The sequence below is a fragment of the Zootermopsis nevadensis genome, unplaced genomic scaffold, assembly GCF_977971745.1.
Source record: "Zootermopsis nevadensis isolate Lab colony 2312 unplaced genomic scaffold, Znev_1.0 Znev_ptg000024l, whole genome shotgun sequence".
Taxonomy (NCBI): domain Eukaryota; kingdom Metazoa; phylum Arthropoda; class Insecta; order Blattodea; family Termopsidae; genus Zootermopsis; species Zootermopsis nevadensis.
Genome location: NW_028259156.1, coordinates 6937030 through 7208016, shown reverse-complemented (window position 1 = coordinate 7208016; position 270987 = coordinate 6937030). Strand labels below are relative to the sequence as shown.

The following is a 270987-nucleotide window of genomic DNA, read 5'->3' as shown; positions in this document are numbered from 1 at the left end:
CTCCGCAGCTGCAGCACTTAAGTTGTTGCTTGGGGGTGGCACACGACCCGGATGGGTGAGCGTCCCCGCAGGCCACGCACCTGGGTGCATAACCGCAGTTCCGCTGCGTGTGCCCGAAGCGTTGGCACCGTTTACACTGCATGGGCCCCTTCGGTGCAACATATGTTTCTACCTTGACCCGCAGACCGCAGATCTCAGTAAGGGAACGCACTTTCGCCACGTCGGGGCCTCGTGCTATCGACACTATAAAGTGTGGCGTAAGGGGACGGTCACCGTCCTGGTCCATGGCCCGGCGCCTCGATCGCAGTTGCATGACCCCCTGCACAGCAATGTGCATGGCGGCCAGCTCCTCGCGTACCTCGGCCTCAGGCATGCGCACTCCCAGGTTTTTAATCAGCAGGCGCACGCACCGATCCTCAGGGAGGGAGAATGTGTGAAAACTCACACCCTCGCCCTCATCGAGGGACCGCAGGACCCTGACGGTGGCCCGGAACCCGTCGGCGGTCTCAGGCACAAGAGCCAGAAGGTCTCCCTTCATCTGCGCCACGATCCCGCAGGCCAACTCCGCGCGAATCCTATGCAGGAAGCTGCGTACGTCCTTCACCCCAGAGACGTACACCGGGGTTTTGTTACGGCGCTCCCCCGGAGCCGTTTTGTCCACTTGAGCGTTGGAAGAAGAAGCGGCGTCAGATGACACACCAGTGAGCGGCCCGGACAGGTCCCCAGTCACCTCCATCGAGGAAGAGGGTCCCGGCTGGGAGCCGGGTCCCTTGGCTGAGGGCTGCACTGTCCTGCTCATGGAAGCGGTGGATGATGTTGCTGCTACCGACGGTCCATCGGGCCGATGAACTTTTGCCGGTGCCGGCAGAGAAGGTGACTGGGCTCCGGACAGTGGCCCGGGCGTCGGGCGCCTGGATGCGGGTTCCAACGAACCGCTCGAATTGGACAAGTCCAACTCTTTGGCTTTCCTCTTGCCAGTGTTGGCTCGAGTAGGCCCTCCGACCACGGTCGTAGCTGCTGTATTTAATGCTGCTGCCACTGCTGCCCGCTGTCTTTGCTTTTCCGCCGCGATGGCGTCCAGGATCTGCTTCTGGACCTGTTGGAACACTTCAGGGAGGTGGGCCTTCAGAAAGGCCAGCTCACCTCCTTCCATGTCTCTCAAACTTTGTTCAATTGTAAGAGACCACGACGTCCACGTCACAGATTTCTCAAACTTTGTTCAATTGTAAGAGACCACGACGTCCACGTCACAGATTTCTTAATAATTCTTATATAAGATAAGCACTTTCTATTTTCTAAAATGTTTTACCAGCACAAAAGCTCAACTCCACTGCTTTTATATGAACTCCTGCGTTCTATCGCTCTCAAAGCCGATTGTCGAGTAGAGCGGGCCGTGCGTAACTGCTATTTATACCATAAAAGTGTGACGTCACGTATGGCGCAACAGTCAGTAGAGGGAGTGCAATACGTTTCATTCAGGCGTGCATAAGAAATGAGAAATGAACCTTATGGCATGCCAGCCGAGATTGTTGCGCGTGTTCGTATTTTATAAGAACACCTGCGTTTCATATTTACACATTCTTTGTAGTTCAAGAAATACAAATTGAATTACTCCAAGTTATAATTTTTGACATTCCATCATAAATGTAAGAAGTCAATTATTAATATTAAATATTTTCTGTGTGAAAGGAAATTAATTTAAAAGTAATGAAATTTTGCAGTTTAATTTGCACTTGTTTAAAAATAACTTCGTGTTTTTTATACCTTTTTAATTTTAAGACGATTATTGAGGGCCCCGGGCGCTGTTGAACAGATCGCCCCTGCGACAGGGAAAATGTTTCCTTCCTTCGAATCCCGACTATTCATTTTGACCAATAAGAGAACGCAGGAAGGTAAGAACTCTGGAAGAAGTGTCCTGAGTTCGATTTCCTTCAAGGGCGGTTCCTTTGGCTCCGAAACTAAGCGAGACAGAAGAAGAGTTTTTTGCTTCGAAGAGGAGATTTCGGAAACGAAGGCCTCGACACTGAGTTCGAGACCCGACAAAGATGATTTCTGTTGACGGGAAAGCACCCATGAGAAGAAATCGACGCCAAGGCAAAATTCTTTCGTTTCGGAGAGGAAATTACCGGGTCTAAGGTCACGGACACGAATACAGACCTCGGTTCGAGTCCCTGTTAGGATGTTGGTTTCTGAGGTAATTTTACGGGCGTATTAAACGACGACGTTGACTAACACGGATGCCACTAGATGTCTCAAAAGTAAAGTGCTGTACAATTTGTAATGTTACCCAAATATCGGAAAAGTTTTTGTGGTAATATAATTTACCGCATTCGACCGGCGGATGAATAAAGCACGTAGTTTGGTGGATAAGAATAAAAGGTGTATGAAAATGCGCCCCACTGACAAGTTCTTGTTCATATTAGCTAACATAGACATATGCTTATTTTGCATGCATCGCGTTAAAGAGCAAATGAGCATAAGAACAAGTCATTTGTCTTTTATCTTTGATTGCGCTTAGTCCAGCTTAGGTCGTTGCAAATATTCCGTCCCAGTCAGAGGCCGTGGGGGTAAAAACTTCGAAGTCCTCCCTCTGTAGGCCTTATCTCCGCCTGGACCAGCTTAATTTCTCGATTTCGCACGCACAGTTCACGCTGAGGCGAAAAATCCAATTGTCGGCAGTTGGTAGTCAGTCCAGTGCTTTAAAAACATTCGTGTGCACAAGAACTTGTCAATGGGGCGCATTTTCATACACCTTTTATTCTTATCCACCAAACTACGTGCTTTATTCATCCGCCGGTCGAATGCGGTAAATTATATTACCACAAAAACTTTTCCGATATTTGGGTAACATTACAAATTGTACAGCACTTTACTTTTGAGACATCTGGTGGCATCCGTGTTAGTCAACGTCGTCGTTTAATACGCCCGTAAAATTACCTCAGAAACCAACATCCTAACAGGGACTCGAACCGAGGTCTGTATTCGTGTCCTCTCCGGAACTAAAGAAATTTGCCTTGGCGTCGATTTCTTCTCGTGGGTGCTTTCCCGTCAACAGAAATCATCTTTGTCGGGTCTCGAACTCAGTGTCGAGGCCTTCGTTTCCGAAATCTCCTCTTCGAAGCAAAAAACTCTTCTTCTGTCTCGCTTAGTTTCGGAGCCAAAGGAACCGCCCTTGAAGGAAATCGAACTCAGGACACTTCTTCCAGAGTTCTTACCTTCCTGCGTTCTCTTATTGGTCAAAATGAATAGTCGGGATTCGAAGGAAGGAAACATTTTCCCTGTCCCAGGGGCGATGGGTTCAACAGCGCCCGGGGCCCTCAATAATCGTCTTAAAATTAAAAAGGTATAAAAAACACGAAGTTATTTTTAAACAAGTGCAAATTAAACTGCAAAATTTCATTACTTTTAAATTAATTTCCTTTCACACAGAAAATATTTAATATTAATAATTGACTTCTTACATTTATGATGGAATGTCAAAAATTATAACTTGGAGTAATTCAATTTGTATTTCTTGAACTACAAAGAATGTGTAAATATGAAACGCAGGTGTTCTTATAAAATACGAACACGCGCAACAATCTCGGCTGGCATGCCATAAGGTTCATTTCTCATTTCTTATGCACGCCTGAATGAAACGTATTGCACTCCCTCTACTGACTGTTGCGCCATACGTGACGTCACACTTTTATGGTATAAATAGCAGTTACGCACGGCCCGCTCTACTCAGTAGTTGGTTGGCTTTCCTCAGTGTGAAACGAATGGTGGTGTGAGCAGCTTCTAGAACAAGATAATTCTATATATATATAGTGAAAATATTTCCTGCAACGTGTTTAATTTCTTATTCAAATCTTGCTGCCTGCGACATGGAGGTCTCCAGCTCTTCACAATGGGTGAGTCAAGGGTTTCCTACTTATTAATAATATTATTATTTCTGAGATGATAAAGTTGCGTCATATTGTGATAAATATATATATGTTTAAATCTTGTCAGTCACAATCACAATAAAATTCCTATTAAATATTAAAATATTATTATAATTAGCATTTAAATATTTAAAATATATTAAATGATGTTCTCTATCGAAATGTTCCATTTACATTAGAACATCACTTTTTACACGACATGTTTCAGTTCTAAAAGAACCATCTTCAGGTGTATAAAATTATATAAACTTAAATATAATTTCTTAAATGCAACTTTTAGTCAGATGTTTATCAGATTTCAAATGAAGTTTTCTTCCAGATTTTATTGTATTTTTTAATATCTTATTCGAAGTTGTTCTGTATATGTATGTCGTGCTTGACATGATTTTGTGTGGGTGAACGTTTTGTTATCATCCTGTAAAGTAAATAATATAAAGACTAAATGAATATTAATAAAATTAGAAATAGAAAATAAAATAATATATTTGATAATTTAATTTTGTTTCAAAACATGTCGTGTAAAAAGTGATGATCTAATATAAATCGAACATTTCGATGAGAACATCATTTAATATATTTTAAATATTTAAATGCTAATTATAGTAATATTTTAATATTTAATAGGAATTTTATTGTGATTGTGACTGACAAGATTTAAACAAATATTATTATTTCGTTATCTTGAGGGATTTTATGTCATTCTTAAGAATTCAAATGCTAGCAGCAACACACGTCCGCCATCATCTACAAAGTTACTTGAATTCCGGCTAGGCTAAACGGCTGATAGGGACCTATGACTGGGTCACTTGTCGCATTCAGACATTGTTAAAGGTTGTTTTCAGTCTTAATTTTTTCGTCTAGAGGAAAGTTATTGTTGAGTGAACAGCTTAATTTCTCAGGATCGTTGTTTTGTATTACAGATTAATCATAAACTGACTTGTATATTGCAATTAAAGCTTTGAAACGTTTCCTAACATGCTAATTTTAAAGGTAAATCATTCATTACAAGGAAGGCCTCGTTATCTGACACAGCCTTAATTTCTCTTTCTATAAGTGAGGTCTTCTTAATATTTTCTGGCAGAAACGAAAATCGATAGCAGTGCAGCACAAACAGCCAAGGCACATGCGATTTGTGTGTGACTGGGACAACAATTTCATAATAAATATTAACCTCATGAAGTTGCAGAGAATTCTTGGACTATAAAATGACTCATTTTTTGTCTGTCCTCAGGTAAACCCTGCTGAAACTGAAGACACGAGGATCACTTGCTTCTTGATGAACAGGATCAGGATGCTGGCAGCAGAGAGTAAGTGTGGTTTAATTCCGTGCATGCAGTAAGTTGTGGAGTACAGTCCGTAAACCTCGTCAGTGTGATGTTTATGTACGTCTTTCTAGATGTCCAGATATGCCCCCCAGACTTCCAGCAACTCTTCATTATTTTAAGTGATTTTGTCAGAAGGAAAACCAAAAAACGTTAAATGCATTGCAATTTTGCCTTTTTAATAGTCATTCTCAGACATTTTAAATTTGCTGGACTTCAAAGAATCATTTTCTAGTGAATTATGTACGTTTACTTTGCTCTCTGAGAGTTGAGACCAAGATTAATTTTGTGTCCACGTGTACCTTGCGCCTCAGTCACAAGTGACGAGGATGAGGTCTGTCTGATGGTCCCCCAGGGTAGACACCCATCCCTCTTTCGGGAAGACTCGATGAGAGCCAGGCTGTTTAACGACGTCTTCGTTAAGAAGAATGTTTTCCGGTGACCAGCATGCAAATCCCAGTTTTAAACACTGCAAATAGCAATCAGTAATGCATTGCGTAAGAGACACTGGTTTTTCCAACTGGAAGTGACTCTTAAACTGAATTTGGAATTTGATCACGGGCAAGAAAAATGCAATTTCAAAATTACAAACTCTTATTACAGTTCATTTTTTTTAACTAAACTAACTCTTTTCTTTACGTAGTAATACTTAACTCCTGACGCTGTTTCTTGAAATAACGTCACATGAGGAATTTAACAGACCATTTGATGCAGTCGTGAATTGTTACAGACACGGAACTCAAAAACCAAGTCCTGTTCGAGCGCCGGCAAGGACAGAAGCATAAAGTGAGTCTCGCAGCAGTGAGGGAAGAAAACCTCAACCTAAGGAAGGAAAGAAATTTGCAGGCGGAGCAAATCAAGCAGCTGCAAGCAGAAAGTATGTTTGCTCTCATTCTATTTAAGTACTAAGTCAAAGATTACAGGCTGCAAATTGCCTCAGTATGAAATTCTGTTCGTTACCATGTTCCTGCATGTCTCATGAGATATCCAGATATTCTCCTAGGCATTTTGTTCTAGTTACCTTCAATATTTTGTCTTCGCCCTGAGTTGCAGACTAATTTATGTACCCAAAGAAGAAGAGAGTTTGCTCTCATATTTTGACCTCGAGCCTTAGGAGGTGAAAGGCATTAAAGTTTGAAATTATCCATTTCACAAAACATTTCGGTTGCAATCTCTGACCTGAAGAAGGCAACTCCATTGTTAGTCGAAATGTGGGATAATTTTCAACATTATCAGCTGCCACTCTTTACACCTAAGGCTGCATGAGACATGGGTTTCTGGTCTTCGGAAAACCCTCTCGTCTTTTTCCATCTTTACATTCGTAACAGTTTCGAAAGACAAACTTTCTTGTTTGTTAACATATAGTCAAAAGAGGAATTTTACTATCTAAAATAATTATCGATTGTTACAGACTTTGCTGCAACACAGCTAATTGAGAAGCTGAAGGCAATGAAGGATGACAAAAATCAGGTACGTTTAAACTTTCTGTTGCATTGTGGGGCATGGCTCTGAGTTATTCTGTGCTTTAATGAACGATTCCTTGAAATCATAAATACTAAACAGTAACTGAAAATTGTCAGATATTGGAAAAATGAAGAGGTAAGTGCTTTCTAAGGCGTGTAAATAAAAGTGAGAAGTCAAATCCATTTCGGACTGAATCATTTGTTGAAGAGGAGGAGAAGGATTTCATCTGTAGTTGTCAGAGTGTAGTTTGTAGGACGAAGTATAGCTTAAGGCAGTTACTCGGTGACTCGCGATGTCGATGGGGTCGGACACGAGTATTCCCTGTCAAAAGAGAGGGTACCCAAGGCTTTTACGGATGAAATAGCATAATTTGGGTGTATCATCTTTCACTGATGATGCAGTTGTGAACATATAAACTGTGATAGAAAATAATAAAGTGAACAGTTCTACGTCAACTGCAGCAGAAGAAATGTTGTATTTTTTGTGAGAGGTGATGAACACAACACCTGGAGCCTAATTTCAGTCATGTACTGTTTAGGGCTTTATACATACAGGTCTCTTATTATCTGAGCTGTAGGAAGCATCGAGTAATGTATTAAATGCATGATTAAAGCCAGAAAATGGAAAAATTGTACGTAATACTGTGATCAAAACAACATTTAAGAGTGAACACTTTTGGTTAATGTTGTGTTGCTTTGGTGTCATTCACAGCAGCCTGCAGCAAGGCCAGCCACTGAAACTACAAACACCATGAGCACCAGGCCGGTCATTGAAATAAAACTCAATGAGGTGAAACTGGCGAGATGTGAAAACGCCTGGCGACCTGGGCGAAGGAAGCCGGCGACCAACGAGCAGGCTGCCCAGACTCAGGTATGTTCCTGGCATTCATTTAAGGACAGGATCCTGGAAACAGTCAATAATGCTGTATCTGCCCCAATGCAAGATGGCTGAAAGGAACAGTCCTGCTCTAAGTCTACTCTAACTAACTAGGTGGCTTATTGAAACTGAAGGTTCATCGCCAAATTAAGGAACAGGCAAAATTGTAGGTCTATATTTTAATCTTGATGCTCTTAAAGATCAGACATTTCGATCTGAGAAGCTGCAAGCATTTCCGGAATTCGTCTCCTCCTAATTTCCTCATCACTTCTTATTGGAACTTTGCCACACTAAAAAATAAACTTTCTTTTTGCTTACTCTTTGATTTTAGAAGCAATGTTTACCTTTCCAAGTGTTTAATTGCATATAATGAGTATGCATTGTAATTATATTTCTCAATAGACATTGGCTTCTCATGACAACAGACTTCTTCTTCGGTGTAGACAAAACGCGGCTGGACGGCGCATGCAGAGCAACTGGCTCTAGGTTTTAATCATCTCTATGAAGGCTTTAAGGAAGTAAAACATGTTTCGCTTTATTTCTGTGTTTGCGTTCTGTCAGATGATGAGAGGGAACTTGATGTTGCAGGAGCTGTTAAAGAAGGCTCGCAGTTTGCTCAACAAACTCACGCCTGACAAGTTTGACAAACTAGTTTCACAAGTCCAGGATCTGCCAATTGACAGCAGCGATCGCCTGAAGGGCGTCATCGACCTCATATTTGAAAAGGTGAGGCACCGGTCTTTAGCAGCTGATACATTCAGACAGAGACGTCATATTGATAGAAATTCCCTTCTTTTGTAACTTTGCAGCTCAATTTCTTAAATATTGAAGTTATCCTCAGTGTAGTATTGGAGACGCTAGGGGCAAGTGAAAATTATAATTGTTACTGTTCACTATGATAATAATCTTAAAAAGCAGTATGCTGATTGTTCTCTCTTTAAATTCACCTCCAAGCTTAGAATTTATCTGCTCTCATCTAAAAATGTTTATCTTATGCAAGAAAATTAAGGCTGTCATGAAATGTGTCTTGCATCTGACTGAGATTTTGAGTTTCTCAGGTTTAAGGGATAAAGATTTACTTTTGTTGAAGCTTCATTTAGGTGGCCATCATTTCATAAATTTAGTTTATGTAACGTATGCTCAACAGAGTTGTTTTTCATAAATATAACATGAGAGCAAAGTGATAATGTTGTGTGTTTTTATGTGCAGGCTGTTGATGAACCAAAGTTCACAGAGATTTATGCACGAATGTGCAAGGTTCTCTCCAGCATGAAAGTTCCGGCAGAGCGTGGGAACAATGGCGAACCAGAGGTCACCTTCAGGAAGTTGCTGCTAGGTCGATGCCGGGCAGAATTTGAAAAGAATCCTGAAGCAGAAATAAATCTACAAGCCACACAGAAAGAGATTGAGGAAACAGCAGACCCAGTAAGTGCTTCTCTAATGTCTTTGTCTACGGTCATATGTTACTACGCTTCTGTCCACTGATTGGGAATAGCTCCGTCTGCTTGATCGAATGGAATAGATGTCTCCTCCCTTTTTGCTTGAAGATGAATATCTATCATTTGAAAAATTATTATTCAATATGTTGTTCAGGTTTTAAGACTTCTTGAAAGACAAGAAAGAGACATAATTGATAAAGACTGACTGTAGAACGCACATAAACTTAATTTAAATTATTATGAATTAAATGGTTCCTCAAGATGAAAAAAACATTTTCCTAACTTCTTAGGTTAGTTTAACTTCCTATAATGAACACTTAATGTACTCATTTTTTTCAAAATGTTGTAAACTCTCATAATAATGGACTCCGGCTGCACTCGACATTTCTCATTAGGTCATGGCGTTCTTTTGGGGGCATAAAGGCAGGGGGCTTCTTGACCGGCTGAGTATCGTGGACACAAACTTTAAAATGCAAACTTACATATGTTGAAAGCGGTGCATTAAAGAAGGGCTCTTACAAGATACCATCAATAAAGGCGATTTCTAATCTTTTCTACTTATTTTTTCTGCAGGCAAAGAAAACCGAACTACAGCAGGAACTGCGTAGGATACAAATGAAATCAATAGGAAACATCAGGTAACTTACATTTTTCTTTGTGATTTTGAAGCTCTACATTTGATTCATCAGTGACTCTGAAAGTAGTGAACTTAAGAGTTGTGAATTAGGACAAGACACTGAGAGGAAATTTGAAATGTTAATGGGTTCTTGCCCTCCAGTATGCAAGTGTTCCACAAAATCCAGGACAAATTTCTAAATGTGCTTCATAATGCTGCTGCTTACATGATCACACACTATCATAAAGTCTCCACTTCCTCGGTATTTCTTCTTCTTGGTATTTGCATCGTGAAATGGCACTGATGGCTTTCCTCCTTACAGAATCAAATGCAAATTACATAAAAATAATTATTTAATGTGAAATTTTCAATATTCTGTCTCAACTGTTTTATATTTATAAACAGATACAGATTTTTACAGGACCACGTACAGAAATATTATATTTCACCTCAAAAATATATATCACACACAAGACACTGATTAAATTCCATCTATTTAAACAAAAGTTCTCATTATTTTAAGGCACAAATCTTTCTGTACCTTGTAGAGGCAAAGAACCTCGTTTCTCTTCTGTTCTTTGGACTTTTACTATTGTCTTAACTCAACCCAAGTGATATATTCTTCACTATGTTACAGGTTTATTGGCGAGCTGCATAAAGCAGATATGCTCGCCACAAGCACCATGCAGCATTGCATTAAACGTCTCCTTACCAAAGAAGACGAACATTCCTTGGAGTGCCTCTGCACTCTTCTGATGACGGCCGGAAAGGATTTTGAGAGCAAGAGCCAAGTATGTTTGTTTTCATTTTTTAATACTTTTAGTTTTAATTTGCAGTTCTCCTACCGTGTAATTTATTGCCTTCCTTTGGGCTCTATGATGACCACAGGTTTATACGGAAAGTACAATGCAAAAAGCAGTAAGTGTGTCCCTTTGATCTCACTGACTTTCTGGCTTCCATTTTGTAACATGTTATACATTCTTTGCACAAAACCATAGCGAGAAGGCATTAAGGGCTGGTTGCACCTTCTCGTCCATCTGTCTTTCCAGTCCATTCAATTCGAGAACCAATGGACAGACTAGGATGAAATTTGATATGGAGTTTGTGGTATTCTGCACGACCTCGCATAATCCTATTTTGAATATCCTCCTAGGTAGAAAGTCAGGTGCTGCAATCTGGTGGCCAAATTGGGAACTGTCACAGAAGGTGGATTCGATGGTTGAAAGTGCACATTGTAAAGAACGCGTGAGGATGTTGCATCTATTCTGATATGAAATACCTTTCTGAGCTCGCTGACAATATTCTGAATAGTGTTTCTGTGTGATAAATGATCACCGTGACATGTTCTTCTGAAATTCTTCATACTCTTCTACACTCTAACATGTTTCATATAAAGACGCCTCATGCCGTGACTTCAACTTGTCCCCGTCTAGTGCGACGGGAATCTTGCTCAGTATTTTGTTACACTTTTACGTTTCCTCTCATCACCTCTGCTGAATCATGTCAGAATTCACTCAGTCCTGACAGGACAAAGCAGGAATCTGATCGAAGGGTCATGTCTAGGCTCAGCCACCAAAAATCTCGGTTTATGCCTTTGTTTAGATGAGACACATACTTACGTTTTGTTCGAGACAGCAACCTTCAGCTCTCAATTTAAATTTACACGCGCCTTCCCACACAGCAAGTTCTATGTGAACTACATGAGTAGTGGCAGAATTTTCTAGTTTTATGTGTAGGCTTATAAGCGTAAGAAGTTAATTATGCCCATGAAATGTGACTTTAAATTTTTGTTTTCTTGCAGGATCTGTCTGAGTTCCTTTGTGGAATGAAGGAAGTAACAAATAAGAAGGCGGTGCTCTCTAGCAGAATAAAGTTTAAAATCGACTACGTCATCGACCTGAAGCAAAGCAACTGGGCTCCAAGGAATGGACGTTAGATGAGATTTTTTAAATAAACAAATTATTTAGGTTTTTTGTTAAATACTTCAGTATTTAAATAGTAAAATAGTTTAGTTCTTTGTTAAATATCTGAATTGTTCACATTTGTTAAATAAATAAATAATTTAGTTTTTTTGTTAAATACTTCCGTATTTAAATAGTGAAATAGTTTAGTTCTTTGTTAAATATCTGAATTGTTCACATTTGTTAAATAAATAAATTATTTAGTTTTTTTGTTAAATACTTCGGTATTTATATAGTGAAATAGTTTAGTTCTTTGTAAAATAGTTCAATTGTTTAAATCTTGAAATTGTTTATTTTTTGTTAAATTGTTTAGTATTTAAATAGTTTCACTGTTCAGTTTTTTCTTAAATATCTGAATTATTCACATTTGTTAAATAAATAAATTATATAGTGAAATAGTTTAGTTCTTTGTAAAATAGTTCAATTGTTTATTTTTTGTTAAATAGTTAAATTATTTAATGTTTTCTGAATTGTTTATAATTAATATATTTAAGAATATTAAATAAAAAACATGTTCATAAACTTTCCTGTTATTATTTTAGCAAAGTAATATTTCAACGAACTTGTCGCCCTCATTGCACTAGTGGTTAATGTCGTCGCCACTGGACCCAAGGTACGCGAGTTCAAACACTGCTGAGGTTGATGGAATTTTAAGGGGTGATAAAAATCCATAGAACAACTTCCTTCGGAAGGGAACTAAAGCCGGCGGTCCCATGCCGTAGATTTATGGCACAAAAAACAATGAACGACATGTTTCCTAAGCAAAACTCCCTGGCCATTTCTCACACAAGTCTCTCCTGATTCCTACTAGTTGGCTATAGCAGACAAAGATAAGGATTGAGTAGAAATTGTGCAGAGGCAGTGGGCTGGGCGCTCACTACTGACAAATGCACACTTCGAAAAGACCAAGAAGACAGAATATCCTATCTGCATTAGTATCGAAGAAGCAGTGCAGATATATAAAACTATACACAGACTGAAAGATGACTCTAACGAGTACGGAGCACCATTAAACAAGAAGGAATGGTCTCATCCAGCGGAAAGAATAACTCTTGATGAAGTGAAAGACTTCAATTAACACACTGTGGAAATCTATACAGATGGAAGTAAACACCAAGGAAAGGTGAGTGCTGCCGCTGTTATCTTCAAAAATGGAAAACTAATTCATAGCTTAAAAACCAAGTCACCCGATCACTGCTCAAACAATCAAGCTGAGCAGATCGGAATTCTAGAGGCCTTGGATGCAGTAACAACTTTAAGGGAAATCAGCATTGAGGAAAGAATACACAGATAGTCCAGTTTCTCTCGATCTACTAAAAAACAACTTCAAACATGGCTTTGTAATATCTGAGATAAGAAATAGATTAAGGAATCTCAAAGATCAAAATTGGACTATTCATTTTGGGTGGATCAAAGCACACATCAGAATTTTCGGTAATGAAATAGCGGACAGATTAGCGAAGGCAGCAGCAGAAGATGGTGGAAATGTAGTACATGCAAAGAAGCCTAAAAGTACAATTATTAAAGAAACAAAGGAGGAAGGGATTATAAAATGGCAAAATGAGTGGAGCGCCACCAATAAAGGAGCAGCGTGCAAGAAATTATTCCCGTCAGTGTGACAAACAATGAAGCTAAATATTGAAATAAGTCCTGAACTGGCAGCAATGACGACTGGCCATGGCAAAAACAAATCATATCTACACAGGTTTGGAATCATTGACGACCCAAGATGCTAATGTCTGAAAGCAGCACAAACAGTGGATCACCTCATATATGACTGCGATAAACTACAACAACCAAGGCGGAACTTAACAGATGCAATAGTCAAGAATGGTGGCACATGGCCAGTGTTGCATGAAGAAATTGTTCAGAAATTTTTAGGTCATTTTAATAAATTCATTAAATCCATTGATTATAATACAGTTTAGCACAGGAACATAGGTGCAAACTGTGGCAATGGATCATGATATTAGAGTTGTATACTCTATTAACGTGCTATATATTAATGCATGTAATATTGCAATCTTGTAATGGGGCATGCTGAATAAATGTAAATAAAAAAGACAGAATATTTTAACTTGGTACCACAAAACACAAGTATGTGTACTGAAACAATTAGTAACAATATTCTGATGTGGGGGAACATTTTTTATTCCAACATTCTCAAGATAACAAATGATCGCTGCTACTTACACTACATGACTGAAGCTTCGGGCTCTGAATGCATGTTCTTGTAGGAGATCCAAAACAACCCCAAAGGCTCAAAATATTCATCACTTTTCGCTTACGTACGACATGCTTAATTTGGCCCACAGTTTAACAACGCACCCCTCTGCATTTGTCTTATTACCAGTCATATTTCGTTCTATGTAGGATTTGAGGTTGTGGTGATGCAAGCAATTTTTATTTTTTATTTTATCATACAAGTATGAAAACCTAGCTCGTGTTCTGCTAACTTCTCACTGGAGTCGGCTTGCATGTTTATAAATATAAACAATTAGTCCTCTTTAATGACAGAAATAAAACAATGTTTATCTGACTTGCCACTATGAAACACCAAGATCTAAATTCACGACACTAATAAATATTTCACTTACACATACAGTATCATCATGGTACTACAGACTAATTATTTCGTGCTGACATCAAAGACCCAAGTTATTTGAATACTCAAAATCAAATTAATACGCACTGTCACTGCATAATTCACCTCATTTAAAAGGCTCGTCCAATGTTAGATAGAGGTCTCTTTAACGTGTTTTATTCCAGGCACTCCCAGTATCGAAGAACATATACTCATAGCTGAGTAGGTAACACACACAAAGCACGTTAACTTTGTTAATTGAAGTATCATTACGCAACGCTCTGACACATAAACGGAACAGACCTAGTGACACCTACAAACACAATCTGTCAGTCATTTGTCTCCTTGGACTGGGTTATTTAGTGGATTTTGTTACTTCCTTGAATCCACTGAAATTTTTACACTGTAAAAAATTTCGTACAGGTTTGTGGTCTTCAGTGGTCAGCTACATACAGAGAACTCATCTCAGGTCATGGTTACGCAAATAATCAACTAATTATCTGGAAATATCCATCAATGACAAAGGTAAATGATCATTATTTTAGTGAGATGAAATGTTAATAGAGAAGCGATTGAAAATGAATTGGTTATTTCTGAAAGTTTTGTATTGGGAGATGTCTACGAAAGTTCACTCAGGATATTTTCATGTATTTTAAAATTATACATATATAATTGTTTAGTTGGAAGATAGAGTTATTTCACACTTATTTTTGAGCATCCTGTGGCTGAGATTTAATTCTTGTAGAACAGGCTCGTGTTACCAGCCACTTTTGTATATTATTGTCTGACTTAGTGTTTAGCACGAAAAACAGGATGTTTCTGATGCCCAGTCAGGCACCCATTAACAAATATTTTGTAAACGAAAGTCTTCTTCCCCCACTCTCTATTTGCTTCGTCATAAATCATGAGTCAGTATACGTACTTATGCCGCAGTACATGGCACCGACAACCCATCCCATGAGAACCTGAAATCTCAGAAAATGTTTCTCCAATACTGTCATGGCAAACTTTGTAATTTATGTTTATTTTGATATTGTTCCCATCACCTTTACTCTGCCGTGCTTGAGGGAATGAAAGAAGAAAATGGGGTGGTTTTCCTGACCTCTCAATTTGGTCTCAACCCACAACTCCTATGTTTCTTCCTCTTGACCTTCCTTCTCTCTCTGTTGTGTTTCTTAACCTGTCATTCCCATCTTTATCACAGCCTCCATTGTGAACATTTTCCTTTCATTTTCATGTTCAAAGCCTTCTTTGGGATTTGTCTATTATTCATTCTTAATGAACCATTGCCCATACCATCTCATTCTGTTCTTTGTTAGATTCTCTCTCATTTTTTATTTTATTATCCTATCTCTTTTAGTTTATCAGTCTATGCTTCTTAAAAATCACTTCTCTACTTCTATTAATCTAGTAGTTCAGGATTTTACTATTTAACATAAGAATTATGATCCTTAAATTTGGACTGAAACTCTTTTATTTTCATCATTGCACTGGGTGAATATTTTAAATTTGTCCAGGGACCACAGACGTTAATAACTTCTGTGGTCCCCGTACAAATTTATAAAGTATTTCCATAAAATATTTTTCATCTAAATGTCAGACTGGATCTTGTCGTTCAAACAAAACACTAACACAATACGAATACCAGGACCACCTTCTGCGGGCAGAGTCAGTTTGTATTTTTACTGCAAGAGTTTATTGGCCCCATGCCAAACCCCAAACCCCAAAGCTGGAGAACTGGTCCTTGCGTAATTTTATCAATAAAATTAGAGCATGGATTAGGTTAATTAAATCAAGTCTTGAATTAATTTCAGGTTGCTGAATTAACTGGTATTGCAACTGGCTGTCTCCAGATGGAAGCACAGTGTTGTCTGCTGGTGCAGATGAAACTTTAAGATTGTGGAAATGTTTTGCTCCTGATCCTGCCAAGAAGAAGAAAGAGATAAGAGACTCTAAGGCTGCTCCGAGCATGTTTAAGGGAATTCCATGATGAAATTTGGTCACACAAATTATAATGTATCTATTGAAATCCTGATGTTGAGTGAACAAATAATTTGTTGTTATTGTGAACTGTCTAGTAACTTACATAAATGTTCAAGACGCGTACTTATGTGGAGTGTTATGCAGGACTGCTTGTGATTTTGGTGATATGTATATTTATTTGTTTTATTTATACAATTTTATTTATTTATTAAATGGTTTAAATTATTACAACAGTATTTTTTATTAATGGCATTCAGTTTTCACCCACCTGTTCACAGTGGTCACTTTTATGAATGTATTAATACAATCTTATTCATAGAAAATTGTATTAGCAATATTCATACTTCGTATGGCGACGTTCAGAAACTGTAAAATCATTACGTCTCTGTTAGGAAAGGCAGATACCACTTTCCTGGAGGACAGTGATCAGAGAAGTTTGTTATTCATTTTGGTAATTCAGATTAATTGTATATGCATTTGTTGTGCTGTCACTGCACATGTTGCAAATGAATATAAAATGAGAATTTAACTAACAACAAAACATAATCTGTCTGTATAATGACAGCCATCATCTGAAGACAAGAGTAAAGCCAACTCCTGAAATGTGTATACCACACACATATCAGGCAATGGTCAATGTCTGACATAATATTGGTATCATGAATGAGTGATCTATTAAGTAATGTGAAATTACAAAAGTAGCGAAGGACAGCATTATAGTCGATCATAATACATGAATAGCTTGGAACACTGAAGGTAGGAGAGGAAAAATACGTTCGAGGAAACAATAAGAAGGAAAGAGTCGGAAGTTGCTGATGCTTTCAGTATATTAAAAGGGGTAGGTAGATGCAGTTTTACATTTAAAAGATTCATGTACCATTAGATGCCCATTATTCAAATTATTCCATCCACTGAAGCTGAGATAAGAAGGTAAAATTACTTGAAGATTTCTGTCTTCTGTGTTATTGCGCTGTGTAGTCTGGTCGATGTTAACCAACGTTTCAGAGGTCATACTGCCTCCGTCATCAGGGAGATAACCCAGAAGACAGAAATCTTCATACTCACCGCTGTGAGAACCTCAAGTCTTACGTAAAATTACTTACTTAAAATCAATCGTACGAGGTTATGATGAAATAGGATGACGCTTTTTGAAAGATTGTTGATCTCTGTTTTATCACCCATTAAGTAATATCAACTAAGGAGATACACCGAGTGTGAAAAATTATCCAATATCAGTAGTAACTGTTTCCTGATGCACTTGAGAACGATATGTACAATAGGTTAGGCCATGAAATGAATATTAATAACACAACATATTGGGCCCAGGACACTTTGCTTCAAGGTACATGCACTAAAATGCTACCTTCATTTTGCCACAGATGTATTTATCAGTAAACAGCTGTTATGCCCTTAATAAATGTTAATTTGACTGCATATTGTTTAAAGACAAACAATAATTAGACATTCTCTTTCAAATACCACAATCTATTTCTAATATCGTCCTGTATGATTTCCACATAGAAATTTTGAAAAACATAGCTGAATAATATACAAATGTACAATTTAAATGCAAACACAACATATGCATTAAAAAAGTCCCACCAAGAAGACTCATACTAGCATATCTGACTTTTGCACAAACACCAGTCTACTATGCTATCCATTTGTCTATCAGTAAATTTGGATGTCCAAGTAAAGTATAGTCTTAAACATCAATTTGCCATGGAACATAGTCTCATGACTCCAAAGTCCTTAAAAATAAAATAATTAATGTTCTTTTAAGATTAGGCAAACATGCTGACATCTTTGGTTAACACTATCTGGTACATGTAACTGAAAAGGACGTACAAATAGCCACAAATGGAGAAACATGAAGACATTAATTACAAATGATCAGAATTATGCTGCCAGCTGTTTACTCACATTACTTCCAATTTTGGACCTAGAAAATTTGAAGTACGAACGAAAGACTTTTGCCTTAGCTCGTGTTCTTATCGCGGTTACGTTCCTGTCAACAGAAACCATTCTTCTTGTCAGGACTCGAACCCAGTGTAGAGGCCTTTGTTTCGGTACTTTCCTCTTTGAAGCAGAAAAACTCTGATCCTAGCTCCTTTGTTCTCTGTCGCTTAGTTTCGGAGTTAAAGGAACCGCCCTTGAAGGAAATCGAACTCAGGACACTTCCCAGAGTCCTGACCTTCCAGCGTTCTCTCATTTGTCTTAAGGAGTAATTACGCCATGTTTCTTCTGTACGAGCCACAAGAAAACGGGTAAAGCAAAGCCAACCCTCAATTTCAACTTCCGCGGTATTTATTATGGGGGAAATATGGCAGTTTTTTACAAATTCATCTTCTGGGCCTCAGGACAATTTTCGGATTTGTGATCTTGGTCAATCAGATCCTTTCACAGGAACAAACAGAATTTATCTTAGCTCCATCCTTCCCTAGTACTTGCTGTCCGAACAACAGAAAATATCTTTGTCGGGATTCGAAGGAAGGAAACATTTTTCTCTGGCCCAGGGGCGATAGGCTCATCAGCGCCCGAAACCCCCCAAACCCATCATTAAAATTAATAAATTATACTGAAACTGGGCGGTTTTTTTAAATAAGTAATAAGAAGAGGTACTGGAATTTCTAAAGCACACCTGCAACAATCTCTTCCGTGCATGCCATAAGGATCATTATTGATTTCTTATACATGCAGTATAATTGCCTGAATGAACCGTATTGCACGCCATTCCTTTACTAATTATTACGTCACAGTTGTCGTCCGCATTGTTGTATTAGTATATTATTATAAAAATTTGTGATTTCGTCGTCGTCAATAAATTACGTCATCAACAATGTCAACTATAAACAAACTCGGCATTGTTGTGGAACACAACAATGCCGAGTTTAGTGTCTTACTCAAGATTTTAAAACTCAACCAACCTCCCCGAAAGGGGGTTGGTTGCTTTTTAAACACTTGATCAAGCTCCCCCGAAAAAGGGGGTTGGTCAAGTATTTTAACCCTCCATTCGGGGGGGTTTAATTTAGTTTCTTACACAAGATTTTAAAACGCAACCAACCCCCCCGAAGGGGTTGGTTGCTTTTTAAAAACTTGACCAACCCCTCCGAGGAGCTCCGAAAGGAGCGTTCTGCCCTAGTATTGCCGTCAACAGTCGACTTTCGTCAGTCTGGAGAGAACTGAGCTCGTAGAAGAGGTATTTTGTGCTGTTAAGTCTTTCACAATAACCAAAGCGCTCATCATATTTAAATTACTAAGAAACTCTTGACACTGTATTTCACTCTTTCCATTTCATTTTGCCGGTGGACGTCGAGGTCTCTCCCTCTTGAACAAAGAGTGAGGTAAGGGCATACGAATTATTATTTTTAATATTGTTTATCGCGTTTATAGGTTACATCTGCATTTGTGAACTCTTGTAAGAGAATTAGGCTTGTCTTCTTTTTAAATCACGTGTTCCCAACCGAACTAAAGTCACTTCTACGCCCCTTCTTTTGGCTCAATAAAAAAAAATAATGCACATGTAAACTGTGGCCATGTATGAAAAATTCAATTCTCACGTGCCATATTAGCCAACATACACAAATGATAATATCGCATGCATCACGTTAAAGAGCAAATGAGCATAAGAACAAGTCATTTGTCTTTTATCTTTGATTACGCTTAGTCCAGCAAATTAGTAATTTGCAAATATTCCGACCCAGTCAGAAGCCACGCGCAACATTTCGGAACAATTTATTATTCTCACAATCAGGAAATGTTAGCCCCACGTCCAACCCACAAGTCGCAGAATCACCCCTTGTCGGCTGTACGCGAATTCTTGTTCGAAACACTCCGTATAGTCAATCGTGATCCTGGTTTTGTGTGGACTACGGGCCAAAGTTCCCTCCCTCTCTGCAGCCATTCTTGTTTCTGGGGCTCACCTAGCCTGGTATTCCCTGACCATCGAGGGTAAAGCAAGCCGAAGCGTGAAGATGCCGCTTGGGCACAGGAACAATTATCGCAACAACGAATTATCTGAGGCAGAATCGGAATCAACCCCAGAAAATTCTCTAAATTAACGAAAGTAAAACCACGAAGTACTCAAGACAAAGCTGGAATGTTATCCAAGCGATATTCAGTTCGAATCTTGTACAACGACACAATCCGCATCTTATCGAAGGAAAATTCCTTAGCAGTTCCTAAAATCCATTTACACATTCACCCTGGCCCATTCACAATTCATAACAAACTTAGCGTCCGCCATTTGAAGCCGCCTGTGAGATTATTGAAACTCTGTGGCACCATAATTTAAAAAGAAAAAATTAGATCCAATTCCTGCCCCCTCTTAAAACACGTCAAAAATAGCCGTTTCATCCAACCGCAGTAAACTAACACGTTGGTATCAGCCATCCCCAGCTTCCTGGTTCTTCTCAGTTACTTTAAAGCAAGCACAGAATGTACTCCCACGATTTATCATTCATAACAATCCTGTCATATTTAAATAATGGATACGCAACATTATCAGTTGATAGAGTGTTGAAGCAACAAGAATAAATCACTATATTATCAGTCATGGTGAACGCCTTCTAACTGGTTTACCCATCAAACTACGTATACCTCATCCCTCATGGCCAATGTCCGCAAATACCTGAAAACAGTCAAGGAGGCCATGTTACCACAAAAACTTTTCTGATATTTGGGTAAACTTACAAATTGCACAGCACTTTACTTTTGAGACATCTGGTGGCATCCGTGTTAGTCGACAGTAATACAGAATGAAGCTATTTTTGTGTTTCCAAATAATAAAACTATTTACGTACGAGGATTTATCAATGAATTTAATGCTCGTGTGCTACTCGGAGCTACTGAAAATGCGTCGTTAAATAAACTACGAATAAATAAAAATACATGGTAAACTATAACCACACAAAATCAGCAGATTAATTATATTAATTACAGGCCTCATCATTAAACGTGCGTCGTTTAATACGCCCGTAAAATTACCCCAGAAACCAACATCCTAACAGAGACTCGAACCGAGGACTGTGTATTCGTGTCTGTGACCTTAGACCCTGCAATTTCCTCTCCGAAACGAAAGAATTTTGTCTTGGCGCCGTTCCTTTATCGCGGTTGCGTTCCCGTCAACAGAAACCATCCTTGTTGGGACTCGAACTCAGTGCCGAGGCCTTCGTTACCGAACTCTCCTCTTCGAAGCAAAAGCTCTGATCCTGGCGCCCTTCTTCTGTCTCGCTTAGTTTCGGTGCTAAAGGAAGCTCCCTTGCCGGAAATCGAACTCAGGACACTTTTCCCAGTCTTCTGAACTTCCAGTGTTCTCTCATGTGTCTTAAGGAATAATCGCGCCATGTTTCTTCTTCAGGAGCCACAAGCGAACGAGTAAAGAAATGTCAACCCTCAATTTTGAATTCACACATGACCAGTGGACACTGCGGTATTTACTAAGGGGAAATACGGCAGATTCTTACAAATTCATCTTCTGAGTCTCAGACGGTTTTCGGGCTTGTGACTTTAGCCAGTCAAATCATTTCCCAGGAACAAAAACATAATTTGCCTTAGCGCCACTCTTCCCTAGTGCTTGCTATCCGAACAACATAAAATATCTTTCCCGGGATTCGAACGGGGGAAACGTTTTCTTTGGCCCAGCGCCCGGGCCCCTCAAAAATCATCTTTAAAATTAATCAATTATACTGAAACGGACGTTATTTTAAAATAAGGGCAATTGGAAATGCAGTTTTTTCTTCGTGTCTCTTCCGAATATTTTTAAATTTATTCTCTCCTTATAGGGAAAGTACTTTCTATTATGACTGAATGCAAACAAATTATAAGCTAGAGTAATTATCTTTGTTTTGTTTTTTCAACTACCAACAATGTGCAGATATTGACCGACAATGGTCAGCTTTTACGGGAACACCTGCTTGCATAACAATGTAAGAAAACGCATTGGAATTTATAACCCACACCTGCAACAATCTAGCCTGAGCATCCCGTAAGGCTCTTTTCTCGTTTCTTATACATGCAGTATAATTGCCTGAATGAACCGTATTGCACTCCATTCCTTTACCTAAGAAACTAATTGTTGCGTCATCTGTTTACTCGGCAACCGAGGGCGACTGATGTTCAGCAGGCCAGCCGAAGCCATCCCCAAAAGACGGCCAAGTCAGCACAACGAGTGGTTAGACTACTCGGCTACCCTGACTGAGGTTTTCCGTGCTTTCCTCAGTTGTAAGGCGAATGCCAGGGTATAACTTAATAGGGGCACGGCCCGCCACCCTTTCCCCCGATCATGGAGGCCATCAGCTGAAGTGATCTTCCCCCCATGCCGCAGAGGCCTTCAGCCGAAACGGCCCCTCCCTCTCTGGGTTCATACCCTAGAGACCCAACCAACCAAATTCCTTCGACAACTTGCCTGACAGGATAACCTCCCATCAGCAGCAACAAATCCCAGTTTGAATGGTCGAGGCTCCCGCCACGACGAAACCCCGTTAGCGTTAGCAAAATTTCCGTTCTTATATTACGACCGTTTACCATTTCCAGCAATGCGTCTTGTGCGCAGGAATGGTTTCACCTAGGTAGGGACGATGCTTGCGCTTGCGCAGGCCTCTGCCCTCAGTTAGCTTCTTTGGTTGGGTTTGGCTTTCGTTATTGCGGAAAGAGCTGAGCTGTGAATCACTTGTAGAAGAAGTGCGTCGTGGAGTAGATAATTTTGTGCTGTTAAAAACGTTTTAGAATATCACAATTACTTATCTTACATAAGAATTATTAAGAAATCTGTGATACTGCCCTCCACTCTCTCCATCGAGTGTTGTTGATTTCATATTTGACTGTCTTCATTTACAGTTGTGTAAACCGGATCATGACAGAAATTTATTCAAGCTTCAGAAATAAGGTAAGTTTAAACCGTAGATGAACAAACTAGTATTTAGTTACATGTCTGAATACTTTATAAGGAATGTAAATAATGTAGCCCGTATAATTTACGTTTTATTCGTGCATCAATAATAGGCAAAATTAATCTTCGTTTCTGTGAAACTAATGACAGTTCGTCAGCGAAAAGTTGGTGGATCCTGAGATCAAAGAAGTAACATACTGAAAATTATATACGTGTAGGTTTAAAATCCTCCCGAAGGTATCACCACCTTGTCGGGTGAGGAGCCTGAGGGGAAGAGACCGCTGGGGAGACCTAGACGTAGATGGGAGGATAAGGTCAGGCGGGATCTATGGGAGATAGGAGTTGAAGGAAACTGGATTTTGTTGGCCCAGGGCAGGGTCCGGTGGAGGGCTTTGGTTAATTCGGTGATGAACCTTCGGGTTCGGTAAGCCATTTAGTTAGTTAGTTAGTTAGTTAGTTAGTAGGTTTAAAATTACGTGTGTGTTTAGTCTAAGGAATCTCGCTGTAGGTGTTCTGCGGAGGTTCCGTGTATGTTCGTAGACTCATCCCAGTAACTTTCACTTTGATTTTTATACTTTTTCATGTTTAATGTAATAATTAATTCGTCCAATACAGCACACCGTGAATATTGCAAAGGCCTGACGTAATTTAAATAAACATTTCAAAATATTAATTGAATAAAAATTTTCTTGGATATTATCCATCGTCTAGTAAATATAAAACGTAAAACGACGTTTCGGAGATGGGGCTCTATCTCCGTCTTTAGGTATCCAAATAGGAGATATCTCAAGAAATCCAAGGTGGGCATCGAGTTTCGAATTAATATTCATGTGTATTTATTCCCACCTTTTGTGAGTTTTTTGTCTTCTGGCTTTATTCGTGTTTATGAATTTTGATTTCTACTTACTATTCTTTTACGTCCCACGGATGGATGGTGTGGTAATGACTTTTTATTTACTTTGTCCGGAGATAGGGATTAGCTCTATCTAGTGGGCCCAACTGTGTAGGAACCTGAAGACGAAGATAGAGTCCCATCTCCGAAACGTCGTTTTACGTTTTATATTTACTAGACGATGGATAATATCCAAGTAAATTTTTATTCAATTGACTCTTCACCATCGTCAAGAAGTTTTAGATTTGATATTTCAAAATACTAGATTATATTGGTGCGTCTAGTTGTGGATATAACTATATTATAATTAAGTAATCGACTCCATACAAAAGTATTTGTAAATGCATGCGCTATAAACTCATTTGTCGCATGTCTTGACTTTGAGAAACTGTCATTGCAATAACAAATAAGACATTGTATCTTAATGAAATGCTGTTTTTTTTCAGATGAGGTCGCATTTTACAAAAGTAAATTTCTACAGAATACTGGCAATTTGCTTTGCTGTTTTGACCCTGGTACGTGCTTGTTTTATTATTGCTTACCGTACATTCTTTGATTAGATGAAACTCAAATAACGGACGTAGTGTTTGTTTTTAGTAATTACAAATTTAAAATTACATAATTAAAATACCATTATCATAACTGTATGGAATATTATTTTCTTCTAATTAAGCATCTCTAAGTGTATATGTTCTTGGTGTGCAGGGGAAATCCATCCATGAGTTATCAGCTGGTCACAGTGAAATGATTTTTCTCTCCGATGGCAGCATCGTCAGCCCAGACAGGCAAATATCTTTGTGGGAGAAGTATTTCGGCCCGCAGCCAGGTACGTACTGTATCATGCCAAAGGCCAGTTGTTATCAGGCTTGTGAGAGCGATGAAGTCTCTGTCTCAATTGAAATCTCGCCACCCAGCCGTTCGTTTTGGTTGAAATTTGTATGTTTTCATGATGCTTGTGGGTGTGACGTATCGAGAGACCATAATGCATTGATCCAGTTACAGCGATGTTAATAAGAAGTAGTAGGTCTGCGCAGTTTCAAAAATAAGTATAACCAAAAAGGTCACTTCATTCGAGAATTATTAATTATAATATATTACATAAAATTGTCTGCGGTCAGACTTCGATATTTTGTACAGTTAACTTCTTGAGTAAAAAAACCATCCAAATTTCTCCTTATTTTATTTATTTGTGATTCTGCTCTTCTCGTGATCGGTTTTGTGATGAGACTTAAACTCGCATTTGATGTGCGTTCCTTTGATACAGACCTGCAACTTTACGACACAAGTCAAGTAGCACACAGGCTAAAGTGTTAGAAGTAAACAAACAAAGTTTGGTCATTAACATTTTTTAGCGTAAATTGCTGTCTGTGTAAACTCTAAAATCGAGATTTTTTTTCCTTCCAGTCCGTAAGGTGGTGCAGGATGTGTGCGCGCTGTATGCCGCTTTGAAAATCGTGACAGGATCTATGATGCTGTATGGAATATTCACGGTGAGTAATGTGCCCAATGACGTTTCAGAGGCCCTTGTTGCCTCCATCATCAGCATATCTGAAACCTTATTAAAGTTCTACCAGTCTATACCTCACAACAACCCAAGATACATCCATCTTAATACTCGCTGTCATGAAAACATGAATTCTCACTTATATGATATTTTTGTTTACTAGGACAAAGCGCAGTGGGTGCGAACAGGCCTGAGGGTGTCCTCGATTATTCTGCTGAAAGATTTGTACACTGATATCTCGTGCATTTACTATATAACAAGTCATATCAGCATTGAGGCATCCTTAAACTACATTACAATTACCGACCATCTTATTCGTAAGTACTGCGCATACTAAAGCATTTGTTGCACTATTCTTAACTCCTGAAAGTGTGATATGATTTTGGTTTTATTATTCATTTTCGAGTGTTTGAGAACAAATTGCCGAAATAAGTTGTACTTTTCACCAAGTAGTATTAGGGTGATTAAATCAAATATGAGATTGGTAGGGCATGTAGACATAGAAAATTTGATAAAATCGTACCAAATTCTACCCAAGTAATCTCTGGTGAAGAACATCTTCTTACTTCAGAAACAGAAGTTTAATTGGGAAGATGATATTATATTTTATAGAAATATGGCTTGAGGCTGAGGAATAGATTTACGTTACTCATGACAGGGCACAATGGCGGTATTTTGTGAATATGACAAAGGACCTTTGGTTTCCATGCAAGCAGGTAATTTCTGTAATAGTCAAAGTGGTTACTGAGATATGTACATTTGTGGATATTATTTGCTTGGTAACATCCACTTGCGTTCTCTTATTTTCCATTATCTTATTCCTTTGTTTCTCTTTACAGTTTTGGAATTCGTCTTGGGAGAAGCGACCCGTCGGTTTGTAAATCTTAGAGAAAGAAAACTGGAAGAAACGAGTGATATGTCTGCTGGCCATGACAGAAATGCCACTGAGTCAGAGGCTTCCTTCGTTACTTCGGACAGTCTATAAGGGACTTCCATAATTGGTTCAGGTGGAGGTCGTCTTTCTGTCTCGTGTTGTTAGGGCACCGCTTCCCAAACTTTTCCCTTCATTACCCAAAACCGCTTATCAGAAAGTCCTTTTTACCCAATGCAGGTAAAACACAAACTGCACAGAAAACATATTTTAAACATCTATAAACATTTTAGCAGCTACAACAAATTTGGTAATTATTCACCATAAATATTTCATCACCAGGTCCCAGCTAATGAGTACAAAGCCACTGCTCCATCTCATTTACTAGTTCTGCAAAATTGGGAGGAATTGGAGACAGAGCAGACCTCACATCGTATTTGTTGTGGCTGCCAAATGTTTTAGAGATGTTTAAAATAAAGACATTGCAACAAAAATATTGTTTGCTTCCTATTTTTTATCGATCTCTCTTCACTTTTCATACATGTTTTCTGTGCAGTTAGTGTTTCACCTGCATTGCGTTAAAAGGACTTTCCGATAAGCGGTTTTGGGTAAATCTAAATCTAAATAAATACTTGTTAGCTCAGTAGAAACTTGGGCCAAATGATCAGAGGGGATGCTGAGTTCAAGCTACGCCTTACGAACAGGAGGACGGCCTGTGCCTGGTGTGGTCTTGAAATCCACTCCCCGAAGACCATAGAAAACCTCTGCCACATGTTTTATGTGATTTTTGATGTTGATGTCCTGATGGCACTTACAAGAGCTGGTTCCTCTGTTATTGCAAGTCTCGATTATTGTTATTATATATTTTAATTATGTTTCGTTTTCTTATTTCTTCTTCCTGTCCTCATTCCTCAATTTATATTCTGTCTAAAGATCCCACATTGGCTCCATTTTTGTCTGTTCTCACCTATTTCCCTCCCCCTCCCCCTCCCCTCATCTGTCTCGCCAAGTTTGGTGATAATAAGTTTGCATTATTATCTTATATCTAAATGCATACATTTTTCTATTATATTAGCAGCTTAAATACAATTTTAAGTAGTGAATAATTATTGCAGCATCTTATTCTATGCTCCCCCCCCCCCCCAATTCGAACACGTAACACGGTGTATTAGTCTCAAAAAGAAATCGCGGCTGTTGGCAAGGGACCGGTGTTATTATCTTTGTCTTGCTGTACTATGAAGATCCTTACCTTCTATCTCTGGACCTCTTCTGTGTCCCTGTATCTTTAATCGTCCTATACAGGGACATCATGTTGATACAGAATTTTGATCACAAGAAACAACCACAATTTCACTATTTAAACACATCACTTCACTAAAACACACAAACACTCAAAACAGAACACTGCTCACTAATTAACCTTTGATAGAGTCACTTTGACACTCTTATGCACAATATGTCTTTTAATTAGTTGCGAAGTGATGTGCGGATTTTCGGGAAATTTTTACTAAAAATTATGAAGTAAGTGCCTTAGATCACAAATTTGATTATTCAACGAAATGACCAAAACAGTGTGAACAATTGAATGTGAAACATAATTTAAATCAATATATTATTTGTTTACGATCTTATTTGAAAATATTGGCACTAATGGAAACGCACATTGGGTAGTTGCTATGGATACGAAACTAAGAAAGCGACAGCAGACTTCACTGTACTGCCTTGAAACTGATGGTTGCAGAATTATCCTTCTGCAGTTTTTAGAATAATTTTTTAGAAAACTAATAGCTTCACTACCCCCACTCTTATGTTCAGACCAACTTTCGCTTATGTTCATATCTGCCTCCAGGTTCGTCGTGGCCCTAATACTTCAGTAATGTTAGTTGGCATTAATATAATAGAAGACACTGACTTACTAAGGAGAGTCCCGTTAAACGATCGGTTACAAAAACCTCGTGTTTGGTTGTAGTGAGGCTTCTTATTCAAAGTTGCAAAATTGTTTAGGAATTATTAGTACTTTTTAATATTTACTATTAAACTAGCAGTATGTCGCAGTGTTACGGACGGAAATTCGACAAATGCTTTCATCTCTTATTAGTATTTATTGAACAAAGGCGAAAAAAAACTTTGAATATCACAGAAAGAAGTATCATTCTTAAACCGAACACATTCGAAATTAACAACTGTGCCTGGTTTCCGAGCTGGAAGCGTCCTGACCAGGACTCGAACTGAGGACAATTTTCTGGAGTTCTGACCTTTCTGTGTTCTCTTCCTGATATCATACCCCAAATTTAATGCAATCGATTTACCCGTTCTCGAGCTACAAGCGGACACGCACACAATTTCAATTTCATATGTCAGATGAAAGGACTTTATGTGGGCTGTTTTCAGCTGCCTCAGGACAAGGACCAATGTCTTACTACAGACTAAAAACGTAGAATTGGATTCGTCCGTTAATGACGTACCTGTTTGCAGTCTCGGCCAGGGTGCCGATTATCATGATTGTTATTTTTTGTGATTTTCATTCGAAGTGGCTGGAGAATAAACGTTACCATTTACCTCTCATCTAATTCCGAGATCTCGAATATGTGACGCTATAACTCCATGTCTTCGTTTCGTTTCAGGCAGTGCCAGTTTTAAATTGGCTAAAAATTCCAAAGAGACGGAATCACAATCAACTTACTTTCCGGGCTCTCAAGACCGACCAGCTGTCCGGAAACCCTTCCCCTCAAACAACAAAATCCAGTCTCCTTCGACTCCTATCTCCCATAGATCCCGCCTGACATTTTCCTCCCATCTACGTCTAGGTCTCCCCAGCGGTCTCTTCCCCTCAGGCTTCCCAACCAATACCCGGTGCACACCTCTTGTCCATCCATGCGCGCTACGTGCCCCGCCCATCTCATTCTTCTCGACTTAATCACCCTGACAATATTAGGGGAGGAAAACAGATTTTTAAGCTCATCATTATGCAGTTTTCTCCATGCCCCATATTATGATAATATAAATATATTACGGGTATACATAAAATAATAGATGGACTAATCATATACTGCACTTTTGTGACACATATGAACATCAGTATCGGGTACTGATGATGAACTGCTAATAATCGGAGTTTGTCAGTAAGGTATTCACATTATGTATTTTTCTGATCAAGTGTAATAAAAGCTAGCAGGTTAAAAGTGCGACTTATGGACATTTACAACACGTAGGCCTGATTTTCCCTTCAACCTTGTTAAATATTCATTATTCTTCACTTTTATTTACGTGTGTGAAAATTTTGTCACCCACAACTTCTGATTAACCAACACATGACTTTTTTTTATCTCTTAGTTTCTATTAAAATAATTAATGAAATCCAGTGCGCACTCAGTTATCATCAGTCACGTTCAAAATATATTACAGTACACACACAAAAGATAAAATATGGTAAAATTGCAACTGCGATAACATAGAATATAAACCAATGAGAAGCTTCTGGTTTGCGAGCCATGCACACACCTAAAGCCGTGTGCGTTACGATTTTCAATTGTCAAGATCAAGGAAACAGTTGAAAGACGCGTTTCAGTTTTGAAACATCCGTCTCTGACTCCACGAGAGTTCATTTGTATTCGAATGCGTGCACTCATTTTTTATTTATCCACAAGGGGCGTAGAAGTGACTTTTGTTCGGTTGGGAACACGTGATTTAATGCTCTATTATTCAACGTTAACTTCTGGGTCGAAGTAATTCTTCGAGAAAGTGGTCAGAGGTGCAACAAGGAACGACAATCAAACTGTCGGACCAGCTGCAGAGCCAATCAGCAGAAGACAGGAGCTCGCCACGAAAATACTATCTGCCTTGAAAATATTAGTTTTAATAATTCAGTATATCAGTGTGCATTCTGCTACCTGGTAATCAGTTTATTGGTGAACTCCCCCACCCAAATTTCTTCATTCCTTCTGAGGATTCTGACCTGCGAGTGTTGTGTTGTTGTCAGTTGTGGTTTGGCTGTTTATTGTCACGATTGCTCCAGATGGATGACATCCGAATGGATGACGTCCAAACGGAGGTCGTCCAAAGAGGTACTACATTCACGGTCGCGTCACGCCAGTCGCGGTTTGTTGTCCCTCTGTGAAGTGCGTGGTGTTTGCGATGGACGAAGAATTGTTACTAGCTACGGCAGTATGCCTGTATATTAAAAGGAAAAAAACAAAACGAAAGTGGTCAAAGCAATGGCTCTTAAATAGAAGCAATTTAAGTCCTTATGCTCCTTTCTGAAGCAACTTCTAAGGGAATTTTCTTTGTTGGCGGTAGGATCTTTGGTTTTAAATAAGACCACCAATTCTTCCATTGCTAAGCTTCTTTTAGCTTTATCATGATAGTCTTCATTACTTATCTGCCACAAACATGGCAACTCTCTATATTTCTCAATCACCTCAATAACAAACTCACGACCCGACATTATACAAGTTTGGACTTCACTGGACGAAGGCTCGTGGCAGACTGGCATGAGAATGGACCACGTTTCCGCCACTCACGAACCGATTTGGAGTGGCTCAATCGCCGATTCCCCCATTCACGATACGATGACGCGATGGAGTGATGGAACGATCGGATGGATTATGGCTCGACAGAATATTCAAACGAGCCCGCCACGCCACACCAATGGACTTCAGTTTCCGCATTCACAGTACAATTTTGGAGCGACACCACGCCATTTGGACGAATGGACCATTAATGTTTCAGCTGCTTTCGATCTGGGGTAAGTAATTGTTTGCTTTGAATTGAATTGATAAGAAGATGTTTACAGGGAAGTGAGATGAGTTTATCCAAATAAAATTCTTCTTAACTTACTGGGAAATACAATTACTAAAACAGGGATCAGAATAAACTTCCAAGTTGACAAGGCGAAAAATTTCGTTCTCTAGGAGTAGTAATTTATTTGTCGCGAAATTAACTGTACTGCGAAATATTAAGTAGAGCCGAAAACGCCTGTGATGGACGTTGTCGAATATTTATTTTTGTGCTTTTGTTCAGTATATTAAGTCCTTTAAAGACAAGACGTTTAGATATTATTAATTATTTATTATAAATGTAGTTGGGCTTTTATGAGAATGTATTTGAATCAGATTTATAATGTTATTGTCAGTTTTAGGCGATAAGAAGGAGAAAGGGCACAACTGCACTGACCAAAAGTCGACAAACCCAAAAGCTGCCATTGTTGTGGAGTTGAAGGTTGTGCATAACAGCAGACTCCGCTCCAGGTGGTGAAGTTATTTCCTGGTTATTTAATTAACAGTACTGCCACTCTAAACGATAATTGTGAAAATGAAGTAAAAATGATCCACATTGTGTATTGAGCACGTTGCACCAGTGCGTCATGCTGTCAGTTCCCCGTTACCTGAAGACGGTCACTGACGCCAAAGCATGTTGTAATGACAACTCTTGAACAAATAATTATTGTTTAATTGAAGCTTAAATTTTTATAAATGCAATGGGAACAACAATAACAAATAGAAATGAGGTCCATGATGAAATTAGGAGTAGAATTCATTCGGAAAACGCTCGATTGTATTCACTACCCAAAATACTGAAGGTTAGGATATATAAAACAGTGATTTTGTATGGTTGTGAAACATGGTCTCTTATCTTGAAGGAAGAACGTAGATTACAAGTGTTTGAAAACAGGCTCCGATGGACTGGTCATGTAGCGCACATGGGGGGTTGGTAGGCAAGGTGTGCATGCAGATTTATGGTAAGGAATCCTTATGAAAAAGACCACCGGACAGACCAAGAAGGAGATGGGAGGGTAACATCAAGATGGATCTTCAGGAGTTGGGTTGTGACGATGGCTAATGGATGGAGCTGGCTCAGGATCGTGGCCGGTGGCGGTCTTTGGTATTGTTGGTGTTGAACCTGCGGGTTCTGCTACCAGGGAGTTAGTTAGTTAGTTAGTTGGTTAGTTAGCTTTACTTACAAGGTTTTTACGAGGCATGCGGAGAATGTAGTACACAAGGGAAAAATGGAGAAATGAGTATAGAATTTTAGTCGGAGGACCTAAAGTAAAATACCACCAGGGTGGATAATATTAAAAAGTATCTTAAAAGACGTAGAATGCCAGGGTGTGGACTGCATTTATCTGGGTCACGTTGTGTGTGCGTGGGAGGAGCTGTTATGAACAGGGACATTAATCTACGGTATCCATAAAAGTTGTTTACTTTATTGCCCGGATTAATTATTACTAATTGTCAAAAATGCCTCTTCTTACTGGAGTTTCTTAATTAGGCACGTCGGTATTTTGTCATGAGCTGAGTTTGTAAGATCGCCATTAATCTTACGTCCGCATTTATCAGTTTTCTAGTTGAGAAAATTAATAAACATGGCTTCAGGGCGTCTGAATCTGAACAGACGTTTGCTGCCATTTTATCTCCTGCTTTACTTTTATTTACTTTAATTAGTTTAGTTTAGCGTATATCAACTTCAAATGGTCTTCCACGGTTTATAAACACGTAAACTTACGTCACTGAAATTGTGTTTATGAATATTGCAGTTGTGAGTGATTTTGGTACAATTCACCTCTTCTTCGGTTCATGTTGGGGTCAACCATTTTTATATTTAATAAAAGAATGGCAAAGACCTTTCTTTTTCTTATACATTTCTTATATTCACAATTTTTTAATATTTTTATTTGCATTTTTCTCGTGCAAGTGCTTTGTAGCCACATCAGCATCAATTAGATATTAACTAACCATTTATAGCTTAAAGTCGCCTAAATATTTTTGAACATTCAGTGGTAAATCAAAGAAGACAACTCAGCCATTACAAGGGTTAATGTTTCTGAAGTAAATAATCCCTGTTTTCGCTGCAGAACTCCGAATTGTTTATTTTTAAAGCAGATTGTGTTTGTAGGTGTCACTAGGTCTGTTCCGTTTATGTGTTAGAGAGTTGCACTACATGGCGTAATGATACTTCCATTAACAAAGTTGACATGAGCTATGAGTACATGTACTTCGATACTGGGAGTGCCGTGGACAAAACACGTTAAACAGGCGTCTATCAAACATTGGATGCGTCTTTTAAATGAGGTGACTATTATGCAGAAATTATACATTGACGGTGTGTGTTAATGTGATTTTTCGTATTCAAATAACTTGTGTCTTTAATGTCTGCACGGAATAATTAGTCTGTAGTGCCATGATGATACTGTGAGTGTAAGTGAAATATTTATTAGTGTCGTGATTTTAGATCTTGTGATTCAAAGTGGCAAGCCAGACAATCATTATTTTATTGCGGTCATTAAATAGGACTAATTGTTTATATTTATACACACGCAAGCCGACTCCAGTGAGAAGTTGGCAGAACACTGAGATAGGCTTTCATACTTGTATGAAAAAATAAAAAATAAAAATTGATTGCATCACCACAACCTCAAATCCTGCATAGAACGAAATACGACTGGTAATAAGACAAATGTGGAGGGGTGCGTTGTTAAACTGTGGGCCAAATTAAGCATGTCGTACATAAGCGAAAAGTGATTACAATTTTGAGCCTTCTGGGTTGTTTTGGATCTCCTATTCAGAGGCCGAAGTTTCAGTCATGTAGCGTAAGTAGCAGCGACCATTTGTTATCTTGAGAATGTTGAAATAAAATATGCATACAAAAGTTACATGAGGGTGTGATGAACTTGGTCCTCTATTTCACTTATCAAAATGTGTTTCTGGCAGTAATCAAATCCCCGTTGACCAGTCTATAACTAGCTTCTTCATGAGCTCAGGATGTAAGGTAAACCAAATGTTACTATAAATATAGTTGTGACCATGTTATTGTTGAAGCAGTTTAGGAAATAAATTCAGATGCCTTTTCTCCTTCAAGTTTTTCAATCTATATGGTGAAGCTAGTGGGGATACTATAATTGCATAATATGCAATCTTGTGGTTTCAGTGCATAACATTCATTAGTACTGATTATTACCAAATTAAAACTTGGCAGATACGACCTCAAATCTTTGATATCATGAAGATGTATGTAGTTGCTAATAAACAGCAAATGTGTTTCCTATAATTTGCATGTTTTTGTTATCATCTGCAACCAATCTAAATTAAATATTTTATCAGTTACCATCATGAAAGAGAATTCAAAGTACAGCTTTTTATGCTTGCCTTGTGGTTAAATGAATATCTTATTAATTAGTAAACATTTACTGTTGAAAGAGGGCTTGTTTGAGGCACTTCTAGGGATGTGGTAGTATGGAAATTATAACAGCCATAAGTCAGAACTACTTATCAAAAACTTGTCTTCAATAAACAGTCTTTCTTGAATCAAATGAAAATATTAACCAATTAATCTGATCAAAAGTCATGCATACTCTTTTAATGCCTCAACAAATTATCTCTGAACAATTATTTTCCTTAAAATGGTACTTTTCTAAGTTGTTACAGCCTGCAGTCTGGTAGACACGGATAGACGTTTCAGAGGTGCTTGTTACCTTCATCATCAGGATGATCATAATTGCCTTGGCAGTGGAGCCAGTAAGAACGTCTGAAACATATGTAAATCTCTACAAGGCACAATATCCGAGAAGACAGAACCAGGAACCAGATGCTGATACTTCAGGGTCCTGAGAGAGCTTCACAGTAACAAGGGACAACTCTGATTATCAGCTGGGATAAACATGACATGGACCACCCCTATTTGCTTGCCGTCAGACAGCATGGCATACTATGTGAAGATGGTTGAGTAGCATACGAGGATGGTCTTTTAATGCACCAGACTGGGATGAGAGGATACCATTCTTGGTGCCGGCCTACAGAACATCAACCCATGACACCTCATGTAACAGCAAGTTGACACAAACAACCAAGAAAGCAGATTTAGTTTTGACATTTACAGGAAACACACTACCGCAGATCACTCTTGTCATCCATTTAGACACAGATGAACAGGTACGTAGTATTCAGTGAATGGGATAAACACATACCATATGGTGCGAATATATGTAAGGCAAAAGATTTATTACAGAATTCTAATGACAATTCCTTGTCAATACCAACAGAATCAATATCTTTTACATAGGTAATCAAACCAGAAAAATAATCTTTTTAAAAACATTGAAATCCATATGCATTTAATAACACCAGTTAAATTAAGTGAAAAACCATCATAATGATATACATAAGAACAAAGATTTTTAACAATTGGCTTCCCAAGATTACCCCAAAAAGTACTTAGGTCAAACCATATTACAGAGAACAAACATTCTACGAAAACCAATTCAAAATTTTCTCTCTCCTTTATATGACTGTGATGTTGTTCTGAGATTTGTGCTGTATCAAGTCTTCTGTAGAATCGGAGAATCATACTGTCACCATCTTCAAGCCCTTATTTTTTTACAAGAAACAGTAGAGAAAAATAGTCTCCACCTTCAGGGCTGAATGGCAAGGCCTTTCATATACACAAAAGTACTGCCACCTCTCAACTGACGATGGAGAGAGTCTACAGACACATACTATCTCAATCTGCGGGGACAAAGTACCACCTTGTAGGATGTGAGGTTCTCTCACAGTGGTGAGAACAGAGATGGCTGTCTTCTGGATTGTAGCACCTTGTAATCTGGTAGACGTTTACCAGAGTTTCAGATGTCTTTGCTGCCTCCATCATCAAGGTGATGGCTACTCATCGGCCTGATAATGGAGACAGCAAAGACCTCTGAAACTGTGGTAAACTTATACCAGTCTTAATACTTTGCATACCGTCTAGTGTATTAGAATATAGAGTAAACAAACCAACAAATATTAACACTATGATGGACACTATTGCCATACGCGTTTTGACCTCAAGAGGTCATCATCAGTGGCATCAGGGAAATTAATACATTTAGTCAAATGGTTCAAACTAGATTTAGAATTAAAAATGAAAAGGTATATAACAAGACTTTTGAAGTGACACTGCACTAGATGCTGTTATTCACAAGAGTAGAATTTGCGCTTAGCTATTGATCCCGTTGTTCGGAGGCCGTAGCTGGTCTCGGCGAGCTATAGTCACAACGTCTGTACCTGCGAACTCCAGAACCGTGGGTGAGTGACTGTCAGTAAATCAACCAAAAAGCTAACTGAGGGCGGAGTCCTGCGCAAGCGCAAGCATTGTCCCTTCCTAGGTGAAACCATTCCTGCGCACAAGGCGCATTGCTGGAAATGGTAAACGGTCTTAATATAAAAAACGGAAATTTTGCTAACGCTAACGGGATTTCGTCGTGGCGGGAGCCTCGACCATTCAAACTGGGATCTGTTGCTGCTGATGGGAGGTTATCCCGTCAGGCAAGTTGTCCAAAGGAATTTGGTTGGTTGGATCTCTGGGGTTTGAACCCAGAGAGGGAGGGGCCGTTTCGGCTGAAGGCCTCTGCGGCATGGGGGGAAGATCATTTCAGCTGATGGCCTCCATGATCGGGGGTGGGGGGGGGGGGGGAGGGTGGCGGGCCGTGCCCCTATTAAGTTATACCCTGAGTGACTGTCAGTTGGAAATGCAAGGGTATATATAAGCTTGAAATCAGAGGGCCAACTACTGAAAAAATTTTACTTTCTCCTGCTTAATGCTAGGTCAGATAATACGTTAGAATCTTTGGTGTTTTGTTCGATAATGATGGCTTTGTGTTTACTACTTTTGTGTATATGGAATTTTTCTAAAATATCTAGCATTTTACCCTTTGGAGCTATTCTTAATATGTCCATGATATCATCTATGGGGCCGTATTCATGTCCGTGTTCTGCATATTTCGATTTTGTTAAATTGAATCTAATTTCATGGACGTGTTCTTTAAATCTAGTTTTAAAATCCCTACCGGTTTGGCCAATATAGACCTGCTCGCAGCTTCTGCATTTTAATTGGTACACACCACTATTATTGTATTTGTTATCTTGTTTTCTTGAACTGCATTTGATTTTTACGGTATTGTTAACTTTGTATGCTACTTTTACGTTTGTGTTTTTGAATATCTTAGTGAGTGTTCTAATGCTAACTAACTACATGGCTTACCAAACCCGAAGGTTCATCACCGAATTAACCAAAGCCCTCCACCGGACCCTGTCCTGGGCCAACAAAATCCAGTTTCCTTCAACTTCTATCTCCCATAGATACCACCTGAGATTATCCTCCCATCTACGTCTAGGTCTCGACAGCTGTCTCTTCCCTTCAGGTTTCCCAACCAGTACCGGGTACACACCTCTTGTCCCATCCATGCGCGCTACATGCCCGGCCCATCTCATTCTTCTCGACTTAATCACCCTGACAATACTGGGGGAGGAGTACAGATTTTTAAGCTCATCATTATGTAGTCTTCTCCACCTCCATCGTCTTCCCTCTTAGGCCCAAATATCCTCCACAACACCCTGTTCTCAAACACCTGCAATGTGTGTTTCTCCCTCTGAGTGAGAGACCATGTTTTGCACCCATACAAAACAACAGGCAAGATTATTGTTTTGTACACTTTAATTTTCAGGTTCATAGAAATCAGACGGGAAGACAAAATATTTTGAACTGAGAAGTAGCAAGCATTTCCAGAATTTAATCTCCTCCTAACTTCCTAATGAGTATCATTTTGATTTGTTATTATCGTTCCCAAGTATTTGAACTATGTAACACTTTCAAAGGATTTATTAGCCACCCTAAGATAATTCTGTTGCCTAACTGTCGACGAGGTACTAACATGTACTTAGTTCTTCCTGAATTTTCTTCTAGCCCCACCTGTCTACCAGCCTCTAGTAAAACTTTTGCGTTCCTCTTTATTGTATTCATATCGTCCCCCAATAAATTAACATCAGCAGCATATGCCAATAGCTGATGTGTCCCATTCAATTGCAAACCCTCCTGCCTATCTTGGACTTTCCTGATAGCATATTCTAGACCGTTCTTGATGATGAATGTCTCAGATAAATATTTACCTACACGAATTTTGCTACAGCTTTCATTTAAGCACATTTTTATTAGACTTACTAGCTTGTTTTGTATACCAAATTCAATAAGAATATTATACAGCACTTCTCTCTTCACAGAGTCATAGGCTTTTTTGAAATCTATAAATAATCGATGTACGGTCCCACCGAACTCCCATTTTTTCTCTAGTATCTGACGAATGCAAACGATCTGATCAATCGATGATCTGTTTCGTCTGAACCCACACTGATTATCCTCAATAATTTCATTCGCATATGGAGTTAATCTTGCCAAAAGAATGTTTTACAGAATTTTGTAAGAGGTTGATAGCAGAGAAATTCCTCGGTAATTACCACACTCAGTCTTGTAAAAGTAGCATACAAAGTTAACAACACAGTAAAATTCAAATGCATTTCAAGAAAACAAGATAACAAATACAATAATATTGGTGTGTACCAATTAAAATGCGGAAGCTGCGAGCAGGTCTATATTGGCCAAACCGGTAGGGATTTTAAAACTAGATTTAAAGAACATGTCCACAAAATTAGATTCAATTTAACAAAATCGAAATATGCACAACACATCCTCAAACACGGACATGAATATGGCCCCATAGATGATATCATGGACATATTAAGAATAGCTCCAAAGGGTAAAATGCTAGATATTTTAGAAAAAATCCATATATACAAAAGTAGTATACACAAGGCCATTGTTAACGAACAAAACACCAAAGATTCTAACGTATTATCTGACCTAGCATTAAGCAGGAGAAAGTAAAAAATTTTTAGTAGTTGGCCCCCCTGATTTCAAGCTTATATATACCCTTGCATTTCCAACTGACAGTCTCTCACCCACAGTTCTGGAGTTCGAAGGTACAGACGACGCGACTTTAGCTCGCCGAGACCAGCTACGGCCACCGAACAAAGGGAGCTAAGCGCAAATTCTACTCCTGTGAATAACAGCATCTAGTGCAGTGTCACTTCAAAAGTCTTGTCATATACCTTTTCATTTTTAATTCTAAATCTAGTTTGAACCATTTGACTAAATGTATTAATTTCCCTGATGCCACTGATGATGACCTCTTGAGGTTGAAACACGTATGGCAATAATGTCCATCATAGTGTTAATAGTTATTGGTTTGTTTATACCAGTGTATACAGTGCTACAACCCAGAAACACCCATATTTATTTCCACCTTAACACTGAATAGGGAAGCAGTCTAGAGAGAAAAGTACCTCACAACAGAGGCAGGAAACCGACCTGAAACTTCAATAGGCTTCTACTAGACTAGTGCTGCACAAATCCCAGAAGACAACCATCTTTAATGTATTATAAATATATGGTTTGTGCAGACAGAAACAGTGCTTATTACTTTATTATCACTCTTGTGGCGGTGATTGTATTGTGTAAAGTAATAAGCACTGTTTCTGTCTGCAACAATATGATGCATCATGATCTTCCATTATTGTTGGCATGTAAGATTCCAAACAAAAACAATCCCCTTCACTATTCTTTTTGTTTCGCTCCTGCATGTTTACGTTTCTGGAGGAACCAGGGGAAAAGGTTTTTCCTCTTCTTATTTTGTTCCTGTACAACTGCTGACATGGGGGATACATTCTCCTTTATTTTATCTTCCTTCTGCATCGTCACTGGCATGGCAGATTCACAAGAAGATGCATTCTCTTCTCTTGTATCTCCCTCCTGCTCCTGCATCACTGATGGTACAGAGGATTCAGAAGAAGATGAATAAACTTCATTTCTTTCCTCCATTATTGTTGGCTTGGGGACAAACTTCTGTAACATTGAAACATTTTAAGCATGACCCAACAATGTTATGGATGGAACAATTTTACCAAGTACACAGAATATCATAACAGTTCTTTTCTGTTCCTATAAGTTAGCAAGTTATGAAATGTATGCACACAATTCTAAAAATGTCATATTAACAACTATGTTCAGTGACGACAGAGTTGTCCGGCAGAATCGATATACGGAAAGAATTTGCTGTTCACATGACACATTTCTCATGCCATAGACAGAAATTGTACGTAAGTATCAATACAAATAGTAAATGTGTATATAACCATACAGGCACAAGAAAAGTTGCTTATATTTTCAAACATGCGTCAAACTGAATTTGGGTATAGTTGCTAGCACCTCAGAAATTTACAGAGCTCTTTTGCTCTGATGGACTGCAGCACTAGAGAGTATGAGAGTATTTACAACAATTTTCCAAACATGAATTAAAATTTACAAGATTGATTAATGCATTTTAAAGTTGGAGAGATGGATTAATGGACACTTCACACAGCTCTTAACCCTTTGCGGTCATACGTTGGGCTGAGTCCGACATTTAAAAATCGGAGTTCCGGTCTGATGTCGGACTGAGTCCGCCACATATTTTACGAATTTTTTACGTTATCTGGAGTCAAACTGAGGCTGCCAAACAGTGTCAGCATATCATTCAAGCCTTCTTCTTTGCACTAATTCAATCATAGTTTTCCTTGTAAGACTGTGTGTACCTTATAATAGTGAAAGAAGGCAGCGGAGAAATGTCATCTTATTCTGACATGTGTCCAAAGAAGCCAGGACTCCACACCAAGTGTTTTGCCATACATCTTATAGTGAAGGAATACCATCGGGTGTGTTGCTGTCATATTTACTTAGAATAGAAGTATTTTATATCTGATCAAGTTATAAACAAATATCCCTTCTTCCTAGTAGGGAATTATATTTTTTTAATTATCTTTGACGCATACAGCAATCCACCACTGACATATGCATATTCATTCGTCTTCTTATCAAGCATTCTTCATGTGTAGTGACTTCATCGTTTACACTTTTATGGTGCTGAACTGGTCTTGATCTTCTGAACATAATCGGTGCGACAGGAAGCACAGTTCTGAGATTATGAAATCCAATGCTTATACATCGTATATCTGCATGCAATAAGAGATGTTTAGATGTCGCCAAAGTCATGTCTATTGACTTGGACTTGCTTTATTCTCTACTGAATGACTGAATTTGGGTATAGTTGCTCTGACCTCAGAAATTTACAGTTTTTTGTTGCTCAGTTGGACTGCAGGACTGGTGAGTATGCGAGTATTTATAACAATTTCCCAAACATAAATTAAAATTTACAAGATTGATTAATACATTTTAATGTTGGTGAAATGGATTAACGGACACTTCATACAGCTCTTAAAGAGGGCTTTTCTAAAGCAGGTGCGTTATTCCTTAATTGCTATAAAAGTAATTATTACCTTCATTTTCAATAGCATCATAGTGTAATTACTAATCCAGTTTGATTACACCGAACAGCAACCAATACGAAATATTTTAATAAGGGATGTATGAATTTTCAACACACTGTACCCACGTGGAACTGCACATTTCATCTTCATAGAGAAATGAAGTCCACTGTCCTGTTTTCTGGATCCTAATTCAGTGGGGTGAGATTAAATTACATTTTTCTGGAACTGCTGCCTCTATCAGACCACATGTCCACATCCTGTAATGATATATGTTGTAATATGGTGCAGTGGTGGAATATTGACATGGAAAAACAGAACAACTAGGGGAGAGTAACTTGGGCGAGCGGTTCTTTTCAAATGCCATTTTAGTTATGCTATATTCTACACTTAAAATGTCTCTTACCACCCCTGTTTCGCCATCGTCCTCTTTCAGCCGCTGTCGAGTTGCTTCTTCATTACCTTCTCGAATTAAGTGATTATCCACTTCAGTAGGGAATGTGGATTGGTCACTTAACTCATTTGAGCCAGTCTTTTGCAAGATTTCTCTGTCATTGCTGCAAATTTCTTCCTCTCCCTCTATTATTTCTTCATTTAAACAAAGCGTATTCTCCTGAAACATAAATTAAAATTTACAAGATTGATTAATGCATTTTAATGTTGGTGAAATGGATTAACAGACACTTCATACAGCTCTAAAAGAGGGCTCTTCTAAAGCAGGTGCGTTATTCCTTAATTGCTATAAAAGTAATTATTACGTTCATTTTCAACAGCATCATAGTGTAATTACTAATCCAGTTTGATTACACCGAACATCAACCAATACGAAATATTTTAATAAGGGATGTATGAATTTTCAACACACTGTACCCACGTGGAACTGCACATTTCATCTTCACAGAGAAATGAAGTCCACTGTCCTGTTTTCTGGATCCTAATTCAGTGGGGTGAGATTAAATTACATCTTTCTGGAACTGCTGCCTCTATCAGGCCACATGTACAAGATTGATTAATGCATTTTAAAGTTGAACAGATGGATGAACAGATACTTCATACAGCTTCACTGAACCAGGGGCATTATCTCCTAACTGCTACAAACGTAATTATTACTTTCATTTTCAAACAATTTACAAAATAAATAACAGTGAAACACATTCCCACAACTAATTCAGAACTTGAACAGTGCCACAATATTTCTGCAGATCATTCCAGGCATTGTCTACTATTGCTAGGATCAATTTAAAACAGAAAAACTGTTTCTAGAGTTTCACAATTACTGTCCCATACAATTTGTCTTTCTCGCGAAGTATTTCACAGAGTGGAAAGACATAGTACATGACTACTTACAACAAGAACTACATTGATTTACAGATAGAATTTTACTGTAGTTCAGGGCAACAAGATCAAGAGTAATTTTGTCAAAGAAACAGTGCGCCAGACGAAAGATTGTCAATTTATTTGCCAGAGGATTATCAGGAAGTGCACCTTTAACCTTATTCTGCAAAGTTCAGTAGGAACAAAATACTAGGTAGTGTTCAACAACGCATGCTTCTAGTACTGGAATTTGTTTAAAAACAACGGACTGGCATGAGCAGCTCATAACACAATATGACATGTGTGAGCACTTGTATAGTTGCAGCAATATTGTGCACTTACTAATCCATCCAAATCTATTGAATTGCTACATCAGTACAAATGTTTGTATAGGGCAAGTGACTTTTTGATCACACAGTACCTATGTGGAACTACAAATTTTATCTTCATGGAGAAATGAACTCCAGTGACCTCTTTTCAGGTTCAGAATGGAATGGGGTGAGATTACATCTCTGTGGAACTGCAAACCCTAACAAGCCCTTTGTCCACCTACCAGATGGCAAAATGATTCAATATGCATCAGTGGCAGAATAATACTGACAAGAGAAAATGGAATTATGGCAAAACCTGTGTCACAGCCTCATATCAAATACAATTTCAGTTACACTATATTCTAAACTCAGATTCTGTTGCTAGTTGTTCGTCTTTGCTCTGTCTCACTCACCTGATTACCATCGGTGTATTCCTTCTCGGATTCACTGCCATCATCTTCTGTCACACAATTTCCATTTTCCACTTCATTACCTCCACTGTTTCCATCGATCACTGATTCAATGCGACGTGACATATAATCTATCTGTAGCTCTTGGCTGCGAATCTACAACCAGGAGAAAACAACATTTACACACGTGTCTGATATTTGTTGTAAGATATCAATTAAATTTGGTATTTAAAGTACTTACATAGACAAGGACATGTTCACATTGCTCTACGCATTTGATTCTGTTGTAAGTGGATTAAATTTGATGACATTGGTAACTAAAACCTGTATGATAATGATATCAAGAATGTTCTAGCCAGTAAGTGAGAGGTATGCAACATAGAGCCCATGGACTGCATGTGGTGAATAGAACAAAATATTTGGCCCATGAGTCTGTCTAGTTTTCTGTAAAACAGGTTCACGTCAAAATAAAACACAGTGCACTTCCTAACTTCAAGTGAAAGAGGTAAATGTCTCTTTCATTGCAACAGAATATGCACCTCAAGTTCATACTTGAGAGAAAATATTCCAAGGCTTTATAACACACTTCTTATGAATATCTGTTCAGAGGCTCTTGAGTTTTTACATGCAGAAAGATAAAGAAGGTAAAACTAATAGGCATAACTCTTAGAGCTACTGATTGTGAACATAACCAGAGGAAAAGTATAAAACTTAGTAATAATTTCAGGCTTTCTTTCTTTCTTTTACATCTGACAATTCCCTATGAGTTCCTTGGTTTGACGACTCTTTCCAATCACCTGCAATAGTTTTTAAGACTCAAGTGTCAAGAAAAGAAATAACTCATGGCAGAATTAACACACTGAGAGGTATATGGCAATGAGTAAGCTTGGTCACTGTTAAATAAGCACACACATAAATATGCATAAACTGAGCGGAATTCAAACCCATGAAAGTAGCGTTCATTCCAGCCTAAATCTGACAACTCTTTGGCAAATACTGGCCACGGCTCATTCCCTTCTATTGCCAAATGGCCTTTAAGAAACAGACTACAAGGAACTAGCTACTGTCATCAATGCAAATTCAGCTCACAGTGGCCACTTATAAAAACAGCACTGTATCTAACAAAAGATATTTCATTCCATGTTAAAATTACTACCCATGACATGTAGTGACAGAATTCCTAAAATAGTACTTCAAAAACCCCCTATGATTCACTTATGACATTTTTGAGGAACATAACACTATGTGTTGTGATTATCGCTAAAAGTATAAAGGGTTATAAAGCATTTATGTGATAGCGTGGACAAAAAGCCAGTAAGGGTTCTATACATACTGATTCCTGATATAGTGATTGCTGCAATTCAACTACCCGCAACACTGATTCAATGCGACGTGTCATATCATCTATCTGTAGGTCTTGGCTGCGAATCTACAACCAGGAGAAAACAACATTTACACACGTGTCTGATATTTGTTGTAAGATATCAATTAAATTTGGTATTTACAGTACTTACATAGACAAGGACATGTTCACATTGCTCTACGCATTTGATTCTGTTGTAAGTGGATTAAATTTGATGACATTCGTAACTAAAACCTGTATGATAATGATATCAAGGATGTTCTAGCCAGTAAGTGAGAGGTATGCAACATAGAGCCCATGGACTGCATGTGGTGAACAGAACAAAATATTTGGCCCATGAGTCTGTCTAGATTTCTGTAAAACAGGTTCATGTCAAAATAAAACACAGTGCACTTCCCAACTTTAAGTGAAAGAGGTAAATGTCTCTTTCATTGCAACAGAATATGAACCTCAAGTTCATACTTGAGAGAAAATATTCCAAGGCTTTATAACACACTTCTTATAAATATCTGTTCAGAGGCTCTTGAGTTTTTACATGCAGAAAGATAAAGAAGGTAAAACTAATAGGCATAACTCTTAGAGCTACTGATTGTGAACATAACCAGAGGAAAAGTATAAAACTTAGTAATAATTTCAGGCTTTCTTTCCTTCTTTCTTTTACATCTGACAATTCATTATGAGTTCCTTGGTTTGACGACTCTTTCCAATCACCTGCAATAGTTTTTAAGACTCAAGTGTCAAGAAAAGAAATAACTCATGGCAGAATTAACACACTGAGAGGTATATGGCAATGAGTAAGCTTGGTCACTGTTAAATAAGCACACACATAAATATGCATAAACTGAGCGGAATTCAAACCCATGAAAGTAGCGTTCATTCCAGCCTAAATCTGACAACTCTTTGGCAAATACTGGCCACGGCTCATTCCCTTCTATTGCCAAATGGCTTTAAGAAAGAGACTACAAGGAACTAGCTACTGTCATCAATGCAAATTCAGCTCACAGTGGCCACTTATAAAAACAGCACTGTATCTAACAAAAGATATTTCATAGCATGTCAAAATTACTACCCATGACATGTAGTGAGGGAATTCCTAAAATAGTACTTCAAAAACCCCTATGATTCAACTATGACATTTTTGAGGAACATAACACTATGTGTTGTGATTATCGCTAAAAGTATAAAGGGTTATAAAGCATTTATGTGATAGCGTGGACAAAAAGGCAGTAAGGGTTCTATACATACTGATTCCTGATATAGTGATCGCTGCTCTTCAACTACCCGCATCACTGATTCAATGCGACGTGTCATATCATCTATCTGTAGCTCTTGGCTGCGAATCTACAACCAGGAGAAAACAACATTTACACACGTGTCTGATATTTGTTGTAAGATATCAATTAAATTTGGTATTTACAGTACTTACATAGACAAGGACATGTTCACATTGCTCTACGCATTTGATTCTGTTGTAAGTGGATTAAATTAGATGACATTGGTAACTAAAACCTATATGATAATGATATAAAGACTGCTCTAGCCAGTAAGTGAGAGGTATGCAACATAGAGCCCATGGACTGCATGTGGTGAACAGAACAAAATATTTGGCCCATGAGTCTGTCTAGTTTTCTGTAAAACAGGTTCATGTCAAAATAAAACACAGTGCACTTCCCAACTTTAAGTGAAAGAGGTAAATGTCTCTTTCATTGCAACAGAATATGCACCTCAAGTTCATACTTGAGAGAAAATATTCCAAGGCTTTATAACACATTTCTTATGAATATCTGTTCAGAGGCTCTTGAGTTTTTACATGCAGAAAGATAAAGAAGGTAAAACTAATAGGCATAACTCTTAGAGCTACTGATTGTGAACATAACCAGAGGAAAAGTATAAAACTTAGTAATAATTACAGGCTTTCTTTCTTTCTTTATTTTATATCTGACAATTCATTATGAGTTCCTTCGTTTGACGACTCTTTGCAATCACCTTCAATAGTTTTTAAGACTCAAGTGTCAAGAAAAGAAATAACTCATGGCAGAATTAACACACTGAGAGGTATATGGCAATGAGTAAGCTTGGTCACAGTTAAATAAGCACACACATAAAAAATATATAAACTGAGCGGAATTCAAACCCATGAAAGTAGCGTTCATTCCAGCCTAAATCTGACAACTCTTTGGCAAATACTGGCCACGGGTCATTCCCTTCTATTGACAAATGGCCTTTAAGAAACAGACTATAAGGAACTAGCTACTGTCATCAGTGCAAATTCAGCTCACAGTGGCCACTTATAAAAACAGCACTGTATCTAAAAAAAAAATTTCATTCCATGTTAAAATTACTACCCATGACATGAAGTGACAGAATTCCTAAAATAGTACTTCAAAAACCCCTATGATTCAACTATGACATTTTTGAGGAACATAACACTATGTGTTGTGATTATTGCTAAAAGTATAAAGGGTTATATAGCATTTATGTGATAGCGTGGACAAAAAGGCAGTAAGGGTTCTATACATACTGATTCCTGATATAGTGATCGCTGCTCTTCATCTACCCGCATCAGTGATTCAATGAGACGTATATCATCTATCTCTTGCCCTTGGCTGCACATCTACAACCAGGAGAAAACAACATTTACACACGTGTCTGATATTTGTTGTAAGATATCAATTAAATTTGGTATTTACAGTACTTACATTGACAAGGACATGTTCACATTGCACTATGCATTTGATTCTGTTGTAAGTGGATTAAATTTGATGACATTGGTAACTAAAACCTGTATGATAATGATATCAAGGATGTTCTAGCCAGTAAGTGAGAGGTATGCAACATAGAGCCCATGGACTGCATGTGGTGAACAGAACAAAATATTTGGCCCATGAGTCTGTCTAGATTTCTGTAAAACAGGTTCATGTCAAAATAAAACACAGTGCACTTCCCAACTTTAAGTGAAAGAGGTAAATGTCTCTTTCATTGCAACAGAATATGCACCTCAAGTTCATACTTGAGAGAAAATATTCCAAGGCTTTATAACACATTTCTTATGAATATCTGTTCAGAGGCTCTTGAGTTTTTACATGCAGAAAGATAAAGAAGGTAAAACTAATAGGCATAACTCTTAGAGCTACCGATTGTGAACATAACCAGAGGAAAAGTATAAAACTTAGTAATAATTTCAGGCTTTCTTTCTTTCTTTTACATCTGACAACTCCCTATGTGTTCCTTGGTTTGACGACTCTTTCCAATCACCTGCAATAGTTTTTAAGTCTCAAGTGTCAAGAAAAGAAATAACTCATGGCAGAATTAACACACTGAAAGGTATATGGCAATGAGTAAGCTTGGTCACTGTCAAATAAGCACAAACATAAATATGCATAAACTGAGCGGAATTCAAACCCATGAAAGTAGCGTTCATTCCAGCCTAAATCTGACAACTCTTTGGCAAATACTGGCCACGGCTCATTCCCTTCTATTGCTAAATGGCCTTTAAGAAACAGACTACAAGGAACTAGCTACTGTCATCAATGCAAATTCAGCTCACAGTGGCCACTTATAAAAACAGCACTGTATCTAACAAAAGATATTTCATTCCATGTTAAATTTACTACCCATGACATGTAGTGACAGAATTCCTAAAATAGTACTTCAAAAACCCCTATGATTCACTTATGACATTTTTGAGTAACATAACACTATGTGTTGTGATTATCGCTAAAAGTATAAAGGGTTATAAAGCATTTATGTGATAGCGTGGACAAAAAGCCAGTAAGGGTTCTATACATACTGATTGCTGATATAGTGATTGCTGTTCTTCAACTACCCGCATCACTGATTCAATGCGACGTGTCATATCATCTATCGGTAGCATTTGGCTGCGAATCTACAACCAGGAGAAAACAACATTTACACACGTGTCTGATATTTGTTGTAAGATATCAATTAAATTTGGTATTTACAGTACTTACATAGACAAGGACATGTTCACATTGCTCTACGCATTTGATTCTGTTGTAAGTGGATTAAATTTGATGACATTTGTAACTAAAACCTATATGATAATGATATAAAGGCTGTTCGAGCCAGTAAGTGAGAGGTATGCAACATAGAGCCCATGGACTGCATGTGGTGAACAGAACAAAATATTTGGCCCATGAGTCTGTCTAGTTTTCTGTAAAACAAGTTCATGTCAAAATAAAACACAGTGCACTTCCCAACTTTAAGTGAAAGAGGTAAATGTCTCTTTCATTGCAACAGAATATGAACCTCAAGTTCATACTTGAGAGAAAATATTCCAAGGCTTTATAACACACTTCTTATGAATATCTGTTCAGAGGCTCTAGAGTTTTTACATGCAGAAAGATAAAGAAGGTAAAACTAATAGGCATAACTCTTAGAGCTACTGATTTTGAACATAACCAGAGGAAACGTATAAAACTTAGTAATAATTTCAGGCTTTCTTTCTTTCTTTCTTTTACATCTGACAATTCATTATGAGTTCCTTCGTTTGACGACTCTTTGCAATCACCTTCAATAGTTTTTCAGACTCAAGTGTCAAGAAAAGAAATAACTCATATCAGAATTAACACACTGAGAGGTATATGGCAATGAGTAAGCTTGGTCACTGTTAAATAAGCACACACATAAATATGCATAAACTGAGCGGAATTCAAACCCATGAATGTAGCGTTCATTCCAGCCTAAATCTGACAACTCTTTGGCAAATACTGGCCACGGCTCATTCCCTTCTATTGCCAATGGCCTTTAAGAAACAGACTACAAGGAAATAGCTACTGTCATCAATGCAAATTCAGCTCACAGTGGCCACTTATAAAAACAGCACTGTATCTAACAAAAGATATTTCATAGCATGTCAAAATTACTACCCATGACATGTAGTGAGGGAATACCTAAAATAGTACTTCAAAAACCCCTATGATTCAACTATGACATTTTTGAGGAACATAACACTATGTGTTGTGATTATCGCTAAAAGTATAAAGGGTTATAAAGCATTTATGTGATAGCGTGGACAAAAAGCCAGTAAGGGTTCTATACATACTGATTCCTGATATAGTGATCGCTGCTCTTCAACTACCCGCATCACTGATTCAATGCGACGTGTCATATCATATATCTGTAGCTCTTGGCTGCGAATCTACAACCAGGAGAAAACAACATTTACACACGTGTCTGATATTTGTTGTAAGATATCAATTAAATTTGGTATTTACAGTACTTACATAGACAAGGACATGTTCACATTGCTCTACGCATTTGATTCTGTTGTAAGTGGATTAAATTTGATGACATTGGTAACTAAAATCTATATGATAATGATATAAAGGCTGTTCTAGCCAGTAAGTGAGAGGTATGCAACATAGAGCCCATGGACTGCATGTGGAGAACAGAACAAAATATTTGGCCCATGAGTCTGTCTAGTTTTCTGTAAAACAGGTTCATGTCAAAATAAAACACAGTGCACTTCCAAACTTTAACTGAAAGAGGTAAATGTCTCTTTCATTGCAACAGAATATGCACCTCAAGTTCATACTTGAGAGAAAATATTCCAAGGCTTTATAACACATTTCTTATGAATATCTGTTCAGAGGCTCTTGAGTTTTTACATGCAGAAAGATAAAGAAGGTAAAACTAATAGGCATAACTCTTAGAGCTACCGATTGTGAACATAACCAGAGGAAAAGTATAAAACTTAGTAATAATTTCAGGCTTTCTTTCTTTCTTTTACATCTGACAATTCCCTATGAGTTCCTTGGTTTGACAACTCTTTCCAATCACCTGCAATAGTTTTTAAGACTCAAGTGTCAAGAAAAGAAATAACTCATGGCAGAATTAACACACTGAAAGGTATATGGCAATGAGTAAGCTTGGTCACTGTTAAATAAGCACACACATAAATATGCATAAACTGAGCAGAATTCAAACCCATGAAAGTAGCGTTCATTCCAGCCTAAATCTGACAACTCTTTGGCAAATACTGGCCACGGCTCATTCCCTTCTATTGCCAATGGCCTTTAAGAAACAGACTACAAGGAAATAGCTACTGTCATCAATGCAAATACAGCTCACAGTGGCCACTTATAAAAACAGCACTGTATCTAACAAAAGATATTTCATTCCATGTTAAATTTACTACCCATGACATGTAGTGACAGAATTCCTAAAATAGTACTTCAAAAACCCCTATGATTCACTTATGACATTTTTGAGTAACATAACACTATGTGTTGTGATTATCGCTAAAAGTATAAAGGGTTATAAAGCATTTATGTGATAGCGTGGACAAAAAGCCAGTAAGGGTTCTATACATACTGATTGCTGACATAGTGATTGCTGTTCTTCAACTACCCGCATCACTGATTCAATGCGACGTGTCATATCATCTATCGGTAGCTCTTGGCTGCGAATCTACAACCAGGAGAAAACAACATTTACACACGTGTCTGATATTTGTTGTAAGATATCAATTAAATTTGGTATTTACAGTACTTACATAGACAAGGACATGTTCACATTGCTCTACGCATTTGATTCTGTTGTAAGTGGATTAAATTTGATGACATTCGTAACTAAAACCTATATGATAATGATATAAAGGCTGTTCTAGCCAGTAAGTAAGAGGTATGCAACATAGAGCCCATGGACTGCATGTGGTGAACAGAACAAAATATTTGGCCCATGAGTCTGTCTAGTTTTCTGTAAAACAGGTTCATGTCAAAATAAAACACAGTGCACTTCCCAACTTTAAGTGAAAGAGGTAAATGTCTCTTTCATTGCAACAGAATATGCACCTCAAGTTCATACTTGAGAGAAAATATTCCAAGGCTTTATAACACATTTCTTATGAATATCTGTTCAGAGGCTCTTGAGTTTTTACATGCAGAAAGATAAAGAAGGTAAAACTAATAGGCATAACTCTTAGAGCTACTGATTGTGAACATAACCAGAGGAAAAGTATAAAACTTAGTAATAATTACAGGCTTTCTTTCTTTCTTTATTTTATATCTGACAATTCATTATGAGTTCCTTCGTTTGACGACTCTTTGCAATCACCTTCAATAGTTTTTAAGACTCAAGTGTCAAGAAAAGAAATAACTCATGGCAGAATTAACACACTGAGAGGTATATGGCAATGAGTAAGCTTGGTCACAGTTAAATAAGCACACACATAAAAAATATATAAACTGAGCGGAATTCAAACCCATGAAAGTAGCGTTCATTCCAGCCTAAATCTGACAACTCTTTGGCAAATACTGGCCACGGGTCATTCCCTTCTATTGACAAATGGCCTTTAAGAAACAGACTATAAGGAACTAGCTACTGTCATCAGTGCAAATTCAGCTCACAGTGGCCACTTATAAAAACAGCACTGTATCTAAAAAAAAAATTTCATTCCATGTTAAAATTACTACCCATGACATGAAGTGAGGGAATTCCTAAAATACTACTTCAAAAACCCCTATCACTTATGACATTTTTGAGGAACATAACACTATGTGTTGTGATTATCGCTAAAAGTATAAAGGGTTATAAAGCATTTATGTGATAGCGTGGACAAAAAGCCAGTAAGGGTTCTATACATACTGATTCCTGATATAGTGATCGCTGCTCTTCAACTACCAACATCACTGATTCAATGTGACGTGTCATATCATCTATCTGTAGCTCTTGGCTGCGAATCTACAACCAGGAGAAAACAACATTTACACACGTGTCTGATATTTGTTGTAAGATATCAATTAAATTTGGTATTTACAGTACTTACATAGACAAGGACATGTTCACATTGCTCTACGCATTTGATTCTGTTGTAAGTGGATTAAATTTGATGACATTGGTAACTAAAACCTATATGATAATGATATAAAGGCTGTTCTAGCCAGTAAGTGAGAGGTATGCAACATAGAGCCCATGGACTGCATGTGGTGAACAGAACAAAATATTTGGCCCATGAGTCTGTCTAGTTTTCTGTAAAACAGGTTCATGTCAAAATAAAACACAGTGCACTTCCCAACTTTAAGTGAAAGAGGTAAATGTCTCTTTCATTGCAATAGAATATGCACCTGAAGTTCATACTTGAGAGAAAATATTCCAAGACTTTAGAACACACTTCTTTTTAAAAAAAATCTCCACCTTGCATTGCATTAGATGTTGAGGTTATATCAGAAATGTTCCATGTAGAGTTCATAGAATTGTAAAGCAAATAATGAATAAAATTAAAAAAATTCTGAAACTGTTAACTTCATCAAAATAATCTCACCTATGTAAATGTAAATGGATATACTATAAATGAATTATTTGAAAGCTTCTGCATTTGTCGCCAACGGTTTTAAAAAAAGATGCATCCCAAACAAATGTTAAGTTGAAAACTTATGTACAAACATATGCAAAGTGAATAACAGTAGCCTCTGACCTCATGAACCGCGAGTACCAGATATCACATTAATGTTCAGCAGTTCAAAACTACATACAGATTTGCATTACAGTCTTGACATGTTTCTCTATTCTTCATTTCCACATGAATGGGAATCCAAGATGTTTCTGTGACCAAGCTTATACGCTCTTATTTTCTCTGAATATTAATATTATTTTAATTGTTACAATTACTTCTATCTACTGTTTTTATAATTATATTAAAATATTTCAAAAGTAAGGATTTTGAAAAAGTCACATAACCAAAGCAACAGTCAATTCCATCATTCCCTAGTACTCAAGAACATCCTTTGTGTCTAATTAAGTGCAGGTGTAAATATCACACATGATTCGGCCCATTAATATTCATTTCAAATTATTTGGAGCCGTAGTACCAGGAGAAAATAACATTTACAGGCTTGTGTGATAATACTCTGTTACCGGTGTAAAAATCTTCAATAAGTCTGATAATTACAGCACTCATAAAAGAGTACGGCAGTTTAAATATTGCTTGCTGTATGCATCTGATTATTTAAAAAGTATTAATTTTGATTAAGTTTGATATTTATTCCATACACCCTGAAAAATGATGATAGCAAAGAGCTCCACTTACCAACCGCACATGCACTGCATCTTCTTTATGGAGCATCCATCTCAGTGTCTCAAGAAAGTCATTTATGTTCGCGACAGTCACATGGTACATCGCTTTCATCTCTGGTATAATGATCTGCCACCAAGAGAAAATAACATTTACACTTGTGTGTCACAGTAATCTGTTATTTATGGAAAGGTCTTCAATGAATTTGGCAAAACAAAAATATGCAGGCAGAGATTTCAGCACAGAACTTTCTCAATATGAAACAGGGGTGCCAAACACTTTACTGTAACATTTCTTCACAACAGACCTGTAAAGTTGAGTGCTGAGCCAGCACTGTTGGCAACTCGTGAATTTTAACATGTGTCAAAACAGCCTAAATGAAATAGAGGGACAAGACATTCAGATAGTGATAAACAGAAGCAACCAACAAATTGCAATTAGTTGGTTTGTTGATTAGTCCTATATATGTACACAAACATGCATTTATTCTGTTTTGTTTTAGAAATGAATTGGTCAGCAATACTTAAAGCATGTGTGTACACCAGCCCTCAAAAAATACACTTCCTATAAATGCATATCTTATTTTGGATCAGTGGTACCAAAATGAATATTCCTTGTCAAAATATATGTGCAATTCATTTTGATACAAAGATTATCACCTCTGATTGGACTAGTGCTTGTCTAACCTCTAAGAAACTGCTTAAATATCTGGTGCATGGTCATCCCTGACATTGGTGAGATTTTAGGTTCTCACAGCAACAAGTATGAATATGACTGTCTTCTAGGACGTTAATTAACACATCAGCTTTGATCCTTTTCCCTGTTGACAGAAGTAGCAAGCACCTCTAAAAATGTCAGTTAGCTGACACTATGAAATTCACTCTTGACACTTCAAGAGCTCCCCAGATTTATCATGATGACCAAGACACATCACTGCATCTTGAGGAGTGAGATTACTAAACTTCACATGTTTAAATTGTCCCTAATTTTTATTTCTGTGTTAACCTACATCCACGCATGTGTATTTACAAAGTTCTCACTTTCATTATCATCCAAAGAAAACTGCATAGCCCTTCTTTCTTTCCTTCGTGGCAACTAAATCCTCCGCTTGATTGGGCTAATCTAAAAGTTTACAAACTGTCAAGTAACTCATTATGTAATTTTCTCTACTTGCCACTTACACCATATATACACCCCAGGACTTTATTCTGACATGTTCAGTCAGACAGAGAGACATTGTACCTACCCTTAAAACACATAAAGTCATAAACATCATGAACAGGAACCAGACTACTTTAGTGGGTAGTACAGTGAATAATTGCTCCATAAAAGTTATCATCCCTGCCGGTACTTTGTCTTTGTAGGCCATGATCGAAGGTGCTGGTCCTTGTAACAACAATATAACTGCAACAGAATATTTAGACTATTAGTACGATCATTTAAGCGAACTTCATATTGTGGTCTCCCTTGACAAAACTGACACTCGTCTGCTCAAGAAATCCCTTTCTTTTAATGAATCTCTATTGTCGTTACTATATTAAAAAAACACTGCTATTTTATCATATCCTGAGCAGTTTCCCACCCAACCACAGCAATTAGTAGAGCTGTTTTTTGTGTAGATCATCTTTAATCTTATACAAATATTATGGGAGCACAAAAGATTCTGAACTTCGTGGTAGCAGACATTCTCAGAATACAATATGTCCCTAATTTATTCATGAATACAATTTTGATTATTTGTTATTGCTTCTAAATATTTGAACTTAGCAAATGTAGTGCTTATTCTTTAGCATATTAATTTTTGTAGCCGGTAATATCAAGGCAGTCTAGCCTAAACGTCTGAATTAGGGCTCCCAAGCATAGTTTCTAATACCTCCAGAAAAAAAAGATGTTAATCACTGCAACCTACGTCTCTAGTTAGTTATAAATTTGTAATATTCAAAGACATTTCTACGTAATGTTAAATCACAAATCAGAATTGGATCTCTTTTAATTCATTCTTAGGAACTAAATTCCGAAAAAACTTTTTTAAGTAACACTCGTTTGTTAGTAGACAGTTGCAATTGCGATATTTATCACGGTATTCTCATTATATAATTACATCCTAATAAACGTTTTTACATCCATGTTAAACACAAGCAACTTAAAAGAAATTTAAACATCCAATATTCCACTTACTAATGTCTATTTCCTCCACTGCTCACCAAAAAGAAAAAAATATTGTGACGTGGGTTGGTAATTACGACCTTGGTTGTCAACCCTTGATTTTTGTGGTCTGCTGCCTTTGCTCCGATCCGACTGTAAACTTGGTTCAATTGTAAGAGACCACGATGTCCTCCAGCAATGCTCAATTTAATAAAAACTAAAACTTTTTTTAACAGCACAAAATTATCTACTCTACAACACACTTCTCTTCCATCCGATTCACAGCTCAGCTCTTTTCGCAATGACCCGAAAGCCGATTGTCAACGGCAGTAAACAAACACAACAATGCACGTTATTTGTTTATTCGGCATTGTTGTGTTGCATTATTGTCGTCAACAACAATGATAAGGTTTTATATGAACTCCTGCGTGCATTGTTATGTTACCTAAGAAACTAATTGTTGCGTCATCTGAATTTCAGGGACAAAATCAAATCGGCGAAAATTCACCGCCTTCTAAGACCCAGTCGAGCACAGAAGGAAATACAGACTCACTGAGTTTCTTTTGTGACGCCGGCAGAGGGGCAGAAGACGCAAATGTTCCTCTGCCAGCTTTTGAGCATTATTTTTCGGCAGAATTTGGCCTTAATTGTCAACAAGGATTTCTGGACGCCACTGAAGAAGTCGACATTCAGCAGTTTATTAACAATGAGGTTAGGGTCAACTCTGCTTTGGATTACAACAATTACGTGGGCCCAACACTGATTCGTGAAAGTATTTGACCTATTTCCAGCCCTCTCTCCGACTCGTAAATTCCGTGCAGTTCAAAATCACACGACACAAAAGTTACAACACCAGGTCAGGTTATGACAGGTAGATGGAACAGTGGGTCAAACAGAAGTCACCCCAAAAACTGCTGAATCAGTTTGAAGCGTGTAATTTACATAAAAGTCCACGTAACTAGAATAAGTCCAGTGTCTTTCACCTTGAGTTTCGTCACAAATTCCTTCAAAACCTGCATCCGTAGAGATCGTCTAACGCGAGATATTCGCTGCATCAGTTTCCATACTTGTTACCCATAATTCCAGTTCCTGTTCTGATCCAAATGTTTATTTCCTTTCCAGATTCCAGAAATGGACGATATTCAGTTTGCAACTACTGTGGGAGATATCATGACAATTTCAATTTAGAATAATTAAAACTTAATAGTTAAATTGTTTTCAGTTAAATACTTAAATTGTTTTTAGAAAATTGGTTAAAGTTTTTTGTTAAATAGATGGCTCTAGCAGACAAAAATAAGGACAGAGTAGAAATTGTGCGGAGGCAGTGGGCTGGTCACTCACTACTGACAAATGCACACTTTGAAAAGACCAGGAAGAGATTGGTATCGCAATACACGAGTATGTGTACTGAAACATTTAGCAATAATATTCTGGTGTGGGGGAACATTTTTTATTTCAACATTCTCAAGATAACAAATGGTCGCTGCTACTTACGTTACATGACTGAAACTTCGGCCTCTGAATAGGAGATCCAAAACAACCCAGAAGGCTCAAAATTGTAATCACTTTTCGCTTATGTACGACATGCTTAATTTGGCCCACAGTTTAACAATGCACCCCTCCACATTTGTCTTATTACCAGTCATATTTCGTTCTATGTAGGATTTGAGGTTGTGGTGATGCAAGCAATTTTTATTTTTTATTTTATCATACAAGTATGAAAACCTAGCTCAGTGTTCTGCCAACTTCTCACTGGAGTCGGCTTGCGTGTGTATAAATATAAACAATTAGTCCTATTTAATGACCGCAATAAAATAATGATTGTCTGGCTTGCCACTTTGAATCACAAGATCTAAAATCACAACACTAATAAATATTTCACTTACACTCACAGTATCATCATGGCACTACAGACTAATTATTCCGTGCGGACATTAAAGACACAAGTTATTTGAATACGAAAAATCACATTAACACACACCGTCAATGTATAATTTCTGCATAATAGTCACCTCATTTAAAAGACGCATCCAATGTTTGATAGACGCCTGTTTAACGTGTTTTGTCCACGGCACTCCCAGTATCGAAGTACATGTACTCATAGCTCATGTCAACTTTGTTAATGGAAGTATCATTACGCCATGTAGTGCAACTCTCTAGCACATAAACGGAACAGACCTAGTGACACCTACAAACACAATCTGCTTTAAAAATAAACAATTCGGAGTTCTGCAGCGTAAACAGGGATTATTTACTTCAGAAACATTAACCCTTGTAATGGCTGAGTTGTCTTCTTTGATTTACCACTGAATGTTCAAAAATATTTAGGCGACTTTAAGCTATAAATGGTTAGTTAATATCTAATTGATGCTGATGTGGCTACAAAGCACTTGCACGAGAAAAATGCAAATAAAAATATTAAAAAATTGTGAATATAAGAAATGTATAAGAAAAAGAAAGGTCTTTGCCATTATTTTATTAAATATAAAAATGGTTGACCCCAACATGAACCGAAGAAGAGGTGAATTGTACCAAAATCACTCACAACTGCAATATTCATAAACACAATTTCAGTGAGGTACGTTTACGTGTTTATAAACCGTGGAAGACCATTTGAAGTTGATATACGCTAAACTAAACTAATTAAAGTAAATAAAAGTAAAGCAGGAGATAAAATGGCAGCAAACGTCTGTTCAGATTCAGACGCCCTGAAGCCATGTTTATTAATTTTCTCAACTAGAAAACTGATAAATGCGGACGTAAGATTAATGGCGATCTTACAAACTCAGCTCATGACAAAATACCGACGTGCCTAATTAAGAAACTCCAGTAAGAAGAGGCATTTTTGACAATTAGTAATAATTAATCCGGGCAATAAAGTAAACAACTTTTATGGATACCGTAGATTAATGTCCCTGTTCATAACAGCTCCTCCCACGCACACACAACGTGACCCAGATAAATGCAGTCCACACCCTGGCATTCTACGTCTTTTAAGATACTTTTTAATATTATCCACCCTGGTGGTATTTTACTTTAGGTCTTCCGACTAAAATTCTATATTCATTTCTCCATTTTTCCCTTGTGTACTACATTCTCCGCATGCCTCGTAAAAACCTTGTAAGTAAAGCTAACTAACTAACTAACTAACTCCCTGGTAGCAGAACCCGCAGGTTCAACACCAACAATACCAAAGACCGCCACCGGCCACGATCCTGAGCCAGCTCCATCCATTAGCCATCGTCACAGCCCAACTCCCGAAGATCCATCTTGATGTTACCCTCCCATCTCCTTCTTGGTCTGTCCGGATGGTCTTTTCCATAAGGATTCCTTACCATAAATCTGTATGCACACCTTGCCTACCAACCCCCCATGTGCGCTACATGACCAGTCCATCGGAGCCTGTTTTCAAACGCTTGTAATCTACGTTCTTCCTTCAAGATAAGAGACCATGTTTCACAACCATACAAAATCACTATTTTATATATCCTGACCTTCAGTATTTTGGGTAGTGAATACAATCGAGCGTTTTCCGATTGAATTCTACTCCTAATTTCATCATGGACCTCATTTCTATTTGTTATTGTTGTTCCCATTGCATTTATAAAAATTTAAGCTTCAATTAAACAATAATTATTTGTTCAAGAGTTGTCATTACAACATGCTTTGGCGTCAGTGACCGTCTTCAGGTAACGGGTAACTGATAGCATGACGCACTGGTGCAACGTGCTCAATACACAATGTGGATCATTTTTACTTCATTTTCACAATTATCGTTTAGAGTGGCAGTACTGTTAATTAAATAACCAGGAAATAACTTTGCCGCCTGGAGCGGAGTCTCCATAACAATGGCAGCTTTTGGGTTTGTCGACTTTTGGTCAGTGCAGTTGTGCCCTTTCACCTTCTTATCGCTAAAAATGTGCATATTTATCACCGAACAACTAATACGCCGTTGATCATGACCTAGGCCTATTCGTTACGGTCTGGAGTGCAATACGGTTCATTCAGGCAATTATACTGCATGTATAAGAAACGAGAAAAGAGCCTTATGGGATGCTCAGGCTGGATTGTTGCAGGTGTGGGTTAGAAATTCCAATGCCTTTTCTTACATTGTTATGCAAGCAGGTGTTCCCGTAAAAGCTGACCATTGTCGGTCAATATCTGCACATTGTTGGTAGTTGAAAAAAGACAAAGAGAATTACTCTAAGTTATAATTTAGTTACATTCAGTCATGAATGTAAGAAGTCAATAATTAATATTAAGTACTTTCCCTATAAGAACAGAATACGCGAACATTTAGAAATAATGAGAAGAGGCGTAAGAAAGAATTTCAATTTCATTGCCCTTATTTAAAATAACGTGCGGTTTCAGTATAGTTGATTAATTTTAAAGATGATTTTTGAGGGTCCCGGGCGATGGGCCAGAGAAAAATGTTTCCTTCGTTCGAATCCCGGGAAACATGTTTTCTGTTGCTCGGATAGCAAGCACTAGGGAAGAGTGGCGCTAAGGCAAATTATGTTTTTGTTCCTGGGAAATGATTTGACTGACTAAAGTCACAAGCCCGAAGACTGTCTGAGACCCAGAAGATGAATTTGTAAGAAGCTGTCGTATTTCCTCCTTAGTAAATACTGTGGAACTCGAAATTGAGGGTTGACATTTCTTTACTCGTTCGCTTGTGGCCCGTGAAGAAGAAACATGGCGCGATTATTCCTTAAGACACATGAGAAAACACAGGAAGGTCAGAACTCTGGGAAAAGTGTCCTGAGTTCGATTTCCGGCAAGGGAGCTTCCTTTAGCACCGAAACCAAGCGAGGTAGAACAAAGACGCCAGGATCCGAGTTTTTGCTTCGAAGAGGAGATTTCGGAAACAAAGGCCTCGGCACTGAGTTCGAGTCCCGACAAGGATGGTTTCTGTTCACAGGAACGCAACCGTGATAAAGGAACGACGCCAAGGCAAAATTCTCACAGAAGATTGTATCAACAGAACACACAGCAAGAAGCAAGATACCAAAATGCAGTAAACATATCTACATAGAAGGAACTGCGCCAACCCAACATCATACGAGCATCCAGCCTTAACACGAAAACACGACAAAGCCACGGACGTTTGGAGATCAGTGGACACTAACAGTAACAAAAATGTAGTATGAATATGGAATTGGAAATATATTTTTCATTTATACTAACTGTTGCATGTAACCTTCTTAACTATTTTAACAGGTGACTGTGGTGTTGTAGTAATTCAGTGTATATAGGGACATATATTATAACCTAATAACACAATTTATGGTAAATAGGGCATTTCAGCGTACATATTAACATTTAAATATTGCACTGCACACGCTGAAGTATATCATGAAAATCAGACTACCACGTTAATGACATTACAGTGTACATTACCAAATAGTTTGTGAGAACAGACACGTTTACTTTAGATTATGCTCTTAAAGTAACGAAAGATAGAATAAAATGGGCAGGGTTGTAATTTATAACAAAATCTTCACACCAAAATACAAGATTCTGTCAAAGCAGATTTATCGTAAGACTTGTAAGTGGAAAAATAAAATGAAAACAAATCTGAAAAAAAAAAGTAAAGCAAATTAAATGAATAATGGAAAGAAATTCTTACTCGTAAAAATTTCCAGATAAGCACACACATGCATAAGTGTGTTCGCACATGCACACACGCTTTCAAACAAGATACAAATATGAACAAATGCATTATATTTAATTTGTAACATCCTTGACTGTTTAGTATTTATTTACAATTACTGGGTCACAGATCTTCTACAAGCCTGAAAAAGGTGTCTATGTTATTTTGTATTACAAATTAAGATAATGACTATATATATGTACACTACCCAATTCTGACTGCAATTTGCTATTATTCTTACAGCCCTCGAGCACTACAGGAGCAAATCAGAGTTAGGGTAAAAGGTACAGTAATGTTCTTCTTTATAACTGTTTCACAGATAATAACAACTCATACACTAAAAAAGAAACACTCAGGCACTTGTATAAATGAACAGGGGAAAAAAAAGCTCATCTGAATGGAAGGCTTACCTCAGTTTCATCTTTCTTTATTGAAGTTCCTGATTGTACATGAACCTCATCAGATACCACGCCAACGGAAACTTTTTCACTTCGAACATCAACATCATTTTCCATTTTGATTATATCCATTTTCTGCTGTAAAATTAAAATTAAATTATAAAATTTTGGTAGATATCTCAAAAATCGAGGGAAAGAGTTGTACTCTGAATAATGCATATGAGCAATATTGTAGTAATATGACGATGTTCATGCATGCCTGTCATTACAGCTAAACAAAAAAATATACGTAATTTAAATTCACACAGTGTGTGGAATGTCCAGAATTCAATACAGATTTCAATCATAGTATATGTTGAAGGATATAAAACTATGTAAGGTATGTACACATTTCTGTACTCACCACATGGAAAGGCAGAGTTAATTCTTGAAAAAATACATTTTACATTCACAGGAAAAGAATTTGAACAAGTTGTTCAGTTTGTATGACCTGGAAAGTGGGTGTTGATTCTAAATTATATCTGGGTCCCGTGTTTTAAATTCCCTTCCAGCCTGTGTTTATCCTGCTTCCAAGAAAATCATTGCTTTACATATTAGTTTGGGCAGTTTCCCCACTTCCATATGTATATTACTATTGTATTCATTTTTAAGTATATCAATTTCCTTTGACCGTTGCCTAATGATTACAAAAATTGTATAATTCAATCTTGAACCACACTAAAATCTGTAGTGGCAGCTTAACTAATGGGCATACTGTGTATGTATCATGGCTTAAATTGTTATCCATACCTCCTTATAAATACAAATTAATTGTATCTTCTTAAAGTTATGTGGTCTTATTCTTACAAGTGATCCTCCTTTTGTTTGTACTGTTGCTGATAGTAGCCGAGTGGGAAGAAATGGTAAAATTGGTTGTGTTGGGGGTGTCCAATAGCAACCCCATGTCCATTACACTTCATATAACATAAATTATAAACTGTTAATAACACGCTAATCACTTTAAAATTGGTATGAGAATAATTTCAGAACAAATATTTTATCATACTATGAAGTTCAACTGAAATTAAGTTGAAGACAATGGTAATAAAGAATAGAAAATATACTAGACCAAATAAAAGAGCTGATTTTGAATTTTAAAAATTAAGCACTACACAGAATACTTCAAGCTGCTCCTGCATCATTGCTCTAGATGAAGAATCATTCAAAGATAATCTACTCCAGAATTACAGAATTCAAGAAGTTTCAAAATTTCATATATAATGCCTATTTCTGTTAACACACTCTTTGATTTTATGTGTTATACATAAGTATTAATAATGTATCAGATTGTATTTTTGCATCATATTGTGGTTATACCTGAACATTTGCTCATTTCTGCTTTAACACAACAGTTGTTAACAAATAAAATAATGTGATATATTTGAAATGAAGGGCACACTTAACGAATTTCACCCAGGTATCCTCCTGATTTACATATCTCAAGAACCAAACAATATTCTGCAAATACTAAAAAGAATAAATAAAAAAATGGAATTTTATGAAACTGAGATTAAATGTAATGCACATACGCATTCCCAATATCCAGTCAAAATTACTTATGTTCTTCCCTTTGGGTGAGAAACCAGGTTTCACACCCACACAAAATATTAAGAAAAGACATTGTTGTTACAAATCCCAATATTTGCTGATATACCGCACTGACATTAATAACTTTGGTATCATTGAACATGTAAGAGGTTAGAGTATTCTGATCAATTAGGCGGGACATTCAGCAAGCATTAATAAGCAAGCTGCGTACACTAGTGACCAGTGTGTGATTTGTATGAAACAGTTTGTTTTATCAAACTGGAAGTGCTGTATGATGCAGCGCGATTTTAGAGTGAGACTGCAGAGAAGGTCCAAAAAGATCAACAATTTAAATGTGTGTGAAAAAGATTGAACAAACAAGTTCTGGGTTGGCAGAAAGATGTTTGTGAGGATACCAGAAAACACTGCATGTATACAGACAGCACTTATGCGTAGCCAAGGAAAATCTGTAAAATGGCTACCACAAGAGCTTGGTTAAAAGGCTTAAAAATCAACCATTTTAACCATGATAAGAAGACTTAGAAATGTTTGCTTATAAAATTCAGATCCAACAAGCAGTAATGGATGTTGATGAAGTTCGCTAAGTCATCTTTTGTGATTCATCTCATTAATATTTAGAAGAAGAGCAAACACTTATTCAACACATGTTGTTCTCTGAAGCTCAGTTTCACATAAATCGAAATATCAATAAATAGAATATGCATATCAGAGGCGCTGATGATCCCCATGCTTGGCGTCTGAAAGATGCAGTGTAGGACGTTATTTCATTACATGGAAACATTTTCACAACAAGATAGGGCAAGACTACATATGGCAAATGTTATTTTAGACATATTGAATGAACATTCTCATGATATGGTCAACTCTGACAGATATCCTGGATGATTTGAACTTGGATAAACCTGTCCAAAGTACTCACCACAACTGAATCTCTAATTATTTTCTTCAGGATTCCAGAAGGGCGGAAAAATTAGTTCTCAGACTGATATCACACCCACTGCGTTATCGGAATATTACATTAAGAATAAATCAGTTAATAATACAACAAATACATACATAAACAAAATCCTAGTATTTCTTCTCCATGGTTTTCCAAGTCACTACGTTACTCTACTTTCTGAAGAAATACAATGTAGTTCCTGTAACAGAAACACAATTTCCTCAGAGGCCGCCTCGGAAAGGATGAGACACATGCGTGACAAGAAGTCATACACTCTATGAGGTTGTAAACCAGGATGGCCAACTAGAAAAAAACAATTCATTACACACGTTATCATTTGAGGACTACAGATGTTTCTTGTGTCATGGAACAAGCCTATATAGGCAATTGAATAAATTCCTGTAAAATTAGAAGGAAAAAATTTATAACAAAATTCGAGAAAAAGAAAGAAAAGTATTTCACTAGTGCCAAAAGCGATGAAAAAATGCTATTGCATTGCTTAAAACATAATAAAAATTATATTTGAAAAATATAATAACAATTTACAATACGGAAATGTCTCTAGAATATGATCTGCTTACATGAGAAAGTGAACAAATTCAATTTATTACGTACAAAATACATTGAATTATTTCTTCAGAATGGAAAGAGATGTTACTGTTCGCAGTAAAGTTACCCAAAAAAGGGGAATCGCAAATAATGATGATCACAATGGACTGAAATATATTGTTCTAGTGAATGGTCGGTGAATTGAATGTGTGAAAAGTTACGAACAAGAAGAACGAAATATACATTAAATTATATACAACATACCCTTCCAGAGTTGTTAGGAATTTTGTCACACTCTTTGAAAACCTGCACGTCGCAAGCACGGGCAACTCTAGAAGGAGATAACTTGGTTTTTTAGCCTTCTGGGTCATCTTCATTAGCGACGTTATGTTAAACACACTGAATTAATGAGTATAACCTCACTTCGAGACTTGGTGCAGTCAAAATTAACGCGCCTCTCAAACCGATATTTGTCAACCCACTACCTGCACAAAAAGCTTTGGCCCAAATATTAAACTGCTTTTAAAAACACATTTCCCCGTTGAACTTCTTTTAAAAACCTATTTTTACACGCAATGTCCATCGGCAACCAAGTCAGACGCAAACTACATCTGAATAGTACATCATTTTTTTCGCTACATGAACGGGTTACGTGCTTGAACATTTATTTGTTGCTGTTGTATTTTGGTAATCGACAGTAACGGCCTCTTCATAGTGGGAACAAATGTGCACGGCTTGTAATTAGGAATGGTAAAAATCAAATAACTGGTGAATAATTCACAAATTATAAACTATTTTAGTGTCGAAAAAAACTGTTTTTTTTTAATTAACAAGGGAATCTTGAGAAAGTATTAATATAATTTTTCGAATTAAGCATTGTCAAGAAATAACACAGTAAGTTAGCAAGTTATAAAATGTATTTATTATAGATTAATGAGACGGACTGCATGGGCCATTTATTACAGCCATAAATATTAGTATTTAATACATTTTTAGTTACTTTAGTTTTTAATTTAATAAGTATATACCGAAATAACTGTAATGAAGAAGGTTTTAGTTAGAAGATTCATGAAATCCCCAACAACGAGTTTCTCAAGTTTTGGTAACTTTTTTTTTAATTTCTTCAGTAGCGTCTAATCTTAGAATGATTATAAACCTATTCACCGTGTTAGTAACTACGAATACGTTTGAGAAAACATGGACTCTAGGTACACTTCTTCAGGTAAGAAAGAGTAACGATGTTGGCATGTTTCCTCTGCTATAATTTTCTGATTTTAAATTTGTAAATACTAACTTTGCTGTCTTATAAATAGCAATTATTGAAAAGGTTTAATATCTAGGCTCATCTTTTGGACATTTTGGGTTGTTCCACAAATTTGAGCAAATGCCTTCAGTACAAAAGTTGATCAGAATTAGTCCATTGGTTCTCAACTCTGGAAATGATAGCAGAAGTGAAATTTGTGGACCATTTATCTCTACATCTTCTGCTATTAACATTCTTGCATCAATGAATGTCTACTTGGCAATTTATGTTCTACATATTGCATGAGAAACAATTATGATCCTGTAAAATATCCATTATATTTGACTATTTTTTACAAAAAATGTAATGTGCAGAAAACTTTTAAAAATCCCTAATATCAAATTTAATGAAAATCCATTCATTTGTTCCAAGTTCATTGTGAAAAGTCATGAGAAAGCATTTTTACAACTTTAGTGGTTGGTTGAAAAGTCAAGACATGCTTGATCTGAAAATGCATGTCAATGTTTCTCTTTATAATTTATTTACATTAATTATTTTTCATGTCTCTCCTTACTAATATCTTTGTGAGCACATACATAAATTATCTTTTTACTTCAATATTCAAAATGGCCACCTTCCACCTTGATGCAACTTTACAACATGGAATTACCACTGTGTCTTGGAATCTGCACCATTCTGTGTGCTTATTACCATTTATTTTCTCAAAATCAGTGACCGTAATAAAACAATGTTTATCTGACTTGCCACTATGAAACACCAAGATCTAAAATCACAACACTAATAAATATTTCACTTACACTTACAGTATCATCATGTTACTATAGACTAATTATTCTGTGCTGACATTAAAGACACAAGTTATTTGAATACGCAAAATCAAATTAACACCCACCATCACTGCATAATTCCTACATTATAGTCATCTCATTTAAAAGACGCATCCAATGTTAGATAGAGGTCTGTTTAAAGTGTTTTATTCACGGCACTCCCAGTAACGAAGTATACATACTCATAGCTGAGTAGATAACACACACAAAGCACGTTAACTTTGTTAATTGAAGTATCATTACGCAACTCTCTAACACATAAATAGAACAGACATAGTGACACTTACAAACACAATCTGCTTTAAAAATAAACAATTCAAAGTTCTGCAGTGTAAACAGCGATTATTTACTTCAAAAACATTAACCCTTGTAATGGCTGAGTTGTCTTCTTTGATTTACCACTGAATGTTCAAATATTATTTAGGCGACTTTAAGCTATAAAAGGTGAATATCTTATTGATGCTGACGTGGCTACAAAACACTTGTACGAGAAAAATGCAAATAAAAATATTAGAAAATTTTGAATATGAGAAAAAGAAAGATCTTTAGCATTCTTTTAAATATAAAAATGGTTGACCTCAACATGAACTGAATAAGAGGTGAATTGTACCAAAATCACTCACAAACTGCAATTTTCATAAACACAATTGCAGGGACATAAGTTTACGTGTTTATAAACAGTGGAAGACCACTTGAAGTTAAGATATGCTGAACGAAGCTAATTAAAACAGACAGTCATCTGTTGACCGTTAAGTAATTTCAACAGAAATGTGTTCAAAGGAAAATGATGTTCACAGCAAACACATACATCAGAACTCTTTCCAAATGCAAAATACTTACCAACAAAGTGCTGCATCATTTTTATGTTCATCATATTCAAAGGGTCTGTGCCCAATCATCATTACAAATGCAGTGACTCCAACACCCCACCAGTCCACTTCCTGCAACAATTAAAATTACTGGTATTAGCTGCAATCAGACATTTCTATTTCACCACACTCTTATACATTTTCCACAAGGTTCTCCACAAATAGATAACTTGTGGTTAGTGTGAACTGGTTCTTAGTTTCTTGCCTCTAGGTTAACATGGAACATTCCTAAGTTTGACGATGCTTTTTCTGCTTTTATCTATTTCAATAGCTTTCTGTCTGATTCTTAGTCAGCCACAGATTGTGGTGAATTTTCTTATGGTTTTCTTTGAGTGCTCAGTCAGAACCTTGAAAAACACTTTACCAAACACCATTTACAAATGACATCATACAGTTACGCTATTATTTATTTACCATAAATGATATCAGAAGGCAAGTCAGGAAAATTATCAAATGCCATTAAAGCCCATTCAGTGTTTATCAAAATGCTACACAGGTGGACAGAGAAACACGGCAAAGCGAACTGGAGCATTTCTCTATTTTTCTGTGGTGAAAGCACCTACAAATGTTCTATGATTGTTTCATGTCTTCCGAACTGCCGTGTCTCCGTCAATACTATTTACTGCAACAAGTTTTGCAAATATTTATGTTTATTTCAGTTCAAGGACTGCTTATACACAGAGTGTACACATGAAATGTACGCCATTTCATAACTTGTGAACCGTGATGCAAAGGAATTTGAACTAAATTAATTTTAGAAGGTTATACGATCAGATTTATAACTCGTGCTGCTTTAGTTTCCACATCTTTCCACAAGATGCACTACACTCACAGTTGTTAAAATGGCATCTTAAGCAGAGGAATGCCTCACACCTGTTTTGAAGAACAATGTCCTATTGAAATGCTGTTGCAACAAGACAGAATGCCTCCACATTTTCACAAGGAACTGATAGACTCTTAAATCGCAAATTTTAAGAGAATTTTATTGGCAAGGGTAGGCCTATGGCTTGACCACGTTGTGTGCATGACATTCCTCCCCTTACAGCATTCTTTTGGGGGTACATGAGGATGCTATCCATGTGCTAACAGTGGCTTTGCCAGAATTTGATAGGAAAATTGGCTACAGTCACCCTCGACTTTCTTATAGTGTGGACTGAAACAATGTAATTATGTTATCTGCCAAGCCACTCACAACACCCTCATTGAATGTCTGATATGTAGGTCATGAGAACTTGATCACAAAAACTACTCAAATTCATTCAGTTCTAATTCCCGTAACTTTTAGTTAGTGAGTATGGAGCTGTGTGGTAAAGGATAAGAAGTATTTCCATGCCCTTGATGCTTCAAGTTTGTTGATAGCTACTTGATTTTTCTTTCTGTTTTTGGGTGCAATGCGCCACAAGGAGACACTTAAAGCTACTTTCATGCTGAGTCACATAAGAAAAAAGTCTAAACAACACTTATTTTGAATTTCGGTGACTGGCTAGTACTTGGCTTTCAAATTCCTTTATATGACAAATATGCATGTCATCATGCCAGACGCCAGGCAGCTGACTGCACCAGTTGAATGCTTCGGCCTCCTGTCATATATACTGACTAGTTTATGCACGTGTCGTTACAAACTGCTTGTGGCTCCAAACCCTCAGATTATTATTATTATTATTAGTTTGCATTAATCACGCGTTAGGTTGAGTCACATAAAACCAAGAGCTCATTATTATAATATTGTTAATGGACAAGAAACTTACATAGCTGAAGCCTTCACCGATAAATATCTCTGGCGCCACATACTGACTTGTGACGTCCTGTGAATATGCACAATCACCCTGAAGATGGAAACAACAATTTGAGTAAAAGTGACAGGAATTTGGGGCATAAAACAACTAGAAAGTGTCTGGTAACAGAAAAGAAAATTGATCATGTCAAAAAGTGTTGACCACCAGTGGGCAAAGTCCTGAGCGACTTCCATCCAGCTCCTGCATTCAGAATACATTTCTCTAACATCCCTCTTAATGCTACGATTCTTTTCCTTAATGATTTCTGACACTGCCATTTTCCAAGAGATTTTCCCACTGATGCTCTGGAGCATTTCTTCTCTCCCCACACGCCCCACCCATCGTAAGTAAGATCCTTAACTGTGACCATACTCAGTAGGCTGTATGTACCACAAATTTTATCTTCATATAATATTTAATCTAAGGTGGCCAGGGTCCAACAAGTGAAGAAGAAGAAGATAATATTTAAACTAGGCCCTTGGATTATCTGTGTCAATATCCACTATTATACTTCATGTTTATCTCCTCAAATTCACAGGCCTTGTGACATCTTTTAGTTACACACACTGTGAAAATTGTGGTCAAATTTCAGTCACTTGAAGCCTGTCAAGTCTTTACAGGTCTCATACTTTGACACCCCTCAAATAAAGGGCACTCACTGCCTGATGGACAGCGGACCACATTGCGCTTACATTTACAGCCTACGTGTCCTTGTACGCAAACTGAATAAATGATAAGGTGGATACAATATTTTCCTCTTCAGAGCTCACAAACTTTGTATAGACCATAATCTGCGACAGCAATGTGGCCCTGAAGATCTACCAACATATTGTCAGGTTTTAGGTCTCGGCATATGACTCTTAACTGAAAGAAACAAATTACCTCTACTGAGGGGATAAAATATGGTATATCTTGCAGTCTTACTGCAGTAATGAGATGCAGTTTCAGTATTTTCCTTTTCTGCTATATACCACCCAAACTAAGCTGTCACTGTTACTGATTAAATTGAATACCACGAACCCTAACCAATCAGATCTGTAGCTGTGATTATGAGTGAGGATCTACCATGTTGCTTATTTCCAGAAGGCTGGTATGAAGGTGTGTCAGATGTTAGGAAAAACTTCAGCTTTACCACCACCCCCCACACAATATAATCTACTTTCAATTTTAATATTGTACACTAGTGTGAGTATCGATTCTTTATATGATAAGACACAAGAATACAATCATTGGTATGTAGTGAATAAATTACATATTGAATGAAACCAAAAAATTCTACCTTCAGGCTTTAAACTGCCTTGTTATAATATATTTTATTGCACAGAACTTCAGTTGGGCTGTTTGCCTACCTTATGCAGATAATCCATAGCGTCGATGATTTCTGCCAGGTACAATATCGTTTCATCACCTGGAAATGCTCCTCCCGACTCCAACAGTTGGGACATAATGCTCTGGAACAACAGTAACGTAACTTAGTTCTCTGTTGAATATTCAGTTAGAAAACAGTGTTCCTGCCAAATAACGCTCTCCACAAGACTGAAGTTGCAAAAAGGCTCTAACATAAAATTCTGTCAAGACTTCGGCAACGTTGCTTGTGAAACACTAGAAATGGTGCATTAGCTTTGCGGATAAGATTCCCCACATTGCATTACCAAGTTTAAATGGCATTCGAGATCCAAAAGACGGAAGAAAATGTTTAGGGATAATGACTGTAGTGAAAGTCATTTAACTGCCCAAGAAAAAGAGAACCAGGTGGACAATTCATGTGTCAGAAGAGCTGCATGACTGTTGACAAAAGTGCAGGATCTTCAAACGCATGGAAATTGCCATGGAGTTTTAAGAGATTTTTGAACACGCATCGAGTTAATCAGCATGAGACGCCTTGAACGCAAAGTGAGTGGATGACAATCTGCAGTGATCTCACATTGACATCTGGTAACACCTTTCGCTCCCTCGGACCATCACTGTCATGGATGAGACTTTTCATCTCTTTCACTAACAGACAAAGCATGATCCACTGACCAGTAGTTCACCTCATTCACTGTGATAAAAACGTTACAGTGAGAGGTCAAAACGGAAAGTGATACCAGTAGTCTGAGTTTTGTGGTCCTGTGCACTACAAATTCATTCCAGATGCAAGTCTGAACAAGGAGAGATCAAACAAAAGTTGCACCAGCTGCAGGAGGGGACCAATGACTGGTGACATAAATCTGTTGCACGAGAACACCTCTCAATTCTTCTGCAAAAATCGCTCGCTGAACACAATACTGTCGTGTTATCACATCAACCTTAATCGCATGATCTCTCACAATCCGATGACTCTTTCCTCAAGAGAGAAAAACATTTGGGAGGATGTCATTTCAACAGCAGGCAATAAGTTATTGCTGCAACTCAAGATGCTCTGTGTGACATCCAGCAATTCCAGAACTGCTTCCAGCAACTGTACCAATGGTGGCAAGAGCGTGTTCCAACTCACGGAGAGTTGTCTGAGAGCAGCTGTGTCTTGGTCAAGACCATCAATTTTTGACTGCATTACAAAGTATTCTTCTGCAAATTTTTAACGTCTAGCAAAACACTGTAATTCCTTTATAGTTTCCTGTCTACCTTCTTGTAAACTGGTTTGGTAATTCCTTTACAGGTGTCCTCTGACGGTCTGTTTTGTATTAAAATTTTTCTCCTGACCCAATATAACCAATGGGTCCTGACTCTTGATACCGTGTTAATCACGTTGACAGATATTTTGTCATATTATTTCTCTTTTGTGTTATTGCTGTTTACAGATGTAACCTTTTTTGACATACTACAATTTTCTGTACTGTCCTCAACAATGCTTTGTAAGTTTAATAATTCCTCAAAGTATTCCATCCACATCTAAAGATACGCATCTTTCTGTCAAGGCCAACTTTTTTTGTTTAATGGACATTTTCATTCAGATTTTTATTCATATTATTCCTCATTACTGCATAAATTCTTTGTTTCTTTTGTAAGCTTTCGTTATATTCATCACATATTTTTTTCCACGTTCCGTATTTCTCAAACTTAATCACACATTCAATTGCTTTTAGACAACATTGCTGTGCATAAAAACACACCACATCACCCTGAACAAAAACCCAATAATTATCACTTTTTGGTAAGTGTTTAAAAAGAAAAACATATTTAATTTAGTACCAGATGCACCATTTCTCTGAAATCTTTGTCATTAAAATACATGTGTTTGTCAGATTTATCAAGGAACATGTCTCACCACGACCATGAGGTACTGAAATAAAAATGGAGCATACAACATGACATGTAGCTAGGATGGGGGTCACAAGAAATGCTTACAGAATTGTGGTAAAGAAATGAGATGACCAACAAATGCTGCATCTCAGAGGCTGATGGAACTAGCTCAAAGCCATGTCCAATGGCAGCCTTTGTAATCTGCAGTACCGAGTCCTTCACTTCTGGTACCAGAATGTCAGCTGACCATGCAATGGAATAAAACACTATTAAATCAGAAATCCCAGAGGTAAAGACTGTCCAGCTGCCCTCATGTACAGGGTTTAAACCCCTCTTCCAGAAGGACACATATAAGGTTAATCACCACACGACGACGTATGGGGGATGGAGGTACAGCTTTATGCTCTTACCACTTGGGGAAGAGCATAAGATACTGATTGATTCTATAGTAAGGTAAATTAACCCCAGGGTCAGCCTGAATGTGATGACAAACAGAAAATTCCCTTCAAACCTTGCATACTGCATAGAGCATTGGAATATAAAAAATAAACATACAAACAAAACTGTTTAAATTATAAAGGACACTAATGCTAAACGTGTATCCACTTCAAGAGGTCATCATCAGTGGCAAAAAAGGAGAATTAATTCAAATAATATGATCAAAAGAATACGGATCTAAACAGAACAGAACTCCAGTGGAGCAAAGAGAAATACATTTAAAATTATGCAACTTGATCAAAACATCTCTGATGTATGAGTTTTCCTTTGCCACATACAAAAAGACTGGAAAGGTGCAGACCCCACTGAGTTTCTGAGTTCATTCTCTGCACCTTGGCTTCCTGAATGTCCTAGCAATGGTGTGATATCTTTTTATTTTGTTTTCATATTTTATTCTACTAAATGTTCATATTCATACTATGACATCTTCCACATCCATGGCTTGAACTGTGAGGGATCTATAGAATGTAAATACATTCTAATGATATACTCACTATGTTCAGACAGCATTCCAGTGAAGTCAATTAACAATTTAGTCTTGTAGTCATTACTCTGATAACAACCTTTTAAAGCTGTGTGTGCCACCATCTTTAATGTTCGATAATTCTGCATTTTACCACAGAATATATTTATGGGTTTCGTATGATTCTCAAATTACACACCAATTATTTAAATAAACAGCATCAACAACAGATCTTTGGTTATGGATTGTTTTCTTTGCAGTAGCAACTGAATTTTTAATTATTAATTAGATGAACTTCAAACCCAAAGGATAATTACTGAGTTCAGTGCAAATAGTGAATTCAACCAAATACAGTTGCAACTGTCAGTTATACTCAGCTGCAATCATTATGCCTGTGCACCATCTCCTATAATGCAATGTAGCTCATGAGTTGGTGGCCTTGTGTCATGCAGAGATGATCATATGATCAAAACCAACTCAGGTCAAATGCTTTCATCATCACTTGCAACTGTAAGTATGTTACACACACACTATGTGAAATTCGTCAAACATATCCTCAAAGTGAAGATTTCTGTCTTCTGGGTTGTTGCGCTGTGTAGTCTGGTCGATGTTAACCAACGTTTCAGAGGTCATACTGCCTCCGTCATCAGGGCGATGAATATGCCAATAGGGTGTGAGAAGAAGCTCGGGGCAGGCTACACCTTTCACTTCCCTGCCTATAAAATCCAACTTCTCACACCCTATTGGCATATTCATCGCCCTGATGACGGAGGCAGTATGACCTCTGAAACGTTGGTTAACATCGACCAGACTACACAGCGCAACAACCCAGAAGACAGAAATCTTCATATTCACCGCTGTGAGAACCTCAAGTCTTACATATCCTCGAAGTTTTATATTCACACCATGTCTGTAACTGTTGACTTACAAAGTATTTCATGAGATTTTTAGGTACATTTAAAATCAATCTCTGTACAGAATTTCACATGTCAAGCTATAAAGGCTCATTAGTTATCACAGTCAAACTTAAATCTGAAGACAATATTTATAAAACTGTCATGTTGTTGCTTCACATTCCACAGAAAAATTACCTGAACAAAACGATGATGTTCTTCTGGGTTGAGATCCCAGGTGGACCTAAAGGTGTCTATCTACGAGTCCTCATGGCTTCAAAACTCAAAAGGACAATATTGCCATCTTCATGAGATCCTCACATTTCACATTCCTTAACAAAAGTTGCATATTTTATTATCTCCTGCTATCATTTCAGGGCCGTACATTCAGTAGTGCTGGAGTGGGTACCACCTTACTAGTCTGAGCATCCACCATATTGTTAGTACCTATTTTAGAAAATTAAACAGTACAAATTTGGGATTACCTTCAACGGCATAACATAATCAAACTTCACCAAAATAAACCCTGCAGTTCTTGATCTGAAACTTACAAAGTAAATGTGAACTTTATATTCGTGAGGCAAAGAATGCAATCAGCAGAGGTCATGTTCCACTAGCTCCCATTGGCACTGCCACAATTTGTATGTCAACAATCTACACACAAGGCATGCCAACCTTCTCATCTTAGCTCCATTCCATAGCATCAATAAACTCCAAGGCTTTCCAGTTTACAGCTGTCACCCCGAAACATAACACATGAACAGAGTATGCCAAGAACATGAGTGATAGAAGTTACATAGTGATCAGGATGCTCGTAAGGAGGACAAATGAGAATTTTTTTACTGTCCTTCTAATTTGTATGACATTATGCACAAACACCATGCCACTTGTATGTTCTGAAGCTTTCATGGCAACTAAGCATAATAAACTCCTTGGGCTACCAGTGTAAGTTGGTTTAATGAATAAGACACCAATGTTTGGAAAATAAGTGTACCCTGAGGATGAGGACATAGATCGTCCTTGAAACGCTAGGTCTTCTTCATTAAGCCACCTTACATGGCTGGTAGCCTGAGAAGAATTTATTATACCATGCCATTCAATTGCATGATTAAAACTGTGTTATCAGTTTTTCTGTTAATGTAACCCTGCAAGAACCATTTTCCTTGTGAATCCACACTCTTATACAAACGTCTGAATACAAAACAAAATCTAAACAGACTGTATAGAATTCTGATGACGATGCATTATAATACGTAAAATTATTATTTTGCACTTTGTCCATCATTAAATTATGAAGTAATAAAACTACAACATTTTGAAATCTGGACTCTGCTTCTGTCTTCAGGTAAAAAAGGGGAAGAGGGCAGAAATCCTACCTGTTGGCCCCTTGGTTGAGCTAGCCTCAGACCTAGTCCAGACTAAATAGACGGGAATTCTACCTTCTCCTTCTTTACAGAAAGATGGAAGCAAAATTCAGCTTATAAAACAGTTTTATTATTTTATGAAACAGATACTACACAAAGTGCACTAGCGCCAACAACCTTCAGACTTTTATTAGATTTTATGTTTTGTATTCAAACCATTTAACAGCCAAGTGAATTCACAAGAAAAATGGTTCTTATAGGATTACACAAATAAAAAAAAAAAGTAATTTAATGCAGATGAAAGAAAAGACTGTCCTAAATTAATGCTACATACCTCAGTCACTCAGCAGTTTAGCCACAGTCATTTTCCCTGTCTGGCGTGTGACACACCCAGAGCACGCATTTGCTTCAACTGCTAACGCAACACCGAACACATGAGTCATGATAGACAAGATGACAATGACAGGGCCTGTGGCAAGCCATCCTGTAACATGCAGACAACATATCAGCATTTCAGAACTCTAAACTTCCATTATATTTCAAAAGGATTTTTCATAATACTTCGGGTCCTCATTCCTTTTGCTGATCTATATGTCTGCTATAAGATATGTTAGGTTTTCACAGCAATGTGAGATCGGATGGTGGCCTTCTGGACTACAACATGTAGTATTATAGGTGGTTACCACCGTTTCAATGGAATATACTGCCTCCATCTTCACATTACTCAAAAACAATGGCAACGTGACTGCATAGTGTCATAATACAGAAGACCACAATCTGTACATGTAAATGTGTATCCTAACATTACCACATTTTCTCAAATACCCCAACACTTCTTTCTAGTACTAATATAAATACAAACACATAACAGTTATTTATAGATTTTTGAAACTACAGCAGTACAGCAAAATAATGATGATGAGAAACCATCATCATTGTTACTTACATGTATTTATATATTCTTCTACTGAGTACGAGTGAGATAATCTTTTAATGCTGGCTTTAACATTCTTATATCAGTATATGGTTTTGAAATGAAAAACAATACAAGCAATGGATGGTTGACTTTCTGAAAGCATAAATTCACACCAAGTGAAAATGAACTGGCTCAACACTCAACAGTTTTACATGCTGATAAAAAGTGCTGCCGTGTTAACTTGAAAAAGAGTTTTAAGAAGTTGATGGCACAGAGGAAGACCACTCATGGGACAGGAATCCTAACCATGTCAACGTAGTTGATGATGGAAGCAGTGGGGAACAGTAATTGTAAGTATACTTCTTAAGGAATATTTGAGCAGCAAGACATTAACATACACCATTTTTTGTTGCGGGATAAATGTGAAATGGAAAGGGTCTGACTAGGAGTGTGCCACCAGCCCACTAAAATTGTAGCAATTTGTGATGTTTTCTCTTCTCCATTCCATTCAAGATTTATCGTTTGCTTGGAGGTGGCTTATCAGTTAGTAGCTTACCTGCTACACCATCTGATCACGTTTGCATGCAATGACAGTATGTATAAATATCCTGATGAACATATGAAAGTTTCTCTCTGGAGATATGTAATTCTCTTTCACACGAGATCGGAAACAACCATTAACAATTTCGGGTCAACATTTTAATAGACTGTCATATGGAGCGCAAGTGTATTATATAAATTAAATCTATTATTACCTATAAATTAACCATCGAGACTGGTTTAAATCGTATTTCTACGAGTGTTCAGACATCTATGGGACACAGCTTCACGCAAATGCTTCAGTATCGTTGTGATTGCTGTGACGTCAAAATTGAAAGATCTTTTTCGTACATTGCAGATAACGTAACTGTTGTTCTAAATCTTATCATCACAAAAATTCTAATGTAAGTTCACATATAATATCAATTTAAATTATATTTTATATAAATTAATTACCGAGAATATTTTAAATATTTTTTTATGCAAATACGCATTCATTGGACATAGCTCTCACGTGATGCTTTGGTATCGCTGTGATTGGTGTGACGTCACAAGAGAATTTAACGGCCATCGTACGAGAAATCTTTTTAGCACGACCTGTGAGTACTCTTTCATTTTCTGAAAAATACTTGTAATTTTAAGCACAATATCCCTTATTACGGTAACATTAATCATTCAGTTATAAATGGATAATAAACTAATTGCAGAAAAATGGAAGGTTTCGTGTTATTTGCAAGTACGAAACATTAAAGGTGATGCAACTGTTTAAAAATTTTACCATCACAATAATTCCAATTTAAAGAGGCATCTAATATTAACTGAAAACGTGTGAAATGTATTCCGACATAAAATACGTAGAACCAAATATAAGGTATTCATATCCAACATTAATATAGATTAAAATTAATGCAATATAATGTTAATAAAAGTATTTTAGCATTAAATTAAAGCACATTGTAGGCCTGTAAAATAAATTCTAAGTTTTGAGGGTATGTTCTTGCTTGTAATGAGGACATTTTCATGTATTCAGATTTAACTTCATTAATTTCAAGACCATTTTTCTTCCCTCAGTTGCCAGTGCAGATAATAATTCTTTTAATGCTGGAACATTTCTTGCAACCAAGAAAATATCATCAACATTAGCACAAATTGTTTTGGATTTCTAACAATATTTCATTTACCTTCAGTTCCTTATTATTTTTTCAGCTATAGCATAAGATCCTAAATAAATAAATAATTCACTTCTATATATGCTGTGAAAAGCTTGCCTGAGATCAATAAATAACACAGGCACATCTGTGTTATATTCAAAGCATTTTCCCACTGTTTGCCTCATCACAAGTATTTGGTCATGATGCTTCTAAAGGGTCAAAGTGCACATCAGTAAACCCCTCTACCACTACAATTAAATTATTCATTTAGGCAAACTCAACTAATGGATTACCATTTTCACCAGTTTCATTATATATAGTGTATTTACCTGCAACTTGTGGTACAAATTTAATAATTCTCATTTAATTTGATCCCAAGTAGTTATGGTGTTGCCTAGTGAATTCACTAAACTGTCATTTTTTTAGATACAGAAAATAATGTTGGCTGAATTTAATCCTTGATTGTTCTGTTTCTGTGTTCATAGTATACCAAGTATAAACATGGGGGAGTTTGATATCTTCATCAATGGCATCCTGTTCGACAAAGGTAAGACCTCTATCCTCCCAAAAAAGTAACTTGAATTGAGTAAAGATTTTGATGTGTTTCCTCTGCTGTCATTTCCAGATTTTAACTTTGCTGTCTTCTAAACAGCAATTATTCGAAATGTGTTATTATTTGGGCTCATCTATAGGACATCTTGGATTATTTGACAAATTTGTGCCTTCAGTACAAAAGTTCATCAAAATCAGTCCATTAGTTTTCAAGTCATAAAATGACAGCATGAGTCAACCTTGTACTCCATTTATCTCTACAGCTTCTGCTAATAACATTTTTGCATCATTGAATGTCTACTTGGCAATTTGTGTTCAACATATTGCATAAGAAATAATTTTGTTCCTCTAAGATACTGCCAATTTTTTAAAAAGAATTTGAATGGACTGAATAGTTTGAAATATCCCTAAAAACAAATTTAATCATAATCCGTTCAGGTGTTCCGAGTTCCTTGCAAAAACAAAGTCATCACAAAACAGTTTTACATTGTCAGTGGTTGGTCAAGCTTGAAGGCAATTTTACAATAAAGTAAACTTGCGTATGGCCTCTTCCTAATATAGCCTACGTATTATTTTATTTTTCAGGCCTAAAGTGTTATTGTTAGATTGAGCCAATAATGACAACTATTAAAACATCTCCCAAATTTGGTCTCTTTTCCCAGAAGACCTAATAATACTGTAAAGAATACAACAGAATTACTCAAAGGGAGGCTGCATTAAAATGGTTTCATTTATGCAAGGCATGTGCATAAAATATGTTGTAAATCTCGTAGACATCAGTGGAAATGTCCATTGCAGTTGCACTCACAAGATGTTGAGATGAAAATGCATATCAATGTTTCCTTTTAGAATTTATTTAAAGTAATGAATTTTCATGTCTGTCCTTACAAGCACATACATAAATAAATTATTTATTTACTTAAATATTCAAAGTGACCACCTTCCGCCTTGATACAACTTTATGACTTGGGATGACCATTGTGTCTTGGATTCTGCACCATTCTGTGTGCTTATTACCATTTATTTCCTCAAAATCAGTCACTCCAATGCAGATATTTCATAAAACTGACCATGTGTAAGTAAGCTTATTTTACAGAGAGCTACAATTATATAGAAGACTTGTTTTCATCCTATATACATAAGCCAATTCCCAGAATAGTTTTGGGGCTCTTACCTCCATAATGTGACCTCAAATTAAAATGAGTTGATATTGCATAAGTATAATAAAAGTACCATTTATGGATAACCATTTCCACTAGTTTAATTATATACAGTGTATTTACCTGCAACTAGCAGTAAAAATTTAATGATTCTCAGTTAATTTGATACCCAGTTGTTGTGGTTTTGCCTAGTGAATTCACTAAACTGTCTTTTTTAGATACAGAAAAAAGAATGTAGGCTGAATTTAATCCTTGACTCTATTTATTCTGTTTGTTTTTCCAGAACCAACTAGGACAGAGGAGTTGGATGCATATATAAACTGCATCTTAGATGAAAAAGGTAAGACCTCTCTCCTCCCAAGAAAGTAACTTGAAGTGAGTAACGATTTTGGCATGTTTCCTCTGCTGTCATTTTCAGACCCCTATGCAGATATTTCATAAAACAGACCGTGTGAAAGTAAGCCTATTATACTTCCAGCTACAATAATACTCAAGACTTTTTTCTCATCCTATATACACAAGACTCTGACAGAAAGTTGATTCGTAAGTTATTACGTAAAATTTCATTTATCTCGTAGGTCAAATTTCTTCCAAGAAACTAAAACATGATGCATGGGTGGAAAATATTAGCTATTCCTGTTGCTGGGGGGCTATTACTTGCATCAAATACAGCAAAACTAATATGTTAGTTGCTTTTGGACATAACTTATCAGATATGTAAGAGTTGAGGTTCTCACAGCGGTGAGTATGAAGATTTCCGTCTTCTGGGTTGTTGCGCTGAGTAGTCTGGTCGATGTTAATCAACGTTTCAGATGACGGAGGCAGTATGAACTCTGAAACGTTGGTTAACATCGACCAGACTACACAGCGCAACAACCCAGAAGATGGAAATCTTCAACTTATCAGATAATTCAGAAAAATACTGAAATATAAAAATCTTGTTGAGATCCTTTATTACTCTACCTTTAAGTTATTTATTCTGAAAAACTTAATTAATGGATTACCATTTTCATTAGTTTCATTATATGTAGTGTATTTACCTGCAACTTGTGATACATTTTAATAATTCTCACTTTATTTGATGCCAAGTTGTTATGGTGTTGCCTTGTGATTTCACAAAACTCTGTAATTCTTTTAGATACAACAAAATAATGTGGGCTGAATATAATACTTGACTCTGTTCTGTTTTTGTGTTGCAGAGACAACACTAAAAGAGGAATTAGATGCGTTTGTGAATTGCATCTTAGATGACAAAGGTAAGATCTCTCTTTTCCCAAAAAAGTAACTTGAAGTGAGTAATGACTTTGGCGTGATTCCTCTGGTATTTTCAGATTTTAACTTTGCTGTCATAAATAGCAATTATTCAAAATATTTTATAATTTCGGGCTCATCTTTAACACATTTTGGATTCTTCAACAAATTTGTGCCTTCAGTACAAAAGTTGATTAAAATCAGTCCATTGGTTTTCAAGTCATAAAATGACAGCAAGAGTCAACTTTGTACTCCATTTATCTCCTCAGTTTCTGCTAATAATATTCTTGCATCAGTGAATGTCTACTTGGCAATTTGTGTTCAATTTACTGCCTGAGAAACACTTTTGATCCTGTAAAATATACATTATAGTTGCATAAGATGTTTGTAATTCTTCAGAGAAGAAAAAAGTTTGGAAACAGCCATGTTTTTTATACTGCTGACCATATTCTGAATCTTATAGTTTTAAAACTGTGTTATTTATGGATTCCACTATTCTTTCAGAAAATAAAGAGGACAACATGCACCAGGATTACCAACAGCACAGAATACAAGTTGAGCCGAAGAAACATCACCAACAGAAGAGAAATTTAGAACATGGAAAAGAAACACCAAAGTGTCCTCAGAGAGTCCGTAGACCACCAAATGCTTTCATCCTATACTCCAGCGAATGGCGCAAGAGAATGTCTCTGCAATACCCACATGAAAGTAACAATGAGATAAGCGTGAGGTAAGTTGCAATACAAGGTGTACTTTAGAACTATTACTTGTTAACAATTTAATGTGCAGAGCATTTGTGAACAACAAATTGTCTTCAAAGCCATTCAAATTCAGAAGACCTATTATTTGAAGTTTCCAGTGTGGTGTGGGTTTAGCTTTTGCTAGAGCTAAGAATATTTAATTTGGTTTCAAGCGAAATTATAAGAATAGCAGCAAATTACGTATGATCATCGATTATAAACATGGCACCGGTGAGATCGTGTAAAATTATGTGTGAGAATTTTCTCGTGTTCTGAACGCGCACTTAGAAATTTGTTCTACTCAAAGAGAGAAAAAGACAAATGCTGATAATTGTGATGATGTTAAACTATGAGCCCTAGTAATTAAAGAAAAAGGTTGAATTTTGTAAAATTCGACTCACAAACTCAGCACATTAAATTAAAGGCTGGTTTGATTTTCATTGCTGGATTATAAATCTATATTTACTTAATTATAAACAGAACACATGATATACAGGACAGAAGTCAAGCAGAGAAGTAAAATTTATGAGACCTCCCGGAACAATTCTTTCAATGTAAGAATGGAAAAAATCTTAAGTGGGCAGAGAATGCATGGGGTTATTTCGAAATTGGATATCTTATTTCCCCTTGCTAAAAATGTTCTGATCGTCGAGAACAGGTGAAACATTTCGTTTGCTCTCATACGCCACTGCGTTTGCCTTTACCCAGCTGCAACCCCTGGACGTTCGTCCTACAACCTGCCTGTGTTCTTACAAGTTCCGTTTTTCTATTTGCAGACTTGGCTGCATGTGGAGGGCCATTGACCTGGAGCAGAAGGAAAAGTATTATGAATGAGCCCGCCAGGCGGATGAAGATCACAGGAATAAATATCCCGGTAAGTAATTAATTTTTTTTCACTGGCAACAAGCAGCAGAAAATTCCAAAAAATATAGCCGAGAATTTTGAGAAACATCACCGATTTCGATTTATTTGGGATTGACTGCTAGCGATTTTAAGTAAGAGAACTTTTGACGAGTCTTTATTTTCTCCAAAACATTTTCATCTACTTACGAGTCACGGCACCAGAACCCAGATATCGAGAAGTTATAATATTAAAATGGGATGAACTTAAACATTTAATTTTGCGATTAGATATGATCAAAAGGCATTTTACTGTTCCTGTCTTTCTGTGTTGCATGATGTATGAATGTCGCTGATTTTCCTCCTCTCACGTCAAACCACGCGATAAGAAGCAACCGTTTACGGAATGCTGTGACCTGAAAGTCATTCTTTCTGTTTTCAGATTACGTCTACATCCCGCAGGAGGCCCGCACGCAGAAGCTTCTTCGGGAGCAGGCCCGCAAGAAGAAATTGCGGCGAACAAGACGCCAGTCGGCGAAGCGACGCCTCAAGACGGCGCAGACCAACAGCGTCCGTCCCCTGCCTGCTGAAGAACATCGAAGAGGAGGAACCACAGGCACACGAGGTGTCGCTTCGTCAGAGGTAAGTCGTCGTCATTACACTTTGGACGAAGTCACTCGCCTGCCATCTGTCGCTTGCACGTGGAAAACAAACGAGTGTGGAATGTCAGTGGCGAAAAATGACTAGAGTAAACTCTCGATTATCGGGGTTGGTTGGGAAGTTTATCTTCCCTTGTTTGTAAGAACGCATTGCAGTTGAACTTATTTAGCAGATTTCACTATTTAAATCACTAAAACTCTATTCTAAGTTTTAAACATTAATTGTGTTTCTTTAAAAAGAAACTGGCTTTTGAAAGCAAAGATATGTTACAAATAGTTTATATTTATAAGGACGTTAATTATGCACACGTCTCCATTTTTCTTGACCTACGAGAATTACGTCATTTCCTACTTTAGCACAGAAATCTCCTATAATTAAACTTTCATTCCTGTTAACCATTTCTGTTGGGTTTACATTTCCATCAAATTCGAACTGGGAAGAGTGCATCTGCAAAATATCCACCAGTTAATTTCCATCGTAATATTATATCGCACGTTGTATCAATACTTTAAGTTACAGGAGTTTTGTTTCATGGGTTGCAGCCCACTAATCCACCATTTTCTGAATTTCAGGGACAAAACAAGAGCAGCGACACGCAGTCGGCCACAGCAGCCACTGAACAACCCGACTGCCAGGTGTCTACTAACAATGAGGTTAGTGTCAACTCTTCTTTGGATTTCAGCTATTATGTGGGCCCAACAGATCCCCACGCTTGAATCAATGATCATTTTCGAGTTCATTTCTTCATTATTAAGAAAAATCTTCATCCTGTTTGCATAATACATAAAAATGTGAAAAGGTTTCGCCTGCAAATGTTTGTTCAAAGAAGCCATTTTAAATGAGACAATGGGACATATTTGTGTTGAATATCAGATTTGCCATTTAACGACATTAACGATCTCGTAAGCCAGTGACAGTCATCGAATGCCTTCGTCCTTTGGCCCCTTTAAGTTAACTGCACGCAAACTGCCTACACATGACTAAGCTTCGTCCACCGGACCATTTTAATGGCGTCTGGTAACTGTGATTCTGCCGAATGTTCTCGATGGTTTAATATGGACAAGTTAATTGAAATTCCTACTTTACACACGCCTGTCCTTCTGCGTGTCAGCATCTTTACCCTCTAGGACCCCCAGACGGATTTTGATGAAATGATGTATGAATGACACCCAGAATTTACATGTTAGTCGCTTAATCGATAATAAGAACGTGGCGAAACTAGCGCTAATAAATATTTTGACTAGGTGGCAGATGGAAAATTAGAATATTTCACAGGGATAAGGAGAATATAAGTGCCACAAATTTAAATGATATTCTTCAAAATAATTTTCTCTAAATTAATTAGGCGCAATTTAAAACATACACAAGAAAAATTTCCCTTAGGAGGATTTAGAGAAAGCATGTGCATCGTACGGGTAAATTTCGCGAGTGAAAATCCCTCACTGCAACTACCAACAGTCGCAGCCTGATTGCATGCAACACATAGTCAGCCATTTTTACAAAATGAAATGGCCACGAATTCTCAGTCGGTATTGCAGCGGGTAATTATGTCGACAGTTTCTCCGTTCTTGTCAAAACAATTTCCCGCCTATTACCGAACCGAAGACTCGCTATCTTGTTCGCTATTCTGCGCCAGATGATTCCACGGAAGACTTTATATTTATTTACGCTCCATTTTAATATTATACCGCAATCTGCGTCTGGCCGTACCAGGCGACTGGTTCTCATTGCGAGTATAACACCGCCAGCCAATCACTGAAGACGTGAGTCGAGTATCCTGACACTTTTAGTGCAGACAGACAAGAAAAAAGTCACGTAGCCTGACTGCCCTCGAAGCTGCAAACTGCTACATTATTGCCCCTGTAGGACTTCGACCCTTTCTCTGCCATCCCCCTGGAGTCCATCAACAGCCACTTGGACGAAGAAATTCGAAATGGGGTAACATCGGACTAATGCCGAGTTGGGGTTCGAACCGGGTGTTCTTGATTGCTTGAGCTCTGGACTGGAATATGTTAGATTCTCAAGGACTCTGCTCCGTGGAGATCGGCCACGGTAGAAAATACAGGGGAGTAAAACGAAACAGCCTTATTTATGTCAAGAAAAGACCATGGCTTACCTCCTCCATTAGGTACTAAATCTCTTATTGTGGAAGCCAAGGCCTACTCAAAAATTCCTTCCGCTTCTTGTTCTATCCGTTTTCATTGCACGAGTTCTCACTCACTTAAATCAGAAGCTGATATCATGATTCAAGGGAAAAGATTATTAATGTTTAAATATGACAAAGTTAATTGACATAATTACATCTTTTGAATTAAGCGCGCGCAAGTATTTAAAGACGCAAGGAGAGAAACGAGAATTACGAATATAAATACGACGTTAAAAGCCTCAGCAAAGCAGTGGTTCGTACACTAGCAAAGAACTCCTGAGAACGCGACACCCAAGGATCTTCTGGCGGCACAAGCCCCCGGGGGGTGGGGGGAGGGGGCAGACGCCAAAGGACGTCAGACAATACGAAGGAACAGTCTTAATGCTTGACAGAAGTACAGGACAAGAGATAAATCTACGACGCTATGATCATGTAAACTATATCCTGAGACGCTAATGGTCGCTCAGCTAGTCTTAAACGCAAAAACCGAGATTGCATCACAATCTTCAAAAGAGACCGTCATTGTTCCCTGTCTTCAGCCAGATAAATCCAGTCCAGACCTTACTCCTGTAAGATCCATTTTAATATTATATTCATATCTATGCCTACGTGTCCGAGTTACCTCGCCCCTTCAGGCTTCACACCAAAATGCTGTACAAATATCTCGCCTTGCTCACGCATGCTACATAACCTAACCATTTCAGTAACATTGAATTAATCGTCCTAATATAACAATTTTAACAGTAAAATCCATAAGTTCTTTGTTGTGAATTTTTCTCCATTTGTCTCTGGCCTTCACTTACTTTCTCCCTTTGGGTGATGACGTTTGACTTCGAATTCCCTTTCAAGAGGAGCGTAACTCTAGCAATAAATTTCCGTGTTCGTTCTTCTGTCGAAACCCTGATCACGCATGGGCGTTGCGAACAAACTTCGACGATGTTTGCATAGGCCTTGTGTGCCAGTTACATTTCCACTTTCTGTCGATAGTTATCATCGATTTTATATGCAAGCCAGTACGTTATATAAAACGACTTACAGAATGGAAGAAAGTGTTTTACTCAGACGCACTAATGAAACTAAACCCTTCAATGTTGCTAAAACGGCTTATCAAAGTAAACGAAAATTATCTGTTATCTTTCAATGAAGTGCATTTCAAGAACGCGTTATGGGCTGGTGGTCTCTGTCTGTACGTCCAGTCGATTCAACTTGAGGGCGGACTTGTTTGAAATTTGATGTGGAGGTTGGCTATTCTGCAAGATTCCAAAATCGTACTTTTGAATTTCCTACGAACGGTGAGAACAAGATGCCGTTTGAGGACAGCAGTGAGGCAGACGCTGATTTGCTGCGATCTGGTGGCCAAAGTGGGAAGTATTCAGATAAGGCGGCTCTAATACATCCAAATGCACGCTGCAAAAACGCGTCACGGAAAACACTTTCCGAGCTTGGTCGATATATCGCTTGGAGGACAAGATTATTAATTTCGTTGAGGAGGGCGTCAGAATGCAAAACTGCACAGGAAAATTACGACGTCCGAAGCTCTCCGACAAAAGGCACAAAGGGAGTTGATCGTGTTCTTGATATTTGTATTTCCCAGCTTTGAAACTCCAATATAATCCAAACAAAATGAGAATATTTGCAAATGGACGTTTTCAATAGGCCCCAGAGAAGAGACGAAACGTCGGACTTTGGTGGTTCTGGTCCCGTTAAACCCAAGCCACGTTTTAAAAGGTCTTAGGGCTCATTCTTTCGGGTCAATTCCGGATTGGAACGGGTGAGGGCCCCTACGACTTGTTATTGAAAACGAAACAACGAGATACAAAAACTTCGAACCCAACTTACCACGTGAAGTAAAAGTTCTCTTCACGCAAATCTAAGACTCGATTTCAAGCCACTTAAGACGCAGGCGACACATCCTTCCGAAACGTCTGTAACCACCTGCAAGATTACACATTCTGACGGCGTAGTTAATGTTCCAGAATCCTCTAACATGGACCTGAATATTGACATAGAACTTCACTCACCGTTAAGACTGGCACCAATACGATTTTCTGATAACTGTCTAGCATACCTCTGGACATCCGCTGTAGGCGTGGACGGTTATCGCCAGATCCGCTTCAGGTGAAAGATGAAACTAAATTCCTTTTGAAAATTTCTATAAATTGCTCTGATCTCTTGCAAACGGCCTAACTTCTACGTTTCAACATTTTATAAGCTCTAGCAAAGATGATTAATACAGAAGATTGCTGTCTCTCTGGGTTGTTGCGCCGTGCAGTCTGGTAGATTTCCACCAACGTTTCAGAGGTCCTTGCTGCCTCCGTCATCAGGGCGATTAATGTGCCAATCGAGCGGAACGGTCCAGGTTTATAGGGACCGGACAGTAACCGGAGTAGCTTGATCCTAGCCAATGAGAGCAAATATGGAGTGCGTGGGGACCAATAGGAGAGCTTTGGCCAGGTCTAGCGGTGTACATACATAGCTGTGATGATGGAGGCAGCATGGACCTCTGAAACGTCGGTGGAAATCTACCAGACTACACGGCGCAATAGCCCAGAAGACAGCAATCTTCAGACTCACCGCAGTGAAAACCTCAAATCCTAGATGATCAATACATAATAGATTTACTATCTATCACCTAAACTCAGACATTCCACTAATAATTAAACAATGACTCTCATTACTGATTTCTTTCTTTAGCCCAATATTATAAAAAATTCTGTATGTAACTAGAATTTAAGCAGAGAGCAAATAAAAACAAACATTTTTACAAAGATTTACATTGCATTTCCTTGTTTCAGTTTGAATGTATTCCACCAACAGGCTTAAATTCCCTTTGTACGTGCATGCATTGGCGAAGCGTGGCCTTTTGATAAGTGTCAGCCATATTGTAGTGTTTCTACTTATTTTTGTACAGAGTATACCTGTATTAAACGCACGTGAATAGTAGGCAGTTCTTATGAACCATCCGGTGCTTTGTTTCCATGCAAAATAAAGTTAGTTTCCTGGCTCGCCTACCCAATGGCGGCTCGTGAGTCTGAGAAGTGGCAGTTTTGCGCAAGGGGAAACTCAAAATTTGTTTTCAATACATGACAATATAAATAAATGAAAAGTAAATTTACATCGATGATGTTTTAGCTATTTCTAAGTCCCGAAGAGGGCGGCCATTATTTTTACATCACTTTTTTTCACTCAAAGACAATTTAGAAAAAGTAATTTACTGTAAATATGATACACATCCTTTGCTCATTTTCATTAATAGAACAAAAAATAGTCAGCATACAGAATTACTGAACACCCATTAACAATAAGCACGAAACAGTTCGTGATACAGAAACCAGTCTAAAACACATGGTACCGGGCAAGTGTGTTTACTATAAGCTGGCTGCGGGGACTGCAGCCCCGATAGGCTCTGTACAAGTCAACTGCCCCTCACTCCACTGCCCACCGCGCTGAAATCCTTGCAGCCGGATGATAGCCCCGTTCTGCTTCGCACTCCTCGCCCGCGGACTTACTGTCAGTTCAGCCGATTAGTGGATCTTGGCAACGTAAGGGGCAATATTAAAATAATGATATAGAGGAAACAAAGTGTTACAAATTATATAAATATTTCAACTCTGCAGCTCTTATGGATGGGCCGCCACTGCCTACACAGTAATACTTAATACTTTCCTTACATGCATTTGTCATTTCCATGATTTTTCGTAACTGTGAGAATCTACCTGTATCTTTGAAGTCCCACCCGTGGCTCACTTTATGAAAAAGGTAAAGACGGTGGAGTTATTCGTGTACTTTATTGATGACTAAGGTGTGAGGACATATCCATGTGCTTTAACTAATCAACCTATGATCAGATATGACTAAATGGAACTATAGATCCTTACATTCTTACTATTGGCACTACATGGGGGTGAGTGATAAGATTCAAGCCCTCAAACTCAACCAAGACACTTGTTGGAAACAAAACACACTTATGCACTTCACAAATTCCTAGCATGTATCATCTGAAGTTTCCTGGACAAGGTTAGTATATTATCCTTTGGTAACAAATAGTGATTAGACTAGCAGCAAATCTAATGTACATCGGACGAACAATAAATATTTCTGCCACTATGTAGGAATATCTTTGACAAAACACAAAAAAGGTTTTCTGCATCTGAATGCACATCTGCCAGTCACTTAGATCTGATTGCGACATTTCCAAGCACAGCATTCCGAAGGTGGGCTATTTATAATAAAGCCATTGCAACTTACACTCAAGTAACCTGACGATTAGTAAGATTTTTTTGAACTATCAGTAAAATATGCAACTGAAAATAACAAAAATGACAGTTGCTTAACACATCCAAAAATTAAATAACATTCCCCATACCAATGAAACAGATACAAAATGTTTTGGAAGTAATAAACTGAATAAAATTGTTAAACCAAAAAGACGTCACTGCCACCGTTTCGCTTGTTTGATGCGACAAGATTTTATTGCATTTACGCGCCGAGAGAGTTCACGTCATTCATCATGAGATGCTCATCATTGTATTACACAAGAGTGTGACTGCCCTTTGCCTCAAATGCACAATTAATATTCCTATCCTGGATACTATTCCAGTACAAAACAAATGTGCACGAGTTGTATTCATTTGCATTCTGACAGCAGAAAAAATCTTAATCATGATGGGGCAATAGTTCCTTTAATCTGGGTATGCAATGATACTTCTGCAGACTCTTCCGATAATAGGAAGACTTTGCAGTTGGGTTGTTGTTGTGAGCAGATGTGTTTGGGAAAGAGCTGTTAATAATGGGTTGCTACCTGGAGGACTACCAAGCCGGCGTGGGTACCTGGGCAGGGAGGACTTCGTGGAGTTCTGTACAAGGACAAGACAGATTTGGACATGGTGGAAGTTACTCAGGGAATACGATTCTGTGTGCAGCGGCTTTAGCTGTGCTGTTGATAATCAGCGGTTGTGGAGGCTGAGAACATTTTGCAAGTTTTGTGTAGTTTGTGCGACAGAAACCTAAAATCTGGAACTCAATGCGACACGTGTGGACGGTGGTTTCACAACAGTTGTGGAAACGTAAAGGCTCAAATGGTGGACAGCAGGGGGATTGCAATTTAATATTCCAGTAAACAATTAGAAATTCGAATGTTTAAAAAGAGAAGGCATGTTTAGTAGCCGAAAATCTTGATGAAACAGTTAGAAGCCTTGAGAGTCTGGTGGTATGTGTACCAACCGCTTTCACAATTAATAACCATTCATTGTGTATTTGTGGGTTTCGTATGATTCTCAGGATAAACAGCGATCATTTTCTTAAATGGCATTAACCGATTGATCTTTGTAATGGTGAATTGTAGTGTTTTCCTTGCGGTACGGACAGAATTCTTGAATTTCCCGCAGATACAATGCGCTAACTCAGGCGAACCCTTCACCATTAGTACTAAAATCATTAGGAAAAGGCTAGCAGGGATGGGAAAAAGCAAATCAGTAGGGCCAGACTGCGTTTCTGGGGAAATTCTAAAACTGGGTGTGGAAGTCATGATTCCATACCTTGCGCGATTATTGGACGTAACAATTAATGCCACTATACCAAGGGAATTATCCGCGGTGGTCTAGCGGTTAGAACGCTGGCCTTGTAATCCTGGGGGTCTCGGGTTCGATTCCCGGCGGTGCCCGAATTTATAACTTGTGTTGGGCAAGGCCATGGTCTAGGCAACACGGAGTTTTTCTCCGTGGCATCCCAACAATTACTCCATTCACACACAGAAGAAGGCAATGGCAAACCACTTCTGGATCATCTGCCAAGAACGTATATAAACAGGTCCCAGTCCGAGAAAAGGATGGAAGGATCCTGTTCATATGGACCTGTCGTCAGACAGAACACTAAATGATAATAATAATAATAATAATAATAATACCAAGGGACTTGAAAAAAGCCATAGTGGTTCCTATTTACAAAGGAGGTGATCGATCAGTGGTCACAAATCTCAGACCGGTCAGTTTAACATCGGTGGTCTGCAAACAAATGGAACATGTTATAGCATCGTACCAGAGGAAAATCTGGGAGGAAAAGGATTGGTTATTCGAAGGTCAACATGGGTTCAGGCCGGGATATTCATGTGAAAGTCAAGTAATCACGGTTTGTCAGGACATTGCAGACACACTGGATAACGGAGGAAGGTTAGACGCGATTATAATCGATTTTTCGAAGGCCTTCGATTTAGTTCCTCACGATCGGCTGCTTACGAAAATTGCGTTCTCGGGCGTGGACTCGAGGATAGTCGTATGGGTAAGGGAATCCCTTTTGGGCCGAACGCAGAGAGTTAGAGTAGGAGGGCAATTATCAGAGGAAGTCATAGTAACGTCAGGTGTACCGCAAGGAAGTGTATTGGGTCCGCTTCTGTTCCTCGCGTACGTAAATGATATTTGGAGGAACATTGAATCGACTATTACACTTTTTGCAGATGACTGTATAATATATAGGAAAATTATAAATAGTAAAGATATAGAAAAGATGCAGATGGATCTAAACAATCTGGGGGAGTGGGCGGTTGAAAATGATATGAAGATTAACCCAAGTAAAAGTAAGACAGTTAGTTTCACGAGAAGTCGGGCGAAGGAACCACTAACTATTCGTTACGGGATCAACTAATTCTGGAAGTGAGCAGTTGTAAATACTTGGGAATACTCTTAAGCAGCGATTTAAGCTGGGCTGATAAAGTAAATTATACGGTGAAGAAAGCCTGGAAGGCATTTCATTTTACAATGCGTGTTCTCAAAAAGGGAAATAGTAACACTAAAAGTCTAGCCTACACATCACTAGAGCGTCCGATTCTGGAATATGGGGTGGCGTGCTGGGATCCTTACAGGGAGGGGCAGATAAATGCGTTAGAACGGATGCAAAAGAAAGCATGTAAATTTGCATATCATAGGAGCGATTCGAACTGAGTAACCCTGGCACAGCGTAGAAAGATAGCACGTATATGTGCTGTCTTCAAAGCGTACACGGGCATGGAAAGCTATAGGTGACAGATTGCAAAGGCCATGCTATCTGAGCAGGGTCGATCATATTTGGAAAATTAGGAGCAGAAAGCAAAGGTCAGATATCGGAAAATATTCCTTTGTAAATAGGACCAACCAACTCTGGAACCGGCTACCTGCTGATGTTTTAGGGACTCTCTCCTGTAAACCAAGTACTTTTAGGAAGAAGGTTAGAAAAGTGATAAATGAGGTGAAGTGAAGGGAATACATGGGTGGGTGCAGTGGAGTGCGGTGAAGGGAGGTAAATCAGGGTGAAGATGGGAAGGCTTCATAAGTGTAGTCAAGTGAACAGAAGGTCCTGATGAAATGTGAGTGCATCAGTTCATGACGTATGTAATTCATTACTGTTACTGTCTTGTGTCCATTTGGTATTAATTTTTAAGTTATCTAAATTAGGTCATCTGTTGTGTTTAAATACTTGTGCCTTATGGTTTTGTAATCTTATGAGTTGTTTTATTTTGTGTGATGTGTGTTGTTCTGTTGTGTCTTATTGTAGGATCACTGCCACCAGGTAAAAACCCATTTTCAGTCAAATAAATAATAATAATAATAATTTCTATTTGTCATTGTTGTTCCCATTGCATTTATAAAAATTTAAGCTTCAATTAAACAATAATTATTTGTTCATGAGTTGTCATTACAACATGCTTTGGCGTCAGTGACCGTCTTCAGGTAACGGGGAACTGACAGCATGACGCACTGGTGCAACATGCTCAATACACATTGTGGAACATTTTTACTTCATTTTCACAATTATCGTTTAGAGTGGCAGTACTGTTAATTAAATAACCAGGAAATAACTTCACCACCTGGAGCGGAGTCTGCTGTTATGCACAACCTTCAACTCCACAACAATGGCAGCTTTTGGGTTTGTCGACTTTTGGTCAGTGCAGTTGTGCCCTTTCTCATTCTTATCGCCTAAAACTGACAATAACATTATAAATCTGATTCAAATACATTCTCATAAAAGCCCAACTACATTTATAATAAATAATTAATAATATCTAAACGTCTTGTCTTTAAAGGACTTAATATACTGAACAAAAGCACAAAAATAAATATTCGACAACGTCCATCACAGGCGTTTTCGGCTCTACTTAATATTTCGCAGTACAGTTAATTTCGCGACAAATAAATTACTACTCCTAGAGAACGAAATTTTTCGCCTTATTAAGGTGGAATTTTGTTCTGATCACTGTTTTAGTAACTGTATTTCCCCGAAAGTTAACAATAATTTTGTTAGGTTAAACTCAGTTCTCTTCCTGTAAACATCTTCTTATCAATTCAATTCAAAGCAAACTCATCCCTGTCGTAGGGGCGATGGGTTCAACAGTGCCCGGGCCCCTCAAAAATCGTCTTTAAAATTAAACAAGTATGAAAACACGACGTCATTTTTAAACAAATTGCAAAATTTACTTCAAGTCCTTCCTCATTACTTTTAAATTCATTTACTTTTACACAGAAAATATTTAATATTAATTATTGACTTCTTACAAATTATAACTTGGAGTAATTCAATTTGTAATTCTGTTACTACAAAGAATGTGTAAATATGAACCAACCAACCAACCAAAAAGCTAACTGAGGGCGGAGGCCTGCGTAAGCGCAAGCATCGTCCCTACCTAGGTGAAACCATTCCTGCACACAAGGTGCATTGCTGGAAATGGTAAACGGTCTTAATATAAAAAAAACGGAAATTTTGCTAACGCTAACGGGGTTTCGTCGTGGCGGGAGCCTCGACCATTCAAACTGGGATCTGTTGCTGCTGGTGGGAGTTTATCCCGTCAGGCAAGTTGTCCAAAGGAATTTGGTTGGTTGGATTTCTGGGGTTTGAACCCAGAAAGGGAGGGGCCGTTTCGGCTGAAGGCCTCTGCGGCATGGGGGGAAGATCACTTCTGCTGATGGCCTCCATGATCGGGGGGGGGGGGGAAAGGGTGGCGGGCCGTGCCCCTATTAAGTTATACCCTGGCATTCGCCTTACAACTGAGGAAAAGCACGGAAAACCTCAGTCAGGGTAGCCGAGTAGTCTAACCACTCGTTGTGCCGACTTGGCCGTCTTTTGGGGACGGCCTCGGTTGGCCTGCTGAACATCGAACACGTGCAACAATCTCGGCTGGCGTGCCATAAGGTTCATTTCTCTTTTCTTATGCACGCCTGAATGAACCGAATTGCACGCTCTTTACTAACTGTTGCGTCATACATGACGTCAGCATTGTATTGGTAGGGTCGATGCTTGCGCTTGCGCAGGACTCCGCCCTCAGTTAGCTTTTTGGTTGGCTTTCGTCAGTCTGCAACGAACGGTGCTGTGAACAGGTGGTGGATAAAGTGTTTCTAAAACAAGATTCTTTTATATTCAGTGAAAACCTTTCCTGCAATCTTTCCGTTTAATTCTTTATTCAAATTTTGCTGCCTGGGACATGGAGGTCTCCTGCTCTTCACAATTGGTAAGACAAGAGATTCCTACTTATTATTAATATTATTATTTCATTTTGCATTTGTAATTGTCTGTGTTAGAGCCGGCGTAGCTCAGTCGGTACAGTGGCCGGCTACGGACTGGGCGACCGGGGTTCGATCCCCGACGGGGGCAGAGGATTTTTCCTCTAGCCTCTGCGTCCAGACCGGCTCTGGGGCCCACCCCGCTTCGTATCCAATGGGTACCGTGGTCCTTTCGCGGGGGTAAAGCCGGCCGGGGCGTGATGCTGACCACTCACCCCCATCTAGTGCTGAGGTCAAGAATGAGTAGGAGCTATACCTCCACTCCCCCCCCCCCAAGCTACATGGCGTATAGTGGGGCAGCTTTACTTTACTTTAATTGTCTATGTTATCTTGAGGGATTGTATGTCATTTTTAAGAATTCAAATGCTAGCAGCAACACACGCCGGCCACATCAACGAAGTTACTTGAATTCCGGCTAAGCTAAACAACTGATAGGGACTTATGACTGGGTCACGTGTCACATTGAGACATTGTTAAAGGTTGTACTGGCAGCACTGTTAATTAAATAAGCAAATAACTTCATCACCTGGAGCGGAGTCTGTCGCCAAACTAAACTTATGGTAAGCAAACAATTAATATATCTTCATTAAAAAACTTAATATACTGAACAAAAGCACAAAAATAAATATTCGACAACGTCCATCACAGGCGTTTTCGGCTCTACTTAATATTTCGCAGTACAGTTAATTTCGCGACAAATAAATTACTACTCCTAGAGAACGAAATTTTTCGCCTTGTCAACTTGGAAGTTTATTCTGATCCCTGTTTTAGTAATTGTATTTCCCAGTAAGTTAAGAATAATTTTATTTGGATAAACTCATCTCACTTCCCTGTTAACATCTTCTTATCAATTCAATTCAAAGCAAACAATTACTTACCCCAGATCGAAAGCAGCTGAAACATTAATTCGTTCTTGATATGCAGACAATTAAAACAAATCACTTCAACGAACAGCGGATTCACAGAGACGGACGGATCGAATCGCAAATTCTCTATAAACAGCCAAACCACAACTGACAACAACACAACATTCGCAGGTCAGAATCCTCAGAAGGAATAAAGACATTTTGGTGAGGGAATCCTGTAACTACACAGAAAGAAAGAATTTACCAATAAACTGATTACCAGGTAGCAGAATGCACACTGCTACACTGAATTATTAAAACTAATATTTTCATCGCAGGTAGTAGTTCAGTGGCGAGCTCCTGTCTTCTGCTGATTGTCTCTGCAGCTGGTGCCACAGTTCGATTTTCGTTCCTTGCTGCTCCTCTGACCACTTTCTCAAATTATACTTCGACCCAGAAGTTAACGTTGAGTAATAGAGCATTAAATCACGTGTTCCCAACAGAACTAAAGTCATCTTGTGGCTAAATAAAAAAATAATGCACATGTAAACTGTGAGCATGTATGAAGAATACAATTCTCAGGTAACATATTAGCGAACATAGACATATGCTTATATTGCATGCATCACGTTAAAGAGCAAATGAGCATAAGAAAAAGTCATTTGTCTTTTATCTTTGATTACGCTTAGTCCAGCAAATTGGTAAGTTGCTAATATTCCGTCCCAGTCAGAGGACACGCACAAAACGTCGGAACAATTTATTATTCTCACGGTCAGGAAATGTTAGCCCCACGCCCAACCCGCAAGTCGGAGGATCACCCCTTGTCGGCTGTATGCGAATGCGTATTCGAAACACTCCCTATCTGGCGGCCATAGTCAATCGTGATCCTGGTTTTGTGTGGACTACGGGGCGAAGTTCCCGCCCTCTCTGCAGCCAGTCTGTTTCTGGGGCCACCTAGTCTGCTATCCCCTGACCACCGAGGATCAAGCAGGACGAAGCGTGAAGATAACGCTTGGGCACAGGAACAATTATCGCATCAACGAATTATCTGAGGCAGAATCAGAATCAGTTAGTAGGAAAACTCAGGGAAATGACAAATGCATGTAAGGAAAGTATTAAGTATTACTGTGTAGGTTTGGAAATTCAGGTGTTGATCAACACTGCTTGAGGCTCATTCAGACTCTGCATAAAAGGCAAGAAGTAATTTTAGTTTGTGGATATATTACCCCTACAGGAACAGAAATCAAATTTTTATAATGTTGTTTCTCCTGTGGGGTGGTTAGCAGCAACTTTGAAGTAACCATGTCACTTCACAGTCTTACTTTCAAAATTACAAAGCAGTTCAGCAGAAATATGTTCAGAACAATATGTTTAATATTTGTAGAATGAATGATGTATTTGCATGGCAGCCTTCCAGAGGGAACCCAGCTGTCATAATCCTGAACATGGAACTACAATCCATGATCAGACGCATTTAAAAAAGGTTTACTTCCTGACAAGGATCTGTGCTCTGGCAATGAAGATAATTTAAGCAGGATGCAATAACTACTGTAATGACTGGCAAGTAAAGTAAAGTTATCCCGCTACACGCTATGTAGGCACTTGGGGGAGAGGTAGTATAGATCCAACTAATTCTTAATCTTATAGGCCATGAAGCTCTTCATTGTGCAATTCTCTGTGTGATACATTCCCCTTCCATTTAGGCCCAAATATTTTCCTCAAAGAACTGTTCTGAAAGGCCCTCAATCAATTTTCCTCAAAGTGAGAGACCAAGTTCCACACCCATACAGCACAACTTGCAAAATTACAAATCAATTATGAAGGGGCCAGTGACAGAGGAACTCTCCATCTGACCCAACTGAGTTAGTGCCCTTCCCCACTTTATAAACTAATGAAGTAAGTAGATGCAGCTTCAGAAAGGCAGTGTTCTTTTTAAAAACACAGACGATTGACACAGTCAAAGAATTTAGTGTTCTTGATGCCAAAATTACACTTTTGAGTACTTTAGTCTTTGTAATTATATTAGGAGTTGGAACAAAACATTTTGGACTGAATAATAGCAATCATTCTCTGAATTTAATCTTCTATGGATTTCATCATGAATTGCCCTACTGACTTCTTAGTGTAATATATATTATTAGAGAGTAAAAATTATGTAGCCCTGCGTTATGCAGTTTTCTCATGTCCACTAGCATTCAGCTTTCTCTTGTATGACGAGTCTGTCGCCGTGATTGAGTGGCAACTTCTCCGACAACTCCGTACTGCGTGTAGGCTACTGGATGTCTTGCAGGGGCACCCAGTCTCTGAAGACGTAAGAGAAGTAGGATTTGAGGTTCTCACCGCGGCGAGAATGAAGATGGCTCTGTTCTGGGCTGTAACTAGGTGTAGTATGGTAAAATGTTACCAACATTTCAGAGGTACTTACTGCTTCCACTATCTTCCAGCTTCACAAGCTACTCATTGCCTTTACTATAAGGACAAGTACTTTTGAAACGTCGGTAAACTTTTACCAAGACGCACGGCGTTACAACCCAAAAGTCAGCCATTTTCACAGAAGAGAAGACTTGTGAAGTATGCCAAAGTTTTAACTTTTCTTCTTTAAAGCGCTTGCTACGGGGAAAAAATATCGCTGGCCCAGTGTATGTTGTGCATCAACCGACTAAGAGCCAGTTACTGGTTTGTAAGTCATTGAAGTGGAGTACAGTCATGTTCAGAACTGGAGGCACAGATTTAGGCATCGGGTTAAGGGAAAGAAGGTACGCTGGAACGCAGAAGGTCACCTATTCGAACACTTGCTGTAGTGTGAATTAAAGACTGACGTTTTAGACTAAGAGTGTATAATGTCTGTTATGCGGGACTGCGTCTGACAGTAAGTACCATACTGCGAAGACTAGTTTAAGGGGCCGTGTTGAACCCAAGGGCCCAACTCCTGGAACTATTTTTGGTAACTAATACCCAGTTTTCGTTATCTTTAACAATACTTATCTAGAAATGAGAAAGTACCACAGCATATGCTTATATATGAATGTTATTGAAGTCTGCACATATTATTATAGCGTTAATTTATGGAGCATCTTGTATTTGACACAACGTCTACCTGGAAAAACTTAAATTTTACATTAGTGCTTTTAAAAGCCAATAGCATTTGTGCCAATTGTACGTAAAACAACAAACGAGACATGAATCGAATTTTCATTTCAGACCCTTCGTAGTAAAGAAAATAAATGAACGTAGTAAATAGTAACGAATTAACAATTAATTTCACGGTTCTATTTACAAGTCGTATTGGGCCTGATGCGTCCCACGGACCGATATTTGGACAACACTGATCTCTACCTATTGTTGATGTCAGCGTTCGTAGTTTTTTAAATTCTGTTTCTGAATTAAAAATTAATATGTCAGCGAAAGACGTTCTTAGACCTCATATGACCTTACCCGGTCCGTCATTTCAGTACTCGTATTTATTTGGCAGAATAAAACAGAATGGTGGAAGATGTTTTAAGGTAGCCTGTTCCCGACGACAGGCACATACTACGGAACTACGGATCGTATTACCCGTGGTGTGCAGGATGTGTTGGAAGCCAGGGGATCTGAAGGGAGAAATGTAGTGGGGTGTGGTCAGAATTCCGTCTGCATGAAACTGTCTGCAATGTTTATAATTTCACTAAATGTGTTCGTGAAAGGGCGAAACCTTCTGTCAATGCATAGTAGTGTTTCCATGGAGTACACCATACTTGTCAGGATATTATAAAATTTCGGATCATGCATTCCCGCAATATTTTTGCTTCTGAACGATCTCCTTATTCGTTTCGTTACAGACGGGAATTTGAGACAAAAGTTCTTGGTTTAGTCTTCCGGTGTCATGAATTTCTTACGGAGTTTTACGCTGATCCGTTACTGAGAGAAACTGATAAAGTTGAATGCTGCCCGGCTCCCGGAAATGATAAAATATTGTTATATTATTGGTGGTGAGTCATGCAGTTCTAGCTGGAGGCCGGCAAGTGACAGTCATTGAACGCACTGTATAAGAACACAAACGGACACAGTCACGGAAGGCGAGCCAGTTGTTTGTTAGCTATTCGTCGTTTTTCATCACCAGTAACTATACCGTCATTGAAGGACCTTTTGCCGCCTCATACACGGGAGATTTCTTAATCTTTTTAAACATTGCTAGGAAGCCTTGGATGAATGATCAGCCCATCGCAAGGCCAGGACAGGACAGCACAACAGAGAAAGACGCAGACTAGCAACCATCCATACCTTGAGCGGGATTCGAACCCACGATCCCAGTATCCGAGTGATCAAGGCCCATGCCTCCAGAACACTGGCATTTTTTCTTGTTTTAATATTTTAAAATGGTTACATTTCGCGTAAGTTTTTAAACTGTTATCGTAGGCTGCGCGGTGTCGCCGTCACCCGTGGCCTGGGACTGAGGTCAATCTCCCATACGTCACAAGAAGCAGGTTTGCTTCAGGCGAGCCTTAATGAACCTCTCTTACCCGGTACGGAGAAAGTAGTATTAATTTACTCGTAGAAGCTTTCAACGTCAAACAATTTCATTTGTGAAGATGAATTTAACTTTGTCTTTAAAATTCTTTTTACCCTTCCCCCAGTCACGAGTGGGTGCGTTTTAAACTCCGTTGTTCCAATTACCGGGAACTGCGAGTAGAATAGACCGACCCCTTTGCCTGTGAAGGAATTGGCAGTCGACAAGAGATACTACATGTTCTGGTGGGTTATATAAAGAGTGGCCGTGAAAAATTGCACTGTTTCTACCCTCACTGAAGTGTCCATGCTTTTCCTCAGTTGTAATACAAATGTCAGTGTATAATTCGAAAGAAGGAGGTCCCACCTGTCCCAGTGGTTGAGGCGAAAAGCCAGAATGATTCTTCCTGAAGCCGTAGGGGTTTTCAGTCAACCATTCTGGGTTTAACTCATAGACACCCATCGACCTAAAGTTCTTTTAGTAGGAGGGCGAGTTACCTAATGGGGGTCATCCTCGCACAAGTAACATCAGCCCGTGGTCTGAGCATGTCAAGGCCTTCAGCCAAGACAAAAATATCCAGTTATAATTTACAAGGCACTGTTTACCAATTCCACCTATGCGAATGGTCTAAGCTAGGGAATTTTAGCTTCTTGGCTGGCTGATTCGTGGCACTTGTAGAATAATACTGGATTTCTATAACAATCCAAATTAGCTCAAATCAGTATTTAATTTTTACTCTGCAATGTATCTGTTTTGTTTTCAAAGTAATCGGAACGTTATTTAACAATTCCACAGACCTATCTGACATTTAATCAAATATCCATATGCAATTTTAACAGTACTTGGACGTCAATATTATAGCCGCTCATTGACGAATTTTAATAAAATTTCATATGTCAGCATGCAACGGGAGAGATGAATTAATACCCCTTCTATGAATATATTTTAAATTGTATTGTGGGGACAAAACTAGCGTTGTTCAGCGCAGGGATAGGTTTTAAAAGTATATTAAGCTTATATAGAGTGGACGGATCACGTTGTGAGCTGAACAGTAAAATTTGTTCCTGGCAGGTAAAAATAATATGAGTTAATTTACAAACCCTTAAATCCTGGGAAGTATAAAATGCATCAGATTAGTGGCAAGTACTTTTAGTAATTATTTTGTGATTAGTTCATGAACCTATATCAACTGAAATAGTGCTGAAACAGCGCCGATTTGGAAATTAGGTTTATTTTGGAGTTTCTATGAAAAAAGACTTTATTTCAAAAAGTTTTTTGTAGTTAGTATTGTCATCTTTTACGTTAAACCTGCACGCATATGTAGATAATACCATGCGACAAAAAACCTATTAGTGAATGGCAGGGGTTCCTAAATGTTGGGTCGCGAGAACGTTTTCATGGTTCGCGTTGCGAAATTCAAAGCATAATTTTTTGCATTGCTAATGATTTAGTCAAGTAAATGTTACCAACGAATTTTTAAGTTTATTTTTGTATTTGTAAATGCACTTTTATTCACACAACAATAAATAAAATATAACACTGGTGTATTAACAAAAAAATATATTTAATTTGTCCCTAATTGAAAAACTGTGGGTCGTCAGGCAGAAGAATTTTTAAATGCTGGCTCGCAAACAACCACGCTTATGTATCGCTGGTCTAGAGCAGTGGTATTCAACCTGGGGTATGCTTACCCCCGGGGGTACGCGAAAACATCTTATGGGGTACGTGAAATTTAAAAAAAAACATATTATTTTATGACAAACACTGAATAATCAGTAATGTAATTTATTTAATTTATTTTAGATGTAGATTATATACTACGTATAACTTGAATTATACACCAACAACTTTGGGGGTACAAAATTGAAGAGAAATTATATCTGGGGGTACGCGAACAAAAAAGGCTGATTACCACTGGTCTAGAGGAATATGAGTGGTGAAATTTTCGTTTTTTTTCTGTCTACGCTGCTGTACTTTTAAAATAAAAACATTTATATATTGTTGTCTTATATTTTGTATAAGTAAACCACACACAACTGTAGCTGTATTTCTGCGTTGCAATACATGTAAATGCATTCATTTGAAATTGAATTGTAAAAAATGAATTTCAGATGTTGGGATGGTTTTTAAGGATTTTCCAAAAAAAGTTTAAAATTGGATTTACTATGTCGGTTTCCTCAGAAACCGCTCAGTTTTGAATAGTGTAATGGAATTTTAGAGACTGTTGTAGGTACAAAAGTGTCTTGTCACACATATGGAAAGACCTGAATAAATCAGAAATACACTCAGCGAAACACGAATTACCGGTTGAACTAACTCTTCGCATGAATGAGATGACTCGGGATAAATGTAACGCGTATGCTCGAATGAATGATCAGTGTTTGGTTGGAGTCACTGACGAAGGCAGCCGGTCTCTGCTTGTTTAGAGAATCTGACGAATTGTGTTGCTTCTCCGCTGAGGTAGCTCACGCGGTCGGATGTGGGGGAATTGAATCCGGCCAACAGTCCGACCGTCGCCTGCGAAATCAGATCATCGGCCGACGTCCCTAGGGCCCGCTCTGTCTGCTGTCACAAAAATGTCAGTAGTTGCTTCTCAAAGCACTGACCTTCGCTCCTTATACTATTTTCTTTCTTTTTACGACAGAAATTTCATGTAAGGACAAGACAACAGACGTAATGTTCATCTTGAGATGTCAGGGGTGACAAAGATGCTGTTAACCCTCTTGAAATACCTGCAAAATAGTCTTGATTAAATAAAACAGTCACGTAAAGAAAATTGTGTGTTAAGCATTTTGATAACGATGCAGTGGTCTTTGTGTTGGAAACAATGATTTGTTTCACAACTTTATAACCCGATTGTAGGCCTTCTGAATTTTACAGAAGTCATATAAGGAGGCAGATTAAATTTTGTCTGTAGGTGAAACTTTTGAATAACTATTGTTAAAGGCCAGTAAATCGGCAGGTTTTAATCAAAACTCATGAATTACGTCACAAAATTTTATTTTACACTCGGATGGACAGATGATGACGGAGTCTGAGGCCACCAAAACAAAACGGACTACGAGAATCATGACTTCAGCCGAACGCAGAAGCCACCAATTCCCACCACAGGCGCCACTATAGACTCTCCTACGTTTTGACGAGAAAACGTCTTTAAAATCGATGCCGGGTGTGGGGAGGCAATCGCGCCCAAATGAGCGACAGTTTCTGTCGAAGTAATTTCAAACTTCAATAACTCGGCTAAAAATAGACATAGCGCCGCCATCTTAGTCTCGTTTTAAAGAGGAAGGATGAACGTTTGCGCCAGTATCGTTCCGACATTCGTGGCGGCCGAACGTCGCGAACTGCGCACGCGCAAAGTGAACCCACAATATTCGACTTTCCGGATTCGACACGTGTCCATAAACTGGATCATATCTCAGAGACTAATTATCCGATCCGAGTGAACCAAGTGTTGTTTTGAAGAGGAGTGTATATGTTACAACTCATCCTGGCCTCCAAGTGTGTATCTCAAAAACTCAAAAAGATACGAGGCTGTGAATTTGAAAAAGTTTGAAAATTTACCGATTTTCTTAAAATGTCGCGATATATGAGGGCAAAGTACAGCCAAAATTACCAAAATCGGGCACGAATGCGTAGAGCACAAAATTCCAAAGAGAAGGACACCGAAAACGCCGGGCCCGGACCCAAAACCAACGCGCAGTACCGCCGCGAATATAGGCAACGTAAGCGAGCTCTGACAACTCAGGCGGCATCTGACGAGCCTGGGTCAAGTATGGATGTGTACCAATTAAGAAATAATCATTTATAAAAATGATTATATTTACAATATCCCTAAGTTAAACTATTAATTATTAACTAATATTTTCGTTAAGAAAAAAGAATATAAAGAACATTTATGAATTTGTTCTTCATATGTAATAGAAAGGTATAGTTCGATAGATGAAATTTTGAATTTTTCTTTTGTTTTGTTTATTAGATGAAAGTGTTGTTTTGAAGAGGAGTGTATATGTTACAACTCAACCTGGGCTCCCAGTGTGTATCTCAAAAACTCAAAAAGATACGAGGCTGTGAATTTGAAGACAAAAATTTTGTTTAATTTTAATATACTATACACGATTGACGTTTTCACGAAAATAACTGCGGCAGTGTCCGACACTGCATATCAATGTTTTTTTTTGTTACCAGTGTCGCTACTGGTGTTATTTCCTCGGAACTAAAGCGGCCGGAGTGTGCTGCTAATCGCTCGGCCTCGATCTAGTGTCTGAGCTAAGAATGCGTCCACATATACCTCCATTATATGCAAGGTAGGGACCAGATTACTTACTGAGCTCACTAGTGCTGAGGATAGTTGCGCTCGGCACGGCCTGGTCGGTGCACGGAACGGCCAGGTAGAACGGGTGGAGGTGCGCGCTACAGCTACAGCTGTTCCCCTTCAGTCTTTGTACCCCTGTCCACTTACACTGCGATTCGAGCACTCTCTGTTGACAGATAAAGGAACGTAATATGAAGCGTTCTGTTTGATGTTTCATTAGATTTTTCATTTCCTATTTGACCGCTCGTCGAAAGGTCAGTGTGACTCATCGATACTTTAACGACTGTCGTTTGTTTTATAGTGTGTCTCGAAAGCGCTTAGCTGCTGCTAATTTGCGTGTGATACGAACCTCAACCAGTTCAACCCATTCAGCATTTCTAAAAGATGTTGTGTATCAATATTTTATATATCCGTTTCGGTCTTAATGGTTTGTTTGGAAGATATTTTCCTCTCAAAGCAAAGTATTTCTGCCATGTTTTATTACTGTAGTTCTAATTAGTAAATTACACACGTGAAATTTTCCGGTCACGAAAGTTGTTGTTTTACCAAGAGTCGTACTGATTAAGTCGTGAATACAAATTATTGTTCAGCCTTGAATATGGAGACACTGTGTTACTCCTAAATATTGGTATTGATACGGGCTCGTGAGTGACCGTTGCTGAAGGGTTGCCAACGGACGCACTGACTCACGCTATTAAATCTAAAAAAAAAAATCACGGGGATGGAGGCCAGTTGTCAGGGATTCGCACTTCGGCCGAGGCTGTCCTAAAGCAAGTGTTCTCAGAGGTCCGCGATGAGACTCGAGGAACGCTGATTGTGATGCCACCTGCATCCCAATCTTGGAAATACAATTACCAAGAAGCATTAAGGTGTCAAAACGGATAATAGCTTCGTTCGTAGTATTAATGCTTGGCTGCCAGAATGTTCTCGTTAAAGCGAATCGGCTTCCAGATCACTTCCTTCGGCGACCTCTTTATCGAAAGGAACGTAGTCTATTATAGTCGTATAGCGGAAACCCGTTACAGCGTTTGAATAAACTTCCTTATAACGAACATTATCTCCTCTTTATACGTTACAACGTACCTTGATTTTCAATCAGTGGCTTAGCGATATGCCAATATTACAATCAATCACATATGTCAAGGTTGCGCGAGTTGAATAATGTAATACACTTTATATTGACCGACGTTTCAAATGAATTTAATGCCACCATCCTCAGGGTGATAACAGCAAGCGGAAATGTGACAGAAAAAGAAGTTGATTGGTTCTTTTATCTTTACTTGAAAATATTCAATTATTTTATTTCTGTATATCTAATTGTCGCAGGAATTATTTAACCTAGCAAGGGATGATATCTTGCGCCTGCACAAGGCTTCGCCTCCAGTTAACTTTTGATTGGTTCGTGACAATCTGTGTAAAGAATCTGATAGAGCATCATAAGGCCATGCGACAACCCCGAACGAAGCACTACGATGTTTTCTCCAAACTCTTACCTAACCAAAATATACTTTTTGTTGTGTGATCTATGTAACCTGAGAATCTACCAAATTCACAGACTCCACACGCAAATGAAGCAACGTTTGAGTCACTTTTGACGCTGCTAACTTGTCTGCTCCCACCAGCGGAAGTGGGCCGAACGCGATGTATGACGTAGTTTTCAGTTTAATAGAACGCTGCCTGGCGCTCAAAGTACGTACTTGATGGTCCCTCAGTTTTCGAAATTCAGGGCTGACACCACCAACGACAAGAAACACAAGTTCGACCGCTAGAACAGATTAGGCAAGACGGAGGCTAAAGCAGTTTGAATAATTTTGTCATGTAGGGGAGATAGGGATCATATTGGTCTACTTGTTGCAATAAAACTGTGGCCATGAACACAGCGATAACTGAAGGGCAGAATTACAATCACGAACACTAACTTCGCCTTTCTCATTCTTCTACTTTTTGGGTGGGAGCTGTGTTTTTATTCTCGTGTAGGATTTGAGGTTTTCATCTTCATCGGTTTTATTCTCGTTTGCAGAGGATTTCCATATTCACTTTAACTATGTCAAAATCGACCTCTGGTGTTTTTTTATTTTAAAATTAAATTATATTTGGACTATCGACTAGCTCTACGTCTTAACCTATTTATCTTATTACCGAAATTAGACTTAAAATTCGGTTGGTGCGTTCGGAAAATATATCTGCTTTACAAATAAAGATAACTCACTAATATATCTTACCGCTATTTATTTTGGAGTGTGATGAAAGTAACAAATTGATCTTAAAAGGTTGAGGAACACGTTCAAGGACATTCTTACAGAAGTAAACACTTAACTGCTTCTTAAGGCCTGTTGCTTGGTTCAGTTTGATCCGTTGTGTTTCAATGTTAAATCTCCTGACATTCTGAAAGAAACAACTATTGTCAACAAGTAATTTATTTATAAGTTATGTGAAACGAAATTACTGAACTCTTTGTTATTCTTAAAAACTTTTTAGGAGAATTTGAAATTTCATTTCAAAATGATCTGCTCTAAAACACTGTTTCCCGATACATGTTAATTCAATATAAGATATTATTTTAGGTTGTGACGCCTTGCAGACTCGAAGGTTGTTACTAAAGCATCGAGTCTGTATTGCGTTACAACTAAGAAGAACAACATCGAAATCTTCACCACCACGAGAACCTCAAATGTTTACAAATAAACGTAAATTACATCACAAATCTGATTTTCTACATGTAGTACTTGTCAGTATGAATCTAGGACTCTCAGGCTGTCCTTTCCCAAGAATTTATAATCTAGAATTCGTACAAATTACGTACTTCCTCGTGTGTGCTACATGTTTCGATGTCATGTCCATCTAACCTTCATCAACTTAACAATTTTAGGTGTACAGTATATATTATGAAGCCTCTTATAATGTAATATTCTCAATTATCCTGTTACTTTTTCTGTCTGAGATCAACACAATCTCCTCAGCTTTATTCTAAAAAAAATCCTCAACCCACGTTCGCCCTCATTTACAACAACGGAACATTTAACTCTGTAATCCGATGGATAATTTGCTCTGTTCATTTCATTTATAAGTATCGAGATCGGTGCTTGACAAGAAGAGTGCTTGGTATCATGTAGCGAGTTGTCAGGAACACGTCTATGTACTTTTAAAAAAACAGATTAACACGAAAAGTTGAAGTCTACGTCGCGTGTATCTGATCTTTTAATTTCCGGCACGTCAGAAGTTGCCATTCTAGATATTACATGTATGAATATATCATTAATAGCAGCTAATTTTGCCACACGAATTTCTTCACGTTTTCTTATCGGATTGAATTTTCAACAATTTTTTCAGAATTGCGAAATAGAAATAAGATAACAGTGGAGTCTTCTAGGCCTAACCTGTTGCAGTTTAGACTGCTAACATATTTCAAATACATTATTCGCGACTTTGTATACATTGTTGGTTCTGACAGTTTTTATATTAGTAAAATTTACAAGTACAAAGCGAATACACGGTTTAAAATACAAGGCATACACAACTTGAATGTTTGAGGCGAATGTAAAAATGGGTTCTGCACAGTAAGGTAATGAAAAAATTCAAATGGATGTGGGTCAGGAAAAGCCTCCTAACCGAGTTACAGCCGTCTTCATCTCCTGAAATTTCAAATTCGGCGCCAAACTTTCGTTATTGTCCGTCTTCGGTCGGAGCGACGCCGACCAGAAAAGGCCATAGACAAAGAATATGGCGTTACCAAATGACACACACGGCAAAGTGAGATAAACTTTTGACGATGCATTTCACTTTTAACAGTGGCAAAAATTCGAGTCCCGACCCTATTTTAATTTACAACACCCATACTCCGCATCTCTGTCTTTTATGTTTGTTTTACTCATGGTGATCGTTGGTAACACTACACTGGATAGATTTTTGTCTGTAGAAACACTTAAACCTTTCGCTCATTCTACTCCGCTCAAGGACGTAGCAGTTCTGATGGCACCGTGTTGAAGAAGGCCGTCTGAGTACGTGCTCGGTGCTGCGTTGTAGCTCGAGGATGGCATTTTAAGTGCTTGGTACGAAATTTCAGAAGCTTTGTTATTTAATGCCAAACTCCGAGCGTTAAGGAGGAGACGTAGCAGACATATGACGCCACGTCACTAAATCAGGAAAATAAAAGATGTCTAATTCGGAAATGGGACTTTTCAATAAATATTATATCGGAGTGTAGAACGCACCATTGTACCAGAATATTAAGTTACATTCAGTCTATACGAAAATGACCCCTTTTAATATAATATTTTAAAATATTTACAGTAAAACTTATAGATAGAAGATAGCCATTTTAAAATTCACATCCATGGAAACATTAACTCCTACAAAATTATATATATTGTTAGTTTTAATTATATTTATGGCTTATTATATTTACGTGCCATTTTTACATTGAGTCGTTTGTTGAACATTAAGAAGTTCGATTAGAGTTTCGTGTAAACTTCATTCATATCGGACAGATGAGAAAAACGTAATTAATGAAATCGTTTGATAATGTTCTGTGCAAGACTTGCAATACGAAATCCTATCGAAAGCCATTAAACTGTTTTGGGTGATAAACAGCCTTACAAACATGACTTCTGCTTTACGCAACTTATGTTAATAATGCATAAACTGTGGGAATCTGATTTTGTGTTCCTTCACAACGTGATCGTAGATGCCTGTTGGTAACGAGACTATATCAAGATCGTTAACCCTGGAGTGTAATGTTGAGGTCAATAGATAATCCTCAATGTATTAAGTTTCTCGCGGTGAAGGCAAACTACAGCAACGGATAGGAATATTATGATAGTCAATTGTTCTATTATGTACGGTGGCTGTACCTGTGAACTCCACCGTACAACGAAATGAACAGCTAAGTGCGAGTTTTACGCCTGTGAATAACAGCATCTAGTGCAGTCATCTTGTCAATTACCTTTTATTTTAATTATGAAATTTGCTCAAACCATTTGACTAAATGTATTAATTTCCCTGATGCTACTGATGATGACCTCTTGAGGTCGAAACGCGTATGGCAATAGTGTCCATTATAGTGTTAATAGTTGTTGGTTTGTTCACTCTATATTATTTTAAATATATTATGTATAGGGCACTGTTACAGGTTACAAAGACATATATAGCATTTATGGTCATATGAACCCTTTTTCGGTGTGTTCCCATCCTTAAGGAGTGTCTGCTAAAATCAATTTGCCCGTTTGTCTGTCTGTCAGTACACACAAAGAACTCTAAAAACAATTTGCTTAAAGTCATTTGAAAGATACTCGTGCCATTTACATTTTAATTTACGTCTAATAACGTCGTTGCTAAAATCATACAGATGGCTCTGAGTAAGTAAATGTATATTCCGACCAGATCGACGTTTGTTTTAGCGTATTAATTCCGCACAAGTATAGTGAGGTCAAGCCCTGTATCACAGTTTCCATGGTAACTCTCGCAAGCAAGAAAAGCACGATGGTGTCTGTGTTTCTGTTCAGGACCCATTGTCGGGCATGTCATAATTATAACTCGTCGGATGTCCACCAGAGCGGAGCAGCAGTAGATAGGTTTTTTTACCGAAGTGTATTGTGCTGCTCGGCATCTAGCTAAAGAAACCCTTATAAGGGGAAGTGCTGTTACTGCTGCTTAACCTAGTCCCCCATCCGGTATAATTTTATGTTACTGTTCCGTTTTTATCAAAGAATAATATATCAGTTATATTATGTTTTGCAGCGGTAACCGTTTTGAGCGTCGTATTGGTTGATATTTATTACATAAACAATGATAAATGCTATAGATACTACTTAAATTCTGTCTGTTTGCACGGACTTGGGGTGGGTGCATGTTTACTGTAACAGCGCGTTAGCCAGCAGATGCACTGACTACCTATCCTTTGTGTTGTGTGAGACGTAGCAGTAGTGCCACGTAGCGGTAGTTTCTGTCAAATCAGAAGTGTTAAAAACAGTTTGCTTGCCCGTGAGTGCTGAGGTCTATAATGCGTGAACATTTAACTCTGCTTAGTGATTACTGAACATGGATTGTTATTTATTTATTTGTGGTTTATTTAACGACGCTTATCAGCAGCTCAGACTGTATAGCGTCGAATGATAGGATGATAGTGAATTGGAAGGGATGTAAAAGGAAGCGGTCGTTGCCTAATTTAAGGTACTATTTTGATATTTTCCTGGAAGGACTGAGGAAAACCACCGGTCTCAGAGCCGAGATTTGAATCCTGTATCTCGCAAGTGTGAATCACTCGACCACAAAGTTCGGTAACATGGCTTTTTGCGTGAGCAAAGTGGAACGTTAGTTTTTAATTAATTATTAATTTAACGGGATAACGATAATGATCTTCTGGGTTGTTGCGCCGTGTGGTCTTGGGTTCGAAAACAATGTTTTAAGCCCTGGTAAAGCAGGCAGCATACTCTTCCGAAACCTTGGGTACAATCCAAAGATCACACAACGCAACAATCCAGAAAACGACAACTTTAACGCAGATCACCTTAAAAGTATACAATATTTAACGGGGCTTCGTCATCAGAATTAGTTATATATCATCTATCCTCCCACATCCTTCCCGATACACCATTCGGTCAGCTTGTCGTCTCTCATGCAAGTCAGATTCTTGAAAGAAACTGAAAGTCTATATGAATGACCATGCTAATGCAAAAGTTGTAAAATTGTATGGAAGATAAGAGTTGAAGGCGATCGGATTTTGCTAGCCCAGGACAGGGACCGGTGGAGGGCTTTGGTTAGTTCTGTGATGAACCTTCGAGTTCCCTAAACCATCTAGTTCGTTAGTTGGTTAGTGTTTAGAATACAAACGACTCATGTCCAGTAGTTAATTTTTGAACAGCCTGTAGGCGAGGTTCAGGACTCGCATAGGGATGAGTGACAACTCCATCAATTTGTCCAGAAAAGTGCTTCAAAGAGTAAGAACTTTGCGTTGTGACGTCATGCTGTGGACGGGAAGCAGAACTCGTGTAACAATTCGCTCCGGTGTTCACTTTCCTATAGAACTGGGCTCCTCAACTACTACATAAAACGAAGCGGCACGTCATCTGATGAGTAAGTATATACGATTGCTAAGTAATATGTTGTGAGAATATCAGTGTCTTTTTGTGTCTCAGGTATGTAAAGAAGGTTTTAACAAACTGGTGGAAACATTTTATGGAATCATCTAGAAATACACTATTATGCAATGAAGTTGACCGTGTCCATAATTATAAATTCGAAAGTATAATAACCTTCTTCATTGCGTTCATGTGAATGTTTATTAGAGGCATGTAAACGAACTACTTGTCTTCCTCGAAAAGTTTATATTACTCAGTCAGGTCAATAAATTCCTTTCCATTAACGAATCCGAAGTTACAGAACCCACTCAGCAAATCATCTGCTCTTTATGCCATAAATCCAACTGCTTGGAAATTCGCTAACTCACCCTCTCTATTTACTCATTAGGTCTACCATACGTTCTCTCCCATTTTAGTTCATTATACAGAAAGACACGTAATTAATCACCTGTAGGAAAACGCTGGAGTATTCGTGACGATTTTAATGATCTCTTGGCTGTAATTTTTGCACCAGCTTGTTGCTGCCGTGGGGTGTTAAAATTTCTGATAAATTATCTCTGCTTCAATGAAATTTAGCGATTAATTGTTAGTGACGCTTCAATAATTTCTGTACGCTCTTGGGTTTATATTAATTTCACAAGCCTCTAATTTATTTCTGTAAATTAAAAAACTATTCAATAAAAATTCAAGTTCTTTTCAAATGGAATACTTGATTATGCTACTCTGCATAATTCCCTCACTAACTTACTCTGTTACCATAGAAATCAATCCCACTCATTAACTCATTTAATTACCACTTAAATCTTGGCTGTTCATTCCTGCAGGATCTTGGCATTAACAAATAGGAGAGGTTTTTTTAAAATATATTTAAACATTTGGTAGGATTCTTGGACGATTTTTAAACCCGTCGCAAGACCTCTGTCTGTACAGGACAGCACAACACAGAAACATCTATGCCTTGAGTGGGATTCGAACCTACGGTTCCAGACCGCGCGGACACTGTAACCCACTGTGAATCACTTACTCATGAACTCAGTTAATTATTCGTTAACCCAGCGCCTTGTAAAGATTTAATGTTTGTGTGCTTCGACTACCCATCTGTCCTCGCTCTGAAACCGGTTTTCAGTTCCTTCGAAGTTTGACAATTTTTCGTCCTATCTGTGACGCATCTGGCAGAACACGGAGAGCATTTCGTGGACTTCTTGCAGATACTGAAGCGGACACAACATCGGATACTTTACGTTTAGAAAGCGCGTCGATCAACAGGAAAATATTCTGACTGTTACTTATTCCATATGTACGTCTTTTGTTTCGACAGTTGCCATGGTTCTCGAATCCCATGTGTTTAAACATTTGACAGGCGACAGTCCGTCGTGTTTGATCCTAGACCCTGAAGTATTGGAATACACGTAGTTTTTAAACGCGCCCTTTGCCGTTCTGGAAACTTTATTGGTGTCAATGTTGATTTATGTCAGAAAGGCGCCTTGTTCTTTTGCATTCTATCTTAACGCTGTTTCTTCACTGCTTTAGATCAGTGGTATTCAACCTTTTTTGTTCGCGTACCCCCAGATATAATTTCTCTTCAACTTTGTACCCCCAAAGTTGTTGGTGTATAATTCAAGTTATACATAGATTACAATCTACATATAAAATAAATTAAATGAATTACATTACTGATTATTCAGTGTTTATTATAAAATAATATATATATATTTTAAATTTTACGTACCTCCTAAGATATCTTCGCGTACCCCAAGTTGAATACCACTGCTTTAGAGTACCTCCAAGGCTTTTAACATACTTTCATTTACGGTTGCTTGTATTTATTTCTCATATTTGTGTTTTGATGACACCCTCTGTTTTCGTTGTCCGTTTTTTCAGTATTCTGTATAACTTCTACGTATCACAATTATATTTCAGTTTTATTCATTATTTATGAATCATATTATCATTCGACGCAAAAAATCTGAAGTGCTGACAGAGGTGTTAAATGCACCACAGATTGTAGATTTATACATCCCACAGCCTTCTTTAGCTATCTTTCTATCGCCGTGCAATTGCGAGCCCCCGATTTTGACCAGAGGTCTCTAGGAGCTTTCGCAGCCCCGAGGTAAAAAATTTAAAATCGCTCAACCCTTCTCTCTTGTCCCCACACATGGAACGGCTCGAGAATGGAAAAACCGATTTTAATTAAATTTGGCATTGGATAATTTTACGAAAAATTGCCGAGCCATTTGAGATTTCATTTAGATCGGACAGTTATAACAACAGTTTTATATCAGAGAATAAGATGTTCTTGAACACGACAGCAAATGCTTCAGTTATTTAGACAAAAAATGGAAATAAAAAAGTCAAGGTCAACACTAAGTTTAGACTACGTTTGTGTTGATTTTGTGAAGTTTTAAAATTATTTTTACATGGGCGGAGAAATTAACCGTGTTAGCAGTGTTAGCCCGGCTAACATTATGAAAAAGGCAATAAAAAATTAATCTGTCTACTTTCGTCGTTCAGTGCTACTGCATAAACTATTCCCGACGAGTGTTAGCCTCAAATATCTGGTTAACAACTCCTGGCTGGCTGGAGCTGGCTAATGATTCATTTTATATCTGTTCCAATGTACGGAACACCTATTACTGAACCATAAAATTAAGGCAGGCCTTTTTTTTGAAAGTGTTAGCCGGGTTAACACGGTTAACACGAACCTGGCCCCTGGCCAAAAACAGTAAAAAGTGAAGCCTTGGTAGTTTTTGTTATAAAATTCGACAGGAACTAGGCTCTAAAGGTGCGAATTTTTGCCAGTATAAATACGAGTAAGTATCAAGTAGCGTGAACAGTTGTATGTGAGTTTAATATTTGATTATTAAAAGAGAAGAGTTAATCGTAGTTATAATTATCCAGTTTATTGAAGGGCTAACCCAGAGAGAACAGGTTTTTATGTCGATGTTCTTCTGGGTAGTAAAGACGTGTGATTAGTTTGTACACAGTCTATCTTCAGGTCACTTCTACAAGTCCACTCGTTATTACATCCCCGAGAATCAAATTTGTATAGGTTCTTTTACCGAAGACAATGAATAGAATATTTTGTGACCCAATTAGCGTCAGAGCTGACCGCCTCGAAACGCCATTGGTCGACAATCATGTGTTTGCCAGGCGCGTTGCTTGGCAGTGAATCACCTGACATATTTTTCCGTTGTTAGTCTGCTGATGTGTGTTCTGACCATTATAAGCTCACGAGGCCATGGCTCTGCGTTTAGACTTGAACGCAGAGGCTAGGTACGCCATATGCAGACGGGCCCAGGGTGATCATTAAATCGCGACGCCAGTATAATTTTGGTAGAAGTTGGAAATAAGTGCACTGAAGCATCAACTTACGCGCTTTGAGTTAGAACTGAACAATGCATTAATGAATTACGCATTTATTCCCTATATTCGTGAAAATTTTGAATCTTAGCATTTTATTGGTGGGGTTGGCACGCTTTGTAATCTGATTTACTGTGGAAGTAAATTTAAATTTGTTTACATGAAAGCGACTTGGGTACAAGGTGCTAAGCTGTAAGTAAAATTGTTAGTCCAGAAGTGGGTGGGTTGATCCATCTCTTGGATTACGTACGATTATTAGTTGTCAAACTACAGACTGAGAGAAATTTGAAAGTTTGTCGTGGGTGTGTCCCAGTGACTGATGGATTCAAACTCATAACTCGTCTCTAAGTCGTGGGGGTCCATCTCTTCCAGGGAGTCAAATTCCGTTCGATTGTCTGTCTACACGTGTTCTTTGTACCAAGTTATTTTTGACTAAAACAAATGACCAGCGCCTCGTGGGGTAATCATGTTGTCCGCCCGTGCCCTATCATCTGTGGTGTTCTCTGTGCGATGTGTTGGCAACTCTTATCCGAATATTTGTAAATAAATGGCACGCCAAGATTTACCTCTTCGTTGCGACGTTCACATCAGATCTAGGGTTTACCCGGCCTCGTGTCTACAGTCCACGACTGTAATCTTGAGACTTGCAAGGAATGCGGGAAGTCCGAAGCGTTAAAGGCAGACGCCATCTTCCCTCCTTCACCCCACTTCCACACCCCGCAAGTCTCAAGATTACAGTCGTGGACTGTAGTAGGTACCGGATTCGTTTCCTCGGGGGTAAAGCAGCCGAGGCGTGAGGCCACCAACTTAAATAAATGTAGTGCCGAGATGTATTTGTACTCCCTCATTTGTCTGTCTGGCGTGGTACTCATTTGAGTTACAGTTGCATCCGCTGTATGTGTACTTCTTCTTCTTCTTCTATGGATTATGACGTCGTCTGTTCCAGTCTCTCGTTTGCCTTCCATCGTTTCCAGGAGCGCCCTTGAGAGTGACGTCCCTTTGACCGGTGTTCAGGGAATTTTTTCTTTTATGTATAATTTAATTTTTTCTGTATTGCATTATTTTATATGCTACTGGCTGTTTCCCAATTAATTTCTATCGTGTTCATTTGTGAAACGTTTTTGTCTTGTACGTCCTTAGACTGACCTTAGAAAACGCATTTCTGCTGTTTGAAATTTGCTTATTTCTGTGCTTGTAATTTGCATTAAGGCAGGGAAGACTATAACGTAATAAAATCTTATCTGTCTATTTTGTCTCCACCCTTTAGTGTTCTTCGAAATGTGCCTCAAATGACCAGACGTTTTTTAACCCTCTGAGTTATATCTTGGTCCTTTTCATTTCACATCGCAGCCAACGCATTTTAAATGCTGTATTCGTTCAGTCCGAATATCGTCTGTCATAGAATGAATTCTTCTCGGGCTACCAGCCATGTAAGACGGTTTAATGGAGAAACTACCAGCGTTTTGAGAACCATCTTCATCCTCAGGGTACTGAAGTTGTAGGAGATCCCGTCCGTGAACTCCGTCCGGGTTCTCCTACAGCTTAAAAACACGCTCGTCCTCGTCTCCGGGAAATGTATTTTGGAACCGGTTGTGGACCGGTGGTCCCGTGTGTTGGCTTTTGCTACAGGTCGCCAGTGGTCACGGGGTGATTAAGCCGCTCGCTCCGTGATAAATATTTGTCGCAGTTGGGTGTTACGATCTGTCTAAAAGCAAAATGATCCATATCAGCTTCTAAAGCTACTTGACAAGTGACTGACGATGTATAATATTCTCATCACTAAGAATATCATCGTTGTTATGACTTTGTAATCTTATTTCCATTCTATTTTCACTTTCTCTTTATCCACTTCTCATCTTCCTTCTTATTCTGTTTCGCTTATTCTCTATTACGGAGTGTGTGGGATCTTAAACTCGTCATAGGGGAGCCACGGTTAGCCGTGATTTTACCAGGGAGTGTTCACGAACAGTTCGCCACTGAGCTTTATTTATCCTGAGACATTTGAATCAGGTTTACAACTGTCTTTCATTTTACGTGTAAATGTCATCCTCTGGTACGATTTGAACTGTTTGAAATGTTATGGATAACCAAGAAAAACTTATGTCAGAATGACTTATAAAATGTAAGTCTGGATTTAGAAGCGGATCGCAATTTTATGGCCCTAGTTCCTCGTTCTGCTTGCTTGAGGCCCGGCCTACTAGAGTAGAGACGCCGCCATAACGCGGGCAAGTTGAGAAAGCGAACAGGCTGAGACCAGTATTGTACTCTCTTGCTAAAAACATTGGCTTGTGTTTCTACCACGGTCCACTACTTATTCAGTCTGAGTCCGATGAAAATGGAACTGCTTCATCCATTACATTTTTATTTTTGTCCTCGGTTTGTGTTGAATTCAAATCAAATGACTAGAGGTCTATAACAAATTTTTCGAAAATACTCACCATTACATGCTCGTTATAGATGTAATTTTTTATTTTACATGCTCACACACTGACACCCACTCTCCTGTTGTTATTATAGTTTATTTAACGACACCTTATCATTAACTCAGACTATATAACGTCCAATGAGAGGAAGATAGTGAATTGGAAAAGGATGTGCAGGGAAGCGGTCGTGGTCTGATTTTAGGTAGTATCCCGGAATTTGCCTGGAGGGACTGAGAAAAACCATGAAAAACATCAGTCAGGGTCGCAGGTCTCCTGACCGAGATTTGAACCCGAGACTTCCCGAATACGAAGCAGGAGTGATAACCACTCTGTTGTTGTTTTTGAATAAGAATTGTCTTAGGTTGTTTTTTCGTCATCTCACTTGAATATTGCGTTCTTTGCAGCCGCTCAGTTGTTAACAGTAGCCAATGAAATGTGTTGATTTCGGCGCCGGATATTATAGGGGCAGAACATCATGTTTATGTCACACCGAAACACTGTAAACAGTAAAGTCATGACTATAGGTTTGTTCAGTTTAAGTGTTTTAAATAATTTTATTTTCGTCGCATCATCTGCGTAACGGATATAACAGGAATTCGACCACTTTTTCATGATATATTCGTTGTTATTTACAGTAGATGGCCTGTCAGTCTGGACACTTTGCCGGATTGCGTTGTCCAGTTCTGTCGCTGTATCTGTAAGCCGGTTCGGAATGAACTTTTACTCAAATAACCTAATACAAAAAATACCACCATACCTTTTTTAAGAATCAAGGATCCGTATTTGACAATGTACATAAATTACTTCATAAAATTTCCTAAATTAACTTCTTCGTGATAGTATTTTGTTTTAGTTCTGATATAAATATTAGGAGAGAGTTTAAGATGTCTGTTCTCGCCTCCTTTAAGTAAAATAGTCCGAGTTAATCAAATAACTAACCTATATCTGCTACTACTAATAACCATATTGAAAATGTATGGTTCAAGAAGTAATCATTCTTCGCACTTGTTTAAAAATTTTAATTGTATTAACTTCACCTGTATGGATGATAATTAGACGTTAACGAAGCTTTAATACCTTCTGCACTCCCGTTAGTAAACTCATGCGATATACTGTCAGAACCATTTAAGTACGTCCCATCTACATACACAGTTGGCGTGCTTTCCTGTCGGCATTTGCTTATTGCTCTGATGTAAGCTTCTCAAATCTAATCTTTCACTACGTTGAACGACATTTTCTCGAATGTCGCTAGACTTATTTCACCTGTAGAAGAAAATTCAAGGAATGATGCGTGAAAGGGAGATCTCAGAGAAGAAAAATATCGCAGAGAAAAAGCTTGTGTACAAAATGTGTTTAATACCTGAGACGCAGCTAAGCCGGTGATTTCCCTTACGACAAATATATCAGTATCAGACTCGCTGTCTGTTTCTCTACAGTGTTGAAAATGTTAGATTGCTATTTCGAGTATGTTAAGTGGAAAACTAAAGCTAAGAGGAATACCAACTGGCAGAAAAATTTTACATCGAAATTGCTTCAATGCGTGACAACTCCAGTTTGGATAACCCTACTTTCACTTAATTTCTGCGGAAATCGAAGTAGATAATAATAATAATAATAATAATTAAACTTTTCAACATGAGTCATGAAAAACACTTCACATGATTTTTCTTATTTATTCAGGTTTTCACAGTACATTTTATTGTGAGAAATTAGATCAGATAAACTCGTTTAAGTTTAATTTATTTAAGAGGGTAGTGGGATCCGTAATTCGAATTACAATAAAATGATCATACGCTGTTCTTCTATCTTAAGTTCCTAGTAATGCGTTCTATGCTCTGCAAATTCAACATTAATTTTTAATTTTTTTAAAAAAACACGTAACAAAACATTTCTTTCCACGTGGTTGCCACATCTCAAAGAGAAACAACAGGAAGTAGCATTTGTGAAGAGGTCCATTTTGAATCTGGTTTTTCTTTATCACAAAGCGAGAGATACGGAGTTATAAGAGACAGTTTACTCTGCGTTTCTCCCAGAGTAACCGAACACGTCAAATGTGATAAGCCGCAACACCTCGGCGAGTGGGCAGTAGTGACTGGGTATAAGCTGGTCGAACTTGGTTCAAATCCGGAGAAGGACATTTCGTCGCAGACAGCTGCCACACCCTCCTAGCCTCCTGTTTAATGGAGGCTTTTTGTTTTTAGATAAAGCAGCCAAACGTGGAGCTGATCGTTCGTCTCCATCAAATGTAAAGGTTAAGAATGCGTGGCGTTTTACCACCACACCCCCCATACGTTTTAACTGCTTGGCGTTTAAGCTGTTTTTGAAGTAGCATTAACAGTGGACCAACAGAGTGCTTCAACGTTTTAATGCATTTTGATTTTTTGGGGTTTAAGTTGGTTCTCAGAGCAAATAGGGACCTCTTCCATGTTATTAACAGATACGTTTTCTTTGAGGTAGGACCTACTTTAAAAATGACATGAATTTTACATGTTACAAATATTGACAGCTTTTGTGTTTTCTATAATTTTATGTTCATCGGTTTGGAAAGAATGACAAATATTTGCAAAACGGCATATTTAATGAAGAAACAGAAGGTCTTACTGCACCATATAAATTAATAAATTGTAATTTCTGATGAGAGAAATTGACGATACAAATGTCGGACGTAGGCTTACGAAAGGTCTGCCACTAAATGTCGATTCTGATGACTAAGACGCATCGTAGACTCTGATTTTTATCTCGGGTCTGACGCAGCTAAAGCCCTGATTGGATTTTAGTGCATTTATTCGCCGTGTAAATTTGAAAACGCACACACTCACATATATGCTGTTTTTGTTTCTTTTATTATGATTCACATAGGATAATGTTCCAAATTAAATATATACTTGAACTGTATTTTATATATTGAATTTGTTGGAATCAAATGTTTTTGAGAAGTTTTAGTGTGATTTATCTTCGACTAAAATAATATAAGAAAATAACCAAAGCGATACGGACCAAAATTTAATTTCCGCGAAAACCTTGTTGTAGACCCCAAATAATAAATATGTATGTACATACAGACACTCTATATATATATATATATATATATATATATATATGTATATACATTCTGGGAATCCTTCTAGTTGTCGTAAATATAACTGTTCACGACCTTAACCAGAACTGGAAGCTATAACCACCTTGTCGTATCGAAATTTGAAATAAAAGAAATATGTTTTTTGTAAATCATTTATTACAAAATACAACATTTAATCAAACAATACAGTTAAATCACAGAAATATTAGACGTAAAAACTACGAAAAATATATCACACAGTGACTTCTATAAGTTAACACCTGCGTTAGCCGCGTCATAGCTCAGGTGGTTAGGGCTAGAGGTGGGATTATTACCGCGGAGGCTCGTGTTCACACCCACGGCAGTCCATGTGGAATTTGTGGTGGACAAAATGGAGCTAAGACGGGTTTCTTTCAGAGTTCTTCGCCTCTACCCTGTCGGTACAATTCCACCACTCCTCCATATTAATTTATTCGTCATATGAAAGATGGAGAGTTAGCGGTTCAAGTTCCACAGGGACATTGTATGAAAGACATGTTATCAAACGCGCAGTAGAAACAAAGTTTCTCTACGTGTAATAAATATGTACTTGAAGATAGCAAGAATTATTATATATTAGTGAATATAATGATATACATATATCCTGCGGTATAATTTAACAGTTTATTATGAGCGGCTGTTACCCAAATTTACTAGCAAAAGTTTTTAAAGAATTTTATATAATCACCGGTTATTTACACTTTACAGTAAATAACAATTACCCTAATACATGCATTGCGCCATACATGAAGATATTTTGTGATTGCTACAATTGGGTGAGAGTATTTCTGTGTGGAACTGGACCATTGCCCCCCTCCCCCAGATGATACATGAACGAAATTGGAGCAGCGGTGGCGTGGCTATGACGAGACTATGACAAATAAATAACACAGGAGTTTTGAAATACAGTGCCAATTGGTGTGGAAAAGAGAAAAAGGAGTAATAATAATGTACAAATAGCGAAAAATATTTTTATTTGAATACTTTTATAAATATTATACGAGAGGTTATCTAGTTAAAAATAAAAATAAATACATGAAAAGGAACAAGTCTATTTAGATTTAAGGCTTTATATTTAACAGTTTTTAAAATAATATATAAAGTGTTACATTTATGTTAGAATACAGTGCAGTGCAGTATCTGTTAGAATGAATGTTTAGCGCCTTCAAATTTTTGTTGTGCAGTCGAGCAAAATATATAAATGAATTGAATTGAAAATATATTAAACTAAGCCACTTGCTGGTTTGAATATTTAAAGAAATTGTAGAAACATTGTAATGGGGTACAGTCTAGTTTAAAAACGATTATATATGATGACATATAACGCGAAGGAAAGAAAAAGAAGAAATAAAGGGAGGGGTGAAGTCCTGCTGTAGTTAGAAGAGCCTTGGAAATTGTACTCCGTACAGGAATACACAAAATATCCTGATGCGTTCTTTTCAGCCTAAATTTAGAAAGAGGTATTAAATCCCAATTGTGTGGAGTGGCACAACTTTCATCCAGATACATCCAGTGGTTCTTGGGTTGAATTGATTGGACTGACGGACAGATATAACCAACTGATAATGCACTCTGCGCAAAGAACGTGTAATAAACAAGTGTTGTGTGGGACTGCATAACATAAGGAATTCGAAGACACTGGACATTCACTCTATATAATTCAACAAAACATTTGTACACAAAATGTGCCCAAAGATGACTGTCTTCTTGGTTGTTGCACTGTGTAGTCTTGTAGAAGGTAATTGATGTTTCAGGGGTCCTTGACTGTCTCAAGCATCAGGGCAAGGACCTCTGAAAAGTCGGTAAACTTTTACCAGACTACACAGCACAACAACCCAGAAGACGGCCATCTTCAGATTCACTGCCGTGAAAACCTCAGATCCTACAAAGTTATTCCTAAATGAGTAAAAATTGAAATAAAGGTTAAACTCAAACGATAAAAAAGAAAAGAAAGTTTTTGAGTAATTACACATACAACAAGTAAGGACATCATATTCATTCACATCAAGGAACAAACATATTTTATTACATGCTCAGACTACAATTACAAACGCGAAAGATGGAACCATTATGAACAATTATCACGCCTTCCATACAGGGCCACTTTAAGGCAGTGGTGAGGCTATGGAAAAACATGATCTTGGGGTCCGCTGTCCCATTTCCTAAAAAGAGGGAGGATTCACAACAAATTCACGCTACTGAGAGATTTAAAAATCTTAATCTATAAACTATCTTGGTTTTCACAAAATGTATTTATATTAACAAAAACTGAATGGACAGGAAAGGGTGAAAATAAATAATCTAAAAATTATCCCGGTTTAAATTTTATACATTCAAGATGAAGTGTGAAATTCCAAGATTACCCACGGATAAAGAAACATTTTGAACGTCCTTTGTGTTTCAACAGCCCAAATAGGTGCATCCAAAGAACAAGTGAACTAACATTTTAATATGTGTGCAACTCTGATAGCGCTCCCCGCTACAAATAGCAGAATCGGTTAAAATTTTTCCGTAAGAATGCTGGTATCATCAGACTTACTGCTGACACGTCCCAAAAAAGTTTCTAGAGAAATTTGGAAAAACTTTGGGCAAGTTTAAGAACGCGGTACCATCTGTCGGGCGGAGGGGGCCGATAAAATTAAAGGGCCGTGGGCAGCTGCCCAATTTTCCCACTGTTTAAAGTGGCCCTGATTACATAGTTTTGAAAAGTAAAACGGGAACTGAAAAAGAATTACGCTAATTTAAATAAGATATTTAATTAAATTAAGTAGCATGAAACGAACTCAATAAATACGAACGAGGCAAACGTAAGGAACAAATATTATTAATGAAAGAAAACTAAACAAACTCTATGAACAGAAATTACATACGTTAATACATACATGCATTCATTTATACATACATACATACACATTCATACACACATGCATACATATATTAATACATACATACATGAATACATAAATTAATACATACATACAAACGTTCATACATACATGCATACATACATTAATACATACATACATACATTCATACACATTCATACACACATGCATTCATACATTAATACATACATACATGAATACATAAAGTAATACGTACATACATACAAACGTTCATACATACATGCATACATACATTTATACATACATACATTCATACATACTTACATGCATAATTACAGGCATACTTACATACATTATTACATACATACATGCATATATAAATTAATACATACGAACGTACATACATACATGCATACATACATTCATACATAACTGCATGCATGCATATATACATACATATATTCATTCATTCATTCATTCATTCATTCATTCATTCATATATACATACATACATACACATTACATGCATTCATACCTAATACATGCATTCATACATATTACATGCATAAATACATCGTACATACATAATACATGCATTCATACATAATACATGCATTCATACATAATACATGCATACATAATACATGCATACATACATAATTCATGCATACATACATAATACATGCATTCATACATATTACATGCATTCATACATAATACACGCATACATACATATTACATGTATACATGCATGCATGCACACACACACACACACACACACAGGGAATACACAAATTACAAGACCTACTTCTGAATTTGTAAACAAATTAAATAACGAAGGGAGAAGAAGAATTTAACTCCCCCAATATTTCAGAGAGGAACAAATTTCAATAAAAAACAAAGCCAATGAAATAGTATTTACAACATTGTAAGAGGAAATAAAGATATAAGAGGGGGAAATGAATGGTTTACTAAATCTAAATATGATCTAACAAATTGAAGAGCGTAGTGCAAAAACACGACAAGGCACACTTTTATCGAAAAGGAATTTTCCATGTATCGCTTTTCCATGTGTCGCTAAGTGGCAGAAATTTCTGAAGAATCACTTTGATGGATCGGTTCTGAACAGTCGAGCAGCTGACGTCATGACAACAAATTTGTCAGTGATTTACGAAGACGTGTGTATAAGAAGATTGTTTGAATTCGGAGATTTGAATTGTGTAAAGCCTGCAAATAGGAGCTTCCCAATAACATTAATTGCTAATGGGTCAATGGTAAATTACGAAGGTGAAGTGACGAAGCTATTTTTACGGACACAAGAGAAATACACGTTTTGGTTCTGCAAAATAAGGGCATTTCTGTTGTACATGAAAATTTTGAAATTTTAACACTAACTTATCTTTGACATCTTTAAATTGTAGTTATTCTTATAGCTCTGGTAAATATATATGAAATTAAATATATTATATGTAATGTTTGCGTTAATAGTAGAATATTTTTTTATAGGATTTAACAAAATGTAAACAAAGCCCCGAGTAAACTTGGATGTTCTGTCTGGTAATGTTTGTGCAGTAAACCCTTCATTATAATGATAACAAACATACGACCAATGTACCAATTTTACAATTATGGCACTTTCATGTTACATACAGTATGTCCCAAAAGTACCTCAACCCGAGGATTACTTATTAAATAATGTGTTAGTGTGGTAGGAATGCAAGAAGCACGAAGTGTTCTTATTACTCAAAATTATTTGCGAACGCAGTCGTATGAAGAAGTTAAACTGGAATATTACGTGCGGCTTCGTAATGATGCGGGCAACTACTTTTTAGCTCGTTAACCGTTTTCGCGATACTAAAGACAAAAGACGCACGGGATGAGCCAAAAAAGTGCAGGACAATTTAAACTTTTCTTTTGTAATGGCGAACTTCGGTTTGCTGGACTTGAGGGACACCGTGTAATTATTATTGATCTGATACATTATTTTGGTTAAATGAGATGCTTTGTCCAAAATTCTGCTTATTTTTTCTCTAAAACTTGTCATCAAGAATGCCACGGATTCAGGTTTGATTAAAATGAAATGGTCTGCACCAGGTACTTGCCTATGCTGATGATGTCAATTTGCTGGGGGATGGTGTGTGGGTACCATAACCAAGAACACAGAAAGTCTCCTAGAGGCTAGCAAGGACATAAGTCTAAAGGTAAATGTAGACAAAAATAAATACATGGTCGTAGCAATGGCGGAACATAATTAAAAGTAACACGTCATTTGAAAATGTTTCAAAATGTAAGTATCTGCGAAGAACAATAACAAATAGAAATGAGGTCATTGAAGAAGTTAAGAGTAGAATACATTCGGGGAACGCTTGAATTTATCCAGTTCAAAAATTTTGCCTGTTGTCTTGTATGGTTGTGAAACATGGTCTCTTACTTTAAAGGAAGAACGTAGATTACAAATGTTTGAAAACGGTGTTGAGGAGGATATTTCGACCTAGGACGGATATAGTAAGTGGGGAATTTGGGATATTTTATAAACAAGAGCTGCGTGAGTTGTACGAGTCACCTAGCATAATAAGGATAGTGAAATGTACGAAGGTCCGATGGGCTGGATATGCAGCACGAATGGGGGAGGCAAGTGATGGGTCCACAGTTTTTGTGTGAAATCCTTCTGGAAAACGATAACTGGGCAGACCAAGAGGGGATGGGATTGTAATATCAAGGTGATCTTATGGAGGCAATTCTCAAGACTAAGAATGGGGTCAGCCTGACTCTTTGTACGGACAACGACGGAGACTTGTTCCTCTGTTGACCACAAGATTTGCTCTCTGCACATCTTTTATTTCCCTTAGCAATCTGCACCGGGGTTGTGTGACGTAATGGAGAGAAAAATTATACGTTTTATTCGGAGCAATGAAACAGTCGGAACTGCAGACAGCTGACTGGCGGATCAGATTTAAGATTTGAAGGGAAATTTTTATTGTGCCCTGACTGTCCTAATTGAAGGGAATCAAGAGTGCACAACACTATCATATAAATAATTATGTTATTGTTATATTTTCATGAGGTTGGAGGACGACTTAGGCAAATAACGACAGCTGAATTTATGATTTAAGGAGAACTGATAAGTATAATTCACAAATAAACTAAGTAAGTGTATGCTGGGGGCCGCAGAGATGAAGACTGCAATTTTTATCGTTAGTCATGAAGGTCGAATATAGACTGAAAAATAAATCTAGATAAGATTTAGCTGGGACAATCGCTTACAACGGAGTATATGAATAATCTGAATAGAAGTAGAATTTTCGCGAAAGGTCTAATGGAAAGTTATGATAAAATATCACAGCCAGTGGGAGCAATGTAAAGAAATCACAGGAATACTCTTTTCGTAATAGAAGAGGAATCCTAACCTCTTAATATCGATATGACAGACGTTAAATACAATTCCGTATGCAGTTATCAGGTAATGAATTCCAAAAAATTAAGAATTGCATAATTTTTCAAAGAAATTAAACGCCTACAAAGAAACTTATCTTAAATCTGCCAACGTGAAATGACGCTTGGAAATTACATCGGAAGGGTGAGAAAACAAACGGTTTACAGAATTTAATTATTTACTTGCTGACGACAATTTGGAAATTGAAAAGGAATGTATAAGTAGGCCTCGATGAATGAATTGCGTTTTGAAGTGTTAACAAACGTAGACGTCGAATGCGACAGTGAAATACGAAATTGTGACGTGGATTCTAAATTAGAGAAACGGCCGAAATTTGATACCAGAACACACGAAATTTTTATGACCTCTGCAGAGATTTACAAAATTTGACAACCAAAGGAAGAACTTGAATGTACAGTGGAAGGATGACGATAATCAAGAATAATGGGAGAGAAATGATGCAGATGTAAATTTACCGACAAGAGCTCACTCACAGTTAGGCTGGTTTCTTGTTGCCTATTTCAGGGGAGAGGTGGGGACATATAAATGGAAAAACTGCAACTTGATGGTATTTGGGGAAACACAAGATATTCAGAGTGCAAATTGATCAACAAGCAGTGGATGATGTTCGGTCTTCTGGCCTGAAAAGAAATCTGAATTTCAAGTGTAACTTCGTCGGAGAATGAGCAGTGTTCAATGTTGAAGGTTTCGGTGAAGAGCGAATTTGTCCCTGTCATCCTAATGAAGTGGCTGCTGAAACCTTCCCTGTCCCCTCCCTTCCTAGCCACGTGGTCGCTAGCCCGGGGTAAAGGCGGAATTTCGAAGTTGTTATGAAATATCTAAAACGTATTTATGATGACACAGAGTCAGGGAGTAAGGCGCATTGTGGGAAATACACGACCCTCATACCAAGGATAATCCTGTGACCTGGCGGCTTACTTCTCTCAGTAACAGTAAAATAGGCCGTGGCTAGTGATTAAAAGAGGATTTAGTGAGATTGGTTATTAAATATTGTGGGGTCGTGGGCAAAGATGGAGGAATGTTAGCGAAAAAGGAACGGGTAAGAAATTTAGTCTTTGGAAACTGTTGCTTGTTGCTAGGTAATGGGCCGAGTGGAGGAACATGCGAGGAGTAGTTCCCCAAGTTACCTTTTACAGATTATGTGGTGCTCTGACGGAACGGAATTTGCAAATCCAAGCCCAGAGCTACTATAATTTTTTTCTTGATGCTAGGCAGTTGTGGAATGAATTTATATTTCATTTTAAAAAAAGGGTTAGAGATACAAGTGTGAAGATTTGTATTAAAGGACGGAACTCCATCGAAAAAAGAATGTCGGTCTAAGAGGCTTCTTAACTACTTTTTATAGCCCACAGTGCGTAACGTTGAAAAAGTGGAGGAATTGAAAAGCATTGAATTTGGGGGTCAGAAATACTGTAATCATGGACGAAGGAATTTGCCTAGATTAACAGGTAAACATGAAGAAAGTGGCAGTGTTTCCCCCCTTAATTGAATAGGTCGTTGCTTCTGAGTTATTCTAGTCATGCCACCACCACCCACTGCCGTATTAAAAGGAGGCTTCCTAATTTCCCCTGAAGATAACATCCAGAAACCAACATTTCATGACGCTGCTTATTCCAGTAAGCCGAAGTTACACATTGAAAAAGCCAGTTGCTGCTTACTGTAATGGAGAATCAGTGGCTGCGATGTTTCTGCAGGCTGTTTCATTCCACTACAGGAAGCATTGAGGATGATTCTTCTTCGCCGCTCTGTTCTGGCTGCATCCACGCATGTTTCCTCACACAATTCTTCTCTTCCTTTGCCCTCCGCCGTCTTCAGCACTGAGGACGTGCCTCCTCTTCTGTGGTTTCCTCGGGTTCTGCTGATGCGTTGCTATCTGCAGAACCCGATCTTCTGTGACCACCCCTCGTGCTGGTATCAGAAACCTCAGAATCGTCTCTGGGATCCTCGAGGGGTGATCGGTGTCACATGTAGGGTCTGCAAATGAAAAATTCTTAATCGCATTTTATGTTCATGGGACAATCAAACTTACTCTTAATACATTAACGTGTGAAAATTGTTGTTTTAGCCCACCTCATTATATTTTGTGCTGACAACTGGTTTAATATTCTTTGAAGACTGCGTCTAATATTTTGATGTTTTTTCAATTAAAACTAAAGAACTTTTATCATAATTCAGCTTTCTCTTTCGTAATGTTAGTACGATTCAGTTTAATGAAGTAAGTGGGACGTGTGTGAGGCAGTGGTGAATACTTTGACCACGCGTGGCACTGGCGATGGAAGACAGCACGAGATATTTCAGACAGTGTTATAAACGCGTACAAAGAAACCTTTACTCTGAAAAGGGATACTTGTTCACGAGTATATAAGTTATATTTATATAATATAATATTGTACACAAATTCACAAAACTTGAATTTAATTACGTAACTCGAAACAATAAATTTTACAAGCAGATGAAGCAGTTATTTGAGTTTAATATCGAGGTCAGAGGCTGAGAGACACAGAGAAAACACAAAGTGCGAAGTTGATGTAGTAAAGTTGCTCAGTGAGCAGTTGTCTTATGCAGTGGAAGCATTTTTGGGTGCAGGTACTCAGATCAGACATGGGTGTTCTGTACGACGGTATTGTAACATTCTACAGGAGTTCCGTATTAAAATCCTAATTTCTCTGCAGTTTTCTGTTGAATCTCCATACAAAATTTGTTTGAATTCTGCTCTGACCAAACTTCAATGCGGGTGGCAATACAAACTAGAAGACCGACATTGACACGGACGGAGTTCCACTGTCTGGGCACCTCTGATATTTTGCAAGTGTTGGGGAACTGGATGTAAGCAGGTCGCTTAGTTCCGAAATTAAATAAGATATCTCACCTGGTCCTTGATTGGTGGATTCAGGGATGCAGTCATGTGAGGAAGCCAATGGGGCACTTGACAGCGGCGCTGTTGGATACTCAATCTGTTGACACGAAAACAGGAATCAGTTGCTTGTAGTAGTTTGTTCAACATTCGCCCTTTTTAGTGATTCTTTGCTGCAAAACCCAAGTTCGAGGCAACTGTTTTTGCAGTTAGCATTACGCACTCAACAGAACTGCCCCTTTGCACCATTTCAGACTGAATTAGACTTCGATGCCACCTGCTGTTAAGTCGCGCGACTAGAGTCATTTTCAACCTGGAGGCCATTTCACCCTCGTCAGTATGAAAGATGATTTACCGACGAACTCAGCAACCCAGAGTTGCTTCAGTGCGAACACTGCCCAAATACTTAACAACGATCACAAGCGAATTTGAAATAAGAAAATGTAGCAGAAGACAAAAAAGGAACACGTCGGGTAAAACGGCGGTTTTATGGTCATTTTAGCTCCATTTGTTTTTTCTTGTTTACGACAATACGTAATATAACTTCGGGTAAGCTGCTCGACATTTGATGAGTACAGCGCGCCATGATTGGAGTAAGTTCCAGGTTGCCAGAGACGACCGAGATGTGTCTGTGGTCTTAATTTATTAATCTAACATTTTTAATATTGTTGTGATATTCAAGCGACACAGCAAAAGAACTCTTTCTTGCAGAGCCTGAAAATGGTAAATATTGTCAGAGCCTACGAATGCTTCTCTAATAATTAATTATTTTCTTGCGTGTGTTGAAAGATGAGTAATAAAACATCATTTATCATGTGAGGCAAAAGTAGAGGATTTTTACTTAACTTTGTAACTTGCAATGCGTAAATTGTGTAGAATGAGGTACTGAGAAACTAATGTAGGTTAAGTGTTAACACTTACTGTGGTTGCACGCTCCAGGGAGGTCTCGTCCAAGGATGGCGACACAAATGAGAAGTTCTGCAATAGAAATTAGAAAAGTCACAGTTAAGCAAAATTTTTTTGTGTTGGAACGTCTTTACTGCGGCGTTTGTAAGACCAGAAAAATGCGTATTTGGAAAGAAGTTGATAAACTCGTATCTTCACTGTAAAACAGAGAGTAAGCCCATGAAAATAAAAATTCTCTCTGTCAAACCAGAGTTACGGTGCACAAATATCGGCAAAGGCCTAATAATGACATCAGAATTATTACTGACTGTAACACCTCGAAGGGAACGTGACCCTCAGCCTCCGACACGTGTTCTAAGAGGGCCGGTAAGTAGCCTTGTTCTGATGCGACACGCAATAAAAGTAGGAAAATTACGTGTTCTCACCTTGAAAGGGTCGTCGCTCCTTGGACGCCAAGTGCCCGCTGACCGAGGGTCAGACGCCACCCCGAACTGGTTTTCATCGACATCATCGGCACTGATGATGTCGAGATGTGGGAGGAAGGGTGGTGATACCTTCTTCCCTCTCAGTTGAACCCAGTCGATGGTCTGTAGACAAAGCACAAGCATAACAGAGTGAAGAATTCTGGCGGAGCCGACAAGAGAACACCTCAGTTTGTTATAATTGCAGGGATTACGAAATTAAGTCTTCTGCGTTGATATAAATTGTTGATTTCTTTTTAAGTGTTTTGTAACGTCGCATTTACTGAGAGGAATGTTTTAAGATGTCTAGTCGTGTCCATAAGATTTGTACATGAAAGAAATTTCAGATCAGATACCGAGAAACTTTTATATTACGGTTTGTTCTGGGATTACAATCAATTTTCTTTGCGTTGTCTGTCTCTTGGGCCCTCAATATGTCACTGAGCTCGAAATATTTCGTAGATGACAATTTGGATGCAAGGGGCCCTTGGCAATTTCCCTATGCGAAGGACTGCGTCCTGCTGGGAATGCAGACCGCAATTTTTATTTATTTACTGAAGTTTTGAAACAGTAGCAACTTCTAGAAACCTTGAAACTGCACTTTGCTTCCTTAGAAATACATTTTAGTCCCGATTGTCTGACCTTCAGTTATTCGACGTTCAATTTTATAGGACGTGCTCCATTTTGTAATCGGCCGACTCGGCGTCTTCTGGAATGAGTCGCACTTCCTGATCGAATTTTATGCACTCCGTCTCTTTAGAGTAATTTTTATTGCCTTCGATAAGACGAGCGGAGATATACTTTAGTTTCTTAACTGAAGTTACCAATTTCTCATAACGAAGCGATTTCTTTCATTAAATGTCGAGCGAAAAGAGAAAGTAGTTTATTTTTTCCACGGAACAAACTTAAAGTCTTACAGAGACCAGACAAGCGTGGGGCTATGTAGGAAGTGGCGTCAGGAGCCTTACCCTCGTCTTTTTCGATGGTCGTCTCAATTATCCGATCGTCCTTCGGGACTTTGGTTTCTTACGTCCAGGAAGAAGACAGTTCAGAACTGAAGGATTTCTGTACAATATTTTATGGTAACAGATTTGGGAAGACAACTTACGGCGTAGAAAGGATGGCTCTTGATTCCCTCGGCGCCCCTCGCTCCGCCGCCCAAGCGCATTCTAGGGTCCTTCACCAGCAGCCATGCTATGAGGTGCGACGCACATGGTGGGAAAAAAGGCGGGAAGACCGGCTCCTGAAACAAAATTTTGCTGTAAAAGAGAATCGAATTAGTAAATCTGCCATTATGTTCCCTGTTAGTATTTCTTTGTTCCTTTAAATGACTTAATTATTCTAAGTGACCGAAATAGGTTTTGCAGGTTCATCTATAATAACATTTTGGGATGTTTATTTTTGTTTTCCGTTTCCTTCCCTGTCCCTCACATTTAATTGATTCCCTGTATAATCTTTTGTATCCGGTGTATTTCTGTCTGAATTTTGGTTTCTTCCATGAAGTTGATTCTCCGCGAACTTCACTGGCATTAAAACGGATAACAACTGGTCCTCTGTTAGGGTCAAACTAATCTGTGTAGGAGTTTGTTGAAAAAAATTGCTCTTCGCAAATAAGGAGACTCACGTAAACAATATCTGAATGTTGCTCCTTTCCTCAAAGGGCCTGGTGTAGGACAACATCTCGTACACGACAATTCCCATACTCCACCAATCAGCTGCCTGCAACAATTCAGATTAGGACAAGAGCTTTAATCAGCCACTCCCATTTCTTTGCACCCTCCAGAAACAGAAAAAATTGATGTACGCTCGGTAACTGATGCATATATTATGTAATTATATGCAGCTGATATACACATAAATGCGTTACTCTTTAATGTTACTTTTTCTGTGTGAGATATGAGAAATATTTGCCTCATTATTGAATCTATATTTGTTGTAACGGACCTTCAGATTATTCCACTGGGATGCTGTATTTGTCTCAGTTACGTGAAAGTACGAAATTTTACATCTTCATGGAAGAAAACACTTACCATGTCGTGTCCCATGCGCCGGATTACTTCGGGGGCCATATATTCTGGAGTACCGCTGCAGGAGTACGTTCTTTTATCCTGTTGATAAAAACAAGATTTTAAATAAGTTACATGTGACAGGAAATGAGACACAGAAACATTTCCCTAACTGTGGTACAAGAAAGAAAACTTTGAGGATTGCTAACTCCCAAGGATGCACTTCAGACCCAGGCCTGTTCGTCTTCTGACGTCATAACATGTTTCTCCAACGTAATGCGTGTTGGCGTCTTTTTCATGGTCTTCCATGTTCTTACTCTCCAAAAACTTTCAACGTCAAATATGTGTCTGCGTTGCTTCTCGCATTACTTAACTGGCACAGTGTAATTCCGAAAATTTATCCATTAGGAATACTCGGTGAGCTGAATGTTTCACGTATTTTCTAGGTCCCAGCATTTGTGATTTAGGTTCCTTGCCCAAAGTAAGACACGCGTTTCACAGCCATACAAAACACGTGGTAAAACCATGCATCTTGATGTTTAATGTTTTGCAAGTGGATAAGATACTTAATAGTGGAAGTATTTGTGGAATTTTAAACAGCAAATTACAGGCAACATGCAATGCTGTAGGTAATAAAATCTGCGCTTGTTAGTTGACACCCTCAGAATCTGAGAACTTGCGATGTCCCTGTTAAATGTAAGTACAAGAGAAGTGCTCTCTGAATATGGGTGAACACATTTCAGATATTTATATTTTTATTGTTCTGATAGTCTGAGTTCCCTCAAAGAGTTACTCCCTGATGGAGAGAGAGAGATCCACTCATCCGCTACATTCCAGCCAAGTCAGCGAATTAAAGTGACAGAATAAAGCGGTTGGCACTAAGCTTACCTCCTGATCAGACGGAAACTCCTTCGACAGACCGAAATCCGTCAGAAGAACATGGCCCTCGGCGTCCAGAAGGATGTTCTCCGGCTTCACGTCCCGGTGAACGATTCCCAACTGAAAGAAACGAATGAACACGTCTCAAGAGCAGTGGGGAGAAGGAAACGCATTTTGCATTTCCGATGTGTACATTTTTTATGTATTCTTTGCAGTTGATTTAAAGACGATGTTAGTATATGGGTTATATGGCATTGGGCTTCGTAGATCGATCTTAATTACACGCCGTGCATTTTAATTAACTATTTCTCATGTTTCAGCTTAGGTAACTACAGAAATTATGATTATGAATGTTCTATTACACTGAATTGAGAGATATGAAAGTTGTAAAATGAACTTTTCTGGTTACGGAGAATTACTTGGCGGCTAAGTATTCAGACATGACAGAACTAACCAAAGTCCTTGCTTACTAATCCTGGGAGCATTCTTCAGAAGAAACAAGCTAAAATTTAGGTATTAGCACTTGTTGTGAATTTAGATATTTCTCACAGAATTACAAATGATTCGACGTTCTGTGAAAAAATTAAGGGAATTTGAAGGGAATTCTATAGCCCTGAAGTCAGTAAGTGTTATGCTGTTCAGTGGGAGTGCTGGTTGCCTACCTCGTGCAGGTGCTGGAGGGCCAGGATGACTTCAGCGGAGAAGAATCTTGTTTCATTCTCCGTAAGCCTGCCTCGCTGTTCCAGCAGTTCAACGAAGTCTTTTCCTGCGACGTAATCTGCAACAATAAAGACGAGATCGCGTTGTTGTGAGGTCTCTTAGGCCACTGAATGCTGATGTATTGTATGTTTAATTCGGCAACTGTATAATTACAAATCGAAGCTCTGCAGAAGACTAAAAAGTGAAATATTTAGCGGAAAGCGAAGGATTATTCCGCAAACGGGGTACGTATGAGGACCTTACACATTTAGTTACTGTGATGTTTCGCTTGATGTACTCACCCATTACGAGATGAAGGCGTTCATTCGACTGAAACGCGTAGTGCAGCTGCACTAGGAACGGACAGTCACGTGTTTTTTCAAACACGCGACGCTCCGTCCACGCGTGGTCGATTTCCTTTCTCTTCAGTGATGTCTTCATGCTCTTCATTGCGTAAAGTTTACCGGCGTCACTGCCGTCCTTTTTCCTCGCCAGGTAAACTTCGCCAAACCCTGTAACAGAATCTCAGTTGTATTTCATCTTGATATCTGTACAGGTACGGGCTGTCGTGTCAGCAAAGTCTCCTTTCAAATAATTATGATACTCTACCCCTTTTTTTTCGATACCAAAACTTCGCGATGAATATAAAATTCATGAATACGTTTTTCGTCTTCTCTTTAAATGCTCTAAAACTCTCTCCGGCAGGTCAAGCCCTTGTGCTCAGGATATTACTAGATTATATTGTTTCCTGCGTGGTGACAGAAAGAAGATGAAATACCGTTTAGGTCTGTGAGATTTCATGATTGCAACTTTTATCGTTAAAGTGCTTACTTGGAGTGGTCTTTGACCCATTCGCGAGCTGTCTGCATAATTTGATTAACTCTAACTGCGTTTTTAAATGTCTCCGCAAATAAATGTTGGCATTTCGTAAATGATCCACCTTTTAACATTTTTTAGCATTCATGAGTAGAAGCAGAATATGGCCTACACAATTCTTAAGATCCCTAATTCTGATTTCGTTAAAGTAAAAGGAAATGTACATTGTGCATCAGAAGAACTTCCTCTCGTGTTTATCACTTCCGATGTTACGGCATTTCGATTCAGTGTAAACCAGAACGCGACAATAGAATGACGATAACATTAATAAGAGAAAATAGGCCACAGACACGTCTTTCTTGTTATTTCACTGCCGATTAAGTTGCATTGCACTTGATCATGGGCTAGGAAGGACGCTCTAAAATGCTGATCTTTTTCTCTGCCTACTTAATAGATGCATTAATGATGCAGAAATCAGGTCCGTGTTTTGTAAGCAGAGAAATGCACGGGTAATCGGCCGACTGTTAACAGGAAGTTGTACTTACCTCCTGCTCCTAGACGTTTGATGATCTTGAAGTCGTTTTGGCGGACGTGTTGAGGCCCTGTAACAAATATCATAATTATTGGTATGTGCTAATATACAATAAAAATGTAAAGGTATCCTGTCGCACGCAATGTAGGCGCTTGGGTGGGGTGAGACGAGGTATAGCTCCTACTTATTCTTAACCTCGGCACCAGATGGGGGTGAGTGCTCAGTACCCCGGTATCTATTGGAGAGGAGGCTGGGTGGTAAGTGGGCCCAAGAGCCGGTCTGGACGGAGGGGCTAGAGGAAAAATCCTCTGCCCCTGTCAGGGATCGAATCCCGGTTGTCCAGTCCGCAGTCAGTCACTGCACTGACTGAGCTAGCTCAGTTCCCGTCTTTAATCTACAGGCTTAATTAAAATAATTTACTCTTTTTTTACTCTACAATCCTGAGGATTGTTCGCCACGCCCATTACGGGGTTAGTCTTACGAAGATACCAAGGCCTTGCCCTCCGTGGTCATTCTTTATCCACCAGACTGGAAGAGAAGGGACGCTGATAAACATCCATGGCTGGAGTGGGACTCGAACCCACGGTCGCAAGAACGAGAACCATGCCTCAGACCGCGTGGCTACGGAGGCTGAAATCTACATTTTAAACCTCGCAATTCGCCTTTTGAAAATAGTGTTTATTGTAATCAAGGGGGAAACTACCCCTCAGATAGTTTTGTCTGCTTCCCGGCCTCTCAAGTTCCTAACCCCACTCTTATGCATTATGTTAAATATTTGCCATACGTAGGCGTTATTATACAGTTTAATTATGTTATTATATTTGTAAATTTGCAGAACAGCTGCGTTGCTGTGTTTATTTATATTTTTAGCCGCTTAAAGTGCATTGTCATTTGAGTGATATATACGGAAGTCACTTATCAAGAGCTTCGTGCAACCTGAAATGAGAGACTAAAATTTGTTCTTGAAAGTCTGGAATAATTATAATATTTTAAGTTGGCTGTCTTCTGGGTTGTAGCGCCGTGTAATCTGGTAGAAGTTTACCGACGTTTCAGAGGTCTTTGCTGCCGCCATAATCAGGGCGATGGAGGCAGCAAGGACCTCTGAAACGTCACTAACCATCTACCAGATTACACGGCGCTACAACCCAGAAGACAGTTTTCTTCAGAATTAGCACTGCGAAAACGACGAATCCTACAAATGATAATATTAATTTCTGCATATAATTATTCATAAACAGCCCAATTGAATTTAGCTACTCCGACACATGCAGACTAGTTTGTCAGCTGGATGGAAGTTGTTATGTTTGTAACTCGCGGCAGTGAACTCAAGGAATGCTTAACAATGCCCGTTTTCAGTTCGTTGTAATTTGTCTTCCGCTTAAAGTGGATAGTGACACTTGCAATCTGACAGGTGATGTGCTTTAAAAGACGAGAAATACAAACTCGCAAAATAATCTAAAAGGCCTCATGACAATTTGAGGCGCCGTGCCGATGAGATGCTTGTATATGGGCAGGCCAGTGAAATACGCGTATATTTAACATCGTTATAAGGCAACAATTGAAAAATAATAGTAAGACAAAACTTTGAATGCAGTAGAGTAGTATGTCAAAGTCTACACCAAACATCACGTCTTTACAGTCTGTTGTTTAAAGGCAATGCTGAATCATTCCTTGTAAAACAGAATTAAAACGAAATGTTTAAGGACACAGACCATTTTCAACTGCACATTGTTGTATAAATCTATGTCAGAAACTCAATAGCATCCCAATATGATTTATCCTAGTTCCGATTGTTAATTCCATCTGCTTCGGAATGGGAACATTTGGTTAAAGAGTTTACCTAACTTTAAATGCAATACACGGTAAGAAAAGATTTATTTAAATATAATCAGAGTACAGACATGATTGTGTCGTGGCAGTGACCTTCTGAAAAAACTGGGGTTTGTAAATGTTATTAAAGAGGCAATATTCATCCACTGGTTTGTTCCTAACACGGCTACTACAAAATGAAAACGCTCACCTTTAAGATTAACTTTGTTTATGAGACATTCAACTCTGGGCTTGTAAGACGGTGCCTTAGGGCCACGGTGTTTGGAGGCCTTGGCCATATTTTGTTCAATGCTAGTGCGAAAACTAACAAAATGCAGAAGACTTATTTGTGTGCTAACTGCAGATTTAATCATGTAACTTCGGACGATAAGATTATTAGTGAATAACAAATTAGTAAATGTAAGGAAGAAACCGGTCCATCGTAATTTTACGTATTACCTGGATATTTTCTTGGGGGATCTTCAGATACTTTTTCAGTAAATATAAATAGACTGTTTTATTTGTTTTGTTTTAAATTCCTAACCTGCAAGAAGTTTTTATGAATGAGTGTTTGTGTTCTGTCACAGTAATTGTTTCCCCTGAGATAATCATCTCCAGAAGAAAATATACAATTCATATGGGAATTTAATTAATTTATGTTAAGTTCTAAAAACCAATATGGCCCGGCTTTAATGTGACGCAACGAAGCACAGGGAAGAAGCCAAACATAACCTTATCCTAATACAATTTTCTCGCTGAATTTATTATATAACTGGTGCATTATAGGTCACAAATCATGCTTAATGCATAATTGAACATCTGTCAGAACCTTTTCCCAAGTGATTTATTATTATCATCCAATCTAAACGTCGGAAATAGAATTCAGTTACGTAATAAAATGTTTAATGTAATTTCACCGTAATCAACAATTGAAAGGCCTGGTATTCCTAGTAACTCTCGACACAATAAGTAAGACACAGAATCATATTTATCATCGTTTATAAACTAGAAACTAATAAATACATTTAAATGAAAACTACATACCGGTACTTGAATAATATCCAACTTCAGGTTCCATGATGTTCACTGCTATTCTAATTAACTAGTCACTAATTTTTAAACTAAACACTGTTCTAATAAAACTAGAGATTAAAACACTTATTTTAAAACTTACTAACTAACTTAAACGCACTATTACAAAGTTTTTAATCTGAAATTGTCTGTGAAAGATCGTAACGGTTCTCACAGTCTGCAATCAAAAATATGACTGACGTATCACAACGCTTGTCCGGTCAAAGAAGTTTGAAGCGAGCAGAGTGACTCAATTGTTTTAAACGTCTGAAAGAAGAGTAGGCCATCTTTAATCTCTGACTGCCTGTACGTATGTAACTAGAATTTTTCTAGCTCCTTTCCAAGACGACCTGGAATTATCGTAGGTTATGTATGCATCTAAATGACATATGAAATCCAAATGTGAGGTTTTCGAGATATAACGTTTTGACGACAGTAAATATGACGTTGATGGTCTTGTGAGTTTTAAGGTCGTGTGGACTTGCGGATTTAATGATTATGGTTCGTAATCTTATTTAAACCCATTTTAAGCACGGAAGTTGTCAAAATAATTTTTTAAAATGATGTGTCTGCATCACAGATAACAGAACGTGTATCCATTTCCAAGATGAGTTGTCTAATGCTGTTTAGAGAAATAATCGTTGTTTGTTCTGATAATATTTCTAAACCCGCAATTAAATTCTGTGTGTTTAAACAAAAAATGCATAAAGGATCTAACATGGGTTCAGTGTGTAACTTTAAAAAGCTTTCTTTCTGATAATATAAATCTAGGTTTATTAATTATTTGCGGCGCGAAGTAAATTACAGGGGTTAATAAATTGTCTTCAAATAAGAGGTTATGATCATACATATCTAGTGGGGGAGGTATCGGAAAGAATTGGCCATTCCCCATAAATTGTTGAACGCCACGAATTCCCTTCGTGAGAAGATTCTAGTCAGACATTTGTATAAACCGATTAAGGACTGATGTGCAGATAAACCTAGATAAGGTCGTGTATTTGAACATTATTATTACCCTGGAACGACACTTTCGAGACATTTAGTTTTTGTAGATTTCACGGTGTCTCTGTCTTCAAACTACGTGCGATGAACACGTAAATTGTCTTATGACAGGATTCGAAAAGTTGCAATACTTTGGTGACGTGATTATTCAAACCAGCTTTCTTTCTGTGTGGAATCCAGCTGCCTAAAACTGTGGCAAGTGTGAATTTATAGCGGTGCATCCTAACACCACTGGCTTTGAAGTTTCCATTACGTCAGTAAAAGGTGGATAATGCAGTGAAACCACGATAAGTCAATAAGAATTACGTTTGACATAAGCCATTTTTAACCCTTAATGCTACTTTAATTCGTGCCGTCTTATCTATAAGATTTGCGAGACTTGATGGTAGGCTGATGAACATTCTGATGCCAGAATAATATTCGCTCTTCTAAATATATTAAGAGGCTACCAATTGGTCTGTGAAACCGATTATTATTCCTTGTGTTGACGCAGTGTATAGCAGAATTACTTTGAAACTGTGAAGTTCACTGATGAGAATGTGCATTCACATGGACGAGCCCTAACCTCTTAAACAGATACAATTTCAGATTTCTCACCAGTCATTGATCTAACAATATTCTTTTTTAAATGAATATTTTTTTATATTAGATAAATCCCCTCCAAATTACTCCATTGTTAATTATAAAATGAAAATATACGCAGTAAAGTGAGTTGAGTGTCAATGCTACTTTCTTGCAACTAATTAATATGCTTCAATTAACTTTCACATTAAAATTTGACAAAACAAATTTAATTAACATCGTGATATATGGCATTATTTTCTGGGGAAACTCAGTAGACAGCAGAAAACTATCCAAAAGAATTATTTAAGGAATTTAATATTCTCCCTATCCAGCAATTTCTGTGTGTTATTAAAATCATTTTGTAGTGGACAGCATAAATGTTTCAAATAATCTCAGATGTCTACGGATACAGATACAAACATAACCTCAGCAAATAAAGAAATCAATTTACTATAGTGAAACCAAAGTCTTAATAATCTTCCATCCACTATAAAAAGTTGGAATCATGACGTAAAGAAATTTAAGCTAGCAACAAATACTTTTTCCTTTGTCACTCCATCAGTTCCTCAGAAAAAAATTAAAATCACCCAAAATTCTAACTTATTGGGAATACAGAGGTGATGCTTTCTTCTGTGATTATAATGTGCTGTAAAACTGTAGTTGACTTTAAATCACTCTCACGCCAATGTAATATACATTGAAATAAATTCTACTCTGTCAGTTAATCAACGTTTTGCCAAATTTTGGTGGTCTTCAATTTGGTAACTCTTGTATACGAGTACTTGAAACGTGTTGTGGTGAGTTATTTGTTATACACTTTGTTATCATTTGGGTTCTGCTAAGTTATTTGGTGCTGGAGGAAAATCATTTATATGTTATAAAGAGCAATGGCCATAGAATTTAATTGATATATTTTATTGTTCTCCAGTTTGAGAAAAAATTCTGATTATTTTTACGTGATTTTACTTAAACCCTTTATTTCCTTCCTGTCAGAAAGGACCTGAACCATTCTTCAGCTATTCCTCGAATGTCATAAAAATGTAATTTGTTTAACAAACATTTTATGATTTATAGAGTCAAAAGCTTTTCCTAAAATACAGAATATTCGTGCAATATGAATTTTTGTGGTTAATAGATTTCAGTATTGTCCGTTAGTCTGAATGCTGTATCTTCAGTGGATAAAACGTTTTAAGCCAAATTGTTCTTTTTCGACATAACCTAACCTCAAACACTTAAGGAAAGTTGGTTAGTAGTAAACTTGGCCTGTATATTGTCACGGTAATTCACTTTTCTTTTTCAGTGGTGTCACTACTGTCATATTAAGATGGCCTAGGAAATTCCTCCCTGTTTATTATGTTACAAGTTGTTTTTATTTATCTGAGTTTTCTATACGTCTACTGTAATGCTGCTTTTTAGCCGCTTTTATAACATTATTTAATATTTAACAATACTTAGTATAAAATGCTCTTATTTTGGGTCATTATTGTTCCTACTGTAGATAACAGAGTCTTTTTATATTTGCAAGATGTTTTTATTCTTGTGGAATGTGGTCATTCGTAATTTTACCTACACTTTTATAATTATTTGGAAATGAAGTGTATATAAACATGAGTTAAACTAATTGTTAGTATCTTTGTCTTTTGTGCGGATTCCCGTGTTTTAGTCTTCAGAAGAATCAGAAACTGTTGTTTCATTATTTACTTTTCTTGTTTTCTGCTGCGGAAATATTATTAATCATATTATATTGGGTGTCATGGGACTAGTAGAAGATGGGATAAAGCTCATAGAATCGACAAGAATATTATTAATTGTTGTACTTTAGTCACTTTGAATTCTTGTTGCAAAACGTAAGTTAGGTTTCGAGTTTTTAAAATGAGGGGGTCGGGGGGAAGGCAGCTCTGGACTGGATTCCTGTGATTTAGGATGGGAATTGGTCTTCTGTAAACTTGATAATGTATCTATGGGTTGCAAAGACTGTCTTACAGGGACTCTGCCCCATATAAAATTTCATTCCCAGAATAAATGTCGATTTAATTGCTATTATTATTTATTTACGTAATTTAACTTCCAAACAAATTTGTCTAAATGTTATTGGCCATAGTAAATTTATTATAATACATGTACATTTTCATCTACACTGTATCACAACCTTATTTATGGATTTATAGGTTATTGTGAGCCTTAATCTGTGCATTGGTTCCTCCATTTTAAGAAACTGCCACTTTTACCATTCTTAACATATAATTCCATAAATATGAAAGTAAAATTTTAAAATTAAAATAATTATTTCTTAAAATTCTTTATCATTGTGTCTGTTCTCATTACAACCCATGCACGATTTTAGCCAGTTCTTGCTACATATATCTCTACTGATGTTTAATGATAATTGTTAATTCTAAAAATATAGTCACACTTACCCATTTTTATCTTTTATTTTCGAAATTGTTTTACTAGTTTTATTCTATTATTTCTTCAGTTTGGATTGATGTGACGACAGACGAATAAAATTGCATAATTAGGAGTATGGGGAGAAATTTCGTGTCAAAGTAAAGCGAAGGTAGGGAGGGTGGAATCCGATATCTTTTGGAGAGAGAGGCCATGAAATTAATATTGATGATAAATATGTTCAGTCGAAAGGAAAGCGATGCATTCTGCACCTTGAACCCCGGCGTCTGCTACGAGACTGATCCCACCCAATTTAAGGGTCCTACTGCTGGCAGCGTATGAGTCGGGATAGCTCAGTCAGTATAGTGACTAGCTAAGGGCTGAGGCGACCGGGGTTCGATCCCCGACGGGGACAGAGGATTTTTCCTCTAGCCTCTGCCCACCCAGTCTCCTAACCAATGGGTACCGGGGTCCTCTCCCGGGGGTAAGGCGCTGCCGGGGAGTGGTGCTGACCACTCACCCCCATCTGATGCGGAGGTTAAGAATGAGAGGAGCTGTAACACTTCTCCCCCCAAGCGCCTACATGGCGTGTAGAGGGACGCTTTAATTTACTGCTGGCAGCGAAGCAGAGGTTCTTCCCGGCTTCCTCCTTAAGACAAGTCTGCCGCTACAACATACTAGTTTGATTGACCAATTAATTAAACTCGCTAGTCTGTAATTGCGAGATAGAATCCTACCACTACTGTGGATTTGTGGGTTACCTCGACCCTTACGTCACTGGGGGTTTGTGCTTCTGAGGGACTTAGCTGTATCTAATCTTTTCCTGCGGTTTGTGTCACTTGTCTTCACCGGTATCTCCAAGTTCCTTTTGGTATGGTTGTCAGGTACTGCCTCTTACCATGAGAGAGGAACATGTATTTTACTGATTTGAAATTAACAGCCCCACGCCATACCCACCTTGAAAATGGCAACTGCTGAAATGCTGGATGATATCAAACATTCGACGCGGTTCTCACCCGAAAGCCAAAGTTATACATTTATTTTAAGCAGATAACGTGTTAAATACATTTTGATTTCAACGGGTTTTGACGACGGTAATTTACACTTAAAATTATTCAATGGCAAATCTTTCGATCGCTTGTTCTTTAAAACTACGACATTTCGGAGACAGAACCAGCCTCCGAAACGTCGTGGTTTTAAAGAACAGACGATAGAAAAAGTCCTGACAATGAATAATTTTAAATAAATTTTGGTTTGGGAAGTTTGGTCAGAAGAGGCCGTTCGGAAGATCCAGGCGTACATGACTGATTTAAACATTTCCTAGGTAACGGAGCTAATATTGCACTTATTGAAAATAGCGATTCGTTTTAGAAAATGCCTCCAGGAACGTAACCATTCGTAAGACTAGGAACTGCCTGTGGTTTTGAAAATATGCTTGAATGTTAGATTGCTATCTCGAATATGTTAAGCGGAAAACTAAAGCTAAGAAGAATACCAACTGGCAGAAATTGTTTACATCCAAATTACTTAAATGCGTGACGACTCTACTTTGGATAACCCTACTTTCACTTAATTTCTGCGGAGTATGTAATAGATAATACGAGACGAAATTGCTGTGAATTAAACTTTTCAACATGAGTCATGAGAGACACTTCACATAATTTTTCTTATTTATTCAGGTTTTCACAGTACATTTTATTGTGAGAAATTAGATCAGATAAACTCGTTTAAGTTTAATTTATTTACGAGGGTAGTGGGATCCGTAATTCGAATTACAATAAAATGATCATACGCTGTTCTTCTATCTTAAGTTCCTAGTAATGCGTTCTATGCTCTGCACATTCAACATTAATTTTTAAATTTTTTAAAAAAACATTTCTTTCCACGTGGTTGCCACATCTCAAAGAGAAATAACAGGTAGTAGCATTTGTGAATAGGTCCATTTTGAATCTGGTTTTTCTTTATCACAAAGGGAGGGATACGGAGTTATAAGAGACAGTTTACTCTGCGTTTCTCCCAGAGTAACCGAACACGTCAAATGTGATAAGCCGCAACACCTCGGCGAGTGGGCAGTAGTGACTGGGTATAAGCTGGTCGAACTTGGTTCAAATCCGGAGAAGGACATTTCGTCGCAGACAGCTGCCAGACCCTCCTAGCCTCCTGTTTAATGGAGGCTTTTTGTTTTTAGATAAAGCAGCCAAACGTGGAGCTGACCGTTCGTCTCCATCAAATGTAAAGGTTAAGAATGCGTGGCGTTTTACCACCACACCCCCCATACGTCTTAACTGCTTGGCGTTTAAGCTGTTTTTGAAGTAGCATTAACAGTGGACCAACAGAGTGCTTCAACGTTTTAATGCATTTTGATTTTTCGGGGTTTAAGTTGGTTCTCAGAGCAAATAGGGACCTCTTCCATGTTATTAACAGATACGTTTTCTTTGAGGTAGGACCTACTTTAAAAATGACACGAATTTTACATGTTACAAATATTGTCAGCTTTTGTGTTTTCTATAATTTTATGTTCATCGGTTTGGAAAGAATGACAAATATTTGCAAAACGGCATATTTAATGAAGAAACAGAAGGTCTTACTGCACCATATAAATTAATAAATTGTAATTTCTGATGAGAGAAATTGACGATACAAATGTCGGACGTAGGCTTACGAAAGGTCTGCCACTAAATGTCGATTCTGATGACTAAGACGCATCGTAGACTCTGATTTTTATCTCGGGTCTGACGCAGCTAATAGCCTGATTGGATTTTAGTGCATTTATTCGCCGTGTAAATTTGAAAACGCACACACTCACATATATGCTGTTTTTGTTTCTTTTATTATGATTCACATAGGATAATGTTCCAAATTTAATATATATTTGAACTGTATTTTATATATTGAATTTATTGGAATCAAATGTTTTTGAGAAGTTATAGTGTGATTTATCTTCGACTAAAATAATATAAGAAAATAACCAAAGCGATACGGACCAAAATTTAATTTTAAATTTATATTTAAATTTAAAATTTATATTTAAATTTAAAATTTATATATATATATACAGTAAAACCTCTCTAACTTGGACACTTGCGGTTCCACGATAATGTGTCCAACTTACAGAGGTGTCCAGGATAGAGGGAAAGGGGGAAATCATCCTTTCAAATTGTGGTGTAATGACAATGTGGTAAATGTTAAGTATTATGGAGCCCTTCCCAAAAAGGAAATTATTGATAAGAAAAGTCAAAAGGGTAAATTAAATTTTTACAAATTTTGTTTTCACTAAATTAAACTTGCATAGATAAGCTCAAAGGGAAGGGCACTGAAACTTTACGTTTACCGACAGTGTAATCTATTTACTTACATAATCTAACTACTGTAGGCTTGCTCGAATTAAGAATAATTTAATTATTATAATAATCTTTTGAAACCCACTCTCGTGGTTGCACATTACACCCCAGCCTCAATGAAATTTTAAATGTTCAGAATGTATTCTTTTTAATTGTACTTAAGATATTAGCTCAACATATGATGTCACTTATTTCTTGTAAAAAAGTCCGTCACAAGCCACTGCTTTTTTGCTTTTATCTTGGAATTTGCCCATCCTCTTTCTAATTTTCGCCGTAATCCCAATAAGGTTTCAACCATTCCTTGTTGGTTATGAGCGAAAGCACACCGTTCCAATTTCTGTTAACACTGTTTAACTCAGTTGCAAGCTCAGTACTGACAAAGTTAAAACTGTACCAGTAATACGTACTGTAGTCCAGTGAAGGGTTCAACAAAATTATTCCATTGATGTGCTCAAAGTCTCACACCCTCAACCATAAGCTAATCCTCAGGTAGAAGGCATTCATAAGTCATAAATTCAAAGCAACAAAATACTAACTGAAAAAGTTTCCCATAGAAGCATTGAAGCTAAGTGCATGAACCTGTCCAACTTACAACAAAAGGGGTGTTCAAGTTCCAGGATAAAGGGGTGTCCAAGATATAGGGTGTTGTGGACATGTAAAATTATAGGATATTCGCCGGTTCCAATTAAAAGTGTCCAATATAGAGGGATGTCCAGGATATAGGGGTGTCCAACTAGAGGGGTTTTACTGTATATATATATATGTATATACATTCTGGGAATCTTTCTAGTTGTCGTGAATATAACTGTTTACGACCTTAACCAGAACTGGAGCTATAACCACCTTGTCGCATCGAAATTTGAAATAAAAAAAATATTTTTTGTAAATTATTTATTACAAAATACAACATTTAATCAAACAATACAGTTAAATCACAGAAATATTAGACGTAAAAACTACGAAAAATATATCACACAGTGACTTCTATAAGTAAACACCTTCGTTAGCCGCGTCATAGCTCAGGTGGTTAGGGCTAGAGGTGGGATTCTTACCGCGGAGGCTCGTGTTCAAACCCACGGCAGTCCATGTGGAATTTGTGGCGGAGAAAATGGCGCTAAGACGGGTTTCTTTCAGAGTTCTTCTCTTCTACCCTGTCGGTACAATTCCACTACTCCTCCATATTAATTTATTCGTCATATGAAAGATGGAGAGTTAGCGGTTCAAGTTCCACAGGGACATTGTATGAAAGACATGTTATCAAACGCGCAGTAGAAACAAAGTTTCCCTACGTGTAATAAATATGTACTTGAAGATAGCAAGAATTATTATATATTAGTGAATATAATGATATACATATATCCTGCGGTATAATTTAACAGTTTATTATTAGCGGCTGTTACCCAAATTTACTAGCAAAATTTTTTAAATAATTTTATAAAATCACCGGTTATTTACACTTTACAGTAAATAACAATTACCCTAATACATGCATTGCGCCATACATGAAGATATTTTGTGATTGCTACAATTGGGCGAGAGTATTTCTGTGTGGAGCTGGACCATTGCCTCCCTCCCCCAGATGATACATGAACGAAATTGGAGCAGCGGTGGCGTGGCTATGACGAGACTATGAAAAATAAATAACACAGAAGTTTTGAAATACAGTGTCAATTAGTATGGAAAAGAGAAAAAGGAGTAATAATAATGTACAAATAGCGAAAAATATTTTTATTTGAAGACTTTTATAAATATTATACGAGAGGTTATCTAGTTAAAAATAAAAATAAATACATGAAAAGGAACAAGTCTATTTAGATTTAAGGCTTTATATTTAACAGTTTTTAAAATAATATATAAAGTGTTACATTTATGTTAGAATTCAGTGCAGTGCAGTATCTGTTAGAATGAATGTTTAGCGCCTTCAAATTTTTGTTGTGCAGTCGAGCAAAATATATAAATGAATTGAATTGAAAATATATTAAACTAAGCCACTTGCTGATTTGAATATTTAAAGAATTTGTAGAAACATTGTAATGGGGTACAGTCAAGTTTAAAAACGATTATATATGATGACATATAACGCGAAGGAAAGAAAAAGAAGAAATAAAGGGAGGGGTGAAGTCCTGCTGTAGTTAGAAGAGCCTTGGAAATTGTACTCCGTACAGGAATACACAAAATATTGTCATGCGTTCTTTTCAGCCTACATTTAGAAAGAGGTATTAAATCCCAATTGTGTGGAGTGGCACAACTTTCATCCAGATATATCCAGTGGTTCTTGGGTTGAATTGATTGGACTGACGGACAGATATAACCAACTGATAATGCACTCTGCGCAAAGAACGTGTAATAAACAAGTGTTGTGTGGGACTGCATAACATAAGGAATTCGAAGACACTGGACATTCACTCTATATAATTCAACAAAACATTTGTACACAAAATGTGCCCAAAGATGACTGTCTTCTTGGTTGTTGCATTGTGTAGTCTTGTAGAAGGTAATTGATGTTTCAGGGGTCCTTGACTGTCTCCGTCATCAGGGCAAGGACCTCTGAAACGTCGGTATACTTTCACCAGACTACACGGCACAACTCAGAAGACGGTCATCTTCAGATTCACAGATCCTACAAAGTTAATCCTAAATGTGTAAAAATAGAAATAAAGGTAAAACTCAAACGATAAAAAAGAAAAGAAAGTTTGTGAGTAATTACACATACAACAAGTAAGGACATCAGATTCATTCACATCAAGGAACAAACATATTTTATTACATGCTCAGACTACATTTACAAAACGCGAAAGATGGAACCATTATGAACAATTATCACGCCTTCCATACAGGGCCACTTTAAGGCAGTGGTGAGGCTATGGAAAAACATGATCTTGGGGTCCACTGTCCCATTTCCTAAAAAGAGGGAGGATTCACAACAAATACACGCTACTGAGAGATTCAAAAATCTTAATCGGAAAAATGTATTTATATTAACAAAAACTGAATTTACAGGAAAGAGTAAAAATAAATAATCTAAAAATTATCCCGGTTTAAATTTTATACATTCAAGCTGAAGTGTGAAATGCAAAGATTACCCACGGATAAAGAAACGTTTTGAACGTCCTTTGTGTTTCAACTGCCCAAATAGGTGAATCCAAAGAACAAGTGAACTAACTTTTTAATATGTGTGCAACTCTGATAGCGCTCCCCGCTACAAATAGCAGAATCGGTTAAAATTTTACCGTAAGAATGCTGGTATCATCAGACTTACTTCTGAGACGACAAAAAAAAATTTCTGGAGAAATTTGGAAAAACGTTGGACAAGTTTAAGAACGCGGTACCATCGGTCGGGCAGAGGGGGCCCATAAAATTAAAGGGCCGTGGGCAGCTGCCCAATTTTCCCACTGGTTAAAGTGGCCCTGATTACATAGTTTTGAAAAGTAAAACGGGAACTGAAAAAGAATTACGCTAATTTAAATAAGATATTTAATTAAATTAAGTAGCATGAAACGAACTCAATAAATACGAACGAGGCAAATATAAGGAACAAATATTATTAATGAAAGAAAACTAAACAAACTCTATGAACAGAAATTACATACGTTAATACATACATGCATTCATTTATACATACATACATACACATTCATACACACATGCATACATACATTAATACATATATACATGAATACATAAATTAACACATACATACAAACGTTCATACATACATGCATACATACATTAATACATACATACATACATTCATACAGACTTACATGCATAATTACAGGCATACTTACATACATTATTACATACATACATGCATACATACATTCATACATACCTGCATGCATGCATATATACATACATACATACATATATTCTTTCATTCATTCATTCATTCATTCATACATAGATACATACACATTACATGCATACATACATAATACATGCATTCATACATATTACATGCGTAAATACATCATACATGCATTCATACATAATACACGCATACATACATAATACATGCATTCATACACAATACATGCGTACATAATACATGCATTCATACATAATACATGCATACATACCTGCATGCATGCATATATACATACATACATTCATGTTACATGCATAAATACATCATACACGCATACATACATAATACAAGCATACATACATAATACATGCATTCATACATAATACATGCATTCATACATAATACATGCATACATACATATTACATGCATACATACATAATTCATGCATACATACATAATACATGCATAATACATCATACATGAATTCATACATAATACACGCATACATACATATTACATGTATACATGCCTGCATGCACACACGCACACAGGGAATACACAAATTACAAGACCTACTTCTGAATTTGTAAACAAATTAAATAACGAAGGGAAACAAAGAATTTAACTCCCCCAATATTTCAGAGAGGAACAAATTTCAATAAAATACAAAGCCAATGAAATAGTATTTACAACATTGTAGGAGGAAATAAAGATATGAGAGGGGGAAATGAATGATTTACTAAATCTAAATATGATCTAACAAATTGAAGGGCGTAGTGCAAAAACACGACAAGGCACACTTTTATCGAAAAGGAATTTTCCATGTATCGCTTTTCCATGTATCGCTAAGTGGCAGAAATTTCTGAAGAATCACTTTGATGGATCGGTTCTGAACAGTCGAGCAGCTGACGTCATGACAACAAATTTGTCAGTGATTTACGAAGACGTGTGTATAAGAAGATTGTTTGAATTCGGAGATTTGAATTGTGTACCGCCTGCAAATAGGAGCTTCCCAATAACATTAATTGCTAATGGGTCAATGGTAAATTACGAAGGTGAAGTGACGAAGCTATTTTTACAGACACAAGAAAAATTCACGTTTTGTTTCTGTAAAATAAGGGCATTTCTGTTGTACATACGACAATGTGATAAGCCACGAAAATTTTCAAATTTTAACACTAACTTATCTTTGACATCTTTAAATTGTAGTTATTCTTATAGCTCTGGTAAATATATATGAAATTAAATATATTATATGTAATTTTTGCTTTATTTAGTAGAATATTATTTTATAGGATTTAACAAAATGTAAACAAAGCCCCGAGTAAACTTGGATGTTCTGTCTGGTAATGTTTGTGCAGTAAACCCTTCATTATAATGATAACAAACATACGACCAATGTACCAATTTTACAATTATGGCACTTTCATTTTACATACAGTGTGTCCCAAAAGTACCTCAACCCGAGGATTACTTATTAAATAATGTGTTAGTGTCGTAGGAATGCAAGAAGCGTGAAGTGTTGTTATTACTCAAAATTATTTGCGAACGCAGTCGTATGAAGAAGTTTAACTGGAATATTACGTGCGGCTTCGTAATGATGCGGGCAACCACTTTAAACGTTTTCGCGATACTAAAGACAAAAGACGCACGGGATGAGCCAAAAAAGTGCAGGACAATTTAAACTCTTTTTTTTTTTTTTTTTTTTTTTTTTTTTTTTTTGTAATGACGAACTTCGGTTTGCGGGACTTGTGGGACACCGTGTAAGTGATATTGATCTGATACATTATTTTGGTTAACTGAGATGCTTTGTCCAAAATTCTGCTTATTTTTTCTCTAAAACTTGTCATCAAGAATGCCACGGATTCAGGTGGGTTTAAAATGAAATGGTCTGCACCAGGTACTTGCCTATGCTGATGATGTCAATTTGCTGGGGGATGTTGTGTGGGTACCATAACCAAGAACACAGAAAGTCTCCTAGAGGCTAGCAAGGACACAAATCTAAAGGTAAATGTAGACAAAACTAAATACATGGTCGTAATAAGGGATCAACTTCAGTAGCAATGGCGGAACATAATTAAAAGTAACACATCATTTGAAAATGTTTCAAATGTAAGTATCTGGGAACAACAATAACAAATAGAAATGAGGTGCATGAAGAAGTTAAGAGTAGAATACATTCGGGGAACGCTTGAATTTATCCAGTTCAAAAAGTGTTTTCATTCCGTTTAGTAACCACAACACTAAAGATCGGGAAATATAAAAGAATAATTTTTGTCTGTTGTCTTGTATGGTTGTGAAACATGGTCTCTTACTTTGAAGGAAGAACGTAGATTATAAGTGTTTGAAAACGGTGTTCAGAAGGATATTTAGACCTAGGAGGGATACAGTAAGTTGGGAATTAAGGATATTTTATAAACAGGAGCTGCGTGAGTTGTACGAGTCACCTAGCATAATAAGGATAGTAAAATGTACGAAGGTCCGATGGGCTGGATATGCAGCACGAATGGGGGAGGCAAGTGATGGGTCCACAGTTTTTGTGTGAAATCCTTCTGGAAAACGATAACTGGGCAGACCAAGAGGGGATGGGATTGTAATATCAAGGTGATCTTATGGAGGCAATTCTCAAGACTAAGAATGCGGTCAGCCTGACTCTTTGTACGGACAACGACGGAGACTTGTTCCTCTGTTGACCACAAGATTTGCTCTCTGCACATCTTTTATTTCCCTTAGCAATCTGCACCGGGGTTGTGTGACGTAATGGAGAGAAAAATTATACGTTTTATTCGGAGCAATGAAACAGTCGGAACTGCAGACAGCTGACTGGCGGATCAGATTTAAGATTTGAAGGGAAATTTTTATTGTGCCCTGACTGTCCTAATTGAAGGGAATCAAGAGTGCACAACACTATCATATAAATAATTATGTTAATGTTATATTTTCATGAGGTTGGAGGACGACTTAGGCAAATAACGACAGCTGAATTTATGATTTAAGGAGAACTGAAAAGTATAATTCACAAATAAACTAAGTAAGTGTATGCTGGGGGCCGCAGAGATGAAGACTGCAATTTTTATCGTTAGTCATGAAGGTCGAATATAGACTGAAAAATAAATCTCGATAAGATTTAGCTGGGACAATCGCTTACAACGGAGTATACGATATTCTGAATAGAAGTAGAATTTTCGCGAAAGGTCTAATGGAAAGTTATGATAAAATATCCCAGCCAGTGGGAGCAATGTAAAGAAATCACAGGAATACTCTTTTCGTAATAGAAGAGGAATCCTAACCTCTGAATATCGATATGACAGACGTTAAATACAATTCCGTATGCAGTTATCAGGTAATAAATTCCAAAAAATTAAGAATTGCATAATTTTTCAAAGAAATTAAACGCCTACAAAGAAACTTATCTTAAATCTGCCAACGTGAAATGACGCGTGGAAATTACATCGGAAGGCTGAGAAAACAAACGGTTTCCAGAAATTAATTATTTACTTGCTGACGACAATTTGGAAATTGAAAAGGAATATTTATGTAGGCCTCGATTAATGAATTGCGTTTTGAAGTGTTAACAAACGTAGACGTCGAATGCGACAGTGAAATACGAAATTGTGACGTGGATCCTAAATTAGAGAAACGGCCGAAATTTGATACCAGAACACACGAAATTTTTATGACCTTTCCAGAGATTTACAAAATTTGACAACGAAACGAAGAACTTAAGAGTATTAAAGCAAGGTGAATGTACGAAATCAAGAATAATGGGAGAGAAATGATGCAGATGTAAATTTACCGACAAGAGCTCACTCACAGTTAGGCTGGTTTCTTGTTGCCTATTTCAGGGGAGAGGTGGGGACATATAAATGGAAAAACTGCAACTTGATGGTATTTGGGGAAACACAAGATATGCAGAGTGCAAATTGATCAACAAGCAGTGGATGATGTTCGGTCTTCTGGAATGAAAAGAAATCTGAATTTCAAGTGTAACTTCGTCGGAGAATGAGCAGTGTTCAATGTTAAAGGTTTCGGTGAAGAGCGAATTTGTCCCTGTCATCCTAATGAAGTGGCTGCTGAAACCTTCCCTGTCCCCTCCCTTCCTAGCCAAGTGGTCGCTAGCCCGGGGTAAAGGCGGAATTTCGAAGTTGTTATGAAATATCTAAAACGTATTTATGATGACACAGAGTCAGGGAGTAAGGCGCATTGTGGGAAATACACGACCCTCATACCAAGGATAATCCTGTGACCTGGCGGCTTACTTCTCTCAGTAACAGTAAAATAGGCCGTGGCTAGTGATTAAAAGAGGATTTAGGGAGATTGGTTATTAAATATTGTGGGGTCGTGGGCAAAGATGGAGGAATGTTAGCGAGAAAGGAACGGGTAAGAAATTTAGTCTTTGGAAACTGTTGCTTGTTGCTAGGTAATGGGCCGAGTGGAGGAACATGCGAGGAGTAGTTCCCCAAGTTACCTTTTACAGATTATGTGGTGCTCTGACGGAACGGAATTTGCAAATCCAAGCCCAGAGCTACTATAATTTTTTTCTTGATGCTAGGCAGTTGTGGAATGAATTTATATTTCATTTTAAAAAAAGGGTTAGAGATACAAGTGTGAAGATTTCTATTAAAGGACGGAACTAAATCGAAAAAGGAATGTCTGTCTAAGAGGCTTCTTAACTACTTTTTATAGCCCACAGTACCTAACGTTGAAAAAGTGGAGGAATTGAAAAGCATTGAATTTGGGGGTCAGAAATACTGTAATCGTGGACGAAGGAATTTGCCTAGATTAACAGGTAAACATGAAGAAAGTGGCAGTGTTTCCCCCCTTAATTGAATAGGTCGTTGCTTCTGAGTTATTCTAGTCATGCCACCACCACCCACTGCCGTATTAAAAGGAGGCTTCCTAATTTCCCCTGAAGATAACATCCAGAAACCAACATTTCATGACGCTGCTTATTCCAGTAAGCCGAAGTTACACATTGAAAAAGCCAGTTGCTGCTTACTGTAATGGAGAATCAGTGGCTGCGATGTTTCTGCAGGCTGTTTCATTCCACTACAGGAAGCATTGAGGATGATTCTTCTTCGCCGCTCTGTTCTGGCTGCATCCACGCATGTTTCCTCACACAATTCTTCTCTTCCTTTGCCCTCCGCCGTCTTCAGCACTGAGGACGTGCCTCCTCTTCTGTGGTTTCCTCGGGTTCTGCTGATGCGTTGCTATCTGCAGAACCCGATCTTCTGTGACCACCCCTCGTGCTGGTATCAGAAACCTCAGAATCGTCTCTGGGATCCTCGAGGGGTGATCGGTGTCACATGTAGGGTCTGCAAATGAAAAATTCTTAATCGCATTTTATGTTCATGGGACAATCAAACTTACTCTTAATACATTAACGTGTGAAAATTGTTGTTTTAGCCCACCTCATTATATTTTGTGCTGACAACTGGTTTAATATTCTTTGAAGACTGCGTCTAATATTTTGATGTTTTTTCAATTAAAACTAAAGAACTTTTATCATAATTCAGCTTTCTCTTTCGTAATGTTAGTACGATTCAGTTTAATGAAGTAAGTGGGACGTGTGTGAGGCAGTGGTGAATACTTTGACCACGCGTGGCACTGGCGATGGAAGACAGCACGAGATATTTCAGACAGTGTTATAAACGCGTACAAAGAAACCTTTACTCTGAAAAGGGATACTTGTTCACGAGTATATAAGTTATATTTATATAATATAATATTGTACACAAATTCACAAAACTTGAATTTAATTACGTAACTCGAAACAATAAATTTTACAAGCAGATGAAGCAGTTATTTGAGTTTAATATCGAGGTCAGAGGCTGAGAGACACAGAGAAAACACAAAGTGCGAAGTTGATGTAGTAAAGTTGCTCAGTGAGCAGTTGTCTTATGCAGTGGAAGCATTTTTGGGTGCAGGTACTCAGATCAGACATGGGTGTTCTGTACGACGGTATTGTAACATTCTACAGGAGTTCCGTATTAAAATCCTAATTTCTCTGCAGTTTTCTGTTGAATCTCCATACAAAATTTGTTTGAATTCTGCTCTGACCAAACTTCAATGCGGGTGGCAATACAAACTAGAAGACCGACATTGACACGGACGGAGTTCCACTGTCTGGGCACCTCTGATATTTTGCAAGTGTTGGGGAACTGGATGTAAGCAGGTCGCTTAGTTCCGAAATTAAATAAGATATCTCACCTGGTCCTTGATTGGTGGATTCAGGGATGCAGTCATGTGAGGAAGCCAATGGGGCACTTGACAGCGGCGCTGTTGGATACTCAATCTGTTGACACGAAAACAGGAATCAGTTGCTTGTAGTAGTTTGTTCAACATTCGCCCTTTTTAGTGATTCTTTGCTGCAAAACCCAAGTTCGAGGCAACTGTTTTTGCAGTTAGCATTACGCACTCAACAGAACTGCCCCTTTGCACCATTTCAGACTGAATTAGACTTCGATGCCACCTGCTGTTAAGTCGCGCGACTAGAGTCATTTTCAACCTGGAGGCCATTTCACCCTCGTCAGTATGAAAGATGATTTACCGACGAACTCAGCAACCCAGAGTTGCTTCAGTGCGAACACTGCCCAAATACTTAACAACGATCACAAGCGAATTTGAAATAAGAAAATGTAGCAGAAGACAAAAAAGGAACACGTCGGGTAAAACGGCGGTTTTATGGTCATTTTAGCTCCATTTGTTTTTTCTTGTTTACGACAATACGTAATATAACTTCGGGTAAGCTGCTCGACATTTGATGAGTACAGCGCGCCATGATTGGAGTAAGTTCCAGGTTGCCAGAGACGACCGAGATGTGTCTGTGGTCTTAATTTATTAATCTAACATTTTTAATATTGTTGTGATATTCAAGCGACACAGCAAAAGAACTCTTTCTTGCAGAGCCTGAAAATGGTAAATATTGTCAGAGCCTACGAATGCTTCTCTAATAATTAATTATTTTCTTGCGTGTGTTGAAAGATGAGTAATAAAACATCATTTATCATGTGAGGCAAAAGTAGAGGATTTTTACTTAACTTTGTAACTTGCAATGCGTAAATTGTGTAGAATGAGGTACTGAGAAACTAATGTAGGTTAAGTGTTAACACTTACTGTGGTTGCACGCTCCAGGGAGGTCTCGTCCAAGGATGGCGACACAAATGAGAAGTTCTGCAATAGAAATTAGAAAAGTCACAGTTAAGCAAAATTTTTTTGTGTTGGAACGTCTTTACTGCGGCGTTTGTAAGACCAGAAAAATGCGTATTTGGAAAGAAGTTGATAAACTCGTATCTTCACTGTAAAACAGAGAGTAAGCCCATGAAAATAAAAATTCTCTCTGTCAAACCAGAGTTACGGTGCACAAATATCGGCAAAGGCCTAATAATGACATCAGAATTATTACTGACTGTAACACCTCGAAGGGAACGTGACCCTCAGCCTCCGACACGTGTTCTAAGAGGGCCGGTAAGTAGCCTTGTTCTGATGCGACACGCAATAAAAGTAGGAAAATTACGTGTTCTCACCTTGAAAGGGTCGTCGCTCCTTGGACGCCAAATGCCCGCTGACCGAGGGTCAGACGCCACCCCGAACTGGTTTTCATCGACATCATCGGCGCTGATGATGTCGAGATGTGGGAGGAAGGGTGGTGATACCTTCTTCCCTCTCAGTTGAACCCAGTCGATGGTCTGTAGACAAAGCACAAGCATAACAGAGTGAAGAATTCTGGCGGAGCCGACAAGAGAACACCTCAGTTTGTTATAATTGCAGGGATTACGAAATTAAGTCTTCTGCGTTGATATAAATTGTTGGTTTCTTTTTAAGTGTTTTGTAACGTCGCATTTACTGGGAGGAAAGTTTTAAGATGTCTAGTCGTGTCCATAAGATTTGTACATGAAAGAAATTTCAGATCAGATACCGTGAAACTTTTATATTACGGTTTGTTCTGGGATTACAATCAATTTTCTTTGCGTTGTCTGTCTCTTGGGCCCTCAATATGTCACTGAGCTCGAAATATTTCGTAGATGACAATTTGGATGCAAGGGGCCCTTGGCAATTTCCCTATGCGAAGGACTGCGTCCTGCTGGGAATGCAGACCGCAATTTTTATTTATTTACTGAAGTTTTGAAACAGTAGCAACTTCTAGAAACCTTGAAACTGCACTTTGCTTCCTTAGAAATACATTTTAGTCCCGATTGTCTGACCTTCAGTTATTCGACGTTCAATTTTATAGGACGTGCTCCATTTTGTAATCGGCCGACTCGGCGTCTTCTGGAATGAGTCGCACTTCCTGATCGAATTTTATGCACTCCGTCTCTTTAGAGTAATTTTTATTGCCTTCGATAAGACGAGCGGAGATATACTTTAGTTTCTTAACTGAAGTTACCAATTTCTCATAACGAAGCGATTTCTTTCATTAAATGTCGAGCGAAAAGAGAAAGTAGTTTATTTTTTCCACGGAACAAACTTAAAGTCTTACAGAGACCAGACAAGCGTGGGGCTATGTAGGAAGTGGCGTCAGGAGCCTTACCCTCGTCTTTTTCGATGGTCGTCTCAATTATCCGATCGTCCTTCGGGACTTTGGTTTCTTACGTCCAGGAAGAAGACAGTTCAGAACTGAAGGATTTCTGTACAATATTTTATGGTAACAGATTTGGGAAGACAACTTACGGCGTAGAAAGGATGGCTCTTGATTCCCTCGGCGCCCCTCGCTCCGCCGCCCAAGCGCATTCTAGGGTCCTTCACCAGCAGCCATGCTATGAGGTGCGACGCACATGGTGGGAAAAAAGGCGGGAAGACCGGCTCCTGAGTCAAAATTTTGCTGTAAAAGAGAATCGAATTAGTAAATCTGCCATTATGTTCCCTGTTAGTATTTCTTTGTTCCTTTAAATGACTTAATTATTCTAAGTGACCGAAATAGGTTTTGCAGGTTCATCTATAATAACATTTTGGGATGTTTATTTTTGTTTTCCGTTTCCTTCCCTGTCCCTCACATTTAATTGATTCCCTGTATAATCTTTTGTATCCGGTGTATTTCTGTCTGAATTTTGGTTTCTTCCATGAAGTTGATTCTCCGCGAACTTCACTGGCATTAAAACGGATAACAACTGGTCCTCTGTTAGGGTCAAACTAATCTGTGTAGGAGTTTGTTGAAAAAAATTGCTCTTCGCAAATAAGGAGACTCACGTAAACAATATCTGAATGTTGCTCCTTTCCTCAAAGGGCCTGGTGTAGGACAACATCTCGTACACGACAATTCCCATACTCCACCAATCAGCTGCCTGCAACAATTCAGATTAGGACAAGAGCTTTAATCAGCCACTCCCATTTCTTTGCACCCTCCAGAAACAGAAAAAATTGATGTACGCTCGGTAACTGATGCATATATTATGTAATTATATGCAGCTGATATACACATAAATGCGTTACTCTTTAATGTTACTTTTTCTGTGTGAGATATGAGAAATATTTGCCTCATTATTGAATCTATATTTGTTGTAACGGACCTTCAGATTATTCCACTGGGATGCTGTATTTGTCTCAGTTACGTGAAAGTACGAAATTTTACATCTTCATGGAAGAAAACACTTACCATGTCGTGTCCCATGCGCCGGATTACTTCGGGGGCCATATATTCTGGAGTACCGCTGCAGGAGTACGTTGTTTTATCCTGTTGATAAAAACAAGATTTTAAATAAGTTACATGTGACAGGAAATGAGACACAGAAACATTTCCCTAACTGTGGTACAAGAAAGAAAACTTTGAGGATTGCTAACACCCAAGGATACACTTCAGACCCAGGCCTGTTCGTCTTCTGACGTCATAACATGTTTTTGCAACGTAATGCGTTTTGGCGTCTTTTTCATGGTCTTCCACTTTCTTACTCTCCAAAAACTTTCAACGTCAAATATGTGTCTGCGTTGCTTCTCGCATTACTTAACTGGCACAGTGTAATTCCGAAAATTTATCCATTAGGAATACTCGGTGAGCTGAATGTTTCACGTATTTTCTAGGTCCCAGCATTTGTGATTTAGGTTCCTTGCCCAAAGTAAGACACGCGTTTCACAGCCATACAAAACACGTGGTAAAACCATGCATCTTGATGTTTAATGTTTTGCAAGTGGATAAGATACTTAATAGTGGAAGTATTTGTGGAATTTTAAACAGCAAATTACAGGCAACATGCAATGCTGTAGGTAATAAAATCTGCGCTTGTTAGTTGACACCCTCAGAATCTGAGATCTTGCGATGTCCCTGTTAAATGTAAGTACAAGAGAAGTGCTCTCTGAATATGGGTGCCCACATTTCAGATATTTATATTTTTATTGTTCTGATAGTCTGAGTTCCCTCAAAGAGTTACTCCCTGATGGAGAGAGAGAGATCCACTCATCCGCTACATTCCAGCCAAGTCAGCGAATTAAAGTGACAGAATAAAGCGGTTGGCACTAAGCTTACCTCCTGATCAGACGGAAACTCCTTCGACAGACCGAAATCCGTCAGAAGAACATGGCCCGCGGCGTCCAGAAGGATGTTCTCCGGCTTCACGTCCCGGTGAACGATTCCCAACTGAAAGAAACAAATGAACACGTCTCAAGAGCAGTGGGGAGAAGGAAACGCATTTAGCATTTTCGATATGTACATTTTTTATGTATTCTTTGCAGTTGATTTAAAGACGATGTTAGTATATGGGTTATATGGCATTGGGCTTCGTAGATCGATCTTAATTACACGCCGTGCATTTTAATTAACTAATTATCGTGTTTCAGCTTAGGTAAGTACAGAAAGTATGATTATGAATGTTCTATTACACTGAATTGAGAGATATGAAAGTTGTAAAATGAACTTTTCTGGTTACGGAGAATTACTTGGCGGCTAAGTAATCAGACATGACAGAACTAACCAAAGTCCTTGCTTACTAATCCTGGGAGCATTCTTCAGAAGAAACAAGCTAAAATTTATTTATTAGCACTTGTTGTGAATTTAGATATTTTTCACAGAAATTAAAAATGATTCGACGTACTGTGAAAAAATAAAGGGAATTTGAAGAGAATTCTATAGCCCTGAAGTCAGTAAGTGTTATGCTGTTCAGTGGGAGTGCTGGTTGCCTACCTCGTGCAGGTGCTGGAGGGCCAGGATGACTTCAGCGGAGAAGAATCTTGTTTCATTCTCCGTAAGCCTGCCTCGCTGTTCCAGCAGTTCAACGAAGTCTTTTCCTGTGACGTAATCTGCAACAATAAAGACGAGATCGCGTTGTTGTGAGGACTCTTAGGCCACTGAATGCTGATGTATTGTATGTTTAATTCGGCAACTGTATAATTACAAATCGAAGCTCTGCAGAAGACTAAAAAGTGAAATATTTAGCGGAAAGCGAAGGATTATTCCGCAAACGGGGTACGTATGAGGACCTTACACATTTAGTTACTGTGATGTTTCGTTTGATGTACTCACCCATTACGAGATGAAGGCGTTCATTCGACTGAAACGCGTAGTGCAGCTGCACTAGGAACGGACAGTCACGTGTTTTTTCAAACACGCGACGCTCCGTCCACGCGTGGTCGATTTCCTTTCTCTTCAGTGATGTCTTCATGCTCTTCATTGCGTAAAGTTTACCGGCGTCACTGCCGTCCTTTTTCCTCGCCAGGTAAACTTCGCCAAACCCTGTAACAGAATCTCAGTTGTATTTCATCTTGATATCTGTACAGGTACGTGCTTTTTTTTTTCGATACCAAAACTTCGCGATGAATATAAAATTCATAAATACGTGGTTCGTCTTCTCTTTAAATGCTCTAAAACTCTCTCCGGCAGGTCAAGCCCTTGTGCTCAGGATATTACTAGATTATATTGTTTCCTGCGTGGTGACAGAAAGAAGATGAAATACCGTGTAGGTCTGTGAGATTTCATGATTGCAACTTTTATCTTTAAAGTGCTTACTTGGAGTGGTCTTTGACCCATTCGCGAGCTGTCTGCATAATTTGATTAACTCTAACTGCGTTTTTAAATGTCTCCGCAAATCAATGTTGGCATTTCGTAAATGATCCACCTTTTAACATTTTTTAGCATTCATGAGTAGAAGCAGAATATGGCCTACACAATTCTTAAGATCCCTAATTCTGATTTCGTTAAAGTAAAAGGAAATGTACATTGTGCATAAGAAGAACTTCCTCTCGTGTTTATCACTTCCGATGTTACGGCATTTCGATTCAGTGTAATCCAGAACGCGACAATAGAATGACGATAACATTAATAAGAGAAAATAGGCCACAGACACGTCTTTCTTGTTATTTCACTGCCGATTAAGTTGCATTGCACTTGATCATGGGCTAGGAAGGACGCTCTAAAATGCTGATCTTCTTCTCTGCCTACTTAATAGATGCATTAATGATGCAGAAATCAGGTCCGTGTTTTGTAAGCAGAGAAATGCACGGGTAATCGGCCGACTGTTAACAGGAAGTTGTACTTACCTCCTGCTCCTAGAAGTTTGATGATCTTGAAGTCGTTTTGGCGAACATGTTGAGGCCCTGTAACAAATATCATAATTAGTGGCATGTGGTAATATACAATAAAAATGTAAAGGTATCCTGTCGCACGCAATGTAGGCGCTTGGGTGGGGTGAGACGAGGTATAGCTCCTACTTATTCTTAACCTCGGCACCAGATGGGGGTGAGTGCTCAGTACCCCGGTATCTATTGGAGAGGAGGCTGGGTGGTAAGTGGGCCCAAGAGCCGGTCTGGACGGAGGGGCTAGAGGAAAAATCCTCTGCCCCTGTCAGGGATCGAATCCCGGTTGTCCAGTCCGCAGTCAGTCACTGCACTGACTGAGCTAGCTCAGTTCCCGTCTTTAATCTACAGGCTTAATTAAAATAATTTACTCCTTTTTTACTCTACAATCCTGCGGATTGTTCGCCACCCCCATTACGGGGTTAGTCTTACGAAGATACCAAGGCCTTGCCCTCCGTGGTCATTCTTTATCCACCAGACTGGAAGAGAAGGGACGCGGATAAACATCCATGGCTGGAGTGGGACTCGAACCCACGGTCGCAACAACGAGAACCATGCCTCAGACCGCGTGGCTACGGAGGCTGAAATCTACATTTTAAACCGCGCAATTCGCCTTTTGAAAATAGTGTTTATTGTAATCAAGGGGGAAACTACCCCTCAGATAGTTTTGTCTGCTTCCCGGCCTCTCAAGTTCCTAACCCCACTCTTATGCATTATATTAAATATTTGCCATACGTAGGCGTTATTATACAGTTTAATTATGTTATTATATTTGTAAATTTGCAGAACAGCTGCGTTGCTGTGTTTATTTATATTTTTAGCCGCTTAAAGTGCATTGTCATTTGAGTGATAAATACGGAAGTCACTTATCAAGAGCTTCATGCAACCTGAAATTGGAGACTGAAATTTGTTCTTGAAAGTCTGGAATAATTATAATATTTTAAGTTGGCTGTCTTCTGGGTTGTAGCGCCGTGTAATCTGGTAGAAGTTTACCGACGTTTCAGAGGTCTTTGCTGCCGCCATAATCAGGGCGATGGAGGCAGCAAGGACCTCTGAAACGTCACTAACCATCTACCAGATTACACGGCGCTACAACCCAGAAGACAGTTTTCTTCAGAATTAGCACTGCGAAAACGACGAATCCTACAAATGATAATATTAATTTCTGCATATAATTATTCATAAACAGCCCAATTGAATTTAGCTACTCCGACACATGCAGACTAGTTTGTCAGCTGGATGGAAGTTGTTATGTTTGTAACTCGCGGCAGTGAACTCAAGGAATGCTTAACAATGCCCGTTTTCAGTTCGTTGTAATTTGTCTTCCGCTTAAAGTGGATAGTGACACTTGCAATCTGACAGGTGATGTGCTTTAAAAGACGAGAAATACAAACTCGCAAAATAATCTAAAAGGCCTCATGACAATTTGAGGCGCCGTGCCGATGAGATGCTTGTATATGGGCAGGCCAGTGAAATACGCGTATATTTAACATCGTTATAAGGCAGCAATTGAAAAATAATAGTAAGACAAAACTTTGAATGCAGTAGAGTAGTATGTCAAAGTCTATACCAAACATCACGTCTTTACAGTCTGTTGTTTAAAGGCAATTCTGAATCATTCCTTGTAAAACAGAATTAAAACGAAATGCTTAAGGACACAGACCATTTTCAACTGCACATTGTTGTATAAATCTATGTCAGAAACTCAATAGCATCCCAATATGATTTATCCTAGTTCCGATTGTTAATTCCATCTGCTTCGGAATGGGAACATTTGGTTAAAGAGTTTACCTAACTTTAAATGCAATACACAGTAAGAAAAGATTTATTTAAATATAATCAGTGTACAGACATGATTGTGTCGTGGCAGTGACCTTCTGAAAAAACTGGGGTTTGTAAATGTTATTAAAGAGGCAATATTCATCTACTGGTTTGTTCCTAACACGGCTACTACAAAATGAAAACGCTCACCTTTAAGATTAACTTTGTTTATGAGACATTCAACTCTGGGCTTGTAAGACGGTGCCTTAGGGCCACGGTGTTTGGAGGCCTTGGCCATATTTTGTTCAATGCTAGTGCGAAAACTAACAAAATGCAGAAGACTTGTTTGTGTGCTAACTGCAGATTTAATCATGTAACTTCGGACGATAAGATTATTAGTGAATAACAAATTAGTAAATGTAAGGAAGAAACCGGTCCATCGTAATTTTACGTATTACCTGGATATTTTCTTGGGGGATCTTCAGATACTTCTTCAGTAAATATAAATAGACTGTTTTATTTGTTTTGTTTTAAATTCCTAACCTGCAAGAAGTTTTTATGAATGAGTGTTTGTGTTCTGTCACAGTAATTGTTTCCCCTGAGATAATCATCTCCAGAAGAAAATATACAATTCATATGGGAATTTAATTAATTTATGTTAAGTTCTAAAAACCAATATGGCCCGGCTTTAATGTGACGCAACGAAGCACAGGGAAGAAGCCAAACATAACCTTATCCTAATACAATTTTCTCTCTGAATTTATTATATAACTGGTGCATTATTGGTCACAAATCTTGCTTATTGCATAATTGAACATCTGTCAGAACCTTTTCCCAAGTGATTTATTATTATCATCCAATCTAAACGTCGGAAATAGAATTCAGTTACGTAATAAAATGTTTAATGTAATTTCACCGTAATCATCAATTGAAAGGCCTGGCATTCCTAGTAACTCTCGACACAATAAGTAAGACACAGAATCATATTTATCATCGTTTATAAACTAGAAACTAATAAATACATTTAAATGAAAACTACATACCGGTACTTGAATAACAGCCAACATCAGGTTCCATGATATCCATTGCTGTTGTAATTCACTATTCACAAATGTTTACACTAAACACTGTTTTAAGAAAACTACAGATTAAATACCTTATTTTAAAACTAACTAAATGACTTAAATGCACTATTATATAGTTTTTAATCTGAAATTGACTATGAGAAATCCTAACGGTTCGCACAGGTTGCAATCAAAAATATGACTGATGTATCACAACGCAAGTCCGGTCAAAGAAGTTTGAAGCACGCAGTGTGACTCAATTGTTTTAAACGTCTGAAAGAAGAGTAGGCCATCTTTAATCTCTGACTGCCTGTACGTATGTAACTAGAATTTTTCTAGCTCCTTTCCAAGACGACCTGGAATTATCGTAGGTTATGTATGCATCTAAATGACATATGAAATCCAAATGTGAGGTTTTCGAGATATAACGTTTTGACGACAGTAAATATGACGTTGATGGTCTTGTGAGTTTTAAGGTCGTGTGGACTTGCGGATTTAATGATTATGGTTCGTAATCTTATTTAAACCCATTTTAAGCACGGAAGTTGTCAAAATAATTTTTTAAAATGATGTGTCTGCATCACAGATAACAGAACGTGTATCCATTTCCAAGATGAGTTGTCTAATGCTGTTTAGAGAAATAATCGTTGTTTGTTCTGATAATATTTCTAAACCCGCAATTAAATTCTGTGTGTTTAAACAAAAAATGCATAAAGGATCTAACATGGGTTCAGTGTGTAACTTTAAAAAGCTTTCTTTCTGATAATATAAATCTAGGTTTATTAATTATTTGCGGCGCGAAGTAAATTACAGGGGTTAATAAATTGTCTTCAAATAAGAGGTTATGATCGTACATATCTAGTGGGGGAGGTATCGGAAAGAATTGGCCATTCCCCATAAATTGTTGAACGCCACGAATTCCCTTCGTGAGAAGATTCTAGTCAGACATTTGTATAAACCGATTAAGGACTGATGTGCAGATAAACCTAGATAAGGTCGTGTATTTGAACATTATTATTACCCTGGAACGACACTTTCGAGACATTTAGTTTTTGTAGATTTCACGGTGTCTCTGTCTTCAAACTACGTGCGATGAACACGTAAATTGTCTTATGACAGGATTCGAAAAGTTGCAATACTTTGGTGACGTGATTATTCAAACCAGCTTTCTTTCTGTGTGGAATCCAGCTGCCTAAAACTGTGGCAAGTGTGAATTTATAGCGGTGCATCCTAACACCACTGGCTTTGAAGTTTCCATTACGTCAGTAAAAGGTGGATAATGCAGTGAAACCACGATAAGTCAATAAGAATTACGTTTGACATAAGCCATTTTTAACCCTTAATGCTACTTTAATTCGTGCCGTCTTATCTATAAGATTTGCGAGACTTGATGGTAGGCTGATGAACATTCTGATGCCAGAATAATATTCGCTGTTCTAAATATATAAGAGTCTACCAATTGGTCTATGAAACCGATTATTATTCCTTGTGTTGACGCAGTGTATAGCAGAATTACTTTGAAACTGTGAAGTTCACTGATGAGAATGTGCATTCACATGGACGAGCCCTAACCTCTTAAACAGATACAATTTCAGATTTCTCACCAGTCATTGATCAAACAATATTATTTTGTAAAATGAATGTTTTTCTTATATTAGATAAATCCCCTCCAAATTACTCCATTGTTAATTATAAAATGAAAATATACGCAGTAAAGTGAGTTGAGTGTCAATGCTACTTTCTTGCAACTAATTAATATGCTTCACTTAACTTGCACATTAAAGTTTGACAAAACAAATTTAATTAACATCGTGATATATGGCATTATTTTCTGGGGAAACTCAGTAGACAGCAGAAAACTATCCAAAAGAATTATTTAAGGAATTTAATATTCTCCCTATCCAGCAATTTCTGTGTGTTATTAAAATCATTTTGTAGTGGACAGCATAAAAGTTTCAAATAATCTCAGATGTCTACGGATACAGATACAAACATAACCTACAAATAACCTCAGCAAATAAAGAAATTAATTTACTATAGTGAAACCAAAGTCTTAATAATCTTCCATCCACTATAAAAAGTTGGAATCATGACGTAAAGAAATTTAAGCTAGCAACAAAGATTTCTCCTTTGTCACTCCATCAGTTCCTCAGAAAAAATTAAAATCACCCAAACTTCTAACTTACTGGGAATACAGAGATGATGCTTTCTTCTGTGATTATAATGTGCTGTAAAACTATAGTTTACTTTAAATCACTGTGACTCCAATGTAATTTACATTGAAATAAATTCTACTCTGTCAGTTAATCAACGTTTTGCCAAATTTGGGTGGTCTTCAATTTGGTAACTCTTGTATACGAGTACATGAAACGTGTTGTGGTGAGTTATTTGTTATACATTTTGTTATCATATGGGTTCTGCTAAGTTATTTGCTGCTGGAGGAAAGTCATTTATATGTTATAAAGGTCAATGGCCATTGAATGGAATTGATATATTTTTTTGTTCTTCAGTTTCAGAAAAAAGTCTGATTATTTTTACGTGATTTTACTTAAACCCTTTATTTCCTTCCTGTCAGAAAGGACCTGAACCCTTCTTCAGCTATTCCTCGAATGTCAGAAAAATGTAATTTGTTTAACAAACATTTTATGATTTATAGAGTCAAAAGCTTTTGCTAAAATACAGAATATTCGTGCAATATGAATTTTTGTGGTTAATAGATTTCAGTATTGTCCGTTAGTCTGAATGCTGTATCTTCAGTGGATAAACATTTTTAAGCCAAATTGTTCTTTTTCGACATAACCTAACCTCAAACACTTAAGGAAAGTTGGTTAGTAGTAAACTTGGCCTGTATATTGTCACGGTAATTCACTTTTCTTTTTCAGTGGTGTCACTACTGTCATATTAAGATGGCCTAGGAAATTCCTCCCTGTTTATTATGTTACAAGTTGTTTTTATTTATCTGAGTTTTCTATACGTCTACTGTAATGCTGCTTTTTAGCCGCTTTTATAACATTATTTAATATTTAACAATACTTAGTATAAAATGCTCTTATTTTGGGTCATTATTGTTCCTACTGTAGATAACAGAGTCTTTTTATATTTGCAAGATGTTTTTATTCTTGTGGAATGTGGTCATTCGTAATTTTACCTACACTTTTATAATTATTTGGAAATGAAGTGTATATAAACATGAGTTAAACTAATTGTTAGTATCTTTGTCTTTTGTGCGGATTCCCGTGTTTTAGTCTTCAGAAGAATCAGAAACTGTTGTTTCATTATTTACTTTTCTTGTTTTCTGCTGCGGAAATATTATTAATCATATTATATTGGGTGTCATGGGACTAGTAGAAGATGGGATAAAGCTCATAGAATCGACAAGAATATTATTAATTGTTGTACTTGAGTCACTTTGAATTCTTGTTGCAAAACGTAAGTTAGGTTTCAAGTTTTTAAAATAAGGGGGTCGGGGGGAAGGCAGCTCTGGACTGGATTCCTGTGATTTAGGATGGGAATTGGTCTTCTGTAAACTTGATAATGTATCTATGGGTTGCAAAGACTGTCTTACAGGGACTCTGCCCCATATAAAATTTCATTCCCAGAATAAATGTCGATTTAATTGCTATTATTATTTATTTACGTAATTTAACTTCCAAACAAATTTGTCTAAATGTTATTGGCCATAGTAAATTTATTATAATACAAGTACATTTCCATCTACACTCAATCACAAACTTATTTATGGTTTTAAAGGTTGTTTTGAGCCTTAATCTGTGCATTGGTTCCTCCATTTTACGAAACTGCCACTTTTACCATTCTTAACATATAATTCCATAAATATGAAAGTAAAATTTTAAAATTAAAATAATTATTTCTTAAAATTCTTTATCATTGTGTCTGTTCTCATTACAACCCATGCACGATTTTAGCCAGTTCTTGCTACATATATCTCTACTGATGTTTAATGATAATTGTTAATTCTTTGCAGTTTGGATTGATGTTACGACAGACGAATAAAATTGCATAATTAGGAGTATGGGGAGAAATTTCGTGTCAAAGTAAAGCGAAGGTAGGGAGGGTGGAATCCGATACCTTTTGGAGAGAGAGGCGTAGAAAGAGGCCATGAAATTTATATTGATGATAAATATGTTCAGTGCACGACGCGTGTAGTCGAAAGGTAGGCGATGCATTCTGCACCTTGAACCCCGGCGTCTGCTACGAGACTGATCCCACCCAATTTAAGGTTCCTACTGGTGACAGCAAATGAGTCGGGATAGCTCAGTCAGTATAGTGACTAGCTAAGGGCTGAGGCGACCGGGGTTCGATCCCCGACGGGGACAGAGGATTTTTCCTCTAGCCTCTGCCCACCCAGTCTCCTAACCAATGGGTACCGGGGTCCTCTCCCGGGGGTAAGGCGCTGCCGGGGCGTGATGCTGACCACTCACCCCCATCTGGTGCGGAGGTTAAGAATGAGAGGAGCTGTAACATTTCTCCCCCCAAGCGCCTATATGGCGTGTAGTGGGACGCTTTTATTTACTGCTGGCAGCGAAGCAGAGGTTCTTCCCGGCTTCCTCCTTAAGACAAGTCTGCCGCTACAACATACTAGTTTGAATGGCCAATTAATTAAACTCGCTAGTCTGTAATTGCGAGATAGAATCCTACCACTACTGTGGATTTGTGGGTTACCTCGACCCTTACGTCACTGGGGGATTGTGCTTCTGAGGGACTTAGCTGTATCTAATATTTTCCTGCGGTTTGTGTCACTTGTCTTCACCGGTATCTCCAAGTTCCTTTTGGCATGGTTGTCAGGTACTGCCTCTTACCATGAGAGAGGAACATGTATTTTACTGATTTGAAATTAACGGCCCCACGCCATACCCACCTTGAAAATGGCAACTGCTGAAATGTTGAATGATATCAAACATTCGACGCGGTTCTCACCCGAAAGCCAACGTTATAGATTTATTTTAAGCAGATAACGTGTTAAATTAATTTTGATTCCAAAGGGTTTTGACGACGGTAATTTACACTTAAAATTATTCAATGGCAAAACTTTCCATGTTTGTTCTTTAAAACCACGACATTTCGGAGAGAGAACCAGCCTCCGAAACGTCGTGGGTTTAAAGAACAGACGATGGAAAAAGTCCTGACCATGAATAATTTTAAATAAATTTTGGTTTGGAAAGTTTGATCAGAAGAGGCCGTTCGGAAAATCCAGGCGTACATGACTGATTTAAACATTTCCTAGGTAACGGAGCTAATATTGCACTTATTGAAAATAGCGACTCGTTTTACAAAATGTCTCCAGGAACGTAACCATTCGTAAAAGTGGGAACTGCCTGTGGTTTTCAAAATATGGTCGAATGTTAGATTGCTGTTTCGAGTATGTTAAGCGGAAAACTAAAGCTAAGCTGAATACCAATTGGCAGAAATTTTTTACATCGAAATTACTTAAATGCGTGACGACTCTAGTTTGGATAACCCTGCTTTCACTTAATTTCTGCGGAGATCGAAGTAGATAATACGAGACGAAATTGCTGTGAATTAAACTTTTCAACATGAGTCATGAGAGACACTTCACATAATTTTTCTTATTTATTCATATTTTCACAGTACATTTTATTGTGAGAAATTAGATCAGATAAACTCGTTTAAGTTTAATTTATTTACGAGGGTAGTGGGATCCGTAATTCGAATTACAATAAAATGATCATACGCTGTTCTTCTATCTTAAGTTCCTAGTAATGCGTTCTATGCTCTGCACACTCAACATTAATTTTCATTGGCTGTTGTATTTTTAAAAATTTAAAAAAACAGACGTAACAAAACATTTCTTTCCACGTGGTTGCCACATCTCAAAGAGAAATAACATAGGTAGTAGCATTTGTGAAGAGGTCCATTTTGAATCTGGTTTTTCTTTATCACGAAGCGAGAGATACGGAGTTATAAGAGACAGTTTACTCTGCGTTCCTCCCAGAGCAACCGAGCACGTCAAATGTGATAAGCCGCAACACCTCGGCGAGTGGGCAGTAGTGACTGGGTATAAGCTGGTCGAACTTGATTCAAATCCGGACAAGGACATTTCGTCGCAAACAGCTGCCAGACCCTCTTAGGCTCCTGTTTAATTGAGGCTTTTTGTTTTTAGATAAAGCAGCCAAACTTGGAGCTGACCGTTCGTCTCCATCAAATGTAAAGGTTAAGAATGCGTGGCGTTTTACCACCACACCCCCCATACGTTTTACCTGCTTGGCGTTTAAGCTGTTTTTGAAGTAGCATTAACTGTGGACCAACAGAGTGCTTCAACGTTTTAATGCATTTTGATTTTTCGGGGTTTAAGTTGGTTCTCAGAGCAAATAGGGACCTCTTCCATGTTATTAACAGATACGTTTTCTTTGAGGTAGGACCTACTTTAAAAATGACACGAATTTTACATGTTACAAATATTGACAGCTTTTGTGTTTTCTATAATTTTATGTTCATCGGTTTGGAAAGAATGACAAATATTTGCAAAACGGCATATTTAATGAAGAAACAGAAGGTCTTACTGCACCATATAAATTAATAAATTGTAATTTCTGATGAGAGAAATTGACGATACAAATGTCGTACGTAGGCTTACGAAAGGTCTGCCACTAAATGTCGATTCTGATGACTAAGACGCATCGTAGACTCTGATTTTTATCTCGGGTCTGACGCAGCTAAAGCCCTGATTGGATTTTAGTGCATTTATTCGCCGTGTAAATTTGAAAACGCACACACTTACATATATGCTGTTTTTGTTTCTTTTATTATGATTCACATGTTCCAAATTAATTATATACTTGAACTCTATTTTATATATTGAATTTATTGGAATCAATTGTTTTTGAGAAGTTTTAGTGTGATTTATCTTCGACTAAAATAATATAAGAAAATAACCAAAGCGATACGGACCAAAATTTAATTTGCGCGAAAACCTTGTTGTAGACCCCAAATAATAAATATTTATGCACTTACACACACACTATATATATATATACATTCTGGGAATCCTTCTAGTTGTCGTAAATATAACTGTTTACGACCTTAACCAGAACTGGAGCTATAACCACCTTGTCGTATCGAAATTTGAAATAAAAAAATATGTTTTTTGTAATTTTTTTATTATAAAATACAGTTAAATCACAGATATATTAGACGTAAAAACTACGAAAAATATATCACACAGTGACTTCTATAAGTAAACACTTGCGTTAGCCGCGTCATAGCTCAGGTGGTTAGGGCTAGAGGTGGGATTCTTACCGCGGAGGCTCGTGTTCACACCCAGGGCAGTCCATGTGGAATTTGTGGTGGACAAAATAGAGCTAAGACGGGTTTCTTTCAGAGTTCTTCGCCTCTACCCTGTCTGCACAATTCCACCACTCCTCCATATTAATTTATTAGTCATATGAAAGATGGAGAGTTAGCGGTTCAAGTTCCACAGGGACAACGTATGAAAGACATGTTATCAAACGCGCAGTAGAAACAAAGTTTCCCTACGTGTAATAAATATGTACTTGAAGATAGCAAGAATTATTATAGTTTAGTGAATATAATGATATACATATATCCTACGGTATAATTTAAGTTTATTATGAGCGGCTGTTACCCAAATTTACTAGCAAAATTTTTTGAAGAATTTTATACAATCACCGGTTATTTACACTTTACAGTAAATAACAATTACCCTAATACATGCATTGCGCCATACATGAAGATATTTTGTGATTGCTACAATTGGGTGAGAGTATTTCTGTGTGGAACTGGACCATTGCCCCCCTCCCCCAGATGATACATGAACGAAATTGGAGCAGCGGTGGCGTGGCTATGACGAGACTATGACAAATAAATAACACAGGAGTTTTGAAATACAGTGTCAAGTGGTGTGGAAAAGAGAAAAAGGAGTAATAATAATGTACAAATAGCGAAAAATATTTTTATTTGAAGACTTTTATAAATATTATACGAGAGGTTATCTAGTTAAAAATAAAAATAAATACATGAAAAGGAACAAGTCTATTTAGATTTAAGGCTTTATATTTAACAGTTTTTAAAATAATATATAAAGTGTTACATTTATGTTAGAATTCAGTGCAGTGCAATATCTGTTAGAATGAATGTTTAGCGCCTTCAAATTTTTGTTGTGCAGTCGAGCAAAATATATAAATGAATTGAATTGAAAATATATTAAACTAAGCCACTTACTGGTTTGAATGTTTAAAGAATTTGTAGAAACATTGTAATGGGGTACAGTCAAGTTTAAAAACGATCAGATATGATGACATATAACGCGAAGGAAAGAAAAAGAAGAAATAAAGGGAGGGGTGAAGTCCTGCTGTAGTTAGAAGAGCCTTGGAAATTGTACTCAGTACAGGAATACACAAAATATCGTCATGCGTTCTTTTCAGCCTACATTTAGAAAGAGGTATTAAATCCCAATTGTGTGGAGTGGCACAACTTTCATCCAGATACATCCAGTGGTTCTTGGGTTGAATTGATTGGACTGACGGACAGATATAACCAACTGATAATGCACTCTGCGCAAAGAACGCGTAATAAACAAGTGTTGTGTGGGACTGCATAACATAAGGAATTCGAAGACACTTGACATTCACTCTCTATAATTCTACAAAACATTTGTACACAAAATGTTTCCAAAGATGACTGTCTTCTTGGTTGTTGCACTGTGTAGTCTTGTAGAAGGTAATTGATGTTTCAGGGGTCCTTGACTGTCTCAAGCATCAGGGCAAGGACCTCTGAAAAGTCGGTAAACTTTTACCAGACTACACGGCACAACAACCCAGAAGACGGCCATCTTCAGATTCACTGCCGTGAAAACCTCAGATCCTACAAAGTTATTCCTAAATGAGTAAAAATTGAAATAAAGGTTAAACTCAAACGATAAAAAAGAAAAGAAAGTTTGTGAGTAATTACACATACAACAAGTAAGGACATCAGATTCATTCACATCAAGGAACAAACATATTTTATTACATGCTCAGACTACAATTACAAACGCGAAAGATGGAACCATTATGAACAATTATCACGCCTTCCATACAGGGCCACTTTAAGGCAGTGGTGAGGCTATGGAAAAACATGATCTTGGGGTCCGCTGTCCCATTTCCTAAAAAGAGGGAGGATTCACAACAAATTCACGCTACTGAGAGATTTAAAAATCTTAATCCGAAAAATGTATTTATATTAACAAAAACTGAATGGACAGGAAAGGGTGAAAAGAAATAATCTAAAAATTATCCCGGTTTAAATTTTATACATTCAAGATGAAGTGTGAAATTCCAAGATTACCCACGGATAAAAAACATTTTGAACGTCCTTTGTGTTTGAACAGCCCAAATAGGTGCATCCAAAGAACAAGTGAACTAACATTTTAATATGTGTGCAACTCTGATAGCGCTCCCCGCTCCAAATAGCAGAATCGGTTAAAATTTTACCGTAAGAATGCTGGTATCATCAGACTTACTGCTGACACGTCCCAAAAAAGTTTCTAGAGAAATTTTGAAAAACTTTGGGCAAGTTTAAGAACGCGGTACCATCGGTCGGGCGGAGGGGGCCGATAAAATTAAAGGGCCGTGGGCAGCTGCCCAATTTTCCCACTGTTTAAAGTGGCCCTGATTACATAGTTTTGAAAAGTAAAACGGGAACTGAAAAAGAATTACGCTAATTTAAATAAGATATTTAAATAAATTAAGTAGCATGAAACGAACTCAATAAATACGAACGAGGCAAATGTAAGGAACAAATATTATTAATGAAAGAAAACTAAACAAACTCTATGAACAGAAATTACATACGTTAATACATACATGCATACATACATTAATACATACATACATGAATACATAAATTAATACATACATACAAACGTTCATACATACATGCATTCATACATTAATACATACATACATACATTCATACACATTCATACACACATGCATTCATACATTAATACATACATACATGAATACATAAAGTAATACGTACATACATACAAACGTTCATACATACATGCATACATACATTTATACATACATACATTCATACATACTTACATGCATAATTACAGGCATACTTACATACATTATTACATACATACATGCATATATAAATTAATACATACGAACGTACATACATACATGCATACATACATTCATACATAACTGCATGCATGCATATATACATACATACATACATATATTCATTCATTCATTCATATATACATACATACATACACATTACATGCATACATACCTAATACATGCATTCATACATATTACATGCATAAATACATCGTACATACATAATACATGCATTCATACATACTACATACATACATAATACATGCATTCATACATAATACATGCATACATAATACATGCATACATACATATTTCATGCATACATACATAATACATGCATTCATACATATTACATGCATTCATACATAATACACGCATACATACATATTACATGTATACATGCATGCATGCACACACACACACACACACACAGGGAATACACAAATTACAAGACCTACTTCTGAATTTGTAAACAAATTAAATAACGAAGGGAGAAGAAGAATTTAACTCCCCCAATGTTTCAGAGAGGAACAAATTTCAATAAAATACAAAGCCAATGAAATAGTATTTACAACATTGTAGGAGGGAATAAAGATATGAGAGGGGGAAATGAATGGTTTACTAAATCTAAATGTGATCTAACAAATTGAAGAGCGTAGTGCAAAAACACGACAAGGCACACTTTTATCGAAAAGGAATTTTCCATATATCGCTAAGTGGCAGAATTTTCTGAAGAATCACTTTGATGGATCGGTTCTGAACAGCCGAGCAGCTGAAGTCATGTCAACAAATTTGTCAGTGATTTACGAAGACGTGTGTATAAGAAGATTGTTTGAATTCGGATATTTGAATTGTGTACCGCCTGCAAATAGGAGCTTCCCAATAACATTAATTGCTAATGGGTCAATGTTAAATTACGAAGGTGAAGTGACGAAGCTATTTTTACCGACACAAGAAAAATACACGTTTTGGTTCTGCAAAATAAGGGCATTTCTGTTGTAGATGAGACAATGTGATAAGCCACGGAAATTTTCAAATTGTAACACTAACTTATCTTTGACATCTTTAAATTGTAGTTATTCTTATTCCTCTGTTAAAATATATATGAAATTAAATATATTATATGTAATTTTTGCTTTATTTAGTAGAATATTATTTTATAGGATTTAACAAAATGTAAACAAAGCCCCGAGTAAACTTGGATGTTCTGTCTGGTAATGTTTGTGCAGTAAACCCTTCATTATAATGATAACAAACATACGACCAATGTACCAATTTTACAATTATGGCACTTTCATGTTACATACAGTATGTCCCAAAAGTACCTCATCCCGAGGATTACTTATTAAATAATGTGTTAGTGTGGTAGGAATGCAAGAAGCACGAAGTGTTGTTATTACTCAAAATTATTTGCGAACGCAGTCGTATGAAGAAGTTAAACTGGAATATTACGTGCGGCTTCGTAATGATGCGGGCAACTACTTTTTAGCTCGTTAACCGTTTTCGCGATACTAAAGACAAAAGACGCACGGGATGAACCAAAAAAGTGCAGGACAATTTAAACTTTTTTTTTTGTAATGATGAACTTCGGTTTGCTGGACTTGAAGGACACCGTGTAATTATTATTGATCTGATACATTATTTTGGTTAAATGAGATGCTTTGTCCAAAATTCTGCTTATTTTTCCTCTAACACAAGTCATCAAGAATGTCAGAGGGATTCAGGAGGGTTTAAAATAAAATGGTCTGCACCATGTACTTGCCTATGCTGATGATGTCAATTTGCTGGGGGATGTTGTGTGGGTACCATAACCAAGAATACAGAAAGTGTCCTAGAGGCTAGCAAGGACATAAGTCTAAAGGTAAATGTAGACAAAAATAAATACATGGTCGTAGTACATCAGTAGCAGTGGCGGAACATAATTAAAAGTTACACATCATTTGAAAATGTTTCAAATGTAAGTATCTGGGAACAACAATAACAAATAGAAATGAGGTCCATGAAGAAGTTAAGAGTAGAATACATTCGGGGAACGCTTGAATTTATCGAGTTCAAAAATTTTGCCTGTTGTCTTTTATGGTTGTGAAACATGGTCTCTTACTTTGAAGGAAGAACGTAGATTACAAATGTTTGAAAACGGTGTTCAGGAGGATATTTCGACCTAGGACGTATATAGTAAGTGGGGAATTTAGGATATTTTATAAACAATAGCTGCGTGAGTTGTACGAGTCACCTAGCATAATAAGGATAGTGAAATGTACGAAGGTCCGATGGGCTGGATATGCAGCACGAATGGGGGAGGCAAGTGGTGAGTCCAGAGTTTTTGTGTGAAATCCTTCTGGAAAACGATAACTGGGCAGACCAAGAGGGGATGGGAGGGTAATATCAAGGTGATCTTATGGAGGCAATTCTCAAGACTAAGAATGGGGTCAGCCTGTCTCTTTGTACGGACAACGACGGAGACTTGTTCCCCTGTTGACCACAAGATTTGCTCTCTGCACATCTTTTATTTCCCTTAGCAATCTGCACCGGGGTTGTGTGACGTAATGGAGAGAAAAATTATACGTTTTATTCGGAGCAATGAAACAGTCGGAACTGCAGACAGCTGACTGGCGGATCAGATTTAAGATTTGAAGGGAAATTTTTATTGTGCCCTGACTGTCCTAATTGAAGGGAATCAAGAGTGCACAACACTATCATATAAATAATTATGTTATTGTTATATTTTCATGAGGTTGGAGGACGATTTACGCAAATAACGACAGCTGAATTTATGATTTAAGGAGAACTGAAAAGTATAATTCACAAATAAACTAAGTAAGTGTATGCTGGGGGCCGCAGAGATGAAGACTGCAATTTTTATCGTTAGTCATGAAGGTCGAATATAGACTGAAATATAAATCTCGATAAGATTTAGCTGGGACAATCGCTTACAACGGAGTATACGATAATCTGATTAGAAGTAGAATTTTCGCGAAAGGTCTAATGGAAAGTTATGATAATATATCACAGCCAGTGGGAGCAATGTAAAGAAATCACAGGAATACTCTTTTCGTAATAGAAGAGGAATCCTAACCTCTTAATATCGATATGACAGACGTTAAATACAATTCCGTATGCAGTTATCAGGTAATGAGTTCCAAAAAATTAAGAATTGCATAATTTTTCAAAGAAATTAAACGCCTACAAAGAAACTTAACTTAAATCTGCCAACGTGAAATGACGCGTGGAAATTACATCGGAAGGCTGAGAAAACAAACGGTTTACAGAATTTAATTATTTACTTGCTGACGAAAATTTGGAAATTGAAAAGGAATATTTATGTAGGCCTCGATGAATGAATTGCGTTTTGAAGTGTTGACAAACGTAGACGTCGAATGCGACAGTGAAATACGAAATTGTGACGTGGATCCTAAATTGGATAAACGGCCGAAATTTGATACCAGAACACACGAAATTTTTATGACCTCTGCAGAGATTTACAAAATTTGACAACCAAAGGAAGAACTTGAATGTACAGTGGAAGGATGACGATAATCAAGAATAATGGGAGAGAAATGATGCAGATGTAAATTTACCGACAAGAGCTCACTCACAGTTAGGCTGGTTTCTTGTTGCCTATTTCAGGGGAGAGGTGGGGACATATAAATGGAAAAACTGCAACTTGATGGTATTTGGGGAAACACAAGATATGCAGAGTGCAAATTGATCAACAAGCAGTGGATGATGTTCGGTCTTCTGGAATGAAAAGAAATCTGAATTTCAAGTGTAACTTCGTCGGAGAATGAGCAGTGTTCAATGTTGAAGGTTTCGGTGAAGAGCGAATTTGTCCCTGTCATCCTAATGAAGTGGCTGCTGAAACCTTCCCTGTCCCCTCCCTTCCTAGCCACGTGGTCGCTAGCCCGGGGTAAAGGCGGAATTTCGAAGTTGTTATGAAATATCTAAAACGTATTTATGATGACACAGAGTCAGGGAGTAAGGCGCATTGTGGGAAATACACGACCCTCATACCAAGGATAATCCTGTGACCTGGCGGCTTACTTCTCTCAGTAACAGTAAAATAGGCCGTGGCTAGTGATTAAAAGAGGATTTAGGGAGATTGGTTATTAAATATTGTGGGGTCGTGGGCAAAGATGGAGGAATGTTAGCGAGAAAGGAACGGGTAAGAAATTTAGTCTTTGGAAACTGTTGCTTGTTGCTAGGTAATGGGCCGAGTGGAGGAACATGCGAGGAGTAGTTCCCCAAGTTACCTTTTACAGATTATGTGGTGCTCTGACGGAACGGAATTTGCAAATCCAAGCCCAGAGCTACTATAATTTTTTTCTTGATGCTAGGCAGTTGTGGAATGAATTTATATTTCATTTTAAAAAAAGGGTTAGAGATACAAGTGTGAAGATTTCTATTAAAGGACGGAACTAAATCGAAAAAGGAATGTCTGTCTAAGAGGCTTCTTAACTACTTTTTATAGCCCACAGTACCTAACGTTGAAAAAGTGGAGGAATTGAAAAGCATTGAATTTGGGGGTCAGAAATACTGTAATCGTGGACGAAGGAATTTGCCTAGATTAACAGGTAAACATGAAGAAAGTGGCAGTGTTTCCCCCCTTAATTGAATAGGTCGTTGCTTCTGAGTTATTCTAGTCATGCCACCACCACCCACTGCCGTATTAAAAGGAGGCTTCCTAATTTCCCGTGAAGATAACAACGCAAGTGCTTGCTGAAACATCCAGAAACCAACATTTCATGACGCTGCTTATTCCAGTAAGCCGAAGTTACACATTGAAAAAGCCAGTTGCTGCTTACTGTAATGGAGAATCAGTGGCTGCGATGTTTCTGCAGGCTGTTTCATTCCACTACAGGAAGCATTGAGGATGATTCTTCTTCGCCGCTCTGTTCTGGCTGCATCCACGCATGTTTCCTCACACAATTCTTCTCTTCCGTTGGCCTCCGCCGTCTTCAGCACTGAGGACGTGCCTCCTCTTCTGTGGTTTCCTCGGGTTCTGCTGATGCGTTGCTATCTGCAGAACCCGATCTTCTGTGACCACCCCTCGTGCTGGTATCAGAATCCTCAGAATCGTCTCTGGGATCCTCGAGGGGTGATCGGTGTCACATGCAGGGTCTGCAAATGAAAAATTCTTAATCGCATTTTATGTTCATGGGACAATCAAACTTACTCTTAATACATTAACGTGTGAAAATTGTTGTTTTAGCCCACCTCATTATATTTTGTGCTGACAACTGGTTTAATATTCTTTGAAGACTGCGCCTAATATTTTGATGTTTTTTCAATTAAAACTAAAGAACTTTTATCATAATTCAGCTTTCTCTTTCGTAATGTTAGTACGATTCAGTTTAATGAAGTAAGTGGGACGTGTGTGAGGCAGTGGTGAATACTTTGACCACGCGTGGCGCTGGCGATGGAAGACAGCACGAGATATTTCAGGCAGTGTTATAAACGCGTACAAAGAAACTTTTACTCTGGAAAGGGATACTTGTTCACGAGTATATAAGTTATATTTATATAATATAATATTGTACACAAATTCACAAAACTTGAATTTAATTACGTAACTCGAAACAATAAATTTTACAAGCAGATGAAGCAGTTATTTGAGTTTAATATCGAGGTCAGAGGCTGAGAGACACAGAGAAAACACAAAGTGCGAAGTTGATGTAGTAAAGTTGCTCAGTGATTAGTTGTCTTATGCAGTGGAAGCATTTTTGGGTGGAGGTACTCAGATCAGACATGGGTGTTCTGTACGACGGTATTGTAACATTCTACAGGAGTTCCGTATTAAAATCCTAATTTCTCTGCAGTTTTCTGTTGAATCTCCATACAAAATTTGTTTGAATTCTGCTCTGACCAAACTTCAATGCGGGTGGCAATACAAACTAGAAGACCGACATCGACACGGACGGAGTTCCACTGTCTGGGCACATCTGATATTTTGCAAGTGTTGGGGAACTGGATGTAAGCAGGTCGCTTAGTTCCGAAATTAAATAAGATATCTCACCTGGTCCTTGATTGGTGGATTCAGGGATGCAGTCATGTGAGGAAGCCAATGGGGCACTTGACAGCGGCGCTGTTGGATACTCAATCTGTTGACACGAAAACAGGAATCAGTTGCTTGTAGTAGTTTGTTCAACATTCTCCCTTTTTAGTGATTCTTTGCAGCAAAACCCAACTTCGAGGCAACTGTTTTTGCAGTTAGCATTACGCACTCAACAGAACTGCCTTTTTGCACCATTTCAGACTGAATTAGTCTTCGATGCCACCTGCTGTTAAGTCGCGCGACTAGAGTCATTTTCAACCTGGAGGCCATTTCACCCTCGTCAGTATGAAAGATGATTTACCGACGAACTCAGCAACCCAGAGTTGCTTCAGTGCGAACACTGCCCAAATACTTAACAACGATCACAAGCGAATTTGAAATAAGAAAATGTAGCAGAAGACAAAAAAGGAACACGTCGGGTAAAACGGCGGTTTTATGGTCATTTTAGCTCCATTTGTTTTTTCTTGTTTACGACAATACGTAATATAACTTCGGGTAAGCTGCTCGACATTTGATGAGTACAGCGCGCCATGATTGGAGTAAGTTCCAGGTTGCCAGAGACGACCGAGATGTGTCTGTGGTCTTAATTTATTAATCTAACATTTTTAATATTGTTGTGATATTCAAGCGACACAGCAAAAGAACTCTTTCTTGCAGAGCCTGAAAATGGTAAATATTGTCAGAGCCTACGAATGCTTCTCTAATAATTAATTATTTTCTTGCGTGTGTTGAAAGATGAGTAATAAAACATCATTTATCATGTGAGGCAAAAGTAGAGGATTTTTACTTAACTTTGTAACTTGCAATGCGTAAATTGTGTAGAATGAGGTACTGAGAAACTAATGTAGGTTAAGTGTTAACACTTACTGTGGTTGCACGCTCCAGGGAGGTCTCGTCCAAGGATGGCGACACAAATGAGAAGTTCTGCAATAGAAATTAGAAAAGTCACAGTTAAGCAAAATTTTTTTGTGTTGGAACGTCTTTACTGCGGCGTTTGTAAGACCAGAAAAATGCGTATTTGGAAAGAAGTTGATAAACTCGTATCTTCACTGTAAAACAGAGAGTAAGCCCATGAAAATAAAAATTCTCTCTGTCAAACCAGAGTTACGGTGCACAAATATCGGCAAAGGCCTAATAATGACATCAGAATTATTACTGACTGTAACACCTCGAAGGGAACGTGACCCTCAGCCTCCGACACGTGTTCTAAGAGGGCCGGTAAGTAGCCTTGTTCTGATGCGACACGCAATAAAAGTAGGAAAATTACGTGTTCTCACCTTGAAAGGGTCGTCGCTCCTTGGACGCCAAGTGCCCGCTGACCGAGGGTCAGACGCCACCCCGAACTGGTTTTCATCGACATCATCGGCGCTGATGATGTCGAGATGTGGGAGGAAGGGTGGTGATACCTTCTTCCCTCTCAGTTGAACCCAGTCGATGGTCTGTAGACAAAGCACAAGCATAACAGAGTGAAGAATTCTGGCGGAGCCGACAAGAGAACACCTCAGTTTGTTATAATTGCAGGGATTACGAAATTAAGTCTTCTGCGTTGATATAAATTGTTGATTTCTTTTTAAGTGTTTTGTAACGTCGCATTTACTGGGAGGAAAGTTTTAAGATGTCTAGTCGTGTCCATAAGATTTGTACATGAAAGAAATTTCAGATCAGATACCGTGAAACTTTTATATTACGGTTTGTTCTGGGATAACAATCAATTTTCTTTGCGTTGTCTGTCTCTTGGTCCCTCAATATGTCACTGAGCTCGAAATATTTCGTAGATGACAATTTGGATGCAAGGGGCCCTTGGCAATTTCCCTATGCGAAGGACTGCCTCCTGCTGGGAATGCAGACCGCAATTTTTATTTATTTACTGAAGTTTTGAAACAGTAGCAACTTCTAGAAACCTTGAAACTGCACTTTGCTTCCTTAGAAATACATTTTAGTCCCGATTGTCTGACCTTCAGTTATTCGACGTTCAATTTTATAGGACGTGCTCCATTTTGTAATCGGCCGACTCGGCGTCTTCTGGAATGAGTCGCACTTCCTGATCGAATTTTATGCACTCCGTCTCTTTAGAGTAATTTTTATTGCCTTCGATAAGACGAGCGGAGATCTACTTTAGTTTTTTAACTGAAGTTACCAATTTCTCATAACGAAGCGATTTCTTTCATTAAATGTCGAGCGAAAAAAGAAAGTAGTTTATTTTTTCCACGGAACAAACTTAAAGTCTTACAGAGACCAGACAAGCGTGGGGCTATGTAGGAAGTGGCGTCAGGAACCTTACCATCGTCTTTTTCGATGGTCGTCTCAATTATCCGATCGTCCTTCGGGACCTTGGTTTCTTACGTCCAGGAAGAAGACAGTTCAGAACTGAATTATTTCTGTACAATATTTTATGGTAACAGATTTGGGAAGACAACTTACGGCGTAGAAAGGATGGCTCTTGATTCCCTCGGCGCCCCTCGCTCCGCCGCCCAAGCGCATTCTAGGGTCCTTCACCAGCAGCCATGCTATGAGGTGCGACGCACATGGTGGGAAAAAAGGCGGGAAGACCGGCTCCTGAGTCAAAATTTTGCTGTAAAAGAGAATCGAATTAGTAAATCTGCCATTATGTTCCCTGTTAGTATTTCTTTGTTCCTTTAAATGACTTAATTATTCTAAGTGACCGAAATAGGTTTTGCAGGTTCATCTATAATAACATTTTGGGTTGTTTATTTTTGTTTTCCGTTTCCTTCCCTGTCCCTCACATTTAATTGATTCCCTGTATAATCTTTTGTATCGGATATATTTCTGTTTGAATTTTGGTTTCTTCCATGAAGTTGATTCTCCGCGAACTTCAGTGGCATTAAAACGGATAACAACTGGTCCTCTGTTAGGGTCAAACTAATGTGTGTAGGAGTTTGTTGAAAAAAATTGCTCTTCGCAAATAAGGAGACTCACGTAAACAATGTCTGAATGTTGCTCCTTTCTTCAAAGGGCCTGGTGTAGGACAACATCTCGTACACGACAATTCCCATACTCCACCAATCAGCTGCCTGCAACAATTCAGATTAGGACAAGAGCTTTAATCAGCCACTCCCATTTCTTTGCACCCTCCAGAAACAGAAAGAATTGATGTACGCTCGGTAACTGATGCATATATTATGTAATTATAAGCAGCTGATATACACATAAATGCGTTACTCTTTAATGTTACTTTTTCTGTGTGAGATATGAGAAATATTTGCCTCATTATTGAATCTATATTTGTTGTAACGGACCTTCAGATTATTCCACTGGGATGATGTATTTGTCTCAGTTACGTGAAAGTACGAAATTTTACATCTTCATGGAAGAAAACACTTACCATGTCGTGTCCCATTTGCCGGATTACTTCGGGGGCCATATATTCTGGAGTACCGCTGCAGGAGTACGTTCTTTTATCCTGTTGATAAAAACAAGATTTTAAATAAGTTACATGTGACAGGAAATGAGACACAGAAACATTTCCCTAACTGTGGTACAAGAAAGAAAACTTTGAGGATTGCTAACACCCAAGGATGCACTTCAGACCCAGGCCTGTTCGTCTTCTGACGTCATAACATGTTTTTCCAACGTAATGCGTGTTGGCGTCTTTTTCATGGTCTTCCATTTTCTTACTCTCCAAAAACTTTCAACGTCAAATATGTGTCTGCGTTGCTTTTCGCCCTACTTAACTGGCACAGTGTAATTCCGAAAATTTATCCATTAGGAATACTCGGTGTGCTGAATGTTTCACGTATTTTCTAGGTCCCAGCATTTGTGATTTAAGTTCCTTGCCCAAAGTAAGACACGCGTTTCACAGCCATACAAAACACGTGGTAAAACCATGCATCTTGATGTTTAATGTTTTGCAAGTGGGTAAGATACTTAATAGTGGAAGTATTTGTGGAATTTTAAACAGCAAATTACAGGCAACATGCAATGCTGTAGGTAATAAAATCTGCGCTTGTTAGTTGAAACCCTCAGAATCTGAGAACTTGCGATGTCCCTGTTAAATGTAAGTACAAGAGAAGTGCTCTCTGAATATGGGTGCCCACATTTCAGATATTTCCATTTTTATTGTTCTGATAGTCTGAGTGCCTTCAAAGAGTTACTCCCTGATGGAGAGAGAGAGATCCACTCATCCGCTACATTCCAGCCAAGTCAGCGAATTAAAGTGACAGAATAAAGCGGTTGGCACTAAGCTTACCTCCTGATCAGACGGAAACTCCTTCGACAGACCGAAATCCGTCAGAAGAACATGGCCCGCGGCGTCCAGAAGGATGTTCTCCGGCTTAACGTCCCGGTGAACGATTCCCAACTGAAAGAAACAAATGAACACGTCTCAAGAGCAGTGGGGAGAAGGAAACGCATTTTGCATTTTCGATATGTGCATTTATTATGTATTCTTTGCAGTTGATTTAAAGACGATGTTAGTATATGGGTTAAATGGCATTGGGCTTCGTAGATCGATCTTAATTACACGCCGTGCATTTTAATTAACTATTTCTCATGTTTCAGCTTAGGTAACTACAGAAATTATGATTATGAATGTTCTATTACACTGAATTGAGAGATATGAAAGTTGTAAAATGAACTTTTCTGGTTACGGAGAATTACTTGGCGGCTAAGTATTCAGACATGACAGAACTAACCAAAGTCCTTGCTTACTAATCCTGGGAGCATTCTTCAGAAGAAACAAGCTAAAATTTAGGTATTAGCACTTGTTGTGAATTTAGATATTTCTCACAGAAATTAAAAATGATTCGACGTACTGTGAAAAAATAAAGGGAATTTGAAGAGAATTCTATAGCCCTGAAGTCAGTAAGTGTTATGCTGTTCAGTGGGAGTGCTGGTTGCCTACCTCGTGCAGGTGCTGGAGGGCCAGGATTACTTCAGCGGAGAAGAATCTTGTTTCATTCTCCGTAAGCCTGCCTCGCTGTTCCAGCAGTTCAACGAAGTCTTTTCCTGCGACGTAATCTGCAACAATAAAGACGAGGTCGCGTTGTTGTGAGGACTCTTAGGCCACTGAATGTTGATGTATTGTATGTTTAATTCGTCAACTGTATAATTACAAATCGAAGCTCTGCAGAAGACTAAAAAGTGAAATATTTAGCGGAAAGCGAAGGATTATTCGGCAAACGGGGTACGTATGAGGACCTTACACATTTAGTTACTGTGATGTTTCGTTTGATGTACTCACCCATTACGAGATGAAGGCGTTCATTCGACTGAAACGCGTAGTGCAGCTGCACTAGGAACGGACAGTCACGTGTTTTTTCAAACACGCGACGCTCCGTCCACGCGTGGTCGATTTCCTTTCTCTTCAGTGATGTCTTCATGCTCTTCATTGCGTAAAGTTTACCGGCGTCACTGCCGTCCTTTTTCCTCGCCAGGTAAACTTCGCCAAACCCTGTAACAGAATCTCAGTTGTATTTCATCTTGATATCTGTACAGGTACGGGCTTTTTTTTTTCGATACCAAAACTTCGCGATGAATATAAAATTCATAAATACGTGGTTCGTCTTCTCTTTAAAAGCTCTAAAACTCTCTCCGGCAGGTCAAGCCCTTGTGCTCAGGATATTACTAGATTATATTGTTTCCTGCGTGGTGACAGAAAGAAGATGAAATACCGTGTAGGTCTGTGAGATTTCATGATTGCAACTTTTATCGTTAAAGTGCTTACTTGGAGTGGTCTTTGACCCATTCGCGAGCTGTCTGCATAATTTGATTAACTCTAACTGCGTTTTTAAATGTCTCCGCAATTAAATGTTGGCATTTCGTAAATGATCCACCTTTTAAAATTTTTTAGCATTCATGAGTAGAAGCAGAATATGGCCTACACAATTCTTAAGATCCCTAATTCTGATTTCGTTAAAGTAAAAGGAAATGTACATTGTGCATAAGAAGAACTTCTTCTCGTGTTTATCACTTCCGATGTTACGGCATTTCGATTCAGTGTAAACCAGAACGCGACAATAGAATGACGATAACATTAATAAGAGAAAATAGGCCACAGACACGTCTTTCTTGTTATTTCACTGCCGATTAAGTTGCATTACACTTGATCATGGGCTAGGAAGGACGCTCTAAAATGCTGATCTTCTTCTCTGCCTACTTAATAGATGCATTAATGATGCAGAAAACAGGTCCGTGTTTTGTAAGCAGAGAAATGCACGGGTAATCGGCCGACTGTTAACAGGAAGTTGTACTTACCTCCTGCTCCTAGACGTTTGATGATCTTGAAGTCGTTTTGGCGGACATGTTGAGGCCCTGTAACAAATATCATAATTATTGGCATGTGCTAATATACAATAAAAATGTAAAGGTATCCTGCCGCACGCCATGTAGGCGCTTGGGTGGGGTGAGACGAGGTATAGCTCCTACTTATTCTTAACCTCGGCACCAGATGGGGGTGAGTGCTCAGTACCCCGGTATCTATTGGAGAGGAGGCTGGGTGGTAAGTGGGCCCAAGAGCCGGTCTTTACGGAGGGGCTAGAGGAAAAATCCTCTGCCCCTGTCAGGGATCGAATCCCGGTTGTCCAGTCCGCAGTCAGTCACTGCACTGACTGAGCTAGCTCAGTTCCCGTCTTTAATCTACAGGCTTAATTAAAATAATTTACTCTTTTTTTACTCTACAATCCTGAGGATTGTTCGCCACCCCCATTACGGGGTTAGTCTTACGAAGATACCAAGGCCTTGCCCTCCGTGGTCATTCTTTATCCACCAGACTGGAAGTTAAGGGACGCGGATAAACATCCATGGCTGGAGTGGGACTCGAACCCACGGTCGCAACAACGAGAACCATGCCTCAGACCGCTTGGCTACGGAGGCTGAAATCTACATTTTAAACCTCGCAATTCGCCTTTTGAAAATAGTGTTTATTGTAATCAAGGGGGAAACTACCCCTCAGATAGTTTTGTCTGCTTCCCGGCCTCTCAAGTTCCTAACCCCACTCTTATGCAGTATATTAAATATTTGCCATACGTAGGCGTTATTATACAGTTTAATTATGTTATTATATTTGTAAATTTGCAGAACAGCTGCGTTGCTGTGTTTATTTATATTTTTAGCCGCTTAAAGTGCATTGTCATTTGAGTGATATATACGGAAGTCACTTATCAAGAGCTTCGTGCAACCTGAAATGAGAGACTAAAATTTGTTCTTGAAAGTCTGGAATAATTATAATATTTTAAGTTGGCTGTCTTCTGGGTTGTAGCGCCGTGTAATCTGGTAGAAGTTTACCGACGTTTCAGAGGTCTTTGCTGCCGCCATAATCAGGGCGATGGAGGCAGCAAGGACCTCTGAAACGTCACTAACCATCTACCAGATTACACGGCGCTACAATCCAGAAGACAGTTTTCTTCAGAATCAGCACTGCGAAAACTTCGAATCCTACAAATAATAATATTAATTTCTGCATATAATTATTCATAAACAGCCCATTTGAACTTAGCTACTCCGACACATGCAGAGTAGTTTGTCAGCTGGATGGAAATTATTATGTTTGTAACTCGCGGGTGTGAACTGAAGGAATGCTTAACAATGCCAGTTTTCACTTCGTTGTAATTTGTCTTCCGCTTAAAGTGGATAGTGACACTTGCAATCTGACAGGTGATGTGCTTTAAAAGACGAGAAATACAAACTCGCAAAAGAATCTAAAAGGCATCATGACAATTTGAGGCGCCGTGCCGATGAAATGCTTGTATATGGGCAGGCCAGTGAAATACGCGTATATTTAACATCGTTATAAGGCAACAATTGAAAAATAATAGTAAGACAAAACTGTGATCGCAGTAGAGTAATATGTCAAAGTCTATATAAAACATCACGTCTTTACAGTCTGTTGTTTAAAGGCAATGCTGAATCATTCCTTGTAAAACAGAATTAAAACGAAATGTTTAAGGACACAGACCGTTTTCAACTGCACATTGTTGTATAAATCTCTGTCAGAAACTCAATAGCATCCCAATATGATTTATCCTAGTTCCGATTGTTAATTCCATCTTCTTCGGAATGGGAACATTTGGTTAAAGAGTTTACCTAACTTTAAATGCAATACACGGTAAGAAAAGATTTATTTAAATATAATCAGAGTACAGACATGATTGTGTCGTGGCAGTGACCTTCTGAAAAAACTGGGGTTTGTAAATGTTATTAAAGAGGCAATATTCATCCACTGGTTTGTTCCTAATACGGCTACTACAAAATGAAAACGCTCACCTTTAAGATTAACTTTGTTTATGAGACATTCAACTCTGGGCTTGTAAGACGGTGCCTTAGGGCCACGGTGTTTGGAGGCCTTGGCCATATTTTGTTCAATGCTAGTGCGAAAACTAACAAAATGCAGAAGACTTGTTTGTGTGCTATCAGCAGATTAAATCATGTAACTTCGGACGATAAGATTATTAGTGAATAACAAATTAGTAATTGTAAGGAAGTTTTTATGAATGAGTGTTTGTGTTCTGTCACAGTAATTGTTCCCCGTGAGATAATCATCTCCAGAAGAAAATATACAATTCACACGGGAATTTATTTAATTTGTGTTAAGTTCTAAAAACCTATATGGACCGGCTTTAATGTGATGTAACGAAACACAGGGAAGAAGCCAAACATAACCTTATCCTAATACAATTTTCTCTCTGAATTTATTATATAACTGGTGCATTATTAGTCACAAATCTTGCTTATTGCATAATTGAACATCTGTCAGAACCTTTTCCCAAGTGATTTATTATTATCATCCAATCTAAACGTCGGAAATAGAATTCAGTTACGTAATAAAATGTTTAATGTAATTTCACCGTAATCATCAATTGAAAGGCCTGGCATTCCTAGTAACTCTCGACACAATAAGTAAGACACAGAATCATATTTATCATCGTTTATAAACTAGAAACTAATAAATACATTTAAATGAATACTACATACCGGTACTTGAATAACAGCCAACATCAGGTTCCATGATATCCATTGCTGTTGTAATTCACTATTCACAAATTTTTACACTAAACACTGTTTTAAGAAAACTACAGATTAAATACCTTATTTTAAAACTAACTAAATGACTTAAATGCACTATTATATAGTTTTTAATCTGAAATTGACTGTGAGAAATGCTAACGGTTCGCACAGGTTGCAATCAAAAATATGACTGACGTATCACAACGCAAGTCCGGTCAAAGAAGTTTGAAGCACGCTGTGTGACTCAATTGTTTTAAACGTCTGAAAGAAGAGTAGGCCATCTTTAATCTCTGACTGCCTGTACGTATATAACTAGAAATTTTCTAGCTCCTTTCCAAGACGACCTGGAATTATCGTAGGTTATGTATGCATCTAAATGACATATGAAATCCAAATGTGAGGTTTTTATAGATATAACGTTTTGACGACAGTAAATATGTCGTTGATAGTCTTGTGAGTTTTAAGGTCGTGTGGACTTGCGGATTTAATGATTATGGTTCGTATTCTTATTTAAACCCATTTTAAGCACGGAAGTTGTCAAAATAATTTTTAAAAATGATGTGTCTGCGTCTCAGATAACAGAACGTGTATCCATTGCCAAGATGATTTCTCTAATGCTGTTTAGAGAAATAATCGTTGTTTGTTGTGATAATATGTCTAAACCCACAATTAAATTCTGTGTGTTTAAACAAAAAATGCATAAAGGATCTAACATGGGTTAAGTGTATAGCTTTAAAAAGCTTTCTTTCTGATAATATAAATCTAGGTTTATTAATTATTTGCGGCGCGAAGTAAATTACAGGGGTTAATAAATTGTCTTCAAATAAGAGGTTATGATCGTACATATCTAGTGGGGAGGTATCGGAAAGAATTGGCCATTCCCCATAAATTGTTGAACGCCACGAATTCCCTTCGTGAGAAGATTCTAGTCAGACATTTGTATAAACCGATTAAGGACTGATGTGCAGATAAACCTAGATAAGGTCGTGTATTTAAACATTATTATTACCCTGGAACGACACTTTCGAGACATTTAGTTTTTGTAGATTTCACGGTGTCTCTGTCTTCAAACTACGTGCGATGAACACGTAAATTGTCTTATGACAGGATTCGAAAAGTTGCAATACTTTGGTGACGTGATTATTCAAACCAGCTTTCTTTCTGTGTGGAATCCAGCTGCCTAAAACTGTGGCAAGTGTGAATTTATAGCGGTGCATCCTAACACCACTGGCTTTGAAGTTTCCATTACGTCAGTAAAAGGTGGATAATGCAGTGAAACCACGATAAGTCAATAAGAATTACGTTTGACATAAGCCATTTTTAACCCTTAATGCTACTTTAATTCGTGCCGTCTTATCTATAAGATTTGCGAGACTTGATGGTAGGCTGATGAACATTCTGATGCCAGAATAATATTCGCTCTTCTAAATATATTAAGAGGCTACAAATTGGTCTGTCAAACCGATTATTATTCCTTGTGTTGACGCAGTGTATAGCAGAATTACTTTGAAACTGTGAAGTTCACTGATGAGAATGTGCATTCACATGGACGAGCCCTAACCTCTTAAACAGATACAATTTCAGATTTCTCACCAGTCATTGATCAAACAATATTGTTTTGTAAAATGAATGTTTTTCTTATATTAGATAAATCCCTTCCAAATTACTCCATTGTTAATTATAAAATTAAAATATACGCAGTAAAGTGTGTTGAGTGTCAATGCTACTTTCTTGCAACTACTTAATATGCTTCACTTAACTTGCACATTAAAATTTGACAAAACAAATTTAATTAACATCGTGATATATGGCATTGTTTTCTGGGGAAACTCAGTAGACAGCAGAAAACTATCCAAAAGAATTATTTAAGGAATTTAATATTCTCCCTATCCAGCAATTTCTGTGTGTTATTAAAATCATTTTGTAGTGGACAGCATAAAAGTTTCAAATAATCTCAGATGTCTACGGATACAGATACAAACATAACCTACAAATAACCTCAGCAAATAAAGAAATTAATTTACTATAGTGAAACCAAAGTTTTAATAATGTTCCATCCACTATAAAAAGTTGGAATCATGACGTAAAGAAATTTAAGCTAGCAACAAATACTTTCTCCTTTGTCACTCCATCAGTTCCTCAGAAAAAAATTAAAATCACCCTAAATTCTAACTTATTGGGAATACAGAGTTGATGCTTTCTTCTGTGATTATAATGTGCTGTAAAACTGTAGTTGACTTTAAATCACTGTCACGCCAATGTAATTGACATTGAAATAAATTCTACTCTGTCAGTTAATCAACGTTTTGCCAAATTTTGGTGGTCTTCAATTTGGTAACTCTTGTTTACGAGTACTTGAAACGTGTTGTGGTGAGTTATTTGTTATACACTTTGTTATCATTTGGGTTCTGCTAAGTTATTTGGTGCTGGAGGAGAGTCATTTATATGTTATAAAGAGCAATGGCCATAGAATTTAATTGATATATTTTATTGTTCTCCAGTTTGAGAAAAAATTCTGATTATTTTTACGTGATTTTACTTAAACCCTTTATTTCCTTCCTGTCAGAAAGGACCTGAACCATTCTTCAGCTATTCCTCGAATGTCATAAAAATGTAATTTGTTTAACAACATTTTATGATTTATAGAGTCAAAAGCTTTTGCTAAAATACAGAATATTCGTGCAATATGAATTTTTGTGGTTAATAGATTTCAGTATTGTCCGCTAGTCTGAATGCTGTATCTTCAGTGGATAAAATGTTTTAAGCCAAATTGTTCTTTTTCGACATAACCTAACCTCAAACACTTAAGGAAAGTTGGTTAATAGTAAACTTGGCCTGTATTTTGTCACGGTAATTCACTTTTCTTTTTCAGTGGTGTCACTACTGTCATATTAAGATGGCGTAGGAAATTCCTCCCTGTTTATTAAGTTACAAGTTGTTTTTATTTATCTGAGTCTTCTATACGTCTACTGTAATGCTGATTTTTAGCCGCTTTTATAACATTATTTAATATTTAACAATACTTAGTATAAAATGCTCTTATTTTGGGTCATTATTGTTCCTACTGTATATAACAGAGTCTTTTTATATTTGCAAGATGTTTTTATTCTTGTGGAATGTGGTCATTCGTAATTTTACCTACACTTTTATAATTATTTGGAAATGAAGTGTATATAAACATGAGTTAAACTAATTGTTAGTATCTTTGTCTTTTGTGCAGATTCCCGTGTTTGAGTCTTCCGAAGAATCAGAAACTGTTGTTTCATTATTTACTTTTCTTGTTTTCTGCTGCAGAAATATTATTAATCATATTACTTAACTGTCCTTCGTGGAGAGCAGACGTGTTCGCTCCGTGCTCCGCTACCTGCTGTCTGTGTTATTCTGTGGTGTACTCTTTCCAGTGCGGATTTAGTCTTCCTTCAGCATCAGCTTTTATTTGCTGGCATGACTGCCAGCAAAGATACGTGTGACATTTGTAAGAAGTCATTTTATGGGAAACAGAAGTTTCTCCGTTGTAGTGGGCCTTGCTCTGCAAGATTTCATCTGTCGTGCCTGCGAGTGAGTGATGCAGAATATTCCTGTTACACTTTAAACGGCGAGTCTACCTATAAGTGCGACACTTGCGATAGGAAATTGCGTTCAGTGAGGTCCGAAAATACTCCTGTTCGCTCTCTTAGGTCCGTATCGGCCTCTGAAACTGGCGGAAAAATGGCGACCGCTGTTAAGGAAGCTGCTTCCCAGCGAAACGCCAATGACGCTCTGAGTGCGCAACTCGAGGCACCACGCGGATCACCCGGGGCCCGAGTGACCACCGGAAAACCCGCGGCGGTCCGCTACAGGTTGCTGCAACAACGGAACGAAGGTCAGTGGACAGACACTGAGGCTAAGTCATCACGTCACGTGATGATACGGTTTTAACAGCGCCTTCAGCTGTCTGAATCACGCAATATGACGCCAAATGATCAGTGAATTGTAGGTTGGGAAGGAAGTGAAATCAAGTGATCGTCGTCTAGTTTGGATCCATGAAAACGCATAGAAAATGGGCCGAGTTGAAATTAAATTTACGTAACAACACAAAAACAATTTTAAGCCAACATTATAGTCATTGAAATATCGGACTAGCTTTAATTCAGATTACAATTTATATTTTCATCTAACACGACTTGTTTAGCGTGCTTACGCCTCTCGGCAATTTGGCCATTTTGAGCACGTGTTCATGAAAACGATACATTGTGTATATATTGTACGCTAAATTACAGTCAATACAAATCATCTGTAATTCGCATAATCAAGTGCAAATTTAACGTAATGTATCGCGTTGATGAACAAGTACTGAAGTCGAACTAATTGGCTATAAAGAATTTTACGAGATAAATAATTAAATGTGAGGTGGTTGCATATGGAAATACAAATTACAATTCGATTTAGGTGGTCTAATATTCTAATCAAAATACTAATGCTTTAAACCTATTACCCTATTGAGACTATTAAGAGGTGAACTTCGTTGAATTTTATTACGTTAGGTCAGGTTAGGTTACGTTAATAGTCCTTTGTGGTCGCCAAAGCGTACTTTTAAAGATGGCAGAGGAAGCCCGAATTTCTAAATGTTTTGATGGAACATCAAAGGTAGACACGATATTTTTCGCCCTGTGTCCTGTAATCATCTTAAGAGGTTTGACTGAGCCACGTACACAAAGGAACTAGAAATACTTGCAAACGAACGTGAAAAATAAATATATAGCACTCTTTGACTCAGAAGGGTGCAAACGTAAATATTCGTGCAGTGGTGCGAGTTCTGTAGACTGCTTCCTGATAGGCCTACGAGACAAAAACTGTCACGTGACTTCTCAGAGTGGAACGGCTTGGTATTGACGTCAGATACGGAAGTGGGCTCAATTCTTCAAGGGCCTACGCGAACTGCTTGCAAGTTTCCGTCAACCAGAGTCTTGGCTTCGGTTTGATTTCGATATTTCTCATATCACATGGGACGACAAATATTGCCAAATTCTGTTTGCGCAGAACAGAAATCAGACTCCATTTTGAAACTGAAAATGCCAAGGAAGTATACTTCGGTCGTTCAAATATAAAGACACTAGGTCACGTACCTAGGTTACCGGCGGTTACCTGGGGGCGACAAAGTTATATCCGGACAAGGAAATAAAACAAATTGACGGTCAGTTGCATTCTCGGGTTTTATATTTAGCGAGTATCTGTCGTAAATAACAAACCCACCTGCATCTACCATGAAGACGCACAAAGAACGTTCTTCAACCTTCTGAGAAATGTTTTCCTATTTCCGCTGCGTGATGCCCAGAACACAGCACGCGATGGTTGTGGTCTATCTGAGCACGTACACCGTCGACATGATTTTATAAGACGTTTTCAGTTTTGGACTGCATTTATCCCACGTGCTTAGAAATTAAGACGGAGCAAGTTGCTTACTACAGCTTTGGATTACCATCTTTTTCTGTGTGCAGTTCCAATTTCTAGTGACAGGCTTCAACATCAAGCGAAGCTCTCGAAGTGTTCCAGAAAGCTCCGAGTGATTTGAATTTGCAACCATGGTTCATGTTTGTTTGTTTTTGCTTTCAACTACGTTCTTGTGTCCCTACTGCACGTCTCCTCTCGCTGCAGAGAGCACGTAGATTCACAGCTCCCCTGCGTTTCTGGAAATAACGTGTTCTGGGTAACGAACGAGAAAAAAGTCTTTGAGGTGTGTGTCCTCTGACCAATTTTTGGCGCATAAGAAGGGCAGGTCATTAGAAGTAATGATGACGCAACGTTCTTCAAATAGCGACTAACATCACGACCTTAAGAATTTTCCAGTTGGAATAAAGATTACAGCCTCTTAATACAATAAGAAGATTCTAGAGGTTTATATCGTGACGTAATTGGTTACTAAAACGTGGTTCCTAACCAAAGATAGATCTATTTCACGCGGATATTACTTCCTGCATTAACAATCACTGAACACAGTCTGATAATCTTTGCACAGGTGTTCTTAACTATTGATCTGTACTCTCTTGTCCACTGACTTCACACTTTTTCTGGTTTCGCTTGTTACTTTAGCTGTCCCACAGTTACGTAACCTCACGACTTCGAAGTAACGACGCTTAGTGTAGGCACAATTTCGAAGCATTATCTTACAACGGTTATCAAATCTCATAAATTCTCAGAGTTAATTTCCGAAACTATTCGCTGCTCTCCTGGTTACATTTTCACCGTTCCACGTTTAGACTGGCAATAGACTTACTGTCACACTGGTGCCATCTATCTGCATTAAAATCCATGCTACATGTTTCGGCTACATTTCAGCCAGTCCGTCCCATATCTGCTGTTACATTTTAAACCTCCGGAGCCACCTTTTACCCTTAGTAATGTGTATATTTTATTTAACATCTTAAGAAATGAAAACAACTAACAGTATTAAAGTATCAATAACACTTCGTTAAAATGTTCACATATTTAAATGTTATTCTTCTTAGAGAATATTAACAGTTTCTGAACTCAGGTATACGCGGGGAGTGGATATCTGAAATGTCTGAGGCTGTCCCTGGCTCCTTTACTCTAATAATGGAGGTATAGAAAGTTCTCGAAACGTCGTATAACTACTCCATTCTTATACGACTGAACAATTAAATTTATTTGAAAGTTTCCCCGAAAGAATTCTTAAACATTTAGCAACTGATTCCCGGCGGTGCCCGAATTTATAACTTGTGTTGGGCAAGGCCGTGGTCTAGGCAACACGGAGTTTTCCTCCGGGGGCTTCCCCGGTTTCTCCGTGGCATCTCAACAATTACTCCAATCACACACAGAAGAAGGCAATGGCAAACCACTTCTGGATCATCTGCCAAGAACGTATATGAACAGGTCCCAGTCCGAGAAAAGGATGGAAGGATCCTGTTCATATGGACCTGTCGTCAGACAGAACACTAAAAAAAAAATGAACACATTATATAGTTTCTCAACCTGTGGTGCGTGTATCACTGGTGGTACGCGAACTATGTAAAAAAATCAAAATTAACATAAATAACAGTTTTTCCTGAACACATTTGTTTAGTGGTATATTCAATGTGTTAAATTAGAATTAGTGGTACGCCAGCGAAGAAGGATGAGAACCCCTGCATTATATTATATTATTTACTTTCTTTACTGCTTATGTCCTGTGCACTTTTCCTATTAAAACAATCCCTTACTGAAGTTTTATGAATTAAATTTTCTGTATTCTCTGCCCTCAAATTATTCAGTTTCCCGTCGATGTCCTAATAACAATTACTCCACTTCATGGTGTGGCCCTTAATTACAGCTGCCACAATTCCTGCCGATACTTTTCAAATAATCGATATGTCGACGCGAAATATGTATTTTGTTCCAACGCACGTGGCTCTGAGCGAGTGAAGTGACAATGGACATCCGACGGTGGCAGCGATTGTCAAGAAACACGAAGCACGTGATGTGAGAGTTAGAAGCCTGACTTTCGCAGAACTCTTTTACAGAGAGGAGCCAACAGCTTTCTGTAACTCGTGTCACGAAACAAATACAAAGAAGAAGAGAGAACTTGTATAAAAATTCTGCACCAAATCCCAGATAGAAACAGACACAAGTGCGCACCCTGGCGGTTATGCAACACACATTCCCTCGCTGCCAATTGGGTTGCAAGAAAGCGCGGGGGTTAGAGTTACAGTAATTTGTAAACCTCGGGGGATGATAAGGAATTCTAACAGAGACTGAGAAAATGTGATACTCTGAACGGAAAAGAACTGGATCCTTCTAGACACGCCCTCGAAAACTTTAGACTTAATGACACATATGAGCCGATTCTGCCCCTGCTGGAAGGATTTTCTTACCAGAAGTTTCATGAGACAGGAGGGTTATTCGCAAGTGATACCGAAAGGGCGACAGCTTATAACCATCATGTCCACATAAAGTGCATAGAATGAATCTGTAATGGGGAGGTACGTCCGTATTGGAAGTTTCAGATGGACGGACACGAAACGCTGTCTAGTTCGAATAATACTGGCAACAAGAGTGCATAAAGCCCACTTTATCAAACAGCGTCATTTTGCGTGATTTAATTCGAAAGAGACTTAATCATGAACCTTGCACTTAAGTGGCTTTAGACCTATGCAACACGCACGACTGAAACACGAAACGTGCAAGAAGTTTTGATTACACATCGCGAAACAAGTGATAGCAAAAGTAGACCGGAGCAAGCCAGCAAAATGGATTACGGACTAACCTAATTAATTCTTCCGGTTACAATGATGAGATCTGATGATCGCGTCATCATCTCGCGTGTCCCTGGCATCGTTAGTCCTTGGTTCTTGCTGTGTCCCTTCGTTCTCGCCTATGATTTTCATATTACAATATTGACGAATTTTGTTCGCATTCATCCCTAAAATCACCACCAAAATGAACGGGATTCTTGGTATGAAATACATAAATTCAGTTCATAACCTGTCTTTACCGACCCACCTCACATTTTCAGGTTAATCGGACAAATAAGTCACACACGGTCTCATGAAAGTCTGCGACTTTTTGAAAATATGTATCGATGGGGATGTAACTAATTAAATTAATTGTTGTTGTTGTTCCTTGGCTCTTCAACCTAGTCGTGGGTTTTCGCAGCCTCCTTTTCGGAGGTTTGTTTGTCTTTTTTAACTCTGCATTTTTGAGTAGTGCGTTACCAGCCCACTGCCTCTGCACAATTTCTACTCAATCCTGGTTTTTGTCTGCCAGAGCCATCTAGTAGAGAATCATGAGAGACTTGGGTGAGAAATGGCCGCTGAATTTTGTTTACGAAACATCTCGTTCATGCTCGTGAGGTTGTTCTTTCACATGCCGTAAATCTTCGACATGGGACCGCCGGCTTTACTTCCCCTCCGAAGGAAGTTTGTGCTACGGATATTTATCACCCGTAAAAATCCATCGACATCGGCCGGGTTAGAACCCGCGAACCTTGGGTCCAGTGGTGAGCACGCTAACCACTAATTAAACTAATTAAACAGGTAATCTGTGTAGGCTTCTAGAACAATGTTCCTCTGTTTAGCTGAAAATGAAGTAGGAATTTGCACGTGAATAAACCATCATCGGTTTCAAAAAATTCTATTATTTTTGACGTCTTAGATATGAAATTCTAATTAACGAGAAAGAGAGAGAGATAAAAACGCCCATTTATTCTTAATTATCTTAGTTAAAATATCCTTTACGTCTCAGACACACGAGACAGCAACAGAACGTCGAATAGATAATGGATAAGACAGGCACCGACGTACCTGAGCAAGAACGTATTCCTGGTGATCTTTGTCACCAATGCATTTTTTTATATGAAAAAACAAATTAATACCTAGATATCCTGACTTTGGTATCACATTTCTGACGAAGACCGTCCAGCAGAGGCCAGTGGAGTTTGTAACGTGTTCTCATACGTCGTGATAAAGCAGAAGACCACAATCAAAACACAAAAGATCTAATGTGAAGTTGCTCTACGCCAGGAAGTTCTGGTGCGCATTTCTGGTTCATACAGGTTGCCGCTGTTTAAGTATGCATGTACGAGGTGCGATCGGAAAGTTTCAAGACTGTGTCAATAGCGGGCGAACCGGATGTAGTACGAGCTTCTGCCTTTAGGGGGTGCGGCCTACATTCATAGTGAATCAGTGTGCCAGCCGGCATCATCGAATTAGCATTTGCTTCTTAGTTACGGGCGTTTTGGTAGTGCATTACACCGACCCTCCTGCGATTGCGAATTTTCATGAACAAAGAGTGTGCATCAAATTTTGCCAAAGACTCGCCAAAACGGCTACGGAAACCTATGAAATGCTAAAGCAAGCATTTGGGGAGTCCGCAATGGGTCGTGCACAAACTTTTGTGTGGCATTCACGTTTTAAAAATGGCCGAACCTCTGTCGATGATGACGAGCGTTCTGGACGACCATCTTCGAGCACAACGCCCGAAAATGTTACGAAGATTCGGCAGGCCATTCACGAAGATCGACGTCGTACCATCAACGACTTGTGCGACATTGTTGGGATAGGCTATGGGACCTGTCAGCTGATTCTAAAGGAAGAACTCTACATGCGACGCATCCTGTCTGAGGACCAGAAGCAGAATCGACTTCTCGTTTGTCAGGAGCTCAAAGATCTTGCAAGAACCGACCCCACCTTCCTTTCTAAGCTCCGTGTGACTTCTTCCTCTTCCCGAAGATGAAAATTCAGCTAAAGGGAAGGAGATTTAAGACGATAGAAGAGATTCAGGCAGAATCGCAGATGGTGCTTGACAGGCTGACAAAGAAAGATTTCCAGGGATGCTTCCAGGCTTGGCAGCGGCGCTGGGATCGTTGTGTTCACTCCCAGGGGAACTACTTCGAGGGTGATGGATGAATTTAATACCTGATATAAGTGTACGGGTTTTTATAGGCGCAGTCTAGAAACTTTCCGATCGCACCTCGTACACATGGACAACTAACAAAATTTAACTAACAAATTCAGGTAAGTGACAGAGCGAGGGGGTTAATGTTGGTGGCGCTGGTAATTCAGGGTTAGAGGAACAGAGGATAGGGCACGTCCTTAAAGATGCAGAACTTCATGTTCTTTGTGCGTACTGCGTTTTGTCTCCTCCTTGTCCTAGAGGACAGGCCGCTGACTGAATTAGAGGATAGGGCACGTCCTTAAAGATGCAGAACTTCATGTTCTTTGTGCGTACTGCGTTTTGTCTCCTCCTTGTCCTAGAGGACAGGCCGCTGACTGAATTATACGAGGCCTAATAACACTCCACGGTTCTTATGCAGAAGGTTACGTAAAAGTTAAATATTTAAACAAAAGACCGGAGTCGCCTAACAACGAAGGATATCGATAGGTATACATAGTTTCTCGTCCAGTTACAAAAGTGTGATTTTTATCTTTGTCATTTCTGTCTGTCAGTCTTCTTCGTAAATAAAAATTCGTTAACTGCTGAACGGAGTCTCATGAAATTAGATGACGCGTAGTCTACTGGCATCTGCCGACATATTCCAATTTTATTGGGATCTAACAGCAATAATGGACACCTCAGAAGACGTAATGTCTCTAAGTTTCAGTTTAATCACGCCGAACCAATTCCCAACTGCAAGTGCCTACGTCATTTCTTCTAAAGTCACTAACCCCGCAGTTCCGTTCGTCTTTACCCTTGCGTTCTGAGTTGCCGTTCCTTACAACGGGGAGTTGGATAAATAGATAAAACACAAATGCCGAAGACTAGTTTTCTAGAAAACTTTTGTTCTGAGTTTCGGGCGATAAAATGTTTCCGTTCACGAAAAGAAATTTTACGTTGGTTCATGTTCTATCCTCTTCGGTTCCCTGAATCATTTATTCCCAGAAAATGCTGCAAGATTCTCACGACGAGCGATAACATTTTTCTCGTCAGGTTCCCATAAATTACTCAAATCTGGGACCTGTTATCGCGGGAATTTGCTTAGCGTGCGACGCCAATATTCAGTCAGTCACTGTCACTAGGCGACAGGTCTCAGTCACATCCTGTCAGCGTCCTTTGCCCTTCGACGCGAAACAGAAGCCGTCGGCAGAGCGCAGAGCACGAGTAGATCCTCCCTTGTCTTAGACGCTCAGAAATGTGCGACTGAAACAAAACTGTGTCGCTTTAAACGAAAGATACTTAAGTTTCATAACACTCTCGTTTTCCCTTCGAAAAGGATAAACATTTAAACTTTAACTACAATCGTAAACCGTATGTCCCCTGGCTACGTCTCCGCGTGTCTGACAAACTCCGTGTTCTCAACACTTTAAGACTCCGGATAAGTCCCCTTACTTAGAGACTCGCGGGAGGCCTGGTGTTTAACGGCGACCCGTTACTGAAATATCACGACAGTCGCCCAAAAATACCAATATATATAGTAAATTCAAATACGTTAATTGTAGTTAGGGTTTATAATCTAACGCGAATTACTTCATAAGGAAGTAGAATATTTTCTTCAAAACAGCAATCTTGACTATTTATGTACAAACTAGTTCCATAAAACCGTGTCTAGGTGTTCTAATCTTAAACACTAAAATTTCGGTCAATTACAACTAAAGAATTATATCAGCGGCCAAATGCTGTCATAACGCTGACGAAACTCAGTCTTCTGTTGCGTGTGTGGACCTTCACTTAAGCTAATACAAAGCGACGCCATCCACATTTAAGACTACTCGAATTTATATAAACATGTAAACTGTTAACCTACGTCTAAATGAAGCGTGTTCATACGCGCCTTTCAATAATTTAAATCGTCTTTATATACATGACACATTAACTTAACTCAAATTCCATTTGGCAAATGTCCTTGTCTCAGTTTTTTGAATTTCTGTGAGGAAATTGAATTCAGTCTCTCAACAAGACATTTAAGACCTTTGTCATTCATAATACGATCGGTTTAATTATTTCTTCAGCATAATATTGCCTCATCGGTGTAGAATCTAATGTTAATAACTCAATATTTTTAGGTGGCTTAAATGTTCATCGGGTAAGGCGCCATTTCTTACAACAAATCTCTGGGTTTTACTCTTCTGACTGTGTTGAGGGATTCCAAACAACTGAAGACCCACGACCGCACTTAGCACTTTTTTGCGACTGGCGGGAAACCAAGTTATAAGTAGTTTATTTTCTCCTGAAACTTCGCAGAAATTTGTTAGAAACTGTAGACCGACACGTTTACGTGTTAGGCCTAATGAAGTTTCTTTACCAAGTTTCTTGACATCTTATTCCTGCGAGCTATTTATTTGAAATTACGAGAGTTTTTAACTTAGGGGGTAGTTATTTGTCAATCGCGCATGAAAGCAAATGCATATAAATACATTGTGATTCAATGTAACGTAAGCAGTGACAGGGGCTCCAGTTGATAGATAAGGCGACAAAATAAGCGCTGACGTAGTTCAGTAAGCACGTCTTAAAAACGCGGTGTATGTGATTTAGCATTGCTCTATGATTATGAAGTTTGCTCGGAAGAGATTAAAATGGCTTCATCTGTTCTATTTCCTCCATCCTGTGCTGATGTCTTGGGGCGAAAATCCATACCGCGGAGCAGCACAGAAACCTGATATTCCCTTTTATCATCAAGTGTTTGAACACAATAACATTTATTTATTTATTTCTGTGTCCAAAACAAAAATGGTCCTGCCAAGCGACTTCATAAAAATCAAAACACATTTCCCTACATTTATTTCATTCTTCACCTTTTCCACTGACCTTGGATACTGAATTGCTGGAAGTGTGGTCAGTGAGGTCAGATCAGATTAATGGAGTGGTGAGGGGGTTTGTGGGAAGCGAGCGGAAGCAAGGTGATGGAATAATTATGAGGCGAGAAGTGGAGTGTCCTCTTAATTTCCTGTAAGCAGTGCAAATATTGAATGTGAACTTCGAGTGTCCTGAAGCGAATTGGATCATCCACTGCACTAACGTTGGATCTAATCCGACATCCACGGCATCGTCTTGGCCAAACTATTAGTAATGACAAGAATTGTGACGTCATCAGATATGACGAGCAACTCTGCGTATTTGGTCCCGACAGAGGTACGAACCATGGTAGGTTATCAAAGCGTTTGGCCGTTTTCATACTCACTTGCTATCAGTCCTTCACAGATGTTGCTTATCTCAATACATTTAATCTAACGCATACCACTTCAAAAATGTTTCAAATAATCCTGTCGGTCTTGCTTCATGCCCTGTGCTGGGCAGAAGGCTGGTTCCACCAGGAACCACACCCATCCTTTGTTATGGAGTCAAGACCTGCTGAAAGTGTGCTTATATTCCATGCCCCCTTATTACAATCGCTGCTACTTTCTCTCATAAACACACATGCACACGTTTCTCAGTATTTTTCTTCAACAAATTTTTAGGTTTACTGTTTTCGTCTATTATTAGTTCGTAAAATTTCTTATCATAAAGAATTGTGCGGTGATAGAAGTACTGACAGGAAGGGCCTTCCATTATGCACGGCCGACAGAAGCTTCCCAGTTTCACGAAACGCTTTCGAGTTTCATTTAGTTTCAAACAATGCTCACACACACACACACACGCGTAGCCTCGCCTGTAGAACAGATAACACATGAACGCCAGCCAGTCTTATCGTCTCTGGTCCGAGAGCGAATTTATCTCTGGGACAAGTGAGCGCCGGATGCAACGCGACAATGAATGCGCATTTGCTGTGATCCAAGACGAAACCCACGCGCGAGACACGATTCATCGCGAGAAATGAAACTCGTTCTTCTGTAGGAAACACTCGTCGTCCAATGAAAGCGATACGATTCTCGATAGGGGCGCTTTTATGAATCAGCGGTGCGAAGGCAAAGGGGAAAAACTTCGTAAACTTTAATGATACTTTTTTTGAACAAACTGTCATGTTGTGGTTTGCCGAAGAAGACGCAACTGTCGTACATGAAAATTACCATCCACCGAGCCACGGCTTCGGAAACTTGCGTACTTTCACTAGACCTACTGCGAATCAAAGACAGGAGTTGGGATCGTACGCAGAACAGAATTAGGTTATGTAGCACTGGTAAGCAGACTGGTAAGGTGGGAATGCAGTGCCCTGCCAGAGAATTGTGTTAACAATTGTTGACTGTTTCGTGTTGCTCCACTAAATTTATCAAAGAACTACTGAATTACCTAAACAATTGCGTACTCATAATTGAACATTGAAGACTATCGTCGATGTATGCAAACTTCGTAGTTTCTGAGGCGTTGCACTTCCAAAATGGCGTCATTTCCGCCATCGGTCGTATCTGACATCTCCAAGCCTGAATGCTTAAGACCACAGCGAGCAAAGCAGATCTGAATGGTCTTCCTGCTTATAGCTCGCAAGTGGAATCCCTGCACCGTCTGAATAAGCACGTGTTCGTTACTGACTCAATGACGGCGGAATGAACTGTAATTTTTAACAAAACCGCATTCGATGGTAAATAATAAGCAGACCTCCATTACAATTACAGACACTCGAAGAATACAAAAGACCGTCTCCTTATTTTATGCAACACGGCAAATCAATTATCTAACATGTTAACATTCAAGCCGGAACATTCCGAAAGAGATGGCAAAGCGTGATCAGTGTGTATGTGTGTGTGTGTGGGGGGGGGGGGGGGTCGACAGAACCGGTGGTATTTGCAGAAAATAACATTCATATTTCATGAAATGTATCGTAAGAACCACAGAAAGTAAAAAGACGCGAGCGATGCAGGCACACGCAGTTTCTACGGCCGAAACTGAATTTTTTTTCCACACCCGAGAGTGTACAAGGAAAAGCTGAGTAATTTCTGATGACGTGTTCTCCCCCCAGCAGAGTTTTTGCGAGGCGCTTAATTAATTACACGGTATAAAGGACAACACGAACAATAAATCATAAGCCTATCTCACCTCCTTTTTCTATGATCCATTCGTCTTTTATGGTCTTCTGTTCTCTCATTCTACTTCGGGTTCTCGATCAGAACTTTGTACGCATTTCTGGTCACGCGGAATATAGCTACAGGTTTTTCCCATCTCATGTTTAATGATTTTGCCATTCTAATCTTATCAATTGACGAATGCAAGTTATATAACTCCTCGGTGTACAGTTTCCTTCATCTTATTCCTACTTTCTAATTACTCAGAAAATAAAGCTCGTGATAAGATACCGCGGACCGATGGGAAGCTGGAGTTCTGGTCTGAGCTAGCTTCAGACCAGCGAGCGAAATTATTCTTCCTGTGGTGGTGTTCGAAGCGGTCGTTAGTAGCTGAGCGGCGTCTTGACTCCAATTTACAGCAAGTATATCGACCTTACTCTCTTGTAAGTTTTGTGGAATTAACCCTTTCGATGCTGAAATTTATAGAACAAAAATTTTAGTTGCAACTGTAAGTATCACCCGATTAAACTGATTTGATTACCACGGATTGTTCGTATATTCAGGGACAGGAAACGGATTAATCGGGACTCTGCTGTAGTTAAAACGTTCAATTTATTCAGATGGGGTAGAATTGAGCGATAATCACGTTGGTAGGATTGGAAGGGGTTAATTTTTCTTAGTGATATGAAAGTTAAAACATAAAAAAGTGGCCCAAGATAAATTGAATTACAGCGAAGAATGAAATACAGAACTGACGGTAGGAAACCATAAACAGCGTTGCAGTTAAAATTATTTTAGTGTGGCCAACATTCTGATCTGAAGTGAGAAAAAATAATGTAATCAGCGAAATATAAGAATATCAGATCAAAAACTTCTTGACGATGGTGAAGAGTCATTTGAATAAAAATTTTCTTGGATATTATTCATCGTCGAGTAAATAAAATATAAAACGTAACACGACGTTTCGGAGATGGGGCTCTATCTCCGTCTTCAGGTTCCTACTCAGTTGGGCCCACTAGATAGAGCTAATCCCTATCTCCGGACAAAGTAAAAAAGTGAAAGTCCCGGAATAAAAAGACATCAGCACACCATCCATCCGTGGGACGTTAAAGAATAAATAGCAGAAATAAAATTCGTTAAACACGATAAAGCCAAATAAAACAAAAAAAACTCACAAAATGTGTATGTAGATCCGCGTTTTTAAGAGACCTGGAGGTCGGAATGGACGTCACCAATTCCACTTCCAAATTACTAACACACAAATCTTGTTTTTTTACTGACATATTTTGAAACTTACGTTCATAAATCACAATCTAATTGATGGTTTTAAGGACATGGAAGTTCATAGACCATAAGTGACGCAAGTTATTTAAGCGGTCAGCGTCCTCTGCTCTTCGAATCATAGTCCAGGGAGACATTTTAGTCGCCTGTAACTGTGGTCACGTTACAACCATAGAAAGACGTTATTAAAAGGTACTTACGTAATTTGCGTCAGATTTTTCGCACAAAGTCACACATCGTCGCGAGTATCAGGGAATTATGATTAGCCCTGCACAAAGGCAACCCTAAACCCTCAAAATTACATAACGCCTACGTGACTTAAAATCTGCACTCTTTTCAGGCACAATGGTGGTGTTGTTCCACTACACCTCAGGCGACGGATGCATTGGGATTATCAGTGAGGGCTTCATCCGCAGCTCAAAGGATACGACGCGAGATGCGATGTTGGGACAAGGCGTTTATCTGACGTCTCTCCCTCCATGGACGGATAGCAAGAAAATTGTGAACAACAACTGGGATAGCCAATCCGAGAGCGTGTTTTTGGCCAAACTGGATCATATTAACTACTTCATTGCGTTCGACTCTCGCGATCTCCACGGCGTTACAAAAGCAAGTGGCTCACGTGATGTTTGGATGGTGCCCTACGACATAAATTTGGAAAAGGTTCCACATTCGATACATATGAGGGGATCTAATGTCGCTGTCGCTCAAAGCCTCGGCTACCTGTAACAGGCTCACGACTGCTAAAAAGAATATTTCTTAAGTTACATTCATATGCTGTACTCCTGAGCTTAATTTCTGAGTAATGTAATGCGACATCTCTTTGAAATATATGCAAACAGCAAAGATTGGAAATGATGTGCCACACATTACTGCTGTATGGGTCAAGCTTACGTGCTCTCCTCACGGAAGCATAAATGCATAAATCTGCTTCGCCATTGGTTCAAAATGTGCAGTTTGTATCAATGGTAAGCAAAGGTGGGTCGGCCGATCTACGACCGCCATTACAAAGTCTGATTAAATTGGTCCAACGGTTATGGTTTTAAGATACAGCACAGCATAAAATACCCTCACTTTTTAAAGCTGACGTTCGCCTTAAATAACATTCAATAATTCAGTTCGTCCGCAAAGAAATTACAACAACTGACCATGATAAAGTTCAGCTGGTAGATGCTGTTAGGAAATGCAGAGTTACCAAGTGTTAAAAATTGTACCCGTTGTTGTCACTCGCCTTTAAGGGTTGTCAATCTCAACAACTGGCCTTAAGAATGTCTTAAATATTCCCTACAACGCCTCAAGAAAAACATTTACGTCCTGGATAATACTTGAAATGAACGTAGAAATTTCAGTTTCCGTTGTACGATTCTAACCAAAATTTCAAAGGCAGTTCCAACACCCGTCAGTAAACCTCCGCGATAGATGTCAAGTTCTATTAAATTCGTTCAGCTGTTTGTCCTCGCGAATGGGACAGGCGCATTTTACAGCTGTTTCCCAAACAACAGACGCTGATGAGGAAGGACGTTTCGTCCAACGCTAATGTCATTAACAACGTTCCTGTTATGTATATAAAAAATAAATAGGAGATACATGATTCCATGAAGATGGAAGCAAAGAAGGTCTTCGAAACGTTGGGCTATGGATTCGTATCGACACGGCTAGCGTCCCGAGATTTCATTGCAATGTCCAAGTTTACTTCTGAAAAGGGGTTCTCGTCAAGAACCACTAAAATTTCCAGCATTCACCCTCAGATGAGAAACCAGTTGAAAGAACCAACCAAGGGCATTTCTGCAAAAAAATCATATTAAAATTATGGGAAAAAATGGTTGTATAGGATCAGTGGGGCAAAACTGCACTAAGACGGAGTGTGAAAGAATTCTTTTATTTGTCATGCACCCAGTGACCTCCGAAATCCATGTGTTGCACTGAAATATAACATTAGCTAAGATTCGTTTCAAAATTTCCAGTTAATGAAACTTTCTGGTACCGCGGAGGACACTGAGGATTCACTGTCCGTCCGTGTGTGTCCTCCCGTGCACTGGTTTCTGTTAACACCCACGTCGGAGGCGAATTACAAGATTATGACGACATGCAAACCTCAGAGGTGGGAAAACAATCCTCGAAAGGAGAAATTCAAAAACTTTCCAACGTTTTACTTTTTCTACCACGAACATCACTAGGTCCGACCTGGAACTGCAGTCGTACGTCGCTACGTCATGTCGACAGAAGAACTCTTGTACTTTCATCAAATAAGATACCTTTCCGCCCTCTTATATCCACGTAGGAATATTTTTTGCACAGACTTTGCCAAAGACTTAACCCGTTCGTGTGTTTTAATGAAAAGCAGAACGTTTGGAGAACTGGTTTTTCTTCGGCGTTCTGCTTTGGACCAGGTCCAAGGTTGAGAGATCAGGTGCACCAGGGCGCCAGTGTGGGCTGTGGCCCCAACATCTCAAGGTGTAAGAAGGACCTAGTTCAGAAACTTAATCATTTTGATTGAAAGACAGAGGATCGGTAAAGTCCAACCGCTTGTGTGACGTCATCGCCAGGAACCTTTAAACGTTGCAAGGACATAGACGCCTTCAGAAAAGGAACGAACTATTTCTGGCATGGGACAGCCGTCTGTTACAGGAACAATATTTACGTCAGAACAGAAAAAATTCAGGTCAAACGGACTGCCGCTCCTTTTTGCAGACTCACCGCCATTTCGCAACTAATTTTTTGGGGGTGGGAGATGATGCGATTTTTCCGCGATAATGTTAGCCCCTTATGAGTGCGGCTTTAACCTGTGACATGGCAAAATTAACTAAAAGTTTCCCATTTTGAAGTTGTGTCGTTTTACCTAGAAGCCCCTCAAATTGGAGGCCAGAATTTACGGAACTAGGTTTTGCCAGTTTGGGCTCGAAATTTGGGCTCTTCCCCTCACCGCAGGACCCAGATTGAGCGTCTTGCCCGTTCCTTGATGTTATGTGACTTTGTTTTGCAGCGGAACGAGTGTTTCTGTTCTGATCCTCGAGCAAGTAGTTTCAATCGATTTGCAGCGATTCGAGCTATGACACCCCCCCCCCCCGCCTCCGCCGCGCCAACGAGCTCTGAATTATTCACACCGTGTTCTTCCCGTAATTAGATGGCGGGGGGCAAATTGCCATCCAACAAATTGTCGTGTGATGGATCTGTTTCTGCAAAGCGACAGATCACACACGAGACGCGGCATTTACGGGCGCACACCCACCGCTCCTCGACAGGTCCGACTGACAGCGAGCACAGACGACGTCGTAAGTCCCTAACTCGGTAAGGAAAGCTGACAGTGACAAACTGCTCCTTCCGCGTTTTAATCTGCACCAGAACCTAATCTAGAAGTAAAGTACATGTTGAGTCATAGATAATTGAAATCTTATCAAGTTTAAACGTGCCGCCTTGAGTATAAAATAATGCAGTGGACTTTATCTGACGATTTGAAACTTCTAATAGCAGATATGGAATGCCAATGAGTCATCGTACTTCATTTTCGATTTGTATTATTTTATGTTGTGATATGTCCGTCACGTTCACAAAATTCAGAGACAAATCAATGCTGAATTAGACACCGAATCGAACACGAAGTTAAAAACGATTCTGGTAAGGGGAGGAGGCAATGGCGATGTTCAATAAATTTCACATTGTGGGTGGCTCGTATTTCCCCAAATTCCCCCACCTAAAGTTATTTACATTTTCATCACATTCCTGCAACAATCTTTCTTCCACGGGTCTTGCAAAGTCCTGAAACTCTTAAGGAATAAATTATTAATCTGCATTTGTACAAGAAGATCTACAGATGTTAATGCAGATAAACGCAACTTCCACTTCGGAATATGACGACAGAAATCGAGAAAGAGCCTTAAGCACTCTTAAGAAACACCAAAAACTGTGGCTTCGAAGTAAGATCTTATGAGGAATCTCACGGCGCCGGATGGCAAGTTAACGAAATACTTGTCCACTCTACTCAAGTATATTTAAAGACGGCATTAAGAGTGACACGAGATGACCGTGGAAAGTAAATTTAAATTAACAACAAAGTAATAAATATACTATAATAATACTCTGATTAAGAACCAGGTTGATTTTCAAAGCTAAAGGGCCTTATTTGCTTTTTAAACAGCAGTCGCATTTTTTCGTATGATACTACAGCGTGTTTGGCAGACCGCGTATAATCGAATTTATCGCGTTCGGCACATAATTGTTCGCATTTATTTACACTTCTATAATCGAATTTACCGCGTTGGGTAAATTCGCGTTACAAGGGGTTTTCTGTCCTTTGTGTGACACAGCGTAATAACAACTGCTGTCCGCAGTTCCTGTCCAATATCTGCACCCGCTGAAAGTTGTTAGCCAAAATGGTAACCGCGCAAGGGCGTTCCACCTGGATTTACGTTCTGCTCTGTGCTGTTTAGTAATAACAAACACTGCGGGCTTAAGCCTAACTTTACTATAGGTCACGCATTTACAACAAATGCAAAAATAGAGTTGTCAAATTCTAGCAGAATTCATTATCGTGGAAGGCCACAGCATAAATGAAACCTATTTTGTAACTAATAATTTTAAACCTTTCTTTAAGAAAACATGGACCCTAAAACACTTTTCGCGAAATAGCATATTTATAAATATTAACGTCATTCATAATAAAACACGAAGACTCTCTAAACATTTCCTGTAATTGCATGTTAACGTTAAATATTTATTTGCCTGACTGGCTGAATGTTGTTTCCTCTCCGTTGCTTAGTTACAGCACCATCCTAGCGAGGAGTGCCCCCCCCCCCCCTCGCCTCGCGCCGCGCCACTGGCACGCTACTTCACAGGCGGGTAGCATAACGACAAGGCGCATATTTCTTTGAAATTTTTTACACATCGCGAACTTTTGAAGCACAAAAATCTTCCACACAAACAGCGTACAGTACACGTGTATCGACTACGAAAATATTTCGGCGAATATTTTAAGCGAGGCGCTTTGCCGTGAGGCCTAACTGGCAAGCAACCACTGGTAATAATAAAACAACAATTTCCATTTGTCTTTCAAATTTATTTTGAAGGCAAATTATTTCATCTATACATCTCTGAGAAGTCTGTAAGCTTGGGATCCACGCTACCGCCATTTGCAAACAATCACGCGTGTTAGTGTGCTCATTAGCTGAGTCTTGTACCAAAACTACGATTACTTCCACATATTTTAAGAGCCGGTAAACGAGCAAGGCATTTGTGTGACGTTAAACAGACACGTGCGAATCCGGATGAGGTCAGAAGTTCACGCTGCATAAACTGAACTCCAGTCAGCAGTTCACTGCCCCCTGTGTGTACACTTACATTTCTTGATTTCTTAGTTCGCGTGGTCCAGCACTAATTGTATTTGGTTAAGAACGAAACTTTCCAAGACGCAGCGACAATTTCTGCTCTACAGCGCAAACCCCAATAAGACAAGACAGAAGAAAAGAATTCTGAGAACTTCACTTGTTAGCACTTTCTGTGTCCTCCTTACTAGGAGGATCCTCATTATCCTCCGTAACAACTAGCAGGTACCCTCCTCCGCCCCAATTTAACTTCCGCCCCGTTGATAATTCAGCCTGCTGACAGACTGCTGGTCCGCCTACGTGAATGCAGAATCCACTTCTCTTCACGTCCTTAAATTTTATAATTGAAATAGAACATTTCTACATTCCTGGAACGACTACGAACAAATAAATTTCGTTTCTGGTAGGAATTTCGGATCATCTGCGTCTGGGTGCCGGTAATGTTGCTAGCTGCGTTGCTCTTTACAAGATCTGACCGCAGTATTTCAGAGCTCGCCTACCGACCCGGACTGACATGGCGTCACCTACCCCACCCCTGTTGATTCGTCTGTGTGGCGATACGGAACATCATCGTGAAACATGTTCGGCTGTTAAAACAACAGTCAAGATGGACAGATTGAGAAAATCTCCCATTAGAAGCCAGAATTAGAGGACCATTTACAATAGTTTGTCAAAGACATTTCTGACCAACCCAATCATTTTAGTAATTTTAATGTCCACATTAAGTACATGAAAAATAATGTACAAAAACGCAAACACAGAATTTCCTCACTAAGATATTGAGACATAAAGTCTGAGACTTTAACCAAAGTGCTTTAATATTTCACGGTCTGCAAATAAGAATACATCACGTCCTGCTCGTTCGAGATTTCCACTTGCTAAATTCTTAATACAAATTATGCTGACACCAACACATGGACAACAAACAAAACGAGATGCAACTTCCGTGTGAAGAAAACACAAATTTGTTTCTGTAAAATTGGGAGCCACGCATCTTGGGGCTGCGAACCCCAGGTTGTGAGATCGTGCTCCGGTCTTGAAGACGACGACAGGACCTCGGTGTGGCGAAACAGCCAAGGGGTTGCGTCGGATTTATCAAGCCGTGTAACATGCAGTTTATTTGGAGGCCATCGACAGCTGTCGTTACCCTCCATTACTCAGGCTGACAAGACTCCGTTTCAATAAAAATCAATACCACTTTTCTTGTCGACGTGGAAGGCGATCAGACAGAGTACACTTTATGAAGTAGTCGAACGCTGTGTCACCACCGACGAAAACAATCAAAGTATTCGGTGCACCAAAAAAAAAAATCGGAACACCCATTTCCGGTACGAAGGTACCGGAGCGTCCCGAAGACAGTGGATGTATATGCTGTTCCAGCGAAATTCAACATATCACGACATTACGTACATTACTGCAGAACCTTCTGCGACAAAATTCTGTTCCTCACACTGTTCAACTAATTATGGTCCATTTACGTCCTTGTTACAGACTGTCAGGATATTCATCTGACTCACCCTCACTTTTAATCACCCTGTGGCAGATTTTAAAAAAATATTTTCTCTATTATTAAGAAATGTAAGTTATTTCTTAAACATTCACATTTATCATCAGGCACTTCTCACCGGATCACATGTTCGGGCCCTGAATCTAGAGTTCCACATCTAGTTAAAAATTGCCAGCCTATATTTTTACCTTCTACGAGTATCTTCCTTCTCGCGGGTTGGACATATTTTTGAAGGCAGTTTTCAAAGTTTCTTATGTTTGGTGGAATAATACGGAAGATTTAAAAATGAGTTCTTCAGGAATCCCAAATAAGACGTTGATATATTTTGTTTTGTTCTGTGAAGAAGGTGTTCACTTCGACTCTTGTTTCTAGTACGTAATTCCGAGGACCGTGCGAGGAATATCGACTTTCGAACAGTCATTTACCAAGGAGAAATGAAACGAAGTTTCCATTGTACATTCCAGCAGCGAAGTTTCTTGACGCTTTGTTCCAGCACACTTGGCTGTTAATTCACTTGTTCACAGCAGGAACACAAGCCTCGCGTGGTACAAGCCAGTGCATAACGCGATGATTTAATGACAGTAGACATTTCTGTGCCTTATAGAAGCAAGACGCTAGCATCAACGCCATCTAACGTTCCTTATGTGGAACTTATTCTTTCAAAAGTATGCTAACCACACGAAAAGCACAGCTCACACTTTGGTACCAGAGTCCGGACGTCCGCCCAAGGCAGCCACAGGACGTGATTCTGAGTCCCATCGACTTCCCTTCCTGACAAGTAACTTGCGTATGGTCGACCTCGATGTCACCTTCCACGGTCTCCAGACTTTTAAAATGAAAATTTTGAATGCTGTATCTCGTCTCACCCACTGCACTCACAATTACGTATTGCCTCAAAGGAAAAATCAGTTCCCATTTGACAAATCGAACATACCCGGGGTGGTGGAATTGTGGCTTAGCCTGCGTCCAGACAACTTATCTCGCATCACAGCATTAAAGTGACTGATGTAAAACATTTAACTCGTTCAGTTTAAATTATCGGACTATATGGAAGTATCGAACACGACCGAGCTGTACTACAAGCTCAATTTTGAAACGTCACGTGAAATTATCGTACAGACTGGCAGGTACAGTTCAAATTACGAAAATTTTGTAATAGTGATTGGGTAATAAATAGACCTCAACTCAAAATTCATCGCTGTATATAACAGCTTTATTAATGATTTTCACAAAGGTTTGTACTGAAATACGTGGACACAGCAGCGCATAGTCACGTGGACCGTAAGTGGTTAAATATTTATCGAAACGAAAAATGCTCGAAACAGATGTTATAAAAGGAAATGAAACATTAATGTCGAATGCACTTAAGCCATTAATATTTCGGGCATTAATCAGAAGAGATATTTTTATCCAGTGTTACCTCGTAAGTCTAGAACCGCTGGACAGGTTCTAATCTGCTTCTCTCATTACAGGTAAAGACGAGCGGAATAAAAACCTACCTGCAACAGCGTACATATAAGAAGCCGAATTGTTACGACATGCAAACATTTCCGAACTTGTTGACAATTCGCCACATGAAAATGCCGTCTAGAAGAGAGCTAACGTTTATGAAAACAATCCTACAAATGTGGTTCATTACAGTTTGCGTTAATCCCGATGCTCTCGTGTTCATGGGCGAGGTTAGACAAATCTGAGCCCGGGAAGAAACGGCTTCCAAAATTTACGAAAGGGCTGTGATCGCCCGTCACTTGGAAATTGTCGCCACCCGCGCTATTCGCCTTATTTCAGCAGGAGGGGTTCACGTGTTACAGGTTGCCTCATGATGAAACTAAACTGAAATGAACTGTAACACAGTTACCAACATTAAAAAAAAAACACGACATATTTTCTTACTACATCATATAAATTATAGGCGTCTATGTCAGTGCTCTGTGCAGGTAGATATCAACGATTTCGAGGAACATACTGTCTCCATCTTCAGGGCTAAAATTCTGACCTCATATACAATACAGACGGCGTAAATACTCGAAACGTTCAGAATGCAAAACAGAGGTTAGTTTTTACGAACAGCGATTTTAAACACTGAGAGCATTAATCCCCGACTGTGCAGACGGACGCCTGTGTAATGCCTTAGTCTGCAACGACGAGAAATTATGTTTGGCGATGAACGGAAAATAACAAATAATGCAATATGGGAGAAATGCGTGCTTCACTTAAAAATTAGTTCAACGGGACAGAGTCGCGTGGCTGTAAGTGTCGGGGCCCTCCCTCGGCTTGATTCACGACGCCTCCTCACAGATTCACTGCGTGCGGTGGAGCGCCATTTCTCATCTTGGTCAGGAAATTAAGGCGGTGCCTCGAGATGAAAAATTATCACTTTCCGTCGTCTGAAGCGTTAGTTGGCTAACAAGTGTTTGGGACTTCCCTCCAATGCCGTTAATTTTCCGAACCTTCTCGAGGGACATTCCTCGCGATCTCACAAATCAAAATGAAGACTGGTCGAGAAGTGTACACCTTGCGACAAACTCACAATCCGTACGGGTTCTTGACGGCGAGGGAAAATGAGAGTTGTGTCATTTTTGAACTAATAGTGTCATGACCACACAGAATCGAGTTGCACAACAATGTCTAAAAAATGGACCCGGTTATGTGGGTTGCCTATCCCTGTGTGAATGACGGACAGACATGGACGGTCCCAGAGCCTAAGATGATCTGCCCTCTCGCTAGAGCGTAATGACGAGGACCACAGGCATATTTTGCTTCTCCGACAATACTGTTAGGTTAATAGCAGGACATTCGGAACTGGTACGTAAATCGCGAGTGGGAGGACGATAAACCTTTCTCTTCGTGGATCTAGAAATACAGAATGCGAACACGTGGATTGGATTTAACTGGCCCGCGAAAGGCGAAAAGTGGGTTTTGAGAACTCGATATGAAAATCTGAGTTCATGACCACACGAGAACAACTCTGCAATTAAAACCAAGTGATGTGGTATTAGTATGTGCAGAATTCATCAACTTCAAAGTTATGTTAGCAAAGATGAAATTCGAGGATGGCCTAGGTGTTGGTTCGTTCGGGATTTGGAAGGAGAGCGTCAAAATAATTTGGCAAGCGGTCAGAATTTTGTAAATTCCACGGTCAGTCTCTCGTGCTGATGTCATCAAACACCACAAACCACTGCCACGCAAGCCACATACCACAGGCTACTCTTAAATAAGTTCGCCATTAGCAACGATAAAATTATATCAAACGCAATCACAATTGTTACGCTGTGCGTTTTTCTCCTAACTTGTTTTGATTCATCACTATTTAAACTGTTTATTTATTTCAGTGTGGTGTTAGAGGTGAACATAAAATTCGTTTCACGTTCTTTCGTTAAGTTACATTTACTATTATAATTGTTACTGTCTCATTTTATCACGGATATTGATGTGAAATCACGAGCGCAACTCTGTCTTTTAAAATGCGTTTCATTGCTAACGAAAGTCCTAAATCTCAGTTGACCTTTCTAGGCGTCATTTTACAAGCTTGGTGTATAAGACTGAATTATAAGCAGATGCTGCGAAATGATAACTTCCTCTATCAGCCACAGCGCTGGGCAGAGGGCAAATAACAACAAAGCCTCTGGGTAGCAACTTTGCCACTTTCTAGTACCAATCACAGCGATCCTGAGAAATGCGGACATACATCCCAGAGGAATCGTCAGATTTGAACACGAGAAACACATGAGTGGAGTCCATGCAACTTTTATGTCAGTGAAAGTTTCCTTTTTTAACAGAATAGGCAAGTGATGACGCCGTGAGTCCTCAGGGAGTCCGTCCAATGGCGTTTCCGTGACTCGCGTCACAGTGCTGGCCCACTATCACGGCAGCCGATAGCCACCAGAGGGCAGTCTGGCGTGGCCCACGTTTGACGCTAGAAAGCATTGGAGCTCTGACGGACGCTCAGAATTTCAAGGTTGTCCAGGAAGAAAATTTATAAGTTATAAAAGCATGAAGTTCTAGGAGCTTTAGTGCCTGAGGAAATACAATGCATAGCTAACATGGTGGTAAATACGAGGCGCGTCCCAAAAGTAAGTTTCCCTGGGGCCGTTTACAGAAACAAAACACAATTTCATGGAAATATTTATTGCAACAGATACAGCAAGTGTCCAGCTATTTTTCAACATATTCGCCACCGGAATTGAGACATTTGTCATACCGTGGGACCAACTTTTAATACCTGTGTCGTAGAAGTCTGCCGCCTGGGATTGGAACCACTGTGTGACAACCATCTCCGCCTCTCTGTCATTCTCAAAACGCTGACGCTGACCGTACAGGAATTTCTTGAGGTGTAAGAAAATATGGAAATCACTGGGAGCGAGGTCCGGGCTGTAGGGTGGATGATTAAACACCTCCCAGCAGAAATCCTGCAGGAGACTTGCTGTCCGTCGAACCGTGTGCGGCCTAGCGTTATCGTGCAGGAAGACAATACCGGCACTAAGCATCCCGCGCCGCTTGTTCTGAATGGCCCGTCGCTGAAAATTGTCTGCACCAGCGACGCACCATCTGCTTGCTCATAACGTTAGGCCCATAGACCCGGCACAGCTGACGATGAATTTCGATGGGCGCTATGCTCTGTGCATTCAAAAACTTTATCACTGGCCGCACTTCACAGTCGGCGGGAGCTGGAATAAGAACCTCCATCTTCAACAGCTGCAACGATGCTTAGTGCCGGTATTGTCTTCCTGCACGATAACGCTAGGCCGCACACGGCTCGACGGACAGCAAGTCTCCTGCAGGAGTTCAGCTGGGAGGTGTTTAATCATTCACCCTACAGCCCGGACCTCGCTCCCAGTGATTTCCATCTTTTCCTACACCTCAAGAAATTCCTGTCCGGTCAGCGTCAGCGTTTTGAGAATGACAGAGAGGCGGAGATGGTTGTCACACAGTGGTTCCAATCCCAGGCGGCAGACTTCTACGACACAGGTATTAAAAGTTGGTCCCACGGTATGACAAATGTCTCAATTCCGGTGGCGAATATGTTGAAAAATAGCTGGACACTTGCTGTATCTGTTGCAATAAATATTTCCATGAAATTGTGTTTTGTTTCTGTAAACGGCCCCAGGGAAACTTACTTTTGGGACGCGCCTCGTATATAGTGCGCATCGTTCATGAGGAAACGAAATAACAACATTGTTTTTAAACAGGGAGATTCATGTCATTTTAGACGCACGATTTCTTACGGCACGTACATCGAGATGTAGATTTTCTGCACATTGAAACAAACCATCACATATTCTTAGATCTTAAGTTAATTGATGCTAATGAGATGCCAAACTAAATAGTTTCTTCGGGAGGAACATTGCACATCAAGAATCTCACAAAACATAGGGTCTTCGGCCTATTACGTGGCGATAGCCCCCCCCCCCCCCCCCGGCCAAGAGTACGGCGATGAAATGAAATAAATATGCTGTAGGCGGGGCATAAGAGACGCCTCAGAATTTTATTCTGAAACCTGGAGGGCGGAGTCAACTTGAGAGACCTTGCAATTATGTAAACTGATCTGCGGGGTAGCAGGGTATGAAGTTGTGGACTACATTCGCGTGGCTCACGGTAATTAGCATCTGGTAGACACAAGAGACGAGGAGGAGGAATCTGTTGGTAAAGTGATCGTCTGTTACGTATCGGGAAGGAAACTTCTTCCATTGCGTCAGCTAACATTGCTCCAGTAAAGTGTGTATAAATTATTCTACAGGAGAAGGAAATCTTTTGTTTTTCTTACACAAAGTCTTCCTCATTTCTCCCAATTTGTGGACAGCAAAAAGCACGAGAGTGCACGAAACAACGCGAGAAAATAAAATAGAAACTCAGGGAGGTCTGCAGCAGATTCTTACATTTAAATGTCTCAGGTCGCAGACACGCTCCGTGAACCATGAAAACATTTATGTTCTACACACATCCTTTCGACGTGTACGTGCATGTATGACCATCGTTGCAGAAAATTGTCACGTGATGTGTGACAAGTGCCTAGAGCGATATTTATCAAATAACTTCCACAGATTTGTCCCGACTTCCATAAAATTAGTTTCAAAGTAATTATAACGCATGTTTTACTCCGACTTTAATTATGTACCATTAATTATTGTCCGTCAGAGCAGCAAGGCTGCCTTTAAAGGCCTATTGAATGTAGGACTGTGGAATTTTGTATAGACATGCACTATTTGGTGAAAAGATCACAAATCACATGTGTCTGCAATTAAAGTGGACGGAACAGACTGTCCTGTACCCGTGAGGTACGAAGTGGGAGAACAGAGAAGCAGCTGATCGTGAAAATGGATGGATCTTGCACGCCACTCGCTGAACGTTACGAGGGCTGCAACGCTCACGAAAGGCTGAGACAAAGCAGCGGATAAATTTCGTAAAAATTTAGAGCGCCGACTCGGACGTGGCAGGATGACTTAAGACACGTGTTGAGGAACATAACTGCGAGGTTGGACTTTGGCAGATCTTAGAAATGTGGGCGAACATTCACGCGGACCTCGAGAAAGTATTTCGCTCTGCTCCCAGCGAGCGCTTACCAATTAAGCTTCACTTTCCGAAAGCGTAAAATTCGTTGATGGACTACATTTCTTCATTTCCCGGGGGTATGGGGCGGCCGGGACGTGACACTAACCACTAACCCCATCTAGTGCCGAGGTCAACAATGAGTAGAAGCTGTAAATGCTCTTCCCCCAAGCGCCTACATGAGTCTTGCGCCATTTTGTACTGTTTATGACGCGAAGACGCGAGGGGATGGCTTGGTGGGAGCGAGAGCAGTGTTACCACCATCTTCCTTGAAGAGTATTTCGTCATTCTGGTGCAGACATAATTTTAAAAAAGTCCAGGTCAACCTTGAGACAATCTCGTTTATTCGCTGTTCTGTGGTCCAGGCACGAGGAGGCTGTCAGCCATCGCACATCCGATTAGTAACCTATTTCTTACACAGCGTCTAACAAGAGAACTGTGGATCGGGCAGGATTCGGGGAGAAACGGTCACGAGCTTTCGTTCTCCGTGCCCGAAGGTGTTTGCGTGCTCTATCATTAGTTTATCGTTGTTACAGATTCCAAGTTTTGAGCTTTCGCTGTCAACTTTGTCTTTGCCAGCATCACTCCGTAGTTGCTTCGTAAGTGTCGTGACCTGAGACTGCAATAAATAAGGCCAGTACTAAGAAAACTTGTGTTCGAATTTCATTTGATGACGCGACGCGCAATATCAATGTCCTGATTGTCCCCTCACGGAGGAGCGTGCTATCCCGCTCTTCTGTTGACCCGGCTAATTGGCTGTCAACTTGGACGTCCAGCGTAAACAAGACAAAGTCCCGGCAAGACGAGTCCGGAATAAACAGTTAGCGGTCGCCGCCGACAAACTGGCAATGAACTTCCAACGCTCGCAATAAAGAATCACACAAACTTCGTTCATAATCTGTCGGCACTTTCTACAAATTACACGAGAAATGGTTTGTTCCGTCTGCTCGTATTCCCACAGGGCCGTCTCCTACGAACTTTGAGGAAATAAAACCTCGTAGACTGCGATGGTTCGTGTACTGATTGCAACAACGCGGGTCGGAATCGTGCGCTCATCGTTAGCTCTGACACTGAATCGAGATTTTTTTACAAAACCAGATCAAAATCTGTCCAAAAATTATTGAGCGAACAGATGTGACGTCATAACAGCTAGCTCAGTTAAATTGTCTTTAAAACCAGAAAAAGTAAAATAAACGCACAACACGTCTCTCTTTCGACAACTTTTCTTTGAAGCATTTTCTTTCAGATTTCGTACACACACCTCCATCGACTTACATTGAATATGTACATGTGGAAGACTACGTTAAAGCAATATTTTAACCAGACCTGGCGTGTGCCGACAAATGTCACCTAAACTCCTGTGTTATCAATTGATAAGAAAACACGCTAGCTGATTCTCTAGTTACTGCGTGCGGATGGACAGACAAGAACCACCAAGACAATCAACCTAATTCTTTCAAAATTTGGTTTCGATAGCACCGAGACAATAAATTTGTGATCCACTGTGACTACTCCGACTTTAAGTGTGTAAGTGCTCAGACGCTTATCCATTTTACCAATTCACACACATAGTTCTTTCAGTAAAATATTGTTCTTCGTGTTGTAGGTGTCAGAAAAAGAATCCTAAAGGGGACCAAACGCCTCAGAATCCAGGCACTGCATTGCAGTATAAATCCCTGTATCCTGTTGCATTATTTACAGGACAGAACGGGAGTTGGCAGAAGAGGTTAAAGAACCAAGTTGCATAACCCCCTCAACTAGAACAGCGTCGTTATATATATCAAGAATCAATAAGTCTTCAATAAATTAGGTTCACCGCGAGAAACACTTTTGCCTCGACGAGACTGCATTTATCTCGTACGCTGACTGCGGTAGTTCCCACAGTGAGACTGCCAGTCAGCCAGTCAGTCAGTCAACCAGTCAACCAGCCTGTCAGCCAGTCAACCAGCCTGTCAGCCAGTCAACCAGCCTGTCAGTCAGTCAGCCAGTCAACCAGCCTGTCAGCCAGTCAACCAGCCTGTCAGTCAGTCAGCCAGTCAGCCTCACAGGGCGACGGATGGCGTGCTAACGCGGAGATCATTCAGCTATACCAACTATGGAACTTAACTACACGAGTCATTCAACTCTGCAGACTAATTCGGAAATATATACTGATCTTGGAAGACCTAGTAACAGGTGGGAAAAATGGAACCTGAAGAAATAGGGTGGTTGGGTGTGGCCTGGATTAATCTGGCTCATGGTAAGGTCCAGTGGCGGGATCTTGTGGAGACAGCAGTAAGTAATCGGTTTCGATGAAATGGGGAAAATGGTTTGCGAGATAAGCGACTATCAGCTTCTCAAAAACAACTCGGCCCATGGTGCTGGTACATACAAAAGTCTGAACCAATTTATGCTCACAATACAGATGAAAGATTTTATCCTCAGAGGTCATAAAATTCAAATAGTATTAAAAATTATATTAAAATTGGCCGTCAATCACAATATAAGATAATTAAAAGATTAAAATATCATTTTTCGTTCCGTATCGAGTACTCGATTTACATATGGAACATTTACGACATGTTTCGGCTATCATATAGCCGTCATCAGGTGTTATATTATAAACTTTTTAACTGAATAACTGATTTTTACTGATATTTAATGATGATTTTTAGTTTTCATTTTTCTTAACATGTTCTCGTCCTTCATATTGTATCTTCATCCGTTGTTGTGTCACATGTCACTAATATAATTGTATGTCGTAGTGATGCCAATGTTGTTTATATTGGACTGTGAAGTAAAGGTTTCAAAACTATTAATGAAAATTGAATATAGAAAACAAAATAAAATAAATAGCTGAAAGTAATCATGTAAACTTACCCAAGAAGTAATATCGTAGCAGTATTAGGAGAGACTGGAGTTATACTGTATCGGATCGTGGCTGGTTATCGACTGCGGTGCTAGTGGGTGAAAGGTGGTTTGTCAGGGTTGAGGTCAAGGTACTGGAGTGCATTAAAAATGGGGTTGTTAAGTAAAATATTATTATCATTAAGGCATATGTTTTGTTTATAAGTTTGATATATGTGATATTTTTCTATTGTATCTCTGTGTTTTTTACTATTTTTAATATGTCCATTGTTTCATCAATTGTGTTATAAGCATGTCCTGTATTGAGAATGTGTTTAGAGTATGCAGAACTATCTTTATTGTGTTTTATGGCTGCTATGTGTTCTTTGTATCTGTGTGTGAAAGTGCGACCTGTTTGACCTATATATATTAGAGGACAATCTTTGCATTTCAATTTATATATACCTGGTAAGTGGTATTGATTGTTTATGTTCATTATTGGTTTTTGTTTGAGGATGTTTTTTATTGTGTTTTTAGTTTTGTAGGCCGTTTTTATTTTATTTTCTTTAAAATAATTTAGTTATGAATTTGGTTTCTTTACCTATGTATGTAAATGTGGCCCATTTATTTTTTATGTTTTCGTTTTCGTTGGGTTTTGTTGTATTATTAGGTTTTTTATTTAGTTTGTAGTTATTATATCCGTTTTCTTTAAGAATTTGTTGAATGAAGTTTAATTCTATTTGTTTGTTTTTTATAGATATTGGATATAGATTTTTTCTGTTTAGTAAGCAGTTGATAGCCATTTGTTTGTGTTTAATGGGGTGGCAAGATGAGGCATGAATTATTGTGCTTGTATTTGTAGGTTTTCTGTAAATTTTGAATTCGAAATTGTTTGTTTTTCTTATTATGGTTAAATCTAAATAGTTTAGTGAGTTATTTTGTTCAAGTTCTAATGTAAATTGTATATTTTGATTTATGTTGTTAAATTCCTTAAGTACTTGTTGAATATTAGTCTTTTTTGTATTGTAAATTATTAGTATGTCATCTACGTATCTACTATAATATTGAATATGGTTTTTATTTAAAATGTTTATTATATTATTATGTTCTATATATTGAAGGAAAATTTCAGATAATATGCTTGACGTAGGAGCGCCCATAGGTAGTCCTGTGTTCTGTTGCCAATATTTGTTATTAAATTGAAAATAATTCTGATTTATAATGGTGTTTGTGATTATTTTGATTTCATTTATTATTTGTATATTAATATTATGTTTACTTAAAATATTATGTATAATATCTAGTAAAATATTTGTAGGAACGAAAAATGATATTTTAATCTTTTAATTATCTTATATTGTAATTGACGGCCAATTTTAATATAATTTTTAATACTATTTAAATAAATCACAATATGACGCACCTACAATATCTCATAAAATTCAGTAAAACCGGAAAATATAAGCCTCGTCCTCCTCTTGTCGTTTCGGATGAGGCAACTTTGCCTGTTCCGGTCTGACTATCTGCTCTCAAATATCGCCGCATGCCGTCACAGCACTGTGGTTAGCACTACAGCATTGAATTCGGGAGGTCTGAGGTTCGTTTATAGGCTCGGGTCCTGCTACGTCCACCCCCAGCGTAGTCACTTTTCTGGCTGGTCCATCCGCCTGCGGTTACATTTATACAGCAGCCTACAAATAAATATTTTCCTTCAGTCTGATAATTATCTTTCGCTCTCCAAGCTCATTACATGGAATTTAAAGAAGCACATTTGATGTTCTTACAAGTACGAACCTGTTGAATGACAATCCTGGGAAATCTTTACTAGCCTCCTCCTGCGTCTTATTCAAGGCATGCAAACCGACGTTTACGAGAATCCTACAGTCCGTTTTGTATTAATGACATCATAAACTGGGTGGGGGGGGGGGTCTTCCTTCAAAACTTCGTGTCTGTATTCTTCTCTATACCTTTGTATAAAGGCCATGTTGCAATGGGATAGTCGTATGTCGATAAATGGTCGAAGCGGTTTCAATTAAATGCCAGGGTACGAGAGGTCGATTTCAAATTGATACGCCGTTTGTAGCACTGAAATTTCTAAATCGTGAATAAAGATTTCACGTCAATTTACCTCGCGATTAGCGGCCAACACAGTAAACACAAAAGGTAGTTATCAGGTAGAGGCCTTTTGTAACGCTGAACAGAGTGTGCAGGTTGGGGAGATTTCGCGAAGATGTGTCCCGTAGCAACCGGTACCAAATGGTACGCTTTAGGGCCACGGAAAAGATTTTAACTGCTGTGTTGCGAGTTCTGAGCTGTCTTCACTCTCCTGAGCTCCGCTGCTCATGTTGCAACGTTGCACGATTTTCCTGTGACCTTAAAGCGTGCAATTTAGTGACGGACACTTCAGATCGTACCTACACGAGGTATTTCCTGTCCCACTGGAAAGTTAAATGAACAGGCTTTAATGAAACAAAAGTTCAGCTGGAAGAATCATGTAAAGGCTTCACTTAGGAGACCGACCAGTGGATGGTAGTGGAACATCGAAGGTTAAAATAGATGTTCGGGAAATAAGTGGCTGAGGATGGTGCCTAGTGGGAATTTCATGACAACAACGGAGAGTCGGTAATAAATTATGAGTCTCTCTCTTACTTACCATTGGCAAACACATTTGACTTCTAACGCGTTCAGGCTTGAAGCGAGAATGTTCACATTCAAATGCAGCCGTAAGCCACCCACTTACAGAATACATTTTCCTCATTTCAATTGGTTGTGGAGCTGGTGGTATGGAACCGCCATGTCCCATCACTCCTCGCCAGCGACACGTTCCTTGCACGAAAGTAAATTAAGTATGAGTTGGCTCAGCAAACTCAGAAAATGAAGAGAGAAATTTCAGGAACTGAAGTTTAAAGGTAGCAAATCGGATCTGCTGGGCTAACTGACTGACAATTCATTCTTCAGGCGAGAAATAGGACTTTCCGCACTCTGCAGGCATCGTCCAAATCAAAAGCATTTAAAAAAACATTACGCGTGCCAGCGATTCCGATTTCTTTCGACACTCAGAACATTGAACGTCATGTTAAGACGTAATTATGTTTGTAAGTCTTCACACTATCAGCATCTTGCTGTGATATCTGAGACCACAAATGCAAACGATGCTTCTCTCAGGATGACTGTCTCTCTTAGTTTGTCTTGAGACTTGGAAGTTAAAACGGTCTTCCTATGTTCCGCCTTCCTATAGGTGGATGGGTATGGTATTTCTCCTGTTTCCTTATCAATACATTTTTCGACTTAACTTAGTTCATTACATATGACAAGTTTCTGCATGTTTCTCCCATCAAGTACCTAAGGAATTAACACAGTTTCTCTTCTACTCTAGCGGTTAGAACGCTGGCCTTGTAATCCTGGGGTCTCGGCTTCGATTCCCGGCGGTGACCGAATTTATAACTTGTGTTGGGCAAGGCCGTGGTCTAGGCAACACGGAGTTTTCCTCGGGGGCTTCTCCGGTTTCTCCGTGGCATCCCAACAATTACTCCATTCACACACAGAAGAAGCCAATGGCAAACCACTTCTGGATCATCTGCCAAGAACGTATATGAACAGGTCCCAGTCCGAGAAAAGGATGGAAGGATCCTGTTCATATGGACCTGTCGTCAGACAGAACACTAAATAAAAAAATAAAATACGTCTATACGGAAGAGTCATCTTCTTACTATAAAAATTTGTGATTAGTCGTTGTCTTCAACCAATTTGTCGTCAAAAAATGACGTCATCAACAATGTCAACAGATATTTGTTTACACGGCATTGTTGTGGAACACAACAATGCCGAGTAGACAAATATAACGCTTCACAACAAAGAAATCAAAAAATATCAAGCCAGTCGCATTATCACTGCTCCAGAAGGAGCACTTAGCATTCTTGAATAATGACTGACAGTTGGCCTAAAACATCATAAAAGTGAAAGAAGACGTTATCAAGTATTTGAAGTACTCCAACAAGGTAAACTGATACTCATTCGATATATTACGATTACGAAAACTATTATGAAAACTGACTTTATGATCGATTTTAAGACGAATATTTGCAGGGGTGGGGCTGGACGTAAAAAGTTGACTGAACCAGAACTGTTGACCTCTGAACAGTGACGTAAAGAACTACATCAGACATATTTAAGAAATAAAGAAAAGCGAAGGAAGACTTACATTGATAAACGTAGAAAACGTATTAAACAAGAACGGAAGAGCAAAATAAAACAGACGAAGATTTGTAAGGGTGGGGTTGGACGTAGAAAGTTGAGTGACCAAGAACAATTGGCCTCTGAACAGCGATGTAAAGAACTACAACATCAGACATATTTAAGAAATAAAGAAAAGCGAAGGAAGACTTACATTGATAAACGTAGAAAACTTATTAAACAAGAACGGAAGAGCAAAATAAAACAGACGAAGATTTGTAAGGGTGGGGTTGGACGTAGAAAGTTGAGTGACCAAGAACAATTGGCCTCTGAACAGCGATGTAAAGAACTACAACATCAGACATATTTAAGAAATAAAGAAAAGCGAAGGAAGACTTACATTGATAAACGTAGAAAACGTATTAAACAAGAACGGAAGAGCAAAATAAAACAGACGAAGATTTGTAAGGGTGGGGTTGGACGTAGAAAGTTGAGTGACCAAGAACAATTGGCCTCTGAACAGCGATGTAAAGAACTACAACATCAGACATATTTAAGAAATAAAGAAAAGCGAAGGAAGACTTACATTGATAAACGTAGAAAACGTATTAAACAAGAACGGAAGAGCAAAATAAAACAGACGAAGATTTGTAAGGGTGGGGTTGGACGTAGAAAGTTGAGTGACCAAGAACAATTGGCCTCTGAACAGCGACGTAAAGAACTACAACATCAGACATATTTAAAAAATAAAGAAAAGCGAAGGAAGACTTACATTGATAAACGTAGAAAACGTATTAAACAAGAACGGAAGAGCAAAATAAAACAGACGAAGATTTGTAAGGGTGGGGTTGGACGTAGAAAGTTGAGTGACCAAGAACAATTGGCCTCTGAACAGCGATGTAAAGAACTACAACATCAGACATATTTAAGAAATAAAGAAAAGCGAAGGAAGACTTACATTGATAAACGTAGAAAAACGTATACAACAAGAACAGAAGAGAAAAAAAAGAAAAACAGACGAAGATTAGCAATGGTGTTGCTGGACGTAGAAAGTTGACTAACCAAGAACTGTTGCCCTTTGATCAGCGACGTAAAGAAGTAAAATATCAGATTACAGGAAGCGCTCCAAAAGGATTAGCCATCGTTGTCGTCAAAAAATGACGTCATCAAAAATGTCACCTTATATTTGTTTATACACGGGGGTTAGTTTAGTGTCTTACTCAACCAACGCAACCAACCCACTTCGGGGGGTTGGTCAAGTGTTTAAACCCCCCATTCGGGGGGGTTAGTTTAGTTTCTTACTCAGGGGTTAAAACACTTGAATGAGACACTAAACTAACTCCCCTTCGGGACTAACCAAGGTTGGTTGCGTTTTACAAACTTGACCAACCCCCCCTAGGAGCTCCGAAAGGAGCGCCCTGCTCTAGTTCGGCAAAAAAGTGTAACGAAGATGTCTAAGATCCATATCAACAATGTGTAAATATGGATCAACAATAATGGTCAGCTTTTATATGAACTATTGTTACGTTACCTAAGAAACTAACTATTAGTTGTTTGTTTACTCGGCATGTTACTTCAGAAACTAACTGTTATGTCATCTGTTTACTCGGCATTGTTGTGTTTAATTATCGCCGTCAACAATCCGCTTTCGTTATTGCCGAAAGAGCTGAGCTGTGAATCGCTTGTAGAAGAAGTGCGTCGTAGAGTAGATATTATTGTGCTGTTAAAAACGTTTTAGAATATCTGCCCTACACTCACTGCATTTTAGATTTGATTAAATTGATCATTCTCGGTGGACATCGTGGTCTCCTACAATTGAACAAAGTTTGAGGTAAGGGAATCCTATTTATAATCATTTTTCATCACATTTAATGTTTTCATCTGCATTTGTGAACTCTTGTAAGAGGTTTAGGCTTGTAGGCAGTTTGTATTCTTAAGGTACCGGAGCCAAAGTTACGAGGCATTAGTCCCACAGCATGTGGCTCAACGCGTCTTTGAATCTCCGTAAGAGTTAGGCTCACACGGTATAGCAATTGTTTTCAAGATTTTACATCGAGGCCGGAGTCGGTACATCTTTACTGACTGCGACTCCAACTAAAATTGCACCCGACTCCACAGCCCTGTGGAGAAGTCCGGGAGAATTCCTGGAAAAGTCCTGGATAAATCCTGGATAAGTCCTAATGTAGTGCCGGAGATGTCCTGGAGAGTTTATGCGGAATTTCTTTGGTCTTGTAGAAATGCTGGAGAAATCCTGGAGAAGTCCTGGAAGGTTATTTGTAATTCCTTAAACGGTGGTGGGTTTGAAGATATGCGGGTCGGTTATTTTGGATTCGTTTAAGTTTGATTGGGATACGTTACATTGTATTACGTAGCGTTGTGGGTTAGGTTGGGTTGGGTTGGGTTAGGTTTGGTTTGGTTTGGTTTGGTTTGGTTATGTTAGGTTTGGTTTGGTTACGATAGGTTCAGTTAAGTTAAGTAAGTTAAGGGTGCGTTATATGTTTTACGGTGGGTTGTGTTGTCCTGGAGATTTTCCATCGTATTCTTCGGGTGGTCGTTGTGACGTCCTGGAAAAGTCCTTGATAATCGTGGAGAAGTCGTGGACAAGTCCTACAGTAGTGTCGGAGAAGTCCTGGAGACGTTATGCGCAAATTGTATTGTCATGGAGAATTTCTGGAGAAATTCTGGTAAAGTCCTATATGGTCTTTTGAAAGTCCTTAAGCGGCGGTGGGTTTTATCCCATACGGGTCGGTTATTTTGGATTCATTTAATTTGGATTGAGACAAGTTACATTGGATTAGGTTGCGTTTAGTGTTAGTTTACGTTCAGTTAGGTTTATTTGGGTTAGTTTAGGTTAGGTTTTTATGTTAGGTTAGATAAAGTTGTTTTGTTTTACGTCTGGTTAGGTTTTACCCTGAAGAATTACTAGCCTTGTTCGTGGGGATGTCCTGGAGACGTGCTGGAGAAACAGGGCTGTGTTGTCAGTAATAAAATCCCTCACATCATTATTTTGTCCGTATGTTCTAACTTTTTGAGAAAGCAAACGCATTACATCGCTTGCCGGCAAATTTCTACAGCTTTCTAACCTGAACTCTTCTATTTAAATGAGTACCGCAAAGAACGCGAATGGTGGCATTTATTTTTCTAGGTAGTAGATATCTTGTATGACCGCCACGGTGGTCTAGCGGTTAGAACGTTGGCCTTGTAATCCTAGGGTCTCGGGTTCGATTCCCGGCGGTGCCCGAATTTATAACTTGTGTTGGGCAAGGCCGTGGTCTAGGCAACACGGAGTTTTCCTCCGGGGGCTTCCCCGGTTTCTCCGTGGCATCCCAACAATTACTCCATTCACACACAGAAGAAGGCAATGGCAAACCACTTCTGGATCATCTGCCAAGGACGTATATGAACAGATCCCAGTCCGAGAAAAGGATGGAAGGATCCTGTTCATATGGACCTGTCGTCAGATAGAACACTAAATAATAGATATCTTGTCATGACTGAACGTATCCGTTCCCGCTACACTTCATGGACAAATTTCCCTTTTTCTTACTAGGTGGCAGTCAGTTCGTGAAAGTCGGAGCACAGAAGGGACAGCAATATAAAATGTTTAACTCAGATAATTCAATAAGCCACATACAAAGTGTGAAGCATGCCTCCTGTTAGATCGAAAAGGAAAACCAAGATGCCAACTAAGAGAAAATCATCGAAGAAAGTTAAGCGCCGCGCAGTTTCTAAGAGAAGAAGTAAGTGTAACCTCACCTATATCAATATTCAATCTGAATATATTAGTGGTCGAGACTCACTTTAGGTGTTCTTGCATATGTGTGCAGATTGGTAATCTACCTGAAACATATGACGTTCGTTGCATAAAATACGGATCAGGATCTTAGTTTTGGCATATCGGCTTGGTTAGTGTTTACAATGGCCCTCAAGTTAATTTGCAACGAACGGGACGCAACTTGAATGAGGCTGTGTTTTGTTAAGCACAACACAATGAAATCCAAGTCAAATGTGATTGGGCCTCTGGAACCGTAATTTGAACACTTAGCTGGAGAGAAAAGAAGTTGTATATCGTAAGCTGGACTTTGCATTGCATACAAAATGATGGTGTGGTGTGTGCATGTTTGTGTAGCTAAGATATTTTGAGTTATGACCTACATTAATAAGTGTTTAACTGCTTGTGTTGGGTTTGTAAATACATTCAATTTTTAAATGCTGTGTGATAAACTTTTTCAGGTCGGCCTAGTACTCCCAGAAAAGCAAAAGCTCAGGGAGGACAAAATCTTAAGAAAATTGTAGAAAAAGCTGGAAAAGAAGCAGTGAGAGATAGTTTGAGGACAAGTGGTGTACTTGGAAAGAAGTCGTCTGCCTCAAAGAAATCAACTTCTGGTAGAGCCAAACGCAGCGAGAGGAAAACGTGAATGTTTGGAATTTCTTCATCCAGATTACCATTTTCACCACTCATCAGTCTTTGTTGTAATGTGCCTTACCAGTTTGAAATGTGTTGCATTATATTCTTTGAACCTCAGATGTAGGATTTAAACCTGTAGCACTGTTAAAATATATAATATAATTCAGGTCTATACACAAACTTTGTTTACAGATGTTAAAATTTAAAATTTGCGCTATTCATCGTTACTACGATGTTACAATACTGCACCTTTATTTACTACATGTTTCGATGCGTAGCATCATCTTCAGGTTTTTCCTTTAAAACTACTTTATATTTCAATGCAAGTTCTTCATTTATTCATCCGTTTTGTAAATTATTATAGTATGTGTTTTGTTGATCTTCTTATTTTATGTATCTTATGTTTGTTTTCCATTATTCTGTGAATAAATTAATTAACATATGAGTTATTTATTTATATGTAAATAAGTTTGGAATAATGTTGTATATTTGTACTTATAATTAATATACTTACATATAAATAAATAACTCATATGTTAATTAATTTATTCACAGAATAATGGAAAACAAACATAAGATACATAAAATAAGAAGATCAACAAAACACATACTATAATAATTTACAAAACGGATGAATAAATGAAGAACTTGCATTGAAATATAAAGTAGTTTTAAAGGAAAAACCTGAAGATGATGCTACGCATCGAAACATGTAGTAAATGAAGGTGCAGTATTTTAACATCGTAGTAACGATGAATAGCGCAAATTTTAAATTTTAACATCTGTAAACAAAGTTTGTGTATAGACCTGAATTATATTATATATTTTAATTATAAAACACAAACATGACGCATTTAAACTTTAAACTGTAGCACTGTATTGTACACAATTGGTGTCCATTGTGTACAATACACAAAAATTGCTGGGCCCTGGTGTTTGTTTACGTTAAAATTTGTTAACATTATTGCATAAGTATCTTGCATGTACTGTATTATAAAGTTAAAACTTTGCATACCGTGTATTGTATTAGAATTCAGGGTGAACAAACCAACACTATAATGGACACTATTGCCATACGCGTTTCGACCTCAAGAGGTCATCATCAGTGGCATCAGTCAAATGGTTCGAGCAAATTTCATAATTAAAATAAAAGGTAATTGACAAGATGCTGTTATTCACAGGAGTAAAACTCGCACTTCGCTGTTGATTCCGTTGTACGGTGGCCGTTGCTGGTCTCGGCGAGATGTAGTTGCGTCGTCTGGACCTGTGAACTCCAGAACCGTCGGCGAGAGACCGTCAGTTGGAAATGCATGGGTAAATATAAACTTGAAATCAGCGTGGACAACTATTGAGAAAATACTTTCTCCTGTTTAATGCTAGGTCAATATTACGTTAGAATCTTTGGTGTTTTGTTCGTTGATGATGGCTTTTTGTTGACTATTTTTGTATATATGGAATTTTTCTAAGATATCTAGCATTTTACCTCTAGGAGCTATTCTTAATACCGGGTCTCCAATTTATGAGGTTACGGTCGTGCTTACATTGCGTTATCGGCCGCTGCTGTTGACGTAGGCGGGACTTGTACGCGTGAGTCACGGGCGAGTCAGTTTCGGTGCCGCTAGTAACAGCGAACTACGAATATTTCTCGTTACTAATACATGTTATTACTATATTTTGGTTTAGAACTATATACAGAGATCTGGGAAATTTTAAAGGAGAGGTGCAACGCCATAGAACGACAGAACGTTTTTGCTAAAATTAGAGAAAAGAGATCTTTGGCGTTGTACGGGGAGATGAAATCAGGGTGGGGTAGACAGGGTTACACTGGTTGTTGTACGAGGGTGGAGAGGGAGGGATGGGTATGGTTCAGAGCGGGTATTTGGAAGCTGAGAGGGATGAGGGGGGCATGGATGGAAAAATATGCCCTTTATGTGGGGCGACAGAAAGCGAGATTCACATACTATTAAAGTGTACGGAAACCGGGAGGTGGAGGGAACAGCTCCTGAGGAACAAGTGGTTCACCGTTGGTGAAGAGTTGGCCTTCAAGAAAATTTTAAGCACTACGAATGACACGGAGGTCAGGGATGTAGGGAAATTTCTGTACAAAGTAAGATGTAAAAGACAGGTCAAAATTAGGAATTTAGAACTGCCACTGGGGTAGAAGGCACGAGAACAATACGAAAGAGTTATGTAAATAGTATTAGGGATTAAGGAATAGTCATGTAGAGTAGCATTAGTGAATAGTTGTAGTAAGCAGTAGTGCGAATAGTGCTACGTATGTAAGGACTGTGGCCGTGAAAACCTGGTGTTAGGCGGCCACAGATCTCTGTATATAGTTCTAAACCAAACCAAACATGTTATTACATTAATTGTTGTTACCTTAAATCACAAAAAGATGTTCAAAGTGAATTCCTTGTGCTTACAAGCAAGTTTCACATCTCGTTAACATGTTTCGAAATACTCGACGAAGCTCTTCTTGGGAAATTGTTGAATATCTTCTTCTTGTGATTCAAGGTAAAAACAATTAATGTAATAATATGTATTAGTGACGAGAAATATTCGTAGTTCGCTGTTACTAGCGGCACCGAATCTGACTCGCCCGTGACTCACGCGTACAAGTCCCGCCTACGTCAACAGCAGCGGCCGATAACGCAATGTAAGCACGACCGTAACCTCATAAATTGGAGACCCGGTATGTTCATGATATCATTTCAATTGGTACACTCCACTACTATTGTATTTGTTATCCAGTTTTCTTGAACTGCATTTGAATTTTATGGTGTTGTTAACTTTATATGCTACTTTAAGTATGTGTTTTTGAATATTTTAGTAAGTGTTCTAATGCTATTATTAAAAAACGTAAAGCTCGACCATAAATTATTAGTGGTTATATTAACATTGGGTTTAGGTACTTTTATTAGATACACGATCTTGCAATATCATTAAAGTTGTAACCGTTGTTGTATCCTATTTCTTGGATGAGTAGGGTTTCTTTACCAAATTCTTCTTTGGAGACTGGTATTTTGTGCAATCTGTTAACAAGGAAATTGAATGCAGCTTGTTTGTGGGAGTTGGGATGGTTAGATGTTTTGTGTATTAATAATAATAATAATAATAATATATTTGGTTTAGAACTATATACAGAGATCTGTGGCCGCCTAACACCAGGTTTTCACGGCCACAGTCCTTACATACGTAGCACTATTCGCACTACTGCTTACTACAACTATTCACTAATGCTACTCTACATGACTATTCCTTAATCCCTAATACTATTTACATAACTCTTTCGTATTGTTCTCGTGCCTTCTACCCCAGTGGCAGTTCTAAATTCCTAATTTTGACCTGTCTTTTACATCTTACTTTGTACAGAAATTTCCCTACATCCCTGACCTCCGTGTCATTCGTAGTGCTTAAAATTTTCTTGAAGGCCAACTCTTCACCAACGGTGAACCACTTGTTCCTCAGGAGCTGTTCCCTCCACCTCCCGGTTTCCGTACACTTTAATAGTATGTGAATCTCGCTTTCTGTCGCCCCACATAAAGGGCATATTTTTCCATCCATGCCCCCCTCATCCCTCTCAGCTTCCAAATACCCGCACTGAACCATACCCATCCCTCCCTCTCCACCCTCGTACAACAACCAGTGTAACCCTGTCTACCCCACCCTGATTTCATCTCCCCGTACAACGCCAAAGATCTCTTTTCTCTAATTTTAGCAAAAACGTTCTGTCGTTCTATGGCGTTGCACCTCTCCTTTAAAATTTCCCAGATCTCTGTATATAGTTCTAAACCAAAATATAGTAATAACATGTATTAGTAACGAGAAATATTCGTAGTTCGCTGTTACTAGCGGCACCGAAACTGACTCGCCCGTGACTCACGCGTACAAGTCCCGCCTACGTCAACAGCAGCGGCCGATAACGCAATGTAAGCACGACCGTAACCTCATAAATTGGAGACCCGGTATTAAGAATAGCTCCTAGAGGTAAAATGCTAGATATCTTAGAAAAATTCCATATATACAAAAATAGTCAACAAAAAGCCATCATCAACGAACAAAACACCAAAGATTCTAACGTAATATTGACCTAGCATTAAACAGGAGAAAGTATTTTCTCAATAGTTGTCCACGCTGATTTCAAGTTTATATTTACCCATGCATTTCCAACTGACGGTCTCTCGCCGACGGTTCTGGAGTTCACAGGTCCAGACGACGCAACTACATCTCGCCGAGACCAGCAACGGCCACCGTACAACGGAATCAACAGCTAAGTGCGAGTTTTACTCCTGTGAATAACAGCATTTTGTCAATTACCTTTTTTTAATTATGAAATTTGCTCGAACCATTTGACTGATGCCACTGATGATGACCTCTTGAGGTCGAAACGCGTATGGCAATAGTGTCCATTATAGTGTTAATAGTTGTTGGTTTGTTTACTCTATATTGTATTATAAAGGTTTCCATTTATGATATGCAGAAATGCATCCTGGAATATGAGATGTCTGTCCACAAAGTCTCTTCGTGGTTTTGAAAAATTGTGGCGCGCAAACAAATTGAGCTAGCCACTTGCGGTTTGCGGCAGAAGTTTTTTACTGACCTCAGTAGAACGACCAGATGATATTCGAGCTCTTGCCATGTTCGCTGGAGACCCGTATCAGGAAGGCGATCTCGGATATTCAGCGGACATGCTCCACAGAACATGGCAAAAGCTCGAATTTTGTCTGGACGTTCTCCGTGCTACCAACGGAGCCTACATCTAGGTCAGTAAAAGAGTCCAGAGTTTTACTGTAATATGCCGCAAACCGCATGTGGTTGCGAGCCACAATTTTTCAAAACCCCGAGGGGACTTTGTGGACACGCTGTACATTTAAAATGTATTACATCATGTGCCCCATTGATTGAGATTTGCTGTTTTGTGGGCTTATGATAAAATTTAATCATGCAAATACGAGGGTCGCTCATTAAATAATGCCCCACATTTTTTTTCTCAGCAAATAGTGAAGATAGAAAAGTGCACTTTTACACGCTTGAGATTTGATGTTTCTCGCGTTCGTGTACGGAGTTTCAAATGATTCCAACCGATGGCGGAGTTGTAGTGAACTGTTAAAATGGCGTCTGTGAACGACTCTCGTTACAAGCAACGAGCTGTAATTGAATTCTTTGTTGCTGAAAAAGAAACGGTGGTGAACATTCATAAACGTTTGTGTGCTGTGTACGGAAGCTGTGCAGTTGGTCGCTGGGCTAAGAGAGTTAAAGCTTCAGGAAGTGAAGAAACCGAGTTCCGTGATCTGCCGCGCTCTGGGCGTCCTGCCACAGCCACCACTCCAGACATGTTGAACCGCGCGGATGCCATTATTCGTGAGGATCGGCGCATCACAACTCGACAATTGAGCCAAAAGCTTTCAGTCAGCAATGGAAGTGTGATTGCAATTATCCGGGCTCTCGCATATTCGAAGGTGTGCGCAAGATGGGTTCCACGAAGTCTCACAGCAGACGACAGGACTCAAAGGAAAACAATTTCTTCTGAATTGTTGGAGCGTTTTGATGCTGAGGGATCATTACAGGTGACGAAACCACTTTGAGCCGGAGACAGAAAGCAGTCAATGGATTGGCATCACCCTCAATCACCGACAAAGAACAAATTCAAGACAACTCCCTCCGCCGGAAAAGTCATGATGACTGTCTTTTGGGACAGTGATGGGGTCGTTCTTGTGGATGTGATGCCAAGAGGTGCGAGACGCGTACATCGGGACCCTGAAACCCTCACGAAGCGTTTCCGACGGTTTCGGCCTCACAAGCATCCAGGAGGAATTTTGCGCCTGCACGAGTCTGAGCACCCGGGAAGAAATCACCAAATTGGGTTGGACGGTGCTGCCCCATCCACCCTCCGACTTCCATCTCTTTGGGCCACTTAAAGATGCTATCCGCGGAACAAGGTTTGAAGATGACGAGAGCGTGATTCAAGCAGTGAGGACATGGCTACGTGCACTTGTTCCACGCTTGCGTAAAACCATATAAGTTGATGGGGTCTATGTATGTGTAAAGGAAACATTGATTTATATTGTCACTAAATTTCAGCCATCTTGAATAAATATATTCTGAGGAGAAAAATGTGGGGCATTACTTAATGAGCGACCCTCGTATATTACTTGAATTGCTTGCATTTGAAATTGTTATTCTGTAACGAACGGTCAGTCCATGCATAGACATGTTTCTGTTTTGCAATAAAAATATATCTGCAGTAGAACAATTTTTTTAAGAGTTATGAAGTTCAGTACATTCAGAATTTCTGTCTCTTAGATCATGAATTTTACTTTCAGCAGAGTTTGATTATTTTAATGTCAGTAGTGTTTTCAGGGCTTTGATATTTTGTTTCTTTATTTATAACGTTTTAAAGTGTTTATATTCATTGAAAGTGCATAATTATTTTCAAATAAAATGTATTCAGAGAAACATTGATGTGTGTTGCAATCGTCTTTTGCCTGGAGACTTTCGTTTCCAAACTGTGTCTTAGTTTAAGGTGTTATAATTGACATCAGCCTTTTGATATGCACTACAGTAACTGGAGTCACAGTCTCATACGTTAAAGTTTATACGATTTCTGTTAAGGTTAATGTTCAAGCTGTTTCAGTAAATTGGCCAGGACAGAACTGTGCATTAGGAGTAAAAGGCATGGGAATCAGAGGGGAAGATCAGGGTAGTAGATAAAGAACTATATACTGTCCAAGATGTAAACATTATTTCTCAGTGACCACTTGTAGATCAGTCTACCACTATTTATATGAATCCTTTAAAAAGTCATGTACCTCTCAGTCATCGTCTTCTGGGTTGTGATGCTGTGTGCTCTTGTATGCACCTACCAACAGCAGTATTTTCTAAGGGATTCATGTAACTAGCAACAATTTATGATGCCTTTATTCCTAACCACTTATGGAAATAGAACATAAATATTTCCATACTTGGTCCGTTTTATTTTGACGTAAATAGATCTATACGAAGGGTCATTCGGCAAAAAAAAGTGTAACGAAAAAGCTCCGATAACAATGCTTACCTACGAAACGTCGTCTGTTTACTCGACATTATTGTTACCTACTAAACGTCATCTGTTTACTTGGCTTTGTTGTGTTACCTAGGAAACGTTTGGCTTAATGTTGATGTCAAATCCTAGATCAAAATCTTGTATAGATATGGTGTTTGCACGAAATGTTGATACTCTAAAGTGCACAAATTTTATAACATATTTCATCTACCACAGACCCACCTTAAGCGTAACTAATTCAAGTTAAATAAGCTAAGTCTTAATCAAACTTTACGCAATTGTAAAGCATGTATAAAGTAAACATTTAGAATAAAGTCAATGTATAAATTTCCTTTCCGTATAGACGTATCTACGTCAAATTCTCCGGAACCGTGGTTCCACTATCACATTAACACATCTTCTACTTCCAAAATAAACTCGGTGAAATATCTATCGACTTTGATCTTGACAGTAAACTTATTTTTTTCTTAATTTTCACCCCACGTCTGAGCACACTGACTTCGTCCCACCCCCCACCCCCTCGCCCCGCTTTCAGTTTATTTTAAACCGAACCGAACAATCGATACTCGAAGTGGCTTCATTTCCCTGGTGCACTTGTACTGGCCCAGTCGTTTAATACATCCTGCGGTTTGTATACACAGCTGATGTTTTCACAACAGAGAGTATATCCTTTCTGCGCTCTCACCTGCCAGCTTTCTCCTTTCTCTTTTGTCTCCCTGAACTCATATTCTCTTCGCCCCTCCCCCTCTGTCATTCTCTAGAGATCGTGATATAACATTCTCTAGTCATTCGTGCTCTGTCTCTGAGAATTCTCTCGCCATTCCGGACATTCTGCACATTTCAGAATTTCCCACGCAGAATCTTACGAACAAAGACGCAACACGCAATTAGCGCACGTGCTGACACGCACAGCAAAGCTTGAGCTGAATAATGAATTACTTCGGAGAATGTTACACGACCCTAGGCTTTGTCTCACACAACCGTGAAGCAGTAAAGTGACTGGTTACGAACTGGGCGACGGGGTTCGATTCCCGAAATATTCCCGCCCCGTGGGGGCCAACTTCAGGGCCTACCCACCACCAAGATTTGCTTATTTAATGAAGCGGTTTCAGCTATAAATGTTGCGCGACATCGACTATGATTCAAAACGAATACAAACGCTGAGCACACACATTTGAAAGCGGCCAAGGCAGATGTGTCGAGATTAGCGCAGATTTATTTATTTCTGTTTTATTTAACGAGGTTTTTCAGTAGCTCACACAGTGACAGTGAATAATGAATTGGAAAGGATGGGGAAGGAAGAGTTGTTGGCACGTGTCTCTTGTAAATGGTTGCTTATGAGATCAATAGCAAATAGTTGTCGAGAATGAATTTTTGGTTAAGTCAAGTGCGACCAGTGACAACTCCAGACGATTTTGAGCACTGGGCAGTCGACAGTACCAGCGGTTAACACAAGGACAGATGGATTAATCGACTAAAATGCAGGCACACGCACAGATTGATATGAACCAGCATTAAATTACGTAATTGTGACAGAAATTCTTTGCATTCGGCCTCTAGACAAAATAAGAGCAACACTTCAACAACGAAGCATCGAACTCTTGTATTGCGTCATGTGACAGACAGACTGTCCCAGATTTGTATGTCTTGATTGGACAAACAACGCGGAACGGAGCCAATCAGACGACGAGGTAGGGTTAGTTGGTACTGTCAATACGGGATGCTGCAGAAACGCGAAATTCATTTAGAGACAAAGTACACCCCTGAAAACAATTAAGGGGTCTTGGGCTTTGTCAAATTTATTAAGATATGGGTAGTTTAGAGAATGGGCCTTTATTTAATCAAAAACAGGCCTCTTTGTAACAGCAGACACAAATGAAGTATTGTTACACTGAACAGTTTTGAACCAATCACAAAAAAGAATGGAAGTTTTTCTGACACAATTTCAAGCTTTTTTGCGCTTAGTAGGCGGTTGGACCCCCTTCAACTCGAAGGACAGCTGTACAGCGTTGAGCCATGCTCCGGACAATCCTCCGGATGTCGATTTGGGGAATTTGCCCCCATTCCTCCAGAAGGGCATCTTCCAGATCCCGGAGTGTGGTAGGTGCGTTCTGACGGTCTCTGACGCTGCCTTCCAGTACGTCCCACACATGCGCAGTAGGGTTCATGTCTGGGCTGCGAGCTGGCCATGGTAAAATGGCGATGTTGTGCACTTGAAGGTACTCCCTGACGATTTCTGCAACGTGAGGGCGGGCATTGTCATGCATTAGGAGAGAATATTCTCCAAATGCCGATGCACGAGGTTCCAGCACCTCGTCAATGTAACGCCGAGCAGTCATAGAGCCGTTTCTGATGTCGACGAGGTCGGTTTTGTCGTCAATCGAAATACCGGCCCACACCACCATGGAGCAACCACCAAAACTGACATTTTCCTGGACTGTGACTGGTAGAAGACGCTCTCCTGGCCGTCGCCAAACTCGGACGCGTCCATCGTTGCCCTGCAGCATAAATCTGCGCCAATGACGCAGTTGCCAATGTTGATGTTCTTGGGCGAACTTTTCTCGCTCGTTTATGCTCCCTCGTCAATCGGGGCTCTCTAGCGGGACACCTGAACCTCAGATCCACCTCCGAAAGACGGTTTCTCACACTTGTCGACCTGTAGCTCGGGAAAGATCATTTTGCAAGGCCCGTGCATTATCTCTGCGGTGCCTCAAGGTTCGTAGACGCAGAAAACGATCTTCCCTAGCGGTTGTTGCCCTGTGACGACCCTGTCCTCGACGTCGAATGACCCTTCCAGTGTCGCTTAGTCGCCATATCACGGATTGAACCACACCGAGCTGTCCGGCAACATACCGTTGTGTTCGGCCCTCTTGCAGAAGCGTGTTGCTTCTCGTATTGCTGTCAATTGCCTCCTTGCACCCTGCGCTGTGCTCTCCTTTATTCCTGTTTTCATTGCCTTTGCTCTCGTAGGCTTCTCTCCCTGAAATAACCAACTGTAACTGATTCCACCTTTCACAATTGCACTCGTATCAGCATTCTTTGTTTGTTAAAACTTTACAACCATTTGAAAACTTGACCCCTTAATTTTGTTGAGGAGTGTATATACACAAAGAATACAGAAATTCGTGATCAATTTATAAAGCTTCGTGTATCAGAAACACAGGAGTGACAAATAAAATTCAGCGTATGAGTGATTACGGTGCCACGTATTAAAGAAAATACTTAAGGGGGAAAATTCTATTAGAGTCGCGTAACTATCGAAATTTATGCAACGAAGCTGACAGCTAGAAACTGATCTTGAACCAAATTAACGACTCGTTGAATGCCCTCTGTCTGATCCCTGCCAGGGCTAACAATAAGTCGATTTCATCGTAATTTTCCCGCGCTTTCTTGAAGACCAACTTCCTTGCCAGCGTCTGTGCGTTTCTTTGACATTTATGGTTTCGCCCAAAGAATAACAAAATTGAACAGGCCTGATTTTCGTATTTCCTTAAATAAACCACAGTTCACGAAAACAAGTGAACATGTTATCAGGACGGACGGACAGATATGTCCATCCAGTCATGCGCTGTTTTGCATCAGTTCTTCTGAACAAGGCATCATGACGGCGTACTTATAATGCTTTAGGCTGGCGGACATTCACAGCAGAACCCCACAACATTTCGGTAACAAAATTACATCACTCTGCTCAAAATGGATGAATTTTAGAACGACTTATAATAAATACGCCGTTACAACATAGAAAGGCCCGTGTCTACATTTTCATCGCAGTGGGATCATCATATTTCATAAACTGGCGATATTGCTCAAACTGTATTACAATAAGCCAGTCCACGGTCACCTCGCCATCCGCTGTGAAAGTTAGGTTAGCTTCTTTAAACGTCTCTGGCGTCGGAATTGTATTACATATTTCCTTATTCCGGACTTTATTCACGTCAGGTTGGAAGTTTATTTATTTCCAGAAACACAAACTTCCGAAGGATGAATCTTACCTCGTGTTCAGGTATAAAGGGGTACATCCACGCTGTTCAGTGCTGAAGGGTTGAAGCTGAACAAAATCCGACTGGTCCAAGTTCAGAAATCAAAACGAGGAAGTGAGGATCTTAGGTCCGTCTATTCGTACATTAACCCCATAGACCTCCAGTTTCCTTAATTAAAGTGATCTTCAGAAATATTTTTCACGTACAAAGTAAGTATTTTGTTTAATATAAATTCACTTTATGCCCAATTATTATCTACAAAGACTCTTTCTATATTACTAAATGTTATTTCAATTTGAAGTAGCCACAGAAATGTGCGGTTTAGATGGTAGAATTTACTTAGCGATTAAAACAACACACTGGCCAGTGTGTCGGCGGTACAAACGTTTACGAGGCTATTCACGAACATGAAAATACCACAGGCCTGGTTCTTTAACTGGGGACCAGAAACGTAGATCTGTCGTAAAACCCAGCGGTGAAAGTGACCAGTAACGCAACGTGGCTTTGTTAAGTTTCCGTTTGCTCGTAAATTGGCCAGGCGGCTCTAAAGAGAGAACTACTTTGCTATGGTTCCATTGCTCTTAATGTTACAATTGTGTGCATGGCTTCGGTATGATATATAACAGGGAGATTTAATTTTAAACACACAGAAAGAATTTCTGTCGGCTGCTTTAAATATTTAAGCCTCACATTTATAATGTAAACTTTCATCACGAAGAAAATTACATTTTATGAGACATTCCCTCCAGTCCACCGTTTCTCAACCTATGCCTCGCGTACCACTCACTGGTGGTACGCGAACTAAGTAAGAAAATCAGAAGATAATATCAACATAAATAAGTTTTCCCAGAACGCATTTCATCGGTGGTACATTTAATGTGTTAAATTAGAATTTGGGGTACGCCAGCGAAAAAGGGTGAGAACCCCTGATCTAGTGTGCAAGGCTCCGTGTGTTTGTCGACGAGGAAAATCGCAAGAATGTGACTGTGTATTACAAGAAGTTTGTGAGACGAAGAAAGAAGGAAGAAATGCGGGAATGGCAGTCGAGTTGAATGTTTGCTCTCTTACATACGCTGGATAAAACAAACGAAGTTGATTGTATAAATCGATGTCAAATCAAAGCCGTCTTTAGTTTTTTGAATCACAGAGCTATTTTTGGTATGCTAATAGAGCGCGTTTGGCAGACCGCGTATAATCGAATTTACTGCGTTCGGCAGATAATTTGTTCCCATCCGCTCTTTCGCGTATAATCAAACCCGTGTTGAAGGAGGTTTACTGCTCACAGACACGGAACATGGTTTTCGTAAAAGATTAAATCTCCCCGTGTTTAAATGAGGCCGTACGAACATCCGGTATGATGTTTTGCATGTAACATAGATTCAGGAAAAGTTTCATGGAAAAAAGATAGAGATGAGAATCGCAAAATGAGAAGTTCGTCCTGCTACTAGAGCGACCAAATCAAAGACGACGAAAATGTATTTTGCAAGGAAATGCACACGGAATTTTAATGGGAAAAGCGAAGAAAAGGCAAGTCTACTACACGACTTAACGCGTTTTAAGTAACTTAAGAATATAAATAATTGCCTTTAAACGACGCTTTAGGTAATGGTTGATTCATTATAATGCAATTACAATCAACAGCGCCCACGGTCTGGGGTAACCGGGGGGAGGGGCAGAAGACAGACTGACGATTAGATAAAAACTCCGCCGGCCTCTGTTTTGCGCTGACCTTGTAACACCGCGCACAGTGGGATTTCTACTGTTTTAAGTTCTGCTTTTCTTAACTTTACCTGGTATCGCTATCTTGTAAAGAGGGGACAGTTCAAACAAAAGTTAGGCCCACAAAACTCGGGGGATTATGGTTAAAAATGGTGATAACGTACACGGGATTTGAATCCGTGACCCTGGCGTCTGGTGGACGTCCAGTGGTACCAAATATTCTGCTCTTTGTGAGAATTATTTATATTCATCTGTTTCTTGACGGATAAAGTAATTTTATGGGAAGTGGCGAAAAGCCGACGACTAGTATTGCCCTGTTATCTATTCCTAGGTCTTCCAGGTTATCCTTTTGGAATTACCCAAAGAAGATGCGCCCATACGACATTCTCCGCAGCTTCCCGGTTCCTTTATCTTTTAGGTACAAGTTTAATACACAGCACTCTCGTTTCACACACGAACCTCAAAGTGCCGCAAACCACATTCTTTCCTTTAGTGACAGAACTAAATTTCCTTACGCGGAGTGAGCACGAAAAAACGAATTACATTCAATGAACTGTCTTCAAACTTGTCGCCATTAGAACCTGAAACCTTGCCAAATAGCTTTTGTTGTATCGAAAATGGTCCAAATGTAATAATGTAAATGCAGACGAAGCGAGGGTTCTGGTACATGTTACATTATAATCTCTCGTGTGTAAGTTATGTGGCGCAAAACAAACACAACAAGGCCTCGTGCAGTAAGGTGGTTTCGTTACGGTCCGCTTGTTTCGACTTGGCGCTGCAACGAGTAGCGTGTGTACTCGCCCGAATAATTAAAGTATAATTTATGCATCGCACGCGAAAATCCTCCCTCGCAGAGCATTGCTGCAGATCATGGTCCAGCGTTAAAGTTTGATGCGGTGATAATCCATTATCTCCGGATGGGGGGGGGGGGAGGACATGGCGGGTCAACGTGTAGACATCTTGATGAGTGTTGTAAGACGGATGTAGGATTACTAGGGCCAGACCCAGAGTAAACAGCGTTTAATTTAGGCAATTAATCTTCAAATACGAAGATCGTATGATCAATCGTTACGTACCGCAAAGAAAACACAACATTTACACATCAGAATACCGCCTTTTATGGTGTTTACGGAAATAAGAGATTTACCAACGACAATAGTATGCATACCATACCGAAATCTCTGATTCTTGAAGTGGATGGTATATATACTTACCACCAACCTTTAAAGTGTTATAAAAACTTAGAGGCGTGTCCTTTCTGTGGCAGGAAGCATTCTTATTTAGCGGGTTCAAATCCCGTCTACAGGATGGACGTCTGTGTTTTTCGACACTCACAAACTTTACATTCATCATAAATTATGCCATAGATTGGCATTCACTGAAGATAAAATATTCGACGTCTGAGAAATCACAAGAAGAGACTGATTGGACCAAGACAGAGAAATGCCACTACTGAGAACTCAAAGAACATTAGATGAAAAGAACAAATTGGAAAGTACATCCTAGGCCCAAAAATCTTCCGTCTATTAAAAAAATGAGTACCTTAATTCATTGGAACGAGAAGCCACGCTTCATACAATAAAAGGCAAAACGTAGTTTTACAAATGAATCTACGGAATGCAACAGAAAGCGCGAAGACTAAATATGAAAAGGAACTTGGGATATCGAGAAAACATGAAGCAAATTGTAGATTCACTACAGAATATTAAGACGGAATTTATGGATGACAATACAGTGGTAAGGAAGAAAGGAAAGTATTGCTTTACTTTCTAAACTTTCTCTTCATTAGACTTAAATTCAGAATCTCAGAGATCGCCGCATTCAAGCGGATAAGAGACACGGATTGTTTGAAAAATTACAGGTTAAAACGAACATACGAAGAGAAGTGAAGACTTTGAGGACTGAAATGTTTAATGAACTCTACGGACACTCCCCGCCTACGTGGCGCATTGCTTTAATTTTTTAGTTTACATCAAAATTTATAGAGAAACTCAGTAAAGACGAGCATTTTCTTCCCATCAGCTTGTCAGAAAATTCTATGTTCACCTTACGAAGTGGTCAACCGCATTGGCCCGTAATTAATCTCAAACCCATTAAACATCGGATGTGAAATGTTTAAGCACGTCACATTAAAACATCTCAAAATCGAAGTGGTCCAGCGAACACCATCCTTCCTTCCGTGCGTCTAAATCTTATTCTTGACTTTTCCTCTTTAAGCTCACAGTTATTTTTTAACAAGTTCGATTCCTTACGGATTTCGTACGGTTTCTTTGAACGAGGGATCGCTCCATTGCAACACCTAGACATAAACGCGCTGACTTCCGTCCAATGCCAAACGGTATTTCCAGTCCGCTGTCTTAGTGTTCTAGCCTGAAAACTTTGAGCCACGGACTTTCATTGTTACCTCTTTAAATTTATTCGACCAGTAAATTTTAATCTTATGGCTTAAAACTTTATCGGTGAGTGAGTTTAACTCATGTCCTTTCAAGCGGTTTCAACTCGAGAGATTATTCTAATCCCGCTAAACATAATTGGTCCGTCATTTTAAACTTATCGCAATAAATTATTTAGAAAAATGACTTTGGGTTTCAATTTATCGATGTTAGTCGATTAGAGAGTCACATTCTTGTCTGACCAAGACTAATCGGCCCGTGCGATTAATCGAATTAAAAGATATCAAACCGACTCAAGAATTTTCATTTAACATCTTATCACATCTTTAACTACCAGTGACTTTCATTATTCTCTCGATGAATTCAATCGACCAATGGGTTTCATTCTGGAGTAACGCGGATGTTTTTATGTCACGTGGCCCATAGCATTCAAATTAAACACACGAGAGAACTGTCAATCCGAATCGCCGATCTACTGGCCAGTTATGTCGTAGGTATGTGCAAGGAGATACCAAATTTTCGGAGGAACACGCTGCTACCATCTTCACGGCTGTACGTTCCTCTGCCTACACATCCACACGTCTGAAAACCAACATAAACCTTCTTTACCGCAGAACCCGGCAGCCAATCAGAACCGCCAGATTTTGTACATTCCACTTAAATATTCTTCGCATTGTGATATGCACGATACAGACGTCCTCTACGAGATGCGCAGACAATGTCATGTCTGTACTCCACGTTGAATAAAACTTTATGATAGTGGACCGGACAGAGTAGCTAAATCGACGGAGCCGAAATCTTAAGATGTCGCTGACATTCCCAACGCATTCCAAGTCTCTTATGTAGCCGGGAGATTTATTATCTCGTTCACAAGAGCTGGTCCGTATCCCGAGTCAAATAAATCTTATTCACACACTCAGACCCAATTTATTTCAAGCCCATTTTAATAGATTCCTCACACCAACGCCTAAGACCAAGCGATTTTTCCCCTCCAGTTTGACGAAAACGTGTCCCACGTCCCTCTGCGTGCTACATACTCAATCCACCTTGTCATGTTTAATTTTATCAACATGCAAATCGTCATTATGCAATTTTTTCCAGTCTTTACACATTTCTTAGTTAAAGAAGCCAACATTTTCTACCCCCGACTGAGGTTGACAAAATTCCATATGTGTCTGAGAATTTGCCGCGCCACCAGTAAGGTCCCAAAGTCTCAATTTGTCGAATGTCGAATTGTGGATTAATACAATTCACTGCTTCGAACGTGAAAATGTTAATATCAACTGAACTGCAGGAGTTTCGTGTCTGGAAATATCAAACAGCATAAAAATATATATTAGCAGCTGAGAGACCGAAGGACAAACTATGACTCCGTGCCTGGTACCACATCGCTAAGGGTCTGTCGAATATCCAGTATCAGTCGGATCGAACCAACGTCAGCGCGGGGGTTGCCGACAACCAAAGCTTAAATTAACCCGATCTGTCTATAAACTCCAGATTTGTTTGAATACTTTACAAATAATTTACCTGTACCAGGTACTGAAAACCAAGATCTCAGTATCGTTATCACGAAAGCCAGTTACTGGACCCTACAAAATTGTCATTAACATGACTATTAGCCCTTACAGTCTTCATGTCAGACTTTGCCATAACAAATCTGTACCTTTTTCTAAGTTCTATGCAAATGTGGGATCCGACAACAGCATTCCGAGGTGAAGGGTCCAGCTGTTACGTAGCCTCTAGAGTCTAGACCTCGAAGCAGAATTGCACATCTTTGAATAATTACGCGTACAGATTTTTTGGTGCAGATAATGTTAATCGATATCCGTTTTACCTACGACAAGACGAAGTAGCGATTAGTGGACCAGACTTAAAAATGTTCTGTCTATCTCTTACTCATTAGCTCTCACTCGTAGACGTGCGTTCCTGCACGTTACAAAATGTTAACAGATTATTAGTGCCACGAGATAAATAAGACGCAACGAACGAATAAATGTATTTGCGCCTGCGCAAACGAACACAGAGAGCCGGACCAACAATGTTCAGCAAAGGAAAGAAACCACCCAGATTTACACTGCAGTTTCTTCTGGTAATCCAAACTAAAAAATACAAACCAATCTAAATGCAAACAAATTATGTTCATGTTTTGGCGCCATTTTGGGCGAAGGCAGCGTGCTCTGTGGCGGTAGTATGCCGCGAACTTCGCGTTTTAGAAATTTCTCGCAGAAAACTCTTGAAAAACCAACGAAAATTTCAGAGGGTGATGAAGACTATAAATATGGGATCAGGTGGATAGCCGCCGCTGTGTGAAAGTCACAGCAAGACGCAACACGGAGCGAATAAAGCAAATGACGCGCATGCGCAAACAGAACCAGAGCCCTGAACTGTGAATTACGACCAAAAAAATTTAAAACATGGCAACCAAACCCAACACTTGTAGTTCACAATTTATGAAAATCATACGACATCTGCGTTTGATGCAAAACCATCGTCACAGCCAAACAAATCCACATTCATTTATTATCTTCGAAATTAAATGCGCTGTGACGGACTGACAAGACCACTACTTACGTCTTTGTAGCGTTCACCCCGAGTAAGTGAAGCATCGAAACAAAGCATTGTACCACGTCTCCTTAGGGTACATAATACACGTAATTATCAGTTTGTGCATGTGATAATCTGAAAGCGAGAGTATAAAATTTAATAAACTAAATCTCTCATAAGATATAAGTTAAGTTAACTTTAATATTTCCTCCTTCCGTCTGAATTCTGAATTAATTATTGAAGATTAGTCTGGAATACATAGTACGACGACATTTTCAACGTTATTATCACATAATTAAGGCAAAATTAAACGCAATGAAACTCGCATGTAGTTGAGAACAGACAGACAGAACGCACTGTGCCGCTGGCGAAGGAAACGCGTCTTAAAACTGTCTCCAGAGCATCTTCATGTCGTAAATACTGCAAATCCCCCCTCTGCTTCATACAGCACCGTCTCGACATATACGTATTACAGGGCGGTGATGTCACAGAGGCTTCTTACACTTGGGTTTTAAATCGCGCGATAAACTTCCAGACATCTTGTTCAGTGTCCCGAGCAACATAAAATCTTTCTGCATGTATCACTGACTTCACGTGTCAACTTTCCGTACGGAAACTCAGATCTGATTTCCGCACGCTACTAACCTGTGACGGGAATTTTGACACGCATTTAGTGTGAGACAGAGCGTGATAAAGTAGAAAATATATGAAAGTTTCATGAAGTACACAATTATTCACATCTTAGACTTCATTCCTTAAACTATATTATAAATAAGGGCTTTAACAGAACACATCAATGACATCCAGCCAGATAAGAAACGCTGGACACGTAGAACGCATGGCAGAGAAGACAAAATTGGGTCATACCAAGTCAGGTTAGACCAATCGAAAAAATTAAAACTCTTTTCTGTTGAATTATAATATAATAATAATATATGTAACAGAAAATAAGCAATAACACTGGCATCAAAATACCAAATCAACCTCAAGACAGCTTCATTAATAAGTATTTGTATCAACTAACTAGATGGCTTACGGAACCCGAAGGTTCATCACCTAACAAAATCCCTCTCCATCGTGCCAAAGATTTCGTCCGGTTCCGAGGTTCTTTCGTTATGTTTTTTCGTAACAATCCAGTCTTTTAAGGAGAAAGGTTGTTGGCCTCACGCCCAACCCCCAAAGCTGGAGAACCACCCGTCGTCGGCTGTCTGCTACCGCTTATCCAATATATTCGCAGCTAACCTCCGTAACTCTGTTGGCTTCTATAAACGTTGTCTCTGCCAGATTTGTAAAAGGAAATGAAATGCTGATTGCCGAGAACTTGTTCGCCGCACGCCATGACGACGTATGAGCGTTCTCCCTCGCACAGCCGACGGGAGGCCGGTCCTCGTTTCAGGCACACAAATCAGCGCGGGCAGACGCAGGGGCGAGATGCAACAAGCGTCGCGTTGACTTAGGTCAGTCGGTCGAGCAGAGAATCTCGAAGGTGCATACCAGAATGCCGCGCTTGTGTTGGGTGTGTTGCCCGTCGGGGGCAGAGGACTCTTTTTCCTCAAGCCTCGGCGTCCAGACCGGCTCTGGGGCCCACCCAGGGGGGGGGGGGGGACAAAATTGAAATTAATGGCTTCCCGTAACGCGTGACCAGGTTCTATCGCAAAACACATGGTGGACATCAAACACCCTGGTAAAGCAGAACAAAGGGCTAACGTCGTTGCGAAGGTAATACATGCACGTTCCAGTCGTGATAAAGATAAATATTTTCAACGCAGATGTTGTTTTCATGCAGACGCTAATTTGCAGTATGCAGCTGTCAAAAATTTCAAGTGGGACACAGACGAATGACAAGTTAAAATGGACATTGTACCCAGGCGATTTACAAGCCTCGCGTTGATGCGCCAAACGTTAGAAAAATGAAGCCGATAGGTCTAGCGGTGGGCACGCTGCTGGTTGCTTCTCCCTTCTCTACCTCTCGTAAAGGCTTTGTATTTTGCTGTTTATAGAATGTATTTTAGGAAACCGGGTATGTTTGGGCGCCAGTGGATGATTAAATGCACAAAGTGATTGTTACAGCTGTCTTAGTCGGTTCAACAGGACAGGCTGCCTCTGTACATGTTAAAGGATGAATAAACAATGACACGGAAAACTTACTGATATTAAATGACAAAAAATGTGCCTTAGTTGCAGATATATTGTCGGTTTATCAGCGCCTACAAAATAATCACTAACAATGGTCTTTTGACCAACTGAAATTACTTGCAACAATGTCAAAGTCCAAACGAATGGGAGCCTTAAAAGACTCATCTGAGTTTAACGAAGGACCCTCGATTTTCAAAAACAAAGATCACGTCATATAATTTTATTATTTGTGATTGTTCGCCTAATTCTAAAATAAGACTCCAAAAATTTGTGACAAGTGTTCTGATTGGTGGGCGCCCTAACCTATTAATACGATAGCCCTGTCATTTATTGGAATTTCACTTAATTACGTTCCACGTCTGGAAACAATAAATTTTTAAAAGCCTTACTACATTTTACTTTTACTCCATTAACTTAATATGCAATACACGTTATTGTTATATTGTTAACAATGGAAAGGCAACAATTACATTTAAAATGCTGCTCGAAATGGACCTGCCATCGCAACCTCCACTACCAGTAGGTGTTACCCACACGTGTTAGCCTTAAACAGACTCAACTTACTCACAAAGCATTGCATAAGAACAGAATAAATCTTGCATCTAAATTGACTGAATTAAACTTTTATAAATTATTATAAAACACTAAAAATATACTTGAAATAATTATGCTGATATTAGTAAAGAACGGATCAATTAATACATTAAATTAATGTTGAAACTCTAAACAATTCGTGCGTGCTATGGGTTCACGATTACAGTTCATTTCAGTAGGTGTATATTCGAAAGAGAATGTGTAATTATTATTTGTAAATTACACTCGGCCCAGTAACATCAGTTAACGAGCGAAAAAAAATTTGTCAAAACATCAAGCAACCGGACTGCGTGTGTTACACAGGCAAACAGTAATTACACAGTCTGTTTCAAATCTACATATTTCGGCGTCCATTTCAAAACTCCCCTTGGTATGACTTCCACACGGAAATATGAAACATACAGTTGAATGACATACAACTTCACAGATTAAATTAGTGTTTGTGTGAATGCAATATATGCATTAAAACACACACTCACATGAGAATATCACGGATGTAAACCGTAAATTTGACCTTCGCATCAAAGTAACTTTCTACCAGCGAATATAATTATCGATACGAATCATGTATCGTTTCATCGTGGAATCTACATACATGTCTCGGAATGTTATTAACATTAATTTGTGTTCTTTCTTCAAATTAAGCGGCCATTTTGGGTTTTGGGATTCAGAGGCGTCAGGAAGAAACAACTTAAGTCTTGGGAGGAACAAAATAGAGTTGTCTCTGAGGTATGAGATTGTAAAACGTCTTATGAAAGTGTTAACTAATCGGTTTGTATCTTGTTCTCTGCGTCCTTCCCATATTTCGGGTGTATGGACATCCTCGCTTCCTACACGTATCGCAGAATCTTTACAGATCTTAAATGTGTGGATGGATACTTTGTGTTCACTCTTCCTGTGATTTATACAACATCCATTCCAATTTGAAATGGTGGGGGTCACAAACCTTCTCTACCTTCTCAGTAAAACCGAAATTCATGTCGCAGGACACGTAGGTGTTACCCTTGACAACGAACTTATATGACTGATGCGATCAGACACACATTCAGCAATTCAGAAACACACTTAACATTTTTTCGTATTCGCTGCACCAATTTTTTGACAACAGAATCAAATTTCCCTTCTCAATCTTGCTGTTTTTAGTGTAAACTTGGGACAAACAAACTGCAGTTCCATTACCAAGCCCCATTTCCCACGTGTTCATACCAGAATCACGTGATGCATTTACCTTGGTCTCCAAACGGATGCCTTTCTGATGCCTTCTCTGTGTTTCTGTGTGAATTATGCATTGCATAATCTATATGAGTAATGTAACACAAGCAGGACGTATGCCCTTTTATCCAATGCACAATATTTTGGAGACATAAAAAATAGTAAGCTTTTCACTTAATCTTAATTTTAAGATTCCTTTTCTGGACAAATCTCAATGCCTGGCTATTTTAGCCACATTCCTTACACCCTAAATAACAAACAAGGAAACAAATCAAAGACCATGCCGAGAGCAGTGCTGCCATCTATCTGTCACGTATGAAACTGAGGGACATTCGTGTTTCAGAAGTAACACGAATTTGGGGGCCATACGACACTTGAAGACTGTGTACTCACACACTTAACGTGCATAGCTTTAAAAACTATTCAGTGTTCTGAATTAACATGTGCACTGATTAAAATATCAGTTCTAAATACGAAGACATCATTTGTCTTCGCCTTCCACGAATTCAGAAGCCTGGAGACCAACTGTCAAAAGGACCTCCTGGAAGGGCGTCTCCGTGAAATGAATAATTTAGCGTTAATTGGAGATTAGAGTAATGAGAATTAAGCGCAAAACATAATTAACGAAAACTTCTTTGCTCGCCGACAGTTGAATAATCAAGTGGTGAGATCTTGGATGTTCATGACCGTTACCACAAAAGTCCCCCAGCGGAATCTATTCTAACAGTTACATAGAATCCAGATCTCAACAGCCCACGTATATGAAAACCAATTTGATATTAACATTTAATCAAAATACGCAAACTCGTGGGATTTGAGCCGAGTGTCGAAGTTAGTGCAGTCTGGTAACAAACACTTTTTAAGTTGCCTTTCATTAGGTTCAACATGTCTCACTGCAAAGTACGAAACGCAACTTAATGGTCATGGCAGTATGGAATATCAATAAGAAGGTTAAAATGTTATTGCTTAGACCAGGAAAAGAGAAATAAAAGCTGTCACGAACTATGTCTGTCTGTCTGTCGTGTCTAATTAAATTAAAATAAATTAAGTATCTGGTCACAGTGATTCAAATCAGTGTTTGGATAAAACATGTACGTGCGTAATCATTTTTTTCATATTCATATTATTAGCTGAATTAAAAAATCTGTTTACTTTTATTTTTAACTGCACAAATCAATACAATTATACACATTTTAATAATATCCAGGTAAAATTTACTACCACGCTATTGAGTTGCGCTTGTTATACACTCCGATGTTTATTTGTATTCAAGGGGCGCGGTTTGCGGTAAGCGACGTCTGGCTGCAGCAACGCTGCTCGTCCGTTACGAAGTCAAAATGACTTCCCCAAGTAAAAGTCATAATTTTACTGATGCACTACACAATATAAAACAAAAATTTCAACAGTACAATGCAGCTTCATAATTAATATCGCAATGATTAGACTCTGATGTCTACCGGATTCTAACCCCCACATGTATTTTTCGCCTCGGTCGTGCCTCCTGCATGAGTGAATATTTTTATAGCAGAGAAAAAGTACAGTTGCCTCCTAACAAGATCATTACTAAAACCAAAATTACTAAAATATTAACCTCTGCTGCGTAATAAAACGTAAATTAAAATGGTTCTGCCGTGTTTAAACACAGTATAAATAATATTTTTGTGTATAACTTCATCATATTTCATTTCAACGTTTGAACACAGCAGAAATTTGTTAACATACGTAAATAAACAAACAAATACATATGTTTAGTAATCCACTTATTAGATGACACGCCAAAACCATCAACTCTTCTGTATGCTACAATAGTTTACACCCCTGAACATGGCTTAGCCGTGCCGGAGAAGAACGGACAGATATCCGACTGAAAGCGTTGTGATATTAATTAACTCGTAATTATTTATTTCAAAGTAGCAGTTATAAAAATGTTTAGAAGCATATAAGGATGCCTACGACGACAGGGGCACACACACCGAGTACACAAGAGTGCAATAATTGCCATGTTGCATATCTCGGGAACACATCGTGTGTAGTGTTCTTTGGCCCTCTGAGACTCATTACGGAGCAAAAGCCTAACAAAAGACTGGGAACCAATGAGAGAAGGGAATAAAAATCCCGGTAGGGAACGTCACCGATTCAAATCATTGGTTCTTTTATCTTTAATGGTCTTTCGTTGGCCTGTTAGCCTCACATAGTCTAAATGTGTTAGGACCATAGAACGCCATAGCGTCATTATGTGTCTGACTCAGAACCCTTCACAATTTCGTAACGCACACCGCGACCCCAACAGCGCCCAATAAAGTCACTGCAGGACGATGCGAGCAGAAGGACCAGGGTGTGGCCCAGAATGAAAACATCCGGTAATTAACACACGACGAAAATTTGACTGCGTCGAGTAACATTGGAGGCTCAGAAAATTAGAAGTGAAACGACATTCCATAATTCTGCATTCATTCAAGGTCAGCCTGATCCACTGCGTATTTATTATCCGATTATAAAATCGAACTTCATATATTTTCACTGAGTTTCGTAGGCCTATGAAAATAAACGACTATAAGAATGTGTCTCTGCAAGGGATAGGAATTTATTCACAAAACCCGTAATTCAGATTAAAGTACCAAATCCACACTCAAAATAAAACATCTAACTGCTCCTTTATTTTAAAGGTACATGACTAACTTCAGTTGATTTTGAATTAAAATAAACAATCATCACTAATTTTTCATACTGCGGAATTCTGAAAAATGTCGACGTTTAATCGCGCAAATAAAACCAGTTCAACCCTGAAAGTCAAGGCAGCATATTCTTTTCAAAATGTAAGTACACACTCACCAGATTACCTCAGACCCTTAATCAACAGCGTCAGTAACCTAGCCCTCCAGTAAGTCCTGTAATTCGGACATCGATCTCACATTTACGGTTCATAACAGCGTTTTCAATGTCCTCTTCAAACTTTCTGAAATCCATTCAGCAACTCTCCAAAAGAAATATCTTCGTGGCTTCCTTCAATGTACTGTCAATTCGAAATGAGTAAGACAGCGAAAATCGCCTACACCTTGTTGTGTACTGCATTATGGAACATGCTGTAGAGAAATCTCACCCTCATCTGAGAAGCGATCTTTGCGATCTGCGCAGGGAGTCTGCCCCTTACGCTGTATGCAACGCAACGTACAAGAGCAGCAGAAATACTTGCTACCTCATGAGCTGACGTAAAGAAAATCCCGTCTGTTCTACGTTAGTAAGTTAAATTGTTTGTTTTGTACAGCAGGAATTCAAAGATTTAAGTAAGAAGAATAATTCAGAATAATTATCCTGTAATGTTATAGCAGTCATGAAAATAACAGTAAGACAGAAATAATACTTATTTAAATCGGGGGACCTAAAGGGGAGATTATCTTGTCAGACCGAAGGGAATATACGAGGATAAACTCAGTTATTAAATAAACACGACGCGGGTGCGTGGGCTGGGTTCCTGGTGCTCAAAAACGGAGCAGAGCGACGGTGAGAAATAATCGCAGATTCGTCCTTTCACAGCCGTTCAAGTGACCTTGGACTCTTCTGCGCAGCTGCTGTCACGTGACCTCGCGAACCAATTACTTTCAGAGAGTTGGTATATAAAGTATTCAGTAATTCAAGCAAGAAGCACACGCCATTTGCATCTCTATCTCTCTCTCTTCACCACCCACCTTCCTTCATGTAGGTCACTTTATCAGCCTTTAAAGGAAAATTCTGCTCCATGGATGTAGTTAGAAACTGTATTACGAAAAGCCTGTCTGATTCAAAGGGAAAATTCAATTACTTTAGATCCACAGTTGCAATGTAAATGAAGTAGCCTATCATATTACCTCAAGAAAGAATATTTTGATGAAAATGTAATTAGTTTGCTGAAAAGTGACTAATTGTAAATTTAATTAATCTCCACGAATCCACACAACCTCAATTACAATCACACAAAATATTTCGTCACTTTTAAAGAATTATTTTTTTTCAAATACGAAGGTTTTTCTGCCCAAATATTTCTTAATCCCTACACCTGTACTTCAATTCGAATGGGAAAAAGTTCATGCAGAATTTTAGTGCGGAAATCTACTCGAAAATGTCTGGTTGGTGAACTTACAATACAAGAGAATTCTAGTTTACAGGAGGACTTTGGGACTCAGACGGGACCAGCCCAAGACCGTGTTGAGTGCGGCAAATGTGTCTGACTTCAGTAAAATCACTTCGAATAAATTTCTAGTGTTTTTCCCCGAGCTCATAATTGCAAAGTTCAGTTAAATAGGAACAAGGCGTGTACAGGCTACTCACAAAGATGAAATCACACAACTCTCAAGCTTTGAAAGTAATTATATTACACTAACGTTGTGACGCTAAGCGTGTCAGTAAACATACTCCCTCCATCTTCGTGACACTTCATCCCTGAAGATGCAGGCAGTACGTTCCTCTAAAATGGTGGTATCTATGTACAAGTTAACTGGGCTGTATTACCTGGAAGCCCCGACACGATCAACTACATGAGACCTAAAGAAAATCAGTAATTTTGTTCACGAAACTGGGCATGAAATTTATGTGAAAACTTTGGCCCTAAATCACTGCCTCTAAGAAAACGAAGCCAGTAATATTAAGAGAACGCGGATAGTAAGGAAACATTTTAATGAAGTGAAACGTACTGAGAACATAAACGTGTTCCCTTAACAGGGAAAAAAAGGTAAACTACCACAACTACCACGTCTTTTACACTCGGAATTAGTTGAAGGGATGCTAATTATTCTGGCTTAGTTGTCCTGAAGAACGCTGGGTGGAGCAAGGATGTGAGTGTCAATACATCATCCGAGACTCTAACTACGCATTTATGTTTAAATATACAATAAATCTGTCTCACACAAATAAAGCTGAAGCCTGAGTCTACATTACCACAGAACAGGGGAGAAATTCTTATCCATAAGACGACGTAATTATCTCAATAACGTGTGCCCTTATTCAAGGACAATACACGTGATCACACTTAAAAGGCTCAGTCGGTTATTGACACTTAACAGAATAATCGCTGATTGTTCCTCAAAAGCTTTTACTGATCGTAGCGAACGTTTCCCACACAGATACGTATTAATTTATTCCAGGTTAGGGTTTATGCGTTTGGAAAATCGCAGGAACTTAGGGGACTGAGTTACTTCTGACCTCACGGCATATAAACGGGACGTTCGAAAGTGCTAACCCCCTAAGAGATCTTAATATAATCCAGATTATCGATATGTTTTTGGCCTGTTGAGTCACCAATGTGTCTTCATTGATCTTGTACCAGGTTAGGTATCAAAGCAGTTAGGGACAGAATAATTAAAACGGAGATTACTGTAATTATAATTTTCCACATTCCATGTTAGTGATATCTTGATTCGAATTTAACACTTTTAAACTGACAAACGAGTTGTTAACTTTCTGCTCAGAAAAGTGTAATAACACAGCAAGTATGTCTACTCAAGAACATGATACATTGTTAAAGACTGTAATCTTCCGGGAGCCGTACGCAGGAAACTACGTTGTCCAACAGCATCCCGGGCCTTCATCGGGCTGCAGAAGACCATCTAACTTTATTAAGGTGAGTAGAGACGGTCAGTTAGTAAATCGTCTCCATCGTAATGACGTCATTAATTAACCAGCTGCTGTTATTCCGTTCTGTTTATCCTGTTTATTTGCATGCTATTAACGATGCAAGAAGCAGTCTTGCCGCCCTGAATAAATCATGTCCCATTAATAACTGTTCCATTATGAACCGTATCACGGAGGCATAAAGAGGCTTGCTGGAGGTTAGGCTCTCAGAATTTGCGAGCGATCTTAAGTGGCAATGTGATATATAGGAGGTTTGACGTTATTACGAACTGCGACAAAGTTTGGTCAACAGCATCGCTGCAGAAGGCTGTTGTAAGGCCTCGGCTTACCCACATCGATCCGTGTTGAAAACGTGGCTTGTGAACTGTAGGAACATCTCCAGAAATTCGGGGCGCTGAGGGGGGGAGGCGAGTCGTAGCGACATCCTGGCGTCCTGGTAACGGCCGCACAACTTTGCTCGGGCGAAGGCCCCTTGGATGTCCCACAGGGCCGACTTGCGGGGGATTTACACCGCTCTCGAGACACGGAGTGTCGCTATTCTGTCTCAATCGGCATTTGTCTCTTGCCTTGTGCATTGGGGAGTAGTCGCAATATTCGTGCTCTGGAGCGATGGGTTTTGATGTTACAAAATACACAACGTTTCGAGGACTGTATCGGTTGCCCTCTTCAGATGTAGAGAAGTGGGATCCTAGAATGAGTTAATATCAGCCACTAGATATCCTACGTCAGAACTGTATATGGAAAAGAAACTGAGATCAGGTTATGACAACGGCACGTAACAAGTAGATTAACAATTATTGTCAAAGGGCATATGGATGTCAGTACTACGACAAATGTGGTAATGGAAATTAAAATAAATGAAACCAAATCTAAAAACAACCAATCCAGGAACCTCCGTGCAGAATAAATACAAAATATTACTTCCTCAAATGTATCCGTCTACTCGTAACGCCATATGTGGCCCAGTAATAAATCTCTAAAAGAGGACACGGAGGTGCGTCTACCACTAAAAGTTGCCAACTTCCTGGCGAGAGAGGGGAATCCAATCCGGAGGAATATTCAAACAAAGCTAGTTGATGGGATTTCTTAAGCACGCCACGCCGGCAGCTTCTTTGTATATCTGGCACCACTTCCAAAATCATACCATCGTCCCAACATGCCCTTTGACTTCAGGTCTGCTGGGCCAGTTTTAATTTCTCTGTTGAGGACTTATTTCCGATCTGTTTCTCACAAATAAACTTTTGAATGTGTGTCCTGTTTTGAATATTGTCTTAATCTGCCAGCGGTTCAATGAACGTTTCAACTTCTCAGAAATGCCCCACAAGTAAGAGGTAAACACTAAACCAAGAGGACTCTTCCGGACACTGCCACCCCAAGGTTTGAAAACCGTGTCAGTGAACCGCGGTGGGTAACCACTGACGCCAGTCGTAAATTTTCACAAGAGACTAAGCCATCCGCTTCGTATCTCAGCCGAACCAAGGGGAAGTGTATAGTGTGTGTGTAAGTACATACATATTTATTATTTGGGGTCTACAACAAGGTTTTCGCGGAAATTAAATTTTGGTCCGTATCGCTTTGGTTATTTTCTTATATTATTTTAGTCGAAGATAAATCACACTAAAACTTCTCAAAAACAATTGATTCCAATAAATTCTTTATATAAAATACAATTCAAGTATGTATTTAATTTGGAACATTATCCTATGTGAATCATAATAAAAGAAATAAAAACAGCATATATGTGAGTGTGTGCGTTTTCAAATTTACACGGCGAATAAATGCACTAAAATCCAATCAGGCTATTAGCTGCGTCAGAGCCGAGATAAAAATCAGAGTCTACGATGCGTCTTAGTCATCAGAACCGACATTTAGTGGCAGACCTTTCGTAAGCCTACGTCCGACATTTGTATCGTCAATTTCTCTCATCAGAAATTACAATTTATTAATTTATATGGTGCAGTAAGACCTTCTGTTTCTTGATTAAATATGCCGTTTTGAAAATATTTGTCATTCTTTCCAAACCGATGAACATAAAATTATAGAAAACACAAAAGCTGTCAATATTTGTAACATGTAAAATTCGTGTCATTTTTAAAGTAGGTCCTACCTCAAAGAAAACGTATCTGTTAATAACATGGAAGAGGTCCCTATTTGCTCTGAGAACCAACTTAAACCCCAAAAAATCAAAATGCATTAAAACGTTGAAGCACTCTGTTGGTCCACTGTTAATGCTACTTCAAAAACAGCTTAAACGCCAAGCAGTTAAGACGTATGGGGGGTGTGGTGGTAAAACACCACGTATTCTTAACCTTTACATTTGATGGAGACGAACGGTCAGCTCCAAGTTTGGCTGCTTTATCTAAAAACAAAAAGCCTCCATTAAACAGGAGGCTAGGAGGGTCTGGCAGCTGTCTGCGACGAAATGTCCTTCTCCGGATTTGAACCAAGTTCGACCAGCTTATACCCAGTCACTACTGCCCACTCGCCGAGGTGTTGCGGCTTATCACATTTGACGTGTTCGGTTACTCTGGGAGAAACGCAGAGTAAACTGTCTCTTATAACTCCGTATCCCTCGCTTTGTGATAAAGAAAAACCAGATTCAAAGTGGACCACTTCACAAATGCTACTACCTATGTTATTTCTCTTTGAGATGTGGCAACCACGTGGAAAGAAATGTTTTGTTACGTGTTTTTTTAAAAAATTTAAAAATTAATGTTGAATTTGCAGAGCATAGAACGCATTACTAGGAACTTAAGATAGAAGAACAGCGTATGATCATTTTATTGTAATTCGAATTACGGATCCCACTACCCTCGTAAATAAATTAAACTTAAACGAGTTTATCTGATCTAATTTCTCACAATAAAATGTACTGAATTAATAAGAAAAATCATGTGAAATGTTCATGACTCATGCTGAAAATTTTAATTATTATTATTATCTACATCGATCTCAGCAGAAATTAAGTGAAAGCAGGGTTGTCCAAAGTAGAGTCGTCACGCATTTAAGTAATTTCGATGTAAAAAATTTCTGCCAGTTGGTATTCTTCTTAGCTTTAGTTTTTCGCTTAACATATTCGAGATAGCAATCTAACATTCGAGCATATTTTCAAAACCACAGGCAGTTCCCACTCTTACGAATGGTTACGTTCCTGGAGAAATTTTGTAAAACGAGTCGCTATTTTCAATAAGTGCAATATTAGCTCCGTTACCTAGGAAATTTTTAAATCAGTCATGTACGCCTGGATCTTCCGAACGGCCTCTTCTGACCAAACTTCACAAACCAAAATTTATTTAAAATTATTCATTGTCAGGACTTTTTTCATCGTCTGTTCTTTAAAACCACTACGTTTCGGAGGCTGGTTCTGTCTCCGGAATGTCGTGGTTTTAAAGAACAAACATGGAAAGTTTTGCCATTGAATAATTTTAAGTGTAAATTACCGTCGTCAAAACCCGTTGGAATCAAAATGTATTTAACACGTTATCTGCTTAAAATAAATCTATAACGTTGGCTTTCGGGTGAGAAACGCGTCGAATGTTTGATATCATTCAACATTTCAGCAGTTTCCATTTTCAAGGTGGGTATGGCGTGGGGCTGTTAATTTCAAATCAGTAAAATACATGTTCCTCTCTCATGGTAAGAGGCAGTACCTGACAACCATACCAAAAGGAACTTGGAGATACCGGTGAAGACAAGTGACACAAACCGCAGGAAAAGATTAGATACAGCTAAGTCCCTCAGATGCACAAACCCCTAGTGACGTAAGGGTCGAGGGTGGAACCGATCTTAACGCCGTAACCAACAAATCCACAGTAGTGGTAGGATTCTATCTCGCAATTACAGACTAGCGAGTTTCCTTAAATGCAGCTATTAAGGCTAATAGTTAATAAAATGTGAGACTTTACAAGCGATAATCACCAAGTACCTTCAACAGGGATGATGGTTAGTTGGGGGATTATCGAAGTTTAGCGAACATTTCTTCTGCTTTATGGTCATTTAGCTTTTCCTCGATACTTAATCCGAACTGGCTAGTTTAAAACAAAAAGTTAAAAGAATAAAAATATCGCATTTAACTGACACGGACTCAATACATTTTAATTAATTGGTCATTCAAACTAGTATGTTGTAGCGGTAGACTTGTCTTAAGGAGGAAGCCGGGCAGAACCTCTGCTTCGCTGCCAGCAGTAAATTAAAGCGTCCCACTACACGCCATATAGGCGCTTGGGGGGAGAAGTGTTACAGCTCCTCTCATTCTTAACCTCCGCACCAGATGGGGGTGAGTGGTCAGCATCACGCCCCGGCAGCGCCTTACCCCCGGGAGAGGACCCCGGTACCCATTGGTTAGGAGACTGGGTGGGCAGAGGCTAGAGGAAAAATCCTCTGTCCCCGTCGGGGATCGAACCCCGGTCGCCTCAGCCATTAGCTAGTCACTATACTGACTGAGCTATCCCGACTCATTCGCTGTCATCAGTCTCGTAGCAGACGCCGGGGTTCAAGGTGCAGAATGCATCGCTTTCCTTTCGACTGAACATATTTATCATCAATATTAATTTCATGGCCTCTTTCTACGTCTCTCTCTCCAAAAGATATCGGATTCCACCCTCCCTACCTTCGCTTTACTTTGACACGAAATTTCTCCCCATACTCCTAATTATGCAATTTTATTCGTCTGTCGTCACATCAATCCAAACTGAAAAAATAATAGAATAAAACTAGTAAAACAATTTCGAAAATAAAAGATAAAAATGGGTAAGTGTGACTATATTTCTAGAATTAACAATTATCATTAAACATCAGTAGAGATATATGTAGCAAGAACTGGTTAAAATCGTGCATGGGTTGTAATAAGAACAGACACAATGATAAAGAATTTTAAGAAATAATTATTTTAATTTTAAAATTTTACTTTCATATTTATGGACTTATATTTTAAGAATGGTAAAAGTGGCAGTTTCTTAAAATAAAGGAACCAATGCACAGATTAAGGCTCACAATAACCTATAATCCCATAAATAAGTTTGTGATACAGTGTAGATAGAAATGTACATGTATTATAATAAATTTACTATGGCCAATAACATTTAGACAAATTTGTTTGGAAGTTAAATTACGTAAATAAATAATAATAGCAATTAAATCGACATTTATTCTGGGAATGAAATTTTATATGGGGCAGAGTCCCTGTAAGTCAGTCTTTGCAACCCATAGATACATTATCAAGTTTACAGCAGACAAATTCCCATCCTGAATCACAGGAATCCAGTCCAGAGCTGCCTTCCTCCGCCCCTTCATTTTAAAAACTTGAAACCTAAGCTACGTTTTGCAACAAGAATTCAAAGTGACTCAAGTACAACAATTAATAATATTCTTGTCGATTCTATGAGATTTATCCCATCTTCTACTACTCCCATGACACCCAATATTCAATTCAATTCAATTCTTTATTATTTGTATGCTGTATCAACAGCCTGGTGGCCAATTACAGATACAGCACAGAGATAAACTCACAAATACAGTAAAACATAAAAGGTAAAACAAGCAATATATAAAATACATTGATACTGAAAGTACACAAAAAATTAGTACTAACTACATTAGGATATTTGTAAAATAACATGCATCAATTAAGTAAATTATGCTATTATAGAATATGATTAAGTGTGACAATTTTCGTCTCGAATATGTCCAAATACGTGCAGACAACATTAGCAGCTGATGCGCATCTAGCAGAAGGACTGTTTTTGAACAAGGGGCTAAAACTGAACATAGAAAAATCTCTCAGATTCCGAGCAGGGATGCGGAGACCGACAGCTTCCAGAAGGGAAGGACAGCATTTAAAACCGCGGTAAACCTGTGCAAGGAACAGTGCATCACTGCAATGCCTTCTCTTACGCAGGGTCTGGAGTTTTAAATACTCTAACGCATCAGCGTAGCTGTAATGAACTTGGGGGAGGAAACGATAGTAGCAAAGGGCTGCAAACTTCTGCTGAATACGTTCCAGTTTGTTGGCATCAGTAGTCGTAATAGAATTCCAAGCGACCGAGGCGTACTCGAGCTTGGATCTAACTAAGGTTACATATAACATATACAGGCAATCGAGAGAAGAGAACGAAAAGGTTAATGTGCGAACAAGACCCAAATATGTGGTCAACATGGTTGTGAAATCGGAGCTTGGAGTCGATAAATATTCCCAGGTCTTAATGGTATCGGTACGTGTTATGGAGGACTGAAAAAGTTTGTAATCAAAGATCAAAGTAGTGGTTTTCCTGGAGAAGGAAATTACTGTAGTTTTACTAATATTGAGTTTCATGAAGTTAGCAGTGCACCAACCTTGTAGAGTCAATGTCAGTTTGAAGTTGATTGCAGTCGTTGGGAGATTTAATGGCACGAAAAATTTTGATATCATCAGCGAAAAGAAGGCATTTAGAATGATTAATTACTTGGAGTATGTCATCAATAAACAAGTTGAAAAGTAGAGGACCCAAAACAGATCCCTGTGGAACTCCAGAGAGGACTACAAAAGGAGACGAAAGAGTTCCAGAAACGCGAACCTGGGATTGTCTGTTGGTTAAGTAACTACGAAACCAGTGTACATAACCATCAGAGAGTCCAAAAGCACTGAGCTTGTTGAGTAATAGATTGTGAGGGACAAGATCAAATGCACTGCTAAGATCAAAATAAACAGCATCAGCTTGACCCTGGGAGCCAACTATTGGGTTAATAAAATCAAGATAAGTTACGAGATTAGTAACTGTAGATTTAGATTTAGTAAAACCATGCTGACAAGGATTTAATTTCGACTTTATGTAATGTGAGATATGATCATAAATAACAAGTTCAAATAATTTGGAAAAAGTATTAAGTATAGAAATGGGTCGGTAGTTACTAACAGTGGCAGAGTTACCTTTTTTAAAAACAGGAACTACTGCTGCCTGTTTCCATAAAATAGGGAAATAATTCTGTGCTAAACTTAGATTAAAGATGTGCTTGAGAACAGGAACAAAGATTTCCGAACAACCCTTTATAACAAAGCTAGGAATGTCATCAAGTCCGACAGATTTGGAAGGTCTCAGACGACGAATTGCTTTACAAATGTCCAATTCGGAGATAGGGGCTAAAGACAAGAAGTCAGAGGACTCCACAGGGGAAGGGGATACGCCTAAAGAGGTACTGTAGACCGACTGAAAATGCTTAGCAAATGCATGGGCAACAAAATGGGGTTCAGCCAAATGAGTGCCGTTAACCTCAAGCTGAATACAGGTGGAATTTCTTTTTCTACGTGACGCCACGTATTTCCAAAATTGCTTGGGTTGCGACTTTAAATTGTCGTCAATCGACTTCAACCAAATATGTCTGTCAGACTTGATTGTAGCCTTCACTAGCTTGCGATAGAAGGAAAATTTACTATAAAAATAATCAGAGTTGTTCTTTTTAAAACGTCTGTAAAAGAAATATTTCTTCCAGATAAGGCACTCGGAAACCAGTGGGGGAATTTTGATTTTCTTGTAAACCCGCGGGGAACAGCCCTATCTATAGCATTTAAAACAACCGAGCTCAGGCTAGCGACAGCATCATCGACAGCGGTGATACTGTACATATATGACCAGTCATAACTCGAGAGAATGCTATACAATAGGGTGTAATCCCCAGATGCAAATTTACGGTAGGAAAGTTCGGAATTTCTTATACCTGTTTCCAGGGACAATGGGACATTAATAACAAAAGGTGGGTGGTAAACATCGGGCTTTACAATAAAAGTATCAATAAAGCTAGAACCCAACTCACTAAAGTTCGTAAATACAAGGACTAGGAGACCACTGCTGCCAACCGTTTCCATGCATTGTCTGAGGTCTAGAAGACACGCGGAGGTGTAGATGGCATCTCCCTTGAGTTTCGAATAATAATGGCAGTTAGCCAGAGGGAGACCGCGCTTCCAGTCAAAACGAGGGGTGTTAAAATCACCCATGAGAATAACCCGAAAATTTTGTGTGTCCAAATTGTTTTCTAGAAATCGAAAGTAATTAGCAACAACTTCAGGTTTAACATCAGGCGGAAAGTAATGGTTGCCAATGAGTAGATTTAGACCATCAAAAGAGGGGATTTCAACCCATACACATTCTTCGAAAGATTCTAAGTCGTGCCTGCGTTTACAGGCACGTATTCCGGGGGATAAAGCTATTAACACTCCACCTCCACGCGTCTTATTTGTGCATATTCTGTCAGAACGGAAAACAGTGTAACCGTCCGGAAATAAATTGTGATCGTAACACGAGTCGTTTAGCCATGTCTCAGTTAAACATAAGATACTATAACCAGAGGACCAGACGCTATCGTAGAATTCGAGTTGCTTGGTTCTGAGACCTCTGACGTTTTGGTAATAAATGTCCAAAGAATTTAAATGCTGTTTTCTAGTAGACATGGAAAAACCATCCGTGTTGACATCACCGGTGCGAGCCATTTAACTGAGTGAAGTAGCCCCATCCCCCAGAGGTTCCTCAGAAATGGCATTTGCACCTAATTGATCTGAAGGTGCGACACCTAGAGCTGAAACCTCTGCACCAGGGGAGGACGGATGAGATGAAAGAGTCGGAGGGGAATAAATTTGTTCAGAAGTAAGACGACCGAAATAAGGAGCAATTAAACACCCACTAGGCCAAACACCGATATTGTTTACAAGATGGAAGTCATCCTCTACGACTGAAATGTGGAATGACGCGTACGAGTTAAATTTTGTCTTTAACCTGGTGCAGGTAAGCGACGTCAGTTTTAATTGATCTTTAAGTGAGCCTTCTATATCTGAGGAAGTGATGTCCGGGGAGAAGCGAGAGACGAACAGCGACTTCATTCTCACCCTTTTCGCAATGACAGACAGCGAAGAAGAGCTCCTCACTCCAATCATTGTGGGCCTCACTTTCTTGGAAGACCCAGGAAGTTCGACTCTCTTCTTCCTAGTAACAGTTATAAAGCCATCGTCGGCAGACCCAGGCCCTCGAGCTGAAGTAACGGGAAGTCCAGGTACAGCGGTCCCCTCAGAACGAACTTCATTTATGGTGGTCTTAGGCGACACAATAGCAGTAGCAGTAGAGACACTATCCGACAGCGCATCCTTGTAGGATTTGGGTGCCTTGAGCTTGGGACCTCCCAATGACGTCACGTCCGGGTTTTTAGATGAAGTGTACAGTGTCCGGTCGCTTTATTCGACCCGGACGCAAAATGTCATGGGGTGGTCTTGGGGGTGTTCTGGAGAACTGCTGGAAACGTCCTGGAGAAAATTTGGATAATTCCTATAGTAGTGCCGGAGAAGTCCTGGAGAGTTTATTTGGATGTTCTTTAGTCAGGGAAAAGTGCTTCAGAAATCCTGGAGAATTGCTGGAGAAATCCTTGAATGTTATGTTGAAGTCCTCAAGGGTTGGTGGGTCTGATCCTGACTTGTCGGTTATTTTGGATTCCTTTTCATTTGATTGGGATAAGTTACATTAGCCTAGTTTGCGTTTTGTGTCAGGTTGGATTAGGTTGTGTTAATTTAGGTTAGGTTTAGTTATGTTATGTAAGGCAAGGTTAGGTTGTTTAGGTTGCGTTAGATAAGGTTGCGTTCATTTACGTTGGGTTAGCTTGTTCTGGAGAATATCTAGCGTGTTCATATGTTGGTCGTGGGATGTTCTGCAGAAGTCCTGGAGAAAATCTGGATAATTCCTAGAGTAGTGCCTTAGAAATCCTGGAGATGTGGAGGAGTCCTGGAATGTTTTGTAGAAGTCCTCAAGCGGTGGTGGGTCTGATCCTGACTTGTCGATTATTTGGGTTCCTAAGTTTGATTGGGACAAGTTACATTGGACTAGGTTGCGTTTTTGTTTGAGTTGGTTTAGGTTAGGTTAGATCAGATCAGATCAGATCACCTGCGTGTAGACGCTTGAAAGTTTAATACTTAAATGGATCTCAAATAAAGGGGAAGCGAAGATGTTTACTGGATGTGATAAAACCTCTGTTGCAGTGGATTCATTTGGCTGTTGTAAACATGACGAACTTTCCCTTCTTCATAATATCCAGATATTCTCAATCGGCCTAAAGACCAATGTTTTTAAGGAAGCCCACGACCGCGAGGTTTGTTTTAAATTGTGTTGGTCATTGAGTGCATTCGTATTTGAAGTAGCAAAGGCGAAGCATGTACAGAGAAAATGTTTTTTTTCTATGACTCGTGAAATGCCATTATTTGCCTTGAAATGTACTCACATTGTCACATAGAGTTCAAATGAAAACTAATTAATTTATTCGTGGAGTTTCGTGGAGTTCGCAAGTGTGCGTGAAGGTACCGGGCGAGAGACAAATGACCGCGGTTCCATGACAGCAGTCGCGCCGCCACCGCTGCGCAGCCATAAACAAATGACTGCAGCCGAGCGGCAGTGATTCAGCCGCTCCGTGTAACCGCGCTCCTCATCAGAACGCGCGTCTGATCTGCATAACCTCACTTTCGCAAACTTTGGCCGGTGATTCTTTCGATTTCGCGAAAGTAGACCTCGGAGGCAATGCCGTGTTTTGCTGTTTCTAGGCGAATTTTAAGCAACAATGCAAGAAAGCCTATCACAAAAAAGCAAATAATTTATCCTGTTAGTACATGTAGATTAAACTAAGTACGTGAACGACTCGTGTAACTCGCAATATCTTTCGCTGTGCGAGATTTCAGATCGTGGTTTTCTTGGCTGCCATTAGCAGTATTTTGTAAGGCCCTTGTTTCTCCATCTTCAGAACAGAATATTCGTCGGAAACGATAGTAACAATACCACATGATATAACAACACAGAAGCCCACAACCTGAATCATTTGAATACACTTAATGTTAATTTTTCTGAGAATAACAAAATTAATAATGTTAACGATAATAATCTAAGACTGGGGATGTATTCCTTGTGTTTTTGTACACTTTAGTGGCATTTATTGTTTTATTCCATACAGAGTTTTCTTTTCAACACAAGGCAGTTCTTTCTGGAAGTCAGCTGAAGTACGGGACGAATATCTGATTAAAAATTCCAAG

The 270987-nt window shown here is 38.7% G+C and overlaps 11 protein-coding genes and 3 long non-coding RNA genes across 32 annotated transcripts; 7 read left to right on the top strand and 7 right to left on the bottom strand.

Moving 5' to 3' along the window:
- Window positions 1-3805: 3805 nt before the first annotated feature.
- LOC147872782 (eukaryotic translation initiation factor 4 gamma 3-like) lies at window positions 3806-11608 on the top strand. The gene is made up of 7 exons (XM_087354901.1): window positions 3806-3893; window positions 5158-5233; window positions 5979-6125; window positions 6660-6718; window positions 7424-7582; window positions 8177-8314; window positions 8798-11608. Exons 1-7 carry the CDS (start codon window positions 3867-3869, stop codon window positions 9071-9073), a joined length of 882 nt encoding a protein of 293 aa, XP_087211027.1. The 5' UTR covers window positions 3806-3866; the 3' UTR covers window positions 9074-11608.
- Window positions 11609-14614: 3006 nt separating this feature from the next.
- Window positions 14615-27202, top strand: LOC147872781 (uncharacterized). Of its 3 annotated transcripts, none has more exons than XM_087354966.1 (6): window positions 14615-14713; window positions 24399-24467; window positions 24658-24778; window positions 25357-25442; window positions 25620-25773; window positions 26296-27202. In XM_087354966.1, exons 1-6 carry the CDS (start codon window positions 14705-14707, stop codon window positions 26439-26441), a joined length of 585 nt encoding a protein of 194 aa, XP_087211092.1. In that variant the 5' UTR covers window positions 14615-14704; the 3' UTR covers window positions 26442-27202. The 3 variants fall into 3 exon arrangements, with proteins under 3 accessions (XP_087211092.1, XP_087211091.1, XP_087211090.1); XM_087354965.1 differs by lacking the exon at window positions 14615-14713 and adding an exon at window positions 22278-23057; XM_087354964.1 differs by lacking the exon at window positions 14615-14713 and adding an exon at window positions 23834-23999.
- Window positions 27203-34025: 6823 nt separating this feature from the next.
- LOC147872780 (uncharacterized) lies at window positions 34026-43484 on the top strand. The gene is made up of 2 exons (XR_015536967.1): window positions 34026-35251; window positions 43284-43484. It is a non-coding gene; the product is annotated as an uncharacterized LOC147872780 (long non-coding RNA).
- LOC147872778 (uncharacterized) lies at window positions 37753-64806 on the bottom strand. Of its 7 annotated transcripts, none has more exons than XM_087355486.1 (14): window positions 62906-64806; window positions 62129-62254; window positions 55167-55324; window positions 53936-54049; window positions 52495-52590; window positions 51223-51318; window positions 49952-50047; window positions 48677-48772; window positions 47408-47500; window positions 46132-46227; window positions 44857-44952; window positions 43527-43679; window positions 41895-42101; window positions 37753-40031 (listed from the first exon to the last, which is right to left on the bottom strand). In XM_087355486.1, exons 3-14 carry the CDS (start codon window positions 55287-55289, stop codon window positions 39744-39746), a joined length of 1554 nt encoding a protein of 517 aa, XP_087211612.1. In that variant the 5' UTR covers window positions 55290-55324; window positions 62129-62254; window positions 62906-64806; the 3' UTR covers window positions 37753-39743. The 7 variants fall into 7 exon arrangements, 6 of the variants coding, with proteins under 6 accessions (XP_087211612.1, XP_087211613.1, XP_087211617.1 ...); XR_015536966.1 differs by adding an exon at window positions 41501-41748 and having other exon boundaries at window positions 39956-40031; window positions 62129-64806; XM_087355487.1 differs by lacking the exons at window positions 62129-62254; window positions 62906-64806 and adding an exon at window positions 56099-57947.
- On the top strand, window positions 60184-63659 carry LOC147872779 (uncharacterized). Its single transcript, XR_015536968.1, has 2 exons — window positions 60184-61206; window positions 61962-63659. It is a non-coding gene; the product is annotated as an uncharacterized LOC147872779 (long non-coding RNA).
- Window positions 64807-64868: 62 nt separating the features above from the next.
- On the bottom strand, window positions 64869-78208 carry LOC147872777 (RAC-gamma serine/threonine-protein kinase-like). Its single transcript, XM_087355495.1, has 7 exons — window positions 78039-78208; window positions 76702-76851; window positions 75202-75450; window positions 71277-71378; window positions 69901-69978; window positions 68124-68224; window positions 64869-64946 (listed from the first exon to the last, which is right to left on the bottom strand). The coding sequence occupies exons 4-7, from the start codon at window positions 71370-71372 to the stop codon at window positions 64919-64921; spliced, it is 303 nt and encodes a 100-aa protein (XP_087211621.1). The 5' UTR covers window positions 71373-71378; window positions 75202-75450; window positions 76702-76851; window positions 78039-78208; the 3' UTR covers window positions 64869-64918.
- A 153-nt stretch (window positions 78209-78361) lies between these two features.
- Window positions 78362-89092, top strand: LOC110830773 (uncharacterized). Of its 3 annotated transcripts, none has more exons than XM_087355493.1 (8): window positions 78362-78422; window positions 79460-79521; window positions 80970-81026; window positions 81886-81942; window positions 82442-82667; window positions 83454-83551; window positions 83960-84159; window positions 84750-89091. In XM_087355493.1, exons 2-6 carry the CDS (start codon window positions 79476-79478, stop codon window positions 83509-83511), a joined length of 444 nt encoding a protein of 147 aa, XP_087211619.1. In that variant the 5' UTR covers window positions 78362-78422; window positions 79460-79475; the 3' UTR covers window positions 83512-83551; window positions 83960-84159; window positions 84750-89091. The 3 variants fall into 3 exon arrangements, with proteins under 3 accessions (XP_087211619.1, XP_087211620.1, XP_087211618.1); XM_087355494.1 differs by lacking the exon at window positions 78362-78422 and adding an exon at window positions 78431-78575 and having other exon boundaries at window positions 84750-89092; XM_087355492.1 differs by lacking the exon at window positions 78362-78422 and adding an exon at window positions 78431-78694 and having other exon boundaries at window positions 84750-89092.
- A 6580-nt stretch (window positions 89093-95672) lies between these two features.
- LOC147872771 (uncharacterized) lies at window positions 95673-208814 on the top strand. Of its 5 annotated transcripts, none has more exons than XM_087354775.1 (2): window positions 95673-95795; window positions 208300-208814. In XM_087354775.1, exon 2 carries the CDS (start codon window positions 208305-208307, stop codon window positions 208686-208688), a length of 384 nt encoding a protein of 127 aa, XP_087210901.1. In that variant the 5' UTR covers window positions 95673-95795; window positions 208300-208304; the 3' UTR covers window positions 208689-208814. The 5 variants fall into 5 exon arrangements, with proteins under 5 accessions (XP_087210901.1, XP_087210897.1, XP_087210899.1 ...); XM_087354771.1 differs by lacking the exon at window positions 95673-95795 and adding an exon at window positions 111390-112564; XM_087354773.1 differs by lacking the exon at window positions 95673-95795 and adding an exon at window positions 206961-207096.
- Window positions 124253-133223, bottom strand: LOC147872776 (ribosomal protein S6 kinase alpha-4-like). Its single transcript, XM_087354924.1, has 6 exons — window positions 133079-133223; window positions 131935-132096; window positions 131525-131581; window positions 130619-130703; window positions 129408-129723; window positions 124253-128369 (listed from the first exon to the last, which is right to left on the bottom strand). The coding sequence occupies exons 1-5, from the start codon at window positions 133136-133138 to the stop codon at window positions 129524-129526; spliced, it is 564 nt and encodes a 187-aa protein (XP_087211050.1). The 5' UTR covers window positions 133139-133223; the 3' UTR covers window positions 124253-128369; window positions 129408-129523.
- LOC147872775 (ribosomal protein S6 kinase alpha-5-like) lies at window positions 133559-139833 on the bottom strand. The gene is made up of 7 exons (XM_087354770.1): window positions 139756-139833; window positions 136916-136972; window positions 135857-136066; window positions 135518-135633; window positions 134865-134975; window positions 134001-134078; window positions 133559-133689 (listed from the first exon to the last, which is right to left on the bottom strand). Exons 1-7 carry the CDS (start codon window positions 139787-139789, stop codon window positions 133591-133593), a joined length of 705 nt encoding a protein of 234 aa, XP_087210896.1. The 5' UTR covers window positions 139790-139833; the 3' UTR covers window positions 133559-133590.
- LOC147872774 (ribosomal protein S6 kinase alpha-4-like) lies at window positions 149817-160543 on the bottom strand. The gene is made up of 7 exons (XM_087354922.1): window positions 160476-160543; window positions 160070-160164; window positions 159554-159704; window positions 158410-158571; window positions 158000-158056; window positions 157094-157178; window positions 149817-156198 (listed from the first exon to the last, which is right to left on the bottom strand). Exons 1-7 carry the CDS (start codon window positions 160512-160514, stop codon window positions 155999-156001), a joined length of 789 nt encoding a protein of 262 aa, XP_087211048.1. The 5' UTR covers window positions 160515-160543; the 3' UTR covers window positions 149817-155998.
- LOC147872773 (ribosomal protein S6 kinase alpha-4-like) lies at window positions 177441-185405 on the bottom strand. The gene is made up of 6 exons (XM_087354929.1): window positions 185311-185405; window positions 184795-184945; window positions 183651-183812; window positions 183241-183297; window positions 182335-182419; window positions 177441-181439 (listed from the first exon to the last, which is right to left on the bottom strand). Exons 1-6 carry the CDS (start codon window positions 185385-185387, stop codon window positions 181240-181242), a joined length of 732 nt encoding a protein of 243 aa, XP_087211055.1. The 5' UTR covers window positions 185388-185405; the 3' UTR covers window positions 177441-181239.
- Window positions 187211-191500, bottom strand: LOC147872772 (ribosomal protein S6 kinase alpha-5-like). The gene is made up of 4 exons (XM_087355414.1): window positions 191302-191500; window positions 188587-188643; window positions 187574-187783; window positions 187211-187350 (listed from the first exon to the last, which is right to left on the bottom strand). The coding sequence occupies exons 1-4, from the start codon at window positions 191342-191344 to the stop codon at window positions 187211-187213; spliced, it is 450 nt and encodes a 149-aa protein (XP_087211540.1). The 5' UTR covers window positions 191345-191500.
- A 3956-nt stretch (window positions 208815-212770) lies between the features above and the next one.
- Window positions 212771-233115, top strand: LOC147872770 (uncharacterized). 5 transcript variants are annotated; one of them, XR_015536762.1, is made up of 3 exons: window positions 212771-218742; window positions 231880-232069; window positions 232563-233115. It is a non-coding gene; the product is annotated as an uncharacterized LOC147872770 (long non-coding RNA). The 5 variants fall into 5 exon arrangements; XR_015536761.1 differs by lacking the exon at window positions 212771-218742 and adding an exon at window positions 220211-223505; XR_015536763.1 differs by lacking the exon at window positions 212771-218742 and adding an exon at window positions 223517-224308.
- The last annotated feature ends 37872 nt before the right edge of the window (window positions 233116-270987 follow it).

Bases quoted from the DNA above. Each gene is read 5' to 3' on its own strand.
- LOC147872776 (XM_087354924.1), bottom strand. From the start codon at position 133,138: ATGCGCTTGGGCGGCGGAGCGAGGGGCGCCGAGGGAATCAAGAGCCAT. The intron at 132,097-133,078 runs GTAAGTTGTCTT...CTTTGTCTACAG, and splicing joins AGAGCCATCCTTTCTACGCC to ACCATCGACTGGGTTCAACT. The intron at 129,724-130,618 runs GTGAGATATCTT...TTTCATTTGCAG, and splicing joins ATCCACCAATCAAGGACCAG to ACCCTACATGTGACACCGAT.
- LOC147872782 (XM_087354901.1), top strand. From the start codon at position 3,867: ATGGAGGTCTCCAGCTCTTCACAATGG. The intron at 3,894-5,157 runs GTGAGTCAAGGG...GTCTGTCCTCAG, and splicing joins TCTCCAGCTCTTCACAATGG to GTAAACCCTGCTGAAACTGA. The intron at 7,583-8,176 runs GTATGTTCCTGG...TTGATGTTGCAG, and splicing joins AGCAGGCTGCCCAGACTCAG to GAGCTGTTAAAGAAGGCTCG.
- LOC147872772 (XM_087355414.1), bottom strand. From the start codon at position 191,344: ATGGATATCATGGAACCTGATGTTGGCTGTTATTCAAGTACCG. The intron at 187,784-188,586 runs GTAAGTACAACT...ATTCTGTTACAG, and splicing joins CAAACGTCTAGGAGCAGGAG to GGTTTGGCGAAGTTTACCTG. The intron at 187,351-187,573 runs GTGAGTACATCA...TTATTGTTGCAG, and splicing joins ACGCCTTCATCTCGTAATGG to ATTACGTCGCAGGAAAAGAC.
- LOC147872773 (XM_087354929.1), bottom strand. From the start codon at position 185,387: ATGGGAATTGTCGTGTACGAGATGTTGTCCTACACCAGGCCCTTTGAA. The intron at 183,298-183,650 runs GTGAGAACACGT...TTTCTATTGCAG, and splicing joins GGAGCGACGACCCTTTCAAG to AACTTCTCATTTGTGTCGCC. The intron at 181,440-182,334 runs GTGAGATATCTT...TTTCATTTGCAG, and splicing joins ATCCACCAATCAAGGACCAG to ACCCTGCATGTGACACCGAT.
- LOC147872774 (XM_087354922.1), bottom strand. From the start codon at position 160,514: ATGGCCCCCGAAGTAATCCGGCGCATGGGACACGACATG. The intron at 159,705-160,069 runs GTGAGTCTCCTT...TCTCTTTTACAG, and splicing joins AACATTCAGATATTGTTTAC to CAAAATTTTGACTCAGGAGC. The intron at 157,179-157,999 runs GTAAGTGTTAAC...TCGTGTCAACAG, and splicing joins CCCTGGAGCGTGCAACCACA to ATTGAGTATCCAACAGCGCC.
- LOC147872781 (XM_087354964.1), top strand. From the start codon at position 23,946: ATGAATTTTGATTTCTACTTACTATTCTTTTACGTCCCACGGATGGAT. The intron at 24,468-24,657 runs GTACGTGCTTGT...CTTGGTGTGCAG, and splicing joins GCTTTGCTGTTTTGACCCTG to GGGAAATCCATCCATGAGTT. The intron at 24,779-25,356 runs GTACGTACTGTA...TTTTCCTTCCAG, and splicing joins GTATTTCGGCCCGCAGCCAG to TCCGTAAGGTGGTGCAGGAT.
- LOC147872778 (XM_087355486.1), bottom strand. From the start codon at position 55,289: ATGGCCTACAAAGACAAAGTACCGGCAGGGATGATAACTTTTATGGAG. The intron at 52,591-53,935 runs GTAAGTGGAGCT...TCCTGGTTGTAG, and splicing joins ATGCAGTGCATGTGCGGTTG to ATTCGCAGCCAAGAGCTACA. The intron at 47,501-48,676 runs GTATGTATAGAA...TCCTGGTTGTAG, and splicing joins AATCACTATATCAGCAATCA to ATGTGCAGCCAAGGGCAAGA.
- LOC147872777 (XM_087355495.1), bottom strand. From the start codon at position 71,372: ATGTCCCAACTGTTGGAGTCGGGAGGAGCATTTCCAGGTGATGAAACG. The intron at 69,979-71,276 runs GTAGGCAAACAG...TTCCATCTTCAG, and splicing joins CTATGGATTATCTGCATAAG to GGTGATTGTGCATATTCACA. The intron at 68,225-69,900 runs GTAAGTTTCTTG...TAATTGTTGCAG, and splicing joins TCGGTGAAGGCTTCAGCTAT to GAAGTGGACTGGTGGGGTGT.
- LOC147872775 (XM_087354770.1), bottom strand. From the start codon at position 139,789: ATGGAACCTGAAGTTGGATATTATTCAAGTACCG. The intron at 136,067-136,915 runs GTAAGTACAACT...ATTCTGTTACAG, and splicing joins CAAACGTCTAGGAGCAGGAG to GGTTTGGCGAAGTTTACCTG. The intron at 135,634-135,856 runs GTGAGTACATCA...TTATTGTTGCAG, and splicing joins ACGCCTTCATCTCGTAATGG to ATTACGTCGCAGGAAAAGAC.
- LOC110830773 (XM_087355492.1), top strand. From the start codon at position 78,657: ATGTATTCCGACATAAAATACGTAGAACCAAATATAAG. The intron at 78,695-79,459 runs GTATTCATATCC...CTGTGTTCATAG, and splicing joins TACGTAGAACCAAATATAAG to TATACCAAGTATAAACATGG. The intron at 79,522-80,969 runs GTAAGACCTCTA...TTGTTTTTCCAG, and splicing joins TGGCATCCTGTTCGACAAAG to AACCAACTAGGACAGAGGAG.